General features: G+C 44.3%; 3 protein-coding genes, 2 long non-coding RNA genes and 2 pseudogenes across 57 annotated transcripts; 3 read left to right on the top strand and 4 right to left on the bottom strand.

Annotated features, from left to right (window-relative positions):
- Positions 1 to 23799: 23799 nt before the first annotated feature.
- Positions 23800 to 80135, top strand: SLC5A11 (solute carrier family 5 member 11). Of its 3 annotated transcripts, none has more exons than XM_081554461.1 (16): positions 23800 to 23940; positions 33177 to 33335; positions 35977 to 36048; positions 42591 to 42695; positions 43897 to 43956; positions 52717 to 52821; positions 54325 to 54430; positions 55504 to 55584; positions 61210 to 61415; positions 66483 to 66618; positions 73583 to 73690; positions 73982 to 74132; positions 76586 to 76754; positions 77136 to 77246; positions 78239 to 78407; positions 79831 to 80133. In XM_081554461.1, the coding sequence occupies exons 2-16, from the start codon at positions 33201 to 33203 to the stop codon at positions 80034 to 80036; spliced, it is 1920 nt and encodes a 639-aa protein (XP_081410587.1). In that variant the 5' UTR covers positions 23800 to 23940; positions 33177 to 33200; the 3' UTR covers positions 80037 to 80133. The 3 variants fall into 3 exon arrangements, with proteins under 3 accessions (XP_081410587.1, XP_081410586.1, XP_081410588.1); XM_081554460.1 differs by having other exon boundaries at positions 23801 to 23940; positions 77136 to 77351; positions 79831 to 80135; XM_081554462.1 differs by lacking the exons at positions 23800 to 23940; positions 33177 to 33335; positions 42591 to 42695; positions 52717 to 52821 and having other exon boundaries at positions 36019 to 36048; positions 77136 to 77351; positions 79831 to 80135.
- A 5202-nt stretch (positions 80136 to 85337) lies between these two features.
- On the bottom strand, positions 85338 to 179313 carry ARHGAP17 (Rho GTPase activating protein 17). Of its 50 annotated transcripts, none has more exons than XR_014072576.1 (23): positions 179168 to 179313; positions 140353 to 140392; positions 136172 to 136276; positions 130708 to 130781; positions 129496 to 129607; positions 129186 to 129262; positions 125536 to 125647; positions 122053 to 122121; positions 121813 to 121894; positions 116693 to 116820; positions 115812 to 115923; positions 115171 to 115252; positions 112611 to 112691; positions 110476 to 110589; positions 107967 to 108058; positions 105551 to 105710; positions 103349 to 103582; positions 101138 to 101301; positions 94583 to 95185; positions 93427 to 93474; positions 91641 to 91689; positions 89766 to 89829; positions 85338 to 86216 (listed from the first exon to the last, which is right to left on the bottom strand). XR_014072576.1 is itself a non-coding variant. In XM_081554446.1 (21 exons), the coding sequence occupies exons 3-20, from the start codon at positions 136244 to 136246 to the stop codon at positions 93428 to 93430; spliced, it is 2418 nt and encodes an 805-aa protein (XP_081410572.1). In that variant the 5' UTR covers positions 136247 to 136276; positions 140353 to 140392; positions 179168 to 179313; the 3' UTR covers positions 85338 to 86216; position 93427. The 50 variants fall into 50 exon arrangements, 26 of the variants coding, with proteins under 26 accessions (XP_081410572.1, XP_081410564.1, XP_081410574.1 ...); XR_014072570.1 differs by having other exon boundaries at positions 179172 to 179313; XR_014072575.1 differs by lacking the exon at positions 89766 to 89829 and having other exon boundaries at positions 93161 to 93474.
- On the bottom strand, positions 162343 to 170267 carry LOC145531595 (uncharacterized). Its single transcript, XR_014072593.1, has 2 exons — positions 168221 to 170267; positions 162343 to 162891 (listed from the first exon to the last, which is right to left on the bottom strand). It is a non-coding gene; the product is annotated as an uncharacterized LOC145531595 (long non-coding RNA).
- LOC145531596 (uncharacterized) lies at positions 170653 to 175554 on the bottom strand. Its single transcript, XR_014072594.1, has 2 exons — positions 175447 to 175554; positions 170653 to 172304 (listed from the first exon to the last, which is right to left on the bottom strand). It is a non-coding gene; the product is annotated as an uncharacterized LOC145531596 (long non-coding RNA).
- A 1156-nt stretch (positions 179314 to 180469) lies between the features above and the next one.
- Positions 180470 to 185450, top strand: LOC145530909 (thyroid receptor-interacting protein 11 pseudogene; annotated as a pseudogene).
- Positions 185451 to 198268: 12818 nt separating this feature from the next.
- On the top strand, positions 198269 to 263995 carry LCMT1 (leucine carboxyl methyltransferase 1). Of its 2 annotated transcripts, XM_081554432.1 has the most exons (11): positions 198278 to 198495; positions 221536 to 221627; positions 223727 to 223848; positions 231877 to 231953; positions 234256 to 234317; positions 246038 to 246140; positions 252697 to 252817; positions 256988 to 257089; positions 258973 to 259064; positions 260764 to 260861; positions 263779 to 263995. In XM_081554432.1, the coding sequence occupies exons 1-11, from the start codon at positions 198389 to 198391 to the stop codon at positions 263799 to 263801; spliced, it is 999 nt and encodes a 332-aa protein (XP_081410558.1). In that variant the 5' UTR covers positions 198278 to 198388; the 3' UTR covers positions 263802 to 263995. The 2 variants fall into 2 exon arrangements, with proteins under 2 accessions (XP_081410557.1, XP_081410558.1); XM_081554431.1 differs by lacking the exons at positions 234256 to 234317; positions 246038 to 246140 and having other exon boundaries at positions 198269 to 198495.
- LOC145531591 (protein CEBPZOS pseudogene) lies at positions 260033 to 260279 on the bottom strand (annotated as a pseudogene).
- Positions 263996 to 264471: the final 476 nt, after the last annotated feature.

Raw genomic sequence — 264471 nt, 5'->3', positions numbered from 1 at the left:
TTCAGATCATGCTCCAACTTGCCAGGTGTAAGCTAATGTTGTTGGACACCTTAATATAAGCAAATGTTGTTCAATGCATTCAATGTATATTGACTTCCATACTGGTTTTTCCAAAAACCAAAGGTAGCTTTGAAAAACCACGTCTGGAAATGTTTGGAACGTTAAGCTGATTGACCTTTTGGGGCTTTGAGTAGTATATAATTGACTTCATAACTGCGTTAATTGTATTGTTAAAGTGTTTGGGAGTTTTTTGCGCTTGTTATGTGGAAATAAAGTGTTTGATTTAAAAAATGAAGAAGTGGTTTGGTGTTTGCCTGGTCCTTAAACAGTTCTAGTCCCTAAACGACTGTGTTCCTCCTAAACCTTCCTTTATCTCTCTCAACTGCCCGTGCCTTAGTCTAGATGATTAGTCTGACCGTGACATTCCCCTGGCCCAGTGACCTTGAGTCACTAACAGCCTCTTAGAGTTGATCTAAACACTTTAAGGCATCCAGCATGTGTTTCCAAATACAGCTCCTCCTCTGGACGTGTGCTGGGCTCTAGACATCCTGAGCTGCATTGCGTTGCTACTCTGGCTCTCTCCTCCCTGAGGGCCTGCCCAACACTGCCTTCTCCTCAAAGACAGTAGTAATCCGCTGGGGTCAACTTGCCTAGACTGGCAGCCAAAATCCAGACTCTGTCCTGTACCAAACTGAATCTGTTTTGGGTGCAATAGAAAAGGATAACTTTATTGCTTTGCCAGGCAGAGGGGGACACAGAGGCCTGATAACCCTGAAGATTGTGTGTCCCAACGCAGAGGTGGTAGTGAGGAGTTTATTATAAAAGGTTCAAAGAGGGTGTGATCAGCTCATGAACATCTTCTGAGGTTGGTGATGAGACAGTTGGGAGTCCGCAGCATCAATTTTCTGATTCCAACCAGTCTGGGGTCTACCTGTTTGTGGGCAGCATACCGTTAACTTCTCCCACCTGAGCTGCCAAACAGCTCAGAAGTCTTCTGTGTATCCTTTGAAGGGGAACCAGGACCCTGTCCTAAGTCTGCAGTATTGTCTCTTGACTGCTCCGTTATCTCTGCATCCTCCACCTTCACTGATTAACAACTGTTTGGACCTGCCCTTTGGAACTCAGGGAAGGTTGTGGAGGCTGAATGAAGCCTATTTCCTGAAAACGAGAAATAGGGGACACAGGCTTTTGTGCCCAGGGGCCCCACTAGGTCTTCCTGCTCAGTTTCACCATATCACAGAACCACCTGAATTTTCATTGATTTCATAGTTTTAAAAATCAACTCCTTAACTCAGTTTCTTAACAAAGGATGGTGATATCATGACTACAAAAAATCAGTGCTACTGGCCATAAAGAAGCTATCCAAAAAACTCACAAACCAAAAAATAGATTCAGTTCTGGGTGGAGACAACCTGTCAAAGCTCAGGGTGAGGTGCAAAGTCTTTGCAGAGGAGTTAAAGGCACAGCATCACGGAGGACCCACACTTTATAAACGTTTATATTTTTTAATTTATTTGGCTGTGCTGGGTCTTGTGGCTCACAGGATCTTTAGATGCCACATATGAACTTTTAGTTGAGGCATGTGGGATCTGACCAGGGTTTGAACTGGGGCCCCCTGCTTTGGGAGCTCAGAGTATTAGCCACTAGACCACCAGGAAAGTCCCTATTTCTCTCTTTAAATTTTATTTATTTATTTTTGACTGCACTGGGTCTTTGTGGCAGCGCAGGGGCTTTCTCCAGCTGCACCGAGGGGGACTTACCACTGCGGCACCTTCTCTTGTTCAGGGCATGGGGTCTAGAGCATAGGGTCAACACTTGGGCTTAGTTACCCACAGCATGTGGAATCTCCCAGGCCAGGGATCTAACCCAGGTCCCCTGCATTGACAGGCGGATTCTTATTCAGTGGACCACCAGGGAAAATCCTATTTATTTATTTTTATTTTTTGGCTGTGCCACACAGCAGGCAGGATCTTAGCCGGAATTGAACACACGGTCCCCTTCAGTGGGCCAGGGAAGTCCCTTTTTTAAAAAATGTTTTTACTTTTTTATTTCTTGGAATACCCACACTTTAGAAATTGCTCCTCAGGGACCTCTGCGGTGTGTACAGGCGGTCAAGGATAACTCCCAGCCTCGTCCACTGGGTCCCGCCCTGAGGCCTTGACTCAGCATTCCCTTTCTCCACTGAGAAGTGCTACCATGACCACTGATGGCCTAGGCAGCTGGAATAAAACCCATGTCCTTGAGGAGGTGGCATTTGAGCAGATCCCTAAAGGCGGTGAAGCAACAGCCAGGCGCAGGCCGGGAGGGCATCAGTGTGAGCCTGCTAGCATCACTCGGGAACTAGGAGAAAGTCCCCATGCTCCGGCCCCACTGCAGACATGTTTTAAAACCTTGAGGGAACCCTGGCCCTCGGCAGTAGAAGGGCAGAGTCCTAACCACTGGACCACCAGGGAATTCCCTTCTTTTTTTTTTTTTTTTTAATATTTTGCAAGTATTTATTTAGTTACTTACTTGCAGCATGTGGGATCTAGTTCCCTGACCAGGGATGGAACCTAGGGCCGCCCTGCTTTGGGAGCAAGGAGACTTCGCCACTGGACCGCCAGGGAAGGCCCAGGAATTCCCTTCTATATTCTTTCTTTTATAACTGTATGTGAATCTACAATTATCCCAAGAAAAATTTCCATCTGAAATGTAAATTAAGCTCTTACTAAAGGAGTGATTGTCAAATCATTCTCTTGATAGAGCAGATATTTTTAACGCTGCTTTTGGACAAATGCCAGAGTTCCTGATTTCTCTCCTTCGGAAAAGTAATAGAGGTAAGACTGATTCTTTGGCTGTTCTAGAGGATATTTTTAAAAACTCTGTACATTTTTTTTCTTTTTGGCCTCACTGTGCAGCTTGCAGCATCTCTGTTCCCCAATCAGGGACTGAACCTGGGCCACAGTAGTGACAGGCTGGAACCCTAACCACTAGGCCTCCAGTGAGTGAAAGTGAAAGTCGCTCAGTCGTGTCCAACTCTTTGCGACCCCATGGACTATACAAGTCCCTGGAATTCTCCAGGCCAGAATACTGGAGTGGGTAGCCTTTCCCTTCTCCAGGGGATCTTCCCAACCCAGGGATCAAACCCAGGTCTCCTGCATTGCAGGTGGATTCTTTACCAACTGAGCTATCAGGGAAGCCCTCCAGAGAACTCCCCAAAATTTTTATGAATGCCTGCCTCGTTGGATTTTGGCAAAGGGGGAAAATAATAAATTGACAACAAAAAGTAAGAAAAAATAGTGTTAACTCGATAGCCATCCCAAGGCCTTCCTGAGACTTCCTGGCTGTGCTGAGTGTGCTGAGTCAGGACCCCAGGCAGGTCCCAGTGCTCAGCAAAGGCACCAGGGTGCCCCCGGGGTTAAGTTGCATACCACACGCTCAGTCACTTCAGTCCTGTCTGACTCTTTTTGACCCTATGGGCCATAACCCGCCAGGCTCCTCTGTTCATGGGATTCTCCGGGCAAGAATACTGGAGTGCATTGCCATGCTGCCCTCCAAGGGATCTAAGGAGCCCCTTCCAAGTATGCACCAGAGACTTCAAGACCTTGTTTGCACTTCCTAGAATCACTATTTTACTTTCATTTCTGTTTCAATATTTTTCCTATAAAAACACAGGTAAGTGATTACAAAGAGATTTTTAAGGAATACAGTTAAGGCATAGCAATGACTATAAGCCCTTATTACACAAGCATCAGAAGTCCCATTCTTCGAGGAGACAGGGGTAAACCTATGGCTGATTCATGTTATGTTTTGTAGAAAGCAACCCAATACTGTAAAGCAATTATCTTTCAATTAAAAATAAATAAATTAGAAAAAGTGTCCCATTCTTCAGTAATTAAGTTTTCAAGTATTTCATTATTTTGAGTTTTGTGTTCAATAACACTGTCTGGTTTTATTGGTTTTATTATCACCCCCCTGCTTGATATAACAAGTAACCCTGATTTGCTAAAGTTGCCTTGTAAATAAATACATTCAGGTTTTGCTTTTTTTTTTTTTTTTGCATCAAGCCATTTTTACCAAGGGGCTTCCAGGGAGGGTCAAAAGGTTGGGAGCACAATGGGATTCAAGTCCTTCTCCCAGCCAGGATCTCTCCAGATTCGCAGTCCCTGAAAAGCAAGATTTACTTTTTAAATGACTCACATTTATAGACAACCTTAGGGACTTCCCTGGTGATCTAGTGGTTAAAAATCTGCCTTTTAATGCAGGAGACAAGTTGTTGAATCCCTAGTCAAGGAACTAAGATTCCACTTGCCATGGAGCACCTAAGCCTGGGTCCCACAGCTACTGAGCCAACAACGAAGACCCAATGCAGCCAAATTTTAAATATTTTTAAATAATTTAATAAAGAAATATGATGAAAATGAAAATGTTAGTCGCTCAGTCATGTCCGACTCTTTGTGACTCCAGACAGTAGCTCCTCGGTCTACGGAATTCTCCAGGCAAGAATACTGGAGTAGGTAGCCAGTCCCTTCTCCAGGGAATCTTCCTGACCCAGGGATCAAACCCAGGTCTCCCACATTGCAGGCAGATTCTTTACCATTTGAGCCACCAGGAAAGTCCCAGAAATGTGACGGCACTCCCCTTATTAAGAAATAAAGACAATCTTAGTTATATACATAACAGTTCAGGTGATGGGCAGAAATGGGACATCCTGAGTGCCTGAGGATGAGGCAACATGGCCAAGGAAAGCTCTTCCCACCGGCCCACCTGTGCCCTTGGGAGTAACAATTTGGACTTCCTTGGTTGTTCAGTGGTTAATACTCTGAACTCCACCTCAGGGGGTGTGGATTCCATCCCTGGTGGAAAACTAAGATCTCGCATGCCTGGAGGTGTGGCAAAAAAAAAGAGAGAGTAGGTAAATAACCTGTTAGTCTTTTATGGCCTTTGAAATTACACCACTCTGGGTTGAAATTCTCATCAGACCATCTACTAGTTCAGTCCCTGACTCTCAACATCCAAAATCCATCTACTTGTCCTTCAAAAGAGAGCTTTAGTCAGACCATCTCTCCACCCCCAGCATCACAACCTCAGCCAGAACGTCTCCTGCTTTCCACCCCCTCTGTCCACCCGCCTCACAATAGCTAGGGTGAGCTTTGCCTTTTGTCCTTTTAAAAACCACCACGGGGACTTCCCTGGTGGTCCAGTGGCAAGGACTCCGTGCTCCCAATGCAGGGGGCCTGAGTTCGAGATCCCTGGTCAGGGAACTAGATCCCACATGCCAAAAGTAAAAGGTACGGTGCATGCTGCAACAAAGACTGATGATCCCGAGTGCCCGAAGTAAGTCCTGGTGCAGCCAAATATATATATGTATATATATATTTAAACTGACATAATTTTCATACAATATAGGAGCCCAGTTCTAAAGCGTACCACTCAGTGGGTTCATGAGTGCATGCACTCATGTAGCCCTCACCCTACCAAGATATAAGCCGTGTCGATCACCCCAGGAAGTCCCTTTGTGCCCCTAAACTCTGGGGCTTCAGCTCCGTCACATCATCACCATGTTTATGACCCTCTGATGACTTTCTGTAGCACTCAGGAAAAAACCCAGACCCCTTACCACGGCCTGCAAGCCTGGTGTGCCTAAGCCTGTCACCCCCTGTCCTCACCTGCTCTGCTCTCCTCAGCACCCCCCCCAGACCCCCTTGCTCTCTCCCACCCTGGGGAATCACCTCTTCCTCCAAATCAGTCTTGCTCCAGGTGCTCAGCTGGCTACTCCTGACCCCACTCCAAGCAAAATGCCTGTGCACAGAGCGCCTTCCCAACCTTCTCTCAAATAGTCCCCTCCCACCCCCAGCCGTTCTCCTGTCCAGAACAGTGGTTCTCAGCTGGAGGTGATGTTGGCCCCGCCCCAGGGGATAGTCGGGATGTCTGGAGACATTTTTGGCTCTTACAACAAGGGAGTGGGGGGAGAGCCTGCTCCGGCATCCAGCAGTTAGAGAGCAGGGATGCTGCTCGATGTCCTTGAAACGTACAAGAGTCTTCTGGTGGAAAGAAAATTGCCGCCAGGGGGCGTATGGTGATTTCCCTTTTTTCTAGAAGAAGCTTTGCGACATTAACTTTTTCTGAGATTAGCAAGCCTTCCCACCAGAACACTCTAAAATCTTAAAAAAAAAAACAAAACAAAAAAACTCAAAACCAGCCAAACAAAAACCCTCAGAAACTCTTGTAAAGATCAATCTTCCATGGACCAGCAATCCCATGCCTAGGATCTGACCTAGAGGGATTCCAGGCTAAGAGAAGACGTTGACCACAATCATCACAGCAGCCTTGCTTGTAATAAAAACTGCCGACCGTGGAACCACCCTTCATTAAGGGTATCAGATCAATCCTTCTAAAACAATAATGTGTGCAGACTCCCCTGGAGATTTGTTAAAAGGCAGAGTCAGAGTCCCTAGGTCTTAAGGGGTGGCCAGGTGATGCCCTTGCTTTTGGTTAGAAGACCTCATGATAGGAGTATTGGCTCACTGGCTGGACTAGAGAGACCCCAAAGAGCAGCGGCTTCAACCACAGAACCAAGTGGCTGTGGCTGCTCCATCACTGGCTGTCAGGTGTCGGGGATGCTTGCCCAAGTTTCTCCATCTGCATGATGTTTATCTCATCTGTATGGCCTGAGACAGCTCCCTCCCATGGGCACATCCCATCCGGTGAGAACAGATACAATGTCGTGCAGAGGACACACCCCTTCTCTTTAAGGGCAGGACCCTCATGCCGATGCCTGAACCATGCTCACTTCCCACGAGTCAGAGCTTGATCACGCCAATCTGGGAGGCTGTGACTTGTACTCTGTTTGGAATGTCATGTCCTCATTTGCAACATGAGCATTCTGTGATTAGTGAAAAAGAGGAAACTGGGTATTGGGCAACATCAGCATATTTGCTCCAAGAAGGGACTGGTTAAATAAACTAGAGTTTATCTAGAAGCTGGAATATTCAGCTACTAAGATAATGACTATGGTTTTTCCAGTGGTCATGTATGGATGTGAGAGTTGGACGGTGAAGAAAGCTGAGCGCCGCAGAATTGCTGCTTTTGAACTGTGGTGTTGGAGAAGACTCTTGAGAGTCCCTTGGACTGCAAGGAGATCCAATCAATCCATCCTAAAGGAGATCAATCCTGGTTGTTCATGGGAAGGACTGATGTTGAAGCTGAAACTCTAATACTTTGGCCACCTCATGCGAAGAGTTGATTCATTGGAAAAGACCCTAATGCTGGGTAGGATTGGGGGTGGGAGGAGAAGGGGACGACAGAGGATGAGATGGTTGGATGGCATCACTGACTCGATGGACATGGGTTTGGGTAGACTCCAGGAGTTGGTGATGGACAGAGAGGCCTGGCGTGCTGTGATTCATGGGGTCGCAAAGAGTCGGACACGACTGAGCGACTGAACTGAACTGAAGACAATAAGAAAGATATGGATAAACCACTACAGAAAGGCATCTCTAACATGGTTAAGAGAAAAAAAAAATGTACAGTTGCAGAAGATCCTATTAGTATAATCTCATTTTTATTTGAGGGAAAATAAAGTCAATGGGTCATATGTGCATTCTATCTCTACATTGGTTAATTTTAGAAAGAGTCTGGAATGGTTCACAGGAGGATATGGTTCCTCAGGTGATTATGTGATGGAGAGGAGTTACAGAAAGAGGACAGAGGACTGTCTCGATTCTTGGGCCACCCGCCCTCTCTTGGAAGGGATTTGGGACATTTGGTTTCTGAGAGGGGAAGGGTACAGCCACGTGTTTATGAGAGAACCCATCATAAACTATCCCCAGCCAAGCATCAATTTTCATAAAGAACCAATGAGCAAAGGGAGTGGATTTGCATTGACTTTCTGTCCAGCACTCTCTCCACCTTCTGGAAATACCAATCTTGATTTTCTTTGGGAACAGCTCAAGGACAACAGAGACCCCACGTTGCCAACAAAGTGACTATGCCAACATAATCAAAGTTATGGTTTTTCCTGTAGTCACGTATGGATGAGTCACCATAATGAAGGATGAGCACTGAAGAATCGATGCATTCAATTGTGGTGTTGGAGAAGACTCTCGAGAGTCCCTTGGACAGCGAGGGGATCAAACTAGTCAATCCTAAAGGAAATCAACCCTGAATGTTAGAAGGACTGATGCTGAAGCTGAAGCTCCAATAATTTGGCCACCTGATGCAAAGAGCTGAGTCATTGGAAAAGACCCTGATGCTGGGAAAGATTGAGGGCAAGAGGAAAAGGGGACGACAGAGGATGAGATGGTTGGATGGCATCACTGACTCAATGGACATGAGTTTGAGCAAACTCTGGAAGATAGTGAAGGACAGGGAAGCCTGTGTGCTGCAGTTTATGGGGTAGCAGAATCGGACACAACTTAGTGACTTAGCGAGTGAACACCAGGGACAACAGGGACAAAGCACTTGTGCTCTGTGGCCCAGGTGATTGGTTCAGGAATAGGCATGTGAACCAATAAGATTCAGGCCAGAGACTGTTAGGACTGTTGTCAGATTTACTGGGGAATCCTTGTTTCCTACCAGACTTGAACCTGAGTGGATGGTAGCTGGAGGCTTTTAGGACCATGGGGGAGAAAAAAGCTGCTTGAGAGCAAAGACAAAACCAGAAATCACAGCTGGTGAAGTAAGGGCCTGATGGTATGATCTGAGACACTGGGTCCTGCCAGACCTGAAGCTTGGGACATTTCAGTTGTGTGAGCCAATGTTTTTTCTTAAGCTAGTTTCAGTTGAGTTTCTGTAGCATACCACTCCCCATTGCCTGCAGGAAAAAAAAAAAAAGACCCAAAAACTGTTTTATTGATTTATTTTACCAGATTGCAGCAGGTTTATTAGTGGCCCCCAAATGTATGCCCGAGTTGCAACCCCGAGAACCTGCAGAGGTGACCTTATTTGGCAAAACGATCTTTGCACATGTAATTGTGGATTTTGGGATGAGATCACCCTGGATTTAAGGTAGGGCCTTGTTTGTTTGTGCTCAGTTGTGTCCAACTCTCTGCAACTCCACAGACTGTATGTAGCCCTCCAGGCTCCTCTGTCCATAGAATTTTCCAGGCAAGAATACTGGAGTGGGTTGCCATTTTCTTTTCCCAGGGATCTTTCTTACCCAGGGATCGAACCCACATCTCCTGCACTGGCAGGCTGATTCTTTACCACTGAGCTGCCAGGGAAACCCCAAAGTCTCAACAGAGAGTGTCATATGGAATTTGTCCTACAGACGGTTGAAAGCTTTGTGAGGCAGGGCTCCAGCATGAAATAGATATCACAGTCCAAAGAATTTAACCAAAGACAGTTTCGTAAAGCGACAGTTTATTGAGATGTAGGCATGATCAGTAGCACCAACAAGGGTCATAGAGTCACTGCGGGGAACAGTTGCTTCTTGGCCTGCGTACATGTTTCTCAGGAGGCAGGTAAAGTAGTCTGGTATTCCTATCTCTTTAAGACTTAGCAGGCACATATATTTCCACTGCAGGGGACACTGGTTCTATCCCTGGTTGGGGAATGATCCCTTAATCCCTCAAGCTACATGATGTGGCAAAAACAAAACAAAAAAAGCATTCCAGTCTGACCATCAGTATGATTACTTTGGGGACTTCCCTGGTTGCCCAGTGGTTGAAACTCTGAGCTCCCAATGCAGGGATCTTGGGTTCAATCCCTGGTCAGCGAACTAAGATCCTGAATGCCAAATGGTGTGTCCCCTCCCCCAAAAAAAGTTATTTTGAGATTTTAATAAATTATATAATCTTTCTATATCTTTGTCAAAGCCATTGAGAGAAGAAACGAACAGAATAGGATTGTGAACAAAGCAGTCTCTCAATACTTCTCTCTATTACATGTTTTCATGCTTAAAATCTCAAAATAGTATGCTGAGGGGAAGAAGCTAGATAAAAGAGAGTACGTATGAGATGATTTCATTTACACAAGATTCTAGAAAATATAAATGGATCTGTTGTGGCAGCAGATGAACATTTTCCTGGGTGAGGGGATGGAAGGACATTTGGATATTACAAATGGGAACAAGGTAACTTTTGGAAGTGATGGGTCTATTTATTAGCTGGATTTTAGGTCCTTGTACAGCAGGATCCTGCTGTATAGCACATGAAACTGTATCCAATACCCTGTGATAAACCATAATGGAAAAGAATATGAAAAAGTATATGTATATATATATATATAACTGAATCACTTTGCTGTAGACCTGAAACTAATACAGCATTGTAAATCTACTGTGTGTGTGTGTCCCACTCTTTGTGACCCCATGGACTGTAGTCTGCCAGGCTCCTCTGTCCATGGAGTTCTCCAGGCGAGAATACTGAAGTGGGTTGCCATGCCCTTCTCCAGGGGATCTTCCTGACCCTGGGATCAAACCTGCTTATGTCTCCTGCATTAGCAGGCGGTTCTTTACCACTAGCACCATCTGGGAAGCCCGAGAAAGGTGGAAAAGTAGAGTCCCAACCACTGGCCTGTCAGGGAATTCCCTTGGAGGGTTTCTGAGAATGACATATCTTTGTTACCAGAGAGTTACCAGACTGCATTCTTTCCACTGACATTTCCCCAACGAGTTGGCTGTATTGTCTTCTGAAAGGGAAAAGTAGGGATGAAAATCTTTCCTGTTAGTGCCCCAAACTCTGGGGATGCTAACTCACTGAGTGATGCTGTAGGTTCAGTTCAGTTCAGTTCAGTCGCTCAGTCGTGTCCGACTCTCTGCGACCCCATGAACCGCAGCACGCCAGGCCTCCCTGTCCATCACCAACTCCCGGAGTCTACCCAAACCCATGTTCATCGAGTTGGTGATGCCATCCAACCATCTCATCCTCTGTCGTCCTCTTCTCCTCCCGCCCCCAATCCTACCCAGCATTAGGGTCTTGTCCAATGAGTCAACCCTTCGCATGAGGTGCCCAAAGTACTGGAGTTTCAGCTTCAACATCAGACCTTCCAATGAACACCCAGGATTGATCTCTTTTAGGATGGATTGATTGGATCTCCTTGCAGTCCAAGGGACTCTCAAGAGTCTTCTCCAACACCACAGTTCAAAAGCAGCAATTCTGCGGCGCTCAGCTTTCTTCACCGTCCAACTCTCACATCCATACATGACCACTGGAAAAACCATAGCCTTGACTAGACGGACTTTTGTTGGCAAAGTAATGTCTCTGCTTTTAAATATGCTATCTAGGTTGGCCATAACCTTCCTGCCAAGGAGTAAGCGTCTTTTAATTTCATGGCTGCAGTCACCATCAGCAGTGATTCTGGAGCCCCCAAAAATAAAGTCTGACACTGTTTCCACTGTTTCCCCATCTATTTCCCATGGAGTGATGGGACCAGATGCCATGATCTTGGTTTTCTGAACGTTGAGCTTTAAGCCAACTTTTTCACTCTCCTCCTTCACCTTCATCAAGAGGCTCTTTAGTTCTTCTTCACTCTCTGCCATAAGGGTGGTGTCATCCGCATATCTGAGGTTATTGATATTTCTTCCGGCAATCGTGATTCCAGCTTGTGTTTCTTCCAGCCCAGCGTTTCTCATGATGTACTCTGCATATGAGTTAAATAAGCAGGGTGACAATATACAGCCTTGATGGACTCCTTTTCCTATTTGGAACCAGTCTGTTGTTCCATGTCCAGTTCTAACTGTTGCTTCCTGACCTGCATACAGGTTTCTCAAGAGACAGGTCAGATGGTCTGGTATTCCCATCTCTTTCAGAATTTTCCACAGTTTATTGTGATCCACACAAAGGCTTTGGCATAGTCAATAAAGCAGAAATAGATATTTTTCTGGAACTCTCTTGCTTTTTCGATGATCCAGCAGATATTGGCAATTTGATCTCTGGTTCCTCTGCCTTTTCTAAAACCAGCTTGAACATCTGGAAGTTCACGGTTCACGTATTGCTGAAGCCTGGCTTGGAGAATTTTGAGCATTACTTTACTAGCATGTGAGATGAGTGCAATTGTGTGGTAGTTTGAGCATTCTTTGGCATTGCCTTTCTTTGGGATTGGAACGAAAACTGACCTTTTCCAGTCCTGCAGCCACTGCTGAGTTTTCCATATTTGCTGGCATATCGAGTGCAGCACTTTCACAGCATCACCTTTGAGGATTTGAAATAGCTCAACTGGAATTCCATCACCTCCACTAGCTTTGTTCGTAGTGATGCTTTCTAAGGCCCACTTGACTTCACATTCCAGGATGTCTGGCTCTAGGTGAGTGATCACACCATCATGATTATCTGAGTCATGAAGATCTTTTTTGTACAGTTCTTCTGTGTATTCTTGCCACCTCTTCTTAATATTTTCTGCTTCTGTTAGGTCCATACCATTTCTGTCCTTTATCGAGCCCATCTTTGCATGAAATGTTCCTTTGGTATTTCTAATTTTCTTGAAGAGATCTCTAGTCTTTCCCAATCTGTTGTTTTCCTCTATTTCTTTGCACTGATCACTGAGGAAGGCTTTCTTATCTCTCCTTGCTATTCTTTGGAACTCTGCATTCAGATGGGAATATCTTTCCTTTTCTCCTTTGCTTTTCGCTTCTCTTCTCTTCCCAGCTATCTGTAAGGCCTCCTCAGACAGCCATTTTGCTTTTTTGCATTTCTTTTCCATGGGGATTTTCTTGATCCCTGTCTCCTGTACAATGTCACGAACCTCTGTCCATAGTTCATCAGGCACTCTGTCTATCAGATCTAGTCCCTTAAATCTATTTCTCACTTCCACTGTATACTCATAAGGGATTTGATGTAGGTCATACCTGAATGGTCTAGTGGTTTTCCCTACTTTCTTCAATTTAAGTCTGAATTTGGCATAAGCAGTTCATGATCTGAGCCACAGTCTGCTCCTGGTCTTGTTTTTGCTGACTGTATAGAGCGTCTCCATCTTTGGCTGCAAAGAATATAATCAGTGTTGTAGGTTAAGGGACAGCAAGTTTTCTGTAAGAGCCAGATGGTAAATATTTTAGGCTTTGCAGCCCATATGGTCTGTGTCACAAATACTCAAATCTACCACTATAGCACAAAAGCAGTCAGAAACAAAATGCAAATAAATGGCATGACTGTGTTCCAATAAAACTTTATTTATAACAACAAGCAGCAGGCCATCTTTGGCGGGTGAAACTGAGTAGGCCCCTGTAAAGTTCCTGGGTACAAATCCTTTCTATGTCCCCGTTTCTTGTTTGTAGGAAATAGGCTTTATTCAGCCTCCTTGACCATCCCTAAGTTCCCAAGGGCAGGTTCAAACGTTGCTAATCAGGAAAGGGAGGGAATGCAGAAATCAGGGAGGAGCAGTCAAGGACAATGGCCCAGTGTTAAAGCAGGATCTTGGTTCCTCCTTGAGGAACATACAAAACCCTGTCTTTGAACTAAGGCTCCCACCCAGGTGGAGGATGGTAACTTTCCACTGAGCACAAGATCCCTGGAGCACCACCCTGTTACCTCACCACCAACCAATCAGATCAAAGTCACTCACACTCCTCCAACCCTCGCCCAAATTTAGTCTATAAATGCTGCTCACCCAAACCACTGGGGAGTTCAGATGTTTTGAAACTCGAGCCACTTGTTCTTGATTGACCCTGCAATAAACCTTCTCGGCTCCAAACTCCAGCCTCTTGGTTTGCTTGATCTGTGTGTTGGGTGCATAAACTTTTGCTCCTGTAATAACTATGGCTGTGATGTCAACAGGCATACAAGGTGACATTACATACAACAGGCAACAAGGTGACATTTCCTAAGACATGGCTGATGTTGTTGGATCGCTAAGTTGTGTCCGACTCTGTGTGACCCCATAGACTGTAACCCTCTGTTTGTGGGATTTCCCAGGCAAGGATCCTGGAGTAGGTTGCTGTTTTCCTTCTACAGGGGATCTTCCCAACCCAGGGACCAAACCCAGGTCTCACACATTGCTGGTGGACTCTTTACCATCTGAGCTGCCAGAGAAGTCTACCAGGCCCCATTATCTGCCTTCTCTAATTTGTTCTTGCTTCCCACCACAGACCATGGCTGTCTGAGGACAGGAAGGGCCTAGCACTGGAAACCAGACACTCCTTGTTTCCAGGTGATCAGTTCAGTTTGGTTCAGTTGCTCAGGTGTGTCTGACTCTTTGTGACCCCATGGACTGCAGCATGCCAGGCTTCCCTGTCTATCACCAACTCCCAGAGCTTGTTCAAACTCATATCCATTGAGTCGGTGATTCCATCCAACCATCTCATCCTCTGTCGTCCCCTTCTCCTCCTGCCTTCAATCCTTCCCAGCAGCAGAGTCTTTTCCAATCAGTCAGTTCTTCACATCAGGTGGCCAAATTATTGGAGTTTCAGCTTCAGCTTCACTCCTTCCAATGAATATTCAGGGTTAATTTTCTTTAGGATTGACTGGTTTGATCTCCTTGCTGTCCAGGGGACTTTCAAGAGTCTTCTCCAACACCACAGTTGAAGGCATCATTTCTTTAGTACTCAGCCTTTTTTACTGTGCAGCTCTCACATCCATACATGACTACTGGAAAAACTATAGCTTTGACTAGACGGACCTTTGTCAGCAAAGTAATGTCTCTGTTTTTTAATATGCTGTCTAGGTTTGTCATAGCTTTTCTTCCAAGGAGCAAACATCTTTTAATTTCCTGGCTGCAGTCACTGTCTGCAGTGATTTTGGAGCCCAAGAAAATAAAATCTGCCACTGTTTCCACTTTTTCCTCATCTATTTGCCATGAAGTGATGGGATCGGATGCCATGATCTTCATTTACTATCATATAGAATGGATAAGCAGCAAGGTCCTACTGTATAGCACAGGGAACTCTTCAATATTCTGGGATAATCTATCATGGAAAAGAATATGAAAAAGAATATATAAACATGTATAACTGAATGACTTTGCTGTACAGCAGAAATTAACATTACAAATCAACTATATGTCGATAAAATAAGTTTAAAAACTAAAAATAAAAGCAAGTTGAAATGTCTTTGCTGCACCGTCAAAGATTAAGAATGTGTTCTGTGTGTGTTTTCAGTGATGAGGGACAAGAAAAATGTGTCCTTCTAGAGTAGGACCCGCGGATCCTGATTGCAAATCTTAGTGATTATCACAGGCACAAACTCTTCCAAATGCTTTGTTGTTGTCCAGTCATGCCAGGCTTCCCTGTCCTTCACTATCTCTTGGAGTTTGCTCAGACTCATGTCCATTGAGTTGATGATGCCATCCACCCAAATTCTTTGCTTGAATGTTTTAGGACAGAAGGTTGTGCTGTTACAGCCAGAGTCCCAGTGATGACATGACTGAAGAAATGAAGCCCTTTCAGTTGCATTTCTCAGGCCACAGAGAGTCTCCACTTTGGCAACTTCTCTGCTCCGCCAGGGACCCCAGCTGCTGGCCTCCCCAGGTGCCTCCAAGACCATCGATTGTCACCATCCTGACCAGAGGAAAGGCAGGAAGGAGTGACAGCTCTGGTCAGAGATCTGTCTTAAGCAAGAGAGAGAGAAATCATCTAGATCACATGCCCTCTCAATCCAGTGGTCACACCCTGACACACATGTCGTGCAGGAAGGGAGAGGGGAAAATTTTACTGGCTAGTATCCACCTCAGGTAATTCTTTTACTCAGTCCTTGTCGTTGTTCAGTTGCTAAGTCATGGCTGACTCTTTGTGACCCCGTGGACCACAGCACACCAGGCTCCTCTGTCCTCCACTATCCCCTGAAGTTTGCTCAGATTCATGTTCATTGAGTTGATGACGCTATCTACCCTTAACCCTTACAACAACCCTAACTAAATATTTGACAAATGGGGAACACCCAGGACCAGTGTGGTGAAGTAGGGAAGTGACAGTGATCCACTAATTTAGTAGAACCAGGATTTAACCAAACACGGGAAGCAGAACCCAGGGACTGAATACAAGCCTTATGGCTGGCCCCACGCTGGAAGGATGCCAATGACCTTGGGCTGTCACTACAACCATCTCTTGTAACCCAGACTTATGCTGGGGGCTGTGTTGGTCAAGCTGGCTTTCACGGGATGCTGTTCCACTCCAATAATCTCCAAGTGTGTCGAAGTCACGCTCCAAACTTCAACCTCGCTGTCACAGATGACCTGCTGTTAAAGTGTTTAGTGATTAAGGAGAATCCTTGTTGATTCATTAACGATCCACACTATACGCTGACCTGCAAGGTCTTCTGAGTTACAAACAACTTTCTCTCAAAGACCCTATGGCCACGAACAGGCTTCTCAGGTCGGGTTCACTTTGATCAGAACATACCTTTTAATGAACTGTATGGATTTGGGTTTAGACCATTTCCAAGACTTTTCCCAGATCCACAGGTTCCTATTAAGTTTGTCATAGCACAGCGATTCTCAAACTTTTTGGTCTCAGGATTCTTTCACTTCATTTATGTGGGTTATATTAATAGAGATATTTTACTGAATTAGATGCTTAAATGAAGAAACAAATAATACATTAATTTTAAAAGAACAGTAAGAAACCCATTATATGTTAAATTAGTAATACTTTTATGAAAATCCACCAGACTTCCCAGAAAGATTTAGTGAGAAGACTGGCATTGTTTTACACGTTTGCAAATCTCTTGACTGTTTGGCTGAATAGAAGACAGCTGGATGCTGACATCTGCTTCTGCATTCAGTCTGTTGTGACATCTCAGGTCTTGTAGTTTTCCAGAAACTTCACTAGACATTCATGAAATAATGCAAGAGAAAAGAAAAACAACATCTTAGTACTATGAAGAATCAACTCAATGGACATGAGTTTGAGCAAACTCAGGGAAGTGAAGGACAGGGAAGCCTGGCCTGTGCAGTCCATGTGGTCACCAAAATTTGGACACAACTTAGCAACTGAACAACAACTATAAAGAATGTTATACGGTTTAGTTTGTTGAATCTTTCTGATAAAATGGCTCTGTATTACTATTATGACATCCCATTTTTCAGATGAGAAAATCTGGGTTCAGAGCGCTTGCGTCAATTACATAAGAACACACAGCTGGCAGTAGAGGAACCAGAAGGAGGTTGGGGTCTGCCTGACCCCATCTCTGGGCTTTTACCCTGCACACTGTCCTGCAGCCACTGTGGGTGAAAGGCCACCCACGTCCCAGATTTGTAGGAAACGTGATTCTGGAAGAAACAAACAAACAAAACTAGAGAGAGAGAGAATGCAGTGTTTACTGGTGGAAGCCATCATAAAGATTTCTCCTTATATGTAGAAAGTTTGAGATTCTCAGTGGCAACCAGACACAAGTCAGGTAACTGGGGGTTATGTCTGGGAAGAGGGAAGGAGCCAGCATGGACTGAGCACCTTCTACGGTCCAGTGTTTCCCAGTGGCATCTCATTTCATCTTCTGCCAAGTGAGTGTCATGAATATTGTTTGCAGCCAGGTCTCACAGTTTCTAAGTTCAAAAATGTATCTCATTTTATCCCCCAACTGGGCTCACTGCACTACCCTTGTCTACTGGTCAGGACAGCTTACTTATTTCAGACTTTTCAAGGTTTGATCTTTCCAGTTGTTCCTACAAACAGCAATGTTGGAGTACAGTGTGTGAGTAGGTGAGGTGTGTTTCTAAAAAGCTGTAAAAAATACAGGAAGGAATTATGACCTCATGCGGAGCTCAGCCTGGACTCCAGACTAGCAGGGGATGTGACTTGAGGAAACTGGGTAAGATTGTGGGACCAATATCAACCTGTGGGTCCCTCTCCTCAGGCCCCTCTCCTGGCCACCACGCAATGCCCTGATACCTGCATCAGACTCTGTCTACCTGGAAGTAGCATCAGGGGACGACAGAGGATGAGATGGTTGGATGGTATCACCGACTCAATGGACATGAGTTTGAGCAAGCTCTGGGAGATGTGAAGGACAGGGAAGCCTGGTGTGCTGCAGTGCATGGGGTCGCAAAGAATCAGACATGACTGAGCGACTGAATAACAATATAGTTGATTTGGGCTTCCCCAGTGGCTCAGCAGTAAAGAATCCACCTGCCAATACAGGAGCCTCGGGCTCGATGCCTGGGTCAGAAACATCCCCTAGAGAAGGAAATGGCACCCTTTGGGGTCACAAAGAGTTGGACACGGCTGAGCGACTGAACAACACGATTGACTAAGTCATTTGCTATTAGCAACTGATTCAAGCTCCAGCCCTTCCCTTCCTACCCCCCACTTCCAGGGGATGGTCAGAGGGTGGGACTAAAAGTTTCAACCCTCTGAACACCTGGTTAGTTCCCCTGGTAACCAATCTGAGGCCCCAAAGTCATCTCATTAACAAAACAGAAAACATTTCCAAGCATGTTAAGTTGCTTCAGTCCTGTCTGACTCTTTGCAAGTCCATGGACTGTAGCCCACCAGGCTCCTCTGTCCATGGGGTTCTCCAGGTAAGAATATTGAAGTGGGTAGCTATTCCCTTCTCCAGGGGATCTTCCTCTCCCACATTGCAGGCAGATTCCTTATCATCTGAGCCATCATGGAAGCCAGAAACAGAGGTGAAGACCAAATATACATTTCTTACTATGAATCACAATATCACACAGGGTTACCAACTGAACACCATACATGCATCACTTGATACCCACAGTGGTCCTTCTGTATCTACAGGTGGTTTGTTCCAGGACCCATGGATACCAAAATTGGAGGATGGTCATGCTCCTTATATAAAAAGGCATAGTATTTTTGTATAAACTACATGTACCACTTCCTCCTACATACTTTAAATGGTCTTTAGATCCTTCTACTGCTTAATACAATGTAATGCTTTATAAATAGTTGCCAGCATGTGACAAGTTCAAATTTTGATTTTTGGAACTTTTCGGAATTTTTGTCCCTGAATATTTTTGGTGTGTATGAGATTGAATCCTAGGATGCAGAAACTACAGATACATCCTTCTGTAGAAGGATGACTGTATAGTAGTTGTAACTGTTTTTGTTAATTCCAAACTACTCGCTCAACCTTATAAAACAGGAGAGTCCATATAAAAATGGAGACTTTGGAATTTCTCTTGCAAAATCAAGCACTTTGATGACATGGGCTCCACCTTCTTACATGGAGACAATGGACTGCAGCTAAACCCTGGGGGGTAAAATCTGAGTAAAGACCACAGCCTCCACCATCAGAGAAGCAAGAGCTGATTTGCCAAACGCACCATTTGCACCTTCTACCCTGTGGGGTTTTTTTAAGGTGTAATTTGCATACAATGAAATGCACAAATCTTATTCAGTCCAATGGATTTGAACAGTGGTATATACCCATATAGTTACCACCTAAGATACAGAAATTTTCTTCTCCCTAGAAAGTACTTGGATCCTTGACTTTATCACCATAGATTTATCTTTCCTGTTCTTGAACTTCACATAAATGGAATCATAAGGTGTGTTTGTGCCTGGCATATTTCTGAGATTCCTACATGGCTTTATGTCATTAGTTTGTCCTACTAAAAACAAATGTGTTTCTCCACAGAGTATTGTTACCTGAAAACTGAGCTTGTCTCTTGGTGGGTGTCAAGCCAGTAACCAAGCCAAAGATAAGGAGAAGGAAGGATTTATTATTACTTGCAGCAAGTGGGGAGAACATAAGGATCTTTCCCAAAGCAGTGTTTCCCAGAACAGCAAAATTGGGGAAAATTTTAAGCTACGGGCACATATATATTCATGAAGGGACTTAAGCAGGGGAGAATTCAGCATAGAATTGGGGCAAAGGGTGACAGGGTCCAAGCTTTATTAGCTGATGAAGTCAGGAGGGTCAACAACATCCTTCCATCCTCCACCTGGGTAGGGGCCTCAGTGTCTGCAGAACTCAAAGTTATATTATTATGTGTATCCCTTGAGGAGGAACCAGGACCCTGCCTTATCACTGCACCATTGTTTGATTGCCGTTTCCCTGTTCATGTCTTTGTTCCTTTGTTGTTGTTGTTGTTCAGTCCCTAAGTCTTGTCCAACTCTGGGATCCTATGGACGCCAGGCTTCCCTGTCCTTCACCATCTCCCTTTGTTCCCATAAAATCATCAATTAGTGAGACCTATTCAAGGGTAAGCATTATGGCCAGGCTTAGATCACAAAATGGCTTAGACCAAAAAGGGTTCTCCTCTGTCAGGAAAGCCACGCCTGGTTCTCTCTCTCCAGTGAACCCCTACCCTCTCTGCTTACAGTATGAAAGCATCACAGTTTGTCCATTTTTCTGTTGATCGACCCTGAGCTGTTTTTCCCCTTTGAGGCTGCTGTGAGCAAGGCTGCTCTGAACATTGTGTAAAGTCTTTGTGGAACTTATGCTTTCATTTCTCCTGATAAACAACTAAGAGTGGAATTGCTGGGTCATCGGCTTCCCTGGTGGCTCAGATGGTAAAAAAAAAAAAAGAAAAGCCATCTACTTGCAATGCAGGAGACCTGGGTTTGATCCCTGGGTCGGGAAGATCCCCTGGAGAAGAGAATGACAACCTACTCCAGTATTCTTGTCTGGAGAATTCCATGGACAGAGGAGCCTGGCGGGCTACAGTCCATGGGGTTGCAAAGAATCAGACAAGACTGAGCAACTAACACTTTCACTACTTTCAGTCAGCCATCCCCCACCCCCCCGCACCCCACCTGTCAGTTCTCTGGAAAGAGACTGTCCAGCTCAGGAGATTCAGTGTGACATGCAGGCCACTGTCAGCAGAGATTTGTCCTCAGAGATGGAAAACCACTTCACATGTGACCTGCATTAGGCCTGCAGGAAGGAAAGACTGATGTAAGAGCAATAGTTTCCCCTTTCCATCTGGGACCAATTAAGGTGTCAGTTTGGGGATACTGGGCTCAGTATGGCTCAGTGCCAGGGCAATTTAAAAATATATCATGGTTTCCCTTCAAGCAAATTACTCCGTGATAAAAGTGGTGGAATGAACTAGAGAAGGGTAGAGATTGGATAAGGAAATGGCATTCCACTCCAGTATTCTTGCCTGAAGAATCCCATAGACAGAGGAGCCTGGTGGGCTGCAGTCCATGGGGTCGCATAGAGTTGGACACAACAAAGCAACTGGGCAAGAGGGTAGGAATATGCTAACTTCATAAGAAACTTCCAAAAGATTCCCCAAAGTGGTTGCACCACATTCTCTCCTATTCCTTTTTAAAAAAATATTTATTTGGCTGTGCAAGGTCTTGGTTGGGGCATGTGGGATCTTTATTTGTGGCATGTGAGATTCAGTTCCCAGACCAGCGATCAAACCAGGCCCCCTGAGTTGGTGAAATAGTTTGGTGTCATTTCAGGGGGGCTCCTAAGAACTCTGGTACCATAGTTCTTTATGTCTCAGTGCAGAAGGGAATTGAGCAAGAGGCAAAGTGATAGATAAGTGATTTATTAGAATAGGATGCTTGTGAAGGTTACAAGTGGGCGACTGAGAAATGCTGCTCCCTGAGAACTGAGGCTACAGTTTCATAATCAAAGGGAAAGTGGGAGGTGGCAGAAGAACTTGTTTGTCTTTCTTGAGCAGACGTCATGCTTCCATCATCAACTCCTCCTTCAGGCTGGAGTGGGTCAGCCTGAGTTGGTCAAGCTAGTTCTACAAATTATTGTGGGTAGTTCAGTGGCAAAGAGTCCACCTACCAGTGCAGGAGACTCAGGAGATGCGGGTTCAATCCCTGGGTCAGGAAGATCCCCTGGAGAAAGAAATAGCAACCCATTCCAATATTCTTGCGTGGAGAATCCCGTGGACAGAGGAGCCTGGTGGGTTATATAGTCCATAGGGTCGCAAAGAGTCAGACACAACTGAGTGACTAAGTAAGCAGACACGTGGTCAAATGATTGTTTTTCATGTGTGCAGAGAGGTTATCCCAGGGGGTCATAAACTCACTGAGCTTTCTGGGCAGTATGTGGGTCTCATGCCACCATTTTTTTTGGGGGGGTGGGGGACATGTCTCATGCTCCTGCTGCGTGGTTTTGTTGCTAAGCAAGTCAGCTTGGTTTTGTGGTTGAGCAAACCTGCCCTCTTGAGTGATCATTAACTTACAAGGGTCTCTCATATTTTTTCTACTTACACTCCCCTTGTGGAATTAACTATTGAATCACCTACTTTGTCCCTTTACTCTGTTCCTGTCATTGAGAGAGCAGTCTCAGCCACCGAACTACCAGGGAAACCCTATCTTCTATTCTTTACAGCATCAAAAGAGAGCCAAAGAAGCCGGACAACGAGAGAAACTGTCAGAAGCGATGTTCCAGCAGCCAGTGGGCCGCAATCAGCCCTCATAGATAATCATGAGGCTAAAATTCTGGACTTCTCATTTTTCCAGACCCACTGGCAGGTCGGGCCCCATTTGGCCTGGGTTCCCCCAGCTGGAGCTGAGTCGTGGCTGGGACACAGCTCTCCCATCCTCCACAATGCTCTCTCCTCATCTGTGTGCTTTGTTTGTAGCACCGTAACCAAGGAACGTGCCCGTGATCCCCCAGACATGCCCCTAAGAAGTCAGGACTGGACCTTGGGTTGATGGAGCCTGTTCTGCCTTTCTGGTGTCGAGTCCTCAGTCACAGGCTCAGGCTGTCCGTTCCCCGGCTCTCTGTCCGCCAGCCCCCCTTCTCCAGTTCCAGCTGTTCCTTCTGTCCGTCTTCCCCCTAGGCAGGCCCCCTGTTCATGCTGATGTCAGTCCAATTGCTGAGTGTCTGGGCATCCAGGCCGCCTCCGTCCACTGAGGTTGTTTCTAAGCCACCTCCACGGGGCCTGCAGCGCTCTGGAGGGAAACGCTCTGGGTTCAAATCCCGGTTCTGCCACTCACAGCTGGTGACTTGGGCAAGCCACTCACCCATCTCTACCTCTCTCTTCTCATCAGTAAAATGGACATAATACTACTATCAGTCCAGAAGGCTTATTAGAAAGACCAAGTGAGCAGAGACGTGGAAGCATTTAGAAGGGAGCCTGGAGTGTATTGGTTCTCACCATGCTTTCTGGAACTGCTCTGAGCCAGGGGCTGTCCCCGCCCAGGGCCCAGGTCAAGGGAAGGGGGCTAGAGGTAGCCTCTGTGATGGAGGGGGGTGGGGGTGGCCAGCACTCTGCTCTAGCCAGTGGCTGTCCTGCGGCCAAGTGGTATGGCCAGATCTTCAGATTGTTCTAGTAAACTGGGAAATCCAGAGTCTTATTCAATCCCCTGTTTTGCAAACGCTAGTAACTATCCTTTTTCTTTTAAAAAAAAAAATTTTTTTTTGAATGCTCTGAGCATCCAGTGCAAGCCTTCCGCGGTCCCCCACTGCCTGTCCTGGTCTTGTGCGCCCCCGGCCACGGGCTCAGTCACTCCTGACAACTCCTCTGGGCTCCAGGCGCCTGCCTTTGTCCTGCCTCGGTCTGGAGAGCGCAGGGCAAAGGAACCAAACAAAGGTGGTCACTGTTACTGGTGTTGTCCCAGCGGTGGGGCCGCCGCGAGTGCCCCCCTGGGACTGTCCCTCTGTCCCCTGCGTACCCTGCCAGCCTCTCCCCTCCCCCGCCTCCAGCTCGTCCCAAGCCCGCCTGTCCCCAGCGCGGAGGCGGGCCAGTGACAGAGTGGGCAAGCGGGGCAGGACGCTCCCCTGGTGGCAGCCGCTGCCCGCCCCCTCGTTGCCATGGGCCCCCCCACCAGGTGAGGAGGTGGGGCCATGTGGGCGGGGCTCAGGTCAGCCCATCTTCGCCTCCGGGGCCTGCTCAGAGTTCAAGTTCAAGTTCAGGGTTGGGGCTGGCCCAGGGACTCTCCTACCGCCCTGGGGGAGATCACTGAGGCTTCCTCTAACCCTTGCAGTAGCCCAGGCTGGAATTTGGAGTTTGACCTTCGAGGAGCCTCTCTCAGCAGGCGGGGCCGAAGGGAAGGCCACCGCCGTCCTTTCAAACTCGAGCTGCGAGGGAAAAGGAGCCCAGAAGTTTCGCCCCCCTCACGGCCAGCTCTGTCTCCAGTCTCCCTCCGCCTCAGACGCCGCCGCGCCGCCGCCGCTGGGACCCAGGGCAGGTGGGCCCTGCATCCAGAGACAGGTAAGACTCCGTCCGCCACTCCCGCAGCCCCCAAACTGATACCCATTCTGCACACGGGGGGCAGCTACTCCAGGGACCGGACGCAGCGCTGGTAAAGGATGGGGTGGGGGGGGCGCAGAGGTCCTCTCCCCAGAGGGGGCTGGTCGTGCCCCACGCACACGGGCAGATGAAGCCAGAGCCGCAGGCCATGCCGGGGTCCCAGATCCTCCACTTACGGCCTCAGGCTTCTGGGGTGAGCATTTCTCCTTATCTATCTATTGACAGCGTGAACCTCAGCGCAGCCCAGGCCACAGGTGTGGTGGACTCATGAGGCCCCAGGAGATAAGCAAGTGAAAAAATAGCTACATAAACAGCGAAACACTGCTGGAGGGGTGGAGGGTGAGGGGGTGAGGGGGTGGAGGGAGCACTGCCTGTGACTTCCATGCGGCTGCTGTTAACTGTAAGCAAATAGGAGTCACTGGTACATGGCAGGCGCGTGTGTCTCGGCGAGCTTTGCATGGTGGACCGGTATGCCTGGCCCAGCCACCCTAACTCACAGCAGAGACAGATTTGGAAAGAAACGCGCCCAAGGCTGCACAGATAGTGAGCTGGCAAAGCTGAGACTCAGCTCCGACAGCCGAGAGCTTATCCACCAACTCTGGCTTTTAAAAGGTGTCTTCATGATGATTCTGGGGAGCAGGTGGGAGAGATGCCCTCCCTCATGGGGCATCTTGAGGATATGACTTTGGGTGGTGGTCGGGGGTGGAGATGTTGTGTCACAATTGTGTGTGTGTGTGTGTGTTTGTGTATATCTTAGTTCCCTGACCAGGGGTCAAATTTGCACCCCTTGTATTGGAAGCGTGGAGTCAACCTCTGGACCTCCAGGGCAGTCCCAAGCTGGGTCACAACTGCAAGAGTATATAGCAAAGGCTCAGAAAATCCCCCATTTGTTCATGATATAAGTCTACTCAGTGCGTGGGGACTTCACAGGTGGCACTAGTGGTAAAGAACCCACCTGCCAATGCAGGAGACATAAGAGACCTAGGTTCTATCCCTGGGTCGGGAAGATCCCCTGGAGGAGGGCATGGCAACCCACTCTAGTATTCTTGCCTGAAGAATCCCATGGACAGAGGAGCCTGGTGGGCTCTAGTCTACAGGGTTGCAAAGAGTCAGGTATGACTAAAGCAACTTAGCATGCATACATTGAGTGCCAGCTCAGAGGACACAATGTGAGCGAGACAGACAGAGTCCCTGCCTTTGTGGAGCTTACAGTGCAGTGGGAATGAGTGGTAATGAGAGAATCATACAAATCAAATGTCCTGCTTGATTCAACAGTGATGGGAAGTTGTGTTTGTTATGATGGCAAATCATCCAACTTAGACTGAAGCCAAGAGAAGACTCCTCTGGGGCTGTGACAGTAGGGTGCCATCTGAAAGATGAGTAGGAGTTTGCCAAGCCAAGAGTGTAGGGAAGTGCATGCCAGGTGGGGGGAACAGAATGGCAAAGACCCTGAGGCAGAAGTAGCATCCATGGGATAGAAAGAAGACCAGGGTGAGATGGGGCTGGGGCCATGGCAGAGCAAGTCAGCAAGCTCTGAGATGCTTTGAGCAGAAAAAGGAACCCATCTGATTTATGTTCAAAGATCTCTCTGGCTTCCATGTGAGGGGAGTGGATTCCAAGGAAGCAAGAGTGGCACTGGGCAGGCAAGGCGGGAGAGTCTTCCTCTGCACTAGACACCCGTGATGGTGGCTTGAGTGAAAGTAAGAGAAGTAAAGTGAGAGGAAATAGATGGAGTCCAGCTCTGCTTTGGACGTACAACAGAATGGAGTCAGAGGTCAGTTCTGGGAGACTGAGATTCTGGGAGTTGAACAAGAGACACTATAATGTCTTTTTTGGTATGTTTGCTAGGCCTAGCCTCTTTGGTGCTTAGACACAGTACCTGGCATGTAAGATGTGCTCACAGGCCACTGGATGAGTGAATGAATGCAAGAATGAATGAATGCAAAATTGAATGAATGCAAGATTTGAGGATGACTCTCAGACTTCTGGCCTGAGCAGCAGAGTGGCTGAAGTTGCCTTTTAGGAATGGACTGGAAGGCCTTGAAGATCATGATCTCTGTGTTGGACAAGTTACCTTTGAGATGACGACTGAGACTCCATGAGAGATTCCGTGCCAGCACTTGGATGGACAGGTCTGGGCTCAGAAGGTGCCCTTTTGACACCTGTTCTCTCTAGGAGTCATGAGACAAGGTCATCACTGAAGTGAGGAGGGGGCTGGAGAAGAAGCCTCACACCAGGGTCCCTTGCACTCACACCTGTTAACCCCGCAGGGACTCTTTGTGGAAAGCTGTCAGGCCCTACCGTGCCCATGGTTTTCTTGCTAATGACCAGGGAGGTAGCTCTTTCTAACAGGCAGGGGACAGTCCCAGCCTCTGCTTCAGCCCAGAGACCCGGAATCTGTCCTCTGGTCTCTTTCTAGAGATCTGTTCCTAATAAGCCTCATGGCATTAGCTGTCTGAGCAGGCCAGAAGTGGTCCTCCTTCCGTCCTCTCTTCCATTGTTTTAGGCTCTGACGGCCCCCCTCAGCCTTTACAGTACTGACCCCCTCCCTCTGATAGGGCTGCCTCTACCATCAGCATCTTGAATTTGAGCCAAAGGCCAGGCTTATGGCTGAAGAGCTGGCAGTTACCTTCACAGGGGAGTGGAAGAAAAGGGTGTGAGTGGTTGCTGGCCCCGGGAGGTGCAGCCTGTGTGGGCCCGTGTGGTCACCTCTGGAATTTTCCCTGCTAAGGGCCCATGTGCTGAGCAGTAGTTGAGAATTTGCAGATCTAGCCCTGGTTGGAAGCCCCAATTCAGTCATTTAGCAGTGGCATGACCTTGGGGCCCCAGCCTGGGCTTTCTATGGGGTTAACCAGAGACCTGACCTCTTAGGGGTGCTATGTGCATAAAATGAGATTCATACATGTAAGGGCCAGGATCTGCATGACCACAAAGTCCATGCTCTCTTTTCTTCCTTTCTTTTAATGATTTTACAAGAAGGATGGGTTGGGACTTCCCTGGTTGTCCAGAGGTTAAGACTCTGTGCTTCCACTGCAGGAGGCTTGGGTTCGATCCCTGGTTGGGGAACTAAGATCCTGCATGCTGCTCAGAGTGGCCAAAAAGGTAAAAAATAAATAAATAAATGCTTAATGAAAAAACAAAAGAGAAGGACAAGGTCAGACCTACTAGGTCTGATCACATTCTATAACGAACTCGATTAATGCTTTTAGCAAAACTGTGACATAGACCTGATTAATATCCCCATTTTATAGATGCGAAAACCGAGCCTCAGAGAAGTTATTTGCCCAAGATCACAGAGCTAGTGAGAGGTAGAGCTGGGATTTGAACTGGGCAATGCAGTTCTAACATCTTTACAGTTGATGGAAGGGCATCTATTTCCCAGGGAGTTTTTAAAAACTCTCATAATTAAAATTTGTAATTAGACAGTCATTGTCATCTTTGGCCAGTGCAGAATTCTTCCCTGGTTTCTCTCTCCATCTCTCTCATTCTCTGTTCCTGTAATGTGTTTATTATTCTTCAGCAAATAGGACTGCATCCTGGCAAAATAGTTGGTACTATTTTTCCCATCAGCATGTATCCATATTTAACATACATGTATGGTTTTATGCTGTAAATCTTGTTCCATTTGTCTCTTTTTCTTTCATTATGAAATATTTCAGATGCACACACATCGTAAAGAATAATGTGGGGAAAAAAATAATGTAGCCCCACCAGTGGATGCATGTAGAGGAGCCAGCCTAAGAAACCCAATGCAGTGAAGACAGTCAGAGCCCCCACTCTGCTGTGAGCATGCCGGCTCATCTTTGCCTAGCATTGGGGCTCGGAAAATTTCCACATCTGCTCTGGCAAGTTATGTAAGAGGCCAGAAGGAAAGGGGTGAGCAGCCATCTCTGCTTGCTGAGTTTCCTCTGTTCTTGGGCCAGTTGGCAGCTGCGAGGGCAGGGTGTTCTTGCAAACAGGGCCGTTGTTAGAGTGCCTGCTTTGCATAGACTCCTGTTAACCCTGGCCTCCCACAGGGTGGTTCCGTCTGTCCTCGGAAGCGAAGCCCTCCGGGGCAGTGCAGAGGGTAGCTCTGGGCATGCAAGGGGCTGCAAAGGGCTGGGTGAGATCTCGCGAGGTCGGGGGCCAGGTTCACTGTCATCACCACTTTGTCCCCCAGGCCTAGCACAGAGCCTGGCACACAGCTGGTGCCTAATAAATGTTTGTGGAGAAGATACAAGTAGATGGAAGGAAGGAGGGGAGGAGAGAAAGAAGGAGAGAAGGACAGGGAGGAGAAAGAGACAGACAAGACAGTATTGGGTAGCAATGAGCTTCAACTCAGGACCTGAGTTCGAATCCCACCTCTGCACTTCCTATGACCCAGAGGCCAGTGGCACAGCCGTGACCTGAACCCAGCTCACTCTTACTTCCCGGTGGCTCCATTTCCCACCTGTAAAATGGAAGTGTAACCCGGGTGGCTCAGCGGTAAAAAATCTGCTTGCCAATGAAAGAGACTTGGGTTCAATCCTTGGGTTGGGAAGATCCCCCAGAGAAGGAAATGGCAACTCACTCCAGTATTCTTGTCTGGGAAATCCCATGGACAGAGGAGCCTGGTGGGCTATAGTCCAGGGGGTCACAAAGAGTCAGACACAACTCAGACGGAACAATAGCAACAAGTGTGTTTGCCTCACCGGGCTGACAAGGATAAGTAAGAGGACCAGTGCAAACTGAGCTCCAGGCCTGCAACTTCAATAAATAGCTTTAGAGATGATCCCTGTTACAGTGACAGCGTGGCTTTGCTGTACGAGGGCATGTGGAGGGCTCCCCTGGGACATGTGGCCAAGGCTCCAGCACTTGGGTTCCGCAGCCTCTCTGGTCCATGTTGCTAGCTCCTACTCCCACCCTGAAGAAAGCCGTACATCGTGGCCACCGGCAGGGCCCCCACCTCCCTGGGACTCGAGAAGAGCCTGGAGTCAGTGCCAGCCTGCCCAGAGCCGGTGATGAATGGCTTGTTTATCTGCTCCTGCCCCTCTCGGTGCCTGGCAGGCAGAGGCCTGGAAGGGGCAGCTGGGAGTGGGGCTGTGGACGGGGAGGGCTGGCTCACCAGTCTGTCTGATGCCCCTCCTTCCTTCCTCCCCTTCCTCTCTCTCAGACCTGTGGAGTTCTAGGACAAGCCGCCCCACTCCCCAGTTCAATATAAGTCTCCACCTTAAGCTGCTTCCTCCACTCTTAGTCCTCATCTTCCTCAAGTCCCCAGTTTTGGAAGCAGCAGGGTACTTGAAAGCAGTTGATGTGTTTGAGAATGCAGGCTCTGAACCCTCCTATGCTGTTGGTGGGAATGTAAATTGGTGTATCCACTATGGAGAACAGTATGGAGATTCCTCAAAAAGCTATAGAGTTAACATATGATCCTGAGGTCCCACTCCTGGGCATGTACTCAGAGAAAACTCAAATTCAAAAGGATGCATGCAGTATTCATAGCAGCTCTATTTACAGTAGTCAAGACACAGAAGTGTCTATCAACAGGGTGGATAAAGAACATGTGCTACATATATACACAGTGGAATACTACTCAGCCATAAGAAATAATGAAATAATACCATTTGCAGCAACATGGGGGAACCTAGAGATTATCATACCAAGTGAAGTAAGTCAAAGAACACTTAGAGGTGGAATCTAAAAAAAATGAACAAATTAATCTATATTCAAAACAGAAACAGACACAGACATAGAAAACAAACTTATGATTATCAAAGGGAAAAGCGGAAAGATGAATTAAGAGTGTAGGATTAGCAGATACACTACTGTATATAAAACAGATAAACCACAAGGGCCTACGGTATTGAACTATATTCAATATCTTGGAATGATCTATAAAGGAAAAGAATCTGAAAAAGGATATATATCACTTTGCTGTACACCAGAAACTAACACAATATTCTAAATCAGCTCTATTTTAATAATAATAATTTTTAAAAAAGGATGGTCAGGGAATTCCCTGGTAGTCCAGTGGTTAGGACTCCATGCTTTCACTGCTGAGGATGAGGGTTCAAACTAAAATCCCACAAACCGCATAGTCAAAAAAAAATTAAAAATAAAAATTAAACACATTAAAAAAATAAACATAAACCACATAGTTCCGAAATCAGATCTGGAATTGAGTCCTGCCTTGGGCACTCAGTCATGAGACACCACTTCCTTGTCTGTGGAGTGGCAGTAAGAACACTGCTTAACCAAGAAGGGCTTTGCCCTTGAGTCAGACCTTAAGGACCATCTAGCCTCCTTGTCTTCAAGCCTCCAAATCTGCCTCCTGATTAGAGCCTTCTTTATGAATCTCTGCTTCCACCATAGGGAGCTCTCCAGCACAGTCTTCCCTTCCCACTTTCTCCTTGCAAGTTCTCTGGTTCAGTTAGGTTATTACCATCCCATGGGACTGATGACAATGATCATAAAACCTAAGCTTGACTGAGGCAGGGAGGGCTGAGGGATGACCTGGGATGGAATTTGGACTTCTGCTACATACTCCCGCCTTGAAGCTGGGTAAGTGAGTTGGGTTTGCCTGATACTGGCAAGTCCATCTTCCTTCCTTCCCGCCTTCTCTTCTCTGTCTATCTTTGAATCAGTGTTGTGGATCAGTGGTTGTTTGGATCTTCTCACAGGTCTGAGAAGCTGTGAGCATCCTATCAACAGAATAGCAAGACCCAGGCCCAGGGAGTGACGTTCGATACTGCACTTGCTGCACTTGCTGAAGGGATGTTAAAGGTTATTGAGCACCCCCCTGAGGCATCTACTCTAAATGAATGCCTCTAGTCTCCTCCAGGGCTCTAAGGCAGTGCTTCTCAACCCAGGGGACATTTGTGGTTGCCGCAGCTGTGGAGAGGTGCTGCTGGCCTCAAGTCAGTGGCTACCAGGGATGCTGCTAAATGTCTACAATGCACCAGACAGCCCCCTGTAACAAGAAATTACGAGATCCAAAATGCCAATAGTGCTGCAGATGAAAAGCCTTGCTTTAAGAACCAGGAGCGTGTTACCCAGGTGACCAGGCTACTCCACCTTTGGGCAGCTCTGGTTAGAAGCAGGAAATGGTTCCCCAGTTCTTCCCCTCTCTCAGTTAATCTCCAGGTTCTATCTGTTCTGGGGCTTCCCTAGTGGCTCAGTTGGCAGAGAATCCACCTGCAATGCAGGAGACCCTGGTTTCATTCCTGGGTCTGGAAGATCCCCAGAGAAGGGATAGGTTACCCACCCCAGTATTCTTGGGCTTCCCTTGTGGCTCAGACAGTAAAGAATCTTCCCACAATGCAGGATACTTGGGTTCGATCCCTGGGTTGGGAATATCCCCTGGAGGAGGGCATGGCTTTTTTTTTTTTTTTTTTTTACAGATTTAAACATTCTGGTTTTCCTCTGTAGAGTCACGCTTTATTCTGTGATTCTGGAATCAAATGGATTCCAGTTTTCTTATATCTCTTAAGTTCAAAGCTTATTCAGTATAATAGGTGAAAGGATCTGACTCCCCCTTTGAGTCAGATGGAGCAGTTATATGTTGAATTATCCATCATGTTAACCATAAATTGCTGTTCTTTTGTTCCTCTTTTATAATAGAGCTTTATATTGATTTTTTTAAAAAATGTGTGTAGGTAGGTAACATCTATGAGTTTCGTTTCAGTATTCAGTAAAAAGAGTATTATAAAATATTTGTTATACAAACAGGGGATAATATCTGAAGATGATGATATCTGCTTTCTGTAGAAAGAAAACTACTGACTTTACAGAATCCTTTGAATGACATTAAAGAGCTGGTATAATGCCTTCATAGATAACGAGCCTCACTGCTCACTTCCCTGCTCCCAATCTTAATCCTCAGGAAAGAATCTAATGGTTCCTTAAGCATGACACACTTATTTACATCTTAATGTCTGTGGATACTGTTGCCTTAGCCTGGAATGTACCCCCATCCCTGCTCATGGCATGTAGGACCACCTACGCATTTTTCAAAACCCAGCTCATATACTACTATCCGTTTTCCTCCATGTAAAATTAGGTGGTCTTTGCTTCACTGTCTATTGTAGAAAATTAGTAATAGTGATAATAGCAGCTACAATTTACTGAGCACACCCATGTGTGGCATTGTTCTCCACACTTTACAGGTACTAGATCATGACGATCTATGAAATGTAACCTCTTATTGTCCCATTTTCCGATCGGAATGCGAAGAGTTAGAGAAGTTAAGGAATTTGTCCAGGCTCTCAGGGTCAGTAAGGGGTGGAGCCAACTGGATGACTCTTAGGCTTGAATCCTTGATAGTCTGTTGTTATACATACCCACTTGTATGAAACATTATGTTGTGTTATTATCTATGAGTTGAGTTACCCCATTATTGGGCTGCCCACTTTGCAAGATTATACACACTTAGGATGATGCCTGTCATGTAGCAAGTGCTATATAAATGTTTATTAAATAAACACATTTGAACTTCCCTGGTGGTCCGGTGGCTGAGAATCTACCTGCCAATGCATGGACACAGGTTCCATTCCTGCTTCTGGAAGATTCCACATGCCACGGGGCAACTAAGCCTGTGGGTCACAACTACCAAGCCTGTGCTTTAGAGCCTGCGAGCCACAAATACTGAAGCCTGTGCACTCTAGAGCTGGTGCTCTGCAACAGGAGAAGCCACCACAATGAAAAACCTGTGCCCTGTGATGAGAGAAAGCTCACTCGCAACAACGAAGACCCAGTGCAGCCAAAATAAAATACAAATACAATTTAAAAATAAATAAACATACACATTTCATGGGCATATCCAGCAGTGAAACAACCTTGTATTGACTGGCTGAGCCTTAGACAAAATTGCTGGCTTGATTTTCACCCGGCTGCGAGGTACCAGGGAAACAGCTGACTCGGGTGTCCTGTTTTTCTCTCACTCTTGGATACGTGGAAGAGGGTGGTGAGACATCTATACTACTTAAGCTGTTTATTTTTCTTTGTATTTTGCCAAGTGAGTGGTAGGGTTGGTGAACATTAACTATAGATTGGATGTGACTTCCTTGTAAATATTTGCTGAATGAGAGAGAGAACGGATGAATTTGCCTTCCTGAGGTCTGTCTCCATCACACATCCTTCCACATGTGTCTTGCTGCTTGGTTGCCCAAGGAGGCAGTTACGGAAAGGGTGAGAAAAGTGGCACCAGGTCCCGGCATGTGACGCACATTTGCACTTCACAGGTTTGCAAGCGTTCGTTCAGGACCATGGAGAGCAGCGCCAGCGGCCCTCCACCCACACAGTCAGATCCCCTGGAGGCGTTTCCCCGGAGGACGCTGGAAGCAGGCGACATCGCAGTGCTGATTCTGTACTTCCTCTTTGTCCTGGCGGTTGGACTATGGGTAAGTCAGGTCAGAGGGAGAGACTGGCTCAAGGTCTTACAGTAAGTAGAACTTTATTCTTTTTTTTATTTTTATTTTTGGCCGCACTGCATGGCTTGTGGGTTCTTAGGTCCCCAACCAGGGATCACACGCATGCCCCGTGCAGTGAAAGTGTGGAGTCCTAACCGCTGGACCACCAGGGAAGTCCTAAGAGTCAAGGTTTTCAAGTCAGACAGGATTGGGATCAGGATTAGGGGTACAGGTAGAGTTAGCATAAGGGTTAGAGTTGCTGGGAATCTGTATTTTCACAAGAGAATCAGGAGACTCTGATGTAGTACCGGTTTGGGAAGCCCTGGATTTAGATGATCCCTTTTAGCTCAAGGAGCTCTTTACTCTTGGAAAATACTTCCTGTGTCAGGGTTCAGCAGGAATGAGCCATAGTGTCTGTTTGCAGGGATGAAAAGATATCATTCCATATCATCTCCCATCCAGTAAGACTCCTGTTACCAACATCTGCACCCAGAGCTGGGAGAAGTTACAACTTATCCAAGATCACTTAGTGGTTTAAATGTCTCTATTAAAGTACCTTTAGCTCCTAAAGAGCTCTGAAATCAGGCTGACCTGGGTTTGAGTTCTCAGTCTTCCACTCTGTAGAAATATGGCACTAGATAAGTGACTACTTCTGGGCCTTGGTTTGTTCATGTATTAGATTGGTTTGATCTCATAGAAACTGAAAGTGAAAGTTGTTCAGTCCAACTCTCTGCAACCCCATGGACTATAGACTGCTAGGCTCCTCTGTCAATGGAATTCTTCAAGCAAGAATACTGGAGTGGGTTGCCATTCCCTCCTCCAAGGGATCTTCCCAACCCAGGGATGGAACCTGGGTCTCCTGCATTGAAGGCAGATTCTTTACCATCTGAGACACCAAGGAAGCTCTCACAGGAGTTGGTGAGGATTAAAATGAGATGATGCTTCAAGATGCTTACTGCAGAGCCTGGCACATAGTGAGTGACTGAATGAAAGTCACTCAGTCGTGCCCAACTCTTTGTGATCCCATGGACTGTAGCCTTCCAGGCTCCTTTGTCCATGGAATTCTCCAGGCAAGAGTACTGGAGTAAGTTGCCACTTCTTCAGAGGATCTTCCCAACACAGAGGATAGAACCCAGGTCTCCTGCATTGCAGGCAAATTCTTTACCATCTGAGTCACGAGGGCAGCCCCCTGGTACATAGTACTGATACTCAATAAATGACATCCATTGGGGGCTGTCACAGACAAACCATGGTCTAAAACTCAGATGCCGAGGGGGACCTAGTAGGTTATTATACATGTGTGAGGCAGGGAGTTGTAGGGTGTATTGACCTGAAGAGTTTGTCTCCTCTAAGGTATTCAAATGTGAATCTTAAAAGCCATACATGAAACCGGGACTTCCATGGTGGACCAGTGGTTAAGAATCCACCTTCAAATGCAGGGAGCACAGGTTCGATCACTGGTAGGGGAACTAAGATCCCACCTGCTGTGGGACGACTACTATCAGGCAGTGCAACTGCTGAGTCCATGCGCCCCAACCAGAGAGAATCCTGGGCACCACAACCATAACTCCACACAGCCAGAAACAAATGAATAACTAGCTATTAAAAAACAAACCATGGGTCAAACAAAACGTATGTGATCTAAAAAGTACAACCACTAGTGAATATGACTAAACAGAAGTAGAAGGACTTCCCTGGTGGGGTGTGGGTTCCATCCTTGGTCAGGGAGCTAAGATTTCACATGCCTCATGGTCAAAAAAAGAGAAAAAATACAAAAAAACCCATAAAACAGAAGCAGCATTATAACAAGTTCAGTAAAGAATTTAAAAAATGATCCGCATCAAAAAAAAAATCTTCAGAGAAAAACCAAAAAGAACAAAAAAGTAGAATTACAGATATAGAGAAGAAACTAGTGGTTATCAATGGGGAGAGGGGAGGAGAAATACAGGAGTAGGGCATGAAGAGGTACAAACTGTTACGCATAAAATAAGCTACAAGAATATATTGCACAAGACAAAGAATATAGCTGATATTTTATAACTATAAATGGAGTGTAACCTTTAAAAATTGTAAATCACTGTTATATACCTATAACTTATATAATATCACACATCACCTAAACTTTTTTTTTTTTAAAGACCTTAGAGGTTTTTTTTTTTAATTTAAAATTTTTGTTTTGGAGCCTCACCACAATGAATGTGGGATCTTAGTTCCCTAACTAGGGAAGTAGAAGAAAAGAGTCTTAACGTCTGAAATGCTGGGGAAGTCCCTCACTTTTTTTTAAAAAAAAATTACAGTTAAGGGACTTCCCTGGTTGCCCAATGGTTAGCACTCCACATTTTCAGTGCCGAGGGCCCAGGTTCCATCCCTGGTTGGGGAACTTAAATCCCACAAGCTGCATGGTGCAAAAAACAGTGAAGCAAGATATTTCATGCAAATAATGGCCATGGGAAGTATTGCTCAGAGACTCTTACAAAAACAAACAAACAAAAACCCAAACCAAACAAACCCCAAAATATATTTGATGTCTGAATCTGGCCTGCTGGACTCCCAGGTTATAATCTGGGACTAGACCATTTGGGGGTGCCTCTGATTGCTAACATTTCCTTTATCCAATGCTATTCTGTTTCAGTCCACAGTGAAGACCAAACGAGACACAGTGAAAGGCTACTTTCTAGCTGGAGGGAACATGCTGTGGTGGCCAGTAAGTAGTCTTTGGTTCAATTAAAAGACTCTTCCAGTGCTGATACTCTGTCTAGCCTTTGCTTTCTCAGGACTCTCTGGTTCCATGTTGTCTGGAAGTCACATCTAAACTAGAGAAGACTTAGCTCCAACTCAAAATTGTTTGAACAAAAAGAATCCATCAGCTCACCTAAGGGAAAAACCTAGAGCTGGTCTGGTTTCAGATATGGCAGAGTATAAGGGCTCAAGTGATCATTGGAATCTGATTTCTCCCTCTGTTTATCCCATCTATCTGTCTATCTATCTATCTTTCTATTAATATCTCTCTTTCTATTTATCTGTCTGTCTATCTAGGCTTCCCTGATGGCTCAGAGGATAAAGAATCTGCCTGCAATGCAGGAGACACAGAAGATGTGGGTTCGATCCCTGGGTTGGGAAGACCCCCTGGAGGAGGAAATGGCAATCCACTCCAGAATTCTTGCCTGGGAAAATCCTATAGACAGAGGAGCCTGGTGGGCTACAGTCCACAGGGTCGGGAAGAGTCAGACACAGGACTGAGTGATTAAGCACACACATTTCTCTGTCTATCCATTATTTGTCTATCACCTATCTACCTCTATCAGCTTCTCTTCTGGATGGTTCCCAAACAAGCTGAACTTCATGTCAACAAGATGATGGCCACTGCTCCAGACTTTTCATCCTCTCAGTCTCCAGCCTAGCATGGGAAGAGCACCTGCCTCCATGGCAGGATCCCTGGAAAATATGTGTCCCAAGCCCATCTCTGTGTTAGTCACTGTGGCCAAGGTAGTTTGCTCTGTTAACTGACTCAAGCCTGGGTCACACACTCAGTGCCTAATCTGGAGGGCATGGAGCCTGCTCTGAGGCATATGTGATAAGAAATAAGAAGGGCTAGACCCTGAAGGAAAACTGGAGACCATTACTGGGACCAGGTGGAAAGAATGTAAAGAACCTAAATAACGAATACAACAGCCCAATTAGTATTTTCTATTCAAGGGGAGCTAAACGCATTGCTTGGAGAAGGAAATGGCAACCCACTCCAGTGTTCTTGCCTGGAGAATCCCAGGGACAGGGGAGCCTGGTGGGTTGCTGTCTATGGGGTCGCACAGAGTCGGACACGACTGAAGCGACTTAGCAACAGCAGCAGCAAACGCATTGCTAAATACATTGTTGTCGTTCAGTCACTCAGTCATGTCCGACTCTTTGTGAGCCCATTGACTGCAGGACACCAGGCTTCCCTGTCCTTCACCATCTCCCAGAACCTGCTCAAACTCATGTGCATTGAGTCAGTGATGCCATCCAACCATCTAATCCTCTGTCGTCCCCTTCTCCTCCTGCCTTCAATCTTTTCCAGCATCAGGGTCTTTTCTAATGAGTTGGCTCTTTGCATCAGGTGGCCAAAGTATTGGAGCTTCAGCTTCAGCATCACTTCTTCCAATGAATATTCAGGGTCGGTTTCCTTTAGGACTGACTGGTTTGAACTTTTGCCGTTCAAGGAACTCTCAAGAGTTTTTTTCCAACATCCTAGTTCAAAAGCATCAATTCTTTGGTGCTCAGTCTTCTTTATGGTCCAACTCTCACATCCATACATGACTACTGGAAAAACCATAGCTTTGATTAGATGGACCTTTGTCAGCAAAGTAATGCCTCTGCTTTTTAATATGCTGTCTAGGTTTGTCATAGCTTGTCTTCCAAGGAGCAAGCATCTTTTAATTTCATGGCTGCAGTCACCATCTGCTGTGATTTTGGAGCCCAAGAAAATAAAGTCTGTCACTGTTTCCATTATTTCTCCATCTATTTGCCATCTATTTGAAGTGATGGGGCCAGATGCCATGATCTTAGTTTTTTGAATGTTGAATTTTAATCCACCTTTTTCACTCTCCTTTTTCACCTTTGTCAAAAGGCTCTTTAGTTCCTCTTCACTTTCTGCCATAAGGGTAATGTCATCTGCATATCTGAGGTTATTGATATTTCTCCTGGCAGTCTTGATTCCGGCTTGTGCTTCATCCAGCCCAGCATTTTGCATGATGTACTCTGCATATAAGTTAAGCAGGGTGACAATATAGAGCCTTGAGGTACTCCTTTCCCAGTTTGGAACCAGTCTGTTGTTCTATGTCTGATTCTAACTGTTGCATCTTGACCTGCATACATGTTTCTCAGGAGGCAGGTAAGATGGTCTGGTATTCTCATCTCTTGAAGAATTTTCCACAGTTTGTGGAAATACATACATGCACACATGTATGCACACACGTGTACGCATATGCACACACATATATGCACACAGGCCTCTGTTTCATGCGTCCTGAGTAAGGAATCAGGAATGATAATTTTAATCATGATCTTCTATTATAAGTGTTAAGTCTCCCAACTAACAAGAGAGAAGACATTTCCCATTTGCAGGGAGTCCAAAAGGTGTAAGATGCAGAGAGATAACAGGTATCTGAGCCGCTGGTCAATACAACGTCTGAAGACAATGACCACACTGTTCTCAAAAGATACCAAAAAAGAGCTCTGCGTTATATAATCAGTGAGTTCATTAGAACAACGCCCTGTCCAGCGCTGCTTCAAACAGAGGAGACACCACTGAGCTTGTCTTCACCCTCAAGGAGCTTGTAATCTAGTGCAGTGTTTCCCAAAATACGAGCAACAGGAGCAGCAGGATTTTTCAGTTGTGCACAGACACAGCATTGAATAACATCAGATTACATCGTGGGAATGTTCCCTTTCCTATTCTCAGTCAGTCCTCTTGGTTACATAAAAGAAAGTCACAATTTGTACTAAGATGGCTTTACCGGTCTTTCAGCACTGACTAATCTGTGTTTAACAAAGAGAATCCAAGCCTCAGGTTAAGGGAATGTGGTCGTCTGGAGAACCTAGATAGAATTTAATAACTTTTTTTCATTTTCATTTTATTTGTGTGGTTCTCTTCTATGTAAAGCAAGTGATACTGGTTTTCCATGTAAAGTTGTACATACATACATATGCATGTATTATTATATGTTAATATGGTACATATTAACATATAATAATTGGTTGAATAATAAAATATATAATCATATATATTAGTTAAAGAAGTCAGTATAAGGTGAAATATTGAGTAAATACCAGTACAGGCGCAGTGGACATAGACATGGCCACAAAAGAAGTGCTCAATGACGGAATTTTTTCCTTTACAGTTTTTATTGAAATTGTTGCAATAATGCTTCTGTTTTATGTTTTGGATTTTTGGTCGTGAGGCATGTGGGATCTTAGCTTCCCAGCCAGGGATGGAACCCACACCCTGTGCATTGGAAGGTGAAGTCTTAACCACTGGACCATCAGGGAAGTCCCACAATGACTGAACTTTAAGAAATGCTGGTCAAATGGTCTTTATGATGAGTGATGCTGGGCTTAAAAAAAAATTCTGTTGGAATATAGCAGCTCACCTAAGTATGCCTGCTTTTGCATACTTGTATCCATTTCTTTGCTCATATCCTTGGATGACCCTTCTCCAGGTCAAAAAGGAAAGGGCAGTTGTGGAACTTTCTTTGCTTTCTTCACTCAGGAGAATGATATCAATGGAAAGGAGGTGTGGTTAAGACAACGGGCTTTGAAACAAGTGCATCAGTTAGCTATTGCTGCCTACGAAGCCACCAACAAATTTAGTGGCTCACAACCACTACAGTGTATTATTTCTTTTTAAAATTTCTTTTTAAAAAGCTGAAGTATAGCTGACTTACAATGTCATGTTAACTTCTGCTGTACAGCAAAGTGACTCAGTTTTATATATGTGTGTGTGTGTGTGTGTGTGTGTGTGTGTGTGTATACACAGTGTATTATATCTTTGTAAAAGATTAATTAATTTTTGGTTATGCTGCGTCTTCATTGCTCCACTTGGGCTTTCTCTAGTTGCAGTGAGTGGGGGCTACTCTTTATTGCAGTGCACAGGCTTCTCATTGCAGTGGCTTTTCTTGTTTTGGAGCACAGGCTCTAGGCACATAGGCTTCAGTAGTTGCCACACACAGGCTCAGTATTTGCAGCTCGTGGGCTCTAGGGTGAGGGCTCAGGAGTTGTGGTGCATGGGCTTTAGTTGCTCAGTTCCACAGCATGTGGAATCTTCCCAGACTAGGGATCTAACCCATTTCCCCTGCATTGGCAGGCAGACTCTCACTCACTGTACAACTAGGGAAGTCCCAGTATGTTATTCTAATGATTGCATGGTTCCAGTGGGTGGTTCCTCCCCTGCTCTTTTGCACTTTAGCTCTTTGGCACTGCATTTAGCTGTTGGCTGGATGGGCTAGAAGCCAAGACAGCCCCATCCACAGATGTGGCTCTGGTGGGGATGGCTAGAAGGCTAGGGCTTCACCCTCTACACACCCTTCATCGTTTAGTGACCCAACCCAAGGTTTTTACAAAGCATTTGATTTGAAAGGGCAAAAATGAAAGCTGCCGGGCTGTTGATCCTTGACCTGGAAGTCACACAGTGTCCCTTTCACCGCATCATATTGGTCAAAATAAGCCATCGGCCAGTGCGGGTTCTTTATGGGAAGAGTGGAAAAGTCACATTTCAGAGGAACATGCAGGGTGGTGTCACTGGGAATGGTGGAGTAAAGATCTTTGAAATTTCCTCCAGAGAGGTTTTTTTTAAAATTATTTAATTATTTATTGACTTGATTCGTTTTTGCTTGCGCTGGGTCTTTGTTGCTGTATGGGCTTTCTCTAGCTGCAGTAAGCAGGGGCTCCTCTTCATTGCAATGTGTGAGTTTCTCATTGTGGTGGCTTCTCTTGTTGCGGAGCACAGATGTGCTTCAGTAGTTGCAGCACACGGGGTTTGTTGCTCCCCGGCATGTGGAACCGTTCCAGGCCCGGGATCAAACCTGTGTCCCCTGGGTTGGCAGACAGATTCTTATCTACTGTGCCACCAGGGAAGCCCCCGTGTGTGTGTGTGTTAAGTCACTTAAGTCGTGTCTGACCCTGTGTGACCCTATGGACTATAGTCCGCCAGGCTCCTCTGTCCATGGGATTCTCCAGGCAAGAATACTGGAGTGGTTGCCATTTCCTTCTCCAGGGGATCTTCCCGACCCAAGGATTGAACCCGTGTCTCTCATGTTTCCTGCATTGGCAGGCGGGTTCTTTACCAGGGAAGCCCCCAGGGAGCTTTAATTCAAGAAAAACAACTGCATCTCAATAAGATCAGGAAGCTTTGTGGTGTTTTACCTGGCTCTTTCCCATCCCCTTCTCTTCAGCTCTGCAGTAGTCTTGAAGACCAGTAGGTTAGAACAGGATTGGATCTCGTTCAAAGCCCCATTCTCATATTATTGCCAATGTTTTACCCTAGAAAGCACCCTTTGTACAACTTATCTTTATTTGATCCGAATCAATGATCACCCAGCGTGAGCAGCTTTTTATCCGGAGGTGTTAGTTAAAAAACCATCAATTTGACATTGCAGCTGTCTGAGCTAATAAGGGAATTAAAATGGCACATCAGGTATTATCTACTTAACACAAATAGTAACAGTCCCTAAACTGAACTACAGATTCAACACAATCCCTGTCATAGTTCCATCTGTACCACCCCCACCCTTTTTTGGCAGAAATTGGTAAGCCAGTCCTAAAATTCAGATGGAAATACAAGAGAACCAGAATAGCCAAAACAATCTTGAAAGAAAAAAGTTGGAGGACTTAGGACTTCTCTACTTCAAAACACTACCAAGCTATAACACTCAGGAGAGTGTTACAGTGACAGATCAATGTATAGAGTCAGATGAAAACCAGAGACTAGAAAGTCAATGGGAGGTACCACAGTCCCCTCACAAACAGTTCCCTCTCTTTCTCCCCCATCATCTGTCTCTATCTCTGTCTCTATCTGGTTCTGTCCTCCCTTGAGCTGCCTTTTTCTGCAAGTCTTCTTCATTCTCCTCTCAGAGTGGCAGACACGAATGTACTACTCACTCTGCTCCCCATCCTCTTAGTACACACTCCCTGCCCCGGGTTACATGCCCCCCAGTCTAAGGGACCAGCAAAGATGATTTCCCAGGTCCAGATTCCCAGGAGAGAGAATGTAATTGGCCCAACTGGGGCCAGGTCCCTAGTCTGTCTTATGTAATCAATGAAGTCCAGGAATTGGGGTCCTCAAGAACTGTTCTGCCCCCTTAGAGTTCTACTAGAAGGGCTCTCTACTTTGCTAAGTTAGAAGTGGAGCTGAGGAACAACATAGGCTTCCTGATTCTCATCCTGGAGCACTTTCTACACCTGTTATCCTTCCTACTTCTAGGGATGCTGCATACAGTTGTTCAAGTTGTGCACTGCACAACCCTAGTGGGGGACACAATTTACATTTTAGGCATCTTGGGTATGCATATTTGTTATGTCAGTTTCCTAAAGGTGGAAGTAAAAGAGTCTTTGAGAAGAGGTTTTTTTCTAATTTGAAAAAAATTGCTAGATAAACTAGGGATGGCCCCACTTTCTCCTTTTGTCTGGGTCCCTTTGGAGAATGGGAAGAAGGGGAGTGGGAAGAAGCCACCCCAGACCTTGGCTCCAAGATCTGAGCTGTCCATCTCCCCACAGGTGGGTGCATCCTTGTTTGCCAGCAATGTTGGAAGTGGACATTTCGTTGGCCTGGCAGGGTCAGGTGCTGCTGCGGGTCTTTCTGTAACTGCTTACGAGCTTAATGTAAGTATGTTTCCAGGGCAATATCAGTTCAAGATTACCAAACAGGTGGATCCTGGGGCGGTGGGGGGCAGCTTTATGCATGCTCTGCTTCTAAATATAGAGTGGTGCTTTATGAAGAAACAAGCACGAATCATCAAGGGCACCCCTGGTTAGCAGAAATCAATTTGATCTGCAAGTCATCTTGCAGGCTTCCCCATGTTTGCTTGATGGGAGTCCATAAGGCAAATATGTGTGTGAAGAAGGCACAGAGTCTCTTCTGTGCAAATGAAGAAGATACAAGGTTTTGTGGGATTGGGGGGGGTGTTTCTGTGTATTAGATATCAATTGTCCATCACAAAACTTATGTGGTTCCATGGTTCTTGATCTTTTTGCCACCCCACATATACTCAGGAGATAGGACACGCTCTGTGTAGCAGACTCATTCAGGATATGATTTTTACGGAATGGGAGGAGATGCAGTTATTAATAATGATCTTCATCTTCATAACAACTCATTTTTTAAGCGCTTACCCTGTGCCATAGACTTCAGTACATTACATACATCATCATATAATGGGATTCAATTACAGATTAGAACCAAACCGTCTGGATTCAAATCTGGGCTCTAAAATTTACAAGCTGTGTGACCTTGGGCAAATTACTTGACCTCTCTGAGCCTCATGTATAAAACAGAGAAAATAATGGTACCTTCCATATCGGGTCATTTTGAGGATTAAATGAGTTCATGCTTGTAAAGCATGCACAGGAATGTCTGGGGCATAATAAGTGCTCAGAAACCCTCGTCTTGCTGATTCCCTTGCAACAACCTAGTGGCGGCACTGTTACTCTCATTTCACAGGTGAGAAAAATGAGTCTCAGAGACCTGTGTAAACTCTCCCAGCATTACCAGCTATTCATCAGCATGGCCTGCCTGACCTCACAGCCTTGTTTGAACCTCTGCCCAAGGAGGGGAGGGAACACAAGGGGGCTAAGCGGGATATGCAAGATTTAGGAGACATAGCCCTGGGAGCCACTTTGCCCCACTTCACCCCCATGTTCTGTTTAAATATGGGATGTGATAGTCCAGGGAAGGTGAGTTACTCAGTAAGTAAGAGATGGAACCAGGTGCAGACAAGACCAGGTTCCATCCAGACATGAGGAAATCTAAACTGTCACCACAGTGTGCGCAGGAGCTGAGTCCTGGTTCTGTTTTCTCGGGCAGGGCTTATTTTTCGTGCTGATGTTGTCCTGGATCTTCCTTCCAATCTACATCACTGGTCAGGTGAGTCTGAGGGGGTCCAGGTGCTATGGAATAGGAAGATACTTTGGGAAGGGTTAGCCCTGCGTTCATCCCTTCCCTCTCAGCGGCATCTCTCCATCCTGCCAGTGGACACTCATTGCACAGTCCCCAAGAGGTCGCAGCATCAGTGAGGGGTGACTCGTGTATTCATTAAGACTGTTAGGAACCCTGTCCTTAGCAGTTCCCACCTAGTAATGATGGGACATTTTGAGTAATGACATCAAAGATACGTGCAGGGTATTCAGAGGCTGGAAGAAATGTGGGCTCAAAAACAATTTTTTTTTGAATGTCAAAACACAAAATCACAGTCTTTTCTGAATGTTTAAGCCAGAACAGATTACTGCTTTCAACAAAGACACACACACACACACATACACACGATTCAGTGATTTTTTTTTCCTTCCTTTCCACCTAAAACCATAATAATTGAGTTATTTCTGGCTGATGTGATGTGTCAAATTTTTTGTTACAAAATAGTAGTGCTTTAGACTTTTTGACAGAGGTAGTTTAAAAGGTCACTTCTGCTCTTATTGAGAGCTTTCTGTCACACACATCCTCTAGACTTAATCCTATTTTAGATATTCTGCTAGGCAGAGCAAGATCACACAGTATCAGTGTTATCCATCAAGTAATAACTGATTTTAACTTTTTATTATGGAAACTAAAAAAATATACAAAGTAGAAAGAACTACTTAATGATCAGAAAAATCATTAAAAAAAATCACTCTGTACTGGAAGTAATGCAATCTTATGCAAAGGCAGTGAGGTAGGAATAAATAAACTATCTTGCTTAGAGATAATACTGAGTCTAAAAGCATGACTTTTGGTCAATGGGGAGCCTGGGTCTGCCCAGCCCCTACATGGACAAAATCTCTGAGGCAGAATAACACTGACTAGAAGTGAGCACCTTGAATAGGAGGTGCTATTTAAGGTCAGTTTAAAGGTAGGTTGGCCAGATATTTTTAGCTGATGGTTTCTATTTTCTCTATGAAGTAGAAGATAGTGTCATTTGCTGAGCGTGAGGAAGGAACTTGTGTAGTCGAAGGTTAAGAAGAGGCGTGCAGAATTGAAATGACTGCTGTGGTTTGTAATAGAGAAACCTGGGGACTACCACAGTATCGCTGACCGGGGGACTGGGTATCCGTACTGTGAATATCATGCCGTGAGAAGGGCTGAAATTGACAGAGTTGTGCTGCTGTGAAAGGATCTCCAGACGTTACCGCTCAATTAAAAATTTCTGTGGCTCCAGACGTTCTTTGGTCAACATTTTATTCAAAGGGGAGATGAAGCTGATGTTAGATAATGAATGCCACAGTGCTGAGGAGCAATAAAAAGCCACCCAATCCATTTCTATTAGGCAATAAAATAAACACAGAAAAGTGATAAAACACAAATGTGGTGCTTAACAAGTTACTGTAAAACGAATACCCAGATCGACTCACAAAGTCTAATACCCTCCCTCACGTGCCTTTACCAGATAGCAATGTCTTCCTTTCTTTGTGACTTTCACTGAACTTACTCCCTTACTTTTCTTACGGTTTTAATTATGCACACCTAAAGAATATGGTTTAATTTTACTTTTTTTGAATGAAATATAGTACATGGAATCGGGGATAACATTCTTTCCTTGCGTGTACCTGGTTTATTAATTTCCATTTCTTTGTAGTATCCTGGAGCATGATTATACTCCGATATATTTGTCTCTTCTTTTGTTCACAAGCATTGAGGTTGTTCCTAATGTTAGCCTAGAGGAGGCATGGCAACCCACTCCAGTATTCTTGCCTGGAGAATCCCCATGGACAGAGGAGCCTGGTGGGCTAAACCGTACATGGGGTCGCAGAGTCGGACGTGACCGAGAGACTAAGCACAGCGCAGCACTATGTTAGCCTGTGATGGACAGTGTTGCTGGTAACATTTTAAAAAATTATTTATTGATTGATTTTTGGTTGTGCTGGGTCTGCGTTGCGGCATGTGGGCTTTCTCTAGTTGTGATGAGTAGGGGCTGTTCTTCGCTGCGGTGCATGGGCTTCTCATTGCGGTGTCTCCTCTTGGTGCAGACCACAGGCTTTACAGTGCAGGCTTAGTAATTGTGGTGCACAGGCTTAGCTGCCTCACGGCATGTGGGATCTTCCCAGACTACGAACCCGTGTCCCCTGTGTTGGCAGGTGGATTCTTAACCACTGGACCACCAGGGAAGTCCTGGTAAGGTTTTTATACAAGTGTCCTGATGCATATAAACATGATGTTTAAGGAGAAAAATCTAACTATCGGTGGAATCCCTGGGTCATTGGATGTGTTTATCAAGTTTGGTTAGACATTGCCAAATTTCTTCCCAGAGTAGCTCTGTCAGTTTATACTCCAGCAGCCGGGCATGCAAATTCCCTTTGCGCCGTTGCTCTATGTCCTTGTTAATACTTGGTATTTTCCAGCTTTAAAATTCTTGCCAATTTGGTGACTGTGTAGTTTTCTCACTGTGTTCTCCATTGGCAATTCTGTTTATATATTTTCTGGCCATTCGGATGTCCTCTTTGGGAAAGTAACATGTCTAAGACTTTTGCCAACTTTTCTCTTATGTTATACAGTTTCTTCTTATTAATGGAAGTTCTTTGTACATTCTGGAAATAAGCTGATTACATGTATTGCAAATATCTTTGCCCCCTACTCTGTGGTTTGCCTTTTAACTCTTAATGTTATTTTTTGATAAACAGATCTGTTTAAAAGCTATTTTACTCAAGTATGGTTGATTTACAATGTTGTGTTAATTTCTGCTGTATAGCAAATTGATGCAGTTATACCTATATATATATATATATATATATATATATATATTCTTTTTCATATTCTTTTCCATTATGGTTTATCACAGGATGTTGAATATAGTTCCCTGTGCTATACAGTAGGACCTTGTTGCTTATCCATTCTACAGATGAGTTTGCATCTGCTAACCCCAAATTCCAAATCCATCCCTCCCCGACTCCTCACCCCCTTTGCAACCACAAGCCTGTTCTCTGTCTGAGTCTATTTCTGTTTTGTAGATAAGTTCATTTATGTCATATTTAAATATCGAATATATTATATTATACAATATTTGTTCTCTCTCTGACTTATTTCACTTAGTATGATAATCTCTAGGTGCACATATGTTGCTGCAAATGGCATTATTTCATTCTTTTTTATGACTGTGTGATATTCCATTGTATATATATATATCACATTTTCTTTATCCATTTGTTTGTTGATGGACATCTAGCTTGTTTCCATGTCTTGGCTATTTTAAACAATACTGCTGTGAACATGGGTTGCTTGTGTCTTTTTGAATTATAATTTTTTCTGACATACATGCCCAGGAGTGGGATCACTGGATTATGCAATAACTCAATGTTTAGTTTTCTAAGGAAACTCCACTTCCCTTGTGGCTCAGCTGGTAAAGAATCCGTCTGCAATGCAGGAGACCTGGGTTCGATCCCTGGTTTGGGAAGATCCCTTGGAGAAGGGAAAGGCTACCCACTCCAGTATTCTGGCCTGGAGAATTCCATGGACCTCATATCCAAGGGGTCACAAAGAATCGGACACAAGTGAGCAACTTGCACTCACTCAAGGAACCTCCGTACTGTTTTCCATAGTGAGTGTACCAATTTACATTGCCATCAACAGTGTAAGAGGGTTCTCTTTAACAGATCTTAATTTTAATGTAGTTCCATTTACCACTTTTCCTTAATTACTGCCTTTTATATCTTATTTAAAAAATATTTTCCTATTCAAAGGTCATAAAGATAGTCTCGTATATATCTAAAACTTTTCATTTTTAAGTCAATTATCCACCTAGAATTGACTTTTGTATTCCATGTTTTGAGACTAGGATAATGCTAATTTTATCCATCAAGAAAATTACAGACCAATTTTATTTTTGAATATGGAAAATAACCCCTACCCTTTAGAGATCCGCCCTACTCTCTATCCACAGTATACTCCGGTCAGTTCATTCATTTATTCGTTCTTTGAAGAAGGATTTATTGAGCTGTATGTGAACTGTATTCCAGACACTATCTAACAGCTCCTCATCCTCACCAGGCTCTCTACATCACCAGCCTAATGCAAAACTTTCCCATCTTCTTGTAAAGTTTTCCTTTTCCTTTGTGGCTTTGTTAGCTCCTATCATCTGTCCAGTTCCTACTTTAAGCAACTCTTCCTCCAGGAAGACCTTTCTGGAGGGCTAACCTTTCTGGTTAGGTTAAGTCTTCTCCTTTGTTTGCCATCATGGTTGTTTCGTATTTGCTTGTGTGATGATCAAATTAATACACCTCTCCCATTAGACTGTGTCTCTCCCACTATATGTTCTCAACATTAGCAGTGGTGACATTTGGGGCAGGCTAATTCTCTTTTTAAAAATATTTATTTATTTATTTGACTGTGTTGGGCCTTAGTTGCAACACATGGGATCTAGTTCCCTGACCAGAGATTGAACCCAGGCCCCCTGCATTGAGAACGCAAAGTCTTGGCTAATGGACCACCAGAGAAGTCCCTGGACCAGGATGATTCTTTGCTGTGTGTGTATATGATTCTTTGCTGTGTGTGTGATGGGAGGGGTGGTCTGTGCATTTTAGGATGTTTTTCAGCATCCCTCATCTCTATCCACTAGATGACAACAGCACCCCTCAAATTGTGGCAGCCACAAGGTCTCCAGACATTGCCAAATGTTCCCTGGGGAAATATGAAATCTTCTTCCTTCCATTGAGAGCCACTGCACTAGACTGTGTGTCTCTCCCATTAGATCATAAGCTCCAGGAAAGCAAGAACCATTTCTGGTTTCTCTCAGTGTCTAGAATAAGGTCTGGGGACTTCCTTGGTGGTCCAGTGGTTAAGAATCTGCATGCCAGTGCAGGGGACACGAGTTTGATCCTTGGTCCAGGAAGATGTCATGTGCCGCGGGGCAGCTAAGCCTGTGGGCCACAACTACTAAGCGTGCACACTTAGAGACCATATGCTGCAACAAGAAATGCCACTGCAATCAAAAGCCTGTGCACGCAGCAACGAAGACCCAGCGCAGCCAAAAATAAATAAATAAATAGTGTCCAATACATAGTGGATACTTGAAAAATATTTGTTGAAGCTACTCAGTAGCAGGGTCCATGATTTCAGAAGGAATCAAAATGAAGGATGAGCTGACATTCAAAAGAAGAGGCATCTTTTAGGGACTAAAAGTCTCAGTCAAGTGCCAAAGCCAGGGTCATCAGGCTGAGCAAATGAGATGGTGGCACTGATGAAAACTTTGGGGATTGGAGGTGAATGGTGTCCTGGAGATGACGAGGTTTGGATGCTGGCCAGAGAAGTGAGTTGTTGAACTGGAAATGCCTGTCTGTTGTTGGGGCTAAGACACTGTACAAGGTGTCCCATGTAGGTTCTTCGCACTGTCCTTGAAACTGATTCCAGACTTGGGGAAAGCCTGGAAAGAAGGCAAGACCACAAAGGAGCTGAAATTCTCATTGGCTGCTGAACAGGGTTCTGGGGAGGGCTGGGGTGAGCAGAAGTTGCTATGGCTGATGGCATAGCTTTCTGAGGAAGAGGGAGGGGTTTCCCATGAGGACGGAGTGTGGCGGTCTGGATGTGATTCAAGGGAGAGGAAGACAGATGTTGACGTCCGCTTGCTGCCCTCCACCCCCAGGAGACGAGGAGCCCCAGAGCATGGAACCCAGGAGGTCCTCTCTTGGGGCAGCTGTCATTGGCTGCATTTATTTCCTGTTAACATTCATCCAGCAACACTCAGAGGGTGGTTCCTATGTCAACAGTCATTCACATCTCTGTCTCTCAACCTTGTTTTCTGGCAAATTGCCTTCTCAGCTACTTTACAACAAACAGCCTGGGCTCTGCCTCCCATCTGTCAGCTAGTGTCACATTTCTCCCCAGAGTTTGATTTCTAGATACCAGGGCCGCTCACTTTCTGATGACTTTCATGCCTCCTTCCCCTCTTAGCTCATTAGAAACTTCCTGCATGTAGCAGGCTGTGCGGCTCTCTGTAGATCGAAATGGAGGTCAATTGATAATAAAGGCTGTCAGCCAAGGATAGGAATGTCGCTCTCCAGCAAGACCAACTGATGGTTGTCATTCACAGACCAGAGAGTGAATCCGCTTGAGCAGCATCATCCTTGGTCCACTTATCTGAATGGGCTGAAGCTTTCATGCGCTGTCTCTAATTAGCTCTGACACCATTACCAGGGGACTTCCCGGGTGGCTCAGTGGTAAAGAATCTGCCAGCCAAGCAGGAGATGTGGGTTTGATCCCTGAGTTGGGAAGATCCCCTGGAGAAGGAAATGGCAACCCATTCCAGTATTCTTGCTTGGGAAATCCTATGGCTACAGTCCATGGGGTCACAAAAGAGTCGGACACAACTTAGCAACTAACAAACAACAACAAACTGTCACCAAGAGTGTGTCTGTTCAGTACGGTTTGATTGAATCCCTCTGTGTGTTATTCCTTGATAGTGTCAGACTTTAGTGCCATGTGCTTCAGGAAAAACCCCTGTTTGCCTTGCAACAAATCAGAAGGTTGAGACAAGACATTCACCAGGGTCAGAATCCCTAAATCCCCTTTCAGGGATGGTGGAGGGAAGAGATACTTAAGTTTTTAAAATTTTAAGGTGTTCATTTATTTACTTCTATGGGCTTCCTTGGTGGCTCAGTTGGTAAAGAATTTGCCTGCAATGTGGGAGACCTGGGTTTGGGTTGGGAAGATCCCCTGTAGGAGGGCATGACAACCCACTCGAGTATTCTTGCTTGGAGAATCTCCATGAACAGAGGAGCCTGGCGGGGTGCAGTCGATGGGGTCACAAAGAGTCGGACACAACTGAGCGACTAAGCACATACATATATATTTCTAGAGTTCAATTTTTTGGCCAGTATTTTATTATGAAAAGATTTTCAAACATACATTAATGTTGAAATAATTTTATACCAGACACCCTTATAGTCTCGAATACCCAGGTTCTACTGTTAACAACTTGTCATCCTTTTTTTAAAATTAATTAATTAATTTGGCTGCATTGGGTCTTAGTTGTGGCAGGCAGGATCTTTAGTTGCAGCATGCAAACTCTTAACTGTGGCATGTGGGATCTAGTTCCCAGACCAGGGATCGAACCCAGGTCCACTGCATTGGGAGCACAGAATATTAGCTACTGGAGCACCAGGGAAGTCTCAGTTTATCATTCTTAAATCAAGTCTGGCCATCTAGTTTCTCCCAGTCTCCCCTCCGAGCTTCTTCTGCCTTCACATCTGACCTTGGGATGGATGGTTGGCCATTTGTCGGCTCATGTTTGGGTACCCAGTGGTCTCCTTCCTGGGTTAGACTAGGAAACATCCAAGCAGCAGCAGCCTGGAAGAGGGGCTGCAAACATTTCTGTGAATATAATCAGTACTCTGTCCTTTTCCATCTGAGGTCTAGGATCTCATGGAAGAAAGTTTTTGGTTTGAGGGTCTTTTGTCCAGACACGGCATCCTCTGAACCCAAGTCTGGGGGTACAGTGAGGAGATTGGGAAAGGACATGCCATCCCCCAAGAGAAATATCACCCAAATAATGGTTCTCACCAGCATGACCCAGCCCCTGGGGTGCCCCTTATGGCAAGGACACCCAGCCTGGGACCACCCATCTGGACCATGGGTGAGCTGCTCACTCAGTGCTGCCCTGGTCTCTCTGCTGTCTCCAGAATGTACACATTTTGCTTTTAAGATTCTCTGTTCCTGGTAACCTGCTTAACAGTTTACAATAGAGCAATTTTCCCAAAGCTTAGAGCAAGGACAAATGGAGATTCTTGAGATGTTTTATGCATTAGATATGGAGCCAACGACACTGAATCATCTAGTGAAGTTATTGCCTCCTCCACCGTCTTCAATGAGCGCCAGGGTAATGTCTCATGTTGGTGTTAGTGTGCTTTTAACATCTGTCCAACACTTTTCTGATGGCTTTTTTTTTTAAAGAAAGAATGAATAGGTTCTGGGCCCGGGGTTTTTGGTGTGCAAGAGGACGGTGCCAGAAACGAATAGAACATAAATGAGATATTTTATTATCCGTGTGTATATTTTTGCTGGTTTCCTTAAGTTTAGGATTGATTTTTCCGTTTCACAGTAGTGATTTGCATTGTTATTTATAGATGTGAGTGTGTGTGTGTTCAGTTGTGTCTGATTCTTTGTGACCCTGTGGACTATAGCCCACCAGGCTCCTCTGACCATGGGATTCTCTAGGCAAGAATAAAGAATACTGGAGTGGGTTGCCGTTTCCTTCTCTTGCTAGATGTTTATTTAAATGTAAACATGATAAAGCAATGATCCTTCAATTAAAAAAATTAATAAATATAAAAAAAGAGTTGGTTTTTATAGTAACATTGTTTTATAGTAACTTTTATTATATTAATAGGTTTTATAAAATTAATTTTATAATTAATGAGAATTAATGAGAATTTCAGCTCCTTTGTGGTCTTGCCTTCTTTCCAGGCTTTCCCCAAGTCTGGCTGCATTTATTAACAACACAGATGGCAAAAATTGGGATAGGATATACATTTGGAATATATGATAGTCAAGTACATAGCTCTTCACAGAACCCCAACTCATCCTCACCCCACCCTTTGGTCCCCATTTTCTCCTCCCTCTTAAGTCTCCCATTGAGAATCCCAAGAAGACCATCTGTGCCTCTGAGTTTGGGGAGGAGGGGGAGGAAGGGCTGTTGGGTGGCAAAAGCTCAGCTCTGGTCGCCAGGTCACCACGATGCCGGAATACCTACGGAAACGGTTTGGGGGCAACAGGATTCCCGTCATCCTGGCCGTGCTCTACCTGTTTATCTACATCTTCACCAAGATCTCGGTAAGATGGGGACGCAGCGGGTGAGAAGCTCATTACCGCCCATTGCAGGTGGCGTCCGCTTCCCACCCACGTTCTTCTCTGATTGAGGAAGCTTCTGGGAGGTTCTAGGAAGATGGGAGGGGTGGGGGCAAAGGGCAAGCAGGGGCGGAGGAAGAATGGGAAAGAGATGGACAGAAGGACTTCTCCCCCATCTCCTGCCAAAGCTTCTTCAGCAACACGTCAGGACGCACCCAGTGCTGAATGGGAGTCCGAGAGCCCTGGGGTGAGTCTGTCATTTTCCTCCTGGGATCAGGCAATAATCAGCTATGAGTCATATGTGCTGACAGCCCATTCAGCGCACCCCACCCTGACCTTTGGATGGGCAGATCTCCTGGAAAGCAGCCAAGAGCAGATGCTTGGCAACCTCCAGGAGGTGCGGCTCGGCCTGACTCACACGGATGCCGTCTTCTCTTCAATCTGGAACTGGGGGAGACCTTGTCCGATGTGAGGTGGCGTGGGGTGGGGTATAGGAATTCCATTCAATTCAGACAACAATAACTGACTCTCTGCCAGCTCCAGATGTGAAAGAAAGACTTAGATGCACAACACTTGCTCTCATCCTGGTGGGAATCTAAAGGCGTGGGGAAGCCTTCCCAAGGGAAGTGATGTGTGAGAAAGATGCTGAGAAGATATAGAGAAACAGGGCTTGGCATTCCAGATGGATGGACAGAACAAGCAAGTTTGATTTGTTAGGGAAGCTGGGTGTATTTCAGCATGCCTGGAGGACTGGGAGCATGAAGTGAGTAAAGGAAATGAAGTCAAGTGTCAGGCAAACTGTGACGCACGTAACATAGAGCTCTAACTTATTTGGATATTATCTGAGGGGCTCTTGAGAGTCTCTTGGACAGAAGGAGATCAAACTAATTAATCCTCAAGGAATATTCATTGGGAGGACTGATGCTGAAGCTGAAGCTTCAACATTTTGGCCACCTGATGCAAAGGGCCGACTCATCGGAAAAGACCTTGATGTTGGGAAAGATTGAAGGCAGGAGGAGAAGTGGGCTCTGTTGAGATAGTTGGATGGCATCACTGACTTTCAATGGACATGAGTTTAAGCAAACTCTGGGAGATAGTGAAAGACAGGGAAGTCTGGCGTGCAGACTTAGCAATTGAACAACAACAATCTTGGGGGGCAAGTAGGGAGCCACTGAAGAGTTTTGATGAGGAGAGGGTGAGATGATCATGATGGTATTTGATAAGGCTGCAGTGTGGAGGATGGAATTCAGGCAGATCAAGAAGAGAAGCAGGAAGACCACTGAGGAGCTCGTGTTTAGCCTAGTGAAGGGATCTCAAACATAATCACCCATACAGCTCCCATTTGAGACCCTTGATCTGGGAAGAGATGGATGAAGAAAGGACAACATATGATGTTTCTGTGTTTCTCAGAATCAAGGCTAGGGCCTGAGCCTGGGAAAACTGTGTTAAAATGTCCATTCATTCATACACCCATCAATTTCTCTCTAGGTGGACATGTATGCAGGCGCCATCTTCATTCAGCAGTCTTTGCATGTGAACCTCTACTTGGCCATAGTTGGGTTGCTGGCCGTCACAGCTCTATACACCATTGCTGGTATGACTGGACAAGGGGTGATGCTGGGAGAGGTGGTGGGCAGGGGCTGTGGTCCACCCTATCTTTTCCTGACCTGTCTTCTGATGTTCCAGTGTGCTAAGACCTTGTCTTCATGAACTCTCAATCTGTTACCCCAGAAGATATGATTTCTCTTGGCCATTGTCCAAAGGAAAATGATCGTCTGATGGAAGGGAGGATTTCAAAATGTACCACACCTGCATAAAGCTATTTTCCATTTATTTCTTCAAGAACTTTTCTTTAGAACCTACTAAATGCTGAGCCTGTATATTCACAAGAACTATGCACAGCTGGACCACAAACCACTGCAATTTTGGAGCCTGAGGCTCATCTTTTCCCTTCAGACGTGCATCCCAGAAGAGTAGCTGGTGGGGAGCAGGGCCTTGATATGTATCTGCTTTTTCTTTTTTATAATATTTATTATAAATATTCGCTTGTTGCACACAGGCTTTCTCTAGTTGTGGTTACTCTCTAGTTTTGGTACGTGGGCTCCTCATTTTGGTGGCTTCTCTCATTGCAGAGCAAAGGCTCTAGGGTGAGAGGGCTTCAGTAGCTGTGGCACACGGGCTTAGTTGTTCTGCAGCATTTGGGATCTTCCTGGACCAGGGATCGAACCCGTGTTCTCTGCACTGGCAGGCGGATTCTTATCCACTGGGCCACCAGGGAAGTCCTAGACTGGGCTTCTTAAAGAAGCATAGTAGTCTTAGGACAACACAGGAGCAAAAGCAGGGGCTGCAAGGGCCTGTTGAGGCCCAGGCTTGAAGCTCCGTGATATCCACCTCCACCATATCTATTGGTTAAAGCAAGCCATTTGGCCAAGACATTTAAGAGGAAGAGAAATCAACTTCACCTCAGTTGAAAGGAGCAGCAAAGCCACATGACAGAATGGGCAGGCACATGAGAAATGGATACTGTTGTGGCCATCTTTGCAACGAGTCAACGCTAAGACCTCTGTCCCATCAGGTCTTGAATTTCCAAGTTTCCTGCCACCGCCCAGAGTAACTCCTCTCCATCAGAGTAGCTGACCATCACCTCTGTGCTCCTCTCCCTTCTAGGTGGCCTGGCAGCTGTGATCTACACGGATGCTCTACAGACTCTGATCATGCTTATAGGAGCACTCATCCTGATGGGCTACAGTAAGTGGGGTCCCAGGGTCACTTGGGTGGATGACAGCCCCTCTCTCAAGAAGGGACATCTGCTTTCTTCACAGTTTCAAACCCAGCTGCGGATTCCTGCTTGAGCCATTGGTTATTTTAGCTGTAAGAGAATTGTGCTTCTCATGGAAACGTAACTGTTTCTTAAGGGAAAATTGATAGATCTTCTTATACTGGTGTGGATAAATAACTAAATAACAAAATAAAAGGAAGTAAAGGGATCATTCTTCCTTACAGGAAAATTCCAATTAATAAATGCAGGTGGGGTGAGGGAAATAGAATAACACCATTAGAACACCATAGTAATAACTGCTACAGGCAAAAGCCAATGATAAATGCTGAAGTTAGCAAGTGAAAGTTTATGAAGAAATAGCGTATTTGCTTGGTCTCAAAGCATCACATCCAAGATATTTATTAATTACAAGGGGACATACATCCACTTTACAGTGGAGAAACATGGCACCACTGTACTAAATGATTGAGATACAGTAACTGATAACACAGTAATCAGATGTACCTATATGCAGCTCCTGATATGGTCACTGAGAAGGACACAGAATCACCTCTGTGCCATTCTTGCTGAAATATATACCCTCAACTTCATCGTTTATAAACATCAGACAAATTGAGGGACATTTTACAAACTACAATGACCAGTATTCTTCAAAAGTACCAGGGGCATGAAAAATAAAGGCAGACTGAGAAACTAAAAAGAGAGGAGTGAAATAAAGAGACACAACAAATAAACACAATGTAGGATCCTGAACTGACTTCCGGAAGAGTTAAAGAACATGAGTGGTGCAATCGGAACAGCTTCTACTGTAGTGAATGGTAATGCACCAATGTTAGTTTCTTAGCTTCCGTAATACTAGGTGAAGGGTGTATGGAAACTTCCTGTGCTACTTATACCACCCTTCTGTATGTCTATAATTATCTCAAAATTAAAGGTTCAAAAATTTAATAAATATTTAAACTCTTGTGATCCAGATGTGCTAGCATTTAATGCTCACAGTAAGCCAATGATATTGGTATTACTGTTATTCCCTTTGTTGGATGAGAAAATTAGGGCATCTACTGTTAGAAAACTTGCCCAATGTCACAAAGCTAGAATTCAAAGCCAGGATTCAAGCCCCAGTCAGACTGACCTCAGATCTCACCCTCTTCCTTCCCCATCACACTGCCTGGTGATAAGAGTAGGGAGATAATGTGGTAATAACTTTATTGGGAAGAGTCTAGGAGCAGGAGTCAAAGAGTATAGGCAAGAATTTTTACCTTAACTTTGTGTCTTTCTGCATAGATATGCAGAACGCTGTGCATGCGTTACTTTTACCTTTCAAACAAAATTTTAAAAAAATCATGGAATAATAAATTAGTTTCGCACCCCAGAAAACAGCAATAAGACTTGCTTATTATAAACTTAAACAGGAAATGTTCTGGACCCTTACAAAGAAGAAAAACTTCACTGGTTTATATATAGAAGAAAACAAATGAGTAATAAATATATAAAGACACATGTTCAGCCTCACTAGATAAATGTTGGGTGTGGTTGCTATCATAACATTTTGAACTTCCAAGTGCCACATAAGTGACTCATAACACTCTCAGGTTTTGGAGGCAAAAGAGCCAAAAGATAGACCTTCACATGGTTTGCTATTTAGCCAACTTCTTGATATTTCTTCCCAAAATATGGGGTCTCAATGAGGGAGTTCCACTACTTAATTCATTATGATCAGTCAGGAGAGAGATGACCGATCTACCTTCAGCAACCTTCCTCATTCTGCTATATCTAGCAGACTTTCTCTTAAGGTATCTGCAGGTTTTTAAATGTGGAAAACTGATTGACAGTATATGCATGATTTTCTTTCTTTCTTTTTTAAATCATAAAGCTTATTTTATTTTTTAGAATTAATCTTTATTGGAATATAGTTGATTTGCCATGCTGTGTGAGTTTCTGCTGTACAGCAAAATCAATCAGTCATATATACATATGACTGATATATATATATATATATATATATACATATATATATATATATCTCTCCACTCTCTTTAAGACTCTTTTCCCATCTAAGTTATTACAGCGTATTTAGGAGAGTTGCCTGTGCTATGTAGTAGGTTCTTATTAGTTATCTAATTAATATATAGTCATGTGTATATGTCAATTCCAATCTCCTTGTTTATCATGCTTTATTTCTGTGCCTTAAAAATTTTTTAATTATTTTTTGGTTGTGCTTGGTCTTCATTGCTGTGTGGGCTTTTCTGTAGTTTCAGAGAGGGGGGCTACTTTCTAGTTGTGGTGTGCTGGCTTCTCACTGCAGTGGTTTCTCTTGTTGCTGAGCATAGGCCCTAGGGTGCACAGGCTTCAGTAGTTGTGGTGTGAGGGCTCAGTAGTTGTGGTTCCTAGGCTCCAGAGCACAGCCTCAATAGTTGTGATGCACGGGCTTACTTGCCCTGTGGCATGTGGAACCTTTCCAGACCAGGAATCTAACTCATGTTTCCTGCATTGGCAGGTGAATTCTTTACCACTGGGTCACCAGGAAAGTCCTGTTTTTGTGCTCTGAATTCTGTTCCATTGGTCTACAGGACTGCTTTTTCCTAATATCATACTGTTTTGATTACTATAGCTTTATAACATAGTTTGGCATCAGGAAATGTGATGCTTCCAGCTTTGATCTTTCTCAAGGTTGCTTTGGCTATTCAGGACCTTTTGTGGTTCCATGTAAATGCTAGGATTTTTCTTTCTTTCTTTCTTTCTTCTATTTCTGTGAAAAATGCCATTGAAATTTAGATAGGGATTTCATTGCATCTGTGGATCACATTGAGTAGTATGGACGTTTTAACAATCTTGATCTTTTAGTCCATTAACATGGAATATCTGTCCATTTATTTGTCTCTTTTTCAATTTCTTTTATCACTCTTATTTACAGTTTTCAGCATACAGATCTTTTCACCTCCTTGATTAAACTGATTCCTATTTTATTCTTTTAGATGCAATTAGAAATGATATTGTTTTCTTTTCACTGAAGTATAGTCAATTTACAGTATTGTATTAGTTTGAGGTGTAAATATATTTATGTGTATATATATTCAGATTCTTTTCCATTATAGATTATAAGTTATTTAATACAGTGCTCTGTGCTCTACAGTAAATCCATGTTGTTTATTTTATATGTAGTAATGTGTATTGGTACTGTTTTCTGAATATCTCTTTCCAATAGTATTTGCTTATGTGCTTAGTCGCTCAGTCATGTCCAACTTTTTGTGATCCCATGGACTGTAGCCCAGCAGGCTCCTCCCTTCCATGGGGATTCTCCAGGCAAGAATACTGGAGTGGGTGGCCATGCCCTTCTCCAGGGGATCTTCCCAACCCAGGGATCAAACCCAGGTCTCCCACATTGCAGGCGTATTCTTTACTGTCTAAGCCACCAGGGAAGCCCAAATAGTATATAGAAACACAATTGACTATAGCATATTGATTTTGTATTTTGCCGCTTTACTGGATTCATTAATTTATTAGTTTTAACTGGTTTTTGGTGGAATCTTTAGGATTTTTTATATATAATATCATATTATCAGCAAACAGGGACAACTTATTTTCAAATATTGGAGATTTTTCTGATATATTTCTGCTATTATTTTTTAGTTTAATTCCATTACAATAATAGAATATGTGTTGTATGATTTTATTTCTTATGAATTTATTGAGGTTTGTTTTATGGCCAGAAACATTGCCTATTTTGGTGAACCTTCCAAGAGTACTTGAGAAAAATATGTATTCTGCTATTGTTTGGTGTAGTGCTTTATAAATTTCAATTGGGTCAACTTGGTTGATAGTGTTGTATAAATCTTCTTTATCTGCATAAATATTTTTGTCTGCTTTTTCCATCAACCACTAAAAAGGGGTACTGAAGTCTCCAACTGTAATTGTTGACTTCTTTCTCTTTTTAGGATTGTTATGAGCTCTTGGTGAATTGACCTCCTTATCATTATGTGATGTTCCTCTTTATCCTTGGCCAAATTCTTTGTTCTGGAGTCTAATTTGTCTAATATTAATACAGTCTAGCTATCTCTTGACTTGAATGGTATATATTCAAGGTCCAATTACTGATAATTGGACCACAAATAATTATCCTTCCCTCTCACTACCACAAAATAATTTTTCAGGGAAAAAAGCATGACAAAAATTTATCATCAAAAATGTTTTCCCCCTAGTAGCCACTTGGAGAAGGAAATGCAACCCGCTCCAGTATTCTTGCCTGGAGAATCCCAGGGACAGAGGAGCCTGGTGGGCTGCCATCTGTGGGGTCGCACAGAGTCGGACACGACTGAAGCGACTCAGCAGCAGCAGCAGCAGTAGCCACTGTTTACCACACTTTTCCACAAAAATAAGCCAGGTTGCAGGTTACATATCATTCCTACCCAAATGGTAACACCAACCCCTTCTCTTCCATACCAAGAAACAAACAAAAAATACCCAAGAAAAAAAAATGAAACAAAAAAGACAAACAACCTTCCAGAACATAATCCAGTGAGAGCAATGTTATTTTGGGGATAACCTTGAATCCTTTCTATTAATATAACGAAGCAAATTATCTGCAAACTACAGTGCTTTCTTATTTTTTAAGGACAATTCATGTTTGTGCTAGATGCTGTGCATTTTATGTGCAGTATCTCCCTTAGCCCTTGCTCCAGTGCTGTGAGGTTGGCACTACATTATTCCCACTTGCAGATGAAAAACTGAATCTCAGATGGAGAAATGACTTTCTCAAGGCCATAGGTTACTTGGACCACTCTTGAAATACCATAAATTGGGATAGCTGAGAAGTTTAGAGGTGAAAGTATGTTTCCTTAAGGCAGAGTTTCTTAACTTGGGGTCCATGGGCAGAATTTACAGGTTTTGTGAACCTTGGAGGGGAAAGAAATCCATCTCTGTTTTCACAAATCTATCAGTGACATTTAGCATCTTTCAGTTATTAGTGTAGGCAGCTCACCACAGGAATATTAGCAATATCTGTGACTTTGAAACTAAAATACAACCCTGATGTTTTTATCCAAATGTTTTTATAATTGCTACTGATGTACTGCTGATGTATTGAAACACTGCTTGTGTCCACAGTTACTTTAAAACTAGATTGTTATTTGACCCAATGTGGAGTCTTTCTATTTAATGGTGCAAATAAATAAATTACTATGTCTGAGTTCTCATGATTTGATGAGTGCCTTCAATATATTTGGTTTCCTTTATAATCGATGTATTTTGTATTAAGAGGAAATGGCAACCCACTCCAACATTCTCGTCTGGGAAATCCCATGGACAGAGGAGCCTGGCAGATTATAGTCCACAGGGTCGCAAGAGTCAGACACAACTTAGTGACTAAACGACAATTTTGTATTATATATTTAGAAACATTATTCTAAGAAGCAATCCATAGTCACTACCAAAGGCATTAAAAAAAATTTTTTTTTAAATAGGAGGCTAAGAACCTCTAAGTCAATTAACTTATCTGTGGTTCTAAGTAGGATTTCACCAATGTCAAACCATCCCCTCATGAGCTGCTGTGGATCAATCTGAGTTCCTGGCAAATTTGGGCTTCCTCTGAATTCTAGGTTTCGCTGCAGTTGGTGGGTTGGAAGGCCTGGAGGAGAAATATTTCTTGGCCATGGCTAGCAACCGGAGTGGGAACAGCAGCTGCGGGCTGCCCCGGGAAGATGCCTTCCATATTTTCCGAGACCCAGTGACGTCTGATCTCCCGTGGCCCGGGATCCTATTTGGAATGTCCATCCCGTCCCTCTGGTATTGGTGCACCGATCAGGTACAGGGCAGCAGGCTGAGCCCCCGGAATGCTTCCTTCCTTGGGGTGTCTAGAAGCTGGGTTTTTGTCCTTCCCTATCTGTTCTCTTATTTCTCTGCTACTCTACACCTGATCTTCCTTATTCTTGCTCATATGGCAAATCTGAAGCTGCTGCTTTTTGCAAAGGGAAAACTTGATACATCCTGCTGAATGTCTGGAAAGACCCAGTAAGCAAAAGCGGTGATATATTTTAAATGGAGGTTTTACCTGACAATGGTATTATTTGCTCCGCAAATACTGGGGTCCTCTCTGTACCAGCTGTTTGGAAATCACAAGTAAACAAGGACACTCGGTCCTTGTAAAGCTCACTTTCTTCTGACGGAAGTAGACGGCAGTAAATAAATAAGTGGAACGTGACAAGGTGATAACTGTCATTAAAAAAAATAAAAGGAGGTTGAGAGTGTGAGAGGGACATTTAAAATAAGGTGGCCAGGGGAATCATGGTTGAGAAGTGACCTTTGGGCAAAGGAGGAGAGCAAATGGATTCTGGTGATTGTCAGGGAAGAGAGTTTGGGGCAGAGGGACCTACCAAAGCCAATCCCTTAAAGCAAATATATAACTGGTGTGAAAAAAGAAATTAGAAAAGCAAAAGACACTGCTGTGGGTAAAATAAGCCTTTTGTGTTAAAAGGTGGGGTGGGGATAGAATCCGTATTTGCATTTGTTTGTATTTGCTGAAGAGCTTCTTAGGTGGCGCTAGTGGTAAAGAACCCACCTGCCAATGCAGGAGACATAAGAGATGCTAGTTCGATCCCTGGGTTGGGAAGATCCCCTGGAGGAGGACATGGCAGCCCTCACTAGTATTCGTGCCTGGAGAATTCCATGGACGGAGGAGCCTGGTGAGTCAGACACGACTGAGCGACTGAAAAAGCACGGACGCACACATGAATGTGCTGAAGGAAACTCCAGATGGATTACCTAAAACTGAGAGCGATTACTTCCTGGGGTAGGTGTGCCAGGAAGGATGGGAGCCATTTCACTGCACACCTGTTTATACTTTCTCAGATTTCAAGCCCTGTGAATACGTCATCTGTTGAAATCGGTTTTTCCATTACATTAAAGATCAGCAATCTGTGTGCCATTTTGGAAGCTGTATTTCATATTCAGAGCTGATGACACTTTAGCTAAAACAATGATCATGGAGTCGGACCACTGAATTGATGCAGGAGGCACTGCGGAGAGCGAACCTTGGTAACCCCATGGGTGAGAACTCCTCTGAGTGAAGAGCTAAAACCCAAGGCAGAGATGGGTGCAGTATTGCCCCTTTAGAAAATCACTCTCCCCTCCTGCCCCCCTCCCCTGATCTTTTCCTTAGCAAATACTGGGCTGGAGAGTCCCTGGGAGACAGTTCAGATGGAGGCTAAGAGCCTGGGCTTTTTAAACCTTCACAGGCTTGGACTCAAGCTCAGGCAGCATAACTTTGTTTAATATGTTCAGCCTCTGTTTTCTCATTAATGAGATCACTAGTAATCGTAAAAGAGAGAAGCATTGGGAATTTGCTCATAGTCCTTTCTGTTGCAGGGGCATTTAATAAACCATTTAAAATCATTTACATTTCTGCTATGGTTTTATGCTACTGCTCTTGACACGGGTCACCAGCTTATATTTATTAATCGATATGAATATTTCCTTGAGATGCCTCACACCCTTACTGGCTGGGATTTCAGTGTACATCCCTTGAAGCCCACCTTCATTCCACCTCGTATTGTTCAAGAGCTTAGGGACTTAATCCACAATGACTCGATCATCTTCCAGATGCCAGGGAGGGTGAGAGGGCCCAGAAAACCGAGCTTTCTTTGGACCCCATGGCTTTCGGTCTTGTTGCTGCTGAGCTGGACTCTGTGGAGCCCAAAGGCTGTGTTATGTGTTAGTTCACATAGTTATGTGTTATGTGCTGTTGCTGCCCTAGGAGACACACATTTTTTGTCAGCTCTGTTTGTAGCTCAGTTTAGAGCAGAAGAAAGGCAACGTGGCATGCATGGTGCATTGATTGAGAGCGTGTTTTAGATCTTTCTGTGCAGAGACAGAAGGGCAAACCACAATCAATAACGTAATGACACTTAAACATTTATTGATAACTGTACCATTTACCAGTAACTGATTGAAGCATTTCCTATGTATTAACTCATTCATTTTCATAACATTTCTATGAGCTCTGCTCCATTACTTGGGTCTGGGGTTGTCATATAGGGCCACACACTCTTCACAGGGCTTGTGGGGTTTTGAGAAGCACAACTCTCTTAAAACTTATTCAGCTGCCTCTTAAATTCACCTCTGGAGGCTCCATTTCATGGAAATAAAAGCCAGCGTTCTTTTCAGTCACAGCTTTGAACCTGCCATCACAAGGGCTAGGTTTTCCAAAGCTATAAACTCTCCTATCTGCTTCCAGATGGACTGACAAGGACTGAAGCTCGAATGCCTCTTTTGACACATCTGAGCGACTGTGTTCAGTTGCTCCGTCGTGTCCGACTCTTTGTGACCCCAGGGACCATAGCCCACCAGGCTCCTCTGTCCATGGAATTCTCCAGGTAAGAATACTGGAACGGGTTGCCATTTCCTTCTCCAGGGGATCTTCCCAATTCAGGGATTGAACCTGAGTCTCCTGTGCCTTCTGCATTGCAGGCGGATTCTTATTGCTGAGCTATAGGGGATGCCCCTTTGGCATCTTAATGAAGCCATAAAAAAAAAGAATTCTATAGATGCTATATTGTTACATGTAACTACCACATTCTTAAGTATTCTAGAAAGCCCAAGGGGTGTATGTTTGGAGTTATGAGAAATGACAGGTAACAGTTAAATCAGCTTCTAGACAAGAACAGCTAAGTTCCCAGCTCTGGATAAAGGGAGCCTCACTGCTCCCCCACCTCTCCTCAAATAAGCTGATTCCATGTTTTGACTCATTTACTGACACTATCCAAGCAAATAATAATAATCCACGCAGGGGAGGGAACACTTGGTTGCAAGTCACAGGGGAAAAAAAAAACCACATCAAATTTAAACCAGCTTAGGAAAAGGGTGGGGAATTTATTACCTCGTGGAATACGAACTGCAGGAAGGTGTACTAGCCTTCAGAAACTCCTGGAACTTACTCTGGTATCCTTCTCCACTGTCTTTATTTCTTACCTGCGGACTTCACTGTTTCTCATTGAGGTCCAGTGGAAAGAGACTGAAACTCCCAAAGTCCCAAATCCAAAAATGCCATGGAAGGGCTCTGGTTGGCCAAGCTTGGGTCACGTGCCTGCCCCTGGATCAGGCAGGATCTGTGCCCAAGAAGACAGGTTAGCCATGTAGAGAGGGGATGGGTTTCAAAAGAAGAAGCAGGACACTCTAGCAAGCCTATGCCATTGATGAACACTTTTTAAAAATGGGAAGGATTCCAGCTTTGTCCTGTTCACCACAGTACTATGGAGGTAATGACATTTCACTCCTCTTGTCCACTGTTCACGGAACCAACTTATAAAAGCTCTGATAGATGGCTCAGTGGTAAAGAATCCACCTGCCCATGCAGGAGACATGGGTTTGATCCCTGGGTTGGGAAGCTCCCCTGAAGAAAGGAATGGTAATCCACTCCAGTATTCTTGTCCGGGAAATCTCATGGACAGAAGAGCCTGGTGGGCTACAGTCCATAGGATCACAAAGAGTCGGACACGACTTGGTGACTAAACAACAGTTCACCAAGGTCTCTGCAACTTCTCCAGATGCTTCAAGACCCCAAACCTAAGGAAATAGTAGAGAAAATTCTGAGTTCATGTAGATGCAATCTGAAGGCTGGAGCAGGATTTGTGGGGACCAGTCTTCTGCTCAAAAAACACTTGACAGCATGTCATTTCCTTTGAGTGGATAAATCTTTTTTTCCATTCAAAATTTGGGTACATTGCAAAATCATCACCAAAATAAATGTAGTTATTATTCATCACCATACATAGTTACAAGATTTCTTTTGTGATGAGACCTTTTTTGGTGTGATGAGAACTTTTAAGATCATCTCTTAGCAACTTAAAGATAGGCAACCCAGTATTAACTATAGTCATCATGCAGTACATTACATTCCTCAGTTCAGTCACTGAGTCGTGTCTGACTCTGCGACCCCATGAATCTCAGCACACCAGGCCTCCTTGTCCATCACCAACTCCCGGAGTCTACCCAAACTCATGCCCATCGAGTTGGTGATGCCATCCAGCCATCGCATCCTCTGTCGTCCCCTTCTCCTCCTGCCCCCAATCCTTCCCAGCATTAAGGTCTTTTCCAATGAGTCAACTCTTTGCAAGAGGTGGCCAAAGTATTGGAGTTTCAGCTTCAACATCAGTCCTTCCAATGAACACCCAGGACTGATCTCCTTTAGGATGGACTGGTTGGATCTTCTTGCAGTCCAAGGGACTCTCAAGAGTCTTCTCCAACACCACAGTACAAAAGCATCAATTCTTCGGAGCTCAGCTCTCTTCACCGTCCAACTCTCACATCCATACATGACCACTGGAAAAACCATAGCCTTGACTAGATGGACCTTTGTTGACAGAGTAATGTCTCTGCTTTTAAATATGCTATTTAGGTTGGTCATACATCCCTAGGACTTATTTATTTTATAATTAAAATTTGTGCTTTTTGACCCTCTTCACCCATTTTTCCCACCCCTACCCTTTGTCTCTGGCAACCACCAATCTGTTCTGAAGGGATAAATCTTGATAAGACCTACCTTATGCCTCTCATCAGAGAGAAGGGGGTCAGGCTAAGACCTAGGTGTACCAATATGCAGTAACTATAAGCCCAGATACACCAATCCTGTTGGTAGCAATATTTCAGAACCTCTCTTTCTCTTCCATCCTCCTTCCAGTTCTTGCTTTCTCTGCCTTGGTATAGCTCCTGCGGCTGGACCGTTGGACCACAGGGATTGAGAATAAAAGAGATGCTTCTTTGGAGAAGCCAGATCCACTAGGCTCCTTAGTCTACTATGCCTATCAAAAAGCCACGCACATCTAGTTTGCTTTAAGAGAAAGTCTTCTCAACTTCCAACCATCCCACTCTTTTCCAGGTGATTGTTCAGCGGACTCTGGCTGCCAAGAACCTGTCCCATGCCAAAGGAGGCTCTCTGATGGCTGCATACCTGAAGGTGCTGCCCCTTTTCATCATGGTGTTCCCGGGTATGGTCAGCCGTGTCCTCTTTCCAGGTAAGAAGACAGTTGGGAGGAGAGATTGTCTGTGAGTTTCAGACCCTGTGAAGTGTTCTAAACATATTACTGACCGCCCCACGAGAGTGAAGCTGGAGTCCCTTCCTTGTGATTCCATTGAGGCATCTCCGTTCCGGCATCTACTGACCCTGTGCTGTTTCCCAATGTTGGTTCAATGGGCACGTCCTATAGATGTCCCAGGCCAGAGTGGAGACTTATTTGGGGCTTTGCCTCAGCTATATATTTTAGTTATTTAGTTGACTTCACCAGGCCTTCGTTGCAGCACTTGAGAGCTTTGATCTTTGTTGAGGCATGTGAACACTTAGTTGTGGCATGTGGGATCTAGATCTCTTACCAGGGATTGAACCCAGACCCTTGGTCTGGCAATGGGAGTGTGGCGTCATAGCCACTGGAGCACTAGGGAAGTCCCTCAACTATACATATATATTTTAAAACACAAACTAGGCTAAATCTTGTCCCAGATGTCAGCTCCCTGAAATCTCACGTGAGGGTGCCCCTCACACTTCAGTGGTTTGGCAACTTCAGCCCAATGGAACCCTTCAGTTCAGTTCAGTTCAGTCGCTCAGTAGTGTCCAACTCTTTGCAACCCCATGGACTGCAGCACGCTAGGCTTCCCTGTCCATCACCAACTCCCGGAGCTTGCTCAAACTCACGTCCGTTGACTCGGTGATGCCATCCAACCATCTCATCCTCTGTCGTCCCTTTCTCCTCCTGCCCTCAATCTTCCCCAGCATCAGGGTCTTTTCCAATGAGTCAGTTCTTCCCATCAGGTGGCCAAAGTATTGGAATTTCAGCTTCAGCATCAATCCTTCCAATGAATATTCAGAACTGATTTCCTTTAGGATGGACTGATTTGATCTCCTTGCTGTCCAAGGACTCTGAAGAGTCTTCTCCAACACCACAGTCAATTCTTCGGCCCGCAGCTTTCTTATAGTCCAACTCTCACACCCTTACGTGACTACTGGGAAAACCATAGCTCTGACTAGATGGACCTTTGTTGGCAAAGTAATATCTCTGCTTTTTAATATGCCACAAGGGAAGCATAGAACCCTTGGCGGGGTACTTTTCTTTATAAAACTGGGGTATCAAACCTCTAGAGTATTTGCCTTATCAATAAAAAAAACTTGGTAGAGGAATGAGGTTTTCAGCATGGGGATTAAACAGGCCTAGGAGTGGAAGATGTTATTGGGAGTCATTGTGATGTCAGGAACTGGTGATCTATATACCTGTACCTGCAGACAGGTGCATCTGCTTCCAAAACCTGACTCTTAATCATGCTACTGTCTCTCTCAGGAAATCACATCTTAAGCTTTGGATCTATATCTGGAAGATCAATAACAAGACCCCGATCCTCATCTTAGCAGTCAGCCAATCAGTGACGATTATTAAATGAAACATAATGCCACATTCCATGACCCTAGGGAGCTGTGACATCTCAGATGAGTCTGGTACTCATGAAAAAGCAAAAGAAAGTAGATATCAAAACACTCTGGCCTATGGTACCAGCAATAAGCGAGAAATGAATTTGAGAGAGTGAGGCAGGGTGGAGATGGTGAGGTGGGCGTGGTGGATTTGAAGGTCTTGGTCAGAGCTTCTCAAAGTGTGCCCCCCAGTCTCACAGCATCAGAGTTGCCTTGGAACTTGCTAGAAATGCAAACTTTTCAGACCCCATCCAAGACCTATTGAATCCAGGGCCCAGCAGAATGTGGAGAATCCCTGGTCTAAAGGGCCAGAGGCTAGGCCAAGCTACCGTTCCTATCCATTTCCACTCTTCTCTCCATCTCAGCTCCACCAGCTCCCTACTGAATCTTCAGATGGGTCCAGCTCTGCCTCAAAGGATGCTCTGATCCTGGGCTCTCATGAGCCTGGACAACATCCTCTTCCACTTAGTCTGTCTGAAAAATAATACCCACTCATAAAGGGACTCTGGTAGAAACCAAGAAAGAAGCAAAATGACCCTCAAAACAATGAAACAAACACAGGAGTCTAAAAATGTACCTGTTTACAAAGCCAATCATCTCTACAAAGCTTTGGAATAAATTAAGGTTTTGAGTCCTAGCCATGATCCTAGCTTTATGATTTGGGGATGTTATTTAGCCTCTGTGGGTCTCAATTTGCTTGTCTTTAAAATAGGTATAATAGGGACTTCCCTGGTGGTGCAGTGGTTAAGAATCTGCCTTGCAATGCAGGTTCAATCCCTGGTCGGGGAACTAAGATCCCACATGCCATGGGGCAACTGAGCCCCCCTACCACAATTAGAGTCCATGCACCGCAACCTCGTGGCGCAATGAAGATGCTGCATGCCACAATTAAGACCTGAGGCAGCCAAATAAATATTTAAAAATTCGGTATAATAGCAATGTCTTCCCCACAGAGTTATGAAAATTACATGAGAAGGTATATGCAGAGTGTTAATTTGCAGCATCTGTGTCACAGTACAACTTCTATGAATGCTGGCATTTTGGAAGAAGGAGGTTTGGTTCTGTGTTTGGATTGGATTCTGCTAGAGCCGTCCTTTATTTCAAGCATCATAGGATCTGACAAGAGAATCTACTCAATGTATGAAATGGTTGATTAATTCACCCAAGACACGTGAGCAGATATTAGTGAATGGTGGGTTAACGATCGCAAGGCTGTTGATTTCATTTATAACTTAGCTGAGCCAACTAGTTTCCTTGTGACAAACATATTCTTCAGCCTGAATGAACAAACATAATTCTCTGCCCTAAACATGCATTATAAACTTTGTGTCACATGTTTCATGGTTGAAGTTTGCATTCCTAGAGGGTTAAACAAAAACTTGGTTGTTAAATGAATTATTTCAGGGGGAGTCTTGCTCCTTCTTGGTGTCCCTTGAAGACAGGAGTTTTGGGGCAATGAGAGTTTGAACCCACAACATGTGAATGTAAACAAGATCTTTGCCCCACCTGGGAGGCTCCCTACCACCTCTGGCCACAGGAATGTAACTACTTTCTAACCTTCTCCAAAGCTTCCTCAGACAAATCATAAACAAGCCAAGAACTTCGACCTCTCAAAAGCATTTTTCTCAAAAAGATTGTTCCTTCTCAGTACTTCCTGTCAAATTTCATTTTTGGTCTGTGATCTGAATTTTGTCGAAACTGAATCAGAGTTTTGGAGGCATCTACTTTTACTCCGTAGCAATTGTTATTATTATTATTTTAAAATATAAATACTTATCTGTTTGGCTGCACCGGGTCTTAATTGTGGCATCTTTGATCTTTGTTGCAACATGCCAACTCTTAGTTGTGGGCTGTGGGATCTAGTTCCGCAACCAGGGATTGAACCTGGGCCGCCTGTTTTGGGAGCGTGGAGTCTTAGCCGCTGGATCACCGGGGAAGTCCCCTGTTATTAGTATTATTAATTGTGGCCACAGCACCCTTTCTCACTCATGGATGTAAGTTGAGGGAAGGGCCCCGGCTTTGAGAAGACAGAGCTGTGAGTGGAGAAATTTTACAAAAACCAGTTAGTTCTTGGGCTTCCTAATGGGTGAAGGGATTTGGGGTTATTTCCATTTCTTAGGTCTTACACTACCTTAAAAAAGAAAATGAAGCATTGGGATTTCCCTGGCAATCCAGTGATTAGTGGATTGTGCGAATCACTTTGCTTCCACTGCAGGGGACCCGGGTTCTGTCCCTGGTCAGGGAACTAAAACTTTGCAAGCTGTGCAGTGTGGCAAAAAGAAAAATCAAAAATATTAGGGGGCAGGGAGGGGTAAATTAGGGATTTGGGATTAATTGATACACACTACTAAAGATAAACACCAAGGACCTACAGGGAACTATATTCAATATCTTCTAATAATCAATAATGGAAAGAATCTCAAAAAGAATGTATAAATACATATATATAACTGAATCACTTTGTTGTACACCTGAAACATTGTAAGCTTCTGTATTATACAACCATACTTCAATAAAAAATTTTAATTAAAGAAAAGAACCAACAATATTAGGTTTTAAAGTTGTGATGTACTTTAAATGTTCACATTTATTAAACTAATAGTTTTAACACAAATAAAATTATAAAGACCAGGTGTACAACCTCATCTGGAGATAACGTTGCTGCCAGTGAATTTAAGATTCTTTCTTTGTCCTGAAAGATTTCAGAGACAAAGCAGAGAGGTTGAGAAGATAAAGTGAGAGTTTATTTAAGCAAGGGGGACAGTGGGCAGACAGGTGAGGAGCAACCACCCTGGGTTTTTTTATCATCGGTGTTGAGGGGCTTCATACAGATGAAGGGGCAAAATATTCCCTGAGGAAGGAGGAGTTTGGGATTTGTATTCCCTGATTTTAACCCCAGTTCCATTTTCCCAAGGGAAGGAGGGATTTTTGTCCCTATTTAGCTTAGACCAGAAGTGTCATGGCATCGGTGCATGGTGGGTACTTCTTATCTGTAAGGCCAAATTTATTGTAATAAGAACATACTAAGCAAAAGGTTACCTTTGGAGGCAGGAGATTCCTGCCCACCCCCCTTCCTTTGTTACCTGAACCCTTATCACCTAAAATATGTAGTTTCCTGTCACTATGGAATAACCTGCTTTCCTTCATCTGCCTCACTGTTTACAAGACATTTACAAGATGTTTACAAGATTTCCTACCACCTGGCCCCTACCCCCATTTCCCTGCTCTTACCTAGCTACCTGCCTGCTGTAACCCTGTCAAGCATCTGTGTTGGAGGCCACTTGTGAATTTGAGGCCTCAACTACACGATCATCATGACATTAGTATTTCATCAGAACCTGGGAGGAGATGGGCGTGGGCAGTGATGAGCTCCAAGCCCACCCCTAACCTGAGTCTTGGGGTAGTTCCCACTTGCCATTGGAAGTGGGCTGGAAGACAGGGTCACCCATCAGAATGAGGAAAAAAGATAGAGGGAGGGTCTGGGAGTTGTTATGGGAGTTACCCCTATTAATAGATCCAGCTGACAAAAGAGATATGAGGATTTATAAGTGGTCCAGCAGGGGTGAGTGGTGATGTGTTGGCATGGAGACGGTGCTCAGCTGAGCATGGTTCAGCTCAGATATGAGGAGCTGAGGAAGACAGAAAGTAACAAGAAAGCTCTCATTCAAACACGTGCCAGACCACCGGAACAACCTACACTCTGGGCCTTCTCTGAAACATTGGATTGGGAGTTGGGAGACCTGTCTCCATCGTGACCTTGCTCGGTGATTCTAACCAGGTCCCTTCCCCTCTCTGAAGACAGCACTAATAATAAGATAGCTAGCCTCTTCCCAACAAAAGTGTACTGAGCATCTAGTCTGCACTGAAATTGTTTAGTGGCATTTCAGGGGGGCTCCAAAGAGCTCCCGGGACCACAGTCCTTTATGTCTCAGCACAGGAAGAATTCTGTGTGAGGCAAAGTAATGGATAAGAAGTGATTTCTTAGAATAGAACGCTTGTGAGGCTTACAAGCAGGTGGGCGAGGGGGTGCCATGCCCCGAGAACTTACTGGGCTACAGTTTCATAATCAAAGGAAAAGTAGGGGGTGGGGGAGAGGGACTTCTTTGTCTTTCTTCAGTAGACTTTCTTGCCTGTCTTTCTTGCTTCCAACATCAGCTCTTTCTCCAGGTTGAGCAGGGGACTTTTCTCATCCCTACAGGGTCAAGCTAGGTCCACAAATTATTGTTTTTCACGTGTGCAGAGACCATGTCTTAGGAATCAGTAACTTACGGAGCTCACTGGGCAGGTTGTGGGCCTCGTGTCACCATTGTTTTATTGTTTGAGGGCAGGTCCTGAGCTTCTGTTGCATGGTTTTGTTGCTAAGCCAGCCTGCTTGGTTTTGTGGTTGAGCAAACCTGCTCCCTTGAGTAATCATTAACTTACATGGTTCGCCTATATATTTTTTTACTTACAATCCCCTAGTGGGATTAACTATTTAATCATCTACTTTGTCCCTTTACTCTGTCCCTATCAGTACCACACATCAGTATAATTTTTTATCTCTTTCTATCTTCTAAGCAAGAGGTCTATGCTTGTATGCTTTGGATGTGTTCATCACGATAACAGGTAGAGATGAAGAGCTAGAGGTGCCAGGAATTCTGGATGGATTTACATTAGAAAATCAGAATGCTGCTTGGGAGAGAAGAGAATTGATACAGAAATGGAGGAAGAGGAGGAGAGAAAACTTCTGAGTGGGTAGAGTTTTTATGAGTCTAAAATGAGGAACAGCTGTTGAACTATATGTACTATTGGGAAGGAGATGGGGAAAAGAGGAATTTCAAAAATATTTGCCTTGTGTCAGACGATAGCATTCTCCTTTGCACTTCCAATAAACTTAGGTAAAGAGGTGAATTGCTTGTGTCTTTTTTACAGAGTTAAGGAACCTGATGTAGAACACTGTGCCGAGACTGGCTGTGAGGTGTCAGCTTTACTGATGTTACAATAAAAGTAGTTGAAATGAATTCAGCACTTCCCATGTCTCAGACTCTGTGCTAAGTGTATTAATATGTGCCATCTCAGTCCTCACTATAATTTTATGAAGTAAAGTTCTGTTACTGTCCCAGTTTCACAGATACAGCAACTGAGGTCCAGGATGGTTAAGTGAGAAGGCCGTGGTTTATCAAGTCTGTCGTTGTTTAGTCGCTAAATCATGTCCGACTTATTGCGACCCCCATGGACTGTAGCCCTCCAGGATCCTCTGTCCATGGGGTTTCCCAGCCAAAAATACTGGAGTGGGTTGCCATTTCCTCCTCCAGGGGATCTTCCTGACCTAGGGATCAATCCTGTGTCTCTTGCATTGGCAGGCAGATTCTTTACCACTGGGAAGCCCTTAAGCAAGTCTAGGGTCCTTTTTATTTCATTGAGCTCTACACTTATACACAGTAACCCTGTCTTCTGGTGCTGACCGGCGCCAGGCTGTGTTTTACCCGGGCCTGGGCCTCTGAAGGTCCATCTAGCCATCTCTGGGCTTGTTTCCTCCACAGACGAAGTGGCTTGTGCAGACCCAGAAATCTGCCGGAAGGTCTGTAGCAACCCTGCCGGCTGCTCTGACATCGCGTATCCCAAACTTGTGCTGGAACTCCTGCCTACAGGTAATGATCCCTCACCCTTTAGCTGAGTCCCCTCGAGAAAGGAGGACACTGGCTGGGCTCCGATCTGAGGTGGGGGACAAGATGCGAGGGCCCCCAGTTGAAGCTCAGGCCCTGGCTACGCAGAGGGCTGTGCCCCACCCACCTCTGTGTCCCTCCTCTTGGCCCCCAGCCCTGAGTTCTGCCTTCTCAGTGTTGAACCTCTCAGGACCGGTTGGCTGCAGACCTGGGCAATGGGGTCAACAGTGAAGGCAGAAAAAGCCCAAGGCCCATAGAGCTCCCTTCTGCCCCCAGGGCTCCGTGGGCTCATGATGGCTGTGATGGTGGCGGCGCTCACGTCATCCCTCACCTCCATCTTTAACAGTGCCAGCACCATCTTCACCATGGACCTCTGGAATCATCTCCGGCCTCGGGCATCTGAGAAGGAGCTCATGATTGTGGGCAGGTACAGTCTTACTCTGGTGGCTCAGACGGTAAAGTGTCTGCCTGCAATGTGGGAGACCCGGGTTCGATCCCTGGGTCGGGAAGATGCCCTGGAGAAGGAAATGGCAACCCACTCCAGTCACTCTTGCCTGGAAGATCCCATGGACGGAGGAGCCCAGTAGGCTACAGTCCATGGGGTCATAAAGAGTCAGACACGACTGAGCGACTTCACTTTCTTTCACTTTTCACAGTCTTACTGGGTGGGGCTGAGCAAGGGTCTGAAAAGTCAGGATAACCCAGCGAGGAAAAAGCTGAGCTACTCAAAGGGAAAGTCCAAACAGTGACTTTTCCTGGTTGGCTCAGCCTGCTCTGATGGCCAATCTGAAGGACACTAAGACCCTGTGGATGAGTAAGGCATTCATTCATTCAAGAGCACCTCCTGTGTGCCAGGTGCCAGGCACATAGCAGTGAAAAGAAAAGACTCATTTTGCTTTCTTGGAGCTAGAAGAATAAAAGGATAAGTAAACAGGTGGTTTTAACCACAGTGAGTATTACGACAGATGAGCCAGGAGAACTAGGGCTTCAGAGGAAAGTCTCTAACTTGGATTGGGACTTGAGGGGTGAATACGAGATAGCCAGGGAAAAGCAAGGAGGGTGTTCTGGAGGTTTGGGGGAAGATTTCTATACCAAGTCTTCTGCCAAGTCCTGAAACGTAATGCGGGGAATGAAAATGACTGAAGTGAGTGGCATGCACGTTTTATGTGAAATGTATGCTAACAAGCATCTTGGGGCTCTGCTCCTCAAGCAGATGCGTTCCTAGGGCTGTCTCAGCCTTGGGTGAGGGAAAGGTATGACAACAAAAGGCTTCTCTGGTAGCTCAGATGGTGAAGAATCCACCCGCAATGCAGGAGACCAGGGTTTGATCCCTGGGTCGGGAAGATCCCCTGGAGAAGGAAATGGCAACCTGCTCCAGTATTCTTGCCTGGAGAATTCCATGGACAGAGGGCCCTGGTGGGCTACAGTCCATGGGGTTTCAAAGAGTCGACCATGACTGAGCCACTAACTATGACATCAAAAGCATATTCCGTTAAAAAAAATAAAGAGAGCTAAATTAGACCTCATCAAACCTCAAAACTTTTTCACTTCAAAAGAAAATGAGAAGGGGAATTCTGGTGGTCCAGTGGTTAAGACTCCGAGCTTCCAATGCAAGGGGCTCAGGTTCGATCTCTGATCAGGGAACTAGGATCCCACATGCCGTGCAGGGTGGCCAAGAAAATAAAAAAGGTAAAAAAAAAAGAGAGGAAAGAAAGCAAATGAGAAGATGAGTCACAGATTGGGAGAAACTATTTGCAAGCCAAATATTTGACAAAGGACTTGTAATCTAGAACAATCTCTAAAATGAGATTGTAATCTAGAAAATGACTTCAAGATACCACTGTACACCCACTAGTATGGCTATAATTGAAAAGCAGATAGGGAGGCAGAGAAATTGGAATTCTTGTGAATTGCAGGTGTTAATATAAAATGGTTCACTTGTTCAAAAACAGTTTGGCATTTTCTTAAAAAGTTAAATATAAACTTACCATATGACCCAACAACTGCATTCCTAGAAATAAAACCATATGTCTGCACAAAGAGTCTCACTTGTATACAAGTGTTCATAGCAGCATTTTTTACAAAATCCAGAAAGTAGAGGCAATCTAAATGTCCACTTATGGGTGAAGGATAAATAATGTTACACAACGGCGTATCCACTCAACGGAATGTTTTCAACAATAGTTACACAACGGCATATCCATTCAACGGAATGTTTTCAACAATAAAAAGGAATGAAATACTGATACACGATATCTGATGAACTTCAAAACATGCTAAATGAAAGAAGCCAACTGCAAAAGACCATGTGTTGTATATATTGTATATCATTTATGTGACATGTCCAGAAAAGCAAACCTATAGACACAGAAGCCCCTGTGGGGCTTCCCTCGTGACTCAGATGGAAAAGAATCTGCCTGCAATGCAGGAGACCTGGGTTTGATTCCTGGGTCAGGAAGATCCCCCGGAGGAGGGCATGGCAACCCATTTCAGCATTTTTGCCTGGGAAATCCCATGGACAAAGGAGCCTGGTGGGTACAGTTCATAGGATCACAAAGAGTCAGACATGACTGAGGGACTGACACTTTCACTTTCTTTCATAGAGATAGAAGCAGATAAAAGTGCTTCTTTAGGTTGGAAACAAGAATAAACTGTAAATGGGCATGAGCGGATTTTTTCTGGAGTGATGTATGTTCAAAAACTTGATTGTGATGTTGGTTACGTGACCATAAATTTACCAGAATTACTTGATTACACACTCATAATGGGTGAATCTTATGGTATATAAATTCTACCTCCAGAAAGCTATAAAAAAAGAGAAGTATCCAGGGAGGAAAAAACTAATGTGGGGGGTGTGTGTCTCTCTCCATCCGGAACCAGGGTGTTTGTGTTGCTTCTGGTGTTGGTCTCCATCCTCTGGATCCCTGTGGTCCAGGCCAGCCAGGGTGGCCAGCTCTTCATCTACATCCAGTCCATCAGCTCCTACCTACAGCCACCTGTGGCTGTGGTCTTCATCATGGGATGTTTCTGGAAGCGGGCCAATGAAAAGGTAGCTCTGGATCAGCCTTTCAGTCCATTGGATGGGAGAGGAGGGACTTGGAGAGGGGACATGCAGATGTTAGGTGTCATTGTGGGGGGGTGATGAGATCTGGGGAGAAGATCTGCGGAGGGTGTTACCTGGCTTTTGAAAACAAGCAATGAAGCTTCTACTTTAATGCATTTTGTTTTGCAAAAGGGAAGCTGAATTAACAGGGAATTATATGTAGTTGATCAATTGTATGTAAAAGATAAGCAGATAAGTAGCTCCCACCCTTTTTGAATCACTGGCCCTTGCAGTGACTGTCATTATAAAGACCAGCTCCAAGAAAGGGCTTGCTGAGGTTTCTGGAGGCATGTGTCTAAGACAGCTTTGCTTTGCTCTGCTTTGCAGGGTGCCTTCTTCGGTCTCATCTTAGGCCTCCTCCTCGGCTTGGTTCGGCTGGTCCTGGACTTCATTTACGTGCAGCCTCGCTGTGACCAGCTGGATGAGCGCCCAGCTGTGGTAAAGGATGTCCACTACCTCTACTTCTCTATGATCCTGTCCTCGGTCACCCTGATCACTGTGTGTGCTGTGAGCTGGTTCACAGAGCCACCCTCCAAGGAAATGGTACTTTGAGGTTTGACCCTATACCCACTGAGACCCTTCACTGCTAGTGACAGAAAACCAGGACTGGTTTTCAAAAAGTTGAAAAGTCCAGGCTTCGGTCTTTGGAGGAACTTGATTTCAGAACACCGAAAAGACCTTCTGAATCCGTTGGTCACCTCTTACTTCTTTTTTTAAAAAAAAATTTATTATTTATTTTGGCTGCACTGGGTCTGTGTTACGGCACACGGTCTTCTCTAGTTGTGGCTCATGGGCTCCAGAGTGCACAGGTTCAGTAGTTGTGGTGTGAGGGCTTAGTTGCTCCGTTGCATGCAGGATCTTAGTTACCTGACCTGTGTCTCCTGCATTGGAAGGTGGACTTTTAACCAATGGGCCACCAGGTAAGCCCCTTCTCGCCTCTATTCCTATTCTCCAGCCCCTAATGGGGTCAGCAGCTTCTAGGATACATCCTCTCTTAGTCTCATTAAGCAAAAGCGTAAGCATTTTAGTCCCAGCATTTCCAGTGAAGCTGCTCATGCCCATTGATGGAGTCAGCCCAAGACACATGGTCACCCATGAACCAACCCAGTTGCTGTGGCCAGAGAAATGGACGAGCTGAATGCTGGTCGCTGGGTCCCACACACCCCTGGGCTGGGGTTAAGCTCTTATTAGAACGAGGGAGGGTGAGATCCCCAGAAGAGATTTGGGGCTTTCAAAGAAAGATGGGGAATGAGTGGGGGAAACGTCTATTGATTCTGAAGAGTGCAGGGAGCTGAAGCTTGTTGGAAGGTGGAGTGGGAGGGCAAGACTGGAAGAGACTTGGACATGAAGGCTGAGCCTGGGGTTGGAAGGAGGTAGGAGGTGAACGTCACCACCCCACTCCCATCTCACAATTCCTCTCTGCTCCATAGGTCAGTCGCTTGACCTGGTTTACTCGCCATGACCCCGTGGTCCAGAAGGAACAGGTGCCATCAGCAACTCCCCCACCTCTTACCCTTTCTCAAAATGGGACACCAGAGGCTAGCAGCACCAACATCCAGTTCGAGATGGTTCAAGAAAGCATGTCCAAAACCCACAGCTGTGAGTTGCCTTTTTCCTAGGTTACAGTAGGAACCTCAAGTAGCATTATGTGTTTAAAAGGAAACTTTTCTACCATATCACTAGCAAGTAAAGGAACACACTTGACATTTTAGCATCTCCTCATTCCCAGGGTCTGGTCTTCCCTCACTCCCTGGCCACTGAAAGGGTTAGGAACTTTTGACAGATGCTTCAGGTGGGCAATGAGAGCCAACGTTTGTTGAGTGCCTACTAAAACACAGTTCATTTGATCCTCACGAAACCCCACGTGGTCGGCTGGGGTTACTGCTGGCATTCTCTAAATTACTGGTTTTAAACTCTCAACTTGCAGACATATTTTGGTTTAGGCCACCTACTCGTTTAATGTGAGTTATTTAAAAATCGGGAGATTTCATAACACTCCAGATTTCCACCTTCTCTTGAACAATTGGAAGATCTGGCAGCATGGAGCCCACATGCCTGCCTGGCAAAAGCTGCCTGGAGGTGCAAAGCAGCTGGTCCTCAGACCTGGGATATACAGTTAGTCAAAGTCCCCAGCAGTCCCTTCTGCCTACATGATCCCAAGGCTGTGGTTGTCATTAATTATCACACATGGCTTTTAAAGGAGCTTCCCTGATGGCTCAGTGGTAAAGAATCTGCCTGCTAATGCAGGAGACTCAGGTTCAATCCCTGGGTCACGAAGATCCCCTGGAGGAGGAAATGGCTACCCGCTCCAGTATTCTTGCCTGGGAAATCCCACGGACAGAGGAGCCTGGAGGGCTACAGTCTATGGGGTCGTAAAGAGTGGGACATGACTTGATGACTAAACAATAGCAAATGGCTTAAAAATATATATATAATTGTGGCTATGAACCCATGGCATCCTATAGTGGGAAACACAAGGATAGATCCAGAAGGCCATGTGCTTCAGGAAACATGAGAGAGAGAATCTTTCTTGGTAGAGGTGATGTGTGTAAGAAGCAGCAAATCAGCTCCTCTGACTCCCATAGGCCACCTACCTGGCTCCATCCGCAGTTGATTTCGCAGTGCCAGCTCTGAGTGGAGGCAGAGTTCCCTGCAAGAGTGCCCATCTCCCTTCAGCCTCTGGGCAGGTGGTGCCACACAGAGAGGGAGTCAGATCAAGCAGGTCCTAATCCCATCTCTGCCTCTGCTGACCCGCCCTGTGCTTCACTCAAGTTAGTCTGAGCTTCTATCTGAGAGGCTGAAATTCATCTGAAATTCTGCACCGAAACATCATGAAAAGTCTGAAAACACCAACCTTTCAGAACTCAACAGTCTTCCAGGGTTAAGGTATTAGCAAATACCTTCCAGAAGAGGAACACAGTTTTTATCACAGTGCCTGAAACATACCGAGTGAGGCTCTTTTCCCTCTCGTCTGGGAGACACAGCTCATCCTTATGACCTTTATCTGTCGTGTTCGTTTTAGGCGACACAGCTACAAAGCGGTCCAAAGTGGTGAAAGCCATCTTGTGGCTCTGTGGGGTGGAGAACAAGGGCAAGGAGCAGGCTCCGAGCAGAGCGGACCCGATCATAGTTTCCCTGGAAGAAAACCCCTTGGTGAAAACCCTCCTGGACCTCAACCTCATCATTTGCATCAGCTGTGCCATCTTTCTCTGGGGCTACTTTGCTTAACGTGGGGGTGAATCCAGGGGTCCAAGCTCTCATTTGTTATCAATGTTCCAATTTTTTTAACGAAGGAGAAAAAAATAATAAAGCTTTGTTTGTTTACCACTAGGTGTCCAAGCTGTTTACGGGCCATCTTCAACATAACCCTTAGCCCTTCTTTTATTTATTTATTTATCTATCTATTTATTTATGGCATCGGATCTTAGTTTTGGCAGGTGGGACCTTCATTCCGCCACGCGGGATCTTTCCTTGAGGTGCATGAACTCGCTAGTTTGTGGTGCGCAGGCTCAGTAGTTGCGGCACAGGGAATGATTAGCTGCTCCGTGGCATGTAGGACCGTAGTTTCCCAAAAAGGGATCGAATCCAAGTCCCCTGCATTACAAGGTGGATTCTCAACCATTGGACCACCAGGGAAGTCCCTAGCCCTTCTTACAAGGGAATCGAAGGTTAGAAGGTGGAAAAACAGAGAATAAAGTCTTCCTTGTCTCAAAAGGCAGCCATTTATTCTTTCTGTCCATCATGTAACATCAACAGCCAAATCCAAAAGGTGAGACAAGCAAACAGACTCCCAGCCCACCAGGAGCCACATCTCCTGGGCTGGATGAACTCTTCCCCAGCTCATCTTCCAAGCACAAGGAACGGGACCTGCCTTCTGTCTCCTGCCTTTCACTGTTGCTGGCTTTGGGTGAAGAAACAGCTAGTCCCCAAAGGTTTTCTCATTGTGAAGTCTGCACCTCTCTATGATCTCTGTGAAACAGAACTGAGTTGGTGCCCTGAAATCTTGTGCCATAAGAAAATCAGGGGATCGGGTGCACGTCCCAAATTCTGCCTTAGCTTGGGTCTTTCTGCTTGATTCACCACAATGATGTTCCCCTAAAACAAGTACCACAGCCACAAGGATCTAAAGTACAAATCCGACAGTCACTCCGCCCCTCCATCCACACCTCACTGCTCCCTGGTTGACTCTAAGGCCCTTCACACCCTTCACACTCCAGCTCCTGCTTCCCTTGCCAGGTTCACTCCTTGCCCATGCCTCCCACCCCCACCCCCACCCCGGTCTGGGCTGTCTCTCACCTCACAGGCCATTCTTAGCACCTGGAGAGCCCACTTCTCTACTCCTCTCTCTACCAACATGGACCTTCCTCCCACGGGTTTCCATGGCCCAGCCCTCCCCACCCCCCAGCCTCTTCCTGTTTCCAGGTATTTGTTTGCAAGCTTCCTGGAGGCCGAGACCACGTTTGTGCGGCTCAGCTTGGTTCCCAAGGGTCTAGGTCAGTGTATGGAAGAGTAAGCCGATGGTATTCACCTAAAGAAGACACAGAAATCATTAAGAGACACAGCTTCAATTCTAAACATCCTTAGGTGAAAGCAAGAATGCTGTTTCTACCATGAAATAACATGAAAAACACTTGGGGTCATCCAAATATAATTTATTGATATGTATGAAAACTGCATTCAAATACAAATATAGAAGGTAAAAACAGAACTCTGATAAATTTTTGTTTTTGTTCTTCTCAAAATATATTTGGCTCAAGTATATCCTGACGGGTCATTGGTGATGATGTTTTGACGTGGGTGACAGATAGACCCCAAGGTGGGACCCTCAGGGATCCCCACCTCCTGGTGTCTTGCTCTTGTGTAATCCCTTCCCCTTGAGTGTGGAGAGAGCCTGTGACTGGCTTCTAACCAACACAATATGGCAGGGGTGATGAGATGTCGTCTGTGACTATACTACAGCATGCAGACACTGTCTTGCCAGCAGACTCACTCTAGGGGTCTCCTTGTTGACTTGAAGTAGCAGCCTCCCTGGGGAAGCCCACATGATCAGAAACTGCAGGGAGCACTTAGATCACGGTCAGCAAGAAGCACAGGCTCTCAGACCTTGTGGTCCTATGAGCACAAGCACTTGACTTCTGACAACATCCCGAGGGAGCTTAGGAGTGGGTCCTTCCCCAGTCGGACCTCTAGATGAGACCTCAGACCCATCTGACCCTTGACTGCAGCCTTGTGAGACCCAGGCAGAGGGGCCAGCTAAGCTCTGCCTGGACTTCTGACCCACAGAAACAATGAGATAATAAATGTGCATTGTTTGAAGCTGCTAAGTTTGTGGTCATTTGTTGCTCAGCAGTAGATAACTGACAGTGTGTACCATTTATGGATACCTGTGTGGATATGAAGGGTGGAGTGATGTGAGGAGAGTTTGCCTGTGGGGTTGCCAGGGGTCTGTACAGCTTATATGCCTAAGAGCGAGCAGAAGAGGACAGCTTGGTTGGCTAGGGTGATGAGATATCATCTCTGATTGTATTATAGCATGTTATAGCTCTCTTTTGAAGAGTGTATCAAGTAGGAGTCATTTGCTTGCAAGTAACAGAGACAAACCCTACAAAGTTTAGGCAAAAAACAATAAAAACTAAAGGTGGGGGGGGTGGAGAATTAATTGTGAGGGTACCAGGGCAAGACATGCAGAATGGCCTCAGTGATGGAGATGGGTTAACAGGAGAGTGAACTGCAGAGACACCTCTAAAAGTGATGCCAGAGAAGGTGCCTCAACTCTGCACCACTCCATGCCTTTTCCCTAAGCTGGTGGCTCAGGCAGTGTGGACCGTTTTTTGCCTTTTGGTTGCATTGGAGCCAGTGGCTTCACCATGTCAGCAGATCTTTGTTTATCTTCAGCTCCATCACTAGGCTATTAGCAAAGTGGATGCCTTTGGTCTGGAAATGTCTGTGGTATGCCGCCCAGTGTCATGCAAGACCCTATACTGTGAGTCAGAGACTACTTAGGGCTCTGAAATGTGGTTACAGACCATCAGGCTCATGGTGCAGGTAGCAGAATGGTGGGACTAGACCACAGGTAGAGAAACTAGAAAGAGGGTTTGTCTTAAGTCCTGCAAATATGAGCACTTTAAGGATTCACTGGGCTCAGTCCAGTACTGGAAGCTGAAGCCCCAAGAAGGGGAAAAGGGTCCATCCATGGAGCCCCCAAGGGAACCAGGGTATTAAAGAGGTTCAGGGATTCAGTCATTCCACCTGCATCTGACCTCTAGGGAATTCACAGGGTAGAACCCAGTACAATCAAGGCAATCAGGGGACACTCTAACCCCCTGCAGCCTCCAAAGGGCTAGACCAAGAACAGGCAGATGGGTGCTGCCTGCAAGGGGTGCGTGGTGAGAGGCCCAGGTCCTTGACCCTGGTGTTGCTGTGGGCAGGGCAGCAGGAACAGAAGGCCTGAGCACCCAGGACTGATGCTGCCATGGGAAGTAGTTGTACGGAGAAGGGAAGGAAACAGTCTGAAGGGCAGATCCCAGCACCTTCCTTGATGGTCAGGGAAGGCCATGTGAGTTTGGATTACAGACCTCTCCACCTCTCTGATGGTGGGTATGGTGAAGAGACTCTTGTCATGTGTAGAGCCCCAGGCAAGGCGACAGCCACGTGGTGATCCCCAACCCCAACGCAGGGGTGATCCTGTCTCTGCGGCACCTTGGAGGTGCTCCCGTGGTGATGCAATGACAGCTTTGACTACGAGCTGAGACACCATGTCCCACACCATGACTCGCCCATTCAGGAAGGACAGTGGCCGCTGACACCCCTACAGGGGCAAGCAAGCTTCATTTTTCTCTAGATGGGAGCTGCTGCGGTAGGGCGATAGCTACAAACAGGAGAGTGAAACGAGAACACGGTTCTTAAAGTAACGAGGGTAGGGTTTGCTGTATTTCAGAATCATTTTGTTCAAATAACAAAACACAGCATACATTCTGGGGAGAATGTTTGCCATGGCCCTTCCTCCTCTCTAGGCACCGGCACCATCTCCTAGGCAAGCACCGCATCTCAGCTCCCTCTGGAGTGTGAGTTCAGGCATCCTGGAAGAAGCGTCTCCAAGGTCTGCAGAGATGCCTGACTGTGGATGGCTGAGCTCCTTGGAGAAGGGGTCAATACTTAGGAGCAACGTATCAATACACAGAGACTTTTGCTTTCTCTAGAGGGTTTGCTTTAGCGCTAAACGGGGATGGGAGGGAGCAGAAAAAAAGAACAGAGGTGGTGTATGAGGAAGGAAAGAGTGAGCCTTCAGTAAACACAAATTTAAGATAGATAGGTGGTAAATGGGTTTACAGGTACATATTTTCAATGTAATTTAAAAGTGCAGGGAGTTAAACTTTGAGTTAAGAGAAAAAAGTGATTGTCTTTTGCAAGTTAAATTTAAGTCAATTCATACAATTGTGGTGCTGGAGAAGACTCTTGAGAGTCCCTTGGACTGCAAGGAGATCAAACTGTCAATCCTAAAGGAAATCAGTCCTAAATATTCATTGGAAGGACTGACGCTGAAGCCCCAGTCTTTGGCCACCTGATATGAACAGCCGACTTATTGGGAAAAACCCTGATGCTGGGAAAGGCTGAAGACAGGAGAAGAAGGGGGTGACAGAGGATGAGATTGGTTGGATGGCCATCACCGATCCAATGGACATGAGTTTGAGCAAGTTCTTGGAGACAGTGAAGGACAGAGAAGCCTGGTGTGCTGTAGTCCATGGGGTTGCAAAGAGTTGCACATGACTGAGCGACTGAAAAACAACAACAATAGGGGATGGAGGCTTCTGAACAGGGGTCAGGTCACGGATGTGCCCGGTGAGCGATTCTATCAGTGGAGCCACTTGGGGCAGCCAGCATGGCAGTGTGTGTCCCAAGAGATGATGCCAAACCTGGGCCACGGGGAGGCATTATCAACACAACAGGCGTCCAGCCAATCGGCCTCACTTTGCTCCAGTCCCCCATCCACTCTTCCCAGGTTATTTCAATCCTGGGAAAGAAGTGCTTTCCGGTCACTAGAAGAGGGATTTCCCTGGAAGGTAATGAATGGCTCTGCCTCCTGCACTGAGCCTGTGGGGCTGAGATACTGAGAGTTGGCCTCCAAGTGTCTAGGTGTCGCTGGACAAGTGTTTGCAGACAAGAAAAAGAATCAGGACTGGTAAGAGCAAAGGAAGAGTGAGAGAGAACCAGTCTGGGAGGTCTCTGGGTCCCCTGGGGGTGGGTCTCACTACCTTGCTCTTGACCCTTTCAAACTTCTACATTCACAGTTAAGACTTCCGGGTGTCCCATCTACAAGTCTTTTGTCTTTTTTCAAACTTTTTTGACATGTGAGATCTCAGTGTCCCTGCCCAGGGATGGAACCCACGCCTCCTACAGTGGAAGCACAGACTCTTAACCGCCGGACGGCCAGCGAAGTCCCCCATCCACGGTTCTCTGTAGTTAAGTGACAAATGACAGCATGTACACACACCATCGACAGTTTTGCCTGCAAGAATGATAGTTTTCATATAAACCACAGAATATATTTAATTCAAATTAAACATGAAACTAGAATAACGTTCGGTCCTTATCAAGTAGCAATTACATTGTTTTAAAAAAAAAAAAAGAACAGTACATTTCTGTCTACATTCTGGCAATCCAACAAGGCACAAGGCGATCCAGTTTGCTGAGGTGACGGATCCAGCGGTCACCCCCAATGCTCATGGTTCTGAGGGGTCGGGGAGACACAGACCATACTTCATACAAAACGATTCTGCAGCATGTCTGAAGGAGAGGAACCTCCCCTGTGATAGATGAGAAGGAAAGTCCAAGCAGCAGGAAGTAGGTGAGCATAATGGATGTACTTCATTAAATAGAGAGTTAATGCACAGCTCTTTGTTCATTCCAAGTTGCCGATGGTGCTGCCTGCGTGAACAGCAGGGACAAAAGCTTCCTACACATGTCTCGGCAATGGTACACCTTCCACTGTAGGTATCTCTCTCTCTTTTAAAAAAAAAAAAAAATTTTTTTTTTTTTTTGGCATGATTCTTTCCCGTGTAAAGAAAGCCAACTTCTTCAAGACACAGGTCATCCAGCTTTAAGTTGTCAGCCTCTGCTCTCTCCTGGGGCTGTGAGAAGGCCAAGTCCCGCGTGGTGAGGCCTTTCTTTTTCCCCTTCACTGAAAGCTTCTCACTGTTTGGTCTACGAAGATCAACATCTGCCTGCCCCTGCTCCACTCACCAGGGCGTAAGGGGTGAAGGGTGGGGCGTGGCTTTCTTCACAGGGCGGTGCTTTCTGTATCATTGTCCATATCCAACAGAATGCGGCCGGGTAGGTCTTTGCTGGCTGAGTCTGAATGCATTTCAGGAAAGATGCTGCGAAGCGGTTCTGAAACCCTAGAATTGGCGTCTGGACAAAAACATGAGGAGACATGGTATCAGTGGTGTGGAAATGCCCAAGAGGCCACTGAGGTTTTCTGAGAAGAGGAGAAGCTGGAGAGTTTGAGAGTCAGCCCATGCACGCACACTCCCCTACTACAGGCACCATTAGCCCTAAGAAGTTGAGTCAAGCCTTGGAGACCCCTGGGGCAGCCACGTGGCACAGACCACCTGACTCTGGTGGTCCTTTCTGGGAGCCCATGGCAATCTCAGAGATGCAACCTTGGAAGGATTTGCTTGCTGTGACTGAGGAAAAGAGACCTTATTCCTACCAATACCTCTAAGGCATTAACTGAAATCTGCTGACAACATCTGGGATGCAGGAAGGGCTGAGCTTCACTGGAAAGGGTTCCCTCCTCTGAGGCTGGTGAGTTTCCTCCTGTTATTAATGAATGCTGTGCCCTCAACCTTGGCATTAGTGACATGTGGGGCCAGATCACCCTGGGTGTGGGGCTGTCTTGTGCACTGTAGGATGCTGAGCAGCAGCATCCCTGCCCTTAACCCATGAGATGCTGATGTCACACAGCTCTCTTTCCCACAGCTGACAACCAAAGATGTCTCCAGACACTGCCAAATGTCCCTGGGTGGGGGGTGGAAGGGCACAGTTACCCCTGGCTGACAATCACTGAGGCAGAGCACCAAATCTCCTACAAATATTAATTTTCTCATCTATTTCTAATACTTGTGCAAGTGTGCTAAGTCACTTCAGTCGTGTCCGACTCTGCGCAACCCTGTGGATTGTAGCTCACCAGGCTCCTCTGTTCATGGGACCCTCCAGGCAAGAATCCTGGAGTGGGTTGCCATGCCCTCCTTCAGGGGATTTCCCAATCCAGGGATTGAACCCGTGTCTCTTACATCTCTTGCATCGGCAGGTGGGTTCTTTACCACCAGCACCACTTGGGAAGCCCATTTCTGATACTTATATACCTCCAATTCCTTTTTCGTGTCTTATTATGTTGGCATGAACTCCTTCAGCGAGATGGCAAATACATGCTCCTCAAGCCATGGTCACTCACACTCATGCTCACAAGACACCTGAACCAATCACAGCCCTCTACCTAGTGAGATGGTGAGTCTCAGATTCCTTCATCATGAACAAATACTTGCTCAGCACCTACCACATTCTAGCTGTGAGGACGCAATAGTGAACCAGTCAGATACAGCTTTAGTGAAGCCCGTGGCTAAGGTGGGGAGACAGGCCTTCCGGTCTTGAAAAATTTGTTTCTCTAGTAGATGTGAATTCTAGCAAATGATGAGCTTTGTTAGGGATTTTAGGGCAGTGGAAGAGAGGCAGGAGATGTTTAGATGTGTTGTAATTTTTTTTTGCCAGGTTAGAGCTAGTCATGTAGGGAGCAGGGAGGGAACCAGAGTGAGGGGGCGTGCTGGGGTTTCCCTTTTATGCTTAGAGCTGCTTTTCTGTACTGGCTGTGGTGCAGAGTCTGCCCTTGCTGGGAGCTGCTTTCAACAGTACTTCTGTTTTAGCCACTCCTGATCCACATAGGCAGAACTGGCAAATGCGGGTGTATCCTGGGGGGCTCATTATTTTGAGACTCCTGCTCTGACACGTCCCTACAGCTCTGAGCTGCAACATCTACTTACTTCCTGGGGTGTCCCTCTTCTCTCAGTCACTCCTGGGTTTGCAGACCATCCCTTGAGATTTGCTATGCACCATAACTCAGGTAAATGTCTGGATTTATGGAGGTGCCAAGGTGTCAAAGAGTTGAGGTGCTGCGTGTCATTTCAGACAGCTCAGGTCTTATGAGAATCGTAAAATCAACTGAATGGTGCTGAACTGCACTGTTTAACGGTACAGGTAAGGGTGGTCTATGTACACAGAATACAGACTGTCTCAGATTTGTCCTCAGCAGAATGAAAGTCAGCGAGGGCAGGGACCATGTCTGTCCTACTTACAGTGTATCCTTAGTGGCCAGAACAGTGATGAGTTAATAGCAGACATTCAATAAATGTTGTGGCTGTTTGTTTCTGTCTGTCATCTCGTCCAGCCATCTTTCTAATCCTCTTTGCTGACAGTCTCAAGTAAAAAAATAGCCATGTCTTGAAGACAACACTGATACAAGAAATTCATTGCACATTCAACCCCTTTACCATTATCCTAACCCAACAAGACAGATGGGACAATCAGCCAGTGCCACTTCTTGGCTCATAAACTTTACAAAGAACTATGGAACTGACATGCATGATGCAAAGGGAGTGTATATATGAGTTAGATTTCTACTGATCAGTATCTCTATTTACATGTAAACATAACACCTATCAGTCGAAGATCCTTTTCAAAGTACAAAGTTGTTATCTTTCTTCTTCTTTTTTTTTTAACATCACAAATAATTTCTGGACTTGACTTTTCTGTATTTCTCTAGCTATTTATGATGAACACACATTATTTACTTAGAAGAAAAATGTGTGGTGGGGCACAGGGGAAATTCCTTTACTTCAACCTGCCTGGTTTGCCTGAGGCTGGTGGATTTCCCCCATCTCACTTTTATATGAACCATTTCTTGAAAGAAAACAACAAATCTGTTTACACACAAAAAAACAGTAAGAATCATGGCATGTGTGCACAGCCAGCTTTCAGAAAGAAACTGATCTTTATCCCAGGAGCCGAAGCTACTAAGCAGCTACTACTTTCCAGGTGTGGTGCTAAGTGCTCCACACACGTCATCACATCACAGCATCACACTGAACCCTCGTGAAATCACCCCAAGGCAGCACTGGTGCCACCATAAGATAAGCAAGGGGGAGTATGGGGCAGGGCTCGGCTCTCTGGTTCAGGGGACACATCCGGCACTAGAAGGAGGCACTAAGCCAGACTGGTTGGGCTCTGGAGCTTGGTTCTTAATTTGCAGAAGGCCTCTCTGCCTCCTCAGAGGAGTCTGGATGCCCCTGGAAGAGGGGCCTGGGAGAGAAGACAGCACTTGAGCAGATAATGGCTTGAGTCTTAAAGACTTGGCTCATTTTAGTGACTTAAAGTGTCACTAATGTCTTCAGTGACTTAAGGACTTTTGGCTCATTATTTGCAAAGGAGATAAAAGTTCTTTTAGAAAGATGCCTATAGGAGCCCTTCAATGTTTTTTAAAAAACCCCTCTAAAACTTTCTGGCTATGGATTTACGCAAGGCATCATTTTTCATCATATGCACTCCAAGAAGGGCTGCTCTTTGAGCATATTTCTTGGAGTTAAGTTCATATGAAAGATATTATAAGAAGGCAAAGGAAGAGGGCCGTCACAGCCTCTGCTTGCTGGTAGAATGCCATGTGGTTCGCCACTGCTCTGGGGCTCTAACATACCCCGGATCCTCCAATTCCATGAACAGAGGAGCCTGGTGGGCTACAGTCTGTGGGGTTGCAAAGAGTCGGACACAACTGAGCTACTGAGCAGACACACACACATCTAAGAGTGGGCCCTCTGAGGGTGGGAACTGGCATTCTACAGGTTAGCGTATGGTCCTAGAAAGTTCATCACTTCAACAATATTGAGTATGTGATTTAGGTGGTCAACCTACCCTTCGGAAATGCCAAGGTTATTCTGATAGCCACTTCGACATGTTAATGGATCCAAATACAAACCTGAAATTAAACATTTGAGGCACAAGTGCAGGGTGAGTCACCCCCTCTCAATCATTAAATCCTTCTCTAAACTAGAATCTGAGGGAATGACTTCCTTATAATCCTCATCAGTTTTCTAGGGCTGGGAGAGGCTTATTCATCTATAAGTGACTCTGAGTCAACTTTTTATTATTTCAGTCAAAGGAGAGTGCCTGTTCCAGTCTCACTGGATGTTTATCTTGACATGATCCTGACATCTACTTAAAAATAAAATGCAACCAGAAGCAGAAGCTACTTACATGTCCAACTGTGAGCAATAAAACATCTGCTTAATGAAATATCATGTAGTCATTGAAAAATTACATTATAACATGGGAAATAGCATATGATATAAAGTTATAAAAAATTACAATACAAGAAAGAGTACATGATGTAAAGTAAAATAAAAATGCAAAATCAAACTCTATACATGCCAAACAATTATGATCATGCATCCCTTTGCCTTTTAGGAAAAAAAAAAACTAGAAGGAAAAAATAAAATATGAATAGTGGACTTCTTCAACTATGGAAGGGTGATTTATTGTTTCTAATTTCCCAATTTGCTTTAGTATCCATATTTATTTTTTTAATGTATTACTTTTTTGGAAAGTTTTTTTAGTGTGGACCATTTTTATGGTCTTTATTGAATTTGTTACAATATTGCTTCTGTTTTATGTTTTGGTTTTTTGGCCACAAGGCCTGTGGCATCTTAGCTCCCCAGCAGGGATCCAAAACCTGCACCCCCTACACTGGAAGGTGAATTCTCAACCACTGGACCACAAGGGAAGTCCCAATACGTTCCTTTCATGCTATAAAAAAAAGTTTAATTTTAAAAAGCCAAAGCTATGAGAACCAGCAAAGTGTCGAGTGTTTGATGACGACTATTGTGACTCGTTCTACCACTGTGCAGTGGACAAATGATTTACTAAATTAACTTTCAGGCTTACTAAATTAAGAATATCTTCTACTCCATTCTTACACAGGGAGCTCAGCTTAGGGCTCTCTGATGACCTAGAGGGGGTGGGGTGGTGGTGGAAGGGAGGCTCAAGATGGAGGGGATATATGTATACATATAATTGATCCATGCTGTTGTACAGCAGAAACCAACACAACATTGAAAAGCAATTATACTCCAATAAAAAATATATATATCTTCTACTCCAGAGCAGTGTCTTTTCAACCCGCTACCAAGTGGCACATCGGGATCAAAATAGGGACACCTGGGCTCCAGACCTAACATGTCTGGGTCCGGGCATGTGAGTCTTTAAAATGGTGACGTATGAATCTAACAGCTAACTCTGATTGTCTATTTTTTCTCGATACAAATGATAATAAATAGCTACCACTGACTCAGACCCCCTGTATATTAAGAACTGTAAGGTCCTTTTCTTATTTCATCTACTGTAACGCCTTGGACAGTTACTCTCGCAAATGTCACCATTTTACAGATCAACCAGGTGATGCGGTGCCTTTGTTACACAGAAAGCTGAAATTCGAATCAGGCATGTCTGATTCTAGTGTGTGTTTTTTCACTACCCCTCAAGCCTGCCCGGTACAGAAAAGACTAGAAGTAGAAGAGGTGACAAGGCCAGCCTGGTGATGACGTGTGTGAACATAGTACTCAAAGTACTTGGCAGCAAGCATGAACAAAGCCAGCCTCTTTTAGTGCATGCACTATTAGTGGGGGTGCGAGCAGGCAGGGTTAGAGTGAACGGTTAATATCAGGCATTAGTGCGCGAACATGATCATCAAGTAGCAACAATGCTTTGGCCAATCAGGTGCCTTTTCCTTACCATTAAATATTCCAATTTCAGTTCTTACTGAATATGGCAGGTCATACATCTAAATTATTTAATGAAATGTTTAGATTAGAACACTCTAAAATCTATTACTTTAAAAACAGCAAGATGTAAACTCTTTTCCTTGCAAAGCTAAAATCCTACTGCTTTTCTTTTTTCCTACTGCTTTCTAGAGTAACAATTAAGAAGAGATTCAGAATGACAGCAGAATCCCTCCTTTCTCTGGTGTTGAGCTGCCAGAAATTGACTGCCAAACCTGTTTGCTATCAGTAATCTCCCCTGAGAGCTTATCTTAATCCCCAGGCCATAAATCAGTTTTTAAGATTAAATGCTCTCAATGAATAACCTGTTTTCAGGAATTTGTCTGTCTAGAGTTTTCCAAGTGAAAACATGATTTCATAATAAAGGACTACCTGTCTAGGGAAGTTAACATTTTCTTCTTCTTGAAAAACCCAATGACTGTATCCCAGATTGGTTAACAGCAGCATGATCAACACAAGCATATTTGTAAATTCTAAATGTTGGCCTTTTATGTACTTCTAATGGTAATTCAGGGGATTTGAAGAAATTAAAAATTAATTCTGTAAAACAAAGATATGGTGACTTGGAATTTCTTGAGCTAGGAGAATTCAAAGTACAGACTGATTTTTGTAATATTTAGCTAATATCCTAGGAAAAGTATTTATAAGATCCAATTTCACTTATCTGACAATTGTTAAAGTACAGAACATTACAGTGTCACAGCACATCAATAAAATAAGTTTCTGGAATAAAAACACCTGGATAACAATGGTATTGAAGAGCAGATACAATTCTGATTGTAGTCTTTCCTCTAAACAAAAGGGAAGATCTGGAAATAAAATTCTGATATATCACAAGAATTAAAGTGCTAAAAGGCTCAGCCTTAGTTAGGGTTTAGTCTTTTCACTCTGTGATTTCCACACCCAACTGGGTAACTGCAGACTTCTGGGCTCATTACCCAGGAGTCAAGAAGGTGGGATAAGACCTGAGCCCGCCACTGGCTGTAAAGACTGAGTTCCTGTTTCCCCATTCTGGTTTTTACAGAAAGTCTTCCTCAGGCCAAAGCTGGGAAAACTCTAAGGAGCCGGTTGAAGGCTTAAGGCTCAGATCAGCTGGTTAGAACTGAGTTGCACACGTAAGGAGAGCCTTATGCCACCAAGTGTGGACCTAAAGGAAGATTCAGATGAGCCTCACGGTACCTTTCAAAAAGTTCATGTGGTTTAAGAAAGCAAAATGTAAGCATGCCAGAATGCGAAGAAATTTAGTGTGGGATCTTTGGAGAAAGAATTTTTTTTGGAGGGGATGGGGATCCTGAGAATTTCAAATACCGAATTAAGAAGCTCCATGCAGTTAATTAAAAATTAAAGCTCAAGACATAAGGGACGCCATTTTCTGGGCTAACTTCACCCCAGTCCTCTTTGGTTGGATGCTGAGGAGCCAATCAATGACAGGGAAATCACGCTGAGCAGAGAAGACGCTTGGGAAAGGCTTACCAAAAAGAAAGGAAACATTTCTTAGTATTTTTATCTGAGCGGCTTGAAATCGGGCTCGAGATCTATTGACACCTACATCTCGAATTTGGAGCGCTGCAGCTCAAAGTGCTTCTGATATAAAGAAGAGTGATGTCTACCTGCTAGGGAATGGATGGCCGGGGGTCGGATGGCTGCTCTTGAGCACAAAGTCAAAAGCACGTATACAAAACATGGCTAAGCAGGAGCATTTGGGGCTGCGGGCAAGCTGCTTGGGGAGGGTTACAGACCTTACTCCTGGAAACCTTCCCCACCTGTGAGGGCGCTAGGAAGGGCATCTATTGGGAAACAAACAAACAAACAAACCAATGTGGCTTTGTTTTTGTTTTTTAAATAAAAGCTGAGGTGTCATCAGAAAAAAAGCTCACAATTTATAACACATGCAAATCACGCAATATATTCCTGAAAAAAAAAAAAGTTATCAAAAGTGAGGCTAGTCGGTTAACCCTCATCACTTAGGGTGGGATGTATCCTTTGCTCATTTTTAGCAGAAATGTCTGGGAGGGCCCAGAGATATATTTCAGCTACTTCTCTAAAAACAGCTCCATTTAGAAAAATGTAAAACTAGGCTGTTCTAAGAAATTATTCAAAGCTCATTACTATTTTTAAAAACATTAACAAAAAATCCATCCATCTCATCCTTAAACAGTAAATTAGAGCACTTGGGATGGAAATTTTTTTAAAAAAAATCACAATTAAATAAATGGTTATATTCCAGACTGCCAATAAAAAATATCCCATAAGAGAGGTAAAATCTGTACAATCATCAATACCTAAAACAGGTTTGCATAGAATTAAAAGGAAATCTTGATTCTTTTGTTCTTTGCCACTAAAGGCTGGAATTCTCATGTGTCTCAAATCTTCCTGCTGAGAGCATCCAATTTAGCACAAAACATATTCTTTAAGATTATACCTGAAATGCTTCACTTACTCAGAATATTTTTACTCTTAAAAAGAAAACATGCATTTTAATCGAGGAACTCACTAAGAAATGAATATCATGCTCAAGTTGGACAATACCTTCCACTTGGATCAGGTCATTATACCTAGAAAATGTAAATGTAGATGGTTCTTAAACATAGTGATCCTATACATCAGGGGCTGGCAAACTTGAAGGGCCAGGTAGTAACTCTGAAGACTCTGGGAGTATAGGAGGACACAACTCTGCTGTTTTAGCATAAAAGCAGCTAGAAAGAACATGTCAACAAATGGGCCATGATTGTGTTCCGATAAAGTTTTATTTATACAAACAAGCAAGGGGCCAGATTTGGCCCACAGTCCTAGTTTGCCAATCCCTGATGTAAAATCAAAGCCTAAATGAAGGAGAACAGTAAAAAGCAAGGACGAGTTGGCAGCGGGAACTGTCTAAATCCACTTCCCACTTACCTGTGACTATTTTGGAGGCGGTGGGAGCTGCGATGCCGAGGTTGCCATCCCCGGCGGGGTGCGCGCCGGGAGGATGAGGGGGCGGGGGCACGCTGGGCCGGTTCCTTGGCTTTGGTACTGGTCTCGGTCTCGGTAAGGTTCCAGCGTGTGGCTGTGCGGTCTCGGGGTTACTCACCGCCTGGCCGGGGTTCTGTTTTCCAAGGGGCGGAGTGCTGGGGGGTGTCGGAGTCTGGGGAGGGGTGTGGGACGACTGCTCGAGTCCAGGCTCACCAGGCGCCCCGGGCGTGGGTGGGCCCTGGCTGCCGGGCTTCGTGAGCGCTGACGGCGGTGCGGCCTGCGTCGGGGGCTGCGGCGGGGGGTGGTTGGGGGCTTGGATCGGAGGCAGGCTGCTGGAGTACCTCCGTGGTGCCGAGAGCTGCGAGGTGGCGCAGGGCTGCCCCGAGGCCTGGCCTGGGGGCTGGGTGGGGGGAGAAGGGCTGCGGGTGGACGGCTTTGGTGACAGGCTGGGCGGGTGCTGAGATGTTCCTGGAGAACTCTGGCCCCCGGGATGGCCGGGAGGCGGGTTTCCTGGTTTCGGGGGTGCTGGAGCAGGTTTTTTAACAGCTGCACAAAGGAAAAACATCTCTCAGGAAGCGGAGTGCTGGGGATGGCCAACGCCCCCTGGACCAGGGTACCGAGCTTAACCTCACCGTGAAAGCCAGGTGAGATCCGGACCTGCCCCCACTTCCCACCCCATGTCTGCCAGGGGCACCTCCCCTCCGTGGTCCTCCTCGCCCAACCCACAGTCTCAGCCTAACCGTGAGAAAAGCATCTGACCAACGCAAATTGACAGACTGTCTTCAAAATGCCAGGACTCCCCAGAACTGTCAGGGCCCTGAAAAACTAAGGGAAGACTAAGAAGCTGTTATAGTCTAGAAAACGGTAAGGAGAGGTGATGTTGACTAAATGCGACATGCTGTCCTGGGGCGGGGCGGGGACGGGACACAAGCTGGGGTCAGAAAAGGGCCAGTAGAGGAAAAATTGGTGAGATCTGAACAAAATATGGAGTTTGCTTAGTAGTAATGTACCAGAGCTGGTTTCACAGCCGTGATGAAGTACCCTGGTGCTGTGAGATGTTAACCATAGGGGAGAGTGAGTGAGGAGTACACCGAAACTCGTAGACTACCTTTGTAACTTTTCTGTAAATCTAAAATTATTCCAAAATAAAAAGGCTATTTTTTAAAAAGTACATTATACACATACAGGCCTTTAAAAACCCGTCGTTTTAAAAGCTGAATAATTAGAAAACTCAGTTAACAGAGGCTGACCCACTTACATGGAGTCAAGCACCTTAAGAACAGCAGAGTGTTAGTCGCTCAGTTGTGTCCGACTCTACGACCCCATGGACTGTAGCCTGCCAGGCTTCTCCATCCATGGAAGTTTCCAGGCAAGAATACTGGAGTGGGTTGCCATTTCCTCCTCCAAGAACAGCTAGGGGGGTCTCTAAGCATGACTGGGCCGCCTGTACATAACCATGGGCCCCTTGCCCTGAGGTATCATCTCCTAGAGGGCATGATATTTTTTTTTATTATTATTAACAGAAATTCTACAAATTCCAGAACCATTTGTGCTAATACATATATTCTAGATAAAAGTATAAATCTGGATGATCACCTTAGATTCAGTTCCAAGAGTTGAATTGCATCACTCTACTCCCTACGCCAGCTGAGATCAGTATCACTGGGGGTGGGAATTTGGTACCAAGGATGGCAGGGTAGGAGAGAAAAACGTCTGGAGCTGGTGTGGGGTTGGGAGAAATGGGTGGTAAGGAGAAACTTTAGCATTTTTTCAAATTCTGCTGAGATCCTTCTAATCCTCCGAGAAAGGAAGAGGGAAACAAAGGGAAGAAATGAAGGTGTATCATTCACCTAATATGTGACTGGCACCAAGTTAGGCCCTTTACGTAGACTGTCTCATTTAAGTCTCATAAGCTCACTGCAAGACAGGCATTATCATATCCATGTCATGGTGCAGAAAACTGAGGCTCAGAGAGGTCAAGTATTTGTAAAAGATCACACAGCCAGTACAGAGCAGAGCAGAGGCTCACACCATGTCCTGTGGCCTCCTTGGACTCTTTTTTTCTTTCTTCTTCCTTCCTACACTGCTTGGCTCCCTGCTCATAGGGTCCAGAATTCAGGAATAAAAAAGGAATAAAATCAGCTCTGCTGGCCTGATAGAACTTTTGACCCTGGAAATGGGAAGATCTTTTCCCACAGAAACAACCAACCTGCTGACAAAGGAATCTGGAATATTAGCTGCCCTCTGGTTATCGTAAGCAACTTAAAAAGAAAAACTTCCAGCATTCTGTTCTAAACAATATTAATTATAAATTCATGCTGAATAAAAGATCATTCCTGACATTTAAGGGTGTAGAGGGAATCAGGAGAGAAAGCGTGAGAACAGCGTGATAGGGTCCCAGGGCAGCATGGAGGCCAGGCTGGGAGGAAGGCAGGCCTTGTCTAAGCCCACCATGCAGGTGCTGGGAGGCTGAGTCAGGGTAGGTGGACGGTGCACAAAGGCTCAGACTCTTCTTGTGAGGAAGCCTGAGATCGATGATGCAGGAAAAACTCCTAAAGGGGCTATGAAGGAATCTCAACCTCGATTCCAGGACTATACCTGGAATCCAGGTAGAAAAGACCTAACTTCCCTTGAGCATCAGTTAGGATGCAGACAAAGATGATGGTGGCTTAGAGGAGAGCCTCCGTAAGATTTTTTAATGCAAAAATGTTATTTATTCTGTTTCCCCAGTCCTGGTTACAGAGATGATAATACAAGAAAATGAACTCAGAAATATACTCTTTGCCCATTTTTAAATGGGGTATTCTGTTTTGCTATTGAACTGTATGAGTTTCTTATATATCTTGGATATTAACCTCTTTACATGATTGTGGTAATAACTTCACAGTGTATACATGTATTAAATCATCACATTGTACATCTTAAAAAAATAACTGCAATGTGGGATTCTGGATTAACACTGGGACAGAAAGGGAACTTTACTGGAAAAACTGGGGAAATGTGGTCAAAGCCTGAAGTTTAGCTAAAAACACTGCATCAGAGTTATTTCCTGATATCTATAATTGTTCTACAAAATATAAAAATTTAAGAGAGGTTCAGTGAAGACTATGTGTGCATGTTCTATACTATCTTTGCAACTCTCCTTTAAGTCTAAAGTTATATCAAATTTAATATTAAAAAATATATGTCATTTTATATTGAAGATCATCCATACTCCAATAAATGCAGTTTGGAGTTAAGACATAGGGTGCCCTGGTTCACATGGAATTTAATTGGCTTTAGAAACATCTTCAGTGAATCATGCCTCTTTGCAGACCGGAGTTTCTCAGCCTCAGCATTACTGACATGTGGGGCTAGATGCTTCTGTGTTGTGGGGGGCTGTCTCGCACATGGTAGGATGTTTACCAGCATCTTGGTCCTCCACACACTAGATGCCAATACCGATCCCCTCCCTGGTTGTGACAACCAAGAAGTCTCCAGACATTGCCAAATGTCCCAGATGGTGGGAGGAGAGCAAAATCATCCCCAGATCTGAATCATTCAAGCTTCTCTAGCTCCCAGACCATACATATTTGAGTCTCCTCTCTGTAACAGGCACGGGACCAGGACTAGGAATATAGGAGTGCACAAGACAGGCAAGATCCCAGTTCTGTGAGCTACGAGGGGAGACTAGCAATATGTTAAAACACAAATTAAAAAATTTCAGATGGAGAAAAAGGCTCTGAAAGAAATAGAGTAATGTGATAAGAGAATGACTTGTGTGAGTGGTGGGGGTTGGCGGGTGGTCCTCAGTTCAGGCTGGGTGGTCAGGGAAGGTTCACTGGGGACGTCGTTGAGCTGGGACCTGAATGATGGAGGGAACCGAGAGCACAGAAATAAATCCGTGTCTGTACTGTCAACTGATCTTCAACAGGGTACCAAGAATACACAATGGAAAAAGGATAGTTTTTTTCAATAGACGATGCTGGCAAAACTGGATACTCACATGTGAAAGAATGAAATTGCACCCTTATCTTATACGAAACAGGGGTCAACTCAAAATGCATCGAAGACTTAAATGTAAGACCTGAAACTGTAAAACTCTTTGAAGAAAATACAAGGGGAAAGCTTCATAGCATTGGTGTTGGCAGTAGTTTCATGGATATGACATCAAATGCATAGACAATAAAAGCAAAAATAGATGTGTGTGGTTATATCAAACTACTAAGCTTTGGTAAAGCAACAAAAGAAACGGTTGACAGAATGAAAAGGCGACCTACAGAATGGGAGAAAAATTTCAAAATCATGTATCTGAAAGGGTGTTAATCCCCCAAATATATAAAGAACTCCTACAACTCAATAGCAAAATAAGTAATAACCTGACTTTAAAATAGACTCAAGACTTGAATAGACATTTCTCTAAAAGTGACATAAAAATGGCCAACAGGCATATGAAATGTGCTCAACATTGTAACAATCAGGAAAATGCAAATCAAAACCAAAACGACATATTACTTCACACCTGTTAGAATGGCTAATATCAAAAAACAAAAGACAGCAAGCGTTGGTGAGAATATGGAAAAACTGGAACTCTTATATATTATTGGTGGGAACGTAGATAGGTACAGCCATTATGGAAAACAGAATGGAGTCTCCTAAAAAAATTAAAAATAAAACTACCATATTGACTCAAGAATCTCACTTCTGAGTATTTATCCAAAATAACTGAAATCAGGATTTTGAAGAGATTGTTTGCACATCTATGTTCACTGAAGCATAAGTCACAATAGCCAAGATGTGGAAACAATCTATTGCCCATTGATGGATAACTGGATTTTTTTTTCTTTAAAGAAAAATGGTCATTTTTACTGAGGCGGTGAAAAGGTATTTCTTAGTACAATTAACTTTTATTTCAATTTTATGATGAATAGGATATCAGCCTTTTAAGTGCCTCCTGATTTTTTAAATTTAGTATTCAGTATATTGGATATGGATCGTCTATACTTTATTTGCATCAAAAATTACTTCCAAATTTTTTTCCTACTACACTGAGAAGGGATGACTGGATTTTAAAAAAGGTGGTATATACATAAAATGGAATATTATTTAGCCTCAAAAAGTAGGACATTCTGTCATATATAACAAAACAGATGAACCTTAAAGACACGATGCTAAGTGAAACAAGACGGTCATAGAAGGACAGATTTTAACTGATTCTACTTACATGAGGTATCAAGAATAGTCAAACTCTTGGAACCAGGAGAGGAATGGGAGTTGCCAGGGGCTGGGAGCCGGAGTAAAGATGGGGAGTGATGGAGAGCTGGTATGCAACAGGCATAAGGTATCAATCATGTTAGGAAGCTTCTGGAGATCTCCTGTGTATCACTGTGCCTACAGTACACGATTGTATTATGCACTGAAGAGTGCAGTACTGTCTACTGTACACAAATATTTAAGAGGGTAGATCTCATGTGCTCTTATCCCAATAAAATAAAAAAGAAGGAACCATGTGAAGATGTGGGACAGAATGTTCTGGAAGAGAAAACATGTGCAGAAGCTCTAAAGAGGGAATAAGTTTAGTGCATCTGAGGAACAGAGAGTGGACCAGTGAGGCTGAAGTCAGTGAAGGGGCAGGGGAAGAGCTGGGCTCAGAGGGGCCCACGTGGCCAGGCCATGCAGGGTGCCTGGTGGGAGGTCTGCAGGGAAGGTATGGAGAGTTCTAGCCAGGAGGATGCACTCAGCTTTGTGGTGTAAAGCCATCCCCCTCCTGACGGGCATTATGCTGAGCGAAGTAAGTCAGACAGAGAGACAAATCCTGTATGGTATCTCTTCTGCATGGAATCTAAGATACAATGAACTGGTGAATAAAACAAAAAAGAAGCAGACTCAAAGATACAGAGAACAAACTAGTGGTTGCCAGTGGGGAGAGGGATGCGGGGAGGGGCAAGATAGAGGTACGGAAAAAAAGGGGGCGTTATTATGGGATATGAAGTCACATGTGCAAACCTTTTGAAAAACTGTAAAGCACTATAGAATTTAAAGAATTTTTCATTAAAAAAAAAAAAAAGCCCATGTCCCTGCCTGCGGGGGTTAGGACCACAGCGGCACAGGTGGGAGTAGGTCAGATTATACATGAATGGGGACCCAGAGGCCTGGAGCCCAATCCAGAGAGCCTGGGGGCTCCCAGACCCAGGAAGCCCGGCTGGGACAGAGGCTGTGGTTCCAAAAACAGAGCGAGGGCTTGGAACACCAGGTTCCTGGAAAACGGGGGGCATTTCTGGAGAAAGGACTGTCTCTTAGGCTTGGTAGCTCAAACATATTCTGAAAGGTCTGCTTTCCTGCTCCTGGTTTTTCAGTGGAAAAAGGATTCTTTTTCTTAATGACTGGTTTGTCTGCTTGCCACTGTACAACAGACGTGGAACCATCAGCTGGAGAGCTTCTCAGCCTGACCGCTACGCTGACCCAGGGAGGTGTGCGTGTCACTCCCCAAGGGCACGAGTGAAGGTGGCGGGAACTTACCTCGGCGCACAGTGTGAGGGCTCGGGCCAGCGGAATTGTGTGCGGGGCCCACAGAGAGCTGATGGGAGCCGGCAGCCGCCTGGGCCTGGCTTGGGCCGGAGGCCGCCTGACTGCTGTTCCTCCCGGGTGCAGGGGCAGCCGCAGAGTCCTTGGGCTTTGGAGGACTACAGGGAGCAGAAGCCACGTTAGATGCCAGGCATTCCCAGCTATAAAAGCTAAACATGCTGTAAAGTATGGGATTCCCACTAGTCTTCCCCATAGCAGGCAAGGAGGTGATCTGAAGTTTTAAATAGCTCATTCTGGGTCTCTGAAGCTGGTATTTATTTGGTGCCAGGCAAGACCACAGATTTTGAGATTCATGGCACCAGATGGTCTTCCAACTACTCTGTCACTTAAAAATCACGAGAGGCCATTTTGCAGCAATTGATAAGAAATTTCAAGTTCTAATGAGCTTGTACTTAAATTGGGCAACATTAAGAGACATGAAAGGGTTTTTGGACTTCAAAATAATGCCATTTTGACATCAGCATTGGACAAAACTAAGCAAATGCAGTAGCAAAACACTAATGCTACTCTAAATGATCAAGTGCTCAATTATTATCAATAATTTGGCCTGAAGGAAAGAGAAACTCTGAGAGGCTAAATGATTGCTCAAGGGCCAGGGTGGGTTAATAGTGGTGTAGAGATCAGACCTGAGGGTCCACTAATCCCTGGCTCAGAACTTTGTATACTGAACTTTACAGCTACAGTTTGTCAAGGTAAATGCCATTGACGATATGTACCCCCAAATATCTACAGAGCATAAAAAACAAAGAGCACATTGATGACAAAGATCCTATTTGTCCTTCTGCAGTGACGACTAACTTCTGTCTTAAATAAAATATTTTGCCTGATTAAAACAAATTGAATGCTGCAGGTAAATGAAAAATGTGTGAGTCTGCTAAGACTTTTTTATCCAAGAAAAAGATTTAGGCCCAAATGAATACCTGTGTGGCAGCAGTTATGGACAGGCCAAGGTGGAGCTTACAATATGTGTTTGAAGCACCAGGGAGTTTGAAGCCTTAGTTATTTTTAACCAGAAAGTATATTTCCTTCAATTATGCTGGTAGAAAGGAATTTAGGAATGCACAAAGTCCTCGGAGTTCAGCTATGAGAATTTAATGAGATTCTCATCTCATTACACTTTGCACATGACAAGCAGTCTCTGCCCGCCAAAGAAGACCTGAGGGAGCACCCCCAAGGCAAAGTCACCTCTGGGCAGGAAAAAGTGCATGATTCACAGGCCATCTTTGTTTTATCTTTTATTTTACTTGATATGTGACTGTTCAGTGCTTTATAGGTGGCCAAGGTAGAACAAATACAATAAAAATGTTAGCATGTACAAGAGGGGCTCATCTTTTATAGCAGCTGCCAGCTCTGAACCACCCAACATACCACCTCAAGTGGCCTCTTGTGGTCATCTGCCCAGGTCAGAGCGGAGAACTGAATTCACGCCAATTCAATAAAGGTCTCCAGGTCAAAGGCATTTTTCTTTAAAGTTGCTATAAATTCATAGTCCACACCAGGTGGCTAATCAAAAGGTGAAGTAACAAAAGAGCCTTTTAAGAAAATCTACCATCACATATTCTACTTTGTACTCATGTATCACCTCCTCTACAAGACTTAAAGTCAGGGGGCTGGGGGATGCTCAGTATAGTGGCCAGAACATATTATTCAGTACTCAGTTATTCAGTAAATCTGACTGGATGGATGGATGGATGGATGAATGGATGGTGGATGGATGAATGAATAGATGGATGAATGGATGAGTGAAGGAATGCGAGGAATATAATTATCTTACTAACTTGTTACATTCCAACAGTTACTAGTTAGCATTCTGGATGACAACAAGCAAATGCTAAGTGACAACAAGTATACATCAAACAGGTAAGAGGCTTATGACTGTGAGACACCTATTGGCTGCTAGCTTCCCAACCCTAAAGCAGTGTGGTAAAGAATGCAAACAAATGTTGCTTTCTTTTGAAAACAGGAAAGGAAGCAAGCAATTTGCAGTCTTTTTTCCCATCCTTTGCCAAGAGGAGGAGTGAAGGCAAAGATGGTTCATGCCGTGCCAAGTGATCCTTGGGGCATGGAGGCCATGCCCACAGGCCAGCACCTGCAAGAAGGCTGGGGTGTCTGGCACCCACTGCCAGCAGAAGCTGGCCTCCTTACCTGCTGTCGCCCGGGCTGGGCCCCTGCTCCAGAATGCCCGCAGGGGAGGGGCCAGTCCCACCCCCTGTGCTGGTCTCGGCCCTAGAGCTCTGGGGAGGGGGCTCTGGGCCCGCCGGAGCCAAGGTGCTGCCATCTGTAGGCGGGAGTGGCGGCTGGAAAGCAGGGGATACGTGCTTTCTATTTAGGGTGCCACCCCGCCGGTGGGCCTGGAAGTCCATAAGCTTCACACCAAAGCTACACAGAGAGAAGAAACAGTGAACAACACACCGTGCGAGCCGACGGCTGACACAGAAGCCCGTCGGTCCCCACGTGGTAAACTCCGCACGCGGAGACAGCCACCCAAGTTGCCCAGCATGCAATGAAGCGGCAAGGACCAGGCGAATGGTCACTCCTGTTACCCAGACACGGAGTAACAGGGCTTTAAATCTGGACCTGGTACTGACCAACGTCCTTTCTCAAAGTGGGTGTGAGCAGTTGAAAGCAAACATGCAGGCCTCATCCTGAGTGAGTGACATCATGTCAGCATGTTTATGTCCCTAGTTTATTTCCACAAGGCCATCGCCTGGAATCTGTGTGTTTGGGCATCAAGGTGGAAGCTGAGTGCAGACGTGCCACCAGCAACAAAGCAAGACAGCCTTACTCTTAAGCTGAGATGTAGAAACTTTGGTCTATGCATGTGCAAAAAATATATCCGAAAGGACGCATTGTTTGTTGTTTAGTTGCTAAGTCATGTCCGACTCTTTTGCAACCCCATGGACTGTAGCCCACCAGGTTCCTCTGTCCATGGGATTCTCCAGGCAAGAATACTGGAGTGGGTTGCCATTTCCCACTCCAAGGGATCTTTCTGACCCGGGGATCAAACCCACATCTCCTGCGTCTCTTGCATTGGCAGGCAGATTCTTTATCACTGAGCCACCAGGGAAGCCCAGAAATGATGGTAAATATGCAAAGAATATATCTGAAAGGACGTGTAGGACTGGAAAAATAGTTGCTTTGGGAAAGGAGATGGTGGTTGGAGGATAGTCAGAAGGAAGATTCACTTCTTACTGAAGCCACTGGTGTATGAACTTTAACCTTTTTGGCCAGTTCAAAAAATTAAAAAGGTATATGGCTGCCTGAGCTTGTGGTTACTGGGTCAGTTGGTGGGGAGAATCCATCCAGGAAGATGGCTGGGAGCTCTTTATCATGTGCTAACTAGACCTTAACACTGCTTTCTGTAACTTCAAATACACAAAGGCTAATTCTGTGAAGGACGGTTTGTCACCAGGAAGCTCTTCTGTGTGTGTGAATGTGGGTTTAGAGGAGTGAAGCTTCTGCATATAGTAAATGTGGCCTCCAGAGTGACAGAACAGAAAAGTAAAGCCTTTTCCTTTGCCATGGGTTTTAAAAACAGACAACAAAAAGGCAAAACAAAAAGACAGACCTCACTTTAAGAGCGGGCAGTTAGAATAAGAGCTTCTTGTTTAGTTTTAATGGAAAACTATTTCCAGTAAGATTGTTGCATGTACATGAGAAAAGCACGTGACTCCTAACTCAGCGTTACTGGTAAACACAGTAGCATTTCAGCATACATGTTGGATAGATTGGCATCTGAAGGCAGAAATCACAAATAGCCTTAATAACCTTTGAAAATCCCACAGATCACCCAAGGAGCCTAGTATAGAGACTAGTACTGTCTCTTACTAAGTCCGACACAGTTTTTTTTCTTCCAGAACTGGCAAAAACTGAGGTTTCTATGGTTGGCGTCCAATGAGGAACCAAGTTATACTAAAAACGTGTGTCTTTAGACACCAACTCACACAGATCACCGTGAGAGGTGGGTTGTTCTCACATTCACTCCTGGACAGACACCCTCAATATTTAACTCTTTTTTTTCTTTTTCTCCAATCAAGTACATTTAGGTGAATTCGTAACATGTGTGTGATGCTACTGTGTAGGGCTCATCACAGACCACCAAGCAAAGCTGGAATGCGTCAGCCACGAGTGTTAACTGATGGCTACACACCTACTTTGGGGGCAGATTAATGTTTGCAATGAACTAGAGCCACATTCCTGAAACTATCTGGACCCTAACAGGCCTGGGTGCAGACTGAGTCGCTCCCGAATGACAGGTCCACTGAGGCAGGACCAGGGACCACGGGTCCACTGACTCTTTCCTGTGCCATCTCTCACCACTGTGAAAATCCACAGCTCTGAACGCACCTCTCCTTCTTCACCAGGTCCCCCTCCATCACCGCCATGCTGGCAGGCCGCTTCCTCTCCAGGGTCCCCGAGTCGGCAGGGTCATTTCCAGTGTGGGATGAGTGATTGGAATTTGGGGTGGTGAGAGGTACGAACGCTTCTGACACGTTAAATTCCACCTCTGCCGGAAGAAAAAGAAACATGTATATGAGACACAGCGCACAGGGGTCAAGAGAGCTGGAGAACACCCCACTGGGACAGGAGACTCATTCTTTCATCCACGAGCCCTCACTGTTTCATAGGTGGAAGCCCCAGGCACCTCATCTTCCTAAGGACAGTTTACCAGACCAGGGTCGGGGGTAAGGTAAGAAAACTAGAGCTAGGGGAGGGGTGTGATTCAGAATCCAAGTTACACAACTCCCCTGCTTTCTCTTTTCTTAAAAAAAAAAAAAAATCACGGAATATGGAAGGACTCTGAGCATGGGTGACTACTTATTGGAAGCAGAAAAAACTAAGATATCTACAGCTTGATATTAAATAGATAAAAAGGGTGGTATCAACTTCATACTGTCTATAGCAGGTTCTGAAGACTTGTTTTCTCGAAAGAAATCTTGGCTCTCAAAAGCATGATCAGGGAAGCCTGGGGTGCTGCAGTCCATGGGGTCGCAAAGAGTTCGACATGACTGAGAGACTGAACTTATTGAAAAGCATGATGCTAAATGAAAGAAGCCAGATACAATAGACTACACTCCATACTCTTATTTATATAAAAATTTTTAAAAGGCAGACTATAGACACAGAAAGCAGATGAGTGATGGCCACAGTCTGAATGATAGGAATGACTCAAAAGGGTCATGAAAGAACTCTCTGGGATGATGGAAATAGTCTATATAATTGTTGTGGCAGTTACGCACTGGATATATTTGTTAAAAATCATTCCATTGTACAGTCAGTTGTTAATTTACGCAAACTACACCTCAATAAACACTGATCTCTTCCAAAAAAAAGGAAACCCTGGGCAGAATGCCAGTTATCACCTATCTATCACGTGTTCACTATGCATCCTTACATGAGTGGGGTGTAAGGCGGGAACTCAGGAAGAGACAGATGAGAAGAAAGATGACCATGAAGAAAAAGACAGAGGAGAAGAGAGGCACTTGCCCGGGCTTCAGGGAGCTTACACTCCAGAGGGTGACAGCTGGGCTGCTCCGGGCAAAGCTGGGCCGGGAGGGCCAGACTCCCAACCAGTACCCGAAAGGGGGCCCTGCACCCGAGGATCCCTGCACGTCGGTGTCGCCTCTGCTATACAGCCATCCCTGGCCCTTTGCGCCCGACACCTGAGTTTGTCAAATGCTCCCTGCGCCTTCCTTCTAATGTGTCATGTGTTACAGTTTCTCTGATGATCAGGTCTCCTTCTCCAGGGAAGACAGCGCATCTTACCAGCAAGCACATGCACCTATGAGTACTCAGAATACACTGGCTGAACAGACAACTCCATGCGCCGTGACACAAAGTGAAATACCCAACAGTGAGGTTACTATTGTGTGAAAACAGGAATGCCAAGGGTCTAAAAAGAAGCGTGAGAAAGTAAAGGCAATGTGACGGGATTACTTATGCATTTGCTTCCTTAAAAAGATTGTTTATACATAGAATGCTCATAGAGCTCAGCAATTCCACTCCTGGATATGTACCCAAAATAACTGAAGTCTGGGAATTAAACAGATACTTGTATACCGATGTTTAGAGCGGCCAATTACCAATAGTCAAAAAGGTGCAAACCACCTAAATGCCCGTCAATCGGCTAACAGATAAACAAAATGCTGTGTATACATACAAGGAATATTATTCAGATTTTTATTTTTTTTATTTTTATTTTTTTATTCAGATTTTTAAAACAGGATGAAATTCTGACACATGCTACAACATGGATGAATGACCCTTGAAATTGTTATGCTAAATGAAATAGGCCCGACACAAAGGGTTAAACATTCTATGATTCTACTTATAGGACACGCATAAAACAGGCAAATTCATAGAGACAGAAAATTCAGTTCAGTTCAGTTGCTAAGTTGTGTTTGACTCTTTGCAACCCCATGGACTGTAGCACACCAGGCTTCCCTGTCCATCACCAACTCCCAGAGACAGAAAGTAGGACAGTATTAATAGTTACCAGAGACTGAGAGACAGAGATAATGTATAGTTATCGTTCATTGGGCTGAGAGTTTCAGTTTGGAATGACGAAGAAGCTTTGGACATAGATGATGATGGTTGCACAACACTGGGAATGCAGTTAATCCCTCTGAATTGTACACTTAAAACGGCAATTTCATGTTATGTGTATTTTACCACAATGAAAACTTCAAAGATAAACAACAAAGAAAAACTGTTATACTACTGTTGTGTATTAGTGTGTCAATGAAATGGGAGCGGCAGTCACCTTCGGGGAAGAACCAGTTGGCATGCTGGATGATGGGTTCGATGACCGCAACCACGTGGACAGATGTGGCAGCTGCCATCTCAGCAAGCGTTCTGCAAAGGAAGTGGGCAAAGTTAAACCACCTCCCCAGGGCAGTCTCTAATTTCTGCAGGTTGAGTCAGGGCAATTCAATTATATCGAAAGGATAAAACATTTAAGTACAAAGGCAAAAATGAGATCCACCAGGCCCTGGCCTAGGAGTGTGGCAGTGACCATCCGGGAAGAAAAATTACCCTACCTCAGCTGTCACTCCTTAGTCTGTGCTAAAAAGTACGATGTAAGTCAGTGACCAGTGATGTCTCAGCATGCTGGTTTTCAGTTGTTAGGGGACAGGGCTGCATTTTCCCACTCCATACTCCTGCCTGTGGGCGTCACACTGTCTAAGACCCCGGATCACATATACCATGGTGATCATGGCTATGATGCAGCCAAGCATATGTGGTGTTTCGGGGTGTCTCTTATCACAAAGAAGACCTGGGCTCTGTGTTTACACATATTAACTAAGGTTGTCACATACGGATGTGGACTGGTCCCAAGGTGCGTGTTCAGAAGTTGACAGTGTCTGAATGCCAGGGCTCGTAAGAAAGAAAATAAAGAAGAATTGTTGTTCCTGCTGTTAAGGAGCTCACCTCCAGTCCAAAGTCAGAACACAGGACAGTAGATGGGCTGCAAGGGCCTGACATTTACTGAGCAGCAACCATGTTTAGAGCCTTAGATTCTTCACTGCACTTAATTTTTACAGTGTCAGGACTGTTCTGAGGTTTTTCATATAAACAAGGACACTGGATCTCGGACAGACTGGATCCCACATCCGACTGCCCCAAACCTACTTCCTCCCTCCTTTTATCACTTGGATCTGTCTTTCCACTGGGAAGAATATTTTTGCTCTGATTTCCTACCACGTGAAAGTTCTAGCTCCTTTCAAATTCCAGATTAGTTGGAATCTGAATCCAAGTTCTGCCTGAAAATCACCCTCCCCTCCCGTTCATACTTCTCTTCCACCCACCTGAATTCTGATTCTCCTGCCTTAGAACCTTATCACTGGGGAGGAATGGTTCACTGGTATTCTTGGCCAATTTTTCTTTTTGAGGAGGTATTGTTTACCTATTGATTTCAAGACCTTTTTATATATCCGGTTATTTTTAGAGGAACTCCTTCCCCATTTGTAAATTGCTATTTATTTAAGGAGATTTTTGACTTATCCATTTGTTTCCTAAACTGCTTTTATGCTTATAAAATCCTCTTACATTATATACTCAAAGCTAATAAATATTTACCTGATGCATTTATGTTTATTTAATTTTTTTTTTTAACTTGCTATGTTTACAACATCACTCTTTATGTTTACCTCTTTGGTCTACCTTGGAATTTATTTGCTATAGGATACGATGCACTATGTAGTTAGCTTTTATATTCACTTATCTTTTGCTTTATGATGTTGGATCTTTGTAAATAATTTTATAAATACTTTCCAAAACAAGAGTGGGCATAACATAAGGAAATGGATGAATTAAAGATAGAAAAATTTTCATTCAGAAAGTCCTTATATTTTTTGAAGGGTAACTTGAACCATTCATGATTTTACAAAGCTGAAGAGCAGTGAGGGGAGGCAGGAAGAGTAGTGAAAGCTAAGGACAGATCCTGTGGGCCCCACCGCTTCCCTGCTGTGCAATAAGCAAATTATTTGTCCTCTCTAAGCCTCAGCATCCTCATCTGTAAAAATGAGGACAGATCACCGACTTCAAAAGGCTATGTGGCACACGTCAACATGAGTGTTTTCTCAGACGCTTTCTAGTTGACCTCTTAGATACCTCTCCTCCAGTCAATCTACAATTCTCAGAGCCAACAAGTTATCTTTCTAAATGCAATTTGCTCAAGTCATTCTTCTGATGAGAAATCTTGATGTCCTCTTCCCAGCATGACCCATAAAATAAGTTCCTAACATCTCAGCAAGACGCATGAGGCCCTTCATAAAGTGGCTCCATAAATTTCAGCCATAGCCTCATGACCCCTGTGCTCAAGTTACATGAAACCACGTGACACCCCACCCCCACCTCCAAACACAGAGACCAGGGCCTTTTCGTGCCCTCTGCGCCACGGCTCATTCAGGTCCTACCCGTGGGAAACCCCTCATCCATCAACAGTCAAGTGCTGTCCCCTCCTGAACGTCTCAGCCTGAGCTGTGTTCCTCCTTCATAATGTCTATGACACACAGACGTGTGTGTGGAGCTTATCACTGCACAATCGCTGGTCACTTGCCTGGCTGCCCAGGACTGGGGTCCTTGGAGGACGGGGACAGTCTCTTACACCTCTGTGTGACCAGCGTGTGGGACAGGACCCAGCGCACAGTCAGGTCTGAGAAAGTCAGCTATAAGGGAAAGATCGTCTTTAGAAGCGAGTTTCATGTCTATCCTTCCCATCAGGTGGAAAGCAGAACTTACATAATAGGATACGGGGAACGGTTACTCACCCTTCATTTTTGGCCCATAACAAGTTAGGGCCTAACACGATTGCAATGTTGCTGGGGGTCATTTTATTAATGTCGCTGGTCTGAGCAAGCTTCGCAAGGAACTTGATTAAATACCTATGGAACAAAAGGAAGGAGACAAGCATCTACTCTGAAATACCTGGAGGAGCAGTCCCTTCCTGCCCAGAGGGTGCTCAGCCCCAGATTGCACAGACACTAACTGCAAGGGTGTGACTTAACCCGAAGCTGCCTTGGGTTGAGTGTGTGTTCTTTGTTTTTTTTTGGTTATTGAAGTAACCTTTATTGTCCCACTCTTTGTGACCCCATGGATTAGCCCACCAAGCTCCTCTGTCCATGGAATTCTCTAGACAAGAATACTGGAGTGGGTTGCCATTTCCTTCTCCATAAGTACTTGTTCTTTGTTCCAGGGAACCAGTAGTTCAGAGCTTGGAATGGGAAAACAGCTCAAATGCAAACCTCAGTGATTCAATCTCTATGTGCTATATATCTCTAATCTGTTTTTCCTTTATGCCCCATCTCTCTACCCTGAAATAGATTACAGTATGATTAACAGTGGGGTCAATATATTCTTAATATGAACATAGTTTCTTTTTTATAAACATGATCTAAAAAATAGAAGTATAGGTTTATTGCTTAAAAGAAACTGTATATGAGAATGCTTTAGGCTCTAATTATGAAAATATCCAATTTATCATATACTCTCAGGTACAAGAATAGCACTGTGAAAGCAAAAAATTAAGAACAACCCAACTATTTACCAAGAGGGGGCTGATTAAATAAATCACAGCATATCCATACAGTAGAGTACTCTGTGGCCATAAAAATTTATTACACACTGATATGGACAAACCTCCAGGATGTGTATTATAGCAAAGAAGGCAAGGAGGAGAATGATGCACATAATATACATTGCCATTTGGTTTAAAAAAAAAGTGAAAGGTGTGAGAGGAATGTTTGTAGATATGTATGTAGACATACATATATATATATGTATATATATTTGATTCTATATCTATCAACTCTTGCAGAGACGATATACAAGAAACTGGAAACACAGGTTGTTTCTCAGGAGAGAAAGTAGGGGGCTCAGAGACAAGAAGAGGCAAGTAATTTTTCCACTGTACATCTTTGAATTTTGAACCATGGAAATGTCCTCCTTAGTCAAAAAACAATTAGTAAAAATTATAATGAGTAAGTTAAACGAAATAAAAGCTCAAATCCCAAAGTACCAAGAACTGTAATTTAGTTTCCACCATAAGACACTGAACAAAGAGTAGCTGCAATTATAAGCTGGGTTTGTTAAATGAATCCAATAAAGGATTATAAATTTAACACATTCATAAGGTGAGGTTGGTAGCTAAGATGTTAAAATATTTATATTTTAAAATATTAGCTAAATATTAGAATACTTAGCTTTAGCTTAGTGATAGGATCTAAGACTGAAATTCAAGGTCAGGCAACATACCAGAAATTTCACTAGTCAAGTATCTGTCATTTCAGATCATATCTTCTTACAAAATTTTCTTTGGTTTTAAATGACTTTATTACCTCGGGCTACCTTTTTTACCCTTCTCTCTGTGCTTCTTCAAAGTTACATTTTAAGTCAAAGAAAAAACTGAAGTTAAATACTAGTAATTTATTCCATGGCAAATTTTCATACAAACACAGCCATTCCACAAACTAATACATAATCTCCATTTCTTGAAGTTTTATTTAGCAGGATGATTTGTACTCTGCTTAACATAAATTATGTAGCATATGTGAAAGACATTACAGAAAGGACAACTATTGTTGAATTTTTGCCTTTTAGATATTGGACCATTTGGACTCCAAATCCAACATACTGTCAACCAAACTTTTCATAAGAATTTTTTCCTAACAGTTGCAGTGATGAAATGGTCAGGAGATGTACCTATCGATGGCAGACATGATATCCATGCTCCAGACGCATCACAGTAATATACATCAAGCCCAACTCCCAGCAACCCCGAGTCACCCTCCAGAGCATTTTTTTGATGTGCCAAACATGACTGAATACAATGGCCTCTCTGCTGCAGATTAAACCTTTCTTCACTGCAGCTTGGTGGCTTAATTTGCAGAATGCCAATCATACATACCTAAAGTTAACAAAATTATGTGGTGGCAACTTCTGACACGTTCTCCATAAATCCTGAAGTTTTTTGTCTTGATCCTGTACACTGAGAAAAAAAAATTATTTATAACCGCTTATTAATACTCATTTTAGAAATACCTGAGTTCATCTGCTATATTAGCAACGATACCCCCACTGACAGAGAAAGCGCAGGTGGAAAACAGCACAACACTTTTTAGTGGTTAGGATTCGGCACTTTTCACTGCCATGGCCCAGGTTCAATCCCTGGTCAGGGAACTGAGAAACTGCAAGCCCTGTGGCACAGCCAAATTTTTTTAAAAAATTAAAGGAGCTTCCCTGCTGGTCCAGTGGTTAAGATTCCAAGCTTCCAATGTATGTGTTTGTTTGGGGAAGGCGGGGGGCGGGGGGGGGCGCACAAGTTCGATTCTTGGTTGGGGAACTAGGATCCAACATGCTATGTGGTGTAGCCAAAATATAAAAAATTAAATTAAAAAAATTTTAGTTGAAAAAGAAAGCAGATTTTGGAAAGAAGCAAATGTGGAGTCAAATACTAACTAACATACGCTGAGCAGTTAGTCAACCTCATTAAGACTCAACCTCCTGAAATGCCAAACTGGGGATAAGAATGTTAATTTTGCCAAGTGACTGTGAGTTTTCAGAGACAGAACAATGAGAAACCACCTAGACCAATGCTTGGCACACAGGAGGCATTCTGAAAATTCTGTCTAGACAGTGTGTATATTCATGTACAGCGTCCGGGGCTCAGGTCTCTTGTCCCAAGGGTGGCCCAGCCACAGATGAACGGATCAAGCTTCTAGCACCCAGATCCCCGGGGCTCTCCCTCCACTCAATACTGCTCAAAGGCTCCGGGCCAAGAAGCCCTTTCTGTTTTGAAGCAATTATAGGAACTGCTCTGCTGTAGAGTTTCAATGTGCGAGCTTTCACAGACCCAAAAAGGGTCACATCAGAGCCCGCAGGGCAAGAGTCAACTCTGCCCGCCAGCAGAAGAGGGCGTTAGAAGTTGCCCACACAACACACCTTCAGACTTAAAACCTCCTCCACAGCTGAACCGGCCTGGAGAGCTGTGGGTAGGGGTTAAACACAATGACACTCTAGACGCCAGTGGACGTGTCACTGGGAGGGGATGACATTTCTCAAGTATAGAGTCAACACACCAGTAGACAGATTCTTTCTTTTACCGCTTATTTCCTCACAGGGATGAGTCTGGGAATCCCAGAACAGAGAAAAGGCAAGGCCTAGGAGGAGGGAAGGAGCCCACCCAAAACAGACTCCAGAACCCCTGACCTGACACCGCTCGGTGGGTTCCTCCAGCCCCACAAATGTGGGTGCTCAGAGCAGGCAGTGCCCCATGCTGGTTCCAAGGACACCTGGACTAAGAGGTCACTCTTACTTTAAAATCCTCACTATCCACCAGGGATAAAGCTCAGCTCCCTGGTGGTCCAGTGGTTGATAATTTGCCTTCCAAAGCAGGGGATATGGGTTTGATGCCTGGTCGGGGCACTAAGACCTGACATGCTGCAACTAAGACCTGATGCAACCAAAAATAACTAAATATTAAAGGAAAAAAAAAGTCAGACACCTTAAAAAAAAAAAAAAGCCCAAATGCCTGGCTCAAGTAATGACGAATGACTCATCAGAACACATGGCTTATTTCTAATCATGGCTCGTTTGATGGGAATAGGTGAGCATTTGACGATGGGGGAGGGGAGGTATATTCCCCTTCCCTTAGAGGTGAGGAATTAGGCATTCTGAGAGGGAGCAAGCCAATTGGGAGGGACAAGTTGACCAGGAGGCGGCCAGGGAGAAGCCTCTAGAACTTTTGCTACTAGTTCTGCCTTGCCTAAAACCAACTACTTCCAGACAAACAGAAGCCTGGGTTGGAGGGAAAGAGATAAACAACAGGGACTCAGGCTTTGAGGCAGAGTTCTGGGTATGGATTCCAAGCTCTGTCAGTTAAGTGACACCAATCTTTCCATAAGCCTCAGTTTCCTCATCTGAACAGTGAGGATAACAACCATTTCTGCCTTTCATGTTATTAATTATCGGCTGCAGGAATTCATGGGCATAAAGATTAGTACAGTACTTAGCAGGTAGTAAATGCTCAGTAAGCATCAACTATTGCTACTGATCATGTCAACATTATATTACTACACAGCTGAGTTCCCACACAGCTCAAAATACCTTATTTTACTGTTGTTTTGTGGTCCCCAAGAGTAAGATGATTTACAAACGGGACAGAGTATTACATTGTTTTCTTTAACTTTTAAAATTCGGTGTTCTTTACATATACACTACCATATGTAAAATAGCCACTGGGAATTTGCTGTAAGACTCAGGGAGCTCAAACCGGTGCTCTGTGACAACCTAGAGGGGTGGGGTGGGGTAGGAGGTGGGAGGGAGGGTCAAGAGGGACGGGACATGTATACCTACAGCTGATTCATGGTGATGTATGGCAGAAGCCAACACAATATTGTAAGGCAATTATCCTTCAGTTAAAAGTAAATCAGTTAAGAAGAAAACAACTTGGTGTTCTTTACACTTACCTTGCAACTTGTGTCCATTCTTCATACAGATTAAAAGTCATCAAAGGTTCAGGCAGCTCCCGTAAATAGGACTTTAAAGCACCTGAAATTAGTAACACCCTCTTTTTTGAGTGTGACAAGGGGCAAGGCTGGGACTCTCAGGATATATTATTTTTCAAATTCAAATGACCTCAACTATAACCATTCACAATACATAGAACAAATCATGAATTGGCAGGAGTGATTAGAGAATGAAATATTCATAAGACAATTTCTGTCCCTTGTAAAATATATTGAGAGATCAACAGAAAGTAAAATTAGCTTCAAAGTCATCTGAACAGGCATCATTTCTCTACACAGACGGAGATTTGGGGGTAAAAGAAGGGACGAGAATACAAGCATGCCTCCAAACATTTGGATCATAAGCTGCTTTCACCTTTACTTAATAATCAGGAAAATAAAACAAAACCCCCCAAACAGGAACAGAAAAGACATGTACGTGTAAGTGAGAGCACACACACTTTTGAGCTTTGTCATTTCAGTTTTGTCACTTAAATCTATTAAGGAGACCATTTCAGTTTTATCTGTTACTTAAACTTAACAGTGAATGTTCAGCTGATGCCCTGTCACCACCCTGAGGCGCCCGCTTCCCTGGAGCTCACCTGCTACAGCGTGGGGGTCAGAGTAGAACTCATCCAGGTGAGAAGTAGAACAGTCTAGAGCAGCTTTCAGCTTCTTTAACTTGGAGGCCCCAGCCCCAATTCGGAAAAGGCCCTAAAGACAATGAAAAGCCATTAGTATCACCTACTGTATAGCACCTGGAACTCTGCTCAATGTTATGTGGCAGCCCGGATGAGAGGGGAGTTTGGGAGAGAATGGATACATGAATCTGTACGGCTGAGTCCCTTCTCTGTTCACCTGAAATTATCACAACATTGTTAATCGGCTATTTGTTTTTGTTGTTCAGTTGCTAAGTTATGTCCAACTCTTTGCAACCCCATGGACTCTAGCTTGCTAGGGTTCTCTGTCCATGGAATTTCCCAGGCAAGGATATTGGAGTGGGTTGTCATCCCCTCCTCCAGGGGATCTTCCTGACCAAGGGATGGAACACTATGTCTCCTGCATTGGCAGGTGGGGTGTTTTGTTTTGTTTTTTACCACTAGCGCCACCTGGGGTAAGGATTTCATAAAATAAAGTATGTAAATACCACCCTCCCCCACCTACAGAGTACTACACAAATAAGAATCTTGCTATCAGAAACTAAAGCTCACATAAGCTCTGGTTCAGTAGCACATCATGAAATTTATTTTCATAAATCATGACCACAGTGTAAAATGAAATAATCAAATGGGACCAAAAAAAAAAAAAGGGCAGAGTGTACTGCAGGTAGGCAAGGTAAATATTGCTCTGTGACAGCTCTCTTTCATTCCATGTCTACAGAAGGTAACACGGACAGGGTTTCAGTGTGAAATGTGGTCACAGTGAACAGAGTTCAAGAGTCCCTGGTCTGGGGAGACCGGCCCGGGACGGTGGGGCCCCTCACCTCCTCCTTCATGCCCGTCTCCAGCAGCAGCATCACGCAGGCCTCAATGGGCAGCGCGATCTCGCGGCCGCTCCGCTTCAGGTGTTCTTCCAAAGGTGTCCCAAAGGCGGGCTTCTCCGCCCACTTATCTAGAGCAGCAAACTGTCCAGTGAGACACTCGACCACCTCGTGGGCGTCATCAAGTTACTTCCTCCCCCAGACTACCAGAAGGGATTTTCTTTTTTAGCAGCCTGTAGCTGAGGCTTTGGGAAAGGGGGAAACGTGTCCTCTTTGCTCGTGTCATTTACTGTTTACTAGAGCACAACGTATGTGCCAGGCTGGGAAGGTGACCTGTGGAACAGAGCCCGACATGCCTATGTGGTACCCGATGTGAGATGCCCAGCGGAAGCTGCAATGGGGCTTCTGGCCCAACATGCACCCGAGATGGGTGGGCTGCCTTGGGCCAAAACCAATGGCCTATCTGAGCACAGACTTTTCACCGAAAAGAAATTGATCCAGCCATGCAAAGCAGCCACTGGCCTTCTATCTGGAGGACAAGAAGTCGACTCCTTCCATTGAAAAAGGAAGTAATTTCTTAAAAATGTAAACACCAGCCGAGTATTATCAAACAGGACTGGAGAGGGCCACCGTAAACTCCTACCCCAGGACCTGCAGCACCTCTTGGTGCCAGACCCCCAAACTGCCCAGGATTCTGGGTGGAGAGAACGCAGCCCCCCAAGGCAGCTCAGGCTGGAGGCTGTGCCGACAGCAGCAAAGCAACATTGTGTATTATTTTCAGTCATATGTGCTGCTTCGTTCCATGAAAGATGTGAGGCAGCTTAGCAGAAAGACGTACAAGAAAGCGGGAAGACAGCAACAGGCATTTACGACATGGATGTACAAGCGAGAGTAGGAAGTGGTGGTGGGACCCGGCCTGCCTGGGGGCCTATGGAGACCCAGCACTGATGGAGATGCATGCAGAAGCCAAAGAGAGCAAACCGGCTGGTGGAAGGTACTCCACCGGGACACTTGGTTCAGGAAGGGTTCCTCTCGGCATGTGGACGCGTGTCCTTCGGCCACTTTGCTATTCGAATCTTGAATGCCAGGTGGGCAGTGTTACCCCAGCATGGCTCTGACACCGCTCTGCATGTGATGGCAGGAGGGGCCCACTGCAGGAAGGAAAGGGAAATCCCACAAACCCAGAGACCTGGGCGCTCCTGGGAAGTCAGAGGTCAAAGGCTGCTTTTCTTTGGTGGAAAGAGCAAGGAGGGTACAAGAAATCGACTCCTTCCATTGAAAAAGGAAATAATTTCTTAAAAATGTAAACACTAGCCGAGCATTATCATACAGGACTGGAGAGGGCCACTATAAACTCCTACCCTAGGACCTTAAAGGAAGGAGTGAGGGGGCGGAGGGCAGTGGCCACTGTCAGGAGGCTCCTCGTCTCTAGTGAGGGCCCCGGCCCTGGTCTATGGAACTCTGCACACAACCAGCACCCAGGGGCCTGGCCCTTCTCAGAAGACAGAGCTCTGGGACAGTCCACTCAAGGCCAGATCTTACCTCGAACACTTCGTCCCTTTATTTAAAGCAATGATTCTCAACACAGGCAGAAGAGGGCCAGCTGACCTTCCCCTGGTGGGGGACACATCAGAATCACCCAGGGACTTTTGCAAATGATTCCTGCCATCACCTCCCTGTGCCTGACCCTGCGATGCTGAGGGGTGGGCACACTCCACACCCTGGCCGGAACTTTCAGGTCAACACTGGACAGGGTGTCCCGCCCACACCTTGGTGTAACGTTGGCAGAGGATGGGTGTGAGAGTCGTTGGCTTAGAGACCACTCCGGAGGCAGACTTCACCACCGGGGCTGCCCCTCAAACAACAGACCCCTCAAGTGACAGACCTACAGTGCTGGGCCCTGCAGCAGGCTGCAAAGTTCACCGAGACCTCCTCCCACAGCCCCACTCCCCGGGACAAGAGCAATCAGAGTGTGAGGAGAACACAAGACACACGTGTAAACAGACAACAGAAATTAACAAGATGAGACGTGTTTGCTAAGTCACTGCAGAAAAATGGTGTAGACGAGGGCCGCAAACATTAACTGGGTGTGGGGGGCCGGGCGGGCGCCGTAGGAGCTCGATCCGGTGGGGAGGGTGTGCGTGGTCTGCCCCAAGGCAGCAGCCGCTCCTGGGAGCTGGACCCATGTCACCATGCGGGAAAGCAGATCCAGCATCACCAGACCCTCTGAACTTCCAAGAGAAGCCAGAGATTAGGACTGTTAGGGTTTTTAAACAATGGCAATTAGTTTAAATTTTCTTTTTTTTTTAAATGAGAAACGGCTGTTTGCGACTTCTGGTGTAGACCATAAATGCTAGAGCGATTTGGGAGACGCAAGTGTTCACTGTTGGCTTCAGTTGTCAGAGAAGGCTTCTCAAGGAGGGGAGCTTGGTGAAAGTCTTAGGAGATGGATAGGAATTAAGTAGACCAGGAGAACTTGGGCTGAGGAGAAAGCAGGGATCCTGAATCTGGGAACTGACACTTTAGTCCACATTCTTGCACCAGGTGATAAAGGCAGGAGTGGGGATGGAGAGGAGGCTTCAGAAAGGAAGGAAAAGAGGGCTCCGAGGTTTGAAACCTGGACTGTCCGGGGAAAGGAGGTACTGAGGAAATCAGGCGGAGGGAAAGGTCAGCTGGTGTGGAGGAGCATCAGTCTGTTCCTTGAGCTATGCTGGGTTTAAGGTGACAGCCAGTCATGGCCTGACACTGAGGTCGTGTGCATGAAGATGCAGGTGAGAGTGGAGGCCTGGAGAGAAAAGGTGGGGAAGAGGGGAGGTAGAAGAACACAGGAGCAAGGACTGGATCTCAGAAAAGGCTCCATTTCTGATGTGGAGAAAACACAGCCCCAACAGTGGTGGAAAACACAAAATGAGTAGGGGGAACTGGCGGGGAGGAGCCCATTCACGCCACGTCACATGCCAGAATCTGACAGTTCAGAATCATTGGCCCATTGGGACTTGCAGTGCTTTTTGTTTTTCCACTTTTGGTTTTAATAGCAAAGTGATTGGGAGTGGAAATCAGACCACAAAGCACATGGGTGGGAAAGTGGTTAGAAAACTGAGGTGGTCGATAGAAATGAGTCATTTGAAGAGCCTCCCAGAAAAACAAAGGAGAATGTGATGAAAGGGGGCACCATGCTGAGGACAAGCAGGTACCGAACAAAGGTCAGACGACCAGAGTGGCAGACCAGGGCACTGGGTGGGAGGTTGAGCTTTTTCCTACCATAAGGACACTCTGAGTCTTTCTAGAAATAGAGAAGAAGGAAGAGGAAGACAGAACTAAGATACGAGGCAGACTGGAGGCAGCGGTGGAAGGGGTTGAATTGCAAGGCTTGGGTGAAGGCAGCAGCCTCAAGAGAGAGAGAAAGAATCTCATTTCTTTCGATGGCTGCTCCCGCCACACGCCGGCTTCCCTTGTCCCTCCTAAAATGCCTGCCTGCCCCTGCCCATTCCCCATGACTTTCTGACATGCTTCTCCAGGGAAAATAGCCTTGGGTAAAAATAGAACGGGAGCTTTCAAAAGGGGGGAGTGAAGCTGCTAAAGAAATTTCTTTTTGTGTCCTTTAGCCAACCCTTCAGAGAAGGCAGTGGCAACCCACTCCAGTACTCTTGCCTGGAAAATCCCATGGACAGAGGAGCCTGGTAGGCTGCAGTCCATGGGGTCGCTAAGAGTCGGACACGACTGAGAGACTTCACTTCCACTTTTCACTTTTTACTTTCATGCATTGGAGAAGGAAATGGCAACCCACTCCAGTGTTCTTGCCTGGAGAATCCCAGGGACGGGGGACCCTGGTGGGCTGCCGTCTAGGGGTCACACATAGTCAGACACGACTGAAGTGACTTAGCAGCAGCCAACCCTTCCAGTCTAGGCTTGAAGCCATTCAAAGGCTAAGATGGCGAGGTTTACTATTTTGTTCTGTGCAGAGCACTGCGCATAGGAGGTATCCTGTAACTACAGGCTCTTGGCGCCCTGACCTTGCCCAGCAAGAGTTGGCCCCTTGCAAGGCTGAGTGTTCACTGCTGCTTCGTTCCTCTGCACTGTGACTCAACCCCGTTACCCACGAATTAGGAGATGGGATCAGATGGGAGACAGGCTAAAGGGTCAGGCAAGACACAGAATTTTGTAATTCGGAAATCTAACAATTCTCAGACACAAAGACTATCTGTTGGAATTGCCTGCTATTAATATTTAAGGGGGAAGGAGTGGTATTCTTGAGGGGCCAGTGTGTGTGCACAGCCACACCCATGCACACACGTGTATGTTTCACAATCACAGAGTCGTCACACTCAGCGCCTGGCTTAATCCTCTTTCAGCTCAAGACCAATGCTTCTGTCGGGGGCATTTAAGTTCCAAATGTCAGGACCATACCATAAGGCAAAACATGTAACGTGTCTAAAAGGGAGAGCAATGTCTTATCATTTACTGATCTCTGCTGGGAGATGCTCTGATAGCAAATCAGAGAGGATTAGAATCAAAAGAGTCAAAACTAAGCATCAAGGGAAAATTTGGACTGCTCTTAACTCAAGGGTAGGAGTAGCAAGGTGCCTGAACATAGTGGGCAAAGTGAGTGCTGGTGAGAACAAGATCTGAACAAGGTGGTCACGTTCTCACGATCCAATCACACTGATTATATGCCTGAGGATGTGGTATCAGATACTGGCTTCTAAAATTTCTTTTGGGAAGCCCCAAATTTTTTTCCTAGAATGTATGCTCCTGGAATTCCAGAGCCAGAATAAAGCCCTATGGAACAAATAACTGATTTGGGAGAAGGTAATTAGAGGCTAGAAGGTTTTGAGTCTATTTAGAAGACAGGAAAACAGGCGCTCCCCCAAGGGGTGCAGCTTTCTCTTCAACTGAAGGTTTCAGAAGAACTGCGAATGTTCAATTAGTATGTTAATTTGGGCTTGGAAGAAATTAAGAGAATGCAGCAAGGGAAGATGAAAGTGTGCTGGGGAACAGTGCCCGCCTAGGCAGAGCGGCTTTGTCCAGAGGAAACGCATGCAAAGGAGCTGGGTGAAGAAGAACAGAGGCGGAAGTGGCAGAGGCGAGAAGGAGGCGTCAGGCCAGCACGCAGGTTACGTTACCTTGATGGGCTCGCAACTCGGGAAGGGCCTTTTCTAAGACTGCTAATGCTTTTCTATGGTAATCTGCTTGAGCTTCTAATAACTGAGAACAGACCCACATTCAAAAACAAAAGTAACGTTAGCATTGGATGGACATACACACAATGGCTGAGCAAAACCAAAAATGACATCTTTTGCAAAAAAGCTAAAATGACTCAACTTTTACAGTGCTTTCATGTCTCGCTAGGGCAAAGGGCTTACCGTAACAAAGAATTTGCCATACTCCCCTTCTTTGGCCATAAAGTTGTACATGTCCGCTGCAAGTTGATCCTGGGTAAGTGGAAGAGGAGATGCGTCATTGAAGAAAAGAGAAGTGAAAGCAAATAGCATGTGAGAATTGATATCCATGAACTCCTAGAGCAAAACGTGATGAAACAGCCACAGACTAAATGTCCATCAACTGATTGGTATACTCATACATAGGGATGATGAAAAGAATAAGCAAGCTTATTATGGCCTGATCTTATTATGTATGGCCTAATAAACCTCTAAGGTTTATTATCAAAATGCCTTGTTAAGACATGAAACATAGAATATTACTTCTGGTATAGTATGTTACTACCAGTGTAAAAGAGGGAGAGGAAAGATTTTTACCACTATGTTTGTACAAAAATACCTCTAGGAAAAAAAGCAAGAGGGTTTGCTTAGTAACAGGGGTTACCTGTTGGGAGCAGTGGAAATTAGGAGGAGAAGGACAAGGGCAGAAGAAAGACTTTATACTGTTTTATACTTTTGATATTTGAACTAATGTACAATGGACTGGTTCAAAACTGGGAAAGGAATTCCTCAAGGCTGTATGTTGTCAACCTGTTTATTTAATTTATATGCAGAGTACATCATGTGAAATGCTGGTGTAGATGACTCACAAGCTGGAATCAAGATTGCTGGGAGAAATATCAATAACCTCAAATATGCAGATGATACCACCCTAATGGCAGAAAGTGAAGAGAAACTAAAGAGTCTCTTGATGAGGGTGAAAGAGAGTGAAAAAGCCGGCTTAAAACTCAACATTTAAAAAAACTAAGATCATGGCATCTGGTCCCATCATTTCATGGCAAACAGATGGGGAAAAAGTGGAAACAGTGACAGATTTTATTTTCTTGGGCTCCAAAATCACTGCAGATGGTGACTACAGCCATGAAATTAAAGAACTCATGGAATTCTTGAAAGAAATGCTATGACAAACCCAGACAGCATATTAAAAAGCAGAGACATTACTTTGCCAACAAAGGTCTGCATAGTCAAAGCTATGGTTTTTCCATTAGTCATGTACAGATGTGAGAGTTGGACCATAAAGAAGGTGAGCACCAAAGAATTGATACTTTTGAACTGTGGCGCTGGACAAGACTCTTGGGAGTCCCTTGGACAGCAAGGAGATCAAACCAGTCAATACTAAAGGAAATCAACCCTGAATATTCATTGGAAGAACTGATGCTGAAGCTGAAGCTCCAATACTTTGGCCACCTGATGTGAAGAGCCAACTCACTGGAGGAAAAGACAGGAGAAGGGGGTGACAGAAGATGGGATGGTTGGATGGCATCATTGACTCAATGGATATGAGTTTGAGCAAACTCCGGGAGATAGTGAAGGACAGGGAAGACTGGTATGCTGTAGTCCATGGGGTCGCAAAGAGTTGGACACAACTTAGTGACTGAACAACAACAAAATGAATTACTTACATAAAAATTAAACAATTTGTTTAAAACTGATAAGTTGGGCAATTGGATATATCCATATTTCAAAATTTCATATATATACACATAGAATTTCATATATATATATGTATATACATATATATATATATATATATATTTTTTTTTAGTGTATTACTTTCTGTTTTGGATAGGGTTCTGGATCTGGGAGAGTAAAACATTTCCCTGAGAGTTCTCAAATACAGATCTACTTTCATGTGGGTTTGAAGTTTGAGTTGATTATATGTATGGTCTAGAAATCCTTAAAATGAGAAAGTTTAGTTTAAAACTGCCCTGGACTGGCAATACTCTCTGGGAGACTGACTCCTAATTCCAAGAAGGCCCACAGATAAATTCCCTCTTAAAATAAGCTCATGGTACAAAACTGTAGAACAGTCCACCCTAAAGGACAAACAGTCCACCATAAAGGAGAAACAGACCACCATAAAGGAAACTCTCCCAGAAAATTTAAGAAAACAAAATGGACAAAGACTTAAGCATACATAAATGACTGAAAACATTAAAAAAGAATAATGCACTATCAAAAAAGGCAGACTTGAAGAATTAGAACTTTAAAATGAAAAATATAGTTAGGGGAATTCAAAACTCGATGTTAATTAAACATCAGATCATACATAGCGAAAGAGAGAATCAGTGAAACAGAACTTAAATCTGAGGAAACTACCTTATGGTAGGTAGTTTCATAGTAGGTAAGATAGTTTCCTAACTATCTTAGAGAACTAGAAGTTAACATAAAGAGAGGAGGAGACAGAAAATATTTTCGTAAGTTTTCACCATTTGACTTTCTGACAAGCCATGGTGTGGAAATTCAGAGAAGAGACATCAGCACATAATGCACCAGTTCAGACACCCAAACTGCTAGCCAACATTTATATCCAATAAGGAGCCAGCAGCCAAGAGCTATGTTAGACCAGATATGAATGACAATGGCAAAGCTACAACTCTCTGAACAAGAAAAAGCCAATGTGAGATTTTATCAGAAGCATTTGTGTGGTTACCATCTTTTTAAATGCAAAGGCTATGGCATGACTTCAGTATTCTTACCCACTATACTATTTTCAACAAGTTGTTTTGCTGCAAATTGTCCAAAGTTTCCTATCTTGAAAAGTGAATTATAGCATAACCTGAATAAACCAAAATATCCAGTCCTAATGCTACCTAGAAATGAAGAGACCAGTTTTGGAAAATGGTGAATAATAAGAGGAGGAAAAGTCTCAGGCCATGATTCTAAGACTCACCAAAGACTTGTTTCTTTACCACCTCAAATAACATTTGGAATAAACATCTATTTTCATAGATAAATGCATAGGAAATAAGATCACTTAACCACCTAGCCTGGAATTTAATTTATGAGATATAAATTTTATATTTCTCCCATGTTAGAAACCAATTGTCCTAGCAATATCTCAAAAATAATCCTTCCCTTTCCTATGGAGATATTATGACCCCATTACTATATATTCAACTCTTAAACATAATATCATTCATTCTAGAAAACCTATACAATTCTATTTTTGTGCTTACTGTGCATTATTTTAATTTCTATAACTTTTATGATATGTTTTTCTATAGTTTTCTCCCTTTCTCTCCCCCCATTCTTTATTTTCTTTATTTTTAGTTGGAGGATAATTGCTTTACAATGTTGTATTAGTTTCTGCCAACATCAACATACATCAGGCATACCTATTAAAATCTTTGTTTTAAATAAGCTTAGACATTTTAGTCAACTTTTAAAAAAATATCCTACTTGAATTGAAAAAAAAAATGTTTTACTCTGATTATAAAGCAATGTAGAGTCTTGGAAAATAAAGAAAGAAGGAAGAAGATAATAGAAACCACTTTGAATATCATTTAGGGAATTCTAATAGGAATTATGTAAGACCTTAAATAATTTGCAATATTTGACCTTTCATCCATCACTTGCAGAAACCAAAAGAATGATTTAAGTACATATCCATTACGGAATTTTTACCTTGCACTGTTCTACTTTATTTCCAGCTTCATCCATCTCTTCCTTTAGGGTATCTATTTTTGATGGAAGCCCCTGAAAGTTGGTTCCTGAAGACTTGTGAGCCTGATTCCACCTGCAGAAGCACAGGGGTAGGTATTATCTGAGAATCCACTGTATATACGCAATCTTATGGAGTCAAGGATCTAACAGAGACAGATTCCTTTCCCAAGACTGATTCTACCTGGGACAGTTGTCAGTACCTAGGATGCCAGCTTCTCTGGAGTTTATCCTCTAAGAAAGGAGACTGGCGAAAGTGACACAGGCTTCCCGCCATCACAGGACTCTCGTGGTGCTGGGAGTAGCTGTCTGCTCCGAGCAGAACTGACACATCTTGTCTCATGCAAGCCCCACTGCTGGAAATCAGTCCATGGAACCTCTTCCTCTAGTGTCCCTTCTTGGGATCATCACCATGAAACACCCCCTTGTTCTCTTGATCTAGAATGTTCCCTGTGCCACTGGGGGTCAGTTGCTGCTCTTTAGGAACCCTTACAACACCGCCAACAACTGCCCTGACCTGTGACTACTTTTAGCAAGTGAAAGCCAGAACTTCAGTCATGGAGCTAGTCATCGATAGCTGTGAAGGCACTTTAAGAACTACAATCACTTGCAAGGATTAATATTCCCAAGACAACAGCTACAGCAAATCTGAAGCATAATGTGGAATGTTTACACTCCTTTCACAGTAAGTCAAAAGGACTCCCTTCCCCCAAATTATACAGCAATAGTCCTGGCGGGGGATGGGGGGGCAGTGCCTGGGGAATAACACTCTAAAACAACTTCTCTTCGGTTTTCAAGTGTGCTTTGACTTCTTTTTAAATACAGACACACCTCCTATTGTGGAAAGTTCTGGCACTTTAAATTTAAACATGGATATTATATGGATGCTGATGAAAACCCATGTTAGCAACTTATCAAGCTTCCCAGATGACTGCATCGCCCCCAAAAGGCTCTGCCCCACTCTTTCATGTCCCTAATGTGCACGCCTCCACAACAAGGCTTCAGTCAACCTGCTGAAGCAAAGCTGGCGATGGAAAAAGCACTGACTTTGAAGTCTGATAGGCTCAAGTCTAAAGCTCGGCTCTGCCTTCTTTAGCTGTGTGACCTTGGACAATAGCCTAACCTCTCTGTGCCTCAGGTTGTCTCATCTGCAAAACTAAGAAAACAAATACCGTCTGCTGTCCTAAGCAACAAAGGAGAGAACAAATATGGATGTATATGAGTGTGCACATGATGGAGTCCCACTTAATGTTAGCTGTTACCATTTTCCTCCAGGGAAAAACAACAGGAATAAGTAAAACCGACGAGGAAATATTCATCTCTTTCAGTTTCTCTGATCATTAAATGAACAGGGCCATGAACACAGGACGAAGAATCAGTGTTGAAATCTCCTATGGGATATATGTGTTGCAGATGTAAATTCCGGGCAGGTAGGCATCTATAATATTGCTTAACCAACTCCAGCAAGAGTGATTCATAGCTTTGTTTAATTAACCATAAAAACATTTTTCCTTTTCTTCAGCGAAAATCTACCACTGGCCAGCCCGCACTCCCCAGTCCTGGTTCTGGCCACAGGATTCTAATCACACATACACAGGTGGCAAGAAGATGATGGACTTTGTGTTCAGAATCCCAGCTCTGTCATTTGTTACATCTAAGGGCCAAAGCGAGTCACAGACACGCCATGTGCAGATGCCTCCTGTCTCTGCAATACAAGTCTCCTCTCTCAAAGTAGGGGATGTCACAAAACCTCCTAACCCCTGTCCCCTACAACCCTCACTGAAGGGTCTCTGCATCTAGTATCTGATAGAGTCTGATTCACAATAAGGACCTACTTCATGTCTGTTGAAAACATGAAGAGGCAAATTGATAGGGATTGGTGGGAGAATCAAAGAACTGACATATCACATACGTGTATCTGGCATGTGGCAAGTGCCCGGTAGGTGGTGGCAATTACCATTTTCACCACGTGTTAATTCCTGGATGGCCCTTTTATCATCTCAACATTTGTTAGATCAGGATGTGTCTTACCAATTGATTTGTACATTTAATACAGTGGGGTTTCTATTTCATTTCCCTCTTGAAGTCGGGTATTAAATCAATGGTGCATCTGACACTCAATGGCATCTTAGAAACAAGGAAATGCAGCCCTGTTACAGACTCTCTCAATCTGCGGTAAAAGCATCTGACACATAGAAAGTCAGTAAATGGTGGCTGTGTCTCCATTTATTTGCCAAACAGAAATAACCACATCTATTTCTCAAGAGTGCAATGACGACTATCAACAAAGCAGGGCTGAGCAAAGCCACCTGTTTTGTAAATAAAAGTTTTATTCAGACACAGCCTTGCTCCTGCGTTTACACATTGCCCAGGGCTACTTTTCTGCTACAACAGTAGAGCTGAGTAGCTGGAACAGGGAGCGTCTGGGTGGCAAAGCTGGAAATATTCACTATCTGGCCCTTTACAGAAAAAGCCTGTCAACCCCTGTATAAGGTATGGGAAAGGATCGGGCCTATGGAGGCCATCTCCCTTATCCCCATGCTTCTCACATGAGTCATGGATACGAACGCCCTCACGGATGGAGCTGAGGCTGGAGCGCTACAGACAGGTCACTTGACGTCAGCCCCCTGGGATGGTCACTTGGTTTTACTTAGTTCCTCCCTGTTGAGCACAGCATTTCTTTCTTTCTATTTTTGAGTTAATTGTACTGTATTCTGAGTTATTTTCCCAGCTTTTCTGAATGTATCGCATGATGTTTTCTCTGATACAGTAAAACATTTGAATATACAATAGATTACAAGGTCTGCAGTGATGAATTAAAGACATAAGTGCTTTTTAACCTATTTGCAGACACAGCTTCAGATACAGTTCTTCCTGTTTTTGGTTGTTGACAGAACATAAGCAGTTTCTTACATGTTTTTAAAATTTACAGTCGGGCTCTTTCCCTTTATCTGGAAGGAAACTGAGTTCCCCTTTCCGCAGTGCTTTCATCTTGTGGAAAAGAGACCATAGCAAAGTGCAGATGAGAAGAAGGTCGGAGGGGAAGAGAGGTTCGATAAAATGTGATGATTAAAAAATGAAACCAACTATGCTCTGGGAAGGAAGGACGATTTACTCCCTTCCATGAGTCCTGTCTGTTCTCCACAAGCATGTGCAACGTGCAAGAGCGCCTGTTCTAGGATTGAGTGGAGCACAGAATCCCTTGACTGTGAAAAATAATCAAAACCACACGAGTGTATCTTGACACAGTGCGACCCTTCACGGTTGCTAAGATCACAGATCTATTTATTCCTACACGCCACTACTGCAAGAGCAACGCTCTTAGCCTTTCTTAGAACCGTCTCTTCTTCCCTGAATACACTTAGTTTGTTTTTTTTTCCTGTCTCCTTTCACTGCTGGTTGATTAAGAGCAGGGTGTTCTAACACCATCCCGCTGCCACGCTTGGGAGAATGAGGCTGGAAAGCAGGTGTAGGTGCGTTGTGACTCGGTCTGTGAGTCAGTGACAACTTCCGCTTTGTCCACCCAGTGGTCTTTATCTATGCTGAGGAGGGGGATGGTGGCTGGGGATGTCATGGAAGACCGCCTTGTGGGTTATTTTTCAGCTTTAACTTACCTGGCTCTGACCGAGTCCCAGTCTAACACCAGTTTGGCGAGCTGCTTCCTCTGCTTCTGGATGTTGGGAATCTCGACCTGGAAAGAAGAACACACCAACACACCACGTGGGACGAGCTCCAGGGTTTTCAGTTTAGCATTTGAAAGTATAATCTTTATTTACAAATGTTTTTTCTCTTTAGGCAAAGGATTTTGTACCCTCTGCTTACTCCCCTTATTTCCAAAAAGAAGCGTAAATGTCGAAAGCACTGATTGTTAAAATTTCAGATGCAAGCAAACCTTCCCCGGCCAGCCCCCACCAAAGCCCCCACCTCTGCGATGCCATACAGAGGGTCCACAATCTCCTTCTCGACAAAGACTTCGTGCTGAGAGAGTTCCAGAGCCAGCTGATTCTCAGCATCTCCACACGTCTCCAGCATCTTCCTTTAAAACACAAGATGCCCCGACAACACATGTACGTCCATTAAATCTGGCCCCCAAAGCCCACACTGAGCCAGCTCCACTCTCCCCACAATGGGAATACCTTAGGGCGCTACACTATAGAGCCTTAAAAATGCTATAAATTTATCAGGGTGTGAATCCACAGGCTTGTTCTTTAAAATGAACAAGACTATCTCAGGTACACTGTGTGTATGCACGGGTAGGATGTGTATAAACAGTGAGGTGACAACTCACTGAAAGGTTAGGTTCTTGGATCAGGGGAAAACTAAGTATTCTCAAAAGCACTCTGAAAATCGTTTAAAACATACATCAAGTTCATTATACTATTTTGTTTTCTGTCTGCTAGAAAATAATAGTAAAGTTCATTATACCGTATCTGTTTCTGTCCTCACGGCCTAGGCAGTGCCCTTCAAAGAACGACAGAGAACTATAGGTGCAGAGTATGGCAGACCCTGGAAATGGGCCGAAAAGTCCAAAGGTCATCCCCAGCTGGGAAAGGAGGGCCCGTGTTACAGTAGGAGAGAGAGCTGACAGGATCCAAGGACACTAGCCTCGTAGAGAAGCAGGTGGAAAGAAAGGTCAGCCTTCCCTTTTACAATGAAAACAGCTTTACTGTCAGATTTTAAAACTATATAATACATGATCATTTAAAAAAAAAAAAAAGATCCACATAATTCAGCAAAGGCCCTATTTTGAGATGACCTCCACTGACATTACGGTGATCATCTTTAAAGAAGTGATTCTTAAGGATTGGAAGGGATTGGTCAGCACCTATAAATCTGAGTCAACACCTGAACCAGGGAAGGGACTGAGTTCTTTACATCTAGGCTCAGCAGAATAAACACTGACCTATCAATTACTTCGTTATCGGCCCTCTGTAGCATCAATCCCTGCTTCTAGTAAAAGAAAGATTCTCTAGCACCCCAGGGGCCTCCCCTGGGGCCTGAGCCGTTCCCCTGGCAGATGGGCCATGCCATCATGCTCACAGCCCCTCTGGTCACATAGGAGGCCGCCTCCCAGCCACCCACTTCCAGCAACCCACAGGGCGCTCGGCTCTCTTTCTGACAGCAGTCAGTTCTTACCCCAGGAGAGAGTCTTCTAGCTGAGTTGATGCTTCCTGCATATTCTGAGCGAGAGCTGTCAGAGGGAGTTTTTTCTGGAAGGCAGAAGACAATAGGGTTTTATTTTTTATTTTTTCATTATAGTTGACACCCATTCTTAATTACCTGCATCAGATCATCAGTCATTGGTTTCTCCTCCAGGTACATTGCACAGATAAGAGATACCTATTTAGGTTTAGGTTCCGGTCTCAAAGGTATCAATTGTGACTTAACCTCTGTGTTTGTTTCCTCATGCCTGGAAATTAGGGCTAACAGTGCAAGGGTCCTAGGGTTGTCTGTTGACTAAAGGAGATATATCAAGGTCCAGCAACCCCCCACATGGTAAGTACTTAGTAGATGTAAGCTGCTATTATTACTGTTGTTGTTGCTATTGCTATAATTACTGATTAATCAAGAGCATACTATGTCCCATGCACTAGGGACATGGGACATAAGACACAGATCATGCCCTCTGATTATCATGGCAAATAAATGCCATGAACTGCTCAAATTTCAAAAACTGCTAGAATATTCATTCTTAAACTGGCTCTTACATTGGCTGTAATCATAAAGATTTTGCTTCAGTTAAAAATTTGAAAATACCAAGCTAAATACCCAAAAAAGATTTTTAAGGTTTTTAAGCATAAAACCATTCCTATTCCTATCAGAGATTGGTTTTTCAGCTGGAAATGACCATAAGGCTCATCTGATTAATGTTCGTATAGTGTGGCTGGGAAATGGGAAACCCAGGGCGCTTACATGGCCTGACCAGGCACCCCGGTGAGGGCATGGAGCCAGACCTTGGTGCTGATGGCCTGAGCCCCGGTTCAGAGTCTGTCCACACCTGGCTGGTGGCTTATCTCAGAATATGGGCAGAAGACGCCAGGAAAGCTGCACGTAGGTTGGTTATAACATCATAACCTGCTAACAAAAAATGCTTTCGAAGCTGCAGTACCCCATGGAATTTTGCCTTCCAAATAGGAACAGCACTCATGTTTAAGCCCCAGGGTTCACCTTGCCATGGCATACCTCCGCCTTGACCTCACACATGGCACCTGCCTTTCCTGCTTTCAAAGGGGTCCACCCAATATACTTATAGAATTTCTCTGGAAGGCTATACAAGAAACTGCTACTTCTGGTGGTCCTGGAGAGGGGGACTGGGTACCCAGGGAAGAGAGCTGGGAGAGACATCATGTTATGTTCACTTGGATATTATGGATTTTGACCAGGTAAATGGACAGCCCATTCAAAATGGTCCATTTAAATTTAAAAATAAATAACAGTGGGGACTTCCCTGGTGATCCAGTGCACTTCCATGCTAGGAGCACAGGTTCAATCCCTGGTCAGGGAACTAAGTTCCCACATGCTGCATGGTGCAGCCAAAACAAAACAAAATAACATAAAAAATAGATAACAACAAATGTATTTATCCATCTCCCTCCCCCCTCAGGTTACTATCAAATAAATGAACCACAGGCTTCACCTGCCCCACAAGGAGACACTCCCAGCTTCCACCTTTTAGACTAGGAAGCTATAAGAAAATGGGCAGTACAGTTGGATCACAACAGAGGATAATTCATACCTTTTAATGATGCTGCCTTTCTAAGGGAACTTAATGTATGCTAAATGCAATAAGGAAGAGAAATGTCTACTCTAGATGGAAGTCTGTGGGGAAACAAATCATAAAGAGAAGAGTTTATTTTGACAAGAACCATTCAAGTGACCAGCTGTAACTAGGCTGTGGTTTCCATGTCCTGACTCCCAAGCATAACAATCCCATTTCCTAATGTCCAGATTACAGACGTTCGGCTCATTTGACACTAGAGCTGATTAATGAAGATGCTATTTACTCACATCAGACACCTCCACAGAGACGGCTGAGGGCTTCCTAATTTACAAAAGGCATGCCAGTTGCACAAAAGTAATTTCAGATCTAACATGTATGACCCACAACATAAGCTAAGAAGTTTGGGTTGAGAAGGTCACCTGCCACATGGCTCTTCCCTCCAATTCCTGCCTCTTCCCAAGCATGGAAGCTTTCGATGGGGCCTTGGGGAGGCTCCTCCGGTATTTCCTCGAGCCTGAGAGACTGCTGCAATTTTCTCAACGTGATTGACCTCTGATGGCCACCTATCACCTGCAGTTTCCATGGTGACTCCTCTTCCCGCGAGCAGAGTGTAGACGTTCTCAGAGCCTGTCTTGGGCACTTTGATTTGAGGTTGGAAAACGAAGGCTAAGGCATTAGGTTTCAGACATGAGGGTGATACACCTTTGCCCCTGCTGCCTGGAACAGGCCCATCACCTGCCACTCATTTTTCTCCTTTACAGCTAGGCCACTGCCTCCTCCAGGAAGCCTCCCTTAACTACCCCTCTCCTCCTCTGGGCTCCATTCTTGGTCCTGGGCTGTGTCTCAAAGCAGACCAAAGGAACAAGAAGACAGCTCTGTGTGAAGGACAATGACCTATAGCATGAATGGGAGGAAGCAGGAAATACTGAGACTGATAAGGAAAATTTGACCGGATTATGAAGGGCTCAAGTCATCTTCCCCAGGTGGCTCAGTGGTAAAGAATCTTCCTGCAACACGGGAGATGTGGGTTTAATCCCTGGGTTGGGAAGATCCCCTGGACAAGGAAACGGCAACCCACTCTAATATTCTTGTTTGGATAATCTCAGGGGCAGAGAAGCCTGGCGGGCTACAGTCCATAGGGTCTCAAAGAGTTGGACACAATGAGTGATTGAACATACACAAGTCCTCTAAAGAGCTTGGACTTTAGGATAATTTGTACAGACAGAGAATATGGCCAATATTTTATAACAATTTTAAATGGAGTATAATCTATAAAAATATTAAATCATGAAACTAATATCATATTGTAAGGCTGCTATGCTTCAATTTAAAGGAAAAGAAGACCTTGAACTTAAACCTAGGCAATGAGAACCAGCCACTGTCCTGAGAGAACACTGCTGGCCTTACGGGATGCTTCCTTCTGTGGATCTAGTCCTTCAGATACTGCAGAATGCTTAATATCTTGGTCTCTGCCCTCCAAATGTCAGGAGTGTCCCCCTGACCTTATGGCAACCAAAAAAGTCTCTACACCTTTCCAAATATCCCCAGGAATGTAGTTCTGGTCCCTATTGAGAACAATTAAGCTTAAGAATTTTTTTTTTTAGGCAGAAGGATAACAGGATCAACTTTTCTGTTGTTTGTGTTTGTTTTTTGTCCTTTCTGCATGGAATGTGGGCTCTTAGTTCCCTGACCAGGGATTGAACCTGTGCCCTCTGCATTGGAACCCCTGGACTGCCAGGGAAGTCCAGGATCAATCTGTATTTCAGGAAACCAACTCTGGTGATCACACTGAAGAAGGGCTAGAAAAAGAGGGAAATTAGAGGCAGACAATGTAGCTCAAGAAGTGACTGAACAGTCCATATGAGAGGTAATCAAGTCTTGCATTTAGGCGAAGGTGGTAAAGATGGAGTGGAGGTGGGAATTCAAGACATAGTCACAGACAGAATCACAGGACTTGCAAATCAAGCAGCTATGGGAAGGAGAGGATAAGATGAGAAGGAAAATAAGATAACCTGGTCTGCATAACAGGGTGCATGGAATTCACGAGTCAACACAGAAGGAAGAATAGGTTATGCATGCTAAAACAGACAACCAGGGGAGGCAGTATTTTGCTGATTGAAAATGGTTTACAAGTGCCAACAAGGTCCTACTTGTAGAGCACAGGGAACTCTGCTCAATGTTATACAGCAGCCTGGATGGGAGGTGAGTTTGGGGGAGAATAGATACATGTATATGTATGGCCAATTCCCTTCGCTGTTCCCCTGAATCTATCACAACACTGTTAATCGGCTATATTCCAATACAAAATTAAAAGTTTAATTAAAAAAAAAAAAAAAGACAACATGGTTTACAGGTGCCTGAATAAACACATTAGTCAGGAGCCATGAGGAGAGGAGGGGCCCCAAGGAGTATGGAGGCAAGAATAAGGAGATGAATGGCAGACCCTTAGGGAATGATATTAACAGGGTAGCAGAGCAGAGGCCACGCAAGAAAAGGTGAGGAATAGTGGGGGCAGGACCAGTGGGTCGGGCCTGGTTCTGACGCAAGCTGGCCAGAAACATGTGTAGGAAATATCAAAGGAGATGACACAGATCATCTGCCACCAACTCTTATGTGATATCTAGTGACAAATAGCACAATATGGGAAATCACAGCTTTCCTGAATGCCATCGAAACTCCCACTTTAAAGTTACATGGGCTTCTAAGGGTCAGAGGATGCTCATAGGCTGGGAACGTGTAACACTAAGGGGGGCACTGCCTGATGAACAAAGCTGCTGTGCTCTGCTCAAGGGACATGGGGACTGGGACGCTTTGAGCAACCGTACCCTGGAGTAGACATCGGATTGTTTCCTAGAGCCCATCCTTCCTCCCGCCTATAACAGCATCCTGAGTCCTGCTGAGGATCTATTCTGGTTTCGATGGAGCCTACGAGCTGGAGGTAAGACCACAGCCCAAACTCTGGGATGAGCCGTGATTAACTTAAGCTAACCAGCACATCCCTCCTCCTCACCCAAACTCACCTCCACCCACCGTACCTGGTGGGGGTTGGGAGGAGGTTGTTCAGGAATGGAGAATGTGACTCAACACACATCAGTGCAATGGGAAGGGACTTCTAACCACCAATGGTATGGGGAAAAAGAAGTTTCCTCACTCCATTAAGGACACTACTAGAAGACATGCTCTCTCCTCCAGCTGGACATGCACAGAGAAGCAGGTGGCTGGTAGCCAGCCTGCACCGTGAGGGATAAAGCAGACACTGAAGAAGCTAAGAGGAGAGAAGGAAAGAAACTGGGGTCCTGGTTACATCACTGAAAGGCTAGACCAAGCCTCACCTGCAGTCATCCCAACTACTGGACTTTCCAGTTAGTAAGTCAGTTAATTCTACTTTCTCAGATAACTCAAGAGAGGCTTTCAGCTTTCTGCCGTCAAAGGATTTCTAACTGATGGTACAATCTCTAAAGGGCTTCCCTTCTGGTTCAGCTGGTAAAAAATCTGCCTGCAATGTGGGAGACCTGGGTTCAATCCCTGGGTTGGGAAGATCCCCTGGAGAAGGGAAAGGCTACCCACTCCAGTATTCTGGCCTGGAGAATTCCATGGACTATATAGTCCAGACGGTCGCAAAGAGTCGGACACGACTGAGCGACTTTCACTCTCAATCTCTAAAAGCACCTGGAGAGAATTCAGTGTGAGCAGGGCCTTCGGCTCACGGAAGCATGAAAGAATGCTACAGTCAGGCACGAGTCACAAGCGTAAATGGTGACCTAAGGGCCAGGTCTGCAGCCAAACCTTCTGATGCTACTTGGGAAAAATTGACTGATAAAGGGCAATAGCTTCTCAGGGACGTGAGGGTCAGGGCTCCGAGTCCCACCCGGTACTCACGTGTCTCCTCTCGGCGTCGGTGCCATGCTGGCCCTGGAAGCAGGCCATGAGACGCTTGTGGGAATGGTGACACATGGAACGCACCGTGTCCAGGCGCCGCTCGATCTGAAAACACGAAGACGGATGAGCAGTTGGCAGGGCTCAGGAACCAGCTCGGCCTCCTCTCCCGCAGCGTTTGCGTGGAGGCAGGGAAAAGCGTCCTGCCGTCGACTTTTTCAGCTCTCAGGTATAAATGGAAAAGGTTCCCGTGCACCTATACCAGGGTTTCTCATTACTGACAACGGGGCTGGATAATTCTGGGCTAGGGGCAGCTGTCCTGGCTTCATCATCTCTGGCTGCCACCCACTAGATGCTGGTCGCACCCAACTGCCCCCTTTCTGACAACCAAAACTGTCCCTGGATATTGTCAAATACCCCTCCAGAGGCCAAAACGGCCCCTGGTTTTGCAGTGAAGCGTCAAAGCCCTTAAAGGCTGACTCCATGCGCAGGGGGAGGGGACAGTCCTGACTAGAACTTGCTCTTTGATCAGTGGTGGCCAAGTCACACACTACAGCACCAGCAAAGCCCTGGGTCCAGCCAGCAGCACTGCAGATGAATAAGCTGAGGCCAGCCCCAGGCCCACTGCCAAGTGGGAAAGCCACGGGGACATTCAGCTTTCTCCAGATTGGGGTAGTGGAGTCCTCCACACGCAGTACATCAGACAGAAGAGTCAAAAGATGTGCTCTACCAACTGACATTTGAGATCAGTGTTTTCAAAATTATTCCGTATTGTTCCTTATTGGGCTTGGGATGGCGGGTCAGGGGTGGCGGGCAGCGGTGTTTTTGCCTTTATTTATTTATTGTTTTAGAACAAACCTCTAAAGCAAAATGGACAGCCAGCAGTAAGAAACTGACTCCAGGGGCCCACTCATCATCATTAGCTTCCCAAAATATTATTGCTGGGATATGGCTGTTTATGGCAAAGAGAGCTGCTTTTTAGAGGAAGGAATGCCGAAAATGTGTATTCTGATGACTCATTAAGAATGAGGGCAGGCCCTTAGGGATGCTTTCTATTTTAAAGAAAAATCAACAGATTTCAAGCAGAATACATTTTTACCCCAAAACATTTTACCCAAGGAGATGGTTTTGGGCCTCCTTCTTCAGATGCCACATCACTTGCCCAAAATTGTATAATGACCTGATTGTAAGGCATTGGAAAATTAATACACGTTCTCCACTGGCCATAAAAGTGGGGGGTGGGGGTGGGGCCCAGAAAACTCCATTTTACTTGATTCCATTTTCCACTGGTGATGGTTTAGTCGCTAAGTTGTGTCCGATTTTTGTGACCCCCATGGACTGCAGGCCGCCAGGCTCCTCCGTCCATGGCAAGAATAACAGGGAGGGTTGCCATTTCCATCTGCAGGGGTTCTTCCCAACCCAGGTCTCCTGCATTGGAGGTAGATTCTTTACTAACTGAACTGCGAAGGAAGCCCCAATTTCCACTAGAATTCCTTGATGACTCAGACAGTAAGGAATTTGCCTGCAATGCAGGAGACCTAGGTTGGATATGTGGGTCGGGAAGATCACCTGAAGGAGGGAATGGCTACCCACTCCAGTATTCTTGTCTGGAGAATTCCATGGACATAGGAGCCTGGCAGGCTACAGTCCATGGGGTCTCAAAGAGTCCAACACGACTGAGCGACTTCACTTTTAAAAAGTCCACAAGGATAGGGCCTTGATCTGTTACGTTCAGTGATTTATCCCAAGTGCTTTGATCACTGCCTGGCCCATTAATGGAAGGTAGTATGTGTTGAAGGAACAAGTATATACTGAATCCCTGTACACGGTATTAGAAAAACAAGAGTAAATAATCTGTGGCTCTTGCCCTCCTGGGGTTGACAGCCTCTTGGGGAAACTCCATACAAACAAGATAAAAGGGTGGCCTCTTGAACTGCTCTAAGTGAGATCTAAGAGGCAGGAGAAAGAGCAAATTAAGGGAAGTCTCACACCAGAAACAAAATAACTTCTGTAGCTTGTGACAGTGGCAATCATATCAACAAGTCACTAATATTTACCCCTTACTATGGGCCAGGCTCTGCTCCCAGTGCTAACCACGTTTAACCCATGAGACCCTCCTAACAACCACACGGGGTGATATGTCGATTAACCTCCTTTTAGAGAAGTGGAAACGGAGGCAGAGGGAGGTTCAGAGAATTCTTGAGGCCACCGAACTAGTTAGGGGCAGACCTGGCATGGAATACAGGTGACTGGTCACCAGACTCAGCACTTTGAACCATGACATGCCTTCTTTATGGCCAAAGACAACAGAAATAAGAGCAGGAAAACTGCCACAGACGTGGAGTATCTGTGTTATAAAATAAGGAGTTCCTATATCCTGTGATACACCACAATGGAAAAGAATATGAAAAAGGATATATAGATACATATAACTGAATCATTGTGCTTTGCAGCAGAAATTAACACAATGCTGCAAATCAACTATACTTTAATAAAATAAATAAAAAAAAAAAATAAGGATTTCTAGAAACTAGCAAACTCCTCAGGCCCCAGTGGATGTTTGAGCAAAGAGACAAGAACAGACAGTCACCGTCTGAGTCCCGTGCGATCTCTGCAATCCTCCACCTGCCAGCAAGAGCTCTGTTCTCTTCTCAAGGCTTTGGGGATAAAATTACTGACATGACATATGGGAATCAGAATGCTCACAGGAAAACCTAGTGGAACTGGAACAAACAATATTTCTAAAAGTCTGAAAATAGACTTGAAACTTCTGATAAAAGCTAGTGGGGAAACAGTGTTCAGAATCTGATTCTTAAGCTACAATATGTGTGTTAGTCGCTCAGTCGTGTCCAACTCTTTGTGACCCTATGGACTGTAGCCCGCCAGGCTCCTCTGTCCATGGTATTCTCCAGGCAAAAATATTGGGGTGGTAGCCATTCTCTTCTCCAGGGGAGTTTCCTGACCCAGGGATTGAACCCGGGTTCCCAGATTATTTCACCATCTGAGCCACCCGGGAAGCCCTAAACTATAATTTTGTACATCAACTATACTTCAATAAAAAATTTTTTTAAAGATTATGATTCTTTAATAAATCTTTTGTAAAAAAACCTAGTCCTTGATAAAAAATTTCTAGTCCTTAAAAATAGAAAAAAAAAGTGCTCTTAAAATCTTCTACCTGCAGAAGACTGTCATAATTTAGAAGACCGTTTTGGCATGGGGTGGGAGCAGAGGACAGGCAGCGTTTTTTTAAATTATGCAGCTCCTTCTCTCCACGGGAAGAGACAGAAAGCCATCTGGGAGCAGATCTCTGGTCTCCAGGGACTCCTTGGAACACCCCTGAGACAGGTTATGAAAATGAGAGGCTAGGAGACAGGTGGAGAAGTCTTAACAAAACCTGCATGTGGAACTGGTCCTGTCTTTCTCGAAGTACTCAGTGTGGGTGGGGATGGAGTGGGGTTGGGTGAAGTGATGTGTATACAGGGTCCCCAGCCCTCCTGGGAGAAACGCCCAAGCCCCACAGTTAGGGAAGCCTATTGAGAGATGGCGTGGAGTAGCCGTAGTTAAGGTCCCCAGCAGGAAACGCCCCCTCCCTGTACAGAGAGGAAAGTCTGGCCTAGCCATGTGAAGCCACCCTAGGGCCCCTGGGTGGTTTTGAGAGACCTGGTCACTGTCACTGAGACTCTGAGTCCTGCAGGACCCAACTTAGCTCAGTTTGGGGGGAAGAAGCATAAAAGGGAGCGAAAAAATCCAAACTCTGTTGGAGCCAGTGGGGTCACTGTGGCAGCTGGTGGAGCCTGTTGCATCAAGGGCACCGTGCAGCGGCCTGCAGGGACCCGTGACCAGGCCATGGTGCCAATGGACCAGCCGTCCCAGCCAGGCTCCGCCCCCTGTCCCCACCCCAACACCTGGCACTTGTACTCGGGACTAGCCCCATCTGAACTTCATAACATGACACCAAAGTTTCAGATCCCCTTTTATCACTGTGCAACTCAACTGCTTTTCTTTTCCTGCTCAAAACCATGCTAATCATGCTAATTCTGTTTCGGGAAAAATCCCCCCAAAACAAAGAACTGTCAGGTTCAGCTCTCCCCTATGGGTTTTTTATTTGATTTTTTCTGCCTATGGGCTTTTTTGTTGTTGTTCTTATTTAAATGGAGCACTTTAAAAAGTCTTTCTTTTGTTACCTGTAACAGATCTTCACTGAGGACTTCTGTTTTCTCGGCTCTGTGGGAAAAATTCAAAGTTCAGAGTTAGATGTCTGGAAATAAAAAGCAACCCATGAAAATGAGTAATTAGTATCCTGGAGTTTAAAACACAACAGGTAGAAATGAAATGATCACAAGGGGGGAATTTTTACCAGTTTTCATATTAGAGGGCGGCTTTAGCAAAGCCACAAAGAAACAAATAAATGAAAGTTTGCAGAAACTAGCAACCCTTAAGACCAAAATGATTGAGATCAGTGGTTCTCAAACTTGGGCATGTACAGACCCAGCAAGGAGGGTGGGGGAGGAGGTGTGGCCTTAAAATGCCATATTCCAGAGCCACTACCACCATAGTGAGATCCTGAATTTTTAACAAGCCCCTCCCTGCCCAGAATTCCCTGGCAGGAGGCCTGTAGATGACACTTTGAGAAAAGACTGCTCTGGAGAAAATTAAACTTAAGTTCTTAAAATGATCAGTTCTGAGTTTCACAGCAAACAAGTGTATCACAGATCCAGAAAGGTTATGCAATGATACACACACGATAACAACCATTAAGTCTTCCTTCCTTCAGCTATCTCATCTTTACTTTCAAAAGAGACAAAATACTTTCACCCTTATCTATGCTTCAGAACTCCTGCTGAGCTTTCTAGAGGACTGATACAGCAGCCGACAATCAGCAGAGCATTGTGAGCTGCTGGAACTTCATGTGCCAGACCGCCATCTTTTTCCAAGAAGATTTTTCTCTGCAGTCCAAAACAGCAGCATTGTTGGTATACTCAGAATCACTACAAAAGAGCCACTCTGGACTCCTGGTTCAAATAGTGATTTAAGCCCAGTCATTTAACATCCCTGCCAAATTCCCATTGAAATGAACTGGGAAATTTTTAAAGGAAAAAAAAAAATTTCAGTTCTGATCACACTGTAGGAGGGAGGAGGGAAGACCACTGATGAACCAGAAAATCTGAAGCCTTTTTATAAGAGCCGCTGCAGAACAGAAGGCTGCATGACCTTGATCTTGCCCCTGAACCAACACAAGAGAAGGAGAAGGCAACTGGCCAGAAAAACCAGTGGGACCCCCAAGAATGACCTCAAAACACCACTAGGCTCAGAAGAGCACTAGCTGCAAGAACGATGGTGGCCCACACCGCCAATCCCATGCTTGGGAGATGGCATGTCAAGTGAAACCCAGCATTGGCACGGAGAGTTCCAATACCAGTCATCAACTGCAGTGCCCCAGTTAACCTGGAGATGCCTACAGGAGTGGCTCACTTGTGGTTTCTGCAGGAAACTAGAACTCTAACCTGATTCAATCCTCCCAGGTCCAGAAGAGCAGAGCCTGGAGATCAGGCCAAGGCCCCAGGTTCCCAAAGAGGCCAACTCAACTCTATGAACGAGTTCTGGAAGCAGCCAGCCAAAATATGCCATCCTAGCCCTGGCTTGGCATGCATGGTGCCAGGCATTGCTGAAGTGCCAAACATAGGTAGTCATGCCAGTTAGGGAAGTGGAGCAGGACCCCAGCTGACTATGAGCTCAAGCAAGTGGCCTCAGAGAGAAGCCTGTGAGTCGGCCTAGCAGGGACAAACCTGGCATGAGACCACCATAGCTTCACCATTAATCCCAGCCTTGCCACTCCTCGAGCAAAATACCACCTCAAGACTATATAACTTTCATTAGTCTTCACTGGCCAGAACTCAAAGTTCTGGATAGGGCCTTGGACAACTTTGACAGCACGCTGGTATCTCCTTCTGTAAGTATAAGTATGTGCAGAGAAAAGTCCCAAGGCCTATTAAAATATTCACAAGTTCAAAAGAGAAGATTCAGAGCACATATGTCTACTTATGAAACAAAATTTTAAAAATAGAAAAGGAAAACTTAATTTTAAAACTCCCAGTGTGGTACAGATGGCCAATGGGCACATGAAAAGATGCTCAACATTGCTAATTATTAGAGAAACACAGATCAAAACTACAATGTAGCACCACTTCATTGGTCAGAACGGCCATCATTAAAAGAGTCTATAAATAACTTATGTTGGAGAGGTTATGGGAAAAGGGGAACCCTCCTATGCTGTTGGTGAAGGGAAGTGAAAGTTGCTCAGTCGTGTCCGACTCTTTGTGACCCCATGGACTATACAGTCCATGGAATTCTCCAGGCCAGAATACTGGAGTGGGTAGCCATTCCCTTCTCCAAGGGATCAAACCTGGATTGAACTCAGGTCTCCCGCACTGCAGGAGGATTCTTTACCAGCTGAGCCATGCAGATTAATTATACTGTTGGTAGGAATGTACATTGGTGCAGTCACCATGGAAAATAGTATGGAGTTTCCGCCTTAAAAAAACTAAACACAGAGTTACTGTATGACCCAGCAACTCCATTCTTCAGCATATATTCCAAATAAAATCATAACTCAAAAAGATACATAGACTCCAATATTCACTGCAGCACTATTTACAATAGGCAAGATACGGAAGCAATGTTAAGTATTGACAGATGAACAGATAAGGAAGATGTGGTATGTGTACACACACACACACACACACACACACACACACACACACACACACACACACACACTGGAATATTACTCAGCCATAAAAAAGAATGAAATAATGTCACTTGCAGCAAAACAGATGTACCTGAAGATTATCATACCAAGTGAAGTAAGTCAGACAGAGAAAGACAAATATCATACGATATCAATATATACAGAACCTAGAATATGATACAAATGAACCTATTTACAAAACAGAAACAGACTCACAGACATAGAAAACAAACTTATGGCTACCAAAAGGGAAGGAGAGATGAGGGATAAGTTAGTAGGAGTTTGGGATTAACAGATAAAAACTAACAGATAAACAACAAGGTCATACTGTATGGCACAGGGAATGATACTCAATATCTCATAATAAACCATAATGGAAAATAATATGAAAAAAATATATATGTATGTGTAACTGAATCACTTTGCTGTATACCAGAAATTAATACATTGTAAATCAGCTATACTTCAATTTAAAAAATAATTAATAAGATAAAATCCCAACATGGGTGTTTAGTAGGTATGAGAGAGTTAGTAACAGCTCAATGGTCTGAGAGAAGAAACCGTGCATCTTGTCCCTGCTGCTTGTTCAGTGACCTCAAACTGGTAACTTGAAATGAATAAAAAAATCAAATACAATACAAACAAATACACATAATACAAATCAGGGCTTTTTTTTTTTTTTGAGAGTCAGCAATATGAGCATAGCACTGCTACAGCCACGAAGAAAATAAAGCTAATGTAAAAAGAAAGAAAGAATTAACTTTAGAAAAATCAAGTCTATTAGCAAGATGGTCCTAGCTTACTACTATCCTTTGCTGCAAATAACTGATTGAACATAGTAATATATATATCAAATAGCAATATATGCAAAAGTTGTAATGTAACTGTATTGGAAGGATGGGGAAGCAGTAGAGAGCCCTATACCCTCATTTATCATAATAGGAAGTCAATAAATAATATCTAAACTTGATAACTCAAAAGACAGTGGTTTATATATATTATCTATAAATATAGATAGGAATTAACGCCAAAATAAACAGCTCAGATTTGAAAGCAGTTGCCTCTTCAGTGAGGGAATCTCAACTGGGAAAGTGCAGTGAGTGAGGAGAGAATCCACTGTAATTTGTGCATAAGCCTTTTCCTGTTATTTGACTTTTAAAATTACAACAATTTCAAAAAAATAGCACTTTTTAAAATAGTTAAAAAGTAACAATAGCTCGTTACTTTTTTCAGTAACACGCTTGATACGGTTTCAAGTGATGCATAACCTTAAGCGAAGCATAACTTTAACTGTAAAGTGATGGGTCCAACTGTCAATCTGTACAGAAGAGCAACAGAACACAGACATTAGAGCATCCAAAACACAAGGCAGATCGGTATACTTGTTGTCCTTTCTTCAAATTGACAACTGCGATCCTTTGCTTTAAATGTAGAGGCACTTCACTTGAAAAGGTATCTGCAGACTGAAAAACACACGGAACATACTATGTGCAAATGTTAACAGACAGTTCAAACATAAGTTTATCCTCTGTTTTCCTCCTTTGTGGACACTCGGTATACCACACTGATGAAGCTGATTTTAGAAAGAGATCCAGTGCATCTTCTGAATCAGATTTTAGGGTTCAATGAAATTCATTAAAATTGCCTATAATCAGGAAAGATTATTTCCCCCTAGCTTTACTGAAGTATAACTGACAAAACTCCATATATTTAAAGTATACAATGTGATGATTTGATTAACACACACATTGTGAAGTGATTACCACAATCAGGTTAATGAACACATCCCATTACCTTTTTTGTTATAGTTGTGAGAATGCTTGAGATCCACTCTCAGCAGATGTCAAATATGTATTATTAACTATAGTCACCATGCTGTAGTGAAAGTGAAAGTCACTCAGTCGTGTCCAACTCTTTGCGGCCCCATGAACTCTACAGTCCATGGAATTCTCCAGGCCAGAATATTGGAGTGGGTAGCCTTTCCCTTCTCCAGGGGATCTTCCCAACCCAGGGATCGAACCCACGTCTCCCACATTGCAGGCGGATTCTTTACCAACTGAGTGAGGGCCCCAGAATTTATTCATCTTATAACTGATGGCGAGTACCTTCTGACTAGTATCCCCACCACTTCCCTGACGCTCCAGTCCCTGGTAACCACCACTCTACTGTTTGAGTTCAACTTTGTTTTTTTTAAGACTTCACATATAATTGAGATCATACAGTATTGGTCTTTCTCTGGTTTATTTCACTTAGCATAAGGTCCTTCTGGTTCATCCACGTGTTGTGAATGGAGGATTTCCCAATTTCCTTCTTTCTCACGGCTGAATAATGTTCCTCTGTGCCTGTGTGTATGCAACTTCTTTATCTATTCATCCATCATGGATGGACACGTAGTTGTTTTTATACCTTAGTTATTGTAACTATGCTATAATGACCATGGACGTGTAAATGTCTCTTAGAAATACTGATTTCACTTCCTTCAGATAGACATCCAGAAATAGGATTCCTGGATCATATGGTACTTCTTTTTTTTTGAGGAACCTCCATACTGTTTTCCTTAATGGCTGCACCAATTTACACCACCGACAGTGTAAAAGGGTTTCAGTTACATTTTGGCCATATGGAAAAATGTCTTCATTGGATAAACGTCTGTTTAGGTCTTTTGACCATTTTTTAATCAGGTTGTTTTTTGTGGCTTTTTTTTTTGGCTATTGCATTAACGCAATTGGCAAACTCATATATTATTTGATATATATATGATACTAACTCCTTATCAGATAGATGGTTTGCAAATATTTTCTCTCATTCCAAAAGTTGCCTTTCCATTTGGTAGATTGTTTCCTTAGCTGTGCTGAAGCTTTTTAGTTTGATGTAGTCCCACTTGTTTATTTTCACTTTTGTTGCCAGTGTTTTCAGTGTTATATATATGAAATTATTGCCAAAACCAATATCAAGTAGCTTTCCCTTTATTTTCTTCTAGGACCTTTATGGTTTCAGGTTTTGTATTTAAGTCTTTAATCCATTTCAAGTTAACTTTTGTGAGTGGTGTAAGGTAGGAGTCCAGTTTAATTTTTTTGCATATGGGTATGTATATTTCCCTGGAGAAGGCAATGGCACCCCATTCCAGTACTCTTGCCTGGAGAATCCCATGGACGGAGGAGCCTGGTAGGCTACAGTCCATGGGGTCACCAAGAGTCGGACACGACTGAGCAACTTCACTTTCACTTTTCCCTTTCATGCACTGGAGAAGGAAATGGCAACCCATTCCAGTATTCTTGCCTGGAGAATCCTAGGGACGGCGGAGCCTGGTGAGCTGCCGTCTATGGGGTCGCACAGAGTCGGACACGACTGAAGCGACTTAGCAGCAGTAGCAGCAGCATGTATATTTCCCAACAGCATTTCAAACAGACTGTCATCTCCCTACTGTGCATTCCTGGTGCCCTTGTCAAAGATTAGTTAACTGTATATGTGTGGGTTTATTTTGGGGCTCTTTATTTTGGTCTATCGGTCTATGTATCTGTTCTTATTCTAGTGTCATACTGCTTTGATTACTGTAGCTTCATAACATAGTTTGAAATCAGGAAGTGTGATGCCTCTAACTTTGTTCTTGCTCAGTACTACTTTAGCTATTTCAAGGTCTTTTGTGGTTCCATATGAATTTTAGGATTGTTTTTTTCTATTTCTGTGAAAAATGCCATTGGAATTTTGATGGGACTATACTGAATCTTTGGATTGCTTTGAGTAGTATACAATTTTAACAATACTAATTCTTCCAATCCATGAATATGGGTTATCTAGGAAAGATGTGTTCTAAATTACAACTATGGAATGTAATATACAAACTAGGATGGCTCCCTCACAAAGAAACTCCCCAACAGACTGTGCTATCCCCATCTTAATTTTAGGGAACCACCAATGTTTCCATCTCCCCCTCATATGTGGTCCAAATGACCTGACCTCTTCATCACTGTGACTGGTCCAAGACTCAGCCCTTTCTATGCTGAAGTGCTTTGGAACATTTATCTTTACCACAAATGTGGAATTTTTTACCCTAAGGAAAGTTTGGCAATTAGCATTCAGAGTACTGGCCAAGGTCCCCATTTAAAAGCCATTTACCTAAGCCAAAGAAACTTAGCTTTACTGAGACTGAATTTATCAAGACAAAGTGATCCAATTACAAAAATCATACTTGCAAAATCAGATTGTTTTCAATCAAGCATTTTGCTACACAGACCTAAACTCTTTGCATATGAGGGTTTTTTTTTTTCTGCTTTGTCTGAGCCTTCTTTGTCTCCAGTGTTCCATGCTTGAAAACACACTTGATGTTTCCTGTTTGAAACTGGAAAAACAATACAGAGCAGGAAGGTGCCTCCCACTCGCCATTTTACTCTGGGGGTTGTTTTTTCCTATGCAAGCCGCTGCACAATTTCACTAGTCATCCAGACAAGGCTTCCATCAGGCACGATTTTTAATTTACTTATCACTTTCTGATAAAGCATAAGATTTCCCTCTTCTGATTCCCTGTGTGGGCCATAATGTAGTCACCTTTTCCAGAAAAGCTCAAGTGAGGAAAAGGGCCAAAGGAAGATTTCCAATTGGCCTTGACAATTTCCATCTCTAACTGTGGACTGATTTCTGGAGGAGTTTCTGCCATCACTACACTCAATGCCAGATGCTGCTATCATATCATGAACTGCCATTCTACCTCATGGGGCACAGATATCAGCCTAAAGCATGTACCATGGGAGCCATGGACATAAATGCTCAAGTCCACACCTTCAATCACACTGTGATCTTCCAAGCACTTTTTGAGCATTACTGACCTCATCCCAGCATGACAGAACACTCCCTGGGGGCAGGGACCAGGTCTATCTTAGCATCAACCGTCCCCCAGCACCTTGCTTAGCCCCTGCTTGCCACACAGTAAGCACCTGAATGTGTGTGTGTGTGCTTAATCGTGTACGACTCTTTGTGACCCAATGAACTGTAGTCTGCCAGGCTCCTCTGTGCCAGGCAAGAAAACTAGATTGGGTTGCCATTTCTTCCTCCAGGGGATCTTTCTGACCCAGGGATCAAACCTGCATCTCCTACACTGCAGGTAGATTCTTTACCGCTAAGCCATCAGGGAACCCCAGGCGCTTAGTAAATATATACTGAATGAATGAATGACAAAGTAAGTGACTGTCACAATGACAGCGAAAGATTTGCAATAAAGAATATTCTAGATTTCAAAAGAGATATCAAGGAAAAAATTCAGTCACACTAAGGCAAAAAAACAGCCACACATAAATACAGATTTGCCTTTCACTGTAAAATTCACAATGACTACAATTAAAATGTGATATTCTCTTCTGAAATTCATCCTTCTTTCATTTTAAAAAAAAAGTAAACCATCCCTATGACCAGGGGTCAGCAAACTATGGCCTGTAGGTCAAATCCAGCTTACTGACTATTTTTGCATGGACAGCAAGCTAAGAAGAGTTTTTATTTTTTAATGGTTGAAAGAACTCAAAAGAGCGATAAACTATTTCATCACATGCAAAAATTATGAAATTCAGGTTTCGGTGTGCACAAGTCAAGGTTTCTTAGGGAGCGGCCTGGCTGATCTGTTGATATATTATCTATGGCTGCATTCACTACAGCAACAGAACTGAATTGCTGCAACAGAGACCGTGTGATCTGCAGAGCTCAGAACACCAGCTGGTCGTTCATAGGAAAAGTTTGCTGACCCGGGGGCTGCAGCAGTGATGGTTACAGTGTGTGGTGCAAACCACGCCCACAGGCTTTTGAGAATCACTTTGTGGACTGGTATGTGAGGCTGGTCTGGAGGTGTATTTTCTCTGCCTCGTGTTCAAGAAGCAGCTGCTAAAGTGAATGTGGGTTGCTGGCTCTGACAATATCGTTCAAAGGTGGAGGCACAGCCCAGGGCTGGTCATGCTGGTGACAGTGAAAAATCAGAAATTAAGCTTCCGCTCCTCCTACCCACTTCCACCCACCCATGTTCCCCCAAAAACACACATAGCGACGGTTTTCTCCTTGATTCCAGCTTGTAAACAGATTGCAGGATGAGAAATAAATAAATACAATTGTCTGGTCAGGCATGGCATTTTTTCTGGAAAGACTAGATAATAAATATTTTAGGCTTGCAAGCCACATCGTCTCTGCTGCAATTACTCAGCACTGCCATGTAACACAAAAGCAGCCAGGGACAACATAAAAATGAATGAACCCGGCTGGGTTCCAATAAACTTTATTTATGGACACTGAAATCTGAATTCACATAATCTTCACATGTCAGGAAATAGTATTCTTCTTTTGATTTTTTTTCAACCATTTAAAAATGCAAAAACCATCGTGAGTCTACTGCAGCTGGATTTGGTCCATAGGCCACAGTTTGCTGACTCCTAATCCATGTACAAGTGAAATACGGTTTCCCATGAAACTCCAATCCTTTTTAATCACTTCCAAATTCTTCTGACTTTGAAGGGGGATTTCTGCACTTTCCCAACTTGCATTTCAGACACTGGCTTTTCAGGACACCACTAGATCACTCCTCTTTAGTCCCCTCAGCTACTCTGGGGGCTCATCTTTCTACCCACCCAGTACCCTCTCTATCCAGGGATGCAAATCAGTGGTACAGGAGCCAGAACTATCATCTAACATTGAGGGCTTCCATTGCCTCCAAGATTACAGTGCTGCCATTTTTTGGTTTAGAAATTCACAAGAGATCAGAGTTCTATAGGTTTTTCACTTACACTTTCGCTTTGATATGCCAATTAAAGTGGGGAGAAAAAAAAAGAAATGGGACATGGAGAGAATTTTTAATAAACTGATTTTAAATTCTGATTATCTGCAAATACCTAAATGCATCTTTGATGAACAAGATAAACTCTGATCAATCTTTTGCAGATTCTCAATATCATACGTGGGGCAACAGCACTGCATGGTCACTGCATGCACCAGAATTTATATTCTCAGATGAATTACAGCAGCCAGACCTACGGCTAAGTGGTCTATTTCATTCTGCTGGGAACCAGATTTTGTGCAACGCTGTCATCTCCTGTTACAAGTGTTTACAAAATCCCCTTGAGCCTGGGCTCCGAGTTTGGGCTCACTCATCTGATTTCACCGTGAGCCAGGGGACTACTGAGTGAGTTTTTCCTGTTTTATCTCATTAGATTAGCTGTCTTCTTAAGTTCCTGGGAAGGAATTGCAAATCTACTTAATTGGATTTTAAAAATAAAGGCCCCTCTGACAATTTATAAATGAATCAATTTGCAACACATTCCACAAAGTAATTTTAAAGCCTTAAAGGAGCGTTTAAAGAACTCTCAAGGGATAGTATGGGGGAAAAAATCTCCATACACAATGCTGAAAAGAAACTGGGTACTAATTGGCTATATCCCAATACAAAATAAAAAGTTTAAAAATATCAGAGGGAAAATGATTAAGGAGAAACTGTTTTGGTAATAGTATGGGTGACAAACATCTCATAGTTCTCTACTTTGATTTATTTCCCCAAATGGTGGGATTTTACCCACATATTTACAGCTGCTCTAAGTAATATATATTTTTTTACTTTAAATAACAATAACAAATCCTATAAATCTTAACTGAATCTCTGTAATATTATTTGAATTTGAATCAATGACTGAGGTGAATTATTACATTTTAAAATAAATTGAATTGAGTTTTATCTTTTTCCTACATACATACGCTTGTCCCGCAGCTTTCTGTTTGGTCAGTTGGGTTTTGCCCCCCTCTGGCACCTGGAATGGAATCTATTTGCCATCCCTGCTGTAACCATGAGATAAGCCTAAAAGCTCCACTGAGGACTTCTGCTTTTGGCAAAGTGAGAAAGAAAGTTCACGGCCACCAGCACACTGTCTTTACTCCTTTCAGTGGTCGGGCATCCAAGTGCCTCCCTCCCAGGCCTGCTCTAGTCACTTACAGTACCTGCTCGTGCCTGCGGGCAGCTGAGTTTGCCATCTCAAAACTTCCTCTCAAAGATTCCTCAGACAGGTAAAAAATACGTGAGAAATATTTTGCAAAGCATTGCAACGCAAACAGTGCATGCGGAGCTGAGACCTCTGGTGGGAAGCGAGGAGGAGGACCAGGAAGGGGGTGGGGGGGTCTTGTTCACTGCCAAGCAAGGCAAGAGGCCAGCAGCAACTGCGAAGCCACGCAAAAAATCTAAATCCAAAGTGCCAAAGGCAAAGCCACACAAAGTCAAGGGCTCGGCTCTGACTCAGGGCCGGGGCCGCCGGTGGAGGCACTCCGCGTCTGAAGACAGGTTGTGCTGGCTCCCTTCCGAAGGCTTCTTCCTAAGTCAGCACATTTGGACTTTGGAAAGCATGTTCCCATAGAAAGCAGGTTATAAATGATCATTACGTTCTTAGTCCAGCTTAGAGGGACCTACTTCGCTTACAGCTTATCTAAACGACAGCCCTCGTGGGCGGGCGTTGGCTGAACCCAGGGAACAGCAGTAAAAAAAAAAAACCAGGAGATAACTGTGGTTCTCAACCATGGCTACACATTACAATTCTTTCAGAATAACGCAGGGGGCTTTCAAAATAATGCTGTCTATATAAATTCTGTCTATATAAAACGACCAGAAAAAGCAAATCTAGAGAGGCAGAAAGATGCCTAGTGGCCACCTGAAGGTAAGGGTGGAAATGTGGATTAGCCAGAGAGGGGAACGAGGGAGTCTTCCTGGGTGATGCCACTGTCTAAAATCAGATGGTGGTGATGTTTACCTGACTTTGCAGATTTGCTAAAAATCATCGAATTGGATACTTAAGATGGGTGATGGGTGAATTTAATGACATACAAAGTGTATCTCAGATTTCCCTGGTGGTCCATTGGTTAAGAATTCACTTGCCAATCAATGCAGGGGACATGGGTTCAATCCCTGGTCCAGGAAGATCCTACATGCCTCAGGGAAAATGCCACAACGACTGAAGCCTTAGAACCCATGTTCCTCAACAAGAGAAGTCACCACAATGAACCCCAAGCACTGCAACTAGAGAAGGCCTTTTCGCAGCAACAAAGACACAGAGAAACCAAAAAAAAAAAAAGAGTATATCTTAATGAAGCTGTTAAAAAAAAAAAAAAAGAATAATAGCTGGACCCCCCAAACCAGAAAGGCTGAATCAGAACTTTGAAGGGTGAGGCCTGGCTTTTTTTTTTTTTTAAAGCTCCCAGCCCACCCCAAAGTGTAGCCAGGGCTGAGAACCCCTGCGTTAGACAGTCAGAGGCGGTGGCAGAGGAAGTACCAGGACACGGTGGAGAGAGGGAGGAGCAGTAAATGTAGACAGAGGAGAGAGCCCTCAGTGTTCCTGGATAACAGGCCACAGACACTCTCCTTCGAGGTCAAGACCAATCAGGATGTGGTCTGATGGGAATGACTCACAACCGGGCTCAGGCTCTTCCTTCTCAGGCAGAGTTTGCTGAGGGGTAAGAAACTAATGGATGCCAGACTCTAAGTTTCATTTTAAGTTTCAGGGAAAAGGAGACACAGCATGACAGGAGCTGAGAGTCAGGGCTCTGGAGTCAGACAGACCTGACTTTGAATACCAGTGCTGCGGTCGGCTAAGCTGCAGGGCTTCCCTGGTGGCTCAGAAGGTAAAGAATCTGCCTGCAATGCAGGAGACCCAGGTTTGATCCCTGCGTGGGGAAAACCCCCTGGAGGAGGGAATGGCCACCCACTCTAGTATTCTTGCCTGGAGAATTCCATGGACAGAGGAGCCTGGAGGGCTACAGTCCATGGGATCACAAAGAGTCGGACACGACTGAGCAACTAACGCACACCAACTGCAAACAGGAGGCTCCACTTCCTCCACCGTAAAATGAGAATAATCCTAAAACCTTCAAAGAGGAATAACCATAATACCGTCACTTTAGTGGTTATTTCGAAACGCCACTTATCTCATTTGACTGATCTCTCCTAAACCTGGTCTCTGGCACTGAGTGACGGTTCATGGAATGTTAGCCGTTCTGAGAATTACAGCAAAGGACAACCACCTGCAGATAAAACCAAGACAGTCCGTCTAAGAAAAAGCTTTCCCTAGTCATCAAGCTGTTGTAGCTCCTCCTGGGAGAAGTCACGGCTGAGCCCAGACCACACAAAGACAAAAAGCTATGTCACACTTATACAGCGGGAACAGGGCAGGCTGGTCAGTTGCAACAAAGGCTTGGTTGTGATAATGCTGTGTGGGCTGCAGGCCACCAAAGAGAAGCACAGGCACACAATACACAGAAACTTAGAGATCAAATATGTGGTGAGTTGGCAAAACCCTTCATCAAAGGATCAACATCTTAAGCGGCTGAGCCTCACGGGGACGGTAATGAGGCTGTAAAAATGCCAGCGTCGGTGGCTCTCAAGTGCGTGCTCGCAGAGAGGCCGAAGAACTCTGCACACAGAAACCACCTGAGGAAGGATCTGCCACAAGGTGTTTCTGATCTTCATGCGTTCAGCCTGTATTCATGGAGCTCTCTCTAAAGGTCAAGAACTGGAAAGGGAAGAAAAGAGAGAGATGAACCACAGTCTCCACCCTGGGGGAGCTGATGGGAAAGACAGCCAAGTAAACAGGTTGGCGTGGAGCTGCAGAAGTACAGAGAGAAGGGTAATGGACTGCACGGCCAGGAGAGGTTTTGCAGGGAAGCCATCCAAGAAGATCTCAGATACGGCGTGGGGGAAGGGATCTGGAGAGGGCGCTGCACTGGGGCACAGAGTGCTGGGGGAGGCGACCCGGCTGGAACAGAGGCTCTGCCTGCTATGGGAGCAGAGCCAAGGGGGGCCACTGACGGTGTCTCGGCAGTGGAGTGGCAAGGCGAGGATCAGGTCTGAACTTTAGAATGACAGCTCTGAGAGCAGGATGCAGGCAGGAAGAACACCTGGAGGACCCCAGGCATCATCCAGGGGATAGGATAAGAAGAGAGACCCGCCCCTCACAGTGTCCTGCCGGCCAACGACATGCCGCTATTTTAACAGGAATAATAGGGCAGAATTTATAAATTATAAACTAATGGCTTCAAAAGCATGTTTTAAAAGTTCCAGAAAAATGTATAAAGTATGGAGCTCTCCCTGCTCAAGAAGAAATAAATCAAACGCTGACACTAAAATTCATGGATTGGACTTCCCTGGTGGTACAGTGGATAAGAATCCGCCTGCCAATCAGGGACGCGGGTTCAATCCCTGGTCCAGGAAGATTCTACATGCCATGGAGCAACTAAGCCTGTGCACCACAACTACTGGAGCCCAGGTGCTCTAGAGCCCACAAGCCACAACTACTGAACCTGCGTGCTGCAACTACTGAAGCCCATGTGCCTAGTGCCTGTGCTCCACCACAAGAGAGGTCACCACAATGAGAAGCCTGTGCACCACAGAGAGAGCAGCCCCTGCTCTCCTTAACTAGAGAAAAGCCTGCACAGCAAAAAAGACCCAGTGCAAACCCCCCAAAAATACATAAAATTCATGAATTATAACCTGTTTAAACCACTGTATTTCCAATATTAAATTAAGACTTTGCATCTATTCTTTCTTTTTAAAAAAAAAATGAAAGCACTTTCACATATATTATTTCAGTTTCTTACCTCTTACGGGGTAATTTTTATTATCCCCATTTCATGGATGTGGAAACTGAGGCAAACATCTGTTAAATAAATTACAGAATGAAACAAAACTCTTTGGACCCTCAGAAAGAGAGCAATTTCAAGATCATTAACCAAAGTTGAGTCTCTCTGAATTAATTTTCATGCTAGATGCTGGTCCCCTAGCTTCACCACAAACTAACCGTATGATCTAAAAACACATTGTTTACCTTCCTGTGTCTCACTTTATTTATATTTGCATCAACGATCTTATACAATTTTTAAAAAGCCACAATAAAGCAGCAAATGAGAGGATATTTTGAAACCTGCAAAACCGTGCTTTGCAAATTAAGGACTGCATCTCTATAAACAACAATCAATGTTTTTTTAAAAGCAGGTAATACTGAGAATCTGGGTAAGTGTGGACCTTCTAGGTTTCTACAAGGAATACACATCACGGATGTAGCACAGAAAGTTCCATGATTAGTGTGGTGCACAAGACAAGGGGGAAAAAAATTCACCTGGAAAAATGGGGTGAGGCTGCTTTTGAGGGATGACGGACAGATTCTGGGTGGAGAACAGCATCAATCTTCACTTGCCCTTTTCTAAAGGTCAAAGGCAAGAGTGTTCCAACACCACAGCTTGATGGATGAATGGATGCTGTGGATGACTCGAAACAGAAAATGGATATTTTCAAAAGAGGCCTTTACTCAAATGAAATGCTAACTGAGTGGAGCTTGCAGCCCAACACTGAGCTGCCGTCGCGCAAATTTTGCCATTAACCTTCCCAAGTGGTTAGTCACTGAACAAATATTTGTTGGCTTCCCTTCCATGGGTCATCACAAGTAAGAGATACAGCCCCTGCCCTGACAAGCTGGAGGACTATAAAGGAAAACACACGACTACCTCCTGTGCAGTGAGTGCTCCAATGAGAAGCCCAGCACCCTCCAAGAGGGGTAGTTGTCTGTTATTACCACCATAGTTAACATTTACTGAACTCAGACCGTGTGCTTAGCACTATTCCAGGTGCTTCTGAGAATTAATTCCTGGGATTTTCCCAGTGGTCCACTGGCTAAGACTCCAATCTCCCAATGCAGGGGACCCAAGTTTGATCCCTGGTTGGGGAACTAAGATCCCCCATGCTGCAACTAAGAGTTTGCATGCTGCAACAAAGATTTGGCACAGTCCAATAAACAAATAAAATATTTAAAAAAAAAAGAATTAATTAAGGCACAACAATAACTTTGTGGGGTGAGTAGTATTAATATCATCTTCATGTTACAGATGAGGAAACTGAGGCACAGAGAGGTCACTTGCTCAAGGGTTTCACAGCTAAGCTCTGAATCTGGGCAATTTTATTCCAGAGATCCTGTTCTTAATGTCTGTTCCGGATGCTTTACATATAGTAACTCATTTGATCCTCAAGACGATGACGAGATCAATACTGCTATTACATTCATCTTACAGATGAGAAACCGAGGCACAGAGAAGCTGATTAACTTGCCAATGGTTACAGAGCCAAGAGAGGGCATCCAGTGCAGACTAAAGACACCAGAAAGGTTTTCCGAAGCTAGTGATGGTGAATTGGAGTTTGAAGCATGGGTGTTGGATAGAGAAAAAGGCACAGCGAGGCAGTGAGGACAGAGGTAAGAGGGAGAGCATGAGAGGAACAGACACACGATGATACAGGTAGGGGAGAAGCCCCTTTAGCTCAGATGCACAGGCCTGCTGTACTTGGAAGGCAAATCAGGAGAACCAGAGCAACCTTCCAGGACCCTGGGCCTCACACAGAGCGAGAGATGGAGGCAGTCCATCCCTTAGGGAGGGGTGGGAGAGCTGGCACTTCCCACCCCGGGCTGCCCAAGGCACAAGTATGCAGAGCCTGCTTAAGGGCAGGGGAGAGCAGAGAAGCCTGCAGGACTTTGGGCCATAACATGAGTTAGGGCAGTGGTCCTCAACCACAGGGAGGGACAGGAGAGCTGAGAAAAGCTCTCTTGATGCAGGCACACAAGTCCTACTAAAAAGGATAAGCAAGAAAATTGAGCTAAAAGAGCCCGGACAGAGGGAAAATTTTCATCCCACCCTCAAAGAAGTTGAAGCCTGTGCCTGGAGTCACACAGCAGACTAGACAGATTTGGGTCCTCACAAAAATGACCTGACAGAAGAGGCACATGCTCTCAGTCTCTGCACACGTCTGGAATTCAATCAAGACCTAACCACAGGAAAGAAACAGAAAACATGCATTATTAAGATGGGATAGAGTCAAACAGAACTAGATCTAAAGATAGCCAAGATGTTGGAATTACCTTGCAGGGACTTTAGAATAATTATGATAAAAATATTAAAGGAGCTAATGAAAAAGGCATGCATAGATGAGGGATTTTAGAGGAGATTTGGAAAATGAAACTAATTATCCAAGCTAAGATATAAAGTATCTAAAACCTATGGGACAATATCAGTCTCACACATATGCAACTATACAGTGCTCAAGGGAAAAAAGAAAGAACATAAGACAGAAGAAATGGTTGAACAAACAATGGCTGAAAAGTGTCCAATTTAATGAACAATATCAAACCACTGACCCAAGCTCAGAGAACTCTTAGTGGGATAAACACAAAGGAAAACATACCTAAAAAGAACAAAGTCAGAAATTCTCTGGTGGTATAGTGGGTAGGAATCCACTTGTCAATGCAGGGGACACAGGTTTGAACTCTGATCTGGGAAAATTACACATGCTGTGGGGCAACTAAGATCATGCACTACAACTACTGAACCTGTGCTCTAGAGCCTGAGAGTAGCAATTTCTGAGCCTGTGTGCCACCGCTACTGAAGCCTATGCACCCTAGAGCCTGTACTCTATAACAACAGAAGCCACTGCAGTGAAGAGTAGATCCTGGTTGCTGTAACTAGAGAAAGTCTGAACACAGCAATGAAGACCCAGTGCAACCAAAAGTAAATGAATAAATAAAAATAATTTTTTTTTTTTTTTTTAAAGATTAAGGTCAAGGACTTCCTTTGTGGTCCAGGGGTTAAGAACCTGCACTTCCAATGCAGGGGGCACAGGTTTGATCCTTGGTCTGAGAACTAAGATCCCCTATGCTGCACGGTGTGGCCAAACTAAAAACAAACAAACCTAAAAAACAAAGATCAAGGTCAAATTGTTGAAACTCAAAGATAAAGAGAAAATCTTAAAAAGCAAAGAGGAAAAAGAAGAAGAAAAAAAGGAGGGCACTTCACAGACAAGGGCACAACAACAAGAATGATGGCTGACTTGTCATCAGAAACACTAGGCCCAGATGACAATGGAATAACACCTTTAAAGTGGCGAGAGAAAAAAAGTCAACCAGTGAGTCCACATCAAATGCAGATTTTCCTCAAAGATGAAGGCAAAATAAAGACATTTTTAGAGAGACAAAGGTTAAAAAGATTTCATCTTTTGAAGACCTCACTACAACACTGCAGTGGGGAGGACTGCGGAGATGGAGAGAGTTGAGGCATAAGACATCCCTGCTTATCCAGTTTGGACTGGGGAAAGCTCTGAGCTCTCACTTCCCATGCCAAGTCCGATTAGTCATGGCTGCCTGTAGCCTGGGTCAGAGAGGCACTATGGGCCTGTACCCAAACTCCCTGGAAAACAGAACCAGACAGACTGACAATGACAGAAAGATGGGCCAGTCATTCTAACCATGGATACGTTTGTCCCAGGCATTCAATGTCAAATTCAATGTCACACCCTAGTTTCACCATGCAGGCAGATTAGGCACAGTGAAATGTTAAGAGATTTCATCTACCTTCTAGTAGAGCATCAGAGGACAGTTTAACACAAAGAAGACAGCCAGTTTTTAGCTTTCAGATTTTAACTGCTTACATCTCTGAAGTCTTAGGAGATAAAGTAAAAACTTTGGGCTACAAGTGTGCTAGGCAATTTAGAGTTGACTTCTCAACCTTGGCACCACTGGCATTTTGGTCCAGATAATGTCTTCTTGCTGGGGGTGCTGTCCTGGGCACTGCAGAACGTTAACAGTGGCCCTGGATCCTTCTGCTTAGAAGCCGATGGCAGTGTATCCCCTTTACTCCAGAGATGACAACCAAAATTATCTAGGTATATCACCAAATGTTGGGGTGGGGGGGGCAAAACTGCCCTCAGTTTTGGTTAATAGAAAGCACCTTGATGGCCGTCAGAGAGAAAGGAAGGTGGCATTCTTTCGGTGTGAAGATCAATGTAATTTATTCACATGAATGGGATGGGAGGTTGAAGGAAGAGAGGGCATACTCCTCCAATTTTGTAATGACCTAGAAAATAACTCCGTTTTTGTTTTATTAGTATTATTAGTATTATTCCTGATGATGTACATTTGGGGGAATCCTGTATCCTGGAAAATAAAAGAACATAGAAACTTCCTTAACTTCTTTTCCAAAGACTATTTCTTTAGTCCCTTGAGAAACGTTTTATGAAATGGTGACAGTACTTTCAAGAACTCTGTGCCTTTTTGTAACCACCCCCTCTTTTTTTTTTTTTTTTTTAAGTGGAGGTAATATCTTTTCTAGGGACTTTTCTTACAAATTGTTGTTCTGCCTTAGACAACGAATGAGCAAATAAGACTGCACTTGCTTTAGTCATCTGTAGAGCTACCTGCTACTCAAAAAGTCACTTGGGACATTTTCTGAATGGCTTACAGTAACTTATTTTTTAATTTTTTTTACAAAAATGTTTTTTAATATCTCTTCTAACATGTCAATAGATTTAAATGGGAGAGAATAAATAAATATGTATTTAGCCAATCATCTTAAATGAAACCATCTCCAATAATGTCTTAAGTTCCTCTCCTCAGCAGAGAATTTTCCTATCATGGATAATTTCAGGAAGCTATTAGTGGAGACGACAGTTCAGTTCGCTGTGCTGTAATATGTTATTATGATAGCTATGTCCCTAAGAATTTAGAAAAACTTCTGACTAAAAAATCAGCAGATCAAAAGGCAGAGGGAGAGCAATCCGAATGGAGCACATTAAGCGAGCACAGGAATTTCTATGGCATTACGGGGCAAATCTGGTATTTTATCATATCTGGATATCGTTCAAACAGGAAGCTAATCTTTTCTTACCACTACAAATGCTCTTATAAGTGAGAACATCTTATACATGCATGCCTCCTTTGCCACCTATAATTTTGAAAGCAGAATAGAAAAACACTCATAAAAGTGTTGATTTCAGAAGGTACCCCCTCACACACCCCCAGCTCCTTGTGGGTGGATGAAGGAGCTAAGTTTGCAAGGGCTCAAAGCCCCATCCACCATCTAAAACTTGTGTAAGTACGAGGTTACTTCACATTTCTGGGCCTCTGTTTCCTCATGTGGAAAAATGGAAATTGTTTAGTTGCTCAGTCGTGTCCAAGTCTTTGGCAACCTCATGAACTGTAGCCCTCCAGGCTCCTCTGTCCATGGGATTTCCCAGGCAAGAATACTGGAGTGGGTTGCCATTTCCTTCTCCAGAGGATCTTCCTGACTCAGGGATCGAACCCACATCTCCTGCATTGGCAGGTGGATTCTTCATCACTGAGCCACCAGGGAAGCTCCAAAATGGAGATACTGAGTTTCTAAGTTAGAGACCTGAAAGGATTGAAAACGATAATACATGTGAGGTGCTAATTCCTAGAATGCCCCTCAAATGGTTTCAGTTATTGTTTCATCACAGGATGTTAAGAGTACAGACTCTGGAGACAGACTTACAAGCTCTGTGGCCTCAGACAAATTATTGAATCTGTTTTCTCACCTCTAAAAGGGGATAATCCGATACAATTGTGCTGGGTATTAAGTGAGTCGGTACATAACTAGCACTTGGAATAGTGCCCGGTATACAGTAAGCACCCAAATAAATGTACGCTATCGTTATTACAATGATTTTTCTTTGGAAGGATGTTTCTGGCAACCATGTGGAAAATGACTGAGGGGAAGACACACTGGAAAACAACACTTAAGAGACCCACCTATACGAGATCCAAGTCAGGGAAGAGGAGGGTCCAGACCCCAAGAAAGCAAGCACTGGGCAGGGCTTCCCTGGTGGTCCAGTGGTTAAGAAACTGCCTTGCAATGAAGGGGACACCAGTTCAATCCCTGGCCAGGAAGATCCCGCACTCTGTGGGACAACTAAGCCCATGCACCAAAACTACTGAGCCTGTGTGCTGCAACTACTGAAGCCCGTGAGCCTAGAGTCTGTGCTCAGCTACAAGAGAAGCCACTGCAGGAGAAGCCTGTGCATCACTAGAGAAAGCCCACGCGCAGCAACAAAGACCCAGCGCAACCAAAAACAAACGTTTAAGAAAGGGTGAAAAGAAAAAGGAAAGCAGTGGGCAGGCAGAGGAGGGGACAGGAGTTTCTACAGAGGTACAGTGATCAGGTCCTGGTGATGTGATGTGGGTGGGAAGCGAGAAGGAAGGGCCTAGAGTGATCACCAAGTTTCTATCTTGAGTGGCTGACTGGATAACAAGGCTCTTCACCTAGAGAGGAGATTTGGAAGGATCTGCAGGTCAGTTCGATGAGGGCAGCTCCAGAAATGCCGAGTTTCAGGGTTCTGTTGAACACTCAGGTGGAGCCGTCCTGTATGTTTTTTGATGTATGGTTCTGAAGCACAGAAGAGGTGTCCGGATGGGGGAGTTCAGATCATGCTGTAAGGACGAGCAGCAAACGTGGACTTGGGGGCGTTCACTCCAAATCCTACAGAGAAGATGGAGGCTGAGGACAGAAGGCTTGTGAACACAACAGAAGAGAGCCAAGGCAGGGAACAGAAGATGAGTCCCCTGGGAGGGGAGGGAAGAGGCGGGGAGACTGGTTAAAAATGCAAACGGTGGCAGAGGGGACAGGAAAGTATGAGGAGAATGGTTCCTGGAAGCCAAGATGCAGGGTGGAGGTGGGAGAGGCAAAGCTTTCTCAGAAAGCTGAGAGAAACCTGAAGACAGTTAGCAGTCAAGAAGAAAGAGCCAGTGAAGGGAGGGAGACCTGAAGAAGCAGAAAAGACTGGGGAAGACCAATGAAGAAAGGCCCCTGCGAGGTGGGCAGAGGAGAAGCAAGGATCAGTGTGAAGCTGGTACCCCTTGAGCATCAGGGACCGAGAACCGGGGGCTGCAGCCGGTCTTCTCGGCAGTTAGGAGGCAGGTCATCTGAGGAGAGTGGGTGTGTCTGGAGCCGGGTGGAGTAGGTTTGAGAAAAGTAAAAAGTCTGGCGAAGGCACTTAGGAAAATGGGATGGGAAACTCAGCCAAGGGTAGGAAGGCAGTATGAAAAACCCGGCCGAGCTTGGAGGCCATAAACTTTTGGCAGCCCTAACCTGCACAATTGGATGATCTTTCTGGACTGCGCCCTGCATCCCAGGTATTGGAGTGAAGCTGCCAAGAAGATAAAGGCGTCAGGCTGCTGGGCTGCAGAACAGGTCAAAGGAAAAGGCCAGCTAAACAGAGTTCTGAAAGCGGTGGCAAAGGGAGGCCACCAGGGTGGACTGAGGTTGGAAGAGGAAGGGGGCTTCATCGAGGGCAGGAGGAACTGGATTACAGAGAAATCTGAGAGTACAAGACTGCAGTCAGGAGGCAGACAGAGAATCTGGGGCTAAGACTTTAGTTCTTTCTCTTTTTTTTAATTTTTATTTTATATTGGACTATGGTTGATTCACAATGTTGCGATAGTTTCGGGTATACAGCAAAGTGATTTGGTCATACATATTTATATATCTACTCCTTTTCAAATTCTTTCCCTATTTAGGTGATTACAGACTATTAAGCAGAGTTCCCTGTGCTATATAGCAGGTCCTTGCTGGTTAGAACTATTTTATTTTTTTAATGAATGCATTTTCTTTTTTAAAAAAATATTTGATTTATCTTTATTCATTTGGCCACACAAAGTCTTAGTTGTGGCAGGTGAGATCTTTAGTTGTAGCATGTGGGATCTAGTTCCCTGACCAGGGATGCAACCAGGGCCCCTGCGTTGGGAGCATGGAATCTTAGCCACTGGACCACCAGGGAAGTCCCGTGGTTATCTATTTTAAATATAGTAGTGTGAATATGTCAATTCCAGAGTCTCAATTTATCCTTCCTCCCCTACATGGAAGTGGTTCTTAAATGCAATGGCACATTTCTCTCTGGAAAAGAAAGCCACTTCGCACTTCTACCAGCAGTGTGTGACACAGCCTTCCTCACCTCTCCCAAGGCAGCAATACAACATTAGTTTCAACTCTGCCAATTTGGTCAATGAAAAATGGAGTCTCAAAGTTTTGTGCTTCTTCAGTTCCTTGAATTTTAGAGAGTCTCACACATTTGCTGCTCATCTGTACTTCCCCTGTGACTTTCTGCTCATAGTATTTGCTTATGGCAGTGAAAGTGTTAGTTGCTCAGTTGTGTCTGACTCTTTGCGATCCCATGGGCTGTGGCCCGCCAGGCTCCTCTCTCCATGGGATTCTCCAGACAAAAAGACTGGAGTGGGTAGCCATTCCCTTCTCCAGCAGAACTTCCCGACCCAGGAATCGAACACTAGTCTCCTGCATTGCAGGTGGATTCTTTACTGCCTGAGTCACCAAGGAAGCCCCAGTAGAGTTCTCTAAAATGATTGGTAAGAAAGCTTTACATGTTAAGGATATTAACCCTCTGTTGTGGCTGCTCTTGATTTTTTACAGTTAATCATTCACCATAATTTTAATTATGATCTATGATAGAATTCTAGTTATGAGGCTAAATCTCAAGTCTATCTTTTGTTGTTCTCTGCATTTGTAAGGCAGAGCATGAAGTACTTTCCATATTTCCTTCTATTTATTTTATGGTTTTATTTTTTACACGAAACTCTTAACCCATTTGGAATTTATCTTGGCATGCAGTAGCGAGGTGAAATCTCACCTGACTCTTTTCCCCCAGTACTAACTTGCTGTCTCAGACTGTTTCCTTACTGTCTTATAATGTCTCCTTGTCACCTGCCAACTTCCTAAACATACCCGGGCCTGTTCTCTGGCGGACAAGTGTGGAAACACAGCAGGAAGGCCGACTCGGCCAAGGTCAGAGAGAGAGAGTGAGCTAGTGAACAGCACAGTCAGGATCTCAGACTCACCTCTCACCATACCCCAACTGCCCGAAAGCAATGTCAGCTTTCTCATGCCCTCATCTAAAAGTTTTAAAAACAACTAAATTAACAAACTGCCCAATAAGCTGATTTATATTAAGCAGAAGTAATTTGATGCGCTCATCAAATCTTATCAGTTAGAGAACCAGATTTCTGCTTTTGGCAGAGGAGGGCTCTCAGAGAGACCTCGAGTGTATATTTTGGAGACCAGCAGGACAATACACGCAGACAGATGTGTGAGGGACCCATCTGTACATTAAGGCCAGTTCACAGTCCAGAAACTGCAGCCCAGCATCTCTCTGATAACCAGTAGGCTTTCTGAGCTGCAGACTGTATAGATGGGTTTCCTTTAATCCTGGGGTTCTTGTCCATAGGCTGGAAGATGCCTGTGAAGTCCATGAAATTATATACAAGTGTGTATTTGTGGAGATTTTTTCTGGGGAGAGGATTGTTGGAACTTTCATCAAAATCTGTGGGTTAGCACGGTTTCTGTTCCTAAACACTATTCTAAGATTCAAAGACTACAATTAAGTCCATTAATCTGTGACCTACTGACCACTTGACAAGTTCTATGAACATATCGTCACATGTGCTCCATTTAAACTCCTCTCGTCAAAGGGAACCCTTTTGCACTGTTGGTGGGAATGTAAATTGATACAGCCACTGTGGAGAACAGAATGGAGATTTCTTTAAAAACTAGGAATAAAAAACTACCATATGACCCAGCCATCCCACTACTGGGCATATACGGAGAAAACCATAATTGAAAAGACACATGAACCCTTATGTTCACTGCAGCCCTATCTACAAGAGCCAGGACATGGAAGCAACCTAGACGTCTATCAACAGATGAATGGATAAATAAGTTGTGGTACATATGTGCAATAGAATATTACTCAGCCATAAAAAAGAAAGAATTTGAGTCAATTCTAGTGAGGTGGATGAACCTAGAGCCTGTTATACAGAGTGAAATAAGTTAGAAAGAGAAAAATATCAAATATTGATGCATATATACGGAATCTAGAAAAATAGTACTGATGAACCTATTTGCAGGGCAGGAATAGACATACAGACATAGAGAACAGACTTATGGACACAGTGGGGGCAGGAGAGGCTGGGACAAATTGAGAGAGTAGCACTGAAATATATACATTACCATATGTAAAACAGATAGCTAGTGGGATGTTGCTGTATAACACGGAGCTCAGCCTGGTGCTCTGAGACAACCTAGACGGGTGGGATGGGGTGGGGGCTGGGAGGGAGGTTCCAGAGGGAGGGGAACATGTATACCTATGGCCGGTTCATGCTGATGTATGGCAGAAACCAACACAACACTGTAAAGCAATTATCTTCCAATTAAAAGAAAAAAAGTTTAAAAAAAAAAACAGCTCCTCTCACTATTTCTCAGCTTTCTCTTCCAAGCCCTTCCTCAGCCAAGTGCATTGCAATTGTTTTCTCCATCCATACAGGTGAACTTCTACAAGCTCAGCATTCTTGCCATAAGATCACCTGTCAATCTTATGACTAAGACACAGGATAAAGGCTCATCATACATATTAAAAGGTGTGAGGCTAAAAGAAAAGAGCGGAAGGACTTCCCTGGTGGTCCAGTGATTAAGCCTCCACGCTTCCAATGCAGGGGGCGAAAGTTCGATCCTTGGTTGGGGAACTAAGATCCCACATGCCAAGTGGTGTGGCCAGAAAAGAGAGAGAAGGGTGGAGGGAAATGCTTGCTGATTTCCACTGGAAACCATTCGGGTTAGGACATGTGCATTTTAGCAGGATTTAAGCAATCACATGTTTCTGGAATGCCCATTAGGGGTGTAATCACATGTCCTTTATACAATATTGCTATAAACAATTATACGGCTAAACACTATTTTGGAGAGTCTAACTAATTAAATAAGGAAAGAAAAAGAAATCATCAAAATAATACCAAAAGAAATAGAAACAGACACAGATAATATTATATATACAGAAAAGCCAAAGAAGTAACAAAATTATCAATTGTAGCTAGAGAAGTTGTATAGTATATGCAAACATCAATATGACCCATGCTTACCAATTACACTAATTAGGCACTATTCCAAACAAGAACTATTGCAACAAAATATTTAGGAAGCACATAAAAGCCCTGGGTCCATAAAGAGATGTGTCATGCTCACGCTGTAAAGATATCAATTCTCCCCAGGTCTAGCTCCCAGGTTTCCCAGACCATAATTCCTGGGTTTTAGTTATTTCTGTCTCCTCAGGACCATAGCAGGCACCCAATAAATATTGTTTGGATAAGCGAGTGAGCTCCATATCAATCAAAATCCTAAATGAATTTTTCTAGGAACAAGAAAAGTGATACCAAAATTCATTTTTAGACAGAAACAGGAAAGAATACCTGAAAAAGAAGAGTTCATGGAAACCATGTGTACCAGATTCAAAACATGCTACAGATCAACAGTTAGTAAAACAGTGCGGTACTGGTGTGCATATACACACAGGCACACTAAAGCCATAAATCAAGGGAAGAGAAAGCGCAATCGAAAAAGTAGATATAAGAATTATATGTTTTAAAAAATAGATAAGCATTATAAAACACTGGAAAAGCCAAGTAACATGGTGTTATCTATTCCTGTAAGTAACATCTAACCATGCACCTCTTCCCTTCACCTCAAACATCATACTGTTAAATGTGTTTTCAAGACAAACGCCAGTGCCTTTGTCTTAGCTCCGGCCACCACCACTTCTCTCAGTCTGTTCCAGGGCTTCCTAGCTAGTCTCCTTTCACCTTCTCCTCTTTCCCTCCCTCCACCTGCTGCTAGAGTTGTCTTCCTAAAGAAAACCCACTTAATTTTCTCAACCTTCTGCATGTAAGGGCTCCCCAGATCCACTGCAATGGTCCCCAAAGCTGGAACAGAAGTCTTTCTACTGATGGTCTTTCACAGAGGATAACAAAAGCCAGTCAATACTACCTGACTTCAAAAAGTTGGGTGTTCGTGGTCATGGGTGATCATGTCTTTGAGTTCTGCCACGTCTGAGGCAGATTGGGTTGTTTGGGGATTATTATTAATTCCTAGCATGTCCAGAAATGCAAAAGCAGTGAGAGTAATGAAAAGGTTATGAGAGGATGAACAAGCATAATGGAAAGTAAAGAAACTAAAAGCTACAATGTGGGAAATAATGCCTCAATAGACTTTCCATGTACAGCACAACTGCCTTTTCAGGGGTAGCTGGTCATCCGTTTACACAAGGTGAAGAAAATTGAGTATACTGGTTTTAAGGCTTCTTAAAGCTTTGAAGAACCAATTTAGTTCTCCTACTAGATGGAAATGCATCCAGGGACTTGTGAATTGAAATGCCACAGTCATTCTGGACTTGAGATCATATGGATCTACACACAACCTTTCATTAGCTAATTTGAAAATAAGAGCGGGGTAGAGTTTTACCACTGTTAAGAGTCGGAATAGTTTCAATTTCTAGGCAAAAAAAATATTAAGTAAAGAATATACTTTTCAGGGTTTTAGGTTTTCCGCTATGAACTTTTCTTCTCTCTTGGAATTCTTAATCACCTGTCATCTCTTCCTGCCTGTTACCAAGACTACTAAAGTATCACATGTCAGAAAAGCTTCACTGAGCCCCCAGTATATTTCAGAGACCCCAAGCCTGAGCCCCTGCTCCATCTAGCCTGGCACTCACCACAGCTAGTGAAGCAGAAATACTCTGGTGTATTTCCCCAAGGCACAGCTGGGCATGGGTTCAAGCGGCCACTCCAGGCAATGCATCTGAAAGTATCCAATGACCATGTGAAATCCAACCTGGTAGATGTGTAAATATGCACGCTGACAGGTAACAGGTAGTTGCCTACAAGAATTTCCGCGTAGTTCTGAACATTTGTATATTTAAATATTTGCATTTATTTCAGCGTTTGTTTACCTAGTCTACAATTTATGATTTAAACTCTAGGAGGCAAAAACTTGGCTAACGCATGTGGAAGAACACTGAGAAACCATAGAAGAAATGCTGATGAAACATTAAAAGAGAGATCAAATTGACTACTAGATTAGACTATTGATAAGGAAGATACCTAAAAAAAGAATTGAGGGAAAGGAGAGGAAGAGAAACATCTTAAGACTAATTAAAAGGAAGAGGCCTATGCAAATAATAAGCCGTGAAATATCAAGACACAGGAAGCAAATCTTACAACCCAGAGAACTGAGGTGAACTGAATATGTTCTCTTATCATTTGCTACAAATAGGCTCTACCTATTCAAAATCAAGATATGGCATTAATATTTACTTACTAACACCTAAAATCCACTAGAATAGATACATTTGGCTGTATTATAATTATGTTTGTGTGTCTGTCTTCCCACTCAAGTTCCTAGGCGTCAGTTATATTTTTAACCCCAGCCCCTAGCATTTGACAGGTTCTCAATATACATTGGATATTCCCAGGTGGCACAGTGGTAAAGAATCCATTTTCCAATGCAGGAGACACGAGTTTAATCCCTGGGTCGGGAAGATCATCTGGAGGAGGACATGGCAACCCACTCTAGTATTCTTGCCTGGAGAATCGTACAGACAGAGGAGCCTGGCAGGCTTCAATCCATAGAGTCGCAAAGAGTCAGACATGACTGAAGCAACTTAGCACATGTGCACAATACACGCTGGTTGAGCTGAATTGGTAACTGAACAGTGAAACTGACAACTGAACATTAATTCCATGGCAATTAAATACACAAAGGACGTACAGAAAACTTGAACGTATAAGGAAACACAAATGTAGTGACAATGGTCATTTCAACTTTAGTGGAAAAAATGAAAATAAGTAGTGAATTAAAAAAAAAAGACAACATCTGGACTTCCCCAGTGGTCCAGTGGTTAGGAGTCCACCTGCCAATGCAGGGGACACAGCTTTGATCCCTGGTCTGGGAAAATTCCACATGCCAAGGAGCAGCTAAGCCAATGTACCACAACTACTGAAGCCCGTGCACCTAAAGCCTGCTTTGCAATTAAAGAAGCCACGGCAATGAGAAACCCACACACCTCAATGAAGAGTAGCTCCTACTCACCACAACTAGAGAAAGCCTGCGTGCAGCAACAAAGCCCCAGCACAACCAAAAATAATTACTTAAAAAAAAAAAATGTCGTATGGCAAAAACCACTACAATACTGTAAAGTAATTAGCCCCCAACTAAAATAAATAAATTTATTAAAAAAAAAAAGATGTCTAGGGCTACGAAGGTGATAGTGAGAGATGGCACTCATCATGTCTTGCATGGTGATGTGCCTTGCTGCGGGACATACTTGCTGTAAATGTCCTGCAAATGAAATGATCGTGTTGTCATGTTAGCAGGCAATTTGCAGTACACGCCTGCCTGCTCAGTCGCTCAGCTATATCCAACTCTTGTGACCCCATGGAGTGCAGCCGCCAGGCTCCTGTGTCCATGGGATTTCCCAGGCAAGAATACTGGAGTGGGTTCCCATGCCCTTCTCTAGGGGATCTTCCCGACCCAGGGATCGAACCTTCGTTTCCTGCTTGACAGGTGGATTCTTTACCGCTGAGCCACCAGGGAACACCCAATTTGCAGTACACTGACTACAAAAATACTGATTTCCTACAAATGTATGGATTCGAAACTCCAGATAACTCATCAGGAACAAAATAATAATAATTTAGAGGTGAATGGTTAAGATCATTAAAACAGCAAGAGGCCATGTCAAAAGTAAGGGGAGAGCTAGATGTTCCTCAGAAGGGATAAGGACCAGCTCAAGTCAGCAGAGGCAGCTGGAAGGCCACTGTGGGTCCAGGTGAAAAAAAAAATGAAAGCTTGAACTGAGGTCATTGGAAGAATGGTCTTCGAGGGGCAGAGACCAAGTCAAAAGATACTCAGGAGGCAGAACTGCCAGACGGTGGTGAGAGCCTGGATATGAAAAAGGGGGGGTTGGAAGGGGAGGGCGGGCCTGACAGGCAACTGAGTAGGTGTGGTGGCATTCCACACACTAGGGCAAGAGTCAGCAAACTCGTCCGTAAAGGGAACAGATGGTAAACGGCATAGGCTCTGTGGGCCATACGATCACCGTTAACACTAACTTAGGTCTGCTGCATCAGCGCACGGCTACTATCTTTTTTTTTATAAAGCAGGTGGTGGACAGGATTTGGCCTGCGGGCCAAAGTTTGTCGACCTGGAGACTAGGGAATCCAAGGAAAGGAGATCAATCTGGGGATGAAGTTCATGAGTTCAAGGTTAGCAGGACACTTAAAGTGGAGACGTTCAGTCTAGGGACAAAGAGATGCTAGGGCCAGACGCATAAAATTGGCAGTCGGCAGTCGTGTGGTGGCAGTGATGGGGCCGAGATCCCCCGGGGGAAATGGCCTCAGAAGAGAAGGGATGAAGGGCACTTCCCTGTCCCAATCCAGGGCAGGTGGGCAATGTCACCTCAGCTCACTATGGCCCTGGAAAGACAGAGGCACTATAACCTAACCTCCCTTAACTCCTTTATCTTAAAAAGAGGCTCCTATTTTAACACAGGGCTTTCATTCCCTTTTCCAAGGTTGATGACTTCCAAGATGGAGTTTCAGTGTCATAGATGGAAAAGAAAACTTCCCACTGGCTGGAAAACAAGGCAATTCTAAACTAAAATTCCTATTGACTTTTTAATGTTTCATTTTTACTATGAATTTTATACTCAAAACATCTATCACATGTGTGTTAAGTATAATGAATGATGAAAAAACAAATGTTTGCTCCCCCATCTTAAGAAGAAGCGAATTAAGTTCATTATCAAAACACTACTGTCCAACGTTCATAAGAGTTAGTCTCTAAAACCAGAGGTCACAGCAGGCAGCGCAAGACCAGATAAAGCCTGAAGATATATTTTCTTTGGCCTACACTAATTTTTTTTTTTTTTTTTTTAGTTGTCAACATTTAAACACCAAGAAATTGCATTCTGGAATATAAATATTATTAAAAATGGGGAGATGTGACTACAACGTATGCACATTTCACCATGGCAACAAGTACTGGAGCTGAGAGCAAAGATCCCTTTTTTGTAAGATTCTTTTTTTGATATGGACCATTTTTAAAGTCTTTATTGAATCTGTCACAATACTGCGTTGGTGTCATGTTTTAGTTTTTTGAATGCCAGGCGTGTGGGATCTTAGCTCTCTGACCAGGGATAAAACCTGTAGCTCTCTGCGCTGGAAGGCCAAGTCTTAACCACCGGACTGCCAGGGAGGTCCCAACTGTCCCCTTTAAATAAACATGCCTCACTAGTTTCCCATAGTCCTCACCATGTCCTGTGCCTTACACCTGTCTACCACTTCACTTACTAATTTTGCTTGCCCGGCATTTGAATTTGTGACCCCCTCCTTACAGAGTATTAATTGTGGTTCTCAACTTCTTGGAAAATAGGAGACATTATATAAAGCAAAATTTCAGACTCTCTCCCCAGGAACATTACAGGTTCACAATCCCTTATCCATCACTCTAAAATTAAAAACAAAAAAAACTTTTTTTTTTTGCAACTCATTTGACAACATAACTTGACCTAAGCTAACACAAAGCTATTTATCATCAAGGATTCCATTTAGTGTGAAATACATTCATATATGTTGCTATAGAAATAACATGTATGATTATGGGCTACTGCCCTAGACCATACTGGAGATATTATATTTAATAATAACAGCATATGTGCACTTTTCTTTAAAATCTGAAAAATTCTGAATTCTGAAACCCACCTGACCCCAGAGGTTTTGGATAAAGGACTGTGGGCCTATTATACTTTTGCTATCTACATTTAAGAACACATACACACACACAAAGCAGATGGGAGGGCAATAATAATATTTTTACATGGATTTATACTTGATTAATTATAATGGCATTTATCTATATGTGAGAAACAGAAATAGAAGGATGTATGCAAAACCATCCACAGTCTGAGAAGAATGCATACAGCACAGGCTGACTCTAGGACCCTATGCCAGAGTGTGGGACCCTATACCAGGCCCTGGTGGGGTTGGCCGGGTACACACTGGAATCACAGGCACAACTGAAAGTGAAAGTTGCTCAGTCGTGTCCAAATCTTTGCAACGCCATGGACTATACAGTCCACGGAATTCTCCAGGCCAGAATACTGGAGTGAGTAGCCTTTCTCTTCTCCAGGGGATCTTCCCAATCCAGGGATCAAACTCAGATCTCCTGCATTGCAGGTCGATTCTTTACTAGCTGAGCCACAAGGGAAGCCCAAGAACACTGGCGTGGATAGCATATCCATTCTTCAGCAGATCTTCCTGATCCAGGGTCCCCTACATTACATACACTATATGATATATGAAAATGATGCTATATGACCACATCCTTTGGGGGTTTTTTCCCCCTCTCAGTGAATAATGGGTTTTCACTCACCTATAAATACCCTGTTCGCTATTCTAGGATTTCACAATATGTAAAGTATATCACAAGGCCACAGAAGATCAGATTCAGAAGAAGCTGCAAAGGTACCAGATTCCTTGCCATCCCTGCTCTAAGCGGAGGCTGGATGGAATCCACTCGGATTGGAGCAGAGCACAGCTGCCTCCTCTGTCTCAGAATTACTGTTCAGAGAGAGTCAGCGTGAGTAAAATGAGGCAGCAGAGTAGGGGTGCATCCTCAGTCGCCTCAGGTGTGTCTGACTCTGAAACCCCATGGACTGTAGCCCAGCAGGCTCTTCCGTCCACAGGATTCTCCAGGCAATCCCAAGGGCATTGCCATGCCCTCCTCCAGTGGATCTTGCCAACCCAGGGTTCAAACCCAAGTCTCCCATGTCTGCTGCATTTGCAGACGGATTCTTTACCAGCAGGGCCACCTGGGAAGCCCAGAGCAGGTGAGGGATGTAGTATGTGATGCTGACAAGAGCAAGGAAGGACTGTCTCGTGGAAGAGATACAAGATGGAGTCTGTGTGGCTCCAGAGGGCTATTCTGGGTGCACAGGTAGGGGGGTATTGCTGACTCACCTTGAGAGTTTAGTGCTGCCCACCTGGGCGGGGGAGAAGGTCATTAGATATCTGTGACCTTCCAGGAGGGTCGGCAAAGACTGTATAGGGGTGGCCAAAAAGTTCATTAGCATTTTTCCGTGACATCTTCAGGAAAACCCAAAACGAACTTTTTTGGCCAACCCAATAACAGACTAAAACAAGCCAGGTAGGGACTGGGCTGAACTGAACGGCTTGTGCCCCACCCAGACAGGACAGCTGCAGCTCAGCTCCTGCCTCCTGTACTCGGGAGGGGTGGCAGGCACTGCCAGGTCTTCTGAGATTTTACAAGCCGCTGGAAATCCAGGTTTTCATGTGAAAACTTCTCATTTTTAAACAGAAGCCAATGAAGACTCCAGTATTCTTTGCCTGGAGAATCTCCATGGACAGAAGAGCCTGGCGGGCTATAGTCCATGACCACAAAAAGAGTCGGACACGACCGAACGACTAAGCATAGCACAACAAAGATTCTGAGCCCCCAATGCAGGGGGCCTGGGTTCAATCCCTGGTCAGAGAACCAGATCCCACATGCTGCAGCTAAGATCCAGAGTGCCACAACTAAGACCCGGTGCAGCCAAATAAATAAATAAAATATATTTTAAAAAAGATAAAGATATGAGCCAATGATTGTAAAAAAAAAAAAAAAAAGTACTGAATAGGCCAAAGAGAACACAATAGTGCCTTAGTTTTGATAATTCACATGTCTGGATCCTGGAAGGACCACAACAGGCTTTGTCAGTCTCAGCAATCTTGAATTTGGGATCAGATAAGTCTGGGCTGTGAGGCTCTCAGGTCAGGTGCATTGTAGCATATGTAGCAGCCTCCAGGACTCCATCTACCCCTCCACCAACCAAGTCAGGACAATCAAAAAAAAGTCTCCAGACATTGCCAAATGTCCCCCAGGGGGTAAAACCACACCTGGTAAGAGCCACTAAACTAGAGCAATATCCAACTCTCAGCCTCAAGGATTTTAACAAAAGCATCACTCACGACTCATACAGGTTTCTTATGTAAGAGTTCCCACGTGAAGTACGGGTTTACAGCTGCTTTGGAACTAGAATCCAGAGTTTAAATCTGTCATTTACTAGCTTGATGACCTCTCTGAGTTCTGGCTTCCTTATCATTATATCAGGAACAAATAACATCACCTCTTAGAGTTACTGAAAGAGGATGATGGGATAATTTATGCAAAGCACTGAGCCCAGCAGCTTAATAAGCACCGAGGACATTTAATAAACATTAATCCTTTCCTGGTGAAAAGGCAGCCCAGACTGTGTAGTGGGAAGCATATGGGATCCAGAGCCAGAAGCCCAGGATCCAAGTCATGCCTCAGCCTCTCAGTAGCCGTATGAACCTGGCAAGTCATTTCCCTCTTTCTAAAATAGAAATGATCATTGCCAGTAGCTGAGAACCAGGTGGTTTGGTACTGTGCTGTGTGCTTAGTCGCTCAGTCATGTCTGACTCTTTGCCACTCAACTGACTGTAGTCCGCCAGGCTCCTCTGTCCATGGGGATTCTCCAGGCAAGAATACTGGAATGGGTTGCCATGCCTTCCTCCAGGGGATCTTCCTAACTCAGGGATCAAACCCAGGTCTCATGCATAGCAGGCGGATTCTTTACCATTTGAGCCACCAGGGAAGCCCTGGTTTGGTACAGCACTTGGTAAACCAACTAGAGAGAAGCTGATGAATAATACTATCAAATCTTTTAAAGATTTCCATCCTGGTGGCTCAGTGTAAAGAATTTGCCTGCAATGCAGGAGACCACCTGCAATGCAGCAGATGTGTGTTCTATTCCTGGGTCAGGAAGAACCTCTGGAGAAGGAAATAGCAACCCACTACAGTCTTCTTGCCTGGAAAATCTCATGGACAGAGGAGCCTGGCAGGCTACAGTTCATGAGGTCGCAGGAGTCAGGTATGACTTAACGACTAAAGCACCACCATAAAGGAAAGAATGAGCTCTTCAATAAATCCAAAGAACCGAGAATGTAATAATATCAGGGTGTGTGTTAGTTGTTCAGTCATGTCCAACTCTTTGCGACCCCATGGACTACAGCCCACCAGGCTCCTCTGTTGATGGATTCTCCAGGCAAGAATACTGGAGTGGGTTGCCATTTCCTTCTCCAATAATATCAGGGTAAGGTACAGGAAAAATAAGAATAATAATAGGAATCCTGAACTTCCAGGTCCTTCTAGACAAGCAAGTGCCAGCTGGTGACCCACAGGCCAAATCTGGCCACTGATGGATTTTGTTTTGCCCCAGTATCACAGTGATTGTCTCATTTGCATTAAATGCCATCTAAACTTTCATTAAAATCTAGATTTCAGGCTTTTCTGGAAAGCTGCAAAGGTTGAGTCACTCTGGGCCCACATTCTCATGTGCCCTTTTTGGTGAGACCGTAGGAGGGGGGCAGGGAGGGGCACACCCCCAACCCTTACCTGTCCTCAGTCATTCATTTATTTTACTCGTCTGGCCCCTCCAGGTATTTGAGTTTGTAACCTTGGCTTATCTCAAAAAGCTTTGAACCTCCAGGGGTTACTTCAGTCAAGGCAGGAACCCACACCCAATGAGACACTCCCTCCCAGAGCCTCACCTAAGTCATAACTCTCCTGGTTAGTCCTTCAGATTCCTTTTCTCCTGGACACTCAGACCTCATAACTAAACTTTCCTCGAGGTCCTCATCCCGTGTACACTTTCCTCCTGGCAGAGGATCACCTCCTCCAAATCGCCACCTGCGTCCACTGGATCATCTGCACCAAGGATTTTCAAAGAACAAAATGCCTGCTTCTTGCTGCTGCTGAGCTGGGCTGTGCTCAGTTGTGTCCGACTCTTTGCGACCCCCGTGGACTGTCAGCAGGCTCCTCTGTCCAGGGAATTAGACTACAAAAGACCTGACATGATGTTTCTTGTTTCCTAATCAGCATCCCCTTTTCCCTTGGGGAGCCAGTGCTTCCCCATTCTCAGTCCCTGTGGTTTAGATGGGAGTTGACTCCACACCCGTTTCCAGGGAGAAGCAGGGGACCCAGTCAGAAGCACTGAGTCAATTTGGGGCCTTTGGAGACAGTGACTGGGAGAAAGGGTTTTTCCGTCCTTCTGGGACTGGAACTGAGGACAATGGGAGGTGGGGGCGGTGAGGGGTCCTCCTGTGGACACAGCTTGTCCGGAGAGTAGAACCCCTGGATCCAGCCCAGCCTGAAGCCAGACTCCTTTTGGATATTTTTTGGGTCACACATAAGCCAATTAATTCCCATCTTCACTTCTGGCAGTTTGAAATGGGTTTTCATACTACCAAGAGAGACTTCATTAATACAAAAGAAATCTGAAAGTGCTTGAAGATGGAAACAAAGCCAAAAGGCTTTGCCCAAGCTTTCTTCTGCTTTTGGTTACCTGCCTCCATCCAATAAGAACCAGCATTAGCCAGCCCGCTGAAAGCTCGTATCTCAGGGTAACAATTATTTCTTTGCTTGCCTATCTCTTCCACAAATCTATTGAGCTCCTTCAGGGCAGAAACAGGGAGGCAGAAATAGACTCCAATACCTCGCATACTCACACACAGTTTGGGCCGAACAACTGTTGAACAGATGAATCAACAAAAGGCAGGAAGCACAAAGAACCATCCTCATTGCCTCCTTTGGGACACCCACCTCAGGAGACCACCTCATTCAAACCACCTTCCGAAACAGACTCATCCACCCATTACAAACAAACTGCATCATGAGAACTCACTCCTTCCAGCCATTACTAATTCTCCCACATGTTGGTCCCATGGAACCTCACTGTGGGCTTACTCACAAGGTCCTCATTCTGCAAAGAAAATACTTCATCGCAAGACACCACCTAGAACTACAAACTGACAGTACACACTGTGGGCAAGTCATTCACATATACAACTTCATTCATTAGTGAGTGTGTGTATTTTAGCCTTTGTTTTGACCCCAATACCTCCAGAAGCCTGGTTCTGGTATCCACCAACCACCTGCTTCTGCCCAGTAACAATTTCAGGCTCTCTCCTGCCTCCTCCATCTTTCCTCCCTAGTCCTTTACAACTACTTAAGTGGGGGGGGGGGGGAGACAAACATATATAGGAAATCAACAGCAGTAAAACAACAGGTTCACCAGTAAAAACAGTTTAGACTTTAGGTGCATAATTGCTACACCCTTAATACCACTGTAATGGCTGCAGCTTACACTGCATCAAGCAATAAAGATTTTCAAACAGAGTCAAAGGTCAGAGCCAGAATTACAGTCTAGAGTGAGTCACATCACTCCACTCATTCTATCCAGTTTTCATTTTCCCATACCCCTTGAACAATCTAGTGAGAACTGGATTTACATTCATTTAACAATGTTTACTGAGGATCTGCCAAGTGATAGGAACCACGGAAGATCCTGGGAATCAAAGAAGAAAGAGTAAACATTCTTAAATGTTTAGCGTAATGAAGAATGCTGGCAAGTAAAGAAGCAATTACATTATGGAAAAACAGGTGCTGTATGGAATTAGGAAAGAGCCAAGGAGGGACACCCAAACTCTGTCCCAGGGAAGCCCTTTTAGAGGCAGAGACCTTTCCAAGGAGACCTGAGGAATAAGTGGGAGATGACCTAGGGCACATGTGGTAAAAGAGACTTCTTTCTGATAGTTCCAAGTAGAGGCTAATATGTAAGAAAAGTATAGCCTCCACTGAAAACTGAAAGTAGACAAGTATGGCTAGAATTTAAAAGTATAAAAAGAGAAGCTGCGACAGAGGAAGCAGGGGCCAAAGACACCCTGAACAGTTTCTCTGAACCAGCTTTGCAGCTTTTAAAGCCTCAGAACTTTGCAGCTTTTAAAGCCTCAGAACTTTGTTTAAAAAAAAAAAAATCACTTGCCTGATGCAATGTATAAACAGACCAAAATGACTCTCTGACCAATGCATCTTGACACTCACTAAATATTGATTCCCTGATGCATGTTCCTGAGAACACTAAGAGGGGTAGGAAATTCACAGACTTATCTTGTAATTCATTCCCAGATTCTTGACTGAAACATGAGCCATCACCAATACTCTGTCCTGGTGGCTTAGCCATGAAGAATTCACTTGTGATGCAGGAGACTGCCTGCAATGCAGGAGACATGGGTTTGAATCCTGGGTCAGGAAGATTCCCCCAGAGAAGGAAATAGCAACCCACTCCAGTATTCTGGCCTGGGAAATCTCATGGACAGAGGAGTCTGGCAGGTTACAGTCCATGATCACAAATCCCACACGACTTAGCAACTCAACCACCACCACCAGAATACTTTGTCTCCCTTCCTCTCCACGTTATTTCTATCATTTCCCCACAAATAACAGAAAACAAGGCACATCTAGGCTTTAGCCTAGACAGGAATTAACTCTGGAAAAAGGATAAACGCACATTAAGCTAACAGGGTGGGGGACCAAAAAGACCTAAACAACAAAACTAAGCAAAAAGTTGAGGGAAACGAAAGAACACATTTAGAAAACTCAAGAGGAAGTAAAAGTATTTTCATACACACACACAAAAAAGAAGTGTGCCACGTGCTTTGGCCAAACCAAACTCCCCCTTTTGACTCAACTGCTGAAAAAAAAAGAAGCCAACGCGGTGAAAAAAATTCCCGCATTCGTCTCTCTTCCCAGAATAAACAGCAAAATCGGTACCATACAGCTAACTTGCCCTGGAAGACCCTGAAAAATCTGCCCCAGGTAACACAGCACATGAATAGTCCTCTTCAGAAGCTCTCAAGACCACAGACCAGTCCTGTCCCAACGGCCGGATCCTCTAACTCCGTTCTCTCCTGTCATTTCAGAATCAAGGCTTGTCAAGCTGTCAAGGTATCCCAAAGAAGCAGGGAGCCGGATCTGCTTCCAAACCCAAAGTGAGAAAGACTTCAAAAATATTTATTTTTAAACTGGCGCTAGGCGTTTCCAGAATCCTTTTCTCCTAATTTTTTTTTTCCCCCAAGCTTTTTTAAATGTCAAGCTGTCCAGTTCATATTCACCTCTGGTCTAGAGAGAGACAGCACCACCTCGTAACTCCCTCAAAGGGCGTTCTGAAACTCACTAGGCAGATCCGCTGGGCTTATGACCCTTGCTTCTCGACTGCTCGCCCCCCCACCTCCCGCCCCCAGGCACTTGCAAGTGAGGTTTTGCAGCAGGGGGGCCACACGGAAAGGCTGAGAAGCCGCCCCCAAGCCCGGCAGCCTCGGACACACCACTTATCGGAGCTGCAGCCCCAGGCGGCGGCCCGGGGCTGCCCGAGCCCGGCGGAGGGAAAGACAAGGGGCAGTTCCAGTCCCAGGAGGGCGATGCTCCGCGGGGCAGTGGGGACCCCGAGGGGTGGGAGCGGGAGGCGAGGCCCGCCCGGCCGGTCTCCGGGGGCCAGGCGGCGGCCCAGAGCGGGCCTCCAGGCCGCGGCGTGGCGCAGACCCCGACCCTGGGCCCCGCCGGCCTCGGGCGGAGCCTCAGCCTGGCCCGTAGCGGCCGGGCGCGCGGAAGAAGCCGGCCCGCCCCCCGAGACCGCGACCCCCGGCCCGCGCGACCCCCGGCGGCCCGGCGTGGCGCACTCGCCTGCCCACGGTCTGGTTGGCCAGCTGCTTCATGCGGTTGAACTGCTTCTTCATGGCGGCGGCGGCGGCGGCGGCCCGCGGGGCTCGGGCCGGGCAGGACGGGGGACGGCCTGACGGCTCCTACATCGCTTCCCGGCCGAGGCGCGGCGGCGGCGGCACGGCTCCCCAGGCCCGCGGCCCCGCCCTCGCCGCGTCACTTCCAGCGGCGCCGCCCGCCGGCCCGGCAGGGTCGGGGCGGGCGAGGAGCGCCAGGCCCCGGGCGGCGCGCGGCCAGGCCTCCGCCGCCCGCCCGGGGGCCGCATGGTCCCCCCCGCCTCCAGGGGGTTCCCTGGGCCAGGCGATGCGCGGCCGCCCGGGGCCCCGCGGTACACTCGGACCTCGGCGTGCTTGTGCTTCCGCTCAGCGATCGCCTGCTCGGGTGATATTAATATTTAACTCACTTTCCAGACTAGATCGCAAACACGCGGTGGGCAAAGCAGACACAAAGAGTGGAGACCCCAAGAACCGCCAAAAAGTCACCCTCGGGACTAGACCCCGGGGCAGGGCTCTCGGGGGGTCGAGGGGCGAAGCGGAACGGGAAAGGAGCTTTGGGATGATGGAAATGGTCCAAGTCTTTATCAGGGCCGTGCTTATGCGCAGGTGTAGACGTTTGTCAAAAACACACCAACTTGGACCCTTAAGACGGACGCTTGTCCCTATGTACATTTACCTAGTTTTTTTTTTTTAGGAAAAAAAAAAGTTGCATGAAACAAGCTGCAGGCCAGTGTGTGCTGTGAGATGCCACTTAGTAAAAAAGTCAGAGGCAATTAAATATATTTTATTCCCATTTGAATACTATTACTGTAGTAGTGCTTCTCTTTTATTGATTTAAATCTACCTTGAATGTCACTCCATATCATAAAGAAGAGAAAAAGAGAAAGTCAGAGACAAGGTGAACTTTCTGTGAAGAGGCGCTCGCCAATGGCGCGGTCAGAGCTGCGGTGATGGTAGCTGGTGCAGGGGACCGGGGTGTTACCGGCCCTGGGAAAATCACGCAAGCAGAGAAGTGCCCAACCCTAGCGTTGGGAATTCGTGAGGATAAGCAGCTGCCCAAGCAGGGACACGTCACAGGAGACAAGCGCTTTGTCAGGTCGCAGACCACGAGTGGGGCTCCGAGGGTTCTATAGAGGGGCTTCGCAGCCCATGCCTAGAAACTCCTCATTTTTTTTTCTTAACCTCGAGCTGGTCAGCAGTGAGGCTGTCCGACTCCGCTGGATCCTTTTCGCAGGACAGATCAGGTCAGTTCTACGACCTGTGACAATGTCTTGGTTTGGTGGCCTTGGCTCCAGCTTAGGCCATTCCCTGGGGCAAGTGGGTGGTACTATGGCCTCTTTAGCAGACTATGTTTCTAGTTTCACAAAAGATGCGCTGAGGAAGGGAGCTGAAAAGGTAGAAGAACTCCCTGACTCTGCAAGAGAGGGGGTTGTTGGCTTTCAATCAGTCTTAAAATCAGAGACTGAGAGGCTTGGAGTTCTTTGTAGCGATCTAGAAGAGAAGTATGAAGCCTCAGAGCTTCAGCTGAAGCTGCAAACTACTAGCTACAGACATCAGTTACACCAGAAAGACACAGAAATCAAACTTCTGAAAGCAAGACGGGTAGCAATGAAGGATCAGTTGCAAAAGCTGCAGTCAGTCACCCAGTCAGTAAATCTTCAGGATAGCTTTCAGTCCTCAACTACTGCACCCTCTTCACTGGGTTATGATGTCTATCAGCGTGCTTTAGCTTTCCAGAATGATGATATGGACTTCGCTGATCTAATTTGGTCACAACAAGAAAGAAATAGATTGTCAAATGAAGTTTTAAGACTTGAGGCTGATGTCAGCCATTGGAGACATTTTGCTCAAACTTCCACAGCACATGGAGCAGACAGTGTTAATCTAAAGGAAATCTATAAATTGCAAAATACTATCAAGGAACTTGAACAGAATCGAAATAAGGAAATTGATGGCCATCAACTTGAAATGGCAGTACTGCAGGAAATTCATCAGCAGAAACTGGCAGAAAGAAGTGGCCGGCATCAAAAACAATTAACGGACTACGAGGAGATGATTCATGATATGCAAAAAGCTACTCAAGTCCTGGCTGCTGAAAAAGTAGCATCTACCAAGAAAATCAAAGGACTTGAGATTAGAGTAAAATATCTTAAAAAAAATTATCTTCTGTAGAAAAGAAAATGGATGCTTTAGTTAGAGAACAAGACCAGTTAAATGAAACGAATAAAAGACTTTAAAAAGGTGAGCTGAAGCCTTCTATTAAGAAGCATAGTGATGCTGTGACAGAAAAGGAAGTTCTTCCACAGAGAACATCCTTGGAAGAAGCATCCAGACAACAACAGCCACTGTCTAATGCTGAAAATGAAATAACGAGATTAAGTAGTTTAAAGCAGAATAAAAATCTCATTGAAGAGAACCTGAAACTTCAAAAACGAGCCCAAGTTTTAGAAAAAGAAAATTCATTATTAAATAGAGAAAAGGAAGAATTTCAACTATCACTTGTCAGATTGAGCAATGAATATGAACCCATTAAAAGCTCAACAATAGGACACACAAACTTGGATTCAGAAGTACATCATTTAAGATATGACTTGGAAATCAAAGAAAGAAAACTCAGTGAGAGCACTGCTGAAAAGAAGTGCTGAAGTTTACTGATCCCTGAGTTAGGAGAGCTGGACAGGCAGAAACAAAAAGCGACAATGTGTGTGGTTTTGATGAAAGATCAGCAATCAAAAAAAAATGAAGGAGACAGCATCATCAGTAAACTAAAACAAGATCTAAAATGTAAAAAAAAGAGAGTTCGTCAACTTGATGATAAAATGAACATTACTAAAGAGTTGGATGGGCAAAAAGAAAAGTTGATTCATTTAAAAATGCAAAAACGACAGTTAGAAGCAGAATTGTGTCAGGCAGAACAGAGGCTAATGGAAGAAAGGAGGAAGTCTGAGCAAGCTATAAAGAACCGTCGAGTGCAGAGAACCAGATAGCTCTGCATAATAGCTGGAGTGTGAGGGTTTGGTTAAACTCGGTCAAGAGAAAAACTGTTGAGCAGATGATTGCTGACCACACAGAAACCAAAGAAATTTTGTCATCTAGTTTAGAAGAGCAGAAGCAGTTGAAACAACATAAGGGAGAAAGACATTTTTATTGAAAAACTTCAAGGAGGTTCACAGCTTCAGAAGGAGTTAAATCAGTGTACTCAAGCCTTAAGAAAAATGGAAAATTTACAGTAAACCATAGTGGAAAAAGCCAAAAGTCTTGCATCCATGAGAGAAGAAAATAATCATCTGAGAGAAGAATGGGAACGACTGAGGGAAGAACACAGTCAAACCAAAACAATGATTAACCCTAAAACTGTTCCAGAAATAGAATCTGAGGACTCTCCATGGAGCACAGTTGAAGATAATCTTGAAATTAAATCTCATCAAAAGAAATAGATCTCAGATACCAATGCGAGCAAATGAATGTTAAACACAATCAGCTCTTTTCGGCCCAAGGGGAGGAAATTGGGAATTTGCAAATGCAACAGAACAAATCAAAACCCAGTTGCCTGAAGAATCCCAGTACATGCCAATAGAACACTGTGACATTTTTCGAGTAACAGAAGTTCAGAGTCTTCTCATAGAAAACGGAAGTGAAAAGCATGACTAATCTAAAGCCGAAACTGAAAGATTATTACAAGAAATAACAAAAATTGGAGATTAAACTTCTAACTGAAAAGAAATACTCTTTTAACTGAACAGATTGATCAGCGGTCCCATGGTGAGAATGGTAAGCTAACTCAGCTCATCCAGCAAAAAGATTTGCTGGAGATACGGTTTCTTCGAATGAAAGTATCTTCAGCTTCTTCCAGCGGCCAAGGTAATGAAGAGATTCATCAAATGCAAGCATATGCTTTGGAAAGAGAACAAATGTTAGCTGTTTTAGATGAGAAGACTAGGGAAAATAGTCATCTTACAAGAGAACATTTCAGAATGATGGATATAATTATTGCCAAAGAAGCTGACCTCGTGAAACTCAAAGATGCCACCACAGAACTCTCACCAGATTTGAAAAGAGTGGTTTCAGGATATGTTTAGAGAAACGATCCAGAATTCATCCCACATGGTTCGAGAAAAAGACATTGAAATCGATGCTTTGACTCAGAAATGTCAGACTTTCCTGACAACAGTGCAAACGTACAGCAATGGTGGTAGGTGAGAGACGTTCATATGGATCCATTTGAGGAGCTTCTATGGGAACGTGATAAATTAAGACAGCAGGTAAAGATGCTGGAAGAATGGAAAGAGCCCATGATGGCCATGGTACACAATATGCAGTGTGGGTCAACCAGTCTTCAGGAAGAACTTCAACAATTTCAGGCACCGGCTTCAGTTGACGAGGTTAATAATTCTAAACTACAGATGAACTGTACTGACCTGAGCAAAATGATGAAAGGAATAAAATCCAGCTCAAAAACTTGGAGCAGCAGGTAGTGCAAATTAATCTCAGCCTAGAGCAGCTTTGCAGTGCCAAAGGCTTTCTCTTTGGAGTGTCTGACCTGATTTTACCACAGCCTTCTGAAGAATCACTTAGCTCCAAGTTAGCAGCCTCTCTTAAGGCAGTTAAACCTGATGAATTGAATGACTCTTCCAAAATGTTCAAAGAAGAGATAGGAGAGTTAAGAAAATTAATGGAGGAAAAAGATGCAACCGTTAGAACCCTCCAGGAAGATAATCAGAGATTGTCCAATTCTATTGCAGACGGTTCAGAACTAGAAAGAAAGCGACATGAACAAGTGGATTCAGAAATGAAGCAGCTATAGGAGAAACAAGATGACTTACAAAACTTACTTAAGGAAAAGGAACTTTTAATCCAAGCAAAAAGTGATGAATTACTTTGTTTAAGTGAAAATCCCACTAATAAAGTGAGTGAAAACGAACTTTTGAAGCAGGCAGTAATCAATCTGAAGGAGACAGCAGTCAGCGTTGAATCAGAGATGTGTCAACTAGAAGAGGAAAAGGAAAAAATAGTAGAAACATCTAGGGAAAAGAAAACAGAAAATCAAGCATTGCCAGAAACAAATATGCAGCTGTCTATCATGTGGAGAGAGAAAGAATAGGAATATTTTACAGTGGAGGAGAAGGCACTTGCTTTTGAGCATCTGTTAAAGGAAACAGAACTAGGCAAAACGGGAAATAAGTCATTTTTTTAAATGTAGTGACATTGATGCAAGAAAAGACATGTTTCGACAGGAGAGAAATGAAGCCATACTGGTACTGAAACAGAAACGAATGGAAAACCATGCCCTCCAGACAGAGGTTCAACATTTGCACAACGAAGATCTACGCTTAAAGCAGGAGCAGGAGAGGGCATAATGGGCTATAGAAGCAGAAGCGTCTCATAACTGCGAGGCTTTGGCTGCAGAAGACAGAGCGGCTAAACTAAGAATGAAAGTCACCACACTGGAGGAAAAGTTCCTTCTAATGCAATGGAAAGTGCAAATCAACAAGCCAGTTTGCAGATAGAGTTGCTGAAGGAACAAGTGAATATCATCCTAATGCAGAAAGATGACGCTTTGAGACAGCTTTCTCTGTCGTGAACAAGTAAAGGAGGATGCCCATGCGCTAGCTAACCTGAAGGTGGTAGCCGCAGAATGGATGGAAAAAGCAGATAACCTCGAAGGAAAATTAACATCGGCACAAGGACATCAGGAGAGAGTGAATGCTGCCTTGCATCTAAAGGAAGAACAAATTAAAATCTGAAAAAACAAAATGCAGTCCAACAGGAAGTGCTGGATGAGGTACAAAAGAAGTGGATGAACTTACTAAGTAACGCAGAAGAAGTTGACAAGAGCCTTGTGATTCCCTCTTCATAGGGTATTTTCAGACACCAAAAACAATGACATCACGAAGTGTTGCAGATAATGGGTAACACTCCGGGTATCACAAAGGAAGAAATTGATGTGATTGTGAATGAAGAGCAAGGCAGTGATACCCTATGGATGACTGGCTGGCTTGGATCGCAAAGTGTTCCCAACACACTCTGAGACCAAATCAGCAATCAAGAACGAAGAATTCTTTCTCGGAACTCTGTTAAATTTCTAGAAGCAGAATCTCATCTCACTCTTCTGCCATTCAAACCAAAGTCTTTGGGTTCACCAGGAAAGAAAAAACTACCTAAAAATGTACCACCAAGTCTTAAAACTATCTCAGAATCCACACCCCCAAAACCAGATGTGAATCAATGTTCACAGCTATCTCTCTGACTAACCCACCCAGACCTGATAGCGCTGAGTCTTGGCATCTTCTTTTAAATGCTGTTACTGATAATTTGCCAACATACCCACCTTTGGTGCTGTCATCTGGCAAGGGGGCTGGAGATGTGTCAAAAGACTTTTCAGAGCCATAGATGATTCTTCAGAGATGAGAAACTAAGCTACTTTAAAAAAACAAAGTCACTGTGTTTGTGTGCCTTACCAGAGCATAACTTTTCACTTTGTTTAATAAAAATATCAATACTTTTTTTTTTAAATTGTGTATTTTAAGGACTTCAAAGATAGTTACTTTTTATGAGACTTCAACAGTAGTTACTTTTTATGAGAAAGGGCATGGTGGATTGGAGGCTGTGGCCAAGGGATGCTTCAAATAGTTATGAATATGCTGTTATGAATAGTTTGTTATGCTTTCACATTTTTATAAGAAGCAGGTACTTATGTAGACTTTAGGAAATTAAAATATTACTTTTTGTTAACATTCAAAATGGGACTTCCCATGTGGCACTAGTGGTAAAGACCCTACCTGCCAATACAGGAGACACAAGAGGCACAGTTTCGATCCCTGGGTCGGGAAGATCCCCTGGAGGAAATGGCAACGCACTCCAGTATTCTTGCCTGGGAAATCCCATGGACAGAGGAACCTGGCAGGCTACAGTCCATGGGGTTGCAAAGAGTTGGAGATGACTAAGCACATACACACAGAATGTTCAAAATGATAGAATATACAAGTGCACAGTCTTTGTGTAAGGAAAAAGGTGGACAGCCCAAAAGTACAAGATGCATAAAATTTTTAAGAATGAAAGGTTACTTTTTCTGGCTAAGTCCCACTCCTCTTTTCATTGCCTGATGCTATTGTGCTAAGTCGCTTCAGTCGTGTCTGACTCCATGCAACCCTATGGACTGCAGCCCTCCCAGGCTCCTCTGTCCATGGGGTTCTCTGCACAAGACTACTGGAGCAGGCTGCCTTGCCCCCTCCAGAGGATCTTCCTGGCTTAGGGATCAAACCTGCCTCCTTATGTCTCCTGCATTAGCAGGTGGGTTCTTTACCGTTAGCGCCACCTGGAAAACGTTTCATTGCCTGGAAAACCACTCTATTAGTAAACTGTGTTCTCTCAGGCTTTTTAGAAATATTTGCATATTTGTGTATATTCTCTGACTTGTTTTTTTAAAAAAACAAACACTACACCTCAGAGATCTTTCTAGGTGCGAATGAATTCCCTCTTGCCCTTTTTAAAAAGCAGCAGTTAGTTTGCTGTGTAGATGTACCCTAATTCTTTTAACTAGCTCCTATTAATCAGCATTTAAGCAGTTTCTATCCCCAAAACGATCACGGCCATGACCAACTCTCCTGCCCATTTCCTTAAGAACTGCTCCAAACTGTCATCGTTTTCCTGAAGTATGCCTTATGCCCTCTTGGAGACACTAGAGGCCAGCAGTCAGGAGCTCCCAATTTCCCACACCCCCCTTCTTATATTTAACCATCTACTCACTTCCCTCCATCCACTTCTACTTTTCCCCTTTTGTTGTAGAGGAAAAGGGATCCAACTTTGCAATTAAAGTCTAATTGCTCCATTGTACCCTGGAAACTATCCACTCACACTTTTTCAAAGATTCATTCCATTGATTTTCCTTCTGATCTTATCTTGTGCCTGTCTATTTCCCCTAAGCTTCAGAGCCTGTCTAAGTCACTCCAGCAAGCAATCCTTACCTTTCTGCTCTTTCAGCTACCACCTTCTCTCTCCACCTTTCACAACAAAGCTTCTGAAAAAAATTCTTTACTCCTTGCCACCATCTAATTTCTCACTGACTTTTTAAAAAATTATTTTATTTGTGGCTGTGCTTGGTCTTTGTTGCTGCGCGGGTTTTTTCTCTAGTTGTGGAGAGCAGGGATACTTTCTTGTTGCGGTGCTCCAGCTTCTCATTGTGGTGGCTTCTCTTGTTGCAGAGCACGGGCTCTAGGACACGCGGGTTTCAGTAGTTGCAGCACACAGGTTTAGTTGCTCTGCAGCATGTAGCATCTTCCCAGACCAGGGATCGAACCTGCGACCCTTGCATTGGCAGGTGGATTCTTATTCACTCTGCTACCAGGGAAGTCCTCATGGACTTCTTTTTGAAAGCACCACAAAATCTTGTCTCAATGTCCCAGGTATTTTCTAATGCATTAGAAAGTAGTCTTCTTATTTCCCTAAACTCTCAGTGGTGGTGGTGGTTTAGTCACTAAGTTGTGTCCGACTCTCGTGATCCCGTGGACTATAGCCTGCCAGGCTCCTCTGTCCATGGGATGTTCCAGGCAAGAATACTAGAGTGGTTTGCCATTTCCTTCTAATGTGTTAGAAAGTAGTCTTCTTATTTCCCTAAACTCTCAGTAGTATCTGGTAAATGTTAGCCCCATCTTCATTCTTAAAAGTTCTCTCCACCTTCTTTCTTTTGGAGATGCTACTCTCCTTAAGTTCCTTTCCTAACATCAGACTCTTCTTTCTCTGCTTCCTCTGTGACTTCTTCTTTGGATCACTTTTTTTTTTTAACTTTTTATATTGTATTGGGGTATAGCCCATTAACAATGTTTTAGTTTCAAGTGAAGAGCAAAGGGACTCAGCCACACATACACATGTATTTAATCTCCCGCAAACTCTCCTCCCATCCAGGCTGCCACCTAACACTGAGCAGAGTTTCCTGTGCTCTACAGCAGGTTCTTTAGACCACCTCTTGATGGCTACGTTCTCTAAGGTACCACCATCAGCTAACTGCACCTTCTCACTCTCCCTGTGGTCTCAGGGCAAGCTCATCCTCTCGACTTTCACCTGAACGCTGATGATGACTTCTGAATGCCTATAGTTGACCTCCCCTTCTCCTGACTCCGCACTGAATTATCTGATTGTCTGCTGGACACCTCTGTCAGGTTGTCCGTGGGCTTCTCAACATCAATGTGTCCAAAAGGGAACTCAGGATCTTCCTTCAGAATCCTCCTCCGTTGCTTTTATCATCTCCTAAAACCCGTGTCCATCTTGTCACCCGAGCAAGAGGCATCAGAGTCATGATTGATCATTTTGGTCTCCCCTGCTCCATAGCCAATCAACTACCAAAGAGCCCTCAATTCCTTCCTTTCCTGTCTCTTCCATGAACTAGTACAGTAGGCTCCTCACTGGTCTTACTGGTGCCACTCCTGCGTTCCCTTGAGTCCATTTTGCAGACATCGGTAAAGCTGAACTTTCTAACATAAAGATCTGATGATATTTCCCAGCTTTAAATTACCTTAGGGGTTCCACTGCCTGGAGCCAAACTTTAACAAAGTAACCAAAGCAATCTTACTTCCTACTCCTCAACCACCCACAGGCCACCCTCCAGCTATAGGTGACTTGTTGCAAACCCAGATATAGACTATTACCCGAATAACTTCAAGCCCACGAGCTTGATCGTAGTAGGCTAATGCCTCCCAAAGAGAGCAGATCAAAGAAGTGTCTCATTTGCTTCCTTTCCACCCATTGTGGGGAAGGGCATTCCCACTCTAGAGTTATGGCGAGGACCCAACACTGAACAGATAAGCCCTCGAGCAGTTTATTCGTCATGTATACTCATAGCCCAGGGAAGGACGTGGCGACACCGTGTAGGGCCACAGAGGCTGCACTTGGGAAGAGAGTGAACAAAGCAGGGGCTTGAGAGGGAGGACTTTGGAGGAACAAGAGGTTGGAGGTATCTTTAATTCCCCCTCTGGAGGGTTGTTTGAATGACTTCACAGGCTGGCAGGGAACTGGAGGCTGCTCTTGGGGATAAACTGTGCCTGGTCCCTGTGATAAAGAGAGTGGCTTGGCTAAGGGGACCTTACCTGTGAGAGCAGAAAGGGAGGGGAGTTTGAAGTCAGGTCATTTTGAAGCCCTCTGATTTGATCAGATGTCAAGGCAAAACACTTGACTGTTGATTTCATGGCTTTTATACCACAAAGGACTGTTTGATACCTTGGCATCAATTTATTTACTTTTTAAAGATTTTTTTTTTTGATGTGGACTATTTTTAAAAGTTTTTATTGAATTTGTTGGAATATCGCTTTTGGTTTTGGTTATTTGGCCGTAAGTCATGTGGGATCTTAGTTTCCCAGCCAGGGATTGATCCCATACTCCCTGCATTAGAAAATGAAGTCTTAACCGCTGGACCACGGGGGAAGTCCCTTGACTTCAGTTTAAATCTTGCTGATGATGAAACTTTTAGGTAGTAGGTGAAACCCTTTCCTAGGCAGTGAAGTTGGTGCTTGACCAAGAGGAAGACGTGGTCCTCTGCGACATAAAGTGTCTGAACTCACTGATGTTCACTCAGTTGATCCCAAAGGGCCTGAGAGAGAGGTGACATCTTCCAGCTCCATGGCATCTGGCAACGGACTGATGACTGGAGGCCACGCCCACCTACAAGTAAGATGTGCCAGATGGCCCAGGTTTGGCTCCATCCTGTAGCAAGGAGGCCTTGCTACCCATGTAGAGCTTGGGGACCCATACCTTTGCTCCTATGTCAAGAAATAATGGGCAGCTGGGTATGGAAACTCGGGGTCTGGGAGAGACAGTTTCCAATGTGTGGCCGGCGATTCCTGCCCAGATGGTATGTGACACAGGGCCAAAGAGGGAAATTTCTTGCATCAGAAGCCCAAGGATGACTTATAGACAACATGGGCAGTCCGGAGACTCCAGGAAGCAGGAGGGGAAGTTGCTAAAGCCTCTTCACTGAAGGAGTCTCTGTGGGCACTAAAGGGAGTGCCTGTTGATTTTAGGTTCTAGAGCCTGTTGTTGGAGGGGTCTCCACTCAGGGTGGGCTCATTTAAAAGTAATAGCATAAACGGGCTCAAGTAAAATTTGTAAACAAGGGATATGTTTTCCCAAGAATCCAAAAAGGACTAAAAGATGTTGGACTCGTGTGTCCTTAACAAGTGTGTCAAACAAATGTGTGCAAAGGAGGATGTCATAAAGGTAATGTCATCCCTCGCATATACACTATTGGCGTGTGTGTGTTGCGATCCTATGGACTGTAGCCCACCAGGCTCCTCTGTCCATGGAATTCTCCAGGCAAGAATACCTGAGTGAGTTGCCATTTCCTCCTCCAGGGGATCTTCCAGATTCGAGGACTGAACCCAATTCTCTTAAGTCTCCTGCATTGGTAGGTGTTTTGTTGTTGTTGTTGTTTTTTAACCACGAGTGTCACCTAAGAAGCCCACACTATTGATACTATGTATAAAATAGACAACTGATGGGGACATACTTAAGGTACCGTGGCCTGAATGGGAGGGAAATCCTAAAGGGAAGAGATATATGTATATGTATGGCTGGTTCATTTTGCTGCGAAGTAGAATCTAACACAATATTGTAAAGCAACTATACTGCAATAAAAACTAATTAATAAAATAAAATACAGATAATGTCACACCTGTACTCCTGGAGAAAGGTGAGTGCAGTTAAGACTCTGTCTGCAAAGACTGTATGTGATAGCAGAGCTGTTTCGGGACCCCATGGGTAACAAGGTGAAAATATACTGTGCTCCTTTGGAGATGACGGCAAACTGGCTGAAAGGATGTTGAAATCGGCATTGAATGAAACCTAGCAGCCAAGTCTATATTAGCAAAATATTTAGCATATTTAAATTTAGGTGTTTTAGGGTGTCCCAGGTGGCACGAGTGGTAAAGAACCTACCTGCCAGTGCAGGAGATGTAAGTGATCCTGGTTCGATCCCTGGGTTGGGAAGATCCCCTGGAGGAGGGCATGGCAACCCACTCCAGTATTCTTGCTTGGAGAATCCCATGGACAGAGAGGCCTGGCAGGCTACAGTCCATAGGGTTGCAAAGAGTCAGACACGACTGAAGTGACTTAGCAGGAGCAGGTGTTTTAAGGGTAACTGGGATTTGTTTTAATCAGGTATGGTAAGACACAGAGATATAGAAATGAAAGAAGCTTTTTATGCCCACAGATCCTGAGAAACAGGAGGCCCAGCTCACCACTCGGGGAAGCACCAGGGTCCATCAGGAGGCAGAGGGAGCAAGGAGCAGATGGAGGCAAGAGTCTTTCTCTTGGTTTCCATGGGAAGGAGCAGGTGAGGCAGGGCAAGCAGGTTTAGCATTGGCTAGTTTGAATAATCTCAGTGGACTCTGGGGCACAGTGGTGTCCCTAGTTGTCTGGTGCCCGTCTCTGGGGTAATTAGAGCAGAGGGATAGTGGTCCAGATTGTAAGAGCCCCGTAGAGGAGGTGGTTGTGAGTGTGGGCTCTGGTTCGCCAGTTTACATGTGAAAGGTACACTCACAGGTGAGTTGTTTGCTATCTCTAGGGATTAGCTAACCCTGGCAGGGCAGTTCCTCCAAGAGGAGCAAGGCCTCAGATGTCAAAGCATTAAATACAAGAACTAGAAAGCATGGTTATTACACTAGGTATAATTGTAATTTGATGCTTTAGTATAAAGTCCATGAAAATTTTCCAACTGTTGCATTTTGGCAGATGTTAAAATTAGTCCCAAACCTATGTTGCAGATGCACAAAAGCCAATCAGCTCTCTTTATGTTTTTGCCATAAAAGGTATTTTTAGTAAATTTTGGTTTTCCATTTGGGTCAAATGGTGAATTTTTGTTTAATTGAATCTTTTGGTACCTCCCCCTGTATCTAGGTTTCTTTATTCATTCTTTTTTTTTGTCACTGGATATACTTGAGGGGGAAGGGCCTTTTTTGAAAAAATTTTGGCCACACCCCACAGCATGCAGAACCTGTTTCCCAACCAGGGATTGAAGCCGTGCTGGAGGGCAGCGTCCTAACCATTGGATCATCAGGGAAGTCCCAGGGTAGGGGGGGTCTTTTTACCCTGCTCATATTTATTATTATTATTTTTTTTCCTACAGAGAATCTCTCAGATCAGTATTCTCAGGATTAGGGCCTCTCTCACGACAATGGTTATAGAGGTTAGCAACCTGGACTTAAGTCAGGTTTGAATTAATCCCTTCATTGTGACACAGGGCCACCACGAATGTTTTTGCTCATAACCCCGATGACATGGATTTTGTGCCACACTGGTGTAGGCAGCAGGGAGTCAGTGAAAGATCACAGCCCCGAAGCTGGTGGATCAAAACCATCTTCTGCTGCAGCCCTACCTCTTCCCCCATCTGCACTGTTCCCCCAAACCCCTGGAACGCAGTGTCTCAAGACATTTTTGATTTCTAACCATCTAACGTCACAGGTTTTTATTTCTTTCTCCATCCAATCACAAGTGGTGCAGAGCTTCTGGGTGGTTATGGGGAAAGAAAGCTGGATGGCGGGCCCCAAAGAAGACTATTCCCTTCCTCCAGAGCATGCCAGTCCGTCTCCACAGTGTTAGAATCCACATCCAGTAAGATCATTTTGTCTATGGGCTGGCTGAGGACCTCAAGCCCTAGATGACAACATCAGTCCTTTTTTTGGTGTGCTGGTAAGTAACAATGGGAAGCAAAACTCACAGGTGTTGACTGGGGGTTTTGCACTGAGAGAGCAGTTGAGTATCAATGCCCCTTTCCCCCTACTTTTGTTTTTTTTAATCAGTTCTCGGACCATGAACTGCTATGGATGTGCACCTCCAAACCCTTAGGGGTCAGGAGAGCACACAACAATCCCAAGAGAAGTTGCAGCACAGGAGATGAGCAAAGTCACTACCTTTGCCTGAACAGCAGTGACTCAGGATTCAATCAAGTGGTCATTCTCAAATCTTCCTGAGGTCGTGGCTCCTTCCTTTCTACAAACAACACAAAGGTTCATCCCCAGGACTACAAACACAAGCGCCCCAGGGGAGCGCTACTTTCCCAAACAGAGTCCCTATGACTGCCCTAAGCAGCCAGTGATGGTCATCAGGCTAGACACAGTAACCAAAGTGCTGTGGAACTCTAGCACCCATCAGTTAGGACTTTATGTTGTTTCTGATCTCAAGTAGGAGCCTCAGCGACCACCTGCCAGAAACAAGCCACACTCGATGGCACCTCACTCTGGGATGTAGTCAATTAACAATAGTTTCTGCCTAGTTGGCCAGCATGAGACCACAGAGTGGAAAGAGATGGCAAAATCCATTTGAGATAACAGAACATGAGCTAATGCCCAAGCTGGCCAGCAACTGGCACTTACATCCAAGATAGTAACTGCTGCCTTGCAAACCAGTTAACTAGTGAAGAAGCCCATAGTTAAAGCTAACGAGGTGTCCTCAATTGAGTTAGACCATCCTATTTGTCGAAAGGAGTCTGGACACGACTGAGCGACTGAATTGATCCTATTTGTTATGCAAATTGTTTTACTTCTTCAATCCACTGGGGAAAGAGAGACTCCCACCCTAGATTAATGGGGTTGCCTGACACTCAACACCAAAAGATGGGATGGACAGCAATTTACAAGCAGCATTTACCTACAGCCAAGGGGAAGACACCACATATCATGCAGGGCCACACTTACACTTGGGAACAGAATAAACAAGCCGGGGCTTGGGAGGCAGACTTTGTAATACCAAAGAATGGGGATGAGCCCTGGTTCCTGCCTATTTGAATAATTCAGTGGGCTGAACAGAACTGAAGTCTGCTACTTGGGAATGAGCAGGCACTGTGTCTGGTTCCTATGATAAGAAAGATAATATGGCTAGGGGAACTTTACCTGTGGGAGAAGAGGGAGTGGGGAATTGCAGTTAAGCCATTTGAGGCCCTCTCAACTTTACTAGATGTTAAAACAGCTCTCAATATTGAATCTTGGGACTTCCCTGGCAGTCCAGTGGTTATGTCTCTGAGCTTCTACAGCAGGGGCATGGGTTCAGTCCCTGGTCAGGGAACTAAGATACTGTTTGTTGTGAGAGACAGTGAATGAGTGAAAGTCGCTCAGTCGTGTCCGACTCTTTGCGACCCCATGGACTGTATAGTCCATGGGATTCTCCAGGCCAGAATACTGGAGTGGGTAGCCTTTCCCTTCTCCAGGGGATCTTCCCAACACAGGGATTGAACCCAGGTCTCCCACATTGCAGGCAGATTCTTTACCAGCTGAGCCACAAGGGAAGCCCAGTGTGCTGTAAGGTACAGCAAAAAAAAAAAAAAGAAAAAAAAATAGAACTCTAATTGCAGGCCTCATGCCACAAGAAGTTATTAAAAAGTAATTGAGTTCAATAATGTCACAGGATACAAAATAAACACAACCATCAATGGTATTTCTAGATACTAGCAATGAACATGTGGGTGCCAAAAATTACAATACATTTACAAGCACTAAATTAAAATAATCAAGTGTAAATCTAACAAAGTATGTCCAGGACTTTTACACTGAAAACTCTACAACACTGATAAAATAAATCAAAGGTCTAAATAAATGCAGAGATATGCCATAGTCATGAATTTGGAGACAAAACATAGTAAAATGTCAATTCTCCCCAAATTGATAGATTTAATGTAATTCCTATCAAAACCCAGTATGCCTTTTTTCCTAGATATAGACAAGATTAATCTAAAATTTATGGAAAGATAAGGGAACTAGAATAGCCAAAACAACTTTGAAAAAGTAATAAAATGGGAGCAGTCAGTCCATTCAGTTTTAAAACTTATTATTAATGTGTATCTACAGTAACCAAGACTGTGTAGTATTTGCAGAGACATAGATACATAGATCAATGAACACAGAACCCAGAAATAGTCCCACATAAATATGCTGAACTAATTTTTGAGAAAGGTGCAAAAGTAGTTCAGAGGAAAGTCAGACTTTTCAATAGGCTACAGCTATGACATCACAGGCCAAAAACTTGGAATACTGGGCCAGCGAAGAAGGAGTATAATGGTTTCATTGACGTTCTATCAGGTGGTGATGGGTCGGGAGAAATAATGTACACTCAGGTCAGAATGAAAGCTCCAAGTGCTGGATAACGGTTTATTTCATCTTTCTGAATTTAGCCCCTTCTGATTGATTAGTGTCACAGGCTCTGGTGACGTTCCCATAAGCTCCCACACTGCAAAGCCAGGTCACCTCTAACTGAGCACACAGTCCTCCAGACTGCCTGGGAATTCTCAGGTGATATGAGATAGCAGGATGGCTCCCGGTAGCTCCAAAGGTACAGCCTCCTGCGTTCAAATCTGCCAGAAAAGAGAGCTTTTTCTAGGTTTCAGTTCAGTTCAGTTCAGTCGCTCAGTCGTGTCCGACTCTTTGTGACCCCATGAATCGCAGCACGCCAGGTCTCCCTGTCCATCACCAACTCCTGGAGTTTACCCAAACTCACATCCATCGAGTTGGTGATGTCATCCAGCCATCTCATCCTGTATTGTCCCCTTCTCCTCCTGTCCCCAATCCCTCCACATCAGGGTCTTTTCCAATGAGTCGACTCTTTGCATGAGGTGGCCAAAGTATTGGAGTTTCAGCTTCAGCATCAGTCCTTCCAATGAACACCCAGGACTAATCTCCTTTAGGATGGACTGATTGGATCTCCTTGTAGTCCAAGGGACTCTCAAGAGTCTTCTCCAACACCACAGTTCAAAAGCATCAATTCTTCGGCGCTCAGCTTTCTTCACAGTCTAACTCTCACATCCACGCATAACTACTGGAAAAACCATAGCCTTGACTAGATGGACCTTTGTTGGCAAAATAATGTCTCTGTTTTTAAATATGCTATCTAGGTTGGTCATAACTTTCCTTTCAAGGAGTAAGCATCTTTTAATTTCATGGCTGCAATCACCATCTGCAATGATTTTGGAGCCCCCAAAAATAAAGTCTGACACTCTTTCCACTGTTTCCCCATCTATTTCCCATGAAGTGATGGGACTAGATGCCATGATCTTAGTTTTCTGAACGTTGAGCTTTAAGCCAACTTTTTCACTCTCCTCTTTCACTTTCATCAAGAGGCTTTTTAGTTCCTCTTCACTTGCTGCCATAAGGGTGGTGTAGTCTGCATATCTGAGGTTATTGATATTTCTCCCAGAAATCTTGATTCCAGCTTGTGCTTCTTCCAGCCCAGCATTTCTCATGATGTACTCTGCATAGAAGTTAAATAAGCAGGGTGACAATATACAGCCTTGACGTACTCCTTTTCCTATTTGGAACCAGTCTGTTGTTCCATGTCCAGTTCTAACTGTTGCTTCCTGACCTGCATACAGGTTTCTCAAGAGAAAGGTCAGGTGGTCTGGTATTCCAATCTCTTTGAGAATTTTCCACAGTTTATAGTGATCCACACAGTCAAAGGCTTTGGCATAGTCAATAAAGCAGAAATAGATGTTTTTCTGGAACTCTCTTGCTTTTTCGATGATCCAGCAGATGTTGGCAATTTGATTCTGGTTCCTCTGCTTTTTCTAAAACCAGCTTGAACATCTGGAAGTTCACAGTTCACATACTGTTGAAGCCTGGCTTGGAGAATTTTGAGTATTATTTTACTAGTGTGTGAGATGAGTGCAATTGTGTGGTAGTTTGAACATTCTTTGGCATTGCCTTTCTTTGGGATTGGAATGAAAACTGACCTTTTCCAGTCCTGTGGCCACTGCTGAGTTTTCCAAATTTGCTGGCATATCGAGTGCAGCACTTTCATAGCATCATCTTTCAGGATTTGAAATAGCTCAACTGGAATTTCATCACCTTCACTACCTTTGTTCGTAGTGATGCTTTCTAAGGCCCACTTGACTTCACATTCCAGGACGTCTGGCTCTAGGTGAGTGATCACACCACCGTGATTATCTGGGTCATGAAGATCTTTTTTGTACAGTTCTTCTGTGTATTCTTGCCACCTCTTCTTAACATCTTCTGCTTCTGTTAGGTCCCTACTATTTCTGTCCTTTATTGAGCCCACCTTTGCGTGAAATATTCCCTTGGTATCTCTGATTTTCTTGAAGAGATCTCTAGTCTTTCCCATTCTGTTGTTTTCCTCTATTTCTTTGCATTGATCACTGAGAAAGGCTTTCTTATCTCTCCTTTCTATTCTTTGGAACTCTGCATTCAAATGGAAATATCTTTCCTGTTCTCCTTTGCTTTTCACTTCTCTTCTTTTCACAGCTATTTGTAAGGCCTCCTCAGACAGCCATTTTGCTTCTTTGCATTTCTTTTCCATGGGGATGGTCTTAATCCCTGTCTCCTGTACAATGTCACGAACCTCCGTCCATAGTTCATCAGGCACTCTATCAGATCTAGTCCCTTAAATCTATTTCTCACTTCCACTGTATAATCATAAGGGATTTGATTTAGGTCATACCTGAATGGTCTAGTGGTTTTCCCTACTTTCTTCAATTTAAGTCTGAATTTGGTAATAAGGAGTTCATGATCTGAGCCACAGTCAGCTCCGGGTCTTGTTTCTAGGTTTAGTGACTCCCATCCAACTCCTGGGATTCATTCTGGTTGTACCAACCTGGTCACCACCACGACTTCACACACACACACTTGAAATGTAGCTAGGGTGATTTTGTGTGACTGGCGTGGAGTAGGCGCTCAATAAATATTTGTTGAGTTGCTGAATAAGACTGAGTTCCAACTCATTGTTAACACTGACACTTGTTTCCGGTTGGATTCTCTGTCCTTCGCCATAACGCTGAGGATCCGCGCTGAGTTAATCACAGTTATAAAATTCCGTGACTAGCTGTGAGAAACCAGGTGACCTTCCAAAGCAGCTAAGACTACACTTCCCGGAGAGCATTGCGGTGCTCTCTTGCGTCAATTTCAGTTTACTTTCCCCCTCAAGGAATTTCCGGGTTGTGTGGGCGGGGCCAAAGGAGTGATCCAATGGGCATCTCCTCAGGCTGAGTGGGTGGGAAATTGTCCAACGAGCATCTCCATAGAGGCGCCAATCAGCGGGAAGCTAGGGCAGCCGCCGCAGGTGGCGTCACTAAGCTGCGCCCCTGAGCCTGGTGGAGCCCAGCCCCTCTCTCCTGCTTTCTCCGCCGCTCATTCTTTCCTCAGGCGTCCGTCGATCCGGCTTTCATGTCTCCGGTGGACGCACCACCCCGAAACCTCCACACCCATGGCTGCTAGCCTGAGGAGGCCCTCTTTCACCACCTGTTCTTCCCCTACCGACACGGACGACGAGGGCGTGCGCGGCACTTGCGAAGATGCTTCTATATGCAAGAGGTGCCTGCCCGGTGCGGGGTTAAGGGACCAGCCTTCCGGGGGTCTGGGGCCTAGGTCGGGGGTGCGGGCTGTGTCTAAGGAATACGCTTTTACGCCAAAAGGCATCGGTCAACTCGTGTGACATCTGTGAAATGCTCAGAGCAAGGATTCATCTACTTAACTTTCAATTTTCCAACTTTTGCCGTTTGCCTGCACAGTACGAGCCTGGGGTTATTGTGCCTGGGACATGGCGCCGAACCAGGCAGACATGGGCTTGGCCTTCTCGGAGCCACATTTTTGTTGGAAACACGTGAAGCCAGTAATAACTGCAGTTTTGATGGGTTATGAGGAGAAGTGAAGGTCTTCCCTCTTTCATAGGTTACGTTTCACTGGGACTTGTCATGATCTCCATTGTGCACCTGAAACTCAGGCCAGTTAATGAGGGAGATGACCTGTCCAGGGCCGCTTAATATTTGCGTGCAGAGCCAGTATTTTCCAGAGCTGTTACCTGTGTGTTATAGGAGTCTACACTTTTAGGGTGGTGGTGAGGGCTGTGTGGGGAACGCTGTGAGCGGAGGTATGTGTCAAGTACCTGAAAGCATGGAAAAGAAAACATGAGGCTTGAGTGTATGCTACTCTTTCATTCATTCAGCAAAAATTGTTGAGAGCTTACTTTGTGCCAGGCTTTTCCTTTTGGTTGGTAGGTATTCAGTGATTGAGAACAAAAGATGAACAAGATTGACGTGGTGTCTGAAGTCACCTGCCTGGTTGGAAAAGGCAGGAAGCAAGTAATTACTCAGGAAGTAGCATAATTACAATTTTGTGTTGTGTGCTGAGAAATACAGTGCACCATTAGAGTTTGTAATTTAGTTGATAGCGTTTGAGCTGGGAACAGAGACTTTAAAAAAAAAAGAGAGAATAGGCATGTAGGAGGGTGTTCAGGCAGAGCAAGGAAGGCTCATGGACTGTTAGAGGAACTGAATAAATGCCTTGGAAGCTGGGGCCGTGTAGGGACTGAGTCCAGAAAACAAAAGTTTTGGGTTAGGGCTCGCGCTTTGTATAGGTTCTTGGAGACCAAGCATAGCGATTCAGAACATTGACTCTGGAGCCAGACTGTCAGGCTGGTCCTGGCTGTGGAAACTTGCGCAGGCTACTAAACTACTCTCTGTCTCAATCTCCTGATCTATAAAGTGGGGATGAAATGATATTCAGTCATCTGTAAAGATGAAATGATATTTAGTATTAGTAAAGCACTTAGAACAGTGTCTGGCATGTACTAGGTGTTAATGGTGGTTGATTACATAAATAAATACGTTCATAAGTATTAAAGGCGTGAAGGCAGTTCTTGGTGGAATTTGTGAACTTAAATGAACTACACCCAACTTATTTCTCCTCCATCTTTTGGTTGCTGTTGACTACGTCTGTAGCATTGTTGAATTAAGAGCAATTTTTCTCATATTGGCTGCTGTTTGCTAAGAAAATCAGAAGTGTCTTCAGAATTACCAGAGGAAAATAAAATACTTTTCAAGAGCAGGTTAGGGTTAGGTTTACTTAATATCAATTGGTAATGATTGGCTTATTTAATATTTGTTGGTAACATTTGTGGCCAACTTGCTTGCGTGTGTGCTAAGTCGCTTCACTGGTGTCTGCCTGTTTGTGACCCCAATTCTGTAGCCCACCAGGCTTCTCCGTTCCTGGAATTCTCCAGGCAAGAATACTGGGGTGGGTTGCCATGCCCTTCTCCAGGGGATCTTCCCAACCCAGGGATTGAACCCGCGTCTCTGAGGTCTCCTGCATTGACAGGGGGGTTCTTTACAACTAGCACTACCTGGGAAGTCTGGCCAACTTGCTTACTTAAAGCTAATTGGCTACTATATATAAAAGCGATAACTAATAAGAACCTACTTTATAGCACAAGAAACTACTCAGTACTCCATAATGACCTTTATGGGAAAAGAATCTAAAAAAGGGTGGATATATGTGTATGTATAACTGGTTCACTTTGCTATAACAGCAGAAACTAATACATTATAAATCAACCATATTCCAATAAAAATGATTTTAAAAAAAGCATATTAGTTCAGACACAAAAAGTACAGAGAAATAATGTAACTAGAACATGTGCTTCCTTGGCTCTCTCTTGGATAGTTTTATAATTTCAGCTCTTCTCTGCTTCCATTTTTAGTGCCCTCAGTGTTCTTCAGATATCTCAATGTTGTAGAGAAAGTTTGGGTTTGGAACTGCAGAGAATCTAAGGCAGTGGTTCCCAGCCTGAACTGTACACCAGCATAGCCTGTGGAGCTTTTAAAAGATACACAGTTACTCGGGCCCAACTCTGGATCCACTGAATCAGAACCTTCTGGGATGGGTCTTGGGTCTATAAAAACCAGACCTGTTTGCCATCTGGATGCATTTCTTCAGAGCCTTTTTTTTTTTTTTTTTTTTTGGCACCAGGTTTTCTCTCATCTGGAAAAAACATGCGATGAGATGGTGAGAATCCATAAGTTAATGTTTTAAAAATGTTTTGCAGGATTCAAGGACTTTCAAAGTCTGTGATACTGTGACCTGCCTCTTCCCTGTAACGTTTGGAATCCATAAGTCTTGTCACAAATTCATCTTGTTAAATAGGGATTCCTTGTGTGAATTGTGGGCACATTACTGTCTCTCTGCCTCAGTTTCCTCATCTTGAAAATGAGGATAGTAATGGTCACTGGCCTTTTGGATGGGAGGATTAAGGATTAAACGAGATCATGCAGAGGTTAGCACAGGATCTGGCATGAAGGAGAGCCTAAAATAAATTCTTATTGCTAGTTTTAATTTGCCTCCAGTCTGAATGTTATTTGTTTGAAGTTACTGAAATAACTGGGGGTCCGACTGGTTCCTGCCACCCTGAGTTACAGCTGTAAGGTCCCTAAAATAATGTTCAAAGAGCCAGTTAGCTCCCCAGGGCTCCTTCTGTTTTGTTCTTTCTTTCTTTTTTTAAATTAATTAAATAATTTGGCTGCATTGGGTCTTAGTTGTGGCATGCCAGATCTTTCATTGCATCATGCAGGCTCTTCATTGCAGTGCACAGATTCTCTAGTTGTGGCACGTGGGTTTCGTTGCTGTGTGGAATGTGGGATCTTAGTTCCCCAACCAGGGATCAAACCGTTAGTTCCTCGGCATTGGAAGGTGGCTTCTTAACCACTGGTCCACCAGGGAAGTCCCTGTTGTTTCTGTTTTAATTTGCTCTCTTCTTTGGCACAGGGCCCTTCCTGGTCTTAGAGGGCTGTTGTGAGGATTAAACGTGGAGTGCGTCCAGCAGCGCTTGGTACATAGTAGGTGTTCAGAATTGGTAGTCGTTGTCATCAGCAGCCTCCCATTGTCCCCAGTCTTCATCATTGTCTCTACCACAGACTATCCCTCCTACAGTCCAATAGTTGGAACTCTTCTGATGAGGTATGCTAGGTTTATGCCTAAGAATCCCATCTGATTCAACAGCTATCTATAAAGCAGTTAGCATTCTTGCTGACTTACCCCCACTCCGCATTCCTCCTCTCCTATCTCCCACTTACTGCTGTGTCCCTCAGTCAGTTTCCCACTCTTGTTTACCTTTGACCCCCGGTCCCCTCCTGCAGCCCCCACTGAGTCCTTTGAAATTACTGCTCTGATCACCAGCCACCTCTGTTTCCTTAGCCTCTCGTTAGTCATTCCCTCCGTCTCTTTGCACTGACCCTGGCCCTCCCCTGGGGGCATTGTTTTCTTGAAGCCAAGTCACGCCTCTGTTTTCTCATACCCTGGCTGTCCTAGCATTGCGTGCATGCTTAGTCGATTCAGATCCGACTTTCTGCGACCCTGTGGAGTATGGCCTGCCAGGCTCCTCTGTCAATGGGATTCTCCAGGCAAGAATACTGGAGGGGGTTGTCATTTCCTTCTCCAGGGTCCTAGCATTAGGACGGTCAAAATTTGTGTCCTTACTGCCCTTTGTCTCCTCCCCCCATTTCTTTGAGACCCATGTCCCCAGCATCCTCTCCTCCATATTACTGTTTTCTGTCTGTTTGCTGGTTACTCGCCTAATTCATTGACGACTTGGGCACCTGGCCCACAAGCCTTCCTCTGCCTCAGTTCATGCCATCATCCTAGTTGACTTTCTAGTGTGTGTGTGCAGAACCCACCCAGTAGGCAGGGCACTTGTTCTCTTGAACACCTCACCTGCAGTGATTACCTCTGCTCATTCGCCTCTATTACCATCCCTGCCATAATCCCCTGGATTTCCAGGTGCTGTGTATACCACCTCACAGATGAACAGTGCAGCAGCCTCCAATCCCAGTCTCTTTTCAGCATGGTTGATCAGTTATTTCTGCTCTGCCTTCAAAACGTCAGGACGTCCATGGTTTTCTCCAGCCTTTAGATGCTTCCCTGTAGGCTCCTACCTGTCAGTTGAGCTCAGAGTTGATAGTCCATTCCTTGGTAATTCTCTCGGCAGTGCCTTTATCTCCCTTGCCCTTCATCCTAGTAAACCTCAGACCCTGGATTGAACCAGACTGTCCGTTTCCACCTTGAATACTGATGGTAGAAATCACACAACAGGGCAGCTTGGCCCTGTGTGGATTTGTGTCAGCCGGCCTCATCTGCACCCTTACAGAGCTGTCTCATTCATTCCAGTATGATTCTCTGGCTCGCTCCCTTTCACACTCTTCAGAGACTTAAATCAGACATTTTTCACTTTCCTTCAGGTTTTGATTTACTCCACCTTCCCTTCATCCTCAAGATAATCAGGGTGATGCCAGGGAATTGCTTCACAGAAAGTGGAAGCCTTCAGATTGGCACTCAATTAACTTCCCTCCTAGAAACTTCACCATCCTTTCCTACTGTGAGAGTTGTCAGTGTCCTCCAGCAGAGAACATTAGAAATATATCTGATTTAGTTAAACAGGGTTTTTTCCCTTTTAATTCGAGTATAGCTGCTTTAGGGGCTTCTCAGGTAGTTCAGCGGTAAACAACCTGCCTGCAACACAGGAGTTGCAGGTAGACTCGGGTTCGATCCCTACATCGGGATGATCCTCTGGAGGAGAAATTGGCAACCCACTTCAGTATTCTTGCTGGGAAGATCCCGTGGACAGAGGAGCCTGGCGGGCTACAGTCCATGGGGTTGCAGAGTTGGACACGACGGAGCACACATCTGCACACACATAGTTGCTTTACACTGTTGTGTTAGTTTCTGCTGTTGCCGTAGTGAATCAGACATATGTATATATACATCCCTTCTTTTTTGATTTCCTTCCTATTTAGGTCACCACAGAGCACTGAGTAGAGTTCCCTGTGCTATACAGTAGGTTCTCATTATTTGTTTTGTATATAGTAGTGTCTATATGCCAGTCTCCTAATTCATCCCACTCTGTCTTCCCACCTTCATGTCCATATGTTTGTTCCCTACCTTTGTATCTGCTTCTGCTTTGCATATGGGTTCATCTTTACTATTTTTCTAGATTCCCAATATATTCATTAATATACAGTATTTTTCTCTTTCTGACTTACTTCACTGTGTATGACAGTCTCTAGGTCCATCCACATCTCTGCAAATGGCACAATTTTGTTCCATTTTTATGGTTAACGGATTTAATGACTCATTCTCATGAGGGAGAGCTCGCCTCATGGGGAGCGTTGGGGTCTCTCCATAAGGGGTATTAGAAAGAACTTACAGGATTTAGGCTTTGGTTGGATAATTTGGTGGGGAGGGGTTTTCAAGGAAGCAGGGATTTGCCCAGGATTGGGTGCTCACAGGAGGCAGAGACAATTCTGTGATTGCCTAGGTAGCTCAGTCTTTTCTAGAAGGTGTGACAGACTTCCCTAGTGGTGCTGTGGATAAGAGTCTACCTGCCGATGCAGGGGATACAGGTTTGCTCCCTGGTCCGGGAAGATCCTGCATGCTGTGGAGCAGCTAAGCCTGGGCGCCACAACTGCTGAAGGCTGCGCACGAAGAGCCCTCACTGTGCGCAAGAGAAGCCACCTCGATGAGAAGCCCGAGCTCCGCATCAGAGAGTAGCCCCTGCTCTCGCAACGAGAAAGCCTGCGCAAAGCAATGAAGACCTAGCACAGCCTGAAATAAATAAACTCCCCCCCCCCCAAAAAAGGGAGAATTAAAATAAATTACAGAATTTATAGAAAAAAGAAAAAAGAGGTGTGACTAGAGTCAGACATGCTGTGGTTAATAAAGAAGCCACAGTCACTCAGCATCAGCTGAGGGAGAGAAGTATTTGGGACCCTGCAGCGGGCCTTGGTTTTGTCTGTTTGGACAAAATTATGGAGTCCCGTTTTGTCTCCCTTCATCACTGTTTTAGTGTGACCTTGTGCAAGCTGTCCTGTGAGATTGCTTCTGTCCAGCCGGAGGACAGTGTGGTCTCTCTGAGCACCAGGCAAGCATCTAACAGCAGTGAAGCCTGGCTCGCGGGGCCAGGCCTGCTCCCAGGGGTCAGCCCCACTTTTCTTTATTTCATCGGGGAGGAGTTGAGTCTTAGAAAGATGGGTGTTGGCAAGGCAGAAGAAAATAGAGATGTCGAACAGCATAGAGATTGCTCTTGAGATTGAAGTGTTAGGGGAACTTGACCTTGAGTGGGGGCTAGGTAGAAAGAGAGGCTGTCAGAGAACAAAGTGGGAAAAGGTCCTGAGGGTTTTAAAGTGGGGGAACTGACATTCTCTGAGTTTGTGTTTTAGAAAAATCCCCAGGGACTTCCCTGATGGTCCAGTGGTTAAGAAGCTGCCTGCCAATGCAGGGGACACGGGTTCAATCCCTGCTTCGGGAGGATCCCCATGCTGTGGGGCAACTAGGCCTGTGAGCTGCAAATACTGAGTCCACATTCTAGATCCCATGCTTCACAACGAGAAAAGCCACTGCAATGAGAAGCTGGCTTGCTGCAACTCGAGAAAGCCTGCGTGCAGCCTTGAAGACCTAGCACAGTCAAAGCTAAATAAAAATTAAAAAAAAAGAAAAGTCCCCAGCAGCTGTGGGGGAGACAGGCTGGCAACAGTTGGAAAGTCTGTTCCCTTTTCTTCCTGTTGGCTGCAGCCCTCGCTCACCTGACCTGGGGCAGAACGTCCTTACTGTTTTGCCCGCTTCTAGTCTGGCCACTCCCCTGTCCCAAGTGTTTATGCCGTGGCCAGGGTGATTTTTCAGAATCACAAATGTTACCCTATCACTTTGTTACTTGAAACTTTTTGATTCTCCATCCGCCACAAGGTAAAACGTGGCACTCAGTGGTAGGACACACCTCACCTTTCCTGATCAGATCACACTGCTCCAGCTCTATCCCTGCCAACTGGAAATCTGTTTGGTTGTCTCAGAATGACCTTGGGCTTCCCCAGTAGCTCAGCTGGTAAAGAATCTGCCTGCAGTGCTGGAGACCTGGGTTCAATCCCTAGGTTGGGAAAATCCCCTGAAGAAGGGAATGGCCAGTATTCTGGCCTGGAGAATTCCATGCACAGAGGAGCTTGGTGAGTTACAGTCCTTGGGGTCTCAAAGAGTCGGACACAACTGAGCAACTTTCCCTTTCAGAATGAGCTCAAATTTATTAATTCCGAAACCACATTCTAGATCACCTTCCCCAATTTTCTGACAAGCCATCCCTCCCCCTTGCCCCGCACCCGAAAGTCAGTGGATGGTGCCCCTTTCCACTCGGTTCACTAGTGAAAAAGATTGGAGTCATCATGGAACTGCCCTTTTACTCACCCTCTCTGCTGTCAATTACTCAGACCTTAGATTATACCTGGAAAATGTTTCTGGAATCTATTTCCTTTCCTCCACCTCCGTGGCTGCCGTCTCAGTCCATGTTCATGTCATCCGTGATCTGAGCCAGGGCACTAATCTGCCAGTTGAGCTCCCCAGTGGTGCTTCCCTCCCCAAATCCAGTTCTCACACCGAAGCCAGAGGTTTGGGAAAGGTGCCTGGGCCCATGTCACTCCCTGATTTAATGGCTTTTTATTGCTGGAGTAGGAAATGGCAATCCACTCCAGTGTTCTTGCCTGGAAAATTCCACGGACAGAGGAGCCTGGCGGGCCTCAGCCCATGGGGCTGCAAAGAGTCGGACACGATTGAGCATGCACACACTATTGCTGTTAGAAAAAGAGCAAAGTTCCTCACGTGGTCCACCCAGCCCTGCCTGCTCTATCCTGCTTCTCCAATTTTGCTTCCCCCCGACTCTTTCCCTTCTCCCCACCTCCCTCTCAGTTCCTCCAGCGTGCCCTGTGCCTGCCTTCCCTGGGGCCTTTCAGCAGCCCAACCCCTCCCGAGATGCTTTCTCCCGCCCTCCCTTGTCCGATCAGCTCCACGTCATGCCTCAGACTAATTTCTCCGCTTGATGTTCTTTATTGAGACCCTGCTCGATTTATGGAGGCCCTGTGGTAGCACCGATGTAGAAGTGAACAAAGCAGGCACAGGTGGTGCTCTTGTGGAGCATGTAATGGGGGAAGCAGCCAGGAAACAAACCAGCAACATACCTGGTCCCTGCACTGGTGGGCGATGCCGCGGGAGTGTTGGAGGGAGTTGCCACGTGAGCTGGGATGCCCAGGGACGGTCCCACCCAGAAGGTCAGTGCTGGGGAGGAAGTGAGCCCGAGGATGGACAGCTGGGGAAACAGTGTCCCAGGCAGAAGGTACAAAGGCCCTGGGGCAGAAGCTGGCCCGGCTGGTCCAGGAGTAGCAAGACCCGGGGGGAAAGAGGAGGAGAGGAGCTCTTGTGAGGATCCAGCTTTCAGTGTCAACGAGATGGGAGCCGCTGGGGGCCTTGGAATGGAAGACAGATCCACCGTCTTGGAGTGGAACAGGATCCTCGCCGAGTCTGTGTGGAGAACAGGCTGTAGGGGGCAGCATGGAGGCAGGGAGACGTGCTCTCGGAATAGCTCAAGTCATGCTGGGGACTTGGATCAGGATGGTAGAGGTAGAGATGCTGGGAATCCATGATTCTGGATACACTGGAAGGCCAAGCTGATAGAGCATATTGATGGACCAGAATGGCTTCTTCAAGGAGGCCTCTCCGGCACCTGCAGACAAGATACAGCCCCCGTTCCATGTTCTTGTGACACTCTGTGTGTCTCCTTTGTGGTGATCAGCCCAGGTGTAGTTCAGACATGTTGTTTAATATTTGTCTTTCCCATCAGGATAAAAACAAAGCAGGGACCTGTCTACTTTAGTGCCATTCACAGTATAGACACACGGTAAGCATGTGTCGGATGGTTAAAGTGATTAATGCTCAGCTACTAAGGGGTCCGACTCTTTTCGACTCCATAGACTGTGGCCCACGAGGCTCCTCTGTCCATGGGATTTCCCCAGGCAAGAATACTGGAGTGAGTTGCCATTTCCTTCTCCAGAAAATGATTAGACCTGAATACAAGTGCTCAAGATGATATTTCCTGATGAGGTCTTAGAATTCTGGTGTTCTGCTTTGCTGGTTTTCAGTAGTCTTTATGTATTAGAAACCAGACCAGGGCCTGTAAGGCTGAAATTCTGTTGTGCTGGATTATAGAAGTTCATCTGATTTCTCAACTGAATCCAAAAATCACCCCCCATCCCCCCGCCATCATTGACATGAAAGCAGGTCACAGGTCACAATATCACCTCTTAGGAAAGCCGGTGTTTCCCCTTGACCAGCCTACTGATTGCATCTTCACAGCTGTACCCCAGAGAGCAGGGCCCAGCTTCTAGTCTGAAATATTTTGAAGGCAAATGCCAATCTGCTTTCCTATTTTTAATTTGCATTTCTAAAAATCACAAATGAGACCGAGCATTGTCTGTCTGCTCACACTCATGGATATTTTTAGTGCAAATCCACTCTCCCATGTCACTGCCCTACTGGGTTGCTGTCTTTTTTTAATTTGGCTATTTGTGTTTTTATTATTGATTTGTAAGAACCTTTTGTATCTGCAGTAGCGATCCATTGCCTTGCTATTTGTTGCAGGGTTTTCTCTCAAGCTGTTGCTTGTTTTTCAGTGTAGCTTGTACTGTCCATTTCATAATACAGAAATGATGACTCTTCAGGTTGTAGAGTCTTGACCATGTAACTTTATGGCTTGTGGTTTTTAGGTAGGCCATTCTCAATCCTTAATAGCATTTTCTTTGGCTTTGGTTTTATGGTTAGATCATTCATCTATCTTTATTATTTTGTACGTCATAAGATAGCAGTTTTAACTAATTTTTTTCAAAGCTTATTTATTTGGCTTCCCTGAGTCTTCCTGGCTGTGCATGGGCTTTCTCTAGTTGTGGATGAGCGGGGGCTACTCTCTCGTTGTGGTACACAGGTGTCTCATTACAGCAGCTTCTGTTGTCGTGGAGCGTGGACTCTAGACATGAGAGCTTCAGTAGTTACTGCATGTGGGTTCAGTAGTTGTAGCTTGCAGTCTCTAGGCACCTGGACTTAGTTTCCCTGCAGCATGTACGATCTTCCCGGACCAGGGATCAAACCAGTGTCCCCTGTATTGCAAGGCAGATTCTTAACCACTAGATCATCAAGGAAGCCCTTACCTTAACTTTGTCACAAATGATTAACCAGTTGTCCCTACACCATCTATTGAGTGGTCTGTATTTTCCCCATTGATTTGAAATGTCCCTTGTATTATATACCAAATTCTTATATATATTTTAATGCAGTAACACATATGTCATTCTTGACTTGCAGTTGAAATCAGCTTTTTTTTTTTCGTTTTGATGTCTGAAAACTTTTGAGTAACAAAATTACTCAGTTGTGAATTGATTCAGACCTCCCATAGCTTGCTTCACAGGGGAAGGGTAGATTTATAGCAGGGTTATCAGAAATTTTTGTCCATTTGAGCAGCTGTGCTCTAGGAAGAAGGAAAAGGAAGGAATACTAGTAAGAGACACGTTGTGTGTCTGAAACTGCCCCTTTTCATCAGGAAAGCAGTAGCTTTTTGGGAAGGCCTACCCTGTAGACTTCCACGTACTTCTCATCAGCTAAGGTCAGGACACATGGCTCCGCTCCTGGGTGCAGGAAAGTGTGCACCTAATAGCGCAGATTGATGCCTCAAACCAAATCGGGGTCCTCTTAGGCAAGGGGGTGAGTGCATATTGGAGAAGGAACTTGGAGGATGTGCTACATCCTTCATCTTTCTCCCCTCGAGAATTTCCTCAGGTAGTCATTTTTTTAAAGACCATGTTTTATGGTTTCATTTACTTTTGGCTGTGCTGGGTGTTTGTTGCTACGCAGGCTTTTCCCTAGTTGCGGCGAGTGGGGGCTACTCTCTAGTTGCAGTCCACGGCTTCTCACGGCGGTGGATTCTCTTGTTGCCGAGCCTGGGCCCCAGAGCACAGGCTCAGTAGTCATGGCACACGGGCTTAGTTGCTCCGCAGCATGTGGGATCTTCCCGAATCAGGGATCAAACCCGCGTCTCCTGCATTGGCAGGCGGACTCTTTACCACTGAGCAACCAGGGAAAGCTCCCTCAGATGTTGTTAGATGGGTGGCAAGGAGAGATAATTTATACAGAATAAGATCTTCAGTTTGATGAGTGTTGGCAGTTGCATATATCTGTGTACCACCACCTGAAACAAGATATAAAGTACTTCTGAGACTCCAGAAAGCTCCCTTGTATCTCTAGTTGGTCGCTTTACCAACTAGAGATGGTCGGTAACCCAGCAACCATTTTTCTGACTTGGGCTCTCACAGGTTCCCAATCCTAGAATGTCATATAAATGGAATCATACAGAAGGCACTCTTTTTGTGTCTTTCACTCAAGATGGTCTTTGAGATTCATCCATGTTGTGCACATTGTCAAAGATAAAGCTGGATGCCAGTTAAAGTGATAAGGTCAGATATTTTAATAAGTAATAGCTATTGCAACAGGGAAAGGAATCCAGCATGAACTAAACTCAACTCCGATTTGTACAGAGGGTGTGCTAAGGGGAGAATGAGGGAGGAAGCAGGGGAATGAGCCAGGAATCAGTAGAATCAGAGAAAAATTATAGAAAGTATGAAAAGGGGGTTAGTCCATGTGAAACCATCTGGATCTGCTAACTGGGAGACAGCAGGGCTCTGTCTTCAGGTGTTGCCTGGAACAAACAGTAAATTCTTCTTGGGTTTTCTCAGGTCGGCACTCTAAGGGGGATTGGAGACATCCTAGGGGTGTGGCCTTGAGCTGTTAGAAACTATGTTAGTGTTTGCTCAGGTCTTTATATTTTAGGCCAAGATCGAGGTCTAGTCCAGGAGGGCTCAGTGTCACCTGGCTATAGAGTTTGGTCAAGGAGAGAATCTTTGTCAGTGTAAAATGGCTTGCTCCTTTGTGTGTTGTGTGAATACACCATGATTTATTCATCCATTCAGCCTATGATGAACATTTGAGTTGTGTCTAGTTTTTGGCCATTCTGAATAGACTGCAATGAACATTCTTATATAAGCCTTAAATTTCTCTTGGATCCAGGAGTAGAATTGGTTAGTCATAGGGAGAGTATGCATTTAATTGCAGACTAATTTCCAAAGTGGTTTATCAGATTATACTTCCCACCAGCAATGTGTCAAGGCTCCGGTTGCTCCATATCCTTGTTTAACATTCGTCAGTGGGTGTGCAATAGCATCTCATTTTGGCCTTAAATGGCATTTCCTTTGTGACAGATGTATACTTATTGGCTATTTCTACATCTTCATTTGTGAATTACCTATTAAAGCCCTTGCCTATTTTTACTGATGATGATAATGTTGATTTTGACTTGTTAAGAGTTCATTATATATTTTGAATAGAGATCCTTTTTCAGATGGGTGTGTTTTAAATATACATACACATATAGGAAAATGTGGTGTGTGTGGTCATTTTGTCACTAAATTGTGACCAACTCTTTGCAACCCTATGCACTGTATCCTGCCAGGCTCCTCTGTCCATTCTCCAGGCAAGAATACTGGAGTGGGTTGCCATTTCCTTCTCTAGGGGACCTTCCCAACTTGGGGATCGAACCCTGGTCTCCTGCATCGCAGGCAGATTCTTTACCGACTGAGCCACCAGGGAAGCCCAACATACAGGAACATGAGCTGCCTTGGCGCCCTGGGTAAAACATCAGCTGACAGCACCGGGGTAGGTCTGTTTCTGTTTCATCGATCTATTTTTCCACCTTTATGCTGAGACCACGCTGTTTTGATTACTTCAGCTTTATAGTGGGTCTTAAAATTAAGTAGTATTAAGCAGTTTTAGTTCTCCAGCTTCACTCTTCTTTTGAAGATTTGTTTGGGCTATTTTAGATCCTTTGTGTTTCCATTGTAGAATCAATCTTAAAAAAAAAAAGGTGGCTAGGGTTTTGACTGGGAGTTAGTTAGAAACTTAGCATTATTCAGATCCATGGCATCCTGTTACTATGTTTTGTGTTATATTAATTACATTTTCTGGGTTTTTGTTGTTGTTGTTAAAAAGTTAGATATGGGACATTACACCAAGGGGACTGACTTGATTCTCCTACATATTTTGCTCTCTGTGAACGTAGGTTCCTTTTCCATTTACACTTTGCCCACTATTCAGTGACTTCTTACAAGAAGGCAGTAGATTGTAGATCATATTACTCCTTGTAAAGTGATTAGATGTTACATGAAGCCAAGAGGCCATGCCAGTAGTCTCCTTTGGGAGGAAGCTATCCTGTGAGTCTTCTTAGTTATTCAGACCGTTTTTCAGGTGATTGATCTCTTAAGGTCTGCCGATCTACTCAGGAAAGCAACACGAAGCTTTCCAGAGTTCCCAAGAAGGAAGCGAATCCAGACTCTGTTTAGGTACAGAGTCTGTTGCCCTCAAGACTTTGCTTCCTGTCTTCCATTTATAAACCAAGAATGAAACCAACAGGAAATAGAAACCAAAAACTGAAACTAGAAGATATAAAAGAACAACAATAAATTTAAAAATTAGAGCAGTATCTTAAAGACCACAGGGCTTCCCTGGTGGCTCTGACAGTAAAAAATCTGCCTGTAATGCAGGAGACTTGAGTTGGATCCCTGGATTGGGAAGATCCTCTGGAGAAGGGAATGGTTACCCATTCCAGTATTTTGCCTGGGGAATTCCATGGACAGGGGAGCTTGGTGGGCTACAGTCCAGGGGGTCGCAAAGAGTCGGACACAACTGAGCGACTAACTCGGTTAAAGACCACAAGCACTGTACAGTTAAGATCCCTAACTGAAGAGTTCAGGTTTTTTTAAGTATGAGCCACCTGTTCTCCTTGCTTGGCCCTGCAATAAACCTTTTTCTTCTTTAAAAAAAAAAAAAAGGAAAGAAAAATCCCAAACTTGAAAAATTAAAAAAAATCTTTTAAATTATTTATATATTTTTTGGCTGTGCTGGGTCTTAGTTGCAGCACAAGGGACTTTTTTTTTAGTTGCGGCATGAGAACTCTTTAGTTGAGGCATATGGGATCTAGTTCTGTCACCAGGGATCGAACCTGGGCCCCCTGCATTGGGAGTGCAGAGTCTAGGCCACTGGACCACCAGGAAAGTCCCCCAAACTTGAAAATTAATGCTGAGAATACGCATTGATTTTTTTTTTTTTTTGGCAATTGCTGCTGCTGCTGCTGCTAAGTCGCTTCAGTCGTGTCCGACTCTGGGCGACCCCATAGACAGCAGCCCACCAGGCTCCCCATCCCTGGGATTCTCCAGGCAAGAACACTGGAGTGGGTTGCCAATATATGGGATTATATATCTACATATGCATCTATGGGCTTCCCTCATGGCTCAGCTGGTAAAGAATCTGCCTGCAATGTGGGAGACCTGGGTTTGATTTCTGGGTTGGGAAGATCTCCCAGAGAAGGGAATGGCTACCCACTCCGGTATTCCGGCCTGGAGAATTCCATGGACTGTGTAGTCCATGGGGTCACAAAGAGTCAAACACAACTGAGTGGCTTTCACATACATATACATCTATAAGTAGTTAAACAACACACACACACACACACACACACACACACGACAAATACGTACTATTTAAGCACCTGAAACATTGGGTGGGCGTGCATGCTCAGTTGCTTCAGTCGTGTCCAACTCTTTGCAACCCTATGGACTGTAGCCCGCCAGGCTCCTCTGTCCTTGGGATTCTCCAGGCGAGAATACTGGCGTGAGTTGCCATGCCCTCCTCCAGGGGATCTTCCTGACCCTGAGATTGAACCTGCAACTCCTGTGTTTCCTGCCTTGCAGGCAGATTCTTTACCAGTGAGCCACTGGAGAAGCCCTGAAACGTTGTGGGTGGGGTCTGAATCCATGTGGGTAAGTAGGTTTGTAAAGTAGTCAAATTAATTTCCCTGAAGGTTCCACAGCTTGAACAAACTACTATAGGGTTGTTTTGAGGGTGCTATGTGTTTCTATCTGTCAGGCATTTGAATAATGCCTGGCATGCAGTAAGCACATGGTGAGTGTCCAGGTGAAGTGAAACAAACCAGCCGCTGCCTTGTTCCCGATAGTCTGAGACAGCAGGGAGGGCCCCTTCCCATTCCCTGAATCCTCTGATGGAGAAATCCCTGTTGGAGGGCGTTTCACAACTTTCCATGAATTTTCCAGTATTGCAGTTGACATTCATGCAAATAGGACAGAATCAGTAAATGTTTCTTTAATGAATAGGTGGTTGGGCCAGATCAGTGTTTCCCACGGGACGAATGTGAGATGGTTTTAGGAGGGACAGAGATAGATGTTTTAAGTGTTAATAGTTAGGTATTTGTTACAGTGTGTGTTAGAAGGAAATATTAGGTGGCACGTCAGAGCTGAGTACTAAGAAAATTGAGTTTATTTAAAGAGGGGAGAGGGTGTGGGGGAGGGAAGGATTGAGAGTTTGGGGTTGGCAGGTACAAACTATTATATATAGGATGGATAAGCAATAAGGTCCTACTGTATAGCCCAGGGAACTGTATTCAGTATCCGGTGATAAACCATAATGGACAAGAGTATGAAAAAGAATATATTAATACATATATGTATAGCTGAGTCACTTTGCTGTACAGGAGAAATTAACATAACACTGTAAATCAGCTACACTTCAGTAAAATAAATTCTTGAAAAAGACATATTACTTTGACTAGGTGGTCTGTAAGTGTCATGAACATTTTGAAAGCAGTAGTGGATTGAATGAAGATTGAGTGACTCTTTCAGATCTTTCCAAATCTGAGATTTTTGACTCATTCGATTCCGAGTTTGAAACATGAAATCAAGATATTCAGATGGAAGGGATGTTCTCTGAGTTTGGAAAACAGGAGTGCTGTTGTGGACATGAGAGCAGACCTAGGTGCACAGTGTCAAGGAGATTACCGCTGTTAACATTTCAGCATCTACTTTATATGTCTTATGCGTTCATTCTAACAAACTTAGGGATGTCCTGTCCATGTAATCTTGTAGCCTGTCTTGTCGACCTGATACTGTAAGACCAGGTTCAGTGGTCTTATAAAAAAAAAAAAATCTTTGTGTTCATCCCTAATTATTTCCTAAGGATAAAATCCCGGTAAGTGGGACTGTTGGCCATTGTGTTCACATGTAATTCTGGCTTTTTGTACCTGTTGCCACAGTGCCTTGAAGCACGACTGCCAGTCACCAGTTTGGGCAGTGGGGCCGCAGGGCCCTCTTCTCATCCGTCTCCAAAGCCAGGTTCTACTGAAAAAAGAGTTTTATTGCAGATTTGATAGCAGCACTACTGCTCTCTCTTTTTGCTTTCATCTTCATTTTTCTTTTCTTCTTTTTTTTTGTGATCATCAGTAAGGCTGAGCTTTTCGTTTGTTCACTGGCCAGTTGCTTCTTCTTTTGTGAATGGTTCATTTTTGTCCGTTACCCATTCTTCTGCGATACTCGCTTTTCCCCTTATTAATGAGTCCTCTATATTGTAAGGATATTAGCACTTTGTGACTTGTTACATGTTATTTTTCTAGTGTAATAATTGGTTTCTATGTTTGTTTATGAAGTCCAAAGTTACTGCTTCTCTCTTTTTTTTTATTAATTTTTTTTTTGGCTGCGCTGGGTCTTTGCTGCTGCTCTCAGGCTTTTCTAGCTGTGGTGTGCAGACTTCTCATTGCAGTGGCTTCTCTTGTTGTGGAGCATGGGTTGCAGGGCACTCGGGCTTCAGAAGTTGCAGCACAAGGTATCAGTTGCTTCATGGCCAAACTTACTGTTGCTCTTGTTGTAAAGACAGTATTATTTTTTTGATGGGAATAATTTAAAAAGAAACTGAATAGCATCATTTAAAAATGGCAAATATTCCTCTCGTTAGCTACTTCATTGCTAAATGTTGACATCTGAAGAGTCCCTTATAGTCATGGTGGTTTGTACTATTTTTTTTTTATTAAGTTAATTTTCATTGGAATATAGTTGCTTTACATTGCTGTGTTAGTTTCTACCGTGCAGCAAAATGAATCAGCCATGCACATACACATATCGCCTCCCTTTTGGACTTGCTTCCCACTCAGGTCATCGCAGAGCATTAAGTAGAGTTCCCTGTGCTATATAGTAGGTTCTCATTAGTTATTTTGTACATAGTTATTAATAGTGTTATATGTCAATCCCAATCTCCCACTTCCTCCCACCACCTCTTGGTATCCATACATTTGTTCTCTGTGTCTGTGTCTCAATTTCTGCTTTGCAAATCGGATCATCTGTACCATTTTTCTAGATTCCACATGTATGCATCAATACACAACATTTGCTTTTCTCTTTCTGACTTCATTCCATGTGACAGTCTCTGGGTCCATCCACATATCTACAAATGACCCAATTTCATTCCTTTTTATGGCTGAGTAATATTCCATTGCTTATATGTACCACATCTTTATCCTTTCCTCTGTTGATGGACACTTAGGTTGCTTCAGTACTGTCTTTTTTTAAATCGAAATATAGTTGATTTACATTATTGTTAGTTTCAGGTGTACAGTAAGGTGATTTCAGTTATACATATATATGTGACAGTACTATTTGAGCCATTCTGTGATGCACATGGTCTTGGATTTTAACTTTTCTGAAATCAGATGTGTCTTAACTCTCAACATTACTTGCAGTCACTGTCAAGTGACATTAGAGATGTCCTTACCTATGCAAGCAGGCACAGAGGTTATTCCTGGTGGCATGGCCTGGTTGGAAAGCTGTGACCACAGCCCCCAGTGCTTTAGTCCACACACCTTTTAAGGGCCATTTGAAGAAAGAACACAAATCCTGATTGTTGTTGAAAATCATCCCTTGATATCTTCTGATGAGATCAAGAAGGATCCAGTAGCCAAACTTCCAGGCTGAGGGTCAGCTGCTTAGAAGAAAATCTCAGAATGTTGGAGATCTCCTAAGAAATGCACCCTCGGGTGCTTCCCTGGTAGCTCAGTGGTTAAGAATCTGCCTGCCAATACGGGGGACATAGGTTCGATCCCTGATCTGGGAAGATCCCACATGCCATGGAGCAGCTAAGCCCGTGTGCCCCAACTACTGAAGCCCACACGCCTAGAGCCCATGCTCTGCACCGAGAGAAACCACTGCCATGAGAAGCTCCTGCACAACTAGAGAGTGGCCCCTGCTCTCTGCAGCTAGAGAAAGCCTCAAGCAGCAGCGAAGACCCAGTACAGGCAAAATAAGTAATAAACAAACATTAAAGAAAAGAAATACACCCTCACCAATGCCCTCAGTGACCCGGAGGTCAGTATTGTGTGGAATGACACAGACGTCCTGAAAGTGAAGGCTTAGCCAGCTTACCTCACTCACTTTTTCTTTTTTCTGTCTGTACGAGAGGGAGGGAGATGATGGCACTCTGGCCCAATAAAGGAGCTTTTTCAATAACTACAAAAGTAAAATTCTAAGCAATTAAAAAAAATTTCTTTGGTAGTGTTTTTAAAATTTCTTTTTTCAATCTTGAAATCGATAGTGTCTTAGATATAGCGAAATATAGTGTATGTTTTACGAACCTCTTGCCGTGTCCAGTTCTTTTAGTTCATGGGTTTCTTTTTTTTTTTTTTTTTTGGTCCGCCCTATGCAGCCTGTGGGATCCTAGTTCCCCTGCATTGGGGGTGTGGAGTCTTCACCACTGGACCATCAGGGAAAGTCCCCTAGTTCCTGTTACAGATGACCGGTTAGTATTCATTGTGTAGGTGCACTGTTACCTGCTCAGCTGCTTTGGTGGCCTGTAAATCCTGAATCACCGTGCTCACCTCCCTTCGGACTTCCCAGGAGCAGTGCCCAGCAGCGGCCTCTTCCTTCCTCTTCCCAGCAGTGTGTTAATTCATCTTTTTATCTTGGCTGCTCTCCCAGGCTAAACTGTGAGATCCTTTTTAACTCCAAGGCATGGTGACCACTGGCAGTCATCTGGATGTGAGGACGGGGAAGAGACATGTGATGGTAACCTTAGGAAGCAGGAGTCATGGGAACTAGTGATCAGGGGTCCTTGTGTTATGTCTGTGTGTCTCCCCAAGTGACTAGGGGGTCCCTGGGTTATGTCCATGCATCTCCCCACCTTTTTGTACTGCTGAACATCACTGACCGCGCTCTGTGTGCTGTGGAATCCATCCCAGGCTCCTGCCAGGCCCTGTATGACCTGAGTCTGCTTCTCTCTCCAACCCCCTCTCCAGTTGCCCCTGTTTTCTTCCTCTCCTCCAGCCCTCCCTGTTTCCTGCTTCTGGAACATTCCACGTCCACCCCCACCCCCGAGTGTTTCTGCCTGCAGTTCTTCCTGTCTTGAATACCTTTTGCACAGCTACCCTCCCCTAATTGTCCAGGACTCAGCTCAGCCATGCCCTGTAAAAGAGGCTTTCCCTTTCGCCTCTGCTATAGCTCCTCCATTCACCATGTAATTACATCCCTCGTTTGTCGTGATCTCTGTTTCTGTCACTTCTCTGTTTTTTTCACCACTGTAATCCAATGCCCGGCACTTAGCAGACAATAAATACTGCTAGACACTCAATAAACATTGCTGGACTGAATCGAGAGTATTAAATCGACTGATAATGCAGAGCTGGGAGGAATAGAAACTGCTCCTTGGTATCCATGAGGGCACTAATGAATCCAGCAGGGAACACGTAGAGGGAGGCAAATTGATCAGCTTTTCAGCAGTTCTGGTTTCTCGGTGGTGGGGCGAGTGGCTTCTCTGTGGGGAGTAGTCAACAGTGGTTCTGTGTTGTCGACGGGATTCTTGCCCTGGATGTTGGGGCAGGAACAGTTTGACCTGTGTTCTCATCGTATCTACATCATCTACCAGTCTTGCTTCAACTGCACATATGACTTTTACCACTAGATGGCGAGAAATGATTCCTAAACCAGTTTATTTATTTATTTTTTTGGTAATTGTTTGCTTGTGGGATCTTAGTTCCCCCACCAGGGATTGAACCTATGTCTGTTGCAGTGGAAGCTCAGAGTTGCGAGTCTACCACTGGACCGTCACGGAGTTCCCAAGAACACTTTTTTCACAGCGCTTATATACCTAACACACATTGAAATAAGTTTCACAAAAACAGTCCTGACTTCTCCAATATAGTATGATGCTGCTGTTTTCTGCTTTACTGTGTTCCACTTCATTTTTAAAATGGAGATTTGCAAACTGTTACATTGATTTTGTGATATGAATGGGTCACAACTCATTGTTCGAAAAGCACTACTTTTATTGGCTGAGCTGCGTGTCTTAGTTCCCCAGTCAGGAATTGAACCCTCGCCTTTAGCAGTGAAAGCATGAAGTCCTAAGCACTGGACCTCCAGGGAATTCCTGAGAATCACTGTTTTAGACATCTGAGCAAGTTTGCTTTGTAAAACTCTGTGGGTCTGCTGTTCTCCTTGGACAGTCTGGGCTTTTAGCAAATTGTGTTCCTTAGTATTTGTGTGTTTCTCATATGTGCTTCTTTGTGAATGCCTTTGTATGTGCAGACATGGGTGCAGGAGACTGGAGGGCATGTTTGTACAGAATTCAGCAGCTATTGCCGTTAAGGCACCACTAAGCCTTGTTGGTAGGGGCTTCCCAGGTGGCGCAGTGGTAAAGAATCTGCCTGCCAGTGCAGGAGACTCAGGAGACACGGGTTTGATCCCTGGGTTGGGACGATCCCCTGGAGTAGGAAATGGCAACCCACTCCAGTATTCTTGCCTGGGAAACCCCATGGACAGAGGAGCCTGGCGGGGCTACAATCAGTGGGGTCACAAAGAGTCAGACATGACTGAGCGACTGAGCCCATAAGCCTTGTTGGTAGGTATGAAAAAAAGAAAAGATGTAATATGTGCGTCTGGGAGCTTAGAACTTAACTGGGTGGCAACACACACACACACACACACGCACACCCTTTAAGTTTCAGCTTACACACAAACACACACACACACACACACACCCTTTAAGTTTCAGCTTACTTAGGGACCAAGCAATGTGGAGTGGATGTATCATGCGGGATATCACTTAGGATGCTTAAGGTTGTAAGTAAGAGAAGCCTGACTCGATTTGATGTAAGTGGTAAAGACATTTATTATTTCACTAAATTTTCCTTGAGAGGTAGAGAAGGCTCTGGGCCCCTGGGGGCTGTGGTATGGCCCTAGTGATCCAGATTCCTTCCCTGACTTCTCATTTGACCTGAGGCTGGTTCCACTCATGATTGCCGGGAGATTTCCAATGGTAATCAGGGCTTTAGCTCCCAGGCTTGGAACACGGCATCTATCATTGCTTGTGTAGACTAGGGTAGAGAACCTTTAGGCTACCCTGGCATTTTCCAAATTGTAGCTGTTTCATTTGTTCCTGGTTTCTCCACTACAGCCTCCTTAAGGGACATGAAAGGACTGACAGAGTCAGGAGAAATACTTTGGTAGTTATTAGTGATATTTGCTGTTTATTTTTGGGTCTCCCTTCCCCTGGACACAAAACTTTTGTTTGAGCAGAGTTACCTGACTAGTTCCGGCCAGTGAGTTTGCAGTGTGAATAAATGTTCGAAGAGCTGTATGAAATATGAGGTGAGCTTACTTGCTGTTTAGGGTCCTGGGAAAGGAATTAATGATATGTTGGAAGAAAGAGATAAGAAATGACTGTGGTGGGAAGTGTGATGGGAGTGACTGTGAATGTAAAGGTGGATGGATGAGTCTGTTTAAACTTGTGCTGGAGCATTAAATGTTATTTTAACCTTTTATTTTTTAAAATTGAAGTATAGTGATTTACAGTGTGTTAATTACTGCTTACAACATAGTGATTCAGTTATACATATATCTGTGTGTGTGAATGTATATATGCTCCCACACATACTTTCTTTTAATATTCTTTTCTGTTATGGTTTAATGTGGGATATTGAATATAATTCTCTGTGCTATACAGTAGGGCTTTGTTGTTTATACATTGTATATATAATAGCCTACATCTGCTAACCCCAACCTCCCTCTCCATCCCTTCGCCAGTCCCCTCCCCTTTGACAACCACCAGTCTGTTCTCTGTGTCCATGATTCTGTTTCTGTTTCATCAGTTCAGTTCAGTCACTAAGTCATGTCCAACTCTTTGTGACCCCATGGACTGCAGCACGCCAGGCCTCCCTGTCCATCACCAACTCCCAGAGCTTGCTCAAACTCATGTCCGTTGAGTCAGTGATGCCATCCAACCATCTCATCCTCTGTTGTCCCCTTCTCCTTCTGCCTTCAATCTTCCCCAGCATCAGGATCTTTGCCATTGAGTCAGTTCTTCGCATCATGTGGCCAAAGTATTGGAGTTTCAGCTTCAGCATCAGTCCTTCCAATGAATATTCAGGATTGATTTCCTTTAGGATGGACTGGTTTGATCTCCTTGTAGTCCAAGGAACTCTTAAGAGTCTTCTCCAACACCACAGTTCAAAAGCATCAGTTCTTCGGCGCTCAGCTTTCTCTCCAGTCCAACTCTCACATCCCTACATGACTACTGGAAAAACCGTAGCTTTGACTAGGTGGACCTTTGTCGGCAGAGGTTTGTGTTTCATTGATAGGTTCATTTGTGTCATAGTTTAGATTCCACATGTAAGTGATACACATGGTATTTATCTTTCTTTTCTGACTTCGCTTATTATGATAACTTCCAGTTGCATGATTTGGCCAGAGATAAATCTCTGGATCCTTGACCTGGTTCCTGGGAACTTGCCCACGGCACCTGGCCTGACCCTACTCTCTAATCACCTGTTTCCTTTTTCATCTCTTTCAGGTTTGCAGTAAGCATTGGCTACTGGCAGGACCCTTACATCCAGCATTTGGTGAGACTCTCTAAAGAGAGGAAGGCACCTGAAATTAACAGAGGCAAGTGCCCACCTTCCTCCCCTGCTTCTCATGAATCCCTGGGGGTCTAGGAATTCATTCTTGAAAAGAGAGTTTTGGGGTGTACTGTCTCCACCAGAGTGTGGAGAGGCTCATTTCCCAACATCCACACTAGCACAGTATATTAAGAAACTTTTAATCTTTATCCCTGTGGTACATGAAAAATAGTGTTTTACATTCCTCTTATTTTGAGGTGTGGTTGAAACTCATTTTTCTGTGTTTAAAAGCCACTTACATATCTTTTACCGTGAGCTGTCTGTTCACGTAGGGGATTATTTTTGTTGTTGTTGCTCTCTTTTGTTAGTAACACTGTTAGGTTCTGCCAGTAATTTCCAACAGGAAGTCAAAGGATTTGAGACAGGAGTGTGACTTAGTTGCAGCCAGATTGAAAAATTGACCACTGACCATGATTCTTGTGGGTGGGGGCGAATCTTGGCGCTAAAGATGGGTCCTGTAGGTGGGTTCTGCAAGAACTGCAAAGAAATGTGTAAATGGTGGTTCCTGAAGAGAAGGACATGGTAGTTAATGTTGAACTGAGGGTAAAATTGGGCGAGGCCTGGCCAAGAGCCCTTCCTGAAGCCCGCCTCCGCTGCTGTCCAGACAGATTTCCCAGGGAATGTTCCAGAGGCAGGTACCTGCGGTTCTTCGTAGCCCCCGGCCGCATAGCAGCCCCCTTCCTTCTTCCTTCTTCCTCTCGTGGGTCTGTATCTCTAGACTGGGGACCTCCTGCCCAGGAGGAGAGCACTGCCCAAACATCTGAGGTGAGGACATTTTTTCCTCAAATTGAATCCATTGTGGATGGTATTCTGCAGAATACAATAAAGACGATTTACTAGAGGGACTTCCCTAGCGGTCCAGCGGTTAAGACTCCATGCTTCCACTGCAGGGAGCACGGGTTCGAGCTCTGATTGAGGAACTAAGATCCTGCATGCTTCACGGTGCAGCCAAAAAAAAAAAAGGTGATTTACCAGAAAAATGAAATGCAAACACAAGCCCAAAGTATTTGTTTGTTTATAAGTCATGTAGGGATTATCAATTGATTATTTATTTGGCTGAACCACACAGCTTTGTGGGATCTTAGTCCCCTGCCCAGGGATCGAACTCTGGTCCCCGGCAGTGGAAACACAGAGTCCTAACCACTGGACTGTTAGGAAATCCTCCCAAATTATTTATCAGCACATTGACTAAAATTTCTCTGTCAAATGACAAAGAAAGTTTCTGCATGCTACTCTCAAATTTTTCTCTTAAAGCATTCACACCTTGAGTATCAGGCCTTTAGAACAGACAGCTGCTACCTTCCTGTCTCCCTTCTGGTTTCCCGTCTCCTTTGTTCCATCTCCTCACCCTGGAGCTTAACAAGTCCATTAATTAGGCCACCACTTGCTGGTATCTCCACTTCCCCGCTCCACCACCCTCGTGTTGGTGATGCCATTTTGTAAACACAAAGGCTGTAACCCACACAGGATAGAGGTGAAAGGAAGAAGATAAGAATCATGGCTCTCTTTGCTTTGACATTCATCTGCCCAATTTCCTGACCTAAAAATGTTATTTTCCATGTATGCTCAGTCCCTAAATTGTGTCCAACTCTTTGGGACCCTATGGACTGTAGCTCACCAGGCTTTGTCCATGGGATTCTCCAGGCAAGAATACTGGAGTGAGTTGCCATGCCCTCCTTCAGGGGATCTTCCTAACCCAGGGATCAAACCAGCATCTCCTGCTTCTCTTGCATTGCAGACAAGTTTTAGCAGAGTACTCGTTAACTTCCCCTAGAGCTGTGAAAAAGGCACCTTTCCAAGAGGACATTTGGATCAGATATCTTGATAAAATAAACTCATCTTTCCTAAGTAACAGGACAGGGCATTTTATTTTTCTTAAACTACCATTAAGTAGTTTATACTTCTTTTGGTCCGACCAGCTTTTTTTTTCTTTTTTTCTTAAAAAAAAGGGAGAATTTGAAAGTCATTATTTCTCCTGACCCTGAAGAAGGGCAAAGTGTTGTTTTTCTCCCTAGCACTGTGGGCTTTGCACGGATTATTCCTGTCATCACCAAGTGATAGCTTGCTTCTCCGTCTGTCACTTAGGATATTTTGCTCGAGTCCATGGCGTCAGTCAGCTTACAAAGGCATTTCTGCGGAAGACAGAATGTAATTGTCAAATTCTAAATCTTGGGGCCGGGATGGATACCACCTTCTGGATATTAAAGGTAAATTTCCCCCCTTCTCTTCAATGGTTTTAATTTAGTTTGTTGAAGGTGTTCACCTGGCTTAAAAACTTGAAAAAACAGATTAAAACAGGGTGACAGCCTGTCTCCCATCCGCTACAACTTCCATCAGCTCCGTACTTTATCCCACCAGGGCCCTAGTGAAAATATGTGGATTGTTGCTCACATTTTGCTGCCACAGACAGGTTTATAATGCAATTCCTTGGGTACATTTTCCTCTGCATGTGTGGAAATGTATCAGGAGAAAGAATTCTACCAGTAGAACTGCTGAGACAAAAGAACACAGGATTTCATAATTTTGATGAGAACTGAAGATTTTATTGTTAGAATAACAGTGTCGTAGGTAGTAACATTGGGGGATTTGCAAGACTGGGTAAAGATAACATGATGCAAAGCCTTTTTGAAGTCATTCGCTGACTTGAAGTCGTTCCTCAACTGCTCTGTTTGGGGTTGTTCAAGGGCAGGTATGATTACACTCACTCACAGGAAAGGAAACTCGGGTCTGATTAGTGGCAGACCCAGCGCTGAAGTTCTGATCTTTGATTCCTGGGCTGAATTTTATCACCAAACCTTTTCCCTACAAATATCTCACATGATGGCATTTTTCTCCTTTTTTTGGGGGGGGGGGTAGGTTTGTACAGATTTCTCTTGGTTCTTCTATCAGGTGGCAGTAATGGGTATGTGCATTTCTCCAGATTTCTTGCAGACAGAGAGCAAGATAAATCAGAGGGTACAGGCGTAACTCAACCTGCATTATCTGTTTTGTCCCCTGTCACCTGATAAGAAGGTCTTTGGTCATAAGAACTCTAAACCTTTCTCTTACTCAAAAGTCAGTGGTCTCAACACGGCCCTGGTGTTAATCATTTGCTGCTGCATTCTTCCTCCTGGATAAGATAACTGATATTTATGATGTGCTTTTTTTATTTTAAATCTATTTATTTATGGCTGTGCTGGGTCTTCGTTGCTATGCAAGCTTTTCTCTAGTTGCGGCAAGTGGGGACTACTCTCTGGATGCAGGGCCTGGGCTTCTCACTGTGGTGGCTTCTCTTGTTACAGAGCATGGGCTCTAGTTGTGGCTCAGTAGTTGTTGCACATGGGCTTCAGTAGTTGCGGCTCCCAGGCTCTAGAGCACAGGCTCAATAGCTACTGCTCTGTGGCATGTGGGATCTTCCTGGATCAGGGATTGAACCCGTGTCTCCTGCACTGGCAGGCAGATTCTTTACCACTAAGCCACCAGGGAAGTCCCTATGAAGTGTGGTTACATACATGACCTCAGGAATTAACATGGGAGCTCTGTTGGGGGAGCTTACACAGATGGGGAATATGGGGTTTTGCAAGTTCTTCCCCCAAATTGGACAGCTAGTACCACTGGGATGTTGATCAACATTGGCCTGCAGCTCATCAAACTCCCGATTCCTTCCTCTTTCCTCTGCACACAACCCTGTGGTCGCTTGAGGGGTCTTTTCTGTGGGTTAGTTATGCCCCTATAACACTGTGACCCTGGTGTGGTGGAAGCAACTGGAAAAGAATGCAGTGAAAAAGAGTGTGTACCGCCAGCATTAATACGGGCTGCTGGAGAGATCCGTCCTTCGACCTGATACCCTTTGGACTTGGCCATGTTTTTTTTTTCTTTTACCCCCATCTTGTAGGTGGGTTAATCATTAGTAAATCTGAGATTTTAATTTCTGAGCAACATACACTGAGGCATATGTGCCCCTTGCAAGAAACAAAGACAAGAGGCTTCCCTAGTGGCTCAGTGGATAAGAATCCGCCTGCCAAAGAAATGCACGAGACACAGGTTCAATTCATGATTCAGGAGGATCCCACATGCCTCAGAGCAACTAAGCCCATGCACCCCAACTATTGAGCCTGTGTTCCAGAGCCCGGGAACCCCAACCACTGAGCGCATTTACCGCAGCTACTGAAGCCTGCATGCCCTGGAGCCCGTCCTCTGCAACAAGAGAAGCCACAGCAACTAGAGAGTAGACACTGCACGCCAAAACTAGAGAAAAGCCCACACAACAGTGAAGACTCAGCACAGCCAAAAATAAATAAATTTATTAAAAAGAGGAGGAAGGGAACTAGCACAGGGGTTCAAAGTCCTACGTGGAAATTTGGAAATCAGTGTAATTATTTGATAATTATATTGATCTGAAGGGTTTTTTAAAAAAAATCTAAAGTTCTTCTTTTTAAGACAAATATTATCTTGTTTGTTCTCTTAGAGCAGAGGTTGCACAGGCCAAATCCAGCCTGCCACCTGTTTTTGTGAATAAAGTTTTATTGGAATAAAGCCACGCACATTTATTTACATCTTACCTATGGCTGCTCTGGCACTTGGACAGCAGGGCTGAGTAGTTACGACAGAGATCTTCTGGTCTGCCAAGGCTAAACTGCTTACTTTCTTCCCAGAAAGTTTGCTAATCCCTGTTTTAGAGCTGTATGTGTCTCTATAACGGAGAAGGCAATGGCAACCCACTCTTGTACTCTTGCCTGGAAAATCCCACAGACGGAGGAGCCTGGTAGGCTGCAGTCCATGGGGTCACTAAGAGTTGGACACAACTGAGCGACTTCACTTTCACTTTTCACTTTCATGCATTGGAGAAGGAAATGGCAACCCACTCCAGTGTTCTTGCCTGGAGAATCCCAGGGACGGGGGAGCCTGATGGGCTGCCGTCTTTGGGGTTGCACAGAGTCGGACACGACTGAAGCGACTTAGCAACAGCAGCAGTGCCTCTATAAGAGAGAAGGGAAATCTTGTCCATTGATCTTGATGTCTCGGGCTCTTTCCACCTGGGATAGCGCCCCAGCTGCCCCAACAGAGGCTCCTGCAAGTCACAGGCTTTTTGGGGCTATGCCCATGTGAGCTCATTCTGTATAATCTCAGGGGCTCAAGACTGAACAGTCACAGATGCCCATCTTCAGGCAGCAGGCAAGAACAGGGAAAGTTGATCTTGTCATGAGCCAAAAATAAAGAGTAAGTGAAACCCTGTAAGGGTCCTCGGTTCTTTTTTTAATTATATTTTAATTGGAGTGTAATTGCTTTACAATGTTGTGTTAGTTTCTGCTGTACAGCAACGTTAATCAGCTATGCTGTGTTTAGTCCCTCAGTTGTGTCCAACTCTTTGCGACCTGGTGGGCTCCTCTGTCCATGGGATTCTCCAGGCAAGAATACTGGAGAGAGTTGCCATGCCTTCCTCCAGTGGATCTTCCCAAGCCAGAGATTGAACCCAGGTCTCCCGCATTGCAGGTGGATTCTTCTACCGTCTGAACCACCAGGGAAGCCCAAGTGAATCAGTGTACATATATCTCCTCCCTCTTGAGCCTTCCTCCCACCCCCCCATCCCACCCCTCTATGTCATCAGAGAGGGACCTTGGTTCTTGGTGGCCCTTGAATTCTGTTTCTGCCCAACCAGAGGATCAGGTGTGGAGGGGAAGCAGTCTCAATTTTGGCCGCCAGTGAAGCAGTTGATCACCTTGGATCTTGGATGAACCCCCCCATTCCTCATGGCTGTTCCCTGCCGTCCCCTGGTGGCCATGCTCAGCCTTGGGCGTCTCCCTGCCTCCTGGGCCCTGTGAGCTACTTGGGAGTAGTGGTGTCAGAGGGGCCACAGAGAATCGCAGAATGAAAAGTTGAAGACTCACTTGCCAGAGCCATTTTGCCCCTTTCTGAAAGCTAAGAAAGAGGAGGGCTGTTTGTGAAAAGCTCCTGGTGTGCCTTTTAGAAACTTTCCTTTGACAGTGACCCCTTACTCAGAATTCTTAGGAGGATCAAGAGCCCGAGTGCCTGGGAAAGCTCTTTAAGAAGGAAGAAGCGATGTAGGATGCTATGCTGTCCTTCATTCATTTGCTTTGGATTGTCCTTGTGGTCTTCTGGAATTTTAGGCGTCTTTTTAAAAAATTTTAGTAGCTTTTTTGACTGCACTGGGTCTTCGTTGCTGCACACGGGCTTTCTCTAGTTGCAGTGTGTGGGCTTCTCATTGTAGTGGCTTCTCTCGTTGCAGAGCACAGGCTCAGTAGCTGTGGCGCATGGGCTCAGTAGCCCCATGGCATGTGGAGTCTTGCCAGATGAGGGATCGAACCTGAGTCCCCTGCATTGGCAGGCAAATTCTTAACCAGTGGAACACCAGGGAAGTCCCAATTTTAGGGCGTTCTTATTGCTCCACACCTTGTGAGTAAAAGTTCTTGAAAGGTGTTGTAGAATTTCTTAGCAAAAGTCATTTCGGTGTATCCTTTAAATATATCCTCCGAATATCTTCAGACAGCTTTTACCTAGCCCTGCTCTGCAGTCGAGCAGCAGCTGTGTGTTGCAATTCCAAGAGGGAACAGCTGAGGGTGGGTGAGCCCAGGTTTCCTCTGATGATCCCTTTGTTTTGTTTCTTTTTTTTCTTCCTTCTTCCTTCCCTCTCCTTCTCCCTCCTTCCCCCTTCTTCCCCTCTTCTTCTTCCAAACCAGATCCCCTGAAATTTTAACTGAGGACCATTTTCCATGTGGGTGGATCTCCTCATTCTGTTCCTTGCCCTTAGGGGTCACCTTCCTACCAGGAAATGCGTGCTCATGATTTCTGCCCCCATCACTCTGTCCTTGGGCAGGTCTGCTCCCACTTCCTCCCTGTCCTCTGTCTCTCATTTGCTGTTGTTGTTGTTGTTGTTGTTCAGTCGCTAAGTCGTGTCCGACTCTTTCTGACCCTTTGGACTGCAGCACGCCAGGCTCCCCTGTTCTTCACTGTCTCTAGGAGTTTGCTCCACTCTTCTCCGGTAGTATATTGGACACCTTCCGACCCGGGGGTGGGGCTCATCTTCCAGTGTCATACCTTTTTGCCTTTTCATATTGCTCGTGGGTTCTTGCGGCAAGAATACTGGTATGGTTTGCCATTCTCTCCTCCGGTGGATCACGTTTTGTCTGAACTCTTCACTGTGACTCATTCGTCTTGGGTGACCCTGATGGCATGGCTCATAACTTCACTGAGTTACGTAAACCCCTTCGCCCACAACAAGGCTGTGATCCATGAAGGGCCCATCTCTCGTTACTGTCTTCATAAATGCTACTCTTACCTGCCGGCTCACTCAAGTCAGAAACAGGGGTATCATCCTTACCTCGCCTTTTTGTTTGTCCTATTCTATACCGAGGAAACCCCCACCAGGCTCTGGACATGAGCCCCTTTCTGGGTATGTTGGCCAGGTTGTGGGGCATCTTGTTTCTTACTAAGTCTTGGGGTTTGAAGAGCTGCTACAGGCAAATGGGATGGTGTTTTTGTCTTCACAGCTGAAGATGCATCTGAGAAGTAAAGTTGAATTACAGTGTCAGCAGAATCACTGCTGATGGTGACTGCAGCCATGAAATTAAAAGACGCTTACTACTTGGAAGGAAGGTTATGGCCAACCTAGATAGCATGTTTAAAAGCAGAGACATTACTTTGCCAACAAAAGTCCGTCTAGTCAAGGCTATGGTTTTTCCAGTGGTCATGTATGGATGTGAGAGTTGGACGGTGAAGAAAGCTGAGCGCCGCAGAATTGATGCTTTTGAACTGTGGTGTTGGAGAAGACTCTTGAGAGTTTCTTGGACTGCAAGGAGATCCAATCAATCCATCCTAAAAGAGATCAATCCTGGGTGTTCATTGGAAGGTCTGATGTTGAAGCTGAAGCTCCAATACTTTGGCCACCTCATGCGAAGGGTTGACTCATTGGAAAAGACCCTAATGCTGGGTAGGATTGGGGGTGGGAGGAGAAGGGGACGACAGAGGATGAGATGGTTAGATGGCATCACCGACTCGATGAACATGGGTTTGGGTAGACTCCGGGAGTTGGTGATGGACAGAGAGGCCTGGCGTGCTGCAATTCATGGGGTCGCAGAGAGTCGGACACGACTGAGCGACTGAACTGAACTAAACTGATAGCAGAGTGATTCAGTTATACATATATGTCTTTTCCCTTAGAGGTTATTATGAAATATTTAGTATAGTCTTCTGTGCTATATACAGTGGGTCCTTGTTTGTTATTTTCAATACAGTAGTGTGTATATATGGGCTTCCCTGATAGCTCAGGTGGTAAAGAATCCACCTACAATGCAGGAGACCTTGGTTTGATTTCTGGGTCAGAAAGATCCCTTGGAGGAGGGCATGGCAACCCACTCCAGTATTCTTGACTGGAGAATCCCATGGACAGAGGAGCCTGGTGGGCTATAGTCCAGAGGGTCGAAAAGAGTCAAACATGACTGAGTGACTAAACACACAGCAGTGTGTATATATATATAAAATTCCCAATGTATCCCTCCCGTCTTTCCCCTTTGACAACCATAAGTTTGTTTTCTGTGTCTATGGATCTGTTTCTGTTTTGTACGTAAGTTCATTTGTATCATTTTTTTTAGATTCCACATATAAATGATATCATATAATTTGACATAATATTATGTTAGTTTCATAGTATTATTACATAGTGATCTCATATTTGCATACGTGTGTGTGTGTGTGTGTGTGTGTGTTCAGTCGCTTAGTCTTGTCCAACTCTTTATGACTCCCATGAACTGTAGCACATCATGCTCCTCTGTCCATGGAATTCTCCAGGCAAGAATACTGGACTGGGTTGCCATTTCCTCAAGGGATCTTCCCGGCCCAAGGATCGAACCTGAGTCTCCCGTGCCTCCAGAATTGCAGGTGGATTCTTTACCTCTGAGCCGCTGGGGAAACCCATTTGCGTACATTTGGAGCTAAGTTATTGATTGGACAGGGAGGAGAAGCTGGAGAGAATTATAGCACAACCAGTAGGTGACTGGATGGGTGTGTAGCCACTGACTAAGCTAGAAAAAGCAAAAGAGGGAAGCAGGGCTGTTGTGTGTGTTTCACACTTTTTAAAATTGTAGCCACAGTAAAAAAAAAAATAACTGTACACCCCTAGCCAGGACCTAAGTCTATGTATATATGTCTGTACACACAAGATATAAGGGCACCCACGATGCTTACTAAGGGCAGGCCCCCTTCTGAGTGTTACTCGTGTGTTTCTTCTTTAATCCTCACGACCCTATGAGGTGTTAATCATTTTCTCTGCTTTTCAAATAAGGAAACATTGGCCCAGGGATTTTAGTGACTGTCCCAAGGCCTAACAGCAAACAAGTGATGGAGTTGGGATTTGAACCTCTTCCCCCACCCCTGGGCTCCAGAGTACCTGCTGTTTACCACCCCACTGTTCTCCACTGTCACAGGAAAAAATAAATAGATCACAAAATAATGCTGACCCCAATTCCACGTGAAATTTTCTGATGTACGTTACTTTATTTCACCCCCAATCTGCTGGTTACAACCCACCACATTGGTTTCTTGACCCTCTCTAATAGGTCTCAAGCTGCGTTTTTGAGAAACGCTCTCATGTCCTGCTTCCAAACCACCTCTTAACATCCCTGTGACCATTCTCCTGGTTCAGACTCCCCATCACTTCTCTCTTGGACGACTACAATAATCTCCTTTTCCCCTCCATCCGTTCTTGATGCTGAGACCAAGTAAATTGGAGAGTACATTTCTGGCTATGTCATTCCCCTGATTTTATTTTAATTAATTTATTTTTTATTTTGACCACTCTTTGAGACATGTTGGATCTTCATTCTCCCACCAGGGATCAAATCCTTGGCCCCAGCAGTAGAAGTGTGAGTCCAGTGACTTTCCTGGACTGCCAGGAAAGTCCTCATTACCCTGATTTTAAATCCTTAAGCACCCCCATTGTTCTTTGGGCCCTGTGACTTGATACATGAAAGTGATTGGTAAATGTATGAGTAATAATTATATAAAAATTACAGGTGTGCTCAGTCATGAAGTAGCGTCCCATGGACTATATAGCCCACCAGGCTCTTTTGTCCATGGGGTTTCTCAGGCAAGAATACAGGAGTGAGTTGCCATTTCCTTCTCCAGGGGATCTTCCTGACCCAGGGATCAAACCTGCTTCTCCTGCATTAGCAGGCAGTTTCTTTACCACTGAGCCACTGGGGAAACCTTGTATAAAGATTACTCTGTTTTTTTTTCCTCAGGATGAAGATCTTCTACCAAGAAAATATTTTGAAATTGACTTCCCGATGATAGTCACGAGAAAGCTGCACAGCATCAAGTAAGTGTGGCTTTGGCCAGAAGCAAGAGCCTGCTGGGATTCAGAACCAGCTCCTGGGAGACCGCAGGTCTGGATGCGGGAAACCTCACATTTCATCCCCTCCCTACTCTCATTCCAACGTATTGTGCAATCGTCAACAGGAAATATACCGTCCTTTGTGACGCTTCTCTCTGTTTATGTAATTCCCCTGAACAGTAACAAAAAAGTGACTTATAGTAGATTAGTAATCTGAATTAAAAAACTTTTATGGAATATAGTTGATTAACAATGTTGTGTGTTAATCTGAATTTTTGTGCATATTTTGCTTACTTCTTTATCCCTAGGGTATAGAAAGGTCCTCGTCCCAGAATAGATATGTAGTAAAATTCTTTTTTTTTTAAATAACAATAGCATATTTGTTTGTTTATTTTGTGTGTGTGCTGAGTCTTGGTTGCTGTGTAGGCTTTCTCTGGTTGTGGCAAGCAGGGGCTACTCTCTAGTGTTCTGAGGGCTTCTCATTCTAGTGGCTTCTCTTGTTGCGGAGCACAGGCTCTTGGGCGGTCGGACCTCAGTGGTTGTGGCACTCGGGGTTAGTGGAATCTTCCTGGACCAGGGATCGAACCCATGTCCCCTGCATTGTCAGTTGGATTCTCAACCACTAGACCATCAGGGAAGTCCATTCAGAATTTTTTGAATAAATGAATGGGAGGCTGAAGTTACAGTTACTATATAAGAGATGTTATAGGGGCTGTTCTGAGTTCAATTTTCAAAGAATTTGCCAAGTTGTAAGTGATGAGTTTGCTAATCTTTGCCAAGAGTTTTTCTTTGCCTAGCCCTACGTTAAATGCTTCACTTGGATGGTACCCCTCAGTCCTCAGAGCCGACCTGTAAATTAAGTGGTATCATTGACCCCTTTCTACAGGATGAGAAAACTGAGGCTCAAAGAAGTTTAGTTAATTTGCCTAAAGTCACCTAGCTAGAAAGGGGTGGAGCTGAAATTTAAACCCCGACTGCAAGACCAAGGTTAAGGTTTTCCAACAGTTATAACCTACAGGTCCACTCTGCTTTTTATAGTGGTCATGTAAATAAAATCCCAATTCTTACATTTAACCAAATTTTTGATAAGCACAAAAGTTTCTGCTTATCCTTTAGAGGTGTCTAATTCTCATATATTGGAGGTCATTTTCAAACTTTATTTTTTTAGTTTATCCTTGTATCTTTTGCCACTGCAGGAGATGCAAGAGACACGAGTTTGATCCCTCACTCAGGTAGATCCTCTGGAGGAGGAAATTACAACCCGCTCCAGTATTCTTGACTGGAAAATTCCATGGACAGAGGAGACTGGCGGGTTACAGTCCAAGGGATCACCGAGAGTCAGACATGACTGTGCACACATACACAGGAAAATAAGTTTTTTTACCCTTTCTAAATATAAAATTATATCTTATATTAAATATGCTTTGTAGGTGCTATACTGTAATTCTAATGTTTTGGGAACACTATGAAGTGTGACTAAATACAAAGTGTGACTAAACTTGTTGGAACTCTTGAGTGAAATCAGGGCAAGTAGGCTCAAGGCCCAGGGTGATTTTCTGGGGTTAAAAACACCGACATTTGTGTATGGTTGTTGAGATATTGAACTTGGTTCTCTAATGTCTGATTTTTTGCATATTCTCTTGTTGGCTATACCATGGCCTGTGGGATCTTAGTTGCCTGAACAGGGATCAAAGTCAGGCCCCTGGCAGTGGACGCACAGAGTCCTAACCACTGGACTACCAGGGAATTCCCTAGTTTTTTGTAGATTCTTGATTGAGGGAGTTATCACATAAATGTTACTAAACTTTAGGTCTCAGTAAGAGTCAATATTTTTAGTTTGTGAGAAATAATAAGCTACCTTAAAAAGTTTTGTTTGAGAAGAGGCAAGACACTAGTGATGACTTGAAAAATACTGGAACATCTGAACAATTCTTGTTAGCCTGTCTGTAGCTGTTTCTAAGTAAGTGTGTTGTGATCCGTTTGTGATTTGATAGCAGATTCTCAGCGTAGCTGACCTAACCTGAGATTCGTATCCCCTAGACTTTTACTGTATGTGTCTAAGGTCAAGTGTGATTAAACAGATGACCGTTTGGTGCTGTCCTTCCTTTGAACACTAGTGATATTGGATGGCCAAGGAGTCTTTTGGATGTTTCCATAACATCTGATGAAAACACCCAAGCAAACTTTTTGGCCAACCCAGTATCTGTTTGCTGTGTCTGTATGAGTGTCTGTGTTTTTGCGGTAAATGAGCTACTTGCCTCATCTTTCTTTTTCTCACCTTCTGCAGACTGAAACCTCTCCTATCAAAACCCATTTTAGACTTGCATTCAGAGGACACACTTCAAATGGGCAAGTATCTATAACCTGAGTCATACAACCTGGGCTGTAGGACCATGTCAGCTCTTTTTTCCCCTTTTCTTTTTAAAGATGGTGCGTGCGTGCGTGTGTGTGTGTGTGCATGTGCACACACGCATCTGTCCTTCTGTTGCTACAATGTTCTCTTCCACCGCTGTTACCAGGAAGGAATTTAAAACGATTTTTGGTATGACTCAGGCTTCCCTGATAGCTCCAGTTGGTAAAGAGTCTGCGTGCAGTGCAGGAGACCCCAGTTTGATTCCTGGGTCGGGAAGATCTACTGGAGAAGGGAAAGGCTACCCACTCTGGTATTCTGGCCTAGAGAATTCCATGGACTGTATAGTCCATGGGGTCGCAAAGTGTCAGACACGACTGAGCAACTTTCACTCACTTGGTATGACTCATCTTAGATGTCCATAGGTCCCCAATCCTAAATCTTTTTCTAAAGAGGATTTAAATTAGTTGTCAGCATTTCAAAAATAAATTTCTCATGAAAGGCTTGATTTCCAGGTTTGCTTGGAAATATCAGATCTTGGAAAACATCAGACCCTGACTCCTGCATGGTGGTCACTGGGCAGCAGCTGCCTTGGTTAGACAGGTCGTGTCCTCCCCAGCTCTGACCCCGTCACCCGCTCTTGTCTCACACCTGACCTGCTTCCTGGTTTATGTCACCCGCTAGGCCCCTGCCTCCCTTTTTCCCCTCAATTTTTTTTTTTTTAATTTACATATTTGGCTACACTGGGTCTTAGTTGCAATACTCAGGATGTTCCCTCTTTCTGCGGCATGCAGGATCTTTTTAGCTGTGGCATGTGGGGTCTAGTTCCCTGCAGAGGGATTGAACCCGGGCCCCTTCCATTAGGAGTGTGGAGTCTTAGCCACTGGGCCACCAGGGAAGTCCCTCCGCCAAGTTTTAAGTATGAATGCTTGCAAACAACACTTTCCTCATTTCTAAAGCCTCTCAAATTATAGTAAAACTCTTCCAGAATGTTCCATCGTTCTCCATCTGTATCTGATAGAGACGTTCAAGGGCCTCATTAAAAATTCAGGTCAGAAAATGTGCTTAGAGAGGACAGCCTTTTTGGATGGGTGACGTAGATAGCACAACAAATGTCAGATAATTCGGTACGCCTCCTCTTTGACACAACCATAGTGCCTTAGACACCTGCTAGTGATCAGATTACTAAGAGAGTTTCCACAGAAAATAATATCTCCCCCCATCCTCTGTTGCCCTTATACAGATTATAAGTAGAAACTGTTCCAGCTTTGTCATTTGCTGGCCGATTTGCTTTCTCCACACTTTGCCTATCATAATTTTCTATATGTTTGGTTAATATTTGAGTCAGAATGATTATCTGTAGCCAACTGTCTAATACTTTGCTGGAACTTTGATCCATCAGTGTAGAAACATACCAAGGAGAGAGGACCTTCCATGATCCTTCCCCTTATCCAAGATAACCAGTGTTCCGAGTATTTTCTCCTATAGATGAACAGTGTACCCAGAGAAAGGTGAATATACATATAATAAAGTACACACATACATATAATCCAATGCCTGGTACATAAAAGATTCAGTAAATTTTTGTTGAATGGATATCTATACACATTGAATAAATATCTATTGTAGTTTAACATGTATTTGTTGAATGAATGAATGTATGCTTCTATATATGAATATAGGTTTATATGTAGTTTTAATAAAATAAATAATTTATACATACTGTTTTGTGACTTGCTCTTTTCATGTCCTGCTAAATCATGAGTGTCTTTTCATGTCAGTGTATATAATCCTTCCTTATTATTTCTAGTGGCTTTGTAGCCATTTCCTCTGCATGGAAATTCCATTTTATTTAATCTAGTCCCTACTGATGGTCCCTGGTAGCTCAGTTGGTAAAGAATCTGCCTGCTATGTGGGAGACCTGGGTTCGATCCCTGGGTTGGGAAGATCCCCTGAAGAAGGGAAAGGCTGCCCACTCCAGTATTCTGGCCTAGAGAATTCCATGGACTGTATAGTCTATGGGGTCACAAAGAGTCAAACATGACTGAGTGACTTTCACTTTCACTGATGGTCATTTAGATTGCTGCGTTTTTATGTTTCTATATTCAACAGTGTTGTAGAAGACATACGTATATGTGCATATTTGCAGGAATTGGTAGTTTGAATGATCGTACATTGTGAATTTTAATAGCTACTACCAAGCTGATCTTCAGAATTCTTTTTATTAATTTATGTGTTCACTAAGAGTAGATGAGGATACTCTTTCTCTAAATCTTCACTAACGCTGGATATATTCATATATTAAATATTTTTAAATGTTGGTAGAAATCTACCAATCTGATTAGCTGAAATGATGTCATTGTTTTAAATTTTTTTATAACTTTGAGTGCTAGTGAGTTATCTTTCTTTCATTTCATTAGCCTTTGGGAATTTCTTTGTAAATTTCCTTCACATTTCCTTTGCCCAGTTTTTTCTTCAGTTGCAATGTTTCCTTTTTTTTTTTTTTTCAGTTTATAGGAACCCTTATAAAGATAGTTCTTTGTTAAATGCCTTTTGTAAGTTTTTTTTTAATTGCAGATTTTTTTTCTTATTCTTGCTTGTTTTTATAACTCTGTGTCTTAATGTGGGTAAATTTTCCAGTCTTTATAGTTGTTGTCTTTCCAGTCTTTTATAGTTGTTGATGTTGCCATTGTACTGAGAAAAGAGAAATTGAATAAAAATAAATAGAAATTAAATGAAAATCTGAGAAAAGTGATAGGTGATAATAAAAGTGACAAAAATTTAAAAATTATCCTTTTTCTTCAAACCTGTGGGTCTGTCATTTTAAGAATCACCACTGTTTATCAGTAAGAAAGAAAGAGTGTCTACAAATTAAACAGATACATTATCAACTGTTAGATACATCCTGATTTCAGACATGTTAAAATGTTAACAAAAAATATGCAACTTAGAATTAATGATAGGTGTTTTCTTAAGCTGAAGTATTCATAGGGTAAGAAATTAAAAATATATAAATGGATACACAATGAAAAGTAAATCAGGATGAGTTCTTAAAAAGTAAGTCAGGTTCTATGACTTTTCTGCTTAAATCTTCCCAGAGCCGAAATCCACACTGTTAATCGGTCAAATGGATGCCTCCTGATTTTATTTTCGACCACAGTAACTAGGATGTCGCCACACTGCCTCCTGCTGTCCTCTGACTGTGCCAAGCTCGCTCTCATCTTCAGACCTTTCTTTTTACTCTCCCGTTGGTCTGGAACTCTCTCCCCCTAATTTTGCTTGATGGGCTCCACGTCATGACGCATGTCTCCTTTCAGCTGGCGCATCATACTCTACAAATACTCTTCTCTTGTTGTTCAGTTGCTCAGTTGTGTCCAACTCTTTGCAGCCTCATGAACTGCAGCGCACCAGGCTCCTTGGTCCTCCACTATCTCTCGGAGTTTGCTCAAATTCATGTCCATTGAGTCAGTGATGCCATCCAACCATCTCATCCTCAGTCGCCCCCTTCTCCTCCTGCCCTCAATCTTTCCCAGCATCAGGGTCTTTTCCAGTGAGTCATCTCTTCACATCAGGTGGCCAAAGTATTGGAGCTTCAACTTCAGCATCAGTCCTTCCAATGAATATTTAGGCCTGATTTCCTTGAGGATTGACTGATTTGATCTCCTTACTGTCCAAGGGACTCTCAAAAGTCAGTTCTTTGGCACTCAGGCTTCTTTATGGTCCACCTCTCACATCCATACATGACTACTGGAAAAACCATAGCTTTGACGGTATGGACCTTTGTTGGCAAAGTGATGTCTCTCCTTTTTAATATGCTGTCTAGGTTTACCGTCCTCTTTTCTTCGTAGCACTTAATACTCTGATGTTATCTTGATTCTTCATTTGTTCTGTGACTCACTGTCCTCCTTTCTGAGGGGATAAGCCTCATGAGAGCAGGGACCCTTCCTGTCTCATTCATCACTGTATCCCCAGCACCCAAAACAGTGCCTGGGACATAGAGACTGTTAATGGAATAAACACGTACCCGAAGGCTTGAATGAATGAACATTTATGTTTTTGTGATCCATCTCAACTCCTGTGTGGAACTGGATGAATATAAAGTAAAAAGGGCAGCCCAATCAAAGCATTTCCAAATATCAGGCATTTCAACTGAACCCTAAGAAGGAGAAATTCTGGGAAGAAGGTTGTCTCAATCAAGGCAAGTGCAAGCAAAGGAGGAGCATGCAAGGATGCTAAAAGCCCAGTGTGACTGGGCCTGGCAGGGGGCAGGGTGCATGGCTCAGAGTGAAGCCGATGAAGCCGTTTAGGGACTACATCGCCTAGGATCTTGTAGGCCAGGCCAAGAAGTCTGGACTCTGTTCTAAGGGAAGTGGGATCCTGTTGCCACAAGACCGCCCCCATCTTTGTAGTGCTCTCCACACTTGCCCACTGTTCATCTTCCCTGCTGGATCCCAGGCCCCATGCGGGCAGGATAGTATCTCCCTGTTCATCCATTTAGCAGGACATGAAAAGAGCAAGTCACAAAACAGTATGTATAAATTATTTATTTTATTAAAATTACATATAAACCTATATTCATATATAGAAGCGTACATTCATTCATTCAACAAATACATGTTAAACTACAACAGATATTTATTCAATGTGTATAGATATCCATTCAACAAAAACTCAGTGCTCTGAACATAGTGAGAGCTCAGTAAGTGTTACCAGGTGGACAGATAGACAGACCAGCAAAACTTCTGTGTGGTCCAGAAATCCACCTGAGGCTGACTCCATTTTACAACACGCCGCCCCCCCCGGCCCCTTTTTTAAACTGAAGTGTTGTAGGAAAATCTGTAGACCTGAAAACACCTTGCAGTTCTAATAATGAGTCTGTCTTTGAAGACATATAATCAATGAGATTGATGGGCTTCACACCAGCTTAACAGCACACAGGAACCCATCTTTCTTGAAATGCTGACTTGGAGGTGATGGAAGAGATCATGACTCGTATGCCCTGTGGATTCTCTGTGTGTGTGTGTTTACACTGTTGCATCGTGTAAATCTTACACTTCTTCATGCCTTTGTAGGCATGAGCTTAATGAGGCAGATAATTAAAACCTGTGTGAGCTTTTGCTCTGAAACAAACCACTGGAAAGCACATGGCTTAAAATAACAACTGTCTGTTTAGCTCACCAACCTGCAGCTTGCCAATTTGGGTTGGGTTCATCTGGGTTGGGGACATCCCTTGTGGCTCAAATGGTAAAGAATCCATCTGCAATGCAAGAGACCCGAGTTTGATCCCTGGGTCGGGAAGATCCCTCGGAGAAGGGTATGGCAACCCACTCTAGTATTCTTGGATGGAGGAGCCTGGCGGGCTCCAGTCCATAGGGTCGCAAAGAGTCAGACGTTACTGAGCGACTGCCACTTTTCATCTGGGTGGAGCTTCTCAGCACCTGCCTGGATTTAATCATCTGTGTCTGGTCTTCACAGAAGACCTCCATGAGGTCCCAGGCATTGGGTCAGGCAAGGAGTTCCCACTGTCCTTGGATCACAGCGCCCTAAGCACCTCAGTAAACTTTTCATAGTGACTCTAGGTTAAAAAATATCAATAATTCTGTTTATTAACAAGTTTAGGTTCAAGCATTGTAAGCATTTATATTCTAATAGCATCTTGATCATTTAAAAAAAAGACACATACATTTTAAGAACAAATGCTCTTTTTAATTTCCTTCTTAAATAACCACAGTTACTTCTAATGGGATATGTGCTCCTGTCAGGCACTTTATGACCTTACCTGGGAGCTAGGTGGGACATCACCACCTGTTCCTCTTGCAACATTGCAAGTGATGTTTGAGCAGTAGTGGCTTTTTTTTTTTTTTTTTAAATCATAGTCATTATCTGAGAGGTCAACTTTGCAGAGATAGGGTGTCATTAAAAAGAGTGCACAGAAGTCTCATGTGGACACTGACTGCTTTGAACCGGTGGTTTGCTTGTGTCTGATCCATGTTGAGGGTCTCTGTGTTTCCCTCAAAAATTTATTAAAACATCCTGCTCTGCCAAGTTGGTTGTGCTGTCCCAGGGCACCTCAGGGTACATGGTTTGGAAACCATGAAGCTTGCACTTTAAAAAAAATTATTATTATTTTTGGTTGCACTGGATCTTTGTTGTGGTGCATGGACTCTTTGTTGCTCCGTGTAGGTTTTCCCTCGTTGCAGCAAGTGGGGGCTGCTCTCATTGGGGAGTTCATTGCAGTGGATTCTCTTGTTGCAGCTTGCAGGCTCTGGAGCATGGGCTTCCATAGTTGTGGCACACAGATTTAGTTGCCCTGCACCATGTAGGATCTTAGTTCCCAGTCCAGGGATTGAACCCATGTCCTCTGCACTGGCAGGTGGATTCTTAACCACTGAACCACCAGGGAAGTCTGGAGCTCACACTTTTACATTGCCCTTAATGTTCGATATAGCCATATGAGGTTGCCATTGTTTGAATTTTACGTTTAAAAGAAAGGTAGATATGAGTGGTATGTCATATGACTGGGAACTGACAGAATAGAACTTTGCTCTTAGGGTTGTTTTGACTCCAAAGCCCGTTCCTCTGCTGATGCACTCCAGAGAATTTTCATCTTGGGAACCATATCCTGTTCCCAAGCTACAGCATGTTAAGTTTCCCCTATCTGAGAATAATTAGAACTGTTATTCAAGGGTTTTTTTAAACTTCAACATCAACTAATGATCTTCAGATTTTTGTGTGTAAGTCTGGCACAGCGTTTCTCAACCTGAGTCGTCCTGACATCTGGGGCTGGATAATCCCCTCTTGGGGGACTGTCCCACACAATGTATAATGTTTTAGCAGCATCCCTGACCTCTACCTACTAGACAGCACTAGCATCCCCCAGTTGTGACAACCCAAAACCTCTCCAGACAGCACCCAGTGTTCCCTAGGGACAGAGTTGAGAACTGCTGCTTGAATGAAATGATGACCAAGCCTGGGGAATAGGATTCTTATACCTGTCTCGCCATTCTGGCCTGGTATTAATTTGTTCTTAGTGTTTTAAAAAAACCACGTCATGGTGTTTTGCCTTCAGGACTTCTCCCTCTTAAATCCCCTTAGAAGTCAATCCTCTAATGATTGATCACAGAGGGAGCTGCTGCTGCTGCTGCTGCTAAGTCGCTTCAGTCGTGTCCGACTCTGTGCGACCCCATAGACGGCAGCCCACCAGGCTCCGCTGTCCCTGGGATTCTCCAGGCAAGAACACTGGAGTGGGTTGCCATTTCCTTCTCCAGTGCATGAAAGTGAAAATGAAGTCTCTCAGTCGTGTCCGACTCTTCGCGACCCCATGGACTGCGGCCTACTCCTCCGTCCATGGGATTTTCCAGGCAAGAGTATTGGAGTGGGGTGCCATTGCCTTCTCCAACAGAGGGAGCTACTAGTAGCAATTTAAGGTTTTAAATCAATGTTAATTTGCTTTCCAGAATTGGGTGGGTACCAGCTATTCCTTTAGAAAGTTGTTCTTATGTGAATATCACACAAAATGCTTTGAAGTCCCCTTCTATTTTTCTCTTCAGAAGTAGAATATAGAAATGAAGGGATTCTGAATTTCATTTTGATGAGAAGGTCTTTTTCTTACCTGCTTTCAGAAACCTTCTAAAGGCACCAAGGTTTTCCTGTTGTTTTCTGGGTCTCTTGCCACTGTTAGATTTTCTAAAAATGGTGCATTTTTCTAAAATAGTAATGTGTGCCCAGTCATGTCTGGCTCTTTTGCGACCCCGTGGAGGGTAGCTCGCCAGGCTCCTCTGTCCATGGGATTTTCCAGGGAAGAATACTGGGGTGGGTTGCCATTTCCTTCCCCTGGCGATCTTTCTGGGATTGAACCCAAGTCTCTTGAGTCTCCTGCATTAGCAGGTGGAGTCTTTACCACTGTGCCACCTGGGAAGCCCCAGAATAGTATACCTCCCTTGAAACTTACCCTGGGCCTGTATCTTCTTTCTGTTTCTTGTGAAATGAGGGTCAGGCATTCTTCAAGGGCAGATAACAGACTTTCTATTTCTGCACAGCTTGAGTAGCCCCTGACTTCTGAGGATCACAACAGGTGTGGTGTTTGTGTGATTTAGAGCATCAGGTTATATTGTTGATGGTACCTTGGGGTCATTGTGTCTAGGGCTTCCCAGGTTGTATGCCAGCTTGCCTGGAAATACAGCTGGGCCACTGCTGGGTGTACCCCAGGTCATTGCCCCTTGCAACTCTGCCATACCTTATGTTCAATTTTTAAGAGTAATCATGACCATGTGCAATTTTTGCCTTGCATATACACAAGATCCACATCTCTTACTAAGACGGGTCTCTTGTGAATGGCATGGTCCGAGGGAACCACATGCTTCAGCGTTCTGATGGCCTTCCTCTCTTTTTTTTGTGGTCAGGGATGGAAAACCTCAGCTTTAGTATCTATGTTGTTTGTCAGAAGGCGCACAGGCATTTGAGAATCGTTGCTTGTTTTCACAGCAGGGCAAGCAAGTGCCTTCACATCCTTTATATTCTTTTCTGGACTCGGGTGTTGCAGTGCCCGGGACTGACTCTGAGTCTCCTAGCTTTGTCCTTGGGTGGTTTCCTGACATCTAGCAGGTTCCTAGAAGGTATTTCTTGTTAGCTTATGGGATGTGGCCAAGTGTATTTAAACTAGCTCAGTGGGGTTCTCAGGAAAGTAAGGGAAAACCAGCTCACATGCTGTTTCCCTTCCTCACACTTTTTTTGCTGTGCATTCTCAGGAGAGAACTGAGTTCTCAGCAGCCATGCAGGGTGGCTGTCGAATATCCCAGCTCCTTCCACGGTTTGTACCTTTGAGGAAGTTGAGCAGTGTTTGGAGTAAATAATCAAGCAATTTAATTTCTTTTTTATTCTAATCTATCCTTAAAAATGGAAAGTTTAAATTGAAAAGAATTTCAAGGCTACACAAAAATAATGTGACTAGATTGATGAATCTCCATGTACCATCGCCTGATTTTATTGCCAGTGTCATTTCATCTGTACCTGCGGTTCTAAAAGTGTCATCCCAGGGGACTTCCCTGGTGGGCCAGTGGCTAAGACCCTATGCTTCAAATGCAGGGGGCCTGGGTTTGATACCTGGTCAGGGAACTAGATCTCAGATGCTGCAACTAAGACCAGGTGCAGCCAAATAAATAAATATTGAAAAAAAAAAATAAAAGTATAGCCCCACACTAACAGCATCAACACAACCTGGAAACTTACTAGAAATGTGGATTTCCATTTTTGAAAAGACCTTGATGCTGGGAAGGATTGAAGCCAAGAAGAAAAGAAGGTGGCAGAGGATGAGATGGTTAGATGGTATTACTGACTCAATGGACATGAATTTGAGCAAACTCTGGGAAATAATGAAGGATAGGGAAGGCTGGCATGCTGTAGTCCATGGGGTCACAAAGAGTCAGATACAACTTAGTGACTGAATAACAATAACAACATTTTTTAAAAATATGAATCAGAAACTCAGGGGGTGGAGCCTGATCAGTTGTTTCAACAAGGTCTCTGGGTGATTGTGATTCCTGCCAAAGCTTGAGAATCACAATATATACCATTTCATCCAACCTCTGTTGGAATATCTTAAAGGGAATATTATTTTACCTGCCTCCCGAGAAACCTGTATGCGGGTCAAGAAGCAACAGTTAGAATCTTACATGGAACAACTGACTGGGTCAAAATTGAGAAAGAAGTATGACAAGGCTCTATACTGTCACCTAGTTTATTTAACTTACATGCAGAGTACATCATGCGTGATCCCTGGCTGGATGAATCACAAACTGGAATCAAGATAGCCAGGAGAAGTATCAACAGCCTCAAATATGCAGATGATGCCACTCTAATGGCAGAAAGTGAAGAGGAACTAAAGAGCCTTTTAATGAGGGTGCAAGAAGAGAGTGAAAAAGTTGGCTTAAAACTGAACATTCAAAAACTAAGACCATGGCATCTGTTCCCATCACTTCATCACAAATAGAAGGGGAAAAAGCGGAAGCAGTGACAAATTTTATTTTCTTGGTCTCCAAAATCACTGCAGATGGTGATTAAAAGACACTTACTCTTTGGAAGGAAAGCTATAACAAACCTAGACAGCATATTAAAAAGCAGAGACATCACTTTACCAGTAAAGGTCCGTATGGTGAAAGCTATGGTTTTTCCAGTAGTTATGTACAGATGTGAGAATTGGACCACAAAGAAGGCTGAGCACCAAAGAATTGATGCTTTCGAACTGTGGTGCTGGAGAAGACTCTTGAAGACTCTCGTCTCCTTTGGGCAAGGAGATCAAACTAGTCAGTCCTCAAGGAAATCAACCCTGAATATTCACTGGAAGGACTGATGCTGAAGCTGGAATGCCAATACTTTGGCCACCTGATGTGAAGAGCTGACTTATTGGAAAAGACCCTGATGCTGGGAAGGATTGAAGGCAAAAAGAGAAGAGGGTGGCAGGAGATGAGATGGTTAGATAGCCTCACCGATTCAACGGACATGAATTTGAGCAAACTCCATCTGGGAGATACTGAAGGATGGGGAAGCCTGTCGTGCTGCAGTCCATGGGTTTGCAGAGTCAGACACAACTTAGCGACTGAACAACAAAATATTATTTTATCTGTCAATACTTGAGTACATCAACTGTTTTCTTTTAAATATAATATCTTGCAAATTGACAAAACATTTTGAGAGCAATTAGTACCAATATTTAAATAGGCTTCCTCTTTGATCTCCTGATTCTGCTCATCATAACCAGCGTAACTGGGCAAGTCCTTTGTAATATGTATATAAGGATATTCATTGCAATGCCCCAGATGAAATAAATTTGGAAATACTGCCTGTCTAATACAGAGTGGTTGGCTAAGTAAGTTGTTTTATCTACTCAGTTAAGCACTGTGAAATCATTACAGAGAATATTGTTCCTCGTACTATTGTTGCTGTTTTTTTTCCATGTTTTATTTTATACTGGAATATAGCTGATTAACAATGTCGTGATAGTTTCAGGTGAACAGCGAAGGGACTCAGCCATATACATATACATGTAACCATTCTCCCTCAGACTTCCTTCCTATCCAGGCTACCACATAACATTGAACTGAGTTCTATGTGCTATACAGTATGTGATTGTTGGTTGTCCATTTTAAATATAGCAGTGTGTATATGTCCATCCCAAACTCCCTAACTATCCCTTCCCCAATCCTTCCCCCCAGGAACCGTAAGTTCATTCTCTAAGACTGTGAGTCTCTTCCTGTTTTGTAAGTAAGTTCATTTGTTCCTGATACTGTTGATAAATAGGAAAAGCTTTCAGAACAAGTATTGGGTGGTCCCATTTTCTTTTATTGTGCAAGGTGTATGTGTGTGTGTGTGTGTGTGTGTGTGTATGTGTGTGTGTGTGTGTGTGTATGTGTGTGTGTATGTGTGTGTATTTGAGGGGAGAGAAAGGGAGGGGGGAAGGATGTGTCTGTGTTGTGTATATGGATTTAAGCATATAGAAAAAGGGATAGAATGCTATACATTAAAACACTAATAGTTATTTTTGAAAGATATGATTTTAGTTAATTTTCACCTCCTGATTTTTTTCCCCCATAATGAGCATGCATTTTTATAATGGAGAAAAACAGTACATTTACTTTTGTTTTGAAAAAGCCACATCCATTGAAGTTACAATCTCTTCCTGATCAGTTTCTGTTGAAATTACCATCTCTTCTTGCATTTACAGATGGGCACATGTTGGATTCAACAAGATATGCCATCATTGGAGCAGATCTCCGAGATATACCTGACCTGGAAGAGAAGCTAAAGAAATGTAACATGAGTACACAGTGAGATTTTTTTTTTTAACCTCTTACATATGTGATTTCATGGTAATTGGAGATAAGGCCAGTTGGAAGTACAGTGTAATTACATGTACCATTTTGTCCCCTGTAATCTTTATTATTTCATTGCTATTTAGAGTAGTTTTCTGAAGTTTTTTAAGAAGCAGTGTTCCCCACGTCTGTTTTCCCATGAGAATCGCTTGTATCACTTTTGTAAAATACTGATTCCTAATATCATAAGTTTGAGGGAAGATAACTGTATGCATAGAAACATATAATTGTAATATATAAAGAAAGGATTAGCATCCAGGGTATAAAAGAATAGCTACTATTTTTTTTTTTAAAGTCTGGTGGAAAAATGGGCAAAGGATAGATGACCTGGCAGCTCAAAGGAAACTGGGTATCAGGTTAAAATGGTATTGAACTTCAGTAGTAATCAGATGAAATTCTATTTTGCTACCACCAGGTTGGCAGAAATGTAGAAGTCTGACAGTATCAAGTGTTGAAAAGGATATTGAGGGAAAGGAATGGTCATACACCACTGGTGGAAGTGATCTTTGTATGACCACTGCAAGGAACAATCTGGAATTTAGTAAAATTGCTGGTATCATGTGATATTTCAGTTCCATGTTTGGGTGTGTCTCTCCCGAGAAGGTCTACATGTATGTACAAGGAGGATGTTCACTGCAGCTTTCATTTTTAGTAGCAGAAAATTGGAAACAACTGAAATGTCCATCAGGAGGAGGATGGATGAATGACACGTAAAATGGATGACTTTGGGGAGAGCTCAAAAGTTTAATGTTGAGTTTTTAAAAATTAGATGGCTGATTCATGTCAATGTATGGCAAAAACTATTACAATATTGTAAAGTAATTAGCCCCCAACTAAAATAAATAAATTTATAAAAAAAAAAAAATTAGATGGCAGAGTTGTATGCAGAGTGTGATACCAAATGTGTAAAATCAACTCCTCCCTGCAGATACCGTATTTTTGTGATTACATGTATACATCAAGGAAGTGTTTTTAAAATGGACCAAAAGAGTACATGCCAAATCCTTGAGTGTGGGTACCTTTGGGAGGCAGAGGAAGGGAGTGGGAGGTGTGGTTTTAGCACAGTGATGCTGGTCAAATGGATAAAGAGCTAGTGGGAGGAAAAGGCATATCTACTTGGTCTGCCGTAGGTGAAGGTAGCACTTTCAAGAATATTTGAGGTGAAGGACTCAAGGGAGAGGTTTGGAAGGAAGGGAAGTGAAAGGAAAAGTTATTTTAAAAAATAAATGGAAGGCAAGGAATCAGCAGCACACAGTGAAAAATGAACAACGAGGGAAATCACTGGAGGAGAAGAAAGGGAGAAAGAAGAGCATGGACTGAGTTTACTAGCCTTTGAGGGAAGAGAAACACCCCCCAGTCTCCTGAGAGGGGAAGAAGGAGGGTAAGGACAGATACAAATACAGATGAGCTTTGGGCAGTGGAGGGTGAGGGAAGTATAGAGGGTAGAAGAGTGATCTTCCTGACACATCAGCATGGTGATGGCTGTTATCTCAGCGTATTGAAATTCTTGCTCACATTTCTTCTGGAATCATCAGCTAGGTTGTCATTCATAGGATTTACGTCCCCACCAGCCCAAATGTCAAAATGGGCTTTGTCACTCTGGCTTTACTGGCTGAATCTGTCTCACTGAATCTTCAGAAGTAAGGTCCATACATTGCGAAGAGTATTGACACTTCTTTTTTCCTTTAGGGAGTCCCTTACATGGTTCACAAATTGCAGAATGTAGTGTGTTTTCTTCAGTTTATTTTTTTTAATTGAAGTATGGTTGATAAACAGTGTTGTGTTAGTTTTTGCTGAACAGCACAGTGACTCAGTTAGAAACATGTTACGTTCTTATTTATATTCTTCTGCATTATGATTTATCCCAGGATATTGAGTATAGTTCCCTGTGCTATACAGTGGGACCTTGTTGAGTGTCCATTCTATATATAAGTGTTTACATCTGCTAATCCCAGGCTGGCAGTCCATTCCTCCTGCGCCCTCCCTACCCTTGGCAACCACAGATTTGATCTCTGTGTCTGTGAGTCTGTTTCTGTTTCGTAGATAGGTTCATTTGTGTCATGTTTTAAGTTCCACGTATGAGTGATGTCATATGGTATTTGTCTTTCTCCTCAGACTTACTTCACTTAGTACGATAATCTCTAGTTGCATCTGTACTGATGCAGATGCCACTGTTTCATTCTTTTTTATGACTGAGTAGTAGTTTATTGCATATATATACCGTACCTTCTTCATCCATTCCTCTGTCGATGGACATTGAGGTTGACTCCACATCTTGGCTGTTGTGAATAGTGCTGCTTTGAACATAGGAGTGCCTGTATCTTTTTGAATTATACTTTTGTCCAGATATATGCCCAAGAGGGGGATTGCTGGATCATATGGTAATTCTATTTTTAATTTTCTGAGGAACTTCCATACTGTTTTCCATAGTGGCTGCACCAACTTACGTTCCCACCAACAGTGCAGGAGGGTTCCCTTTTCTCCACACCCTCTCCAGCATTTGTTTGTTATTTGTAGACTTTTGAATGAGGGCCATTCTGACCAGCATGAGGTGATACCTCGTTGTAGTTTTGATTTTCATTTCTCTAATAAAATTAGCGATGCTGAGCAAGTAGTGTGTATTCTTTGTTAGCAGAAGGAAAGTCTTGACTTTCAAGGGTGTGTTGCTGGATTTCTTGGGGGCATGTGGGTTTGTGAAGGTCAGCAGGAGATTAGTTAAAGCTGATACCAGTTGACCTGGAGCCCACTCAGAATGAAGAGAGCATGAGTCTTGGAGTCTTAGCCTGGATTCCTGTCTTACTTCTGCTTGTTGTTACTGTTGTTCAGTTGCCCAGTCGTGTCTGATTCTTTGCAACCCCATGGACTGTAGCACGCAAGGCCTCTCTGTCCCCCACCATCTCCTGAAGTTTGCCCAAGGTCATGTTCATTGCAACGGTGATGCTGTCTCATCCTCTGACACCCTCTTCTTCTGCCCTCAGTCTTTCCCAGCATCAGGGACTTTTCCAGTGAGTCAGCTGTTTGCATCAGATGACCAAAATACTGGAGTTTCAGCTTCAGCATCAATCCTTCCAACAAATATTCAGGGTTGATTTCCCTTAAGATTGACTGGTTTGATCTCCTTATTGTCCAAGGGACTCCCAGGAGTTTTTTCTAGCTTCCACTTACGATTATGCAGTGGAAATGACAAAAAGATTCAAGGGATTAGATCTGATAGACAGAGTACCTGAAGAACTATGGTCAGAGGTTCGTGACATTGTACAGGAGGCAGTGATCAAGACCATCCCCAAGAAAAAGAAATCCAAAACGGCAAAATGGTTGTCTGATGAGGCCTTACAAATAGCTGAGAAAAGAAGAGAAGCTGAAGGCAAAGGAGAAAAGAAAGTCTTCCTCAGTGATCAATGCAAAGAAATAGAGGAAAGCAGTAGAATGGAAAAGACTAGAGATCTCTTCAAGGAAATTAGATTCCAAGGGAACATTTCATGCAAAGATGGACACAATAAAGGACAGAAATGGTATGGACCTAACAGAAGCAGAAGATATTAAGAAGAGGTGGCAAGAATACACAAAAGAACTATACAAAAAAGATCTTCATGACCCAGATAAGCACAATGGTGTGATCACTCACCTAGAGCCAGACATCCTGGAATGCGAAGTCAAGTGGGGCTTAGGAAGCATTACTACGAACAAAGCTAGTGGAGGTGATGGAATTCTAGTTGAGCTATTTCAAATCCTGAAAGATGATGCTGTGAAAGTGCTGCACTCAATATGCCAGCAAGTTTGGAAGACTCAGCAGTGGCCACAGCACTGGAAAAGGTCAGTTTTCATTCCAGTTCCAAAGAAGGGCAATGCTAAAGAATGTTCAAACTACTGCACAATTGTACTCATCTCACACGCTAGCACAATAATTCTCAAAATTCTCTAAGCCAGGGTTCAACAGTATGTGAACCGTGAACTTCCAGATGTTCAAGCTGGATTTAGAAAAGGCAGAGGAACCAGATATCAAATTGCCAACATCTGTTGGATCATCAAAAAAGCAAGAGAGTTCCAGAAAAACATCTACTTTTGCTTTATTGACTACGCCAAAGCCTTTGACTGTATGGATCACAACAAATTGTGAAAATTGTGAAAGAGATGGGAATACCAGACCACCTTACCTGCTTCCTGAGAAACCTATATGCAGGTCAGGAAGTAAGAGTTAGAACTGGACATGGAACAACAGACTGGTTGCAAATCGGGAAAGGAGTATGTCAAGGCTGTATATTGTCACCCTGCTTATTTAACTTATATGCAGAGTACATCATGCAAAATATAGGGCTGGATGAAGCACAAGCTAGAATCAAGATTGCCAGGAGAAATATCAATAACCTCAGATTTGCGGATGACACCACCCTTATGGCAGAAAGTGAAGAAGAACTAAAGAGCCTCTTGATGAAACGGAAAGAGGAGAGTGAAAAAGTTGGCTTAAAACTCAACATTCAGAAAACTAAGATCATGGCATCCGGTCCCATCACTTCATGTCAAACAGATGAGGAAACAATGGAAACAGTGGCTGACTTTATTTTTCTGTGCTCCGAAATCACTGCAGATGGTGACTGCAGCCATGAAATTAAAAGACGCTTACTCCTTGGCAAGAAAGTTATGACCAGCCTAGACAGCATATTAAAAAGCAGAGACATTATTTTGCTAGCAAAGGTCTATCTAGTCAAAGCTATAGTTTTTCCAGTAGTTATGTATGAATGTGAGAGTTGGACTATAAAGAAAACTGAGTGCCAAAGAATTGATGTTTTTGAACTGTGGTGCTGGAGAAGACTCTTGAGAGTCCGTTGGACTGCAAGGAGATCCAACCAGTCCATCCTAAAGGAAATCAGTTGTGACTATTCATTGGAAGGACTGATGGTGAGGCTGAAACTCCAATACTTGGACCACCTGATGCGAAGAACTGACTCATTTGAAAAGACCCTGAGGCTAGGAAAGATTGAAGGTGGGAGGAGAACAGGACAACAGAGGATGAGATGGTTGGATGACATCACCGACTTGATGGACATGAGTTTTGAGCAGGCTCCAGGAGTTGGTGATGGACAGGGAAGCCTGGCGTGCTGCAGTGTGTAGGGTCGCAAAGAGTCAGACACGACTGAGCGACAGAACTGAACTGAACTGAGCAGTTTGAAGGCATCAATTCTTTGGCGTTCCGCCTTCTTTACGGTCCAACTCTCAGAATCGTTCGTGACTACTGGGAAGACCATAGCTTTGACTATACAGACCTTTATCAGCAGAGTAATGTCTCTGCTTTTCAACACACTGTCTAGGTTTGTCATAACTTTCCTGCCAAGAAGCTTACTTCTGCTTAATAGTTGTTTAATAGATGGCAGGGTTTGGGGGTTTTGTTTTTTTAATCTCTTTGAGCCTTAGTGTCTTCATTTATGAACTGGGATAAAAACTGTTTCACAAGATGGTTTTGAAAATCAGGTAGCACTTGTGAAAACAGTTGAGCAGAAATTGGCACATATTAGGCCCCTGAGTCAGCTGCATCTGACTCTGCGTACAGCTGCAGCTGTATAGCCAGCTGTTTGGAAAATGTGCTGGAAGGTCATGGAAGTAATCATGCATAAATCGGACCAGATCTTCATAGGAAGTTTGCCTCACTTTGGAGATCTACGAAACAGATGAAAAAAATTGTAGCAAGTATTCAGATTACATATTCTTCCCTGTGGTTTCATTTGTGTTCTTTGTTTTCCTTTATGGGCTGTCTTGTCTGCTTTTCTTTCAGTTATATTTTGAAAAGTGTTAATCCTCTTTCTAATGTTGCTAATGGCTACCTTTTACAAAATATATTGTAAATATGTTTAACTTCATTTTTTAAATGATTCAAGTCTACAAAAAAGTTGCAAAAATCATACAAAAAATTCCCAAATAGCCTTCTTTACCTGGCCTGGGCTTAGCTAGGTGGTTCATCTGCTAGGGGCCAGGTTTAGCTGATGTCCTCTGGGGTTTGTTCATGTGTGGAGAACAGATTGGTCAGCGGAGCTGCCTCATTCTCAACCACAGGACCTCCCCTCCTAGGGCAAGCTAGCTTGGGTTCATTTCCATAGTGGTTTCAGGTTTCCAAGTACAGCAAGAGAGCAAGCGCCAGCATCCAAGTCATTTCCAAGCTTCTGCTGATATCATGTCTGTTGCCATTCCATTGGCCAAAGCAAGTTACATGACTAACCCAGATGCCAGGGGAAGGGAAATAAACTCTGCCTCCGGAGTTGGAGATTCTCCCTGCACCATGCCACAATGTGGGTGCACAGTTAGGAAGAACCTGTAGCCATTTTTATAGTCTGCATTTTCAACCACAAGACAAAAATCATTGCTGATCGCTCACGTTTTTGCATTGTAAAACTTAAGTTGTGTTACCTTGATTATTAATATGAAAACTGAAAGCACTGAGGTATGAACTGCAACGTGAGTGCATTTAGAGAGTCCCACCTGCATGAAAATATATTTATGTGCCCCTTTTTCTTTCCTTAAGATTGCCAACCCTCCTGATAGCCGAATGTGTGCTGGTGTACATGACTCCGGAGCAGTCTGCAAACCTCCTCAAGTGGGCCGCCAACAGTTTTGAGACGGCCATGTTCATAAACTACGAACAGGTAAGAGGAAACTCAAGAAATCCACGTTCTGCGCAGGACTCCAGGGGTGGCTTTCCCTCTCTTGAGCACCCTTGGAATATGCTTTCCCGTATTCTTTTCCTTCTGCCTCCTGTAGCTCCTTTGTTAATCAATTCCAGCAAGCCTAGTATTCTTTTCTTTTCTTGAGGTTTATTTATTTAATTTTTTTTTGGTTGAACCGGGTCTTCGTTGCCGCACGTGGGCTTTCTCTGGTGGCAGCCAGCAGGGACTACTCTCTAGATACGGAGGCAGGGCTTCTCGTTGTGGTGGCTTCTCTTGTTGCGGAGCATGGGCTCGAGAGTGAGGGCACAGTAGTCGTGGCACGTGGGCTTAGTTGCCAGGCGGCATGTGGGCTCTTCCCGGACTAGGGATTGAACCGGAGTCCCTTGCGTTCCAGGGTGGATTCCTAACCACTGCCCTAAACCTAGTATTTTTGAGTTCATGACTGCCTGCAAACTTTCATCTAGAGTTTCTGGAACTTCCATCTTGGCCTTTAAGGAAGCTTTTTGTGTTCTTACTTTGTCACTGTGTTCACTATAAAGTCATAGATCTTGCTTGATGGAGGGAGTTTTGGCTGTCATCAGGGTGGCGGTAGCAAACTCACGTGCCTTCAGAGGCAGATAGTGATGCAAATGGAAAAAGCTGGCCAGGTGTCATACAGTGTGGAGTGGTGGGGCCTGTGGTGAACTGGGACACCCACGTCCTATTTCATGGGTTGCCCGCTTTTCAGTGCCAGTTAGTTGTTACCATGTGGAGTGAGCCTAGAGTTGCCTGAACTCCCAATTTTTCAAGAGAGACTAGAAATCCAGGATTTTACTGTAACATTTCCTGTGGCTCAGCTGGAATGAGCTGAGCTGAGCTCATTCAGTGAGCTCACAGCTTCTACAATGCGGGAGACCTGGGTTCAATCCCTGGGTTGGGAAGATCTGCTAAAGAAGAGAAAGGCTACCCACTGCAGTATTCTGGCCTGGAGAATTCACTTCACTTTCCTAGTTTCTAAAATCACTGAGTCTGGCCCATGGCTCCCTGTTGTTCTCTTCTGATCTGGTGCCGAAAGGATTTGTGTTTTAGTGTTTTGGAATAATTCATCTTGGGTCTTTGTGACCTGCAGCAGAATTGCTTTTTGGTTGGGAGTTCATGCTGTGGAGACAGACAGCCTTGCTCTGTGATCTGGACAAGTCACTTAACCTCTCTGTGCCTGTTTCCGCATCTGAAAAATGAGGATAGTAATACCCCAGCTTCATAGTTCATACGTGAGTTAGCAGGTGCACAAGCATTGGCAGCATTAAGTGAGCTGTTATTCACTCAGTTAGTATTTGGGTCTCTCGGAGCCCCAGGGATAAGAATACCTGTCTCTCAAGACTAAATAACCCAGACTAAATTTGGCAAGTGCATTCATTAAAAAAAGAAGACTTGCCTCTCTGGATTATTATGAGAACTCCTGAGATGTTGAACAGCAGTGGACTGATGATAAGCAGTGCCAATCCGTGTTAGCTACTTTTCTTGTTTATTTTAGTTTAGCTTTATCGATTTTATTTTGTTTTTTTACTGCTTTTTATTTTATTTTCAAATGTTATTACAGATAAGGGCCGTGCAGGGCCTTGCCCAATGTCACGTAGCTACAAACAGGTCTGGGGCCGGACCTTGGTCTCCTGTCCTCCCCACCCCCGACCCAGCCCAGGTTCTGGTGTAGGTGGTTCTTGGTTGGTTGATTTTTCTTCTTTTTCTCTCTTTAATTGGAAGTATTCCTCAGACTCAGTCTTTTAAAAAAAAAAAAATTTAAATATTTGTGTATTTATCTTTGACTGCACTGGGTCTTCGTTGCTGCACATGGGCTTTTTCTGGTTGCAGAGTGGGGACTACTCTTTAGTCGTGGAGTTCAGACTTCTCGTTGCAGTGGCTTCTTTTGTGGAGTATGGGCTCTAGGGCACACAAGCTTCAGTAGTTGCGGCTCTTGGGCTCAGTTGCTCCGAGACATGTGGGATCTTCCCGGACCAGGGTTCGCACTGGCATCCCCTGCACCGCAAAGTGGATTCTTAACCACTGGCCCACCAGGGAAGCTGCAGACGTAGTCTTTTGACCTGGTGAATGAATATAATGGCTGCTGGCCTCGTCAGTCTGTACTGTTAACGTGGATAAATCCTGGCGACCTGGCGACCTGTCTCTGTTTTCGGGACACCATACCTGGGGAGAAGGAATTTCACTTCCCACGTCTCCACACGTTTCAGATGCGCACTGTTTCATTTGTGTGTTCTTTTATTCAACATCACGTGAGAGATAAGGAGTTAAATAAATTTTGGCCAGAGACCCTGTCACTTTGGAGCAGGGCTGAGATTGTACTAGTTTTTAGTATGTTGACCACAGCTGTCCCTCAATGGGATTAAACCCTGCCCACCACCTTCATTTTGTGACTAATCAACTTTTAATTCATTTATTTCCTGACAAGTATAGAATCATCAGCCTTGTATTTGTCAATTGCTCATATGTCTTATGTTGTTATTTAATTAATAGTTAAATGACAAAACAACGTGGATGATGATTATTTCAGTAATAATGATTTCAGATTCTTAGAATTTGATTACTTATATAGCCGGTGCTTTTCTTTGAGTTTCATATATATTAACCTGTTTAATCATTACAACAGCCCACAAGGTAGGTACTAGTACTATCCTGGTTTTACAGGTGAGGGTTTGAACCAAGGGATTAGGTATCTTGCTCGCAGCTATTAAATATCAAGCCAAGATTCAAACCGAGGCAATGAAATGAAGGGGTTTGTGCTCACAAATATGCTTCTGTTCTGAATGAACAGTCTGCAGTCATATCATTACTGCACATAATCCCTATGCATCCCCCCCAAGAAAGAGTAACATTGGTTCTTGTTTTGCAGAGGATTGGGGAATCACTTCATATATTGTTAAAGTGCTGAATTTTTGATACCTTATATATGACAAAGTACCAGTGTGTGCGCTCCAGTAATGTGCGTAATATTTTGTTTTGCACACACATATACCTGATGTTATTTATTTATTTTAATTGGAGGCTGATTACTTTACAATATTGTAGTGGTTTTTGCCATACATTGACATGCATCAGCCATTTTGCACACATATATACATGATGTTTTTTAAACCATTTTTTTTTTTTTATTCAGAGGTGGGTAAGCTGGTCTGGTATTCCTATCTCTAAGAATTTCCCACAGTTGTGATCCTCACAGTCAAAGTCTTTAGCGTAGTCAGTGAAGTCGAAGTAGATGTTTTTCTGGAATTCTCTTCCTTTTTTATGATCCAACGGATGTTAGCAATTTGATCTCTGGTGTTCCTCTGCCTTTTCTAAATCCTGTTTTGAAATACATCGGAAAGTTCTTGGTTCATGTACTGTTGAAGCCTAGCTTGAAGGATATTGAACACTACCTTGCTAGAATGTGAAATGAGCACAATTGTATAGTAGTCTGAACATTCTTTGGCATTGCCTTTCTTCTTTATTCAGAAAGTAATGCCACATGCAGAATAAAAAAAAAGGCATATAGTTTGAAGGGTAAACAAAGAAAAGTCTCTCATCTATTGCAGACCTCGGCCTCTAACCTGGGAAGCAACCTTGCTGTGTTCTAGAATTTTCCTGTGCATATATAAACGTGACGAGAGATTTTTTTCTCTCCTAAAGGTAGATGGGAGCATACTATACACATTCCTCTGTAAATTACTTTTCAAGAGTTTATCTTAGGGGCCATCTCATATCTGTCTATCTTCTTTTTATGTTTTCGTGTTTTCACGGCTATATGGTATTTCATTGTATAAACCTGCCAGAATTTATTTAACCCCAGGCAGTGGGTATTTAAGTTCTTTCCAGATCTTTCTGTCATACATAGTGCTGCAATAAATGTTCTTGCATCTTTGCATACACACGCAAGTCTAGCTGTGAGACAGGCTCCTGGCAGTGGAGTTATCTGGTCCCAGGCGGAGTGTTTTCAATGGATGAACACTGCCCAGTTGCCTTTCGAGGGCTGCACTCCATCAGCACTGCAAACCCGTGACCTGCACTGGCTATTATCAGCCTTGACTGCTTAGAAATAGGATGTGGTTATTTTATATTTTGCCTGTTTTAAGAACCAGAGAGACCCTGTGGCGGTGCCCAGCCTCCTCTCTCCCTTCCCAGGTGAACATGGATGACAGGTTTGGGCAGATCATGATCGAGAACCTGCGGAGACGACAGTGTGACCTGGCCGGAGTGGAGACTTGCAAGTCGTTGGAGTCGCAGGTCAGAGGGCAGAGACCCGGATGTCCTCTTGTACCCTTGGCCAACCGAGAAAGGGCCTCCTCCCTCCGCAGATGGGAGAATGTGAGAGTCCTTCCGGAGTGCCTGCCTGCGGGCAGCCAGGGCTCCACGTGGGCCACTGGTTCATCGTTTGGGGGATATCCAACCCCTGTGCTACCATCTTGGCATGGAAAATACATTTCCTGTCTCCTGTTACTTTAATTTTTTATAATGCTGTTTTTCAAACAACATAACAGTAGAGTGAATAATTAAAAGCGAACACCCATGTCCCACCAGCCATCTTCAATAATTAATAATATTTTGTCACTGCCATATTGTTACCCCTTCCCCCAAATTTTTGTTGGTGGTGTCATAGGAAAGGTGGCTCGGTGGTAAAGAATCTGCCGACAGTTCAGGAGACATGAGTAGACGTGGGTTCAATCCCTGGGTCAGAAAGATCCCCTGGAGGAGGAAATGGCTACCCACTCCCCTATTCTTGCGTGGATAATCCCACGGACAGAGAAGCCTGGCGGGCTACAGTCCATGAGGTCACAAAGAGTCGGACACGACTGAGTGAGCACATCGTTGGAATATTTAAGGCAAACCCCAGACAGTGTTTCATTTACCTTGTAAGTACTTCAGTGTGAATCTCCGACCAGTGAGGACCTTCCCCTGCCCAGGATAATGATAATACCATGATCACCTCTGACAAGTCGATATCCTCCTTCATAGCAGCTGACACCCACCCAATTCATACTTGGTTTTTACCAGTCGTCTAAAAAATTGTTCATGGTTGGTGTATTTGAATCAGGATCCAAACATAATTCCCACTTTGTACTTGACTGATAGGTCCCTTAAATTCTTGCAATCTGTAACTGTTCCCCCAAAATTTAGAAATTTTTTGGTGAAGAGGCACTTCCCCACCCCTACCCCTGTTTAAATAGCTTAGTTTTTACATGTCTTGTGTCATACTACCACCAGGGCCCTTTAAAAACCTGTTACTTATATAGAAATTCAGTTCAGTTGCTCAGTCGTGTCTGACTCTTTGCGACCCCATGAACCGCAGCATGCCAGGCCTCCCTGTCCATCACCAACTCCCTGAGTCCACCCAAACCCATGTCCATCGAGTCGGCGATGCCATCCAGCCATCTCATCCTCTGTCGTCCCCTTCTCCTCCCGCCCTCAAGCCCTCAATCTTTCCCAGCATCAGGGTCTTTTCCAATGATTCAGCTCTTTGCATGAGGTGGCCAAAGTATTGGAGTTTCAGCTTCAACATCAGTCCTTCCAATGAACACCCAGGACTGATTTCCTTTAGGATGGACTGGATGGATCTCCTTGCAGTCCAAAGGACTCTAAAGAGTCTTCTCCAACACCACAGTTCAAAAGCATCAATTCTTCGGTGCTCAGCTTTCTTCACAGTCCAACTCTCACATCCATACATGACCACTGGAAAAACCATAGCCTTGACTAGACGGACCTTTGTTGGCAAAGTAATGTCTCTGCTTTTTAATGTACTGTCTAGGTTGGCCATAACTTTCCTTCCAAGGAGGAAGCGTCTTTTAATTTTACGGCTTCAGTCACCATCTGCAGTGATTTTGGAGCCCAGAAAAATAAAGTCAGCCACTGTTTCCACTGTTTCCCCATCTATCTGCCATGAAGTGATTCTTCCTTTATTTCTCTTTAAATATTATACTTTAGGGTGCCTTTCCCCCCATTGTAACAGTACCTGTTGAGTAGAGAAAATGGGGAAAATGAAAAGACAGATGAGAGGGTCCAGAATGGGCTTTTGAAAGAGGAGCCCTCCGAGGGAAGCTGTGTGTGCAAAGAGCGCTTCAGGTCGTGTGACAGCCCCTGTCCTCTCCCTTTCTCTCCGCCCCACGTTTTAGAGAGAACGGCTCCTGTCCAGCGGGTGGGAGTCAGCGTCAGCCATCGACATGATGGAATTGTACACCAAGTTGCCACGTGCCGAAGTGATCAGGTATGGGATTGACAAGAGTCCGCTCCATGGCAAATAATTGTGAATGAAAGGCATCATTGTCCATACCTTTTAATGTTAAAAAAAAAAACCCACCCCCAAACTAGACCTATTTTGAAACAAGTTAACTGCTGCTAACATAGATTAAACATTGCTAGCTCCTTGAGAGTAGCTCATTAGCTATTAGCCAAGATAAGGTTTATGCCCAAACAGATTATTTTAGTCAAAATAAGCAGTTACACCGCTGCAGTGGAAATCTTGCACAATCCCTGTGTTTTGGAAAAGGAGGAAAGTCATGTTGCCCAAGGGGTTCTAAGTGGACGGGGAGGGGGGAGTCTGCTTATGGATTTTTAAGTGGAACTTCCCCCTCATTATAAAAGAAATACATACTTGTTGTTCTAAAACAATTTTCAAGTAAAGTGCATGAAGTATAGAGCAGTTACGTGCTGTGAATAAATTGGAGTATATTCTTTTTCTATGTGTATATAAGTATTTATTAATCTATAGATTTGTATTTTTTTAATCAGTAGATTGATACATGTATTTGTCTGTAAACCACCATCCTTTCGAAAGCTTAAGAATAGTTTGTATTTATCTCTGCATGTCAAGATGTTCAGGGTTACCATATCCTATTTAGTGGTGCCTGGTATTTATATTGATGTGTGGATATATGCTAACAACAGCAGTTTTTCAAATTGAGATATAATTGACAGATGTCATTAGTTTCAGGTGCACAACATTTTTTTAAGGAGAACCACTTTATTTTGAGTAGTAAACAAAACTCTGTTTATAACGTAATAAAAGAAACCCTCCGTCAATTTCTTCACAGTTAGTCCGAAGAATAAAACCTCCAGCTTAATTAGAATTTACATTTAACCTTAAATATTCTAAAATCCATCCATGTCAACTTTGGAGTTTTAATCTTGCCCGATCCTATGAAGTAGAGCAAACCGTGATCGATAATCAGACTCCTAATTTTTGCCGTTCAACCATATTTCTTGATCTTGCTTTCTGATTCCATACATTCCATCCAGAGTGTTCAATGGATTTGTAGTAAACTTCCAAGGTGAAGGGAAATTTCTTGCTCATCGCTTGCCTAAAATCTTGGCTTGTGTTCATCTTTTTAAACAAAAAACACACACCAAAAATGCCCACAGGTTCTGCTACTAAAACTCCTTTAAAGATCTTCTTTGCCAGTGGTTCCGGGGTGCAGTCCATGACATCTGAAGCAAGGTCTTGGAGCAGCACCCCACCGTGTACAGTCGACAGCAAGCAGGACGTGGCAGCAATCCTGCTTTAATTTACATTTTCTTTTCACATAAATGAGATTGAAAAGCTCTTGTTTTTTTTCCTTGCCAGTGATGTGGTCTTTTACCCATCTTTTAAATAGGTTTTAAAAAGTGTTCTTTCTTACTGAAGTGTAACAGCTCTTTTATATGACAAGGAAATCTACCCCCTTGTCATTTGTATTACAAACATTCTCCTCTAGTTTGTCATCTGTCACTTTTGACTTTGCTTATGGAGTTTTTTTTTCTTCTTTTCAATAAAATTCAGCTAAAATGGGCCCATGCCACATGTACTATTCTGTAGCCTGCTTCTTTTCACATAGTCTATCCTGAACTCTTTTCCATGCCCGACAGTATGCGTCACGGCCTTCATTTTTAATTGGATACATTTGTACTGTTGTCTTTTCATTCCACAGAATAGAGTCCCTTGAATTCCTGGATGAAATGGAGCTTCTTGAACAGCTCATGCAGCATTACTGCCTTTGCTGGGCCACCAAAGGAGGAAGTGAACTAGGTAGGTGACTTCACTTATACTGATCGGAATTTGTCTAGGGAATTTTTTGTCTCCAGAGAGCATAACGCTCAATGGAAATTTTCCACCCAGGAGGAACTAGGGCTCGTATACATGGATCCGTGAACATAGAGAATCAGCAGTTATATCCTCTGTTTTTATAGCACAAAACCCAGGAGAACTGTTTAAATAAACCACGTGTATGAAAACCAACCAACAGCCCTTTAGGGTTGTTTGTGGAATTTCCTCAACTGGGTGGTAAGAGACCTTGAGTCTTGTAATCATCGTAATGAAAGGATCCAATGTTCAGCTTTTTGATCTGCTTGTAACCAGGTTTATTGGATGTTAAAACACACAGGTCATTATTTCTGTCTTAACACCCCTGCAGCTGTGGGTTGAATTTCTCTCTCTCATCTTCTTTTATATTGGAGGTGAATTCCCCTGGCTTGGAAGAGTCGGGCGGTGGGGGCAAAGCTAGGAGCCTTGTCTCAGTGCCTTGTTTCCTTGATCTTGACCCTGTTCCTCCTTTACAGCTGCCCCTTGTTGACCTTGCTTCCCCTGGGCATCTCTCTAGCCCAGTGGAGATAGTTTTAGATCCCGGTTCTGGCCTTTGCTGTTACAGGCACCCTCAGACTTCCTATAGCTATGTCAGACACACTGCCTTAGGCAGGTAGTGAATATAAAACAAAGAGCTTGGGGGAGTCAAGGACTGTCTCCTGTGTGAAAATTCCAGGTTGTTAATCATCCTCCTTGGGCTTATCTTTCTGCCAGTTTATAAATTTACCCAGCTGGGCAGTTCAACCCACAAAATTCATTTAAATTATTTTTTATTTAAAAAATCATTTATTACTGTGTTTTTGTACTGCTGTTTTCCCCCATTTTTTGAAAACAGTGTAATTTTAAGCAAAGACTTTGGAAACTTCTTAAAAAAAGTATGGCAAAGAAAAAAAAAAAATCACCCATATGCCCATCACTCAGAGATAACCTCTGGCAGCTTTCCCCTTCTATTCTTTTTCTAGCTGTTGATTTGTTTTTAGTGGGATTTAATTTATCTATGTAACTTTGATTCCGAATCTTTTTAAGCTTAATATTATAACATAAGTATTTCCCCTTGCTATTAAAATTTCTGCATGAGCATAATTTTCATGGCTTTATAAATATTCTGTCATGAAGTTCTGTCTGCATTTACTTAATTTTCTTACACTTTAAAAAAATATAGGTGACTTGTAATAGTATAGAATTCTAGATTCCGTCAAGTAATGATGCATTGAGCTTTTCTATATAAGGAGCTTCTTTTCCCCACTTCGCGCCTGACTGCTTGTGGTATCAGTACAGTAAGTCACTTACATACAAACCTTCAAGTTGCAAACTTTTAAAGATGTGAACGTGCGTTCCGTCAGTGTCAGATGTGAGTGACGTTGCAGCTTTTCCTCCGTCTCCTATTGCTGACAGTCCTTCAGCTCTACAGTCCCCCACCTCCCTGGCCGCCTCCGTCAGTAACTCTTCTTGCCTCTTCACTCAGTGCCAGCCCCTGTATGCTGAGCTGTTGTATTGTACTACTGTACTTTTCAAGGTACTGTACTGTGAGATTTAAAGTGTTTTGTTTTATGTGTTTGTTTTTTTATGTATTATTTGTGTGAAAAGTATTATAAACCTATTACAGTACAGTACTGTATAGCCAATTGTGTTAGTTGGGTACGGAGGCTAACTTTGTTGTACTATGAACAAATTGGACTTGCTAATACGCTCTTGGAATGGAATGGAACGGAGCTCGTTCATACGTAAGGGACTTACTGTACTTAACTTGTATGTGTGTAGAGGGGAAACTATATTTGCTTGAAGTTCAGCATTTAAAAGATCAAGTTCCTAGAGAAGAGGCTGTAGGACAAAATCCAAACAGATTGATACTAAACAAACCTACAGCCAATACTCTGGAAAATCAGAATGATTCTCCAATAATAAAGTTGCCTACTAAAACAAAACTCAACACTCTTCAGAGGAAGACAGCAGAATTCAGAGTCTCCTCAGCTTACCACCCACCGTGTTCAGTTCAGTTCAGTCGCTCAGTTGTGTCCAACTCTTTGCAACCCCATGGACCGCAGCAGGCCAGGCTTCCCTGTCCATCACCAACTCCTGGAGCTTATTCAAACTCATGTCCATCTAGTCGGTGATGCCATCCAACTATCTCATCCTCTGTCATCCCCTTCTCTTTCCACCTTCAATCTTTCCCAGCATCAGGGTCCTTTCCAATGAGTCAGTTCTTCGCATCAGGTGGCCAAAGTATTGGAGTTTCAGCTTCAGCATCAGTCCTTCCAATGAATATTTAGGACTGATTTGCTTTAGGATTGACTAGTTAGTATTTGATAAAAAAGAAATTACCAGATATGTGAAGCAATAAATTGCCGACACCAGTCTTTTTAATTACTGCATTTAACTCAAAGAGAAAAGGATGAACAAAATTGCTAAGGCTAGTCAGTAACCCTTTGACTTCTTTCTCACCCAAAGTGGGCTAATAGTAATTTTTAAATGTATTTAAGGTAAAAAGCAGAACACTCAAGATTGAACTCATTAAACAAGTTGTCTGAATGAAAGGTATTAATTCAGAAAAAAAAAAAAGTTCAGCATTTAAAGAATGAACTTGTGGGTTTTACTGCAGAGAGCCAGCCCATAAACTGCTGTAACACTTCTTAATCCCTTTTAAACTGCCCGTAAACACTGTCTCATCCAGCCTTCTGTTTCCTTGTGGAATCTTATCTTACACAACCAGGAGGCCCGGGTGCAGTAATTGAATGTGCAGCCGTCACCCCAGAGCCGGTCCCTCTGGGCCTGGGGCCCGGGGGTCACATTCTTCCCCAGACTGTTTTCTCTGCCTCAGCCTGTGACAGTCCCTTCTCAGCATCTGTGCGTTTCCTCCCCTCAGGTTTGAAGGAAATAACTTATTGATCTGCTCAAGACTCGTGCTGAGCCAAAGCTGAAGCCAGCGACCTTTCCGGAGTTGAGTCTCCAAGTTTCCTGAGTGGTGGTGAGGCCCCAGCTTCCATTCTCCGCCACTCTCCAAGAAGCCTCGTTTACTGGGGTGGTTGTACAAGTTCCTGTTCCTGTTGGCTAACAGTTTAAATAAATCTCCGTTGCCAGTTGCCTGTGTGTTGGTCTTCTGCTGTTTATCCTTTGCTCCCCTGGGTGGGGGGCTGTGGTTCCCCTCTTTGTCAGCTGGAACCGAAGATCCTCAGCCCGACCTTGACTTTGGCTCACTCCCCGTGAGTCAGACTCAGCTCCTGCCCTTGCATCTGTTGTGGGATTTACTCCCCTGTGCTCTTATGTGTGGCACCTGGCCTTGCACTTGGCATCCTGACCACAGGTTGGGGCTTGCCTCTGCTCCCGTTTCTGCCCTTGCCTGCTCAAGTCCTCCTTCGCCTTGGTCACTGTGGCAGGCTGGATGACGACCCCCTAGAATGTCCATTTCTATTCCCCCCAAACTGAGAATGTTACCTTGTATGGCAAAAGGGGCTTTGCAGATGTGTTTAAGTTAAGGATCTTGAGGTGGGAGCATCCAGGTAGGCTGGATATAATCACAAGAGTCCCTCCTTTTAAGGGAAGGAAGGGGATAGAGTCA

This window comes from Giraffa tippelskirchi, chromosome 13 (assembly GCF_054371585.1).
Source record: "Giraffa tippelskirchi isolate mGirTip1 chromosome 13, T2T-mGirTip1v1.2.pri, whole genome shotgun sequence".
In the NCBI taxonomy this organism is placed as follows: Eukaryota; Metazoa; Chordata; class Mammalia; order Artiodactyla; family Giraffidae; genus Giraffa; species Giraffa tippelskirchi.
The sequence above is the reverse complement of the archived record's forward strand: the minus strand, read 5'-3'. Positions and strand labels throughout refer to the sequence as shown.

Bases quoted from the DNA above. Each gene is read 5' to 3' on its own strand.
- SLC5A11 (XM_081554460.1), top strand. From the start codon at position 33,201: ATGGAGAGCAGCGCCAGCGGCCCTCCACCCACACAGTCAGATCCCCTG. The intron at 52,822-54,324 runs GTAAGATGGGGA...ATTTCTCTCTAG, and splicing joins ACATCTTCACCAAGATCTCG to GTGGACATGTATGCAGGCGC. The intron at 55,585-61,209 runs GTAAGTGGGGTC...TCTGAATTCTAG, and splicing joins ACTCATCCTGATGGGCTACA to GTTTCGCTGCAGTTGGTGGG.
- ARHGAP17 (XM_081554433.1), bottom strand. From the start codon at position 179,224: ATGAAGAAGCAGTTCAACCGCATGAAGCAGCTGGCCAACCAGACCGTG. The intron at 130,782-136,171 runs GTGAGTACCGGG...TCTGCCTTCCAG, and splicing joins CCGACGCCGAGAGGAGACAC to AAAAAACTCCCTCTGACAGC. The intron at 86,217-93,450 runs GTGGGGAAGGTT...GTTTTTGTCCAG, and splicing joins CCTTCCTAGCGCCCTCACAG to ACGCCAATTCTAGGGTTTCA.
- LCMT1 (XM_081554432.1), top strand. From the start codon at position 198,389: ATGGCTGCTAGCCTGAGGAGGCCCTCTTTCACCACCTGTTCTTCCCCT. The intron at 257,090-258,972 runs GTCAGAGGGCAG...CCCACGTTTTAG, and splicing joins GCAAGTCGTTGGAGTCGCAG to AGAGAACGGCTCCTGTCCAG. The intron at 260,862-263,778 runs GTAGGTGACTTC...TCCTCCCCTCAG, and splicing joins CAAAGGAGGAAGTGAACTAG to GTTTGAAGGAAATAACTTAT.